This window comes from Manacus candei, unplaced genomic scaffold, assembly GCF_025592945.1.
Source record: "Manacus candei isolate 608988 ecotype Guabito, Panama unplaced genomic scaffold, ASM2559294v1 h1tg000067l, whole genome shotgun sequence".
Lineage (NCBI taxonomy): Eukaryota > Metazoa > Chordata > Aves > Passeriformes > Pipridae > Manacus > Manacus candei.
Window position 1 is genome coordinate 1226118 of NW_026138115.1, and position 268303 is coordinate 1494420.

At 37.8% G+C, this 268303-nt stretch overlaps 6 protein-coding genes across 20 annotated transcripts; 1 reads left to right on the forward strand and 5 right to left on the reverse strand.

Annotated features, from left to right (window-relative positions):
- Positions 1-13713: 13713 nt before the first annotated feature.
- PAPOLA (poly(A) polymerase alpha) lies at positions 13714-59107 on the reverse strand. Of its 4 annotated transcripts, none has more exons than XM_051806442.1 (22): positions 58777-59107; positions 49944-50114; positions 49271-49337; positions 47885-47966; positions 47311-47420; positions 45202-45255; positions 41709-41820; positions 40363-40452; positions 40130-40268; positions 38594-38666; positions 37010-37130; positions 35994-36078; positions 31455-31508; positions 30568-30687; positions 29057-29166; positions 26246-26367; positions 24657-24799; positions 23252-23349; positions 20587-20807; positions 20152-20214; positions 18495-18569; positions 13714-15876 (listed from the first exon to the last, which is right to left on the reverse strand). In XM_051806442.1, exons 1-22 carry the CDS (start codon positions 58782-58784, stop codon positions 15781-15783), a joined length of 2214 nt encoding a protein of 737 aa, XP_051662402.1. In that variant the 5' UTR covers positions 58785-59107; the 3' UTR covers positions 13714-15780. The 4 variants fall into 4 exon arrangements, with proteins under 4 accessions (XP_051662402.1, XP_051662401.1, XP_051662399.1 ...); XM_051806441.1 differs by having other exon boundaries at positions 20152-20217; positions 58777-59106; XM_051806439.1 differs by having other exon boundaries at positions 23252-23352; positions 58777-59106.
- An 863-nt stretch (positions 59108-59970) lies between these two features.
- On the reverse strand, positions 59971-88153 carry AK7 (adenylate kinase 7). The gene is made up of 18 exons (XM_051806437.1): positions 87830-88153; positions 87047-87226; positions 85873-85981; positions 84817-84911; positions 83829-83939; positions 79137-79220; positions 78480-78568; positions 77872-77962; positions 76047-76124; positions 75162-75311; positions 73568-73696; positions 73136-73268; positions 70486-70614; positions 69385-69453; positions 68711-68908; positions 64988-65208; positions 62427-62585; positions 59971-60718 (listed from the first exon to the last, which is right to left on the reverse strand). The coding sequence occupies exons 1-18, from the start codon at positions 88136-88138 to the stop codon at positions 60668-60670; spliced, it is 2385 nt and encodes a 794-aa protein (XP_051662397.1). The 5' UTR covers positions 88139-88153; the 3' UTR covers positions 59971-60667.
- Positions 88154-88518: 365 nt separating this feature from the next.
- GSKIP (GSK3B interacting protein) lies at positions 88519-93135 on the reverse strand. Of its 5 annotated transcripts, none has more exons than XM_051806459.1 (3): positions 92937-93135; positions 91060-91318; positions 88519-90439 (listed from the first exon to the last, which is right to left on the reverse strand). In XM_051806459.1, exons 2-3 carry the CDS (start codon positions 91315-91317, stop codon positions 90278-90280), a joined length of 420 nt encoding a protein of 139 aa, XP_051662419.1. In that variant the 5' UTR covers position 91318; positions 92937-93135; the 3' UTR covers positions 88519-90277. The 5 variants fall into 5 exon arrangements, with proteins under 5 accessions (XP_051662419.1, XP_051662418.1, XP_051662420.1 ...); XM_051806458.1 differs by having other exon boundaries at positions 92922-93036; XM_051806460.1 differs by lacking the exon at positions 92937-93135 and adding an exon at positions 92259-92371.
- On the forward strand, positions 92578-142279 carry ATG2B (autophagy related 2B). Of its 3 annotated transcripts, none has more exons than XM_051806422.1 (42): positions 92578-93035; positions 96545-96707; positions 98544-98696; positions 99684-99786; positions 101125-101287; positions 101756-101935; positions 105175-105275; positions 106312-106490; positions 107169-107323; positions 108045-108156; positions 108296-108557; positions 109429-109579; positions 110145-110237; positions 110417-110605; positions 111845-112118; positions 113828-113933; positions 115026-115218; positions 115366-115508; positions 116612-116769; positions 117024-117196; positions 117505-117655; positions 118508-118707; positions 119554-119634; positions 121321-121427; positions 121696-121788; positions 122609-122679; positions 123658-123734; positions 123964-124134; positions 124620-124761; positions 125709-125911; positions 126881-127107; positions 127773-127878; positions 129559-129753; positions 130352-130453; positions 131858-131936; positions 132737-132941; positions 133929-133998; positions 134962-135044; positions 135448-135569; positions 135747-135901; positions 136943-137092; positions 137823-142279. In XM_051806422.1, the coding sequence occupies exons 1-42, from the start codon at positions 92874-92876 to the stop codon at positions 138051-138053; spliced, it is 6234 nt and encodes a 2077-aa protein (XP_051662382.1). In that variant the 5' UTR covers positions 92578-92873; the 3' UTR covers positions 138054-142279. The 3 variants fall into 3 exon arrangements, with proteins under 3 accessions (XP_051662382.1, XP_051662383.1, XP_051662381.1); XM_051806423.1 differs by having other exon boundaries at positions 117508-117655; positions 127770-127878; XM_051806421.1 differs by having other exon boundaries at positions 92579-93035; positions 127770-127878.
- A 41054-nt stretch (positions 142280-183333) lies between these two features.
- Positions 183334-219565, reverse strand: BDKRB1 (bradykinin receptor B1). Of its 4 annotated transcripts, XM_051806452.1 has the most exons (3): positions 203397-203422; positions 188359-188410; positions 183334-185873 (listed from the first exon to the last, which is right to left on the reverse strand). In XM_051806452.1, the coding sequence occupies exon 3, from the start codon at positions 185817-185819 to the stop codon at positions 184734-184736; it is 1086 nt and encodes a 361-aa protein (XP_051662412.1). In that variant the 5' UTR covers positions 185820-185873; positions 188359-188410; positions 203397-203422; the 3' UTR covers positions 183334-184733. The 4 variants fall into 4 exon arrangements, with proteins under 4 accessions (XP_051662412.1, XP_051662413.1, XP_051662411.1 ...); XM_051806453.1 differs by lacking the exons at positions 188359-188410; positions 203397-203422 and adding an exon at positions 219474-219565; XM_051806451.1 differs by lacking the exons at positions 188359-188410; positions 203397-203422 and adding an exon at positions 200803-200925.
- Positions 193593-219547, reverse strand: BDKRB2 (bradykinin receptor B2). 3 transcript variants are annotated; one of them, XM_051806446.1, is made up of 3 exons: positions 219474-219507; positions 203397-203500; positions 193593-196284 (listed from the first exon to the last, which is right to left on the reverse strand). In XM_051806446.1, exon 3 carries the CDS (start codon positions 196280-196282, stop codon positions 195140-195142), a length of 1143 nt encoding a protein of 380 aa, XP_051662406.1. In that variant the 5' UTR covers positions 196283-196284; positions 203397-203500; positions 219474-219507; the 3' UTR covers positions 193593-195139. The 3 variants fall into 3 exon arrangements, with proteins under 3 accessions (XP_051662406.1, XP_051662407.1, XP_051662405.1); XM_051806447.1 differs by lacking the exon at positions 203397-203500 and having other exon boundaries at positions 219474-219547; XM_051806445.1 differs by lacking the exons at positions 203397-203500; positions 219474-219507 and adding an exon at positions 200803-200940.
- Positions 219566-268303: the final 48738 nt, after the last annotated feature.

Genomic DNA, 268303 nt, shown 5'->3' on the forward strand with positions numbered 1-268303 from the left:
TGTGAACTGAAGAAAATAGACCAAATGAGCTGTTCTTTAAGATTAAAGGGGCAGCATTTAGTTGAACACACCTGAATGTGGAAGGAGTCTATTTTCCTCACACTTATGAATATGTAATGATGTGCTTGGAGGCACAGTCACGAACCCCTAATAAGAATGCACGAGTCTGTGTTTGAAAACAGACATTTGCATTTGCCCTCTGGTCACAGTACATGGGTCATTCTTATTCAAAAATTTATTTGCTTTATTTTTCTATTCCCCCTCCCTTTCCTGCCCACCTCAAAATATTTTCTCATTTCTAGGTTTAGTTTAGAGAAAAATTAAAAAGGGAGGGCTAAATCCCTCCAGAACGGTCAGGATTCAATTAGAGTGAGCTTACTCAGGGATATACACTTTTAGTTGTGGAAGTGAAAAACTCTATTGTCTGCTTTGAGGAAGGAGTATTTTTCCATCTCACAAACACATTTGTTTCAGCAAAAGCATTTGTCAGGATTTGAGAAGAAGCAGAAACAAAAAAAGTCACACACAGGTGCATAACACAACATTTTTAAAAGTGAAAATTGGGAATGAAATAATAGAAATACAGTGATCTAGGCAACAGATATACCTCATAAAATCGCATAAATACTTCAGAAAAGCTACTATCAAGAGAGAAACAACAAAGCATCATAAGTGTTAATACTGTGAGCTAATCAGTGTCTGCACCAGACTACCAGTGTATCCAGGTGGGGAAGAACAGGCTGTGGAGATTGGTACTTAATGAGAATATTGTGTTTCTCTTAAAATTTAGTTTAAAAAGCTGTCGGGGAGCTACTCCAAAACACACTCAGAATCACTTCCTAAAAAAATATAGTAGTTTCAAATTAGGCAGCAGGGAAGAGTGTGATAAGATTTTTTAAATCCCTTTTTTCATTCTTTCTCACTTCCTCTTTTTTTTCTTCAAAAAAGAGCTAAGGAAGAAAAAAGGAAAAGAAAAAGTGATAAAAAAGAGAAAAAGAGAGAGTAAACTTGCAGCATTTTATTTGTTATCTGAATAAAAATGATGGAAGAATCAGGCCTGTTTGCTCAAAAAGGAAAAAAAAACCTAGAGAATATTTAAAAGAAACAAACAAACAAACAAAAAACCACAAAGAAGTCCAAGTAAATTCATTTGCAGAGAATAGAATTACTTAGCTACTGCAAATCACAGTAAAAAAATTCAGATGCTCACTGTGTTAAAGATTTCATCATCACTTTGCTAAGGGTCTGGAGAAGTTAAACACCCTTCGGAAGTTAAACATCCCAAAAGCATGGAAGGATTTAAAAACGTTCAGAATAAAAGTTGTAAGTCTAATTTATAGAGGTGTTTCAGCTCATTGTAAAGGTGCTGAGATAGCTCTTGGTGGGGTGCATAGGGGCAGAGATACACACCTACTGCAGGTGTGTGGGTACACCCTCAGTACACATGGAAGCGCACGTGCACACACAGACACACTCACACAGGGCCTGAATTGATTACACTTCACTACACATTTCCCAGATTTTACATTACTATCACAAGTGCGACTCTGGTAAGAAAAAAGAGCCTATTGTGACTGCAGCCTAGCCAAAGAGCAGACCATTATTCGAGATCTAACAGTGACACCTGCAGTTGAGCCCCACACAGTAACACACAAACATCTCTTAGAAAAACAGATCCGTATTTTTGCATCGAACATCTCTCCTGCTTAATTATCCTCATGTACCTCAAATTTGCCTCTCCCACTGGCAGCACAATCAGCTTCCACACCAGCATGAATCAGCTTTTCCACTTAGAAAGCAAAAACAGCCTGCCATAAAGTATATAAATAGCCCAGAAAAGCTTCCTTGAGCTGCTTGGTGGGAGTAGAGCTGCCCATGCATATACATACACACAGATCTCTCCTCCACAAACAGGCATTTCAGAAGAACCACCTGCATGTCTGAAAGGCTCATCTCCATGTTTCAAAGATTTAATCACTTTTCTGTTAATTGCCGTATAAAGCGTTACATTTGGTATGAATAAAGACTAGATACCCAACAATTTGGATGAATCCCCTTCGTTGTCACTGCTCCCTCCTTGGTTTTGGTTACCAGCTGGTGAGCATCAGTAATGTGGTCATTCTATCTCCCTTCACTCCCAGATAATTTGAGAGTGTTCACAGTGTCCCCACTATTTAAAGCAGTTTGTTTTGTTTTGTTTGTTTGTTTTAAGAAAAATAATGTTGTACTTCAATTACTGCTCTGAAGGCTACTTTTAGAGGCCTGACTCTCCAGTTAAAGCAAATATTACGTCAAGATCTATATTTCATTTTTCCTTTTCACCACTTTCACAACTTATTGCTTCTTCAGCTTTTTTCCATATATTGGAAAACAGGCTCCTCTTTCTCTCTTAAAAGCAGAAATGACAACTAAAAGGTAAGTCTTACTTTGCTGTAAGATGATTTTTTTATCACTAAATTGTTTGACCCACTACAACAGTTTCTAACCAAGATCACTACTCATATTTCAATAAAGCACAGTATGAGTTTGGTTTTATTTTACAGCTCTTAGCTACTTCTTTTGTCATCTAAGCTTTTTGACCTCACATATAAACATGTGTTCACTTGAAAAAAAAGATTTCTGTATAACTTTTGTCAATATTCTGCTGATTGCTAGTTCAGTACCAGATGTGCTATGCTTAATGGTGCATATATAAGAAGCATTCCCTAATCCCTAAGTGAACTTCTTATCTATAAATATATACAGGATAAGCTATCTAAACTCAATTTAGCAACTATGCTATTAAATCTACCAGAACCAAACAGTGAAAGAATATTGTTAAAGCCAAGTGCTTGTTAGCAAAAAACCAAAGACCCCTCCTGAAACAAAACATTTGCTAACTGTAGAACAAAATCAATCAGACATAGTTCTACTTAGATTAATTTCTACTATCAGTGCATCTTGAACCTCCACATCTTCATTTCACAAGTGCATACATCCAGTTTTAAATGCTTTTGGTTTTGTTAGCATCACATTCTGTCAGTCACAATTCACTGTAGAAAAATGAGTTGTCACCAGATCAGACTTTTTAACTGCCTATGAATGCAGATGGATCCATTATGGGATTTAAGAGAAGTACACACACACACACAAAAAAAGTAGTTTGATCTGCTGCTTGGATGATTACAGAACCTGAAAACTTAGCTTGTGGTGCTGAGGTTTCTGCTGCATCACCAATTCTCCTAGTGACCTTGGGACACAGGTTGATATGGCACCTGGATATCTTCATTGATGAAACCAAACCATTTTCACCTTCATCCACAGCCAGGCACTCTGGCCTGGCCCATCAGCTCCTCAGCAATGACCTCTCCTGTCCCCGGATTGTGCAGAGAGGAAGGCAGGGGATGCTTGGAGCAAAGGGCAAGAATGGCCCTTTGTCTTTCTGATGTCCCTGACATCCCTAATTTAATAATTACCTAACCCCAAAAAACCCTGGACACATCTACCTTATTTCCACACAAGGTTTTCTTTAAATAATTGACTAGCTGTGAAGGCAACAGAAGCAAGAAAGTACACAGGGATCAAGAAGGTGAAGTTACACTCTAGCCCACAAAACAGACGACTTCTGATGTTTTCTGCCTGATGGATGTTATCTGCTATGGTGGATAACTCCACCAAAGTCCAGAGCATTCTCTTCCACTTTCCCTGCATTCTCTTGCCCCCTCTTACTTCTCCTTCCTTCAGCATGAAGATTGCCCAGGACCAGTTGTATACTGGGGACTCTAAAAATACACTTATTCAATCTTTAGGACCTAAATGCAGCAATAAAGAACTTTTACCTTTGCAGAGTTTGGTCGAAAGTATAACAAAATGCCAAGCAAAATCGTTCACTGTCTTCTCAGGAACAGTTGCATGTGGAAGAACAGAATCCCAGTTCAGTACAAGAGGTGAGCTCTGGTTTGGGACCAGAGAAGGGGATGGCAAGTTGTCACAGAGGTGCATATTCATTTTGTGGCATCTGCCTGTCCTTTCCTCAGCTTGTGCTTGTATTATTGTCTTATTACCTTGGGAGAAGTTTTACAAAATCACCACATTTTTAAAAAGAAAAAAAAAAAAAAGAAAGAAAGAAAGCGAGGAAAAGAAAAAAAAGGAAAAATACAATTTTAAAATAAAAGGCTATGCATATGCAAAGTTGATTCAAATGCTTTCAGATTGCGCCATAGAAAAGCTGTGGCCTAGTTTTTGAAATACATATTTCACTTTATTTTGCACACAGCTGGGTTTATATTGGCACTCACACTAATATGCAAAATGCAGTATCTTATATTCATGAATGACTCTTTATAAAATGCCAGGAGGGCACCTGCTTTCTTTTCTTTAAGTCTATATCATGACAAAGAAGCAGCCTGTATTAATGGCCAGCTTCCAGCTCTGACCACAGCCTGGAGGGATTTATGCCAGCTGTACACAGGTTTGGAAGTAAACAACATGCCCCGGTCAAAAGGAGTTTCTTACACTCCACGGAAAGAGACTGCTAATGAGATGCAACGGACTGAAGGAGGGAGCGCACGGCAGCCCTGGCTGTGCACGGAGCTCTCACAGCCAAGGATGTGTGCTCTCAGTTCTGTTGCATCGTGGTTCTGTCCAGTATATCAGCCCTGTGTATTATCTGCATCACTCAGTCCTTGTAGCATTGCCATAGACACACCAGCCAAGCACCTTCCCAATCCTGGTGGTTCCCAGGGCTCAGGCACAGTACTTGCCAGAGTGTTCGGTAAACTAATAAAAGGTACCCTGGCCAGTAGTAGGTGTTGGGAATTCGACTTTTTTTAAATAGATGTGTTGTGTCTCAGTGGTTTAGAAGGCAGCCTATTGAAACAACTCCTCATCTTAAAAAGTTGCTTTGTCAGCCATTCAAATCTGACAGGATCTGTGTGCTTCAAACTTCAGATCATGACACAAAACTCATCTCTCTTTCAGGATTTTCCCCCCAAAATCAGAATAACATACATGAGACAGCTTGATAAATATTTTTCCTTAATACAGAGTTATTAAACACGTACTTAAGAAAAAAAGGTTTCTAAATGAGATGTGGACAACAAACATTAGATGAATTTCATAGACATTTGTGCAGATAATTAGAACTTCAAGTAGAAATTTTTAATATTAGAGTGATGTATACTCATTATGTGGGCATGTTAAAAAAATTAGAAATTCAATTCTATAAAATAAAGTCGATTGAAAATGTATTAAAATCTTTATTCAATTTCACTATACTCTGCAAGATTATTCCTACAATGTGTTTCTGGGTCTGATTTGGATTAATTCTTTTTCCTGACTAAACAAGGCCACCACAATAATCTCAGGGTGCACGCCCGAGGTAGGCAAGCTATTGTAAGGTCAAATTAGCCTGAGTTTGCACAGGATGTTATTGAGCTGATAGCTTTCCATCATTGCTGCACTGCATTTCATGTACCGTTTGATTGCCAGACTAGAAATGGCTGCATTTCACTGGCTATCAGCTGATGTATTTTGCCAAATGTAAAAAGAAACTGAAAAGTAACGGACATAATACAGTTATAATAGAACAAGCACGTGTTTAATATTACATCAAACCCCGAACCAAACCTTCAAGAAAATTATATGAAGATAGAGCTGTATTTGCGATCAGTTCTTCAAAAAGTAATAGTCTTTTTTCCATTTCCCAACTCCAGACTTAAGCTATGTCCTTATTCCTGCACCAGGAATAGGCAGAACCAAAAAGTAAGAGAATAATGGACTGGAAAACAAAAGTTGTTAAACTGAGTCATGTTCACACATTTACCTTTGCCTCCCAACGCCCTGTAGCAGCCTACAAAATGCTTGTCACAAAATGCTTTGCCACTTTCAGCAAGTATCAGACCAAGTGGAGGTGTTTATTCCTGGACCAGTACACTGCATACAAAGCATGAGTCTTCCTGCAGAAGCTAATTTGTAACTGCCTAGAGATCTCCCTCTGCAGTTTGCACTGCAAGATGAGAGTTTAGCAGCACAGCATCTGCAACAATCTCCTCAGAAACATAGCAGCTCTGTCAAGAGACTTAGTTCACTAGTTCTTAGTCTTATTTGATACAGAAAGCAAAAATTTATTGATGAATTAAGTTATCAGTGAACTAACTAACAGCATTAACTATTTTACTAGTAGCAAGGAGAATCAAATCAGAGGCTATAAATCTTGACATTGTCACATCCCAAAAGGATTTCCAAATATTTCATGCACTAAAAGAACTATGAGAAATAAAGTCACCCTGCTCAAGGCAAGACCAGTGTCCTGAATGAAGATAATGCTCTCACATGATGCACCATTTTGTACATACACTCTTTCCACATACTGTAAACAGCAAGTTACATTTCTATATTTTTCAACCCATCAGTAAAAGTAGATATGTGCCTTCTGTATTCAGGTGACAAGGTAGATCCAATAAGGTTCTGATGAGAAACAAACTCCTATCACAAAGACTAAGCTTAAGGTCCTCTGAGATCTATCTCACATTTTTCTTTATTTCCTCATCCCTGCTTCATATTCCTGCTAGTCCCATTCCTGATACATAATGTTTCTAAAGTATTGGATAGCCTCTTCTTCGATACAGACAAGCAAGCCATGAAGAGACACATCTTAAGAGATATTAGGTAAAAACAGGAAATATTAAACAGACAGAACTACAGTTTTGAGTCGTGACTTCCCTTTTATTGCTATTTAATTCTTTCACTGGGCTTCACTTGCACGAAGCAGATAATTGTTTATGCAAAGGCTAGTAAGAATTTAGCATTTTAGAAAAGCTATGGTCATTGTCAGAATACAAACTGCAATTAGGGAGCTGTATCCGTCTTTCTCAGTCTGAAAGTCTGGTTGTTGTTTGCGTTTATCTGGAAGAATCTGATTTAAACCCCGGGATTAGAAAGAGGAATCAGGCAGCCAGTTTTCTACCTCTTAGCTCTGCTGCTGAATTACTAGGCGACCTTGGGCAAGACAACTACTCTGTATCTTCATTTACCCATCTAAACCACACCTATTGTATTTATTTAGCTCACAGGGGCATCAACAGGCTTAATTAATGTTTGCAAAAAGCTTTGAGATCAACAGATGAAAGGTCCAAAATATTATAAAGTCAATGAGAAAAAAAAAATGGATAGGTGCCAAGAGAGTCAATTGGACAAACGGCTTCTCCTATCAGTATTGTCCATATTTCAGTTTCTAGTTTATCAGTGGAAATATACACGGCTGTCTAAATAAAGTCTCGTGCATGTTCCACTGTGTGCAGAACCAGCCACCACAGCCTGTAGATCTGGAAACAGTTAGAAAGTTGTAAAAGAACTCTTGGGAAGACATATTATATTTCAACTCCAACACAAAAGAAGTCCTTTCTCCAGAGTGATTCTATACTCTGTACAAAAATTCCCAGTGGCAGTTGGCAGCACATACATGGAGTTTGATTTAACACTTTTATATACTGTAATTTTGTGATCAATGGACACTCATCTTCCCCTGACTGTTTTATGAAGAAAAGCTTGAATTTAATATCTGCAGGCATACAACCAGTGCCTAAATAAATAAGAAACTCCCCTCTCCCCAAGGATCCTAATGCTATAGCATCTAGGTCACTGCTATTAACCTCTTCCCTAAGGATTTAGAAATAACTCCAAGATCCCAAGTAAACTCTATTCCTCAGTGGCCTGGATTCCCATCAGACGACATTGTTTTCATAATTTTTCTCCTAACCTGGTGATAAGTAGTTTTAGCTTAAAATTGCTCACAGAAGGAATCTAAGACACCGCAAGGTACCTAAGCAGGACCAGGTCAGCTGAAGATAGATTTGCTCAATACCATGGCATATCCCCACTCTCCCACCCCAAAGCCCAGTCCACCTTTTGTATTCATGGGTTTTAATTGCAGTCTGTCTCCCAGAAACAAAGGTTTTAAATATGCTCAAGTGGGAAGGGCAAGTGCTGTGCTAACCTCTCCAACAAAAACACACCTAAAGCAGCAGACATGAGGCCAAAGCTTTAGATACTTTGAGGGACCTCTGACAGAGACAGGGTCAGATAACAAGAGGTAAAGGATGTGAATAGCAAGCAAAGCATTACTGGCAATCGTTCAGCATAGCACATATTCACATAATTCCCGACTAGGTTTATATCTTGCAGCCTCAGTTCAGTCCTTCAGGTAGAAAAAAACAGTAGGAGGAGTTACTTCAAAATACTGGGACTACTTAGAAGAGTGCTGGAAGCAAGCAACAAAAAATTGGAAGGTGTTGAGAAGATCTGAGGGAAAATGGGATCACCATAGGACACATCCTATTTGCTAGTATAGGAGTATAGGCACTTGTTTCTGGATTAAGTCAGCCAGCCTGCAACTAGTTGCCAAAATGACAGAGAAGTCCCCGTGTTACCCAGTTTTTGTGCTGCAGTGTTGCACAGGCTGACCCTCAAAATGTGGTGAACTTGAACTTCCACTGTTTGCTTAGACGAATTTCTATATAAACCAAGGTAGCTTTGCTGTGCAATGCTGTGCACAGTGGTGTAGCAAAGCACTGCCTTCTGCTGCTCTGTAAAACTAATGTGCTTTTCTTTTATCTAGAGCTCTCCTGGCTATTTTGAAATAACTCCTCCTACTTCTAACTACAAGATCAAACTTGCATTTTTACTTTATCTGAAGGACAGAACATCTGGTGTGCTTCTGGCTAGACAGGTCCTATTCAGAGAAACACTACTCAAACTATCAACCAATTCCTACATCTTCAGAACATGCCTAAATGCAAGAGTGAGTTAGTTTATATTCCCACACTAAAAAAAAAAAAAAAAAAAATCTTCTTAGGTTATTATAATCACAGTCAGTTAATTGATGGACTTGAGATTCTTCAGAATTAAACATGCATTTTCATGAAGCAAACTTCAAAGTTTTGTTATTTGGGGTTTTTTTAAATAGCCTAAGCCAAGATGCAAAATTTAAAAATTGGGAATTTCTTGTGCCTATATCAACTACCAGAAATATTACTACATCAATTCAACACTTCTTTTTACTCACAGCAACTACTATAAAAAAAGATTTCATCCCTATTGAGTTCAAAGGCTCATTGAACAGAAATAGCTGTTAGTGTTTTGTTGTTTAAGAACGAAGAAGAACACATAAAGAATGAATTTATTAATTCACTAGTAAATTACTAAAAAAAATTATGAAATTATGGCCAGTGGGCAATAATCCTGTATTTGTACAATTTGTCCATAGGAAACAATCGACTGCCACTTAAAATGCGATCAAACCAAAAGGACTGATCTTCCTCCCATAAATACATTCAAAGGCAGACCATTGAAGAGTGGGCTATTGAAACTGCTTTTTAAGGCATTGTTCTTGATTCAGGTCGTGTGGATCTTTTTATCTCACTACCAACAAGGACTAGATGCTGCAAGGAAAAAAAAGAGTACTCCCAGATGAGTTACTCTTATGTTATTGCATTTAGTGGTCACAGTGATCACTGGTGAATAGAAAATCCACACACTGTTCTGGATGACAGTAAGAAACAGTAGGAATAATCACTAATAACTCTAATATACTGTGTGAGCAGATGGCCTAAACTATCAAGTGTTTTCTCAGTCTTACTGTTTTTTACATTGTGATGGATAAAACTTATAGATGACAAACTGTGGCTGTGACGATGAATGCTTCCATCTATCATCCTGGGCTTCTCTTATTCCAACCACATGACTGAGTTGAATCAAGTTTATGACACCTTGTCAGGGAGATTCCTACAGAAGCTAATATCTAGACTGAGTACACAAATAATGCATTTATTCCCCATAAAAGCAAAAAATGTTAATTTTAAAGAACCTCTATTTCACTTCATTTAACCAGACCACAATGAAATATTTTCAAAGGCCTAGGAGATCACTCTCAAAAATTTCAGAACTTATCTACACTAGCCTTTATATCACTGTTGAAACTGTGTTTATTTTCAAGAGGCCATAAAGTTTTGAAAAAATTGTGTGCCAATCCTAAATAAGAGAAATCTCCCTTTAAGAGCACAAGCTAAAAATCTAATTGAAATCCTCCGTACAAGCTGCAGACTCCTCTTCCCAGGCACTGAGCAGGCTTGGCACAGTGTCCAGGCATGGCCGGCGCTCTGCTGGGGGCAGCGTTCTTGGCTGTGAAGGCAGAGCGTGCCCTCTGTCACTCATGGCGAGCAGTCCTGTCCAACTGTCTCTTTTCGACAACTTTATCATCAATCTCTTTATTAACAGCTCCGCTGCAGACTGAGAGCGCAAACAAGGACAGTGCGCATGCCAGATTTCTGGAAGGCGCACGGCACCAGACACCGCGCAGGGCAAGGTCTGCGTAACGCTGAAGTGGAAGCTGCAGCACAAAACTTACACACTGTTTTAAGAAGTATTGTGTTTATTATGTTTGCTCAGAATCAAATTTCTCTTTGGGGAGAGGGAGGGGGGAAGCTGTTTCTCAAATGTCAAGGATTGCCCAGCTTGCCTCCAGTTTTATCTTCATGCCATTTGAAGTGCCCGATCAATGAAGGGTACTTGACCTAACATTCCATTCAACTTTAACAATTTTATCTGCTTTAGGTCAGCACACTACCCTAACTGAAGCAAACGCCACAGAAACAATCTTTAATGAAGTGAAAAGTTTCGTAAGACGTGTAGACTTGAAGCATGTAAAACTTTCTTTAAGTAACCTTATTCAGGAAATTTACTTCTAAAATCGCAAACTTGAAATGGGTGTGCTCGATCACAAATAAGGCAGACAAAAAGACACTTGCACTTGTAAGCTGTCCAGTATCTGTGTGGGCCACAGTTATTATGGGGCAGTTTAAATGCATTGGCTAGTTTCTTAAGTTAAATAAATGCATGCAGCTTTCCTTACCCAATAAGCTGGGGTTTTTATCACCTTACATCAAAAGTAATTTTCCTCTTTATCCTTTCCTATTACTTTCCTGGATTTTGGTTCTTACTTTGAGGAAGTAATTTACTGCAAAACCCAAGCTTAAAAAATCTACGTACACCATCAAACATTTTTTCCCAACCATCAGTACACTGTTAAATTTGACTTTTTCTGAATTTAGTAGAGTTTATGAGGCAAAAACTTAATAAAGTGTGTAGGACATTGTCATTCTTAGTTTATTTGAAACATGGCATTAGAATAGAGAGAACATAAGAATACTGAGGTTATTAAGAAATCCAGACTTGCTGAATAGGAACTGTGATCTGCTTAATTCATTAAGTATGGGAGGCAGAAAAAATAGTTACCTAAAAAGAGCATTCCAGAATTTATTTAGAACAATACAAATATACCTAAACTTTATTAAAAAACCATTAGAGTTTAAATATCAAAAAAAGCAGATGGAATATCCAGCAGTGGTTCACTGTATTTATCATAATAAAACATGCCCTCTGAAGTTTCATATCAAAGTTTGCATTCTTTCAGTGACAATATTAACAAATGTTTTATGTTTGTAGGTATTTCAAATCATTAGTTTGAACTTTGTAGACATATCAAACTGCACCTGCCTCTACCAACAAACCCAAGAGGGTTTGTTTCTATTGAAGAGATACTTACTTCTACTAAGATTATTAAACTAAAACCAGTTTATTACTGACATTTTTCCAATACGAATATTGGATCTGTAAACAAAGTGAACCTACAAAGTATTCAGCTATAATATATGGTAAGTATTGTTCAGCCACAGTGATGGCAGAGAGATTAATCACAGCAAAGGTACTTGACTAGTGTGTTCATAAAGTTACATAAATGATGCCAGCATCACTTCAACATGCAAAATATCTTTTGTAGAAATGCACACAACTTCCAAATATCTATTACGAGAGGATAAACATATTCTGTTCAGCCTGGAGGGGATTGAGGGGAGACCTCAGTCCACAACTTCCTCTTGAGGGAAAGAAGAAGGGCAGACACTGATATTTTCTCTGTGGTGACCAGTGACAGGACCCAAGTGAACGGCCTGAAGTTGTGTCAGGGGAGGTTTAGGTTAGATATTAGAAGAAGGTTCTTCACATAGAGAGTGGCTGGGCACTGGACCAGGCTCCCCAGGGAAGTGGTCACAGTACCAAGCCTGACAGAGTTCAAGAAGCATTGGGACAATACTCTCGGGCACATGGTGTGACTCTTGGGAATGGTCCTGTGCAGGGCTAAGGGTTGGACTCGATGATCCTTGTTGGTCCGTTCCAACTCAGCATATTCTGTGATATTCTGCTTCCTCAGTAACTACCACAGTAGTTTTTCATGCATTTAAGTATAGGTTCTGGTTCAGCAATATCTACTGTGCTCTTGCTGAATTATTTTTGGTTATTCTAGAGGCTGAAGAACTGTTTTAACTTTCTGTTGATAAAATTCATTCTCCCATTAAGGCACATTTACTATCAATTGATATTAATTACTACGCAGTTACCATACACTTATAGCTTCAAGTTTAAAGATTTTGCAGTTTAAAACAAACAAACAAAAACCAAACCAAAAAAAAAAAACCACCAAAACCCACAAGAAATGCACTTCTTGGTGCATTAAAAAGTGGCATGCACACATACTACCTACATCAAGGAAGCACAACTTCAGCTAGAAATCATCAGCTCAAATGTCTGATCCAAATCAGTATGTCTGAAGCCATCTGTTAAACCATGGCTTATTAATGTTAATTATTTTGGCTACAACAGTAATTTTCAGCTTTTTGTTTGTGAATTCTTATGAGTCTGTGAACTTACTTCTGGAGGCTGATGATGGGTAACTCAGAAAAACAAGCTATTGAGACTTATTGGCAGTAGATTGAGAAACACTAAACAGAAATTTGTATATCTGCTAGCAGATTTTTACTGGTCAGAGAAAATAAAAGATAAGCCATAAATAACATCATCAGCCATGATGAAAGGGAGGTGTGGTGGGCAAGATATAAAGATGATTAATCTGTTCTAAACAAGGCAAGCAATTGCATGCTGTGAAAAATATATACAACACAAAGGTTTATTGTTTTAGGCAGGGCAATTATAATATGAAGACCATAATCACCAGTGGTTTTAGCAGTTAAAGAAATTTTAGTCAAAAGGAGACTACTTGTTAAAGTTAACTCACATCAAGCATTTGGAGGATTGGGCTCATGCTGATACAAAGATCAATCAAGTGGTGCACAGCTACTTGTAATTTTTACTTTTATTTCAGGGCACACTCAAACTATTCGACAAGAAGAGAAACAGTGCCACCTGCTGACATAAGGAATAAGCACTTGTAAGAAAAGCAAGTGTGTGGTGCCAAAACTCTTCCAGCCAATGTTTTTAAAAAAATGAAGTTCAGACTTCCCAAGAAAATAGTGTAGCCTTAAATTGTCTAGGCACATGTTTCTTTTAGTTTTGTCAGCTTTGAAGAATTTAAGATAGATTCCTAATCAGGGGAGAAGGAGTGGATGCCCTTAAAATGCTTACGGTGTTTTTGAGAATAAACTCTGTCCCCACCAAGCCACTGCACAATCCACAACCTTTCCCTTTAACAGACTACAACTCAAAATCCTTCTGAGTGTTACTTCCACTTCCCATAGCAAACATAAATTAATCTTCTCTAAATAAGCATCATGTAGTATTTCTTTTAGGCCGTACTATATTTTCACTTAGCAGAAAATTTAAGAGCCGAGTATGAATTAAGAAAGGAAAATCAATTTAGTACCTTCAGAAAAAATCAGACAACCATGGGATTGTGCTGTTTTTTATTGTGTTTTCAATGGAGAAATACATCATCTGTTTACAAAATAGCTCTTGAAAAATACAAGGAGTACAGATACTATAAAACAAAGCAAACTCCAGTCATGAGACACTACGTACATCATGCGAAAGCAACAGTCTGATCTCCAGGTTATGAAAACTAGAATTAAAAAGTCACTATACAGAAAGATTCCAAGTTTCCAGCTTGGCAAAACTTGGGTGCAGTTACATGAAACGTTTAATAAAATGAAAAAGATTTTTCCGATGTGTAAACAAAATGACAAGACTAAATTTGTGCCTGGCAATTTCAATCTAAACTCCATAGCTACACAAAATACACAGACAGCTTGTACACTTCAACTGTTAAGATATAACCTTCTTTGGGGGGTGGACGACAGCAGGCTGCACAGGGCAAGGAAAAGAGAAATATTGTATACTAGACATCTTAGACAAATGGCAAAAAAAAAACCCCTTCAGTTACTGCACAGCCTAAGTAAAAGATAAGCTACACTCTGACTTTGGAGAATTAATTTAGAAGGATAAGGGGAAGAGTGTAAGTAATTTAACTCTAACATGAAAGATGCACATGTAATAGGATGGAGCACAATGGGAGAAGGGAGCTCGTAAAACATGCTAATCAAAGTATGGGAAGTATGATTTGACATCCCACATACTTCAGACTTAAGTAATAGTAACATGAAGTTTGTTATCTACATCTGGTATTACTGTTGGTATCCCTCATGTTCCTCAAATACTGCTGTTCTTTGCCATGAGAGTTTCAGTTTTTTCAAAAGAAAAAGGCTGTTACTTTTTTGATAGGACTACAAGAACAAAAAATAGGAGTAAGAGAGCTTACTAGATGTCAAGTGTTTACTAGAAATATGATTTTTAAAAATTCGGTGTTGTTCAGTATGTAAAACTATTTCTGATGAGCCATCTAAAAATAAAAAGATTAAAATTCTTAGGGAAAAGTCTTTTTGCGTTTATTTAAAATTTGAAGCTTTTTAATGCATATAGGACCCTTATGGAGTGTACAAAAATCATCTTATATTTAGTGATTCAAAGGCCATCAAGACAGGTGTTGTATTTTACAGGCACACAATACTGATCTAAACACTTTAGTCACGGGACAAATTTTGAATTTGTGCCTAGAGGCCACAAAGTATTATGACTAGGTAAGAGGCAGGGGGGAACCCAAATGAGTACATGGCTTGTTTTTATTTTGTATAAATAACTGTTCCCCTATATGGTGCATACAAGCTGAAAAAATAATTAAAAAAAAAAACAAAAAAAGAACATAAAATGCAAAAGCTTTTCCCAAGAAATAAAGGGATCAAAAAAGGGAATAAGGAGTTCAATTAGCTCAAAAGAAAGTTTATTTACTGTTTGATTGCTGATCTGTATGCACCTTAAAATAATCCTATAAATAAAAGTAGACCACATCTTAATCATGTCCCACCAATACCAAAACTTCCCAATTACCTCCTCAAGTTATAACCCCAAGATTTGACATTACATTTTAAAGACTTACTGCTGCTTGATGGCAGTTGAAGTAAATATACTATACACTTTGTTTTCAATGCATCACAGAATGTCATCCAATTTGCAAATTACTACTATTGAAGAGATTCTTCAATAAAATGAAAGTGTATCAGCTAAAGATCTAAAATTAGTCATACTCCAATAAAAAAAGTACATAAAAGTGCATTAAGGGATTCTTATGCCAGTTTAATCTCAATTTTGAAACAATTCAAACAAATTCAATCAGAATGTCAAATATGGCTACAAATAGTGTTCATGTTTTTAAAGGCAGTAATCCTTCGAAATATTTAATGCAACTGTTGCTAACACATTAATTGTACTCCTGGCTTCACATACTAACCTGGACTTCCAATCAAGCGGCAATTTTAGTCCAGAAAGGGAAGTGCACAAAATATACCTAAATCCACTTGCGATTATGTTCTAGTCTTGCACCCTCCATTCTCCTTTTTTTCTACCATTAGAAGACAACAGGTTGAGTTGGCAGATACTGTTTATGGACCCCTGAGGTTGTTTTTACCGGTTCAATCTCAATTTTATTGAATTCTTGATAACAGGAATAGGATTTGCAGGGAGAGCAGGGATATCTGAAAGGTCTGTACTGGGTGTTTTCTGAAAAGAAAAGAAGAAGTTTAGTTGTATTTTAACTTTGTAAATATCAAAAAGAAAAATTTTGTAGTAATTGGCATTAACTTTCAAAACCAAGATCTTTAGAAGACTTTTTAGGAATATACGAAGACAAGGATAATTACAAACCAAATATAGAAGCAGATATTTCCTTTGCCTACATAGTCTTTACTAAAGAAAATTTGTACAAGAGTCTTTGTGTGCACTACCCTTTTCAACAACTGCAAGAAATTAGCAAGTGCTGCAGATCAAGCTGAGCCTACTAATAACCTGTATTATAGTAAAACATAATATCCACATAAAAAGGTTGCTTGATCAGTGACATCTACTATCTGATCTACATGTTTAGTATTTAAAAATCCTTTTAACAATTCAGTGTTAAGTCTCTGCCCCTTACAGATGAGCGATGAAAAGCTGTCCCCAAAGCAAAGTATGTGTTTTCATACTGTTGCAAAGCAGTTTAAATTTAGTAGTAGAATGGCTAAGGCTTAAGTAAGAGGGTAGGCCTAGAAAGCAACACTTTACAGTAGTGAGTTAAGCAGCAGCCTTGTTCGTGGGAATAGAATGTACTGAAGAAGTAGAAACAATAATCAAAAGATTTAGTCAAGCATGTACGTAACGATTTGTACCTTAGATGTGGTAAGGGTCTGTTAAACAGTTTCTAGGGGGGTAAGACAACTTAAGCAGATTTATGATTAGAGTAGATGATTGTTAATTGTTATAAACTACTGCACCTGGTTTGCTATAGAAACTGTAATTGTTTTAGCCGTGAGAATACATGTAAACTTGTTTATGTATAAAAGCTGAACTGAGAACGAGGGTCGTTGGAACCCTGTCTTGGGGCGTTAGCCCGCAGGTTCCCGGGGCCCCGAATAAAGCACCCATAAACCGGCACTTTGTTGGTTTGTGTCTTTGTTTACGGGCAACAATACATTCACAGTCCTGACTGTTGAAAATCTCTTTACAGTCAAATTTCCAGTTTTTCATATTGGTTTACACATTTATGAGAAAAGAGGTATGACAAACTTTACAAAACACGCTGTTTGAATGAGTTAAGAATTCCACCTTGACAATAGTCTGAACACTTTTTTCTCACTTAAGACTTAAATACCATTAAGCAAAATTGTATCTAAAGCCAACTAAAGGAAAACACAGAAAAGAAACTCTCTCAAGATTGAGTGTGATTCATTAATTTCTTACTTGCCTTACATGCTTCTCATGTTGGGATGGGGGTTTTATTACCTTCTAAAGTATTTTCTCTTCCACTGTGGCACAGTATTTGCCATCCCAATAACCCAGTTATTATGTATTACTTCACATCAAATGTTTTCTTATGTTATAAACAGTCAAAATTAATATAAGAAAAATTTTATACATGGGGAAAGCTGCATTAAAATGACTGTTCTAAAATGTTGCTTTATTAAAAAACAAACAAACAAAAAAAATCAACTGAGTTAACACTGGCTGATCAGTAGCAAAGCACAATGCAACAAGGACCCAGGGCAAAATAGCTCTGACCTCCTGCCTTGTCCCTGCCCCCAGTAACCCACTCTGGTCAGTCCTGATCTGTGGTTTGATATGTTACTATTTTCTGCAACATGGGCATTGTTTTAAACAAAGCCAACGAGAACACTGAAAAACAACACAAGAGGCTCACCATTCTTTTGTAGTTTCCAGATTACTTTTGCTACAACTACACAAGCTTTATACAATCACCCCTCAACAACAGGTGAAATAAACTTGGTGTACTTACTAAATGATCTAAAAACTTCCCTGAAGCAGTTCAGAGAGCCATGTAGCATCTACAGTTTTTCCCTATCTTGTTATCTTTATATTCAGTACTGTTCATATAGTTCAAAACATCCAATAAGAAATACTATTAAATACTATTGCAATAGATCTCCATTTTCAATCAATATATTTACTACACATCATTTAATGATTCAAGTGTGCATAAAATGCTTTATGATAGTGAAATTTTAATCAGTAGAGCACTAAGAGAAGCTTAAAAATGCTAGTAAGACAGAGATGTGCTCTCTGAAAGTTGTTACAAAAAAACCAACAGAGACAAAAATTTAAGTGAATGGCACAGAATCCTCAGTGTCTATTTATCCAATGGACCTTACACTTTTAACACCTGCAGTGAAGCAACACAGCTAGCTAAGGAATGACAAGATCACAACTTCTCTCTCATACCAAATATCAGAATCTGAAGTCACATTTCAGATATTCTCAACCTCTACCTCGATATCTTTGAGCAGCTGCTATTTAAAGCATTTGTTTCTTTGTTAGAAAGGATTATTCTGTGATGTGCAAAGCACAAAGGAATAAACTGAGCCCCTTACTTTGAAGGCACAATTCAGAAGAGCGAATCCAGCTTCAGTCAGTTTGTATGGTAAGCCATACATGTTTAGCTACAATGCACATTCAATAAGATCAATGACTATCTAAAACACAAAAATTGTGACAGTAACAAGTAGTTTTCCATACAATGGATTTATATTTAAAATTTTACATTTATTTTTAGCATCTGGACTCATTTCAATGCTTTCACCACAGATCGGTGCAAACACACATGGAGGTATTGCTTTTAAAAACAGTACCTGAGGAGCTTGCAGAGAAGTTGTCTGAAGAGTTTCTGCTTGAGAATTAACATTCACTTCTGTCTCAGGTTGCTCCTGAAAAAATTAAAAGTATCACCAAAGTTACACCACTTCCCATTATAAAAGCTACTTATATAGATCTCCACTAACCAGAATGCTTTATATTGTGCATATATAGCAAAAGGAAAAGGCAAGCATTGGTGCTTGCTGCATTGATACTCTTCCTTTTATAATGTAGGAATCACCCCATTAGAAACTGTTTCCCTGATTAGGAATTTGACATCAACATAAGCTACATCACTTCTCAGTTGTCACTTTAACCACTTAACATCTTTTATACAGAATCCTATAGGAAAACATTAATAATTCAACTCCATTAAGACAAAAAGTGTATTACCAAGGAAGATCACGGGAAAAGCTTCAGAATTTGTTGAAAATTCGACTGCTTTTCCACTACTTTTGCCACTCTGCCATAAAAGTTTTCCTGATGCTTTAATGGGTTCAATCAGCTTTCTGAATTAATAGATGAGTAGCAGAGCCTGTTTTTCAGGTGCAACAGTGACACTACAGGGCTAAAGCAGGACAATGGCACATTCTCATTTTAATAAAAACAGTCTGTTAGTTAAAATTGTACCATTTAGTAACCATACCCTAAAAAAAGTCTGCATTTCAATGGAAAAAACCCCTATGTTTATGCTAATTAAAAAATTTCATTCTTCCATTTCCTTCCATGTATATGAAGGACAAAAGATTTAGAAGAGACTGCCAGTAAAAGCTAATAGGATTACCTATGTCTTTTACATTGACCTGTATCCAGAGGATCTATTTTCGAAGCAAGGATTAAGTGCTTACATGTATTTTTGCCCTCACCTGTCTTAAGTTCAAAGAGATTTCAAGGTGACTACAAAACAAGATACAATTCCTCATTTAAGGGAGTTGAAGCTATAAACCAAAGCACTTTAACATGAGTTTGAGCATATTTTTCAGAGTTTTCCGAAGATAACAAAACATGCATATAAAAAACGTATATGTCCAAGTGGAGAGCTGCTATCATAAGGCTAAAGAGAGACTGCCACCCTTTCTGTTCACCACTAAGCAGAAAAATTGTCTGCTAAATTACAAGATACTGGAGGGGCACACTGAATCTCTGAAATCCCCCAAAGGTATGCTGTAACTTCATAAAATAATTTCACTGCCAGAAAAGATTTACCATCACTTGAAATATTTTTTAGTCTAAAAAGTGAACAAGGCAGCACCCGGCTTTGGGATTCTCAGTTACGTAGGGTAACTGTTCTTTAACTATCATACATTAGGCAAAACACAGCATATTGACAAATCCTTTACCTGATTTAACAAATTGATATATAAATATCATCACCAATTTTTTCACCTTGCCTAATACCATATGAATGACCAGCAAAGAAATCACAATTCCATGTGACTATGGACTCAGGGTCAACCTAGCCTGGCAGCAGGTAATGGACTGCAATTCATCAATACTGACAAACGTTAAGGAAATAACATCCGTTTTGATATCTTTACTGGAGAGTCTATATCTCCACACACCCTTAGTCATTCCTAGAGGGAAACACAGTAGTTTTCACAAGAAAGAGTCCCAATTAATATACACAAAATTATATGGTCTAGTCATAGATACCTTAGCTTCCATTTTTTCATGTTCATTCAAATCTATACAGCTAGTATCTTCACTTATTTCATCCTGCTGAAATGCAAACACAAACTATTACAAAACAAAGAATTTTTTTTAAAAAAATCAACAAGACAATAAGGTCATAAAGTGTTTTTGAGGACAGAATTAGTTGTAAGACTTAGCATGTTATAGTCTTACCAAAATAATTGCTTTTAAGACAAGAATTTAGCACCTAAGCATTTGTGCTAATGTAGTACATGTGTCATATGATGAATATCAACATAAAAGTACTAACACCTTAGCAAGTAAAAAATATCAAGCAGCAATGCAATCAGAGTAGGAATATCTGAAATCTGAAATATGAGAATCAGCACTCTGTGGGTGAAATGAATATTCAAAATTTTGAACATTGCTGTGGTATGATGTCAAAATCTCAAATACCTCTTCAATTTTAATTTTCTTAGGAGACTCTTCTTTATGGGGAGAAGATGTCCTTTTCACTGCTGTGACAGGGCTAGGCATTTTTGTTGCAACATTTCCTGAAGTTCTTGGTGATGGATTTAATAGATACGCTGAGGGAACAATTCTAGAGATGGTAGGCTTTGGTGGTGGAGAAATGGCTGGTTGTGTGGCAGTTTGAGGAATGCTTTCATTTGAAGTACCTATGGATAAATAATTTAAAGATCTTCAACAAGATGAGTTGGCACAATCATTTCAGTTCAATTATTGATATTTCTGGTCTCTATTCAAAACCACTGGTATCAAGCAGGCACCAAGGAAATGGTAGACTTAATGGTATAAGCATCAAGTTTGGAACAGCAGGTATGCATACACAGCACACTTTAGTTTCAAGCTCATTCTCGAGCTTGAGTGCACCCTCAGCAAGTCTGCTGACAACACCAAGCTGTGTGGTGCAACCAACACAACCAGAGGGAAGGGATTCCATCCAGAGGGACCTGGACAGGCTTGAGAGGTGGGGTAATGGAAACCTCATGAAGCTGAATAAAGTGAAGTGCAAGGTCCCACACCTGGGTCATGGCAATCCCAGATACACCTACAGGTTGGCTGGAGAAGTGATTGAGAACAGCCTTGAGGAGAAACACTTGGGGGGGATGGTCGGTGAAAAATTCAGTGAGGCAGCAGTGTATGCTCACAGCCCAGAATGCCAACAGAATCCTGGGCTGCATCAAAAGGAATGTGGCCAGCACGTCAAGGGAGATGATACTCCCCCTCTACTCTGCTCTTGTGAGACCCCACCAGGAGGACTGTGTACAGTTCTGGTGTCCCCAACATAAGGACATGGAACTGTTGGAGCAAGTCCAGAATAGGGCAACGAAATCGATAAGAAGACTGGAGCACCTCCCCTACAACAACAGGCTGAGAAAGTTGGGGCTGTTCAGCCTGAAGAACTCATAGCAACCTTCCAGTATCTGAAGGGGGACTACTGGGAAGCCGGAGAGGGGCTCTTCATCAGGAACTGTAGTGACAGGACAAGGAGTAATGGGTACAAAATGAAAGGGGGATATTAGGCTAAATATTAGAAAGAAATTTTTTACTGTAAGGGTGGTGAGACACTGAAACAGGTTGCCCAGGGATGCCCCAATCCTGGCAGTGTTCAAAGCCAGTCTGGGTAAGACCATGAGCAAACTGGTCTAGTGGGAGGTGTCCCTATGACAGGAGGGGTTGGGACTAGATGATCTTTAAGGTCCATTCCAACCCCTTAACAGCCTATGATTCTGAGGGAGAATTCCTGTAGCAAACCCAGAGTAGCCATGTCAGTGACACTCTGCTTAGTCTAATTAACCCTGCTTAACAGTAGGCTATACTAGCACAGGCAAAGCTCTGCACTAATACAACTGTGTTATTCATGGTACCCAAAGAAGTTTTACTGCTTCTGTACTCAGCCACTGTGCATTGCCAAGACTACCTTAAATCAAATCCAAGAGCAGTTTGATACTTGCTTTGTCACTCAAAAACAAAGTTTATCGCTTCTCAGGCTTAGATACACAATGACAAATATGAAGTCATCACAGAGCATCAGATAAAGAACTCACATTATATACACAGTTTTGAAAAATGCTCCATATGACAAAGCTCTATCTCATCAATTGCCTACCTCAAACCAATAAGCACACATAGGGAGATGCTCCAGGATGAGAAAAAATATACTGAGGAAATTTTTCATTAACAACTATCGGGTGATTAACATTTTCATTAACCAGAATACAAGAATGATAAACTGATATGCTTTCAAATCCAAAAACCAGTCATGTCATTTAAGCTGAATTTAGTGCTCATGGACAAATTTACTCACACTGATGCACCTGTGACATGACAAAAACCAGAGAGAAGTAACACTCCACCATCCCACATGTCAAGAGTGAAATGAGAGATTTCATCAAAGGCTAACCAGTTGCTACCCTTTTCCATCTATTTTTGACTTGCTCCTTGTACACAGCTAAAGCTCCATCAAAAACAAGGAGTAGCTGACTCTGCTAAGAGAACATTTTCACCAGATGCTTTTATTCTTTGATCAAAGAGTCAAATTTTTATTTTTTTTTTAAGTAAAGTGTACTTTTTCTTGCAGAAAATGGAGGATAAAATCAGCACACACAGTGGGACATATCTGAACAGACATCAGTAAGGAACATGTGTTCTGCTTACATCTGAGTCTTTTTCATTCCTAGAATCAATTTCATGAAGCACAAGGAGCAGGAACAGGGAGCACAGACTACAGACAGTACAGATCCATCGCGAGTATAACTACAAAATGAATTAAAAATAAATATAAAAATTGCTCTTCCAGTTCTAAGTAGTTTTTCCTCATTTAACCAACTGAACTACAGACCTCCAACAGGTCATTGGAAAACTACTGCTATTGTGAATGGCAAATATAAATCCCCAAAAATAAAAGAAGTAAACATAATGGCATAAAATATTCCAGCATGATTTTCTGAGTCCTAAAGAAATTAGTTAACTCTGTGTATCAAGAAAAAAACGTTACGGCACATGCTAAGACTAGAAGACTCTCAAACTGTAAGAAAAACTGCCGTATAAACTTTACTAAAAAATCAATAGGAACAATATGCTATGCCATTTTACTTACCCCCTGAGCTTTCACTGGAATTTATTTGTGGCACAGTGACTTCAGAAGCCTGTGTGTTGGTCACAGATGCTGCTGTTACAGCTGGCGCAGGACTGCTTCTGCTAAAAAGAGAAAAATTATGAAATGCTGAACACAGTAGTAAAGCTATGGTGCTACATGGCCTGCCTTGTATGGTCAGCAACTGTAGCTGATATTTCACCTACATTACAGAGCAGAACTTACTAAGTCAGTAAAAAGATTCGAATGAGCACTGGCAATCTACTACCAAACTCAAGCAGTGGAAGCTATTTCAAATATTTAATTTAAACCACTTCAATGATGGCTTTTTAGACCAGGAAGAAGCTGCATTTTAAAAAAAGGTAAAAATTAAGGCAATATCTGCCCAAATAAGGTACAGGGAAAAAAACTATTTCCTGAAGGATGAAACAAAACCAGTGTGAAAAGACTAAATTCGAAAGTTTGGTTTTAATCTACACACACCATTATAACAATATTTCAGTCTGGAAATATTCCAAGGCCTTCCCAAGCAAAGGTCTGGGGCTTCCCATGACCAAAAAAAGGTTCTTTAATTAATTTTTAAGAAATTAGGAAGCAGCGTGTGTCTAAAATCAGCAGGCCAGTATCCACTTCAAGTGTGACATCCTAGATATCACAGACTTGTTTTAATAGCACAGTGTTTACCATTTACCAGGGAAGACTAACTAAATAAGCACTGGCAAAAGTACTAAGTTAAATGAAGTTCAGTATTTCATCCTACACAATGTCCTGTAGTATACACGTAATACTGCAGAATTGTAGGAGATCAATGATAAGTTCTCTTGTATAAAAGAACATGAGACTCTTGAAAGAAGAGAGTAAATGTGATTTATTTGGGCAAATTGGAGTTTAGGTAGGAAAAGACTTGATACAGAAAGTTAGAGTTAAGAAAAACAAATACACTTTGAAAATACAATGGAAAATTATGTTCCTAAATTTAATTTGCATAGATATCATCAGTAATAGCAGCAGTACTACTGACTTCCAAGACAGAAAGCCTAAACTTCTCTACTGCCTCATACTTGGATCCAAAACTCATGTAACACTTCCTCACCATATCACCTCAGTTTCCTGCTCACTACCTCTCATAGCCTCCTACTGCAGCACCCAAGTTTTTAGATCATTGTGCTCTTCTAAGCATTTTTACCCCATTTTATAATTCCTCATCTGAAGTCCAGTGCCACACTAACTATCCCTGAAATTTAAGCCTGCTGCTCTAGTGCTCCAATTGGAAATAAGAGTGTCAACAATCTCCAGTTTGGAACAGTCACAACCTGGTAACTGTACTCACACATGCAGTATTTGCCATGCTTTTAACACAAGTAATTCAGGAATTGAGAGCAGCAACAAGACTGAAAGTCTCCATTACCCCTGAGAACTTCCGGAACTGTTCAATGGACTCGTCTTCATAGCACTAGTAGGTGAAGGCACAGACGTGCTGTTATCACTGTCCATAGACAAGTCAAGACTGCTGTCATTCAGAGCTGTCAACCTGATCCCTTCTGTCGAATGCTGCAATCCAGAAGGCAAATTCCATTAGTCTAATTAAAGGTTTAAAACTCAATGAAGATTCAGGTAATTTCAAAATGCAAATATAAATAGACAATTTTCAAATCCTTTTACATGTAAGTAATTGACTATCCTGTCACGACAAGCATTTACATTTTCATGTTCACAACTCTGGTACAGATTTGTCTGAACCAAACATGTTCAAAACCAGAAACAGTTACTGTATTTCGTAATTGTGTTTTCAGTTTTATTTCAAGTTTCTTTGATTTTTGTGGACTTTCATTAGCTTTAAAGTAACTGATGTACATCAAAACCACAGTTAATAAAAAGAATTTAGAGACTGATTTGAACTTAGTCTGCAGAGAAGAAAAGCCCTCCTTTGACACAGTACTACTTAGAGATGTATTACTAAATATTTACATTGTCCTCTGAAACAGATCTACGCTTGGTGTCAATAAAGACTTCCTATTCTTTAAAATAGCACTTGATACAGAACAGCTATAGACAGAAAAAGCATATTATTCAGATATACTTAACACAGAATACGTAACAGTGGTTTAGTTATCCAAAAAAACCAGCAAACCCGTAGTGCCCTCAGACTAAACTAATACAAAGCAGCAGGGATTTTGAAATAGACTGAATTGTTCAATTCAGTGTTCCAACCCCTTCTTCCTGGCTCCACTGAAAGTAAACAATATCCAGCACAGCACCTTAACTAAACACCACTGCTACCATTCTCATATATGGCCACAGGTTGACTAAACTATACATTGAGGGAGAAAATAATCCCGGCCAGACAATGGGCAACTTTCTGATGTTAAAATTATAATTTAATCTTTTACTTTTAATTAAAAGAGTATATGATACCAAAAGCTGCCAAGTTGCAGGTTGAAGAATACTTTCCTTGAAATTATCTCTAATGATTCAATATCAGTTACAGCAACATATCTCTGAAGAGACAAAAAGGCAGCAAACAGTTCAACATTCTACTCTGTTTCTATTTGATGATTTGCAATTTTACATTTAGGAAGGAGCCTGAGAGAAAAATCTAATATAAGAAAAAAGAGCTGGAGATAACAAGAATCCCTTGTCTGGTTGTTCTATTGTACTGTTACAGATGCTTCCTTTAAGTAATCTTCATGTTAAAATGCTGAGAGAGATTAAAACCCTTATTAATTACACTGTATTAAATCTGTTTAGTTTAGGAAGGCAAACAAAATATAGTATTTCAGCCAGACCTGAAGATACTATCCATGTTGTTGATGTTCTGGGAAATCTAACGTTATATTTAGTGCACGTATTAATACTGCTACATTCAAAGGAGATCACATTGCAGAGAAAATTAGGACTTTAAAATGTGATTTTAGTTCTCTGATTAGTAAGTCTAAAAAGCTGAGAAATCATTTCTCAGTGGTATTTTTACTGGTCTCAAATATTAGCCAAGATTACCTTTTTCTTTTTCTGAAGCACGTGATTAGGTAACAGTTGGTGAAGTTGCTTACGTTTCACATGCCTTGCAGCAATCTTCATATCCATCTCAAACATCTTGCTGTTTATTGCTTGCCTATAAACTACACAATTAGAATAACATTATGGCATATTGAAGCAGTTTGCAAAGTCCACTTACTTGCCCAGGCAGAAACAAATTGCATTTCAGAGCATTTATTACCCTCAAGAACAAGGAAAATGTTTTCTTGTTCTGGAGGAAGAAAGTGAACTGACCACTATGCCAGCACTGACAGTACAAACACAAATGTTACTTTGGAAACAGGTGACCTGTTTTTCAAGAAAAATATCTTGCAAGCATACTAAACTACACTGTTAATAATTTTTATCAGTAAGAGCTCTGAAGCAAACTGTTCATTTCATCTCAAAGTGACTAAAGATAGAAATAAAATTTCCTCATAAGAATTACAGTATTTATATAAAACTGTTTTCTTCACAGTTGATTTTATTAACGCAGCTCCTGCAACAAACAGGTTCTAATTCAGGCGTTGAATGCCTGAGTGTCAGCAAATATATTACAAATCACTCTGGCTACTCATATATCACTGCACTGTTATACAAGAATGATTTATGTTCAGGTTTTCTTCTCTTTAGCTGGGGGGGTTTGTTGCTTTGTTTCGCATTGTTTGGTTTGGGTTTTGTTGTGTTTTTTTCCTCTTGTATGGTTGTTATAGTGGTTTTGTCTGTTTGGATTTTATCTACTGCAATAAGCCATTTCTCTTCGCCTCAGATCATCTTCTGGTGAAGTCAACATGGTAAGTGCTAGCAAGGGAACTGCAACTCAGGATCCTGGGTTCAAGTAAAGCCAGGTAAAAATGAAAAACCTGATCTTTCACACCGACTATCTACACAATGTTGAAAGAAGCTGTGGCAGATGTATGAATAAAGAATTGTTCTGTAGATCTTAAACACAAAAATTTAAAAGGTATCTCCCTTATTCACTGTCTAATTCTACAAACATAAGGAATCTCAGTGAATAGGCTGTGAAGATGTAATCATAAAGGTGTTAAGAGACAGGCACACAAAGAGCTCAATGAATACTGTGTATTAAAGAGACTACACTAATTCTTGGTATTGAAGCAGCTTATAAAGCCTCTGTAAAAATTATATAGGTTACAGTTAAGGTAGGAGCACACTCAGCAAAACCAGACATGGCTAAAGCATTTCATGTTCCTGACATTAGGTCTTACCAAAGTTTCCATAGAAGGAAAACCTAGCTCACTCTTCACATCTCTCTTCCTCCCCTTGCTCTCACTAAAAAGCAAGCTATTCCCTCATTTCATTCTTTAAAGTGATTTCTTAGTTTTAATAAAATCTTGGGGTCTATTCCAAAAGACAGGGCAAAGAAGTCTTTAGGACAGATTAAAAACTATAAAGACAGATTTACATTAATTTCAGATTACCAAAAAACCCATGAGCACAAACAGAAATTTTTTACTGGTTTGTTTCTCCAGGAAGCGTATTTACAAATTGAAGAGAAAACTGAGCATCACAGTCTACAATGATTTTGATGGAATGTTACTCCATTGAGAACTGCATATTATTTAGACAAACTTCAGGAATGTAGTGCAAGGCAATCACATTCAAAGTTATAGAAGTAAGTTCAGTCTTTTCAGATCAAAAATCTCTGACAAATATACAAGTGAAATGTCTGTTTAAAACAATAAAAGACCTGAGAAACTAACTTCTGGATTCTTTTACTCCTTCAAAGCAGCAGCCAAGGTATTATGTCTTTCCTAAATTCTCAAAAATTAGGATATATCTATAGTTTGATCTTCATCAGTTAGAATCACAAGAAATATTCCACCTCTCAAGAAAATAAAGTTCCCTTTGACTGAGAAAGAGACATCCCACTGCAGCTATATACGACAGTAAAAAACTTTTAAACCTTGGCATGATTTATAAATATACCTATATACTTATTACATTCATGTGTGTGAGGTGGAGGGAGATCTAGGTGTCCAATTCCCTTGCTTCCTCAGACTTACTGAGTCTTGGAAATCCAGAGACCAGGGTTGCATTAGGTAGCACTTGAACCTATTCCTTTAACTCGATAAACACAGAATACTTGAGCCTCAACTGTCATTTGTTTAAAAAAAACACTGCAAATTTATTAGATAAACCTGTCAAAGCTATTGTTCCTTACACCCCAGAGAGTCACAGTCTCCAGCTGTTACCAATTCTTTCCTTACAAACCTCTTATGTGTGTTCCAACTTACTTTTGTGAATCAAAAAGTAAATACCAGAAAAAGTCAAAAAGCTTTTCTGCACTGAGTGTTGGGCATGAAAGTAAAAGTTATTGAATCAATTATCTAGCATAAAAGGCCATGGAATAAAAGATGTTTTGTTAATCCACTGATAAATTAGGCTTCACCAAATAACAAAAATATTTAAAACTATACTCAAAATTTTTGAGGTTAGGCTTGCTAGTTTGCATATGCTAATTTGCCTGTTCAATAAAGATTACAAAATAACGTACCACTTTTAGTAAGATCTGAAGATTCGTGCAAAATTTGTCACTTTTAATGAAAACAAACAGAAAACTGTTAGTCTGAAGTGTCTAGAAGAATTAAAACTCATTGAAAATGTGTTTCTTAAATAATACCTCTAACTCCTTAGCTGAATCCTTCTACTCTCTGTCCAGATACAATTCTATTACTATTATGAACATTATGAATAAAGACTACATTTTGAACAAAGACAGTAACTTCAACAAGTTTATCAATACCAGAACATCTAGAAAGCAAAACTCACCCGTGTCTGTAAAAGACTGAATGTCGTAGGTAAGATCAACACTTAAGTTTTCAGAATTTTCAGTTTTCTTAAACACCAACCCAATCACCCACATTGTACGGTATTCTTCCCTGGAAAATTTTATATAAAACAGTCATGTAATACTGGCAGAATTAAGCAATTTAATAACTTATCTGCTGCAAGAGACAAGAGTTGTACATTTTAGCTCTACTAGCAATGGGAAGTTAGCCATAAAAAGACAAAAACCAAAACTGATTTAACAACATGTCCTTTTCATTCATGATATAAAAAAAGTCATGAAACAGTGACATTTATCCCCAGCAAATGAACTAAGATCACCAGCAGATTACTTCATTCAATTGTGCTCCTGCATAGATTCTCTTGTGTAGCTACAACCAATCATTGCAACTATTAAGAGATCTTCAAGGAATTAGAATCTATTCCCCAACTAAGCAACTTCCATTTTGCCACCTAAATGTGTCTTCAATGCTTAAATTTCTTAGCTGTAACTGCCCACACGTTCCCCTTCACATGGGAAGGTGAATGAACATACTTGGTGTACACTGGGAAGATGACCTTTCCTCAAAGTGTTGCTCGTATCAAGTCCTCTGAAATAGGAGCTATCAGAGCCTGGGATTGTGCAGGCAGTTGTAGCTGTAAAATGGTGCTAAGGAGGCACTGCCTGCTTTTGTTCAATTTCACTTGGAACTTGCATGTGATTTATGTATCTAACTTCTAAAATAATAAAAAAAAAACACAGCACCATCCTGTCACTTGAAGCACCTGATGTGTGGAAAAGGCGGTGTGCAAGGCAAAGAAGGCTTTCTCATATCCCAATGAAGACAAATTTCTTCCCCATTCTTATGCTTCACACAAAAATATGATTCCTTATGAATTAATTACGCCAGAAATTACACTAGAAATAAAATAAATTCTTGAAGAGTTTTTAGCCCCCACACATCTGCAATCGCTGTTTTGAGTGGGGGAGGAGAGGGTGGCAGAGTGGGGAAGGAGTCAAAAAAACATTTAAAATCCTGAACAATCTGAATATTCTCTCCACTGTTTCCACAACCTGACAAATTCTTTTATCAGTCATTATGATTTCAATGATGTGCATCTCAACTGCTAAATTTTATGACATTAAATACACTTAGTTACTTAAGAGTTTGGTTCTACAGTGCCTATGTTCTACCCAGTTCTCAGTGCTGCCTTGTAATTAAAACAGCATCAGATAAATAGAAGTAACTCATATAGATTATTGGCAAGAAATTATGTAATTAATACAGTTATTAGCAAAAATATATTTTTCCTTATTTTCTGGTTTAGAAACATTCTTTAACAGAATAGAGTAGCTAATTCCACAAATGGTACTTGAGAAGAGCTTAAGACTGTTTGCCTTTAGATGCTGTCATTAAAAATTAATACTTTTAAAATTCTATAAAAACAACTTTTTAATGAATTTGTATTGAAATTAGCTCCTCCCTATTACATGAAAAAATGGCTTTGCTTACTTGTCAGGATTCTCCTTGGGTGCTGGGAATGACTGTGGATTCACATGAGCCAGTGTAATGAATTCATTCTTCTCCAGGTTTCCAACTAGAATACGGATTTTTGATTCCACCAAGCCTACCCTGTATAAATGTCATTCATTAGCAAGATTTCATTAATAGGGAATAATAGGGTATCCAATATCATGTCTCAGGATAAAATCCCCAACATTCTCATTATACTTATATTTGAGACTACTAATGAACTAGCGCATATGTCAGATTAATTCAGATCAATAAACCCAGTGAAGGTGTTACAAAAACTGACGCAAGTGAAGCTTAAGAATGCCCTGGAGCTCTCTCTATGGCCTGGTTTTACAAATGGAATTAAAAAGCAAGACATTATGCATCAAGTAAAGGGCAGTCAGCAAGAAATTACTACATATTTATCCAATATTCTTTTGGCTTTAGATGAACTTTAGAGCTGAAGAAATTCCCAATACTTGCCAATCTTAAAATTTCACTAATAAAAGAGAACAGAAACATGGGCAAGGGGAATTTTAGTTTTGAGAAACAGCATTTCAAGTGATTGAAAACATCTCCGCACACTGCTTTTTAAAAAAGCGCACTAGGCATTCATAAAATAAACGTGACAGTGATGTTAGGCAAAAATTCAAGCAACAGCCTTCACTTCCCAGTTTTTCGTTCCTACAGTTTTTTCAGAACTCTACACTCCATCCATTTAATTCTGAAACATTGAAGCTCCACTTTGTTTCACTACGAAGACACTCCATGCAAAAGATATTCCCTTGTATCGAAGGTCAGTGGGAAGGAAGAAGTGGTGTTTTTATGGTTTGTTGGGTGTTTTTTTGGTTTGGTTTGGTTTTTTAAGTAGCAAGGATTATACTCACCATTCTAGTCGCTGTTTTTCTGTCGGTGCACTTGCTAGAAGTACAATATAATGCCTTTGAAGATAAAGACAATATGCTATTCTATATATCTAAGACTAGACATTCAAACCTTAATATTAAATTGCAGTAAATTATACATTGAAAAATATAGATTATTATCTTATGTACATACCCTGCATTAAATTAAGCATTGTTAAGTGGAGAACAGGACTATGTCCTAAGTGTGTGACTAACAGACTTTTCAAAATATTTCAGAGTTTAGGGCCATTTGGAACTACACGGTATTACCAGCAACCTTAATACAAGGTTAGGAACGTAGCACTGGCTGTAAAACACTACAGATATTTCAATACCTAATGAGATAGGAGATTTAACTGACTATGAGTCAAGAAAAAACAGTTGTTCACAACGACCTATACATGTCAGTTGTCTTAGTTGCAACATTATTTCTGAAGAGTTAGAAGATTGGTTAGCACATATGCATTTGTTTAAAGTCAAAAATAACACCATGAAATGTGGTTTAAAAAAAATTATATCTACATTTGAGAATTGTCTGAAGACACTTATCTGAAACTTCATAAGGAACGTTTCCTCTGATGATAATTCTTAAGCTCTCAACTATATTCCAGGATAATCAGTGTATACCCACTGTGAGTAGATTTAAAAGAAATAGTATATAAAGCAAGAATGGTATTTTAAACAAAGAAGCCCAAGGACAGTGGAATGGGAGACCATCACTTTAAACCTGAGTTTGTAAAGAGGGAGATGAGGGAACCTTACATGCCTACAGACAGGTTTTTCAGAAGCTTAGCTGGGAAGTCTTTAACATTCTAAGTCATCCAATGCAGCACTCTATACTGATATGGCACGTTTAGGTACCTTCAGCGCAGGATTTAAAGAACAGTAGTAACATGAGGGACTAGACCCTACTACATACACCTCTCATAGAAAGGAAAGCAAGGTCAATGGTGGTCAAAAACTATGGTGTAGAGTCCTGATGCTATTACATGCCTTCAAATCACAACAGCAAATCCAAATCAACAGCTACATGTTTCTGTACTTATCTTTAGGTGGCAAGAGACAAAACCCTGCTAAAAACTACAGTTCTCTGCTTCAGTCACAGAATGTCAGTGAAACAAGAAATGGAAAAGAGACACCTGGAGAAACTTCTTCCCTGTTCTGAGAGATATGAAGATAAAATGCCCTATACATTTTTTTGCATTTTGTCAGTATTAACTGCTTCATAATAAAATGAGTAAGGGTCCTTTACTCAAATTCTGTATGAGAAGTTACTAGTTTCTAATACTGATTTTTTCTAAGGAGTACTCGATCCTCCATAAGATTCCTACACCATACATACAACACTTGCAGAATCTTTAATTCGATAGGAAAGACGTTTAAGCTTTTTATTGTTTTTAACTGTGTACAAGCAGGAACAGATAAATCTCAAATCTGCAAGTATTTGAAGAAACCAATTTTCCAGTTACTTATTAAAAGCAGTTCTTTGAAACATTCTGGAGAACTATTTAAAAAAAGACTAATTTGGCTATGTCTATAAGTCTCAACTAGTTAGTAGGCACCTAGAAAAAAAACCCTAAGCCTTATTTATGAAAAAATAAGTAATGATTAACTATTCTTGCTCAAATAGTGCGAGCTGAAAAAAATAAAAGATGCAATTTTTCCCCATTCCTCCCCACCTGTTAGTGCTGAGAGGGAATTATTCAATGGATATTTCCTACTGCCATTTTTAGTAAAAACAAAATAGCACGAGCTGTTAAAAATTATGATATATTTAGTTTGAAGAGTCCAAGGTATCACTGCTAAATTTTGCAATGAAAAGACTTGTTATAAGTTCCTCATTTGTATTGTTATCACCAAGCATATGCCTAATTCAGAAGTACTTATTACTTAATTATAAAGAAGGTCTTAGGTTAAGTTTCTACCTCTCAGTGATGACTTTCAGATGTCGGGTATTATTTTGAAGTATATGTGTTTGGGGTTTTTTGTTTGTTTGGGGTCTTGGGGGTTTTTTTTGTTTGGTTGTTTTTTTTAGAAATTGATGGTGTTTCTCACTGTCAGTACTGTTTTCATAAAAATAATCTAATGTAGATAGTATGGAATTGTAATACACTATTAACACAAGTATTTCTAAAAAAAACCCCAAATTATAAGTCATACTACTACCTGGGGGAAAAAAAAAAAAAAAAGCAAACAACTGAGAACACCTGAACGTGTTCATTTCAATTTTTCTTTATTATCTGTCCAGGAATTATACTTCATACAGTACTTTTAAGTCCTATAAAGCCAAGTGTTCAAACCACCCTTTTTAAAGGTATAGTTATATTTTACTTATTTAGCAGTGTATCTCTTTATTACAGGGAAAGAACACGCAACAGCTCATTAAATGAGTGCTATTTCTCTCAAAATTACACTGCCCTCTTGGTCTTAAGCTATAACCACTTCATTCTCACATAACACTTGATACTCATGTTATGTCCATTTGAAATTATTCTTGTCACTTCCATAAAGTGTAAAACACTGTATCTAGCATGTACATGTTCTTTGTTGTTTTTCCCTACATCTGAAAAATTTAAACCTACACGAAGAGCCTATAATACATGTTGGAACTCCCTAACTCCAAGTAATTGTTGACATTTAAAAAATTAGAAGAAATAACTAAGAGTAGATTTCCTAATTTTCCTAATTTCTAATCTGTTCCTACCATACAAGTATGCAGTAGCCCATCTTTTTCCTTAGTCACAGATCATCGAAGTTTATTTTATACACAGACAGCAAGTCAAAAGTGTTTATGAATAATAGATATTTAGCAACTAATTGCCATTGAGAATGATAGAGATTATTGAAGCTATGCTTTCAGAGATTAAAAGAAATGTTTGTCTTGGAGCAAGGGTAAGATGTTCTCTTATCTGGCAGAGCACTATACACTGCTATGAATTTCAGCAGAACATGCCAAGGCATCTACAATTTAAACAGGAGAAGAGTGTGAAGAGGGGAAAAAAAAATTCAAAACATCTAGCTTTCAGATGGAGATTTGACCAAGAGAGCCACATTTGCTGCATAAAGATGACTGCATATAAAGATCTATTTTGTAAAGGTTACTAACTAAAGCTTTAAAATTAATCTACTAACAGAAAATAGAAAATATTCAGCAATTTGGATTAAAGTAAGCTCCATAATATCATTCCACAGTTAAAATAAATAAAATTAGATCAAAGAAATTTTGCACAAAACAGAAAACCTGGATACGTAATGTTAAGCAAGAGAAGATTTTATTGCTAGAACTGGTTTTTACCAGTGGCTAAGGTGGTACACAAAAAAACTATGTTAAAATAGAGATTATTTCAAATGACATTAAATGCTTCCTATCTTTTCCTAGATGTGAAAGAAACAAAGAAAAGGTGCTAGGGAACTTATTAGCAAACTCTTGAGCAGAAACTGATTTGTCTGCAGCCTATTTTTACTTAAAAAAAAAATAATATAACTCAACAGTGCTCTTTTATGTGTTTTCAAATTTAAACTCCAAAGATCAACATAAAAGCCATCCAAACGTTTTAAAGTTTTTATCATGCAAAAGGTATAGAAACAAAACACAGACACATTATGAAGGTCATCAGTCTCTTTTAATGGGGGAACTGTATTTTTTAGATTAGTACAAAACCAACCAACCACCCAACACAAACAAGTGTAAAATATATTTGATCTTGATTCAAGAAAAATGGGTCTCCAATTTCAACTGAGGGCAAAGAAGATGTAGTCCAGATTTTAATAATCCATATTTATTGTAAAAATACAACTTTCAGCAACTCTGTATACATTTAACAAGCTTCTGCCCCACAAGCATATTACTAGAAACCCTAAAAATGTGAAGTGTGAACTTCAGTATTTCCCTTAGAGACATTACAAAATCAGAAAAGCTGGGTGTGAAAAGAATTAATAAAGATCCAAAAGCCTTAAGCTTTAATGAAAAAAACCCCTAGTAATAACTAGTACATCTCGTAGTTAGTCAACACAATTGCAAAAATATCTTTTATTATCAGAGTGAACTGTTGACTATATTGACAGAAGAAAACACAGTTTCACGTACTTATTCATCTTAAATATTGACCTTCAGAATAAGTTCTTTTAACATCTTTTTTCCTGGGAGGTAAGACCCATTTTTAGAATGCTTACTGACAGCACTTAAGAACATTTCTGTTAGTCAAACCAGCTGATACATCTTCAACTTTACTGGTAGCATACCAACTGTATAGTTAACTGCTGATATTCTAAATATCTGGTCAGGGACTAACAGGTTCCTGAAATACATGCTTAAGACTCAAAAAAGTACCTGAGGAAATTATTCACTTTCTGAGAGAAAGGACAGTAGCACATTCATTCTCCCACTTTATAGAAAAATCCTAACAAAAGACATTTTGGACATCTAATATATGTATATATTAAAGATCCTGTGCTACAGAGCATTATTAGGTATTTCAACTGATAAACTTAAAATATTCTGCCATGCCATAAAATACATACTTGTACTTCTGAAAGAAGTTTGGAGCTTCAAAAAGTTTGGACCACTCTGCCTTACTCAGCAAAATTTCATCTGTGATAGCAAGACCTAAATTATAAAAAAAAAAAAAATAAAAATTTAAACTTTATTTTAAAAAATACAGTTTAGTACCCAGAGCAAAGACAGTTTATTAACTTAGCAAAGGTTACTACAAATTATTTCCTCCCTTCAAATTCACAGCAATTTATCAACAAGGTTTACAGTCCAGTCATACTTTAAGTGGTCATTAGTTATACAAAACATGTGATTAAAAAAACCTCAGTAAGGTCTGTATAGAAATGTATTTTAATTCAAACTGATAATTTCACATGTTTTTGCTCTGCAGTGTAACATAGCTCAATTTAACCTTTTGTATATGCCACAGTAACTGCTTAGTTTAAAGAACAAAGATTTAGTTTTCTTTACATTATTTGAATCACCCCTTGTGCAAGGCATTGTACAAGGCAAAGAAACAGTGAGACAGTAAGGTACTGCTCTGGCTGAGAGAACTACTGGTAGTTGCTCCCTGCATCAAATCTACTTCTTGCTTTGATAACATCTTCTCTTATCTGCTATAATTATTCAAGTACATCACTAGGATAAACCCAGAGGACTCATCTTCGAGCAAGTATAATTTCTCATATTAGGCCTAAAAACAGGAATCAACTGGAACTACTACGCTTATCATCCATGTGGCACAACCCAATCTAAAGCAGTAAAATAAAGTTATTGTACGATTAGTTCTAATTTTCAGAGCACAAGGCATTCTATTTAATTACCTCAGTTTCTAAGTGTGAAGGACAGATCTGCACAAGTGTCTACTAAATTTGTAACTTTAAGCATTGTTAAGCCTAACAGGCCGAGCTCTACCTCCCTCGAAATAGTCTCATGTCAATAAATTATTTAACATCCACCCACCTCCCCCCTCACAAAGCATACCCACAATGAACCTCTTTTAAATCTGTCTGAAAACATATAGAGAGCATAAGATAATACTTACCTTGTTTAAATTCCTCAACCATGACCATCCGTGTGGAAACGGACACATTGTACGTGGAGTTCTGCTGTGGGTATGCTGGTGTAATTATAGGCATAAGATGGTACCTATCACTGGGGTTTACCTACATATAACAACAGCCAATCAGTTTTCTTCAAGCACACATGTCAGTTAACAAATTTGGATTTCTCCTTTCACTACAACCAAGTCTAAAGTTCTAAGAGACCTTAGTTTGCAAAGCAAGAGTTCAGAGAAAGTTTAGAAAACAGGATAATGGCTTTCACAAAGGACATTATTTTGAACCAACAGTGATGTGGGAGGGCAGTAACCTGTCAGCACATCAAGTTGCAGGCATTTCTGAGTCCTGAACAGAACAGTTTCCCTCTTCAATAGAAATTAGCTTGTGATCATACAAAACCAAGGATACCTCATCAGCATATGAGCACCTTCTGCAGAATGACTGTCTTCAGACCTTGCAAAAGATGTTTTATACTTTATTTCTGCAACATTACTGAAAATTAAGAGCCAGTTTAAGAAAAGAGGCTCTAGGCAACCTGACAGAAGCATCACTTGCATTAACGTATCTTTTATTAAATGGCACAGAGGGTAACAAAAAAAGGGACACAACATACACACAAAAAATACATTAAAAATATAATTAGGTTAGCAAACTTGTAGAAGGTAGATAAAGCCACCATTAATTTAGCCCACTTTCATTAGCTACTACAGCACAGACAGTTCCCGTCACACACTGACCTCAAACCCCCTATCTCAGGAATAACAGACTCAAGAACAAGTTTTCAACTGTCTCATGAATTTAAATGTGAACTTTTGTCAACCAGCAAAGAACAGATTTGAAGTACAAAGGGGCATACAACTCAACCTCTGATGCTTACACTAGTCACCAAAAAAAAGATTAGTTGAACACCAACTATTCTATGATTGGCAAAACAGCATTGAACACACTCATGCTATGCCCTCCTGAAACCTCAGAATGTGAGCCGTGCATCTGCTGCGAGCTGTTTTAGTGACTGCCTGAAGGACATTAATGTCCAAGGTCTTTAGTGTAAGTGCTACAAAGATGGAGATCAAATATTATAAATAATATACAAAGCAACTAAAAGACTTCAAGTTATGATCTTCTTTGGTCCAAGATGAAAAGAGACATTGCTACAACTACATGGAACCAAACCTATCCAGGTGTGACTGTTGCACTAAAGTGAATTCAAGATACTTGCAAAAGTAACAAGTTTAAAGTCATAAGCAAACCATTTTAAGATTAGCAATTTTTCAAAAATGCATTGATTTAAGGCATATATCTAATTATGCTTAATTTTTATTAAGATCACCTATTGCAAGAGTTGGGAGCAAATAGTACATTGTTCAGCAAGTGTGCTTCAAGCGTTCAGTTCAGAAAATTAGGGTAAACTTTGTTCCATATTCAGGAGAACTAGAGGTTACTTTCGAAGAAGATATAACACCACAACATTAAGTTTAATAAACCCAAAATGAAGTTCACCTAGGATTCTTTAAGCAACCAAATTTATTGTACAGTGTGACTTAGAGGGGAAAAAATAACACACTAACCCTTGGGTCCCATACAGGCAAATTAAGATTGCATTCTTCTGGCTGTTTCAATAGCACTGGATTTGGCCATTCCCTGTTCAAAAAGATTGTAGCACTGAATAAGACTATTGGATACAACCATGTATGTTCAACAAACAATACTTTTGAATGCGATCCTTCTTAACTCTGCTCTCAATATAAACCACCATTTCCTCAAGACCAGGCTGGTCTAACAGCGGTTGTTTAAATAAGCTGTATTGCTGAACTACAATACAGCAGCTATTAGCTTCTCCAGGGCAGCAGAACAATGAATTTTCTGTCTTTTATAACTACTGGTTTAGGTAACTAAGTTAAACTCCTCTAAATTCTTCCTAAAATATAGCAATCAAAGAGAAATTCCTCTGTGAAGACTGACATTGGGTCCACCTTCAAGCTAGCTGTTTCATGGGCAAACTACAGAAAAAACAGCCAGCACGTTTACAGCATCATAGCATCATTACAAACCATATGTATTAAAACAAAATTATAACTAAGACAAAAAGAAACCATGTTGAACGAAACACTAAAAATAACCATTCTGTTCTTCAAGTTGTCTTACCCCCCTGAATAAAGCTATCTTCCTATAAAGAGTACAAGTCAGTTAATCTCTCGGAATTTGTACATTAATGCTCCTACGTTATGCATGTATAAAATGGACAGAAGTACAAGAAACATTAAAAAGACCCATTACCATCTACTATTTAATGTGGGAAAAATATTACTTAGCACTACGTACCTCATGGAGGCTATAAAGCCTATGAATTCGAGACTGTGCAAGTGTACAAATATCTTCACATTAAGAAGAAAAAACACTATACTTGAAGTAAAGCAACACCTTGGTATAACACCTTGGGACACAACACAGTGTCTCATGAAGAATATAGGTATCCAGACATGGTCTTTCAAGGAAAACAGTATTCATTTGTAATCTGCGAAGTTCACTTTTGTCCCATTCATTCTAAATTTATTTAGAATGTTCCCATCAGAGTTATTCAAACGATCTGTCTGAGGTAACTGGCTCAAGAGTATGCAACTGTATGTAATCCTGAAACACCCGCCACTCCACACTAACAAGATTAAACACTACACTTTTGCCACTGCTCCTGCTAAACTGCATTAAGCTATGTGCCTAAACCAGATACTGGCATACATCCTTTATCAATTAACCCAGCACCCAAATGTTAAGAGATTTTAAATTTTGAGGTGTCTGCTATTATTTTGAACTATATTAAGTATTTTATCTGAAGATTAAAGTTGAGTTATAAAAAATACATGAGAAAATTTTAATTAGGAACTGGGTGGTTTCAGTTTGGATACTTTAAGAACAAGATATGTTGGATGACTTATTGAAAATCTTAAGTGAACACCTTTCTGGTGGCAAGAACAATGCTTCTAACTATGGTCTTAACCTGGTAACAGCTAAAAATAGTACCATAAAAACAGGACTAAAATTTAGTGTCTACAAACGATTTTATTTTAGTTTAATCTAAATTAAAACAAAACAAAAAAAAAACATACCATTTAGAAAATACCAAGAAAAATTTATGTACAAGAGTTGATGCTATTGCATTTGGATAAAGCTGGCAAGTTCTTGCTACTAGCATAGCCCAGGAAACACCGCCAAGGAAACCTAGTATATTGGAATAGATGTTGTGGCCTGTGGATTGAGAAGGAAAGAGATAAAAAGAGAGATATCAGTAACCAATTAGAGGTAATGAAAACTTCACAAATTTTGGAATAAAACTGCTTACGTTTTGCCCACAGTTTGATAGCTCTCAGTGTTAACCTGAAGTTGTCAATGTTTGGTACTAGATGCAGAATTTCATCGGTTACCCGGCAACCTGCAAAAGAAAGAATCCATTATGATTGCTGCCTCCAAAGTTTTTGCTTGCTTATCCTCCTTCACCTCCAAAGCTATCAAACTTTTTAGATCAGCATGCTGGAAACTCATCTCATATTCTGATCACTTCTGTTTTGAATTAGAAAACTTAACATATTTTCATTTGACTTTTTCTTCATTTTTCCAGCAGCACTCAGGTAGACAATTCATGTGTGCGTAACTAGTTTTGGACTGCTACCTGATTTTCCGTTACTAATGAACTGTACAAGCTGTTGAAGAAACAAACAAGTTCTGCTGCTATGTGAATACATGCAGTTTATCATAGAATGCACAGGCAAATTAAAAAAGGTATGAGTCTTCATGAACCTACAGAAAACCTGCTAGTCATAGGTCAAAGCTTTGAATTTATAAGAACCGGCTAAAAAGAATAGCTTTTAAACATACGAGTTGTATCGCTACTATGGGATATTTTCAGACTTCAGAATCACATTACAGACAGCAATATTAACTGCTTGACTTTTTTTTTTCTAATCAGGAATAGTTTTTCATTGTCACTAAGTAGTTGCAGAGAACTGTTTGTAAGAAAATAGTGTTATTTAAGACTAAGGGTTCCTTTCAAAGCAAGTAAGGGGCAAGTATGAATTCTAGAGACTGCACAGATATGAATTTCACAAAACAGTATAAGCAGCTGTGATAATCTCAAATCATCAAGTTTTTAGCTCATAACAGAAATCAGTGATATCTCACATGCTCCTCTTTCCTACCAAGCTGCATCCAAGCTGAAGCCGCTACTATCCTGTATGTAAATTATCATTTTTTAAGCTATGGTACTGTACAGAAGTTAAGGTTACACAAATTAGTAAGCTACTAAAGACCTGAATTCAAACTGATAAGGATTTTGATATGTCCAATCTGAAGACATTTTATGTATGTTTATGCACAATAAAACACATACAAATTAAAAACTAAACACATTGTTATTTACAGAAATAGGTAGTGCTCCGTACAGAAGTCTTGCAACTCCCATTAACTTCTAGAACCATTTAATAACCAAATAAAATTAAAAAATTATAAACAGTCTGGCCAACAAGAAACAACCCTTCTCTCCAAAAAGATACATAAAACTGTCTACAATTTTATTTCTAGATATGAAGCTGCTGTATTTTCAGTCAAGTCCATAACTACTGTATCAAAGAACTTAGAATACTTATTTTAATAATAAACAAGAAGTTGATACACAAAACCATACATACATACCATTAAGACTTCGTATGCATCTAATGTCTAAATTTTTAAGTAGGCTGTCGTCTCGTAGGTCTAAGTCTTCAGGAATAGTTTGCAGTGCTAATCTTGCAAACAAAATATCAATCTTAAAAAAACCAAAAGAGATAAGACATTAGAAAACTGTTCTTCGTTCTGTAGAATTACTTCTATAAGTCATTTTCATCAAGTTTACTAATAAAAACAGCAGTCTTCCCAGTACAAAGAATCCCTTTAAATAATACATGCTAACATCCTTCACAGACATTAAAAGAAACACTTTTAGATGCTTCATCTATCTTTTGGCTCCTTTTCCAAGAGGATAAAATACACATTAAAATTTATATAGAACCAGGACAAACAAAAACTATATTGACTGGTTTTATGTAAATAAAAATCCTTTGGGGACAAGCACCACTTCTAGGTCCAGAATATAAAATTCTACCACATCAGAGTAAGCCATGAAAACATAACCCTAGTTTTAACCTAAATATTCTCAAATACTCCAGAGAAGAATTCTAGAGAAGACTGAGGGGAGACCTCACTGCAAACTTCAACATCCTCATGAGGGGAAGTGGAGGGGCGGGTACAGATCTCTTCACTCTTGAGACCAGTGACAGGACCTAAGGAAATGGCATGAAGCTGAGTCATGAGAGATTTAAGCTGGATATCAGGAAAAGCTTCTTCACCCAGATGATGGCTCGGCACTGGAACAGACACCCCCAGGGAAATGATCACAGCCCCAAGCCTGACAGAGTTCAAGAAGCATTTGGACACCATTCTCAGGCACATGGTGGGGTTCTTGGGGTGTTCTGTGCAGGGCCAGGAGCTGGACTCAATGATCCTCATGGGTCCCTTGCATAGTTCTATGATTCTATTAAAATTATCACTGAATTACAGAAGAAGTAGAAGACCTTTCCCATCTAGCCCTGTAAAGCACACACATAACCAGCTGCCTCTGTACAGGACCAGTATTTATGAGGAGTCTACATATCTGACTACAGAAAACAAAGGTCTGAAAATTCAGCAAGCTGCTGAGCAAGTGTATACATTTTGAAATTATGCACAATTTCTTTGCTATTACTTCTAAAATACTTCACACCATAACAGCTTTTCTAGGCCAAGAACATCTTAAATACTATTCAGCACTGAGCTAGAGTTTTATACTGCCCCATACACAAGGACACTGCACAGAGTGGAGAAGTCAGTTTGCCTTTTTATCAGTCAGTTGATGATAATACAAAGCACATATCAGCAGCCTGTCTGGTACACAACAAGGGCACTTCACCAGATGAGGCTTTTAAACATAAACTGGTATCACTTGACCTACAAGACAATGAAATATCCAGTGCTATTGCATCAAGAACAAAACTGGTTTAGTTATATTAAAATTATTTTAGATAAAATGAAGCTGAAGATACCTTAAAGACCTTTTTGTAGGTACTTAAAACTTTGCATCTGCCTGTTATAAACTATGAAGCACTTCACAGAAAAGTAATATCTAAAGTATTCAATGCATTTCTTATTTTGAAGTCCTTTACAGCTGGTCTTATCAACAATCTGCATTGCAAGCAGAAGTTCCTACTTAAGTCAAAAGTACTACTTTTCAATGTAAAACAAGTTCAAAATTAACTTCAGCTTCAAGTTCTGCTCTGATCTCTAGAAGGTCTAGCACTGAAGATTCAAAGCTCATTAACAATAAAAGGATTTTTCAAATAAAGAAATTAATAGTCTGCCCTATGTAACTGGGGGGACGAGGAGGAGGCAATCAGTATTCTACATGAAGAACAAAAAAATCAAGAAGGTCGTTGTTTATTTTAAGCAAGAACACAAAATCCATGTAAAAACTGGTATTGTAAAAAACTTCTGAAGTTTTACTGAAAGGATCATCACAACACTAAACTCCTTTTCCTCAGTTCTAATTCCTGACACGTTTTGTCCGGATTCGCAAAAGGAAAATTAAATTAAAATCTTTTGATACTGAGAAAACTGATCATCACAATCATCAGAAATTGTGGCTCAACATTTGTATATACCAAGAGTGTGTTTGCCATAAGATAGCATTCAAGACCAGAGAACTCTCACGCACTGACTGTCAGCAACATGAGTTTAGTCTCAGTCATAAGCCTAAGCCCATCAGAGCCCATCATAAATTATTATACTGGAACAAGATACTACTTTTAGAGTAAACAGTCCCTTTTTTCCCCTATTTAGGCTTGTACTTTGAAGTTCGTGTTTTCAGTAGGAGACACAACACTGGTTTGAATGCAAATAACTGGGGGAAAAAAACCAAGCACACAATGAAAAAACCAAACTTACCAGGACAGTTACAAGTTTGGACATTTAGAATGAATATATCAGCTATGTAAATAGAAAACAGATTCTCCAGAAAAATGTTTCTAATACCCCACTGTAGATGGACAGTAATAAAATGGTTGACTCAGATGCAGAATCACAGGCTAGGTTACTGCACAGTATCACATTTCTCTGCACATCGCTTTCACTGGGAGAATACATCTCTTTGCCTAAGTGTCAACTAACACAAATGTTGATGAAAAGACATGTTGATGAAAGGATTAATGAGGGCAAAGGTTCATCTTCCCAACACACAAAAATTGCCAGTACCCTGACTATGACCATTATAACTGCAAGGCAGAAATTTAACTCAGAGTGGGAGAGAAGGAACTGTCCCATCTTGCATACAATACTATCCCATGTCATTTGCCAGAAGATTAGTATGGGAATTCTTTCCCCACTGTAAAGTACCCCTCAGTTACTAGTTGATGTAATCCAACTACAAATCTGATGAACTGTATAAATAGTCCATGTGTTTTTGTCTTGTCCCCAAAAAAGATGACATATTGACTATATAAGTCTGAGAACCATTAGCAGAACATTATTCCTGTTTTCTTAGAAAAAAAAAATCAAGTTAAGCAAGTTCAGTGCTCCATGACAGATGATTAATCAGGCTTACAGGCACCAAAACCATTGTTTTGGTCATGTGTTTACAGACACATGAAGAGATCAGGACAAAGGGGACACCCAGTTTGCCTTCAGTAGTACATTTTTGAGAACTAACTAAAGACCACAACTTCCTATAACGTAAGATACTGAAACATATCTTTCATGTTTGGACAGTTAACCATTAGCAGGCAAAAAATTATTAAGGTCACACTATGAATATAATTTCTATTCAATGTTACCTCTAAATAATGCCAGTACTGGTATTCTACAGGTCAGTAAACTAGTCAGCACAAGTAGGTAGCAGTGCCAAAAAAAGAACAAGGAGATATTCTGCATACAGCTTTAAGTCCATCAAGAAAAAATTCTTCCAGTCTTAAATCTCCACACAACTGAGGACTGATGTCAAGGACTTGGGTATGAACTTAAGAGTCACCTAAACAGCACTCATATTAATAAATAAGTTATAAAGATCTTAAACGTTGTTTTAACCATGTTCTACCAAAACAAATTAAAATATGATCTTTACCTCTATTCCATCAAAACAAAGTTTAATAACTGGGACAAAAGCTTCTTCAACAGCCTGGGGGAAAAAAAGTTATATTTTATTTTAAGTATAGAGAACATTTACAAACAATAGCTACCAGGTCTAAACAATTATAACAAAATGCTACTTGTTTTCAGCTTGATTTTTGTTATCAATGTCTTTCTCCACTTTTGAGGATTTATGCAGTAAGCACTAACCTACTACGTGCTGCAGCTGTAAAAATGTTCATTATAATCCAAACTTGTACCAACCAGCTCTGCTGATGTTACCCCAGGGTCCAACACTCTTTCTCCCTACATACAGGACATGATGAAGCATCTTTTACTCCTCACAAGTATCTCTAAGTATTCCAAAGCCAAGCTATGGGGATTCTTAGTCTAAAAGGCCTCTTATTTCTGTTTCTACAGGCACTATTTTATGAGAAATGAGAAGAACAACTTTGTAACCATGGAGTCTGACTTGAGATTAGCTCAGATGGCAGAGCATGGTGCTAATAACACCAAGGTCGTGGGCTGGATCCCTGTATGGGTCATTTGCTGAAGAGCTGGACACCTTGTGGGTCCCTCCCAACTCAGAATATTCTGTGATTCACCTAAACCAGTTGCAAGTCACCAGTCTCCAGAGCTTGAGCATCTTTTCTAAACGTGATAAATAATAAGGTACTTTTACAAACAGTACCCATGATGAAACTCTAGGACTTCATGTTTACTCTGCCATCAGCTCTGAATACCATTTTCCTGAGCTGAGCATCCAAACTAAATGCAGATCTGTAGTACACTGGTTTTGTAAAAGCAAAGAATACTGCCTAGGCTTGAAATACTATGAACTAGTATACACTGTTCCAATAGTGTTTCAGTTCTTAACAAGAGGAGGAGACAATGTTTACTTAAGGTTACGTTAACATTACTGGTTGGCAGGATGAATCCTAAGCAAAACACCAAAGTTGACAAGTCTCTCACACTCACTCACTAAAGCAACCATTAAGAAAGTCTATGTTCCCCAAAAGATGGAAATGCACAAGCTTTCTTAGAACTAGCCTGAATGATTTAAAAGTGTTGACTCCCCAAGCTAAAAGTTATTTGCATCACTGCAGAGCTACACTGAACAGCACACATACCTTGCTGCCAAATCAACTACATTACCTGGAGTTAAGAGTTTACAGCGAAGTTGAATGTAAATCTGAAAATCTGAATCCTCTCAATTACAGCATGTGGATTTAAAGATTACTAGAAGTGTTCAGATAATAAAGCATTCCAAACAGTTGTTTCACTGCATATAGTATTACCAGTAGATACTTGCACTACCCTGGGAGTTACCAACTACAGGGTGCATAGAGTGGAAGAGTGTTGCAGACACAGTTCCATTTATTTTATGAGAGCAGGACTAAAAACAAAGACTTGCCAGCAACTATCTTCATCTATAAAAAAAGAATTGCAGCACCAAAAATTTACTCTGAGCCAATATTGAGACAATTAAAGCTCCCACCAGTTCGCCTAACAAGGCTTGTCATTTAGATATAACAGAAACAAAATACTGTGTATGCTACTGTCTTCCACTACTGCAAAGGAAATCTTCATTTTTACACACTAAAAATCTTGCACAAGCATCTAATAATGAGACACACTAAAAATACAACTTCCCTTTTCAAATGCACAGCCAATATAGAAGGTTTAGTTAATATCAACCATTGTAACTGGTTATATGAGCACGAAATTATAAGAAAGCAGCATAAAACCTTCATTAAACACACACAAGTTTGGGCCTGATCCTAACATTAGTCTAACATTTTTCAGTCTAACATTTACATTGGTACATGCCTGCTGCTAGAGAGTAAGCAGAAATTTTGCCATACCAACACACATACTAGGAAATGATTCTGCCATCCAGATTTTTAGATGAGTGTCACTATTAAGTGGGAGCACATAAAATTTGGAAGAATCTCTATTTCAACTCTGGTGATAGGCTTTGCTGCAGGTGAAGTAAAAATCCACTGCAAGCCTTAATACTAAAGTTATAGTTACTTATTTAATGCACCACTGCTGACTTTTCCAAATCCTCAGGTGAGTGAGCTGTACCAGACATTTCACATACCCTCAGATCTTTCACTTCTTCTTGTTGTTTTAGTTTTTCATAAAATGATGTGAAAAAATCACTTCTTTCAACATGTCTTGGTGCAACACACAGGGCATCAATATCAGCACCTGAAATTGTTAATTAGCAGAAGTAAATTACTCAACACTTCACATGCATGGAATGCCACCAACAGACAATTATTTTTTCTTTAAATTAAACAAGAATATTTCCTTTCTTATCATGTGGAATGTTTTTTTCTTTGGAAATGCTAAGTCAAATGAAAAAAGTTTACGGCCATTAAACATACTGAACACATACATACACTCATTTCAATTGCAGAACATTTGTAGTAATTTTCAAAGAACAAAACATAAGAATCTAAGTATACAACTTCCTCTATTTTTAAATAATTTCCAAATTTTTTGTCTGTTTCTCAATCCATGATAAAAATATAATATAGGAATATATTTCTTTTATTTATAATGAAGACCATATGGTTGACCAAAAAAATGAAGAAATAACGCCACCTCAAAACAGCAAGATCAGTCATCAGCTCAAACACACAGATTTTTATCATAAAAGTAAATGTTACCTTTTGTATGAACCCCTAATCTATAGGATCCAAATGTAAAAATTTTTCCTCCAACGTTTTCTATTACAGACTGTGGAAGATTCTAAACAAAGCAAATAAAATCGGTTACTTTACTTTAACAAGTTGTAACAACACACATAATTTATTTTAAAACGAGGGAAAATATTCCACAAAATTTACGCTGTTTAACCACTGAAATAATAACCTCAGTATTTACAGAAAGGACTGAGGGACATTTGCCACTTGGGAACTACTTGTAGCATCTCAACTACATTACATATTACTGCCTTGAACCTCATAATTGTTCGACTAATTCTACACTTGAGGTGCAATAGTTTTACAACATTACAGAGGTCAAACACATTTTGCTTTACTCAGGCATTTTAGATTGACTCAGAAATTGATGATGGATTCCAATTCAGAGCAACACAAAAATACTATGTATAATATTGGTGTTTATTAAGTTACTTCCAGAGACACCCATACTATATAATAGTCTTTAAATAAAAATTTGTGTTTGGGAGAGATATTTTTTTTATGTTCAGATTGTTCAGGTACATCTATTAAAGTTGCTAGATTTGTATCATCTAAAAAAACTTGTTGAATCCACAGTACTGTGGGCAAAGAAGTTATCCTTTCATAACAGGATACAATACTACAACCTGAGACCCTAATGAATGGCTACACAGCGGAAGATAAAATAAATCAAAAATTGTATTTTGCAATGTACATTGATTAATTTAAGTAACTTCCAATTTTACACCAGGCATGAAGTAAGTCACTATTTTGTTTTCAAGGATCAAGACTAATATAGCAGGGCTGTTCCTGCCTGTAATCTTGTTCAGAAGTGTACAGAATAAATAAAATCCCAAGTATACTCAGAGCAAAACTTTTTAGGCTTTTATTCCTAAAAAAAAAAGACACTTTTTTGCAAGCCTATAATCATTTAAAAAAAAATAGGGAGGGGGGGCAGAGATTACTATAACCTGGCAAAAACACTCACAGCATTATCAGTCTACAAAAGTAACATTAGAGGATTCACATTAAAGAAAACAACCACAGACCATAAAGATGTAAGAAGTACATTTTAAAATCTAGTACTGTCTCACAAAGCCAAACAATTTAAGCATATACCTAATACAGTACTATATGCATGAATTTTGACAGAAAGTCAAGTTACATCTATCAGTTTCTTCCTTTGACTAGGTTCTACTTTTAAGGGATGATGCTGCCTGGTAACAAAAGAATCTACACAAAGATGGTATTTGTTTTCAACCCCAAATCTAAGGTTCACCCCATTTAGACTAGGAACATATTTTAGAATTATCTTCCTAGAGCAGTCATAGAATCACAATACAAGCAATTCCATGTAAAATACATCCATACCTTGCTTTCACTGATTTCCCGTATCCATTCTTTTACCAAGTTATTTAACTTTCCCAAAATCAGAATCCTATTGATAAAATAGCAGAATCACAGGTCATGAACTTAGATGAAACTAGTAATATTTCAAGACTTTGATCATCATTACACAGTAAGTCAACTACAATAACACTGCTGATCTAATTACAGATCTTTTTATATATATGTAGAGACGAAATCCCTTTTAGAACATTCCCATTATATTCCCCCCCTCCCTAAAAATATTCGAGTGATTTAAGCTCAAAAAAAAACGCAAGCATGCAAGGCATACACACATTTTAGATATATGAATTCTACTCATTTTCAATATAAAACTTTAATTCATATAACACATACATCTAAAAGAACAGTGAGAAGCAGTACTGCAAGAAAAAAAACACTCTAGAACGCTTAGTAAGTATAAGGCCCACAAAACAGCAATGATGGGGGAAACATGCAAGCCAGCCTCTAAAATTTAACAGTCAATTTAATTCTCTTCTGTGTTTTGAGGTATTCCTCTTAAGGTGAGAAAAAGAGCTTACAATTCCACTAGGCTTTCAAGAAAGCATTTGAAAGAACCCAAACACACTTGGGGTTCAGCAATCAACCACATGTACCTCAAGATAGGGAAAAAACATTGTTAAGAGTGTTTACTCACCTGCGTTGCAGCTCTTCTTCCTCTTCAAATACGCCATAAGGTTTTAGGGTTTCAATTAATTTCTGGGTAAGCATGCAGTCAAACTCCTTGGGGGCAGCTAAACTGATAGGTGAGGTAATGCCATAATGCTTCTGTAGTTGCTGTGTTTGTGATCCCTGGGTTGTAACGGGACTAATAAAGGCAATTAAATAAAGTTACTGACAGAAACAAACAAAAAAAAATTAATTACTTTTTCTCATCAGAGTAACAGACAAAAGATAGATACTACAAAAATAAAAAGTTAAGCCTAGTGTTAACATTCACATCCGACATCAATCTGTGTTAAATCTGTGCTATTAAGGACACCAACAGAATTACCCTTCTCCAACTATTAATACTGATTGCAGGGTTACAAGTTGCTATGAGTCATTTTCTTTTACATCAGCTGACTTCACACTCTCAAAACAATCACCTAAGTAAGGAGGCTTTAGTATATTTTGAGCCCATCAGCATCATATATTGGTTTTAAGCTGACTTCTCTGCTGGCTACCATAACTTGGTCAGTTGGACAAAGTCAGCTCAACCCGTGTTGGCAATCTTACATATAGCCTTGCTTCATGGAGGGCTGGGCAAAGGCTATTTTTTAATTCACATTGTGCATTAACTTTTTTTTCCTGGATTTTTTTTTTTCATTCTACTTGGGCAAAAGCTTTATCGTCAGTTTAGGCTTCTTCAACTTTCATTAAGTCTGAAGCAAAAGAGAACCCTTCATGTCAAAAAATCAAGCTGACAGAGTAAGTGAAGTCCCACTCTTGGGAGGAATAACATTCCTCTGCATATTGCTGTAATATCAGCCCTTTGTGTTTACAAGTATTACATAAGATTTCTTTCATACATAATGAGAAATATTTTTGTCAGGTTAACTATGTATTACATGTGGAAAAACTACAGTACAACTTCACTTTGACAATTTGTCACCATCATCTCCTCAGGATTTCATTCTGCATTTCCATAAAGACTAAGTATTAAAAAAAAAACACCTAAACTTAAAATTTCTGGGAATCAACAAAACATTGCCATAAGTTAAATCCACTCTAAAATGAATCTAAGTACTATAGTTTGTTTGCAATCAAAAATTCAGTCACAATGCAAGTTTCTCACAAAGCAAGTTCTAGCACATCTGCCTCTTTGCTCATTAGCAAAAAAACCACAACACATGAGGAAAAATATGCTTAAAAAGCGTACATTAAAAAAAAAGAAAAGTAATCATGGGGAGTGAGGCAATGCCTGGGAACATTATTTGATATTGCTTCCTTCAGCTATGAGCTTTTAATCACCTAATGAAGACTTTGATAGTAGCTGAACAAATCATACAGACCTTACAACTTAAGGTATCAATGAAAACATTTTTTAAAAAAGCTGTTCAGATTAATCATATAAAACAGTAATTCAAATTAAAGACAAAGGAAGCCACTAAAACATTTTTTTCTCTTAAAAAAATTTTAGGAATGTCAACACAAATAGTAGCTTCAGCCACTTAGCTGCCTCTAAAAAAAGCAGTCTGAAAACAAAAGGTCTCAGTATATAAACATCCTTTGGGTATCTTGAATATTTTTACTTATACCACAAAGCAAGCAGTTACATTTGAACTACAATTTCTCCCCTTTTGCCAACTGCTAATATGAAAAAATAAATTTGCTTTTAAGATTTTTCAGTTTATTTTTACAGGTTTTTAAGGCACTGATATAAAGCAATCAGTATTTTAGTTTTGTGTAACAATTTCCTTATGGTCTGACTGCAATTTTTACACAATCATAGCAAGAAACTGCATCCAATTCAACAGATATTAGACTTCATCACAGAGGCTGGTAAAACACGGTCTGGCAGACCCTGTTACTAGATTTCAAAAAAGACTCAGTGTCACTCAAAACCAGATTCTAGGAAGCTGACTCCTGAAGTCCACAATGCTGACAATGGCCTCTGTCTTCCACCTGCTTGTAAGGGCCATAATTCACCAATTCAAGAACTAATAATTTAAAAATAATCTTTTACCTTGCCTATAAAATTACAGTACATAAAAGCCAACCAAACAGCAGATCTCTTCCCTGATCTGGTGTACACAGAACCCTGGGAGTGCAAGGTGCAGCTCTGCCTTTGCAAAACATCACAGTGCCGTGACAAACTCCTACAGGACCACCAGAGCTGGCCAAGGGCACAGACAAACTTTGGTCACTAAACAACAGCTTTAAACAACCAATTAAATCAATCACCAGATATACCTCTGTGGGAATTGTAACGTAAAAACAGCTACAGTTCTTACTTTTATGATAAGGGAATAAAGTTGTTGTCAACAGCCCAGGAACTTCCTAAAACAAGTGTTTCACCCGTGTTTGAGTTAGTAAGAACATTTTCTCTGGGATAGTATGTAACACTTCTCCACACAGCTACCTTCAAGAAGGTTTCACTGCTGCAGGGGGCCTGATGAAGCTTACATTTTAACACATATTAATACTGAAGAGAATATAGATTATTTCCAGATAAAAACGCTTAAATTCAAGCTCAATTGTTTACACCTGCTGAAGTTAAGTCTAGTCTAAGGTTTCTGTAGCACACCTATCAGAAAAGGTCCTTTGGAAAATGACAGAAAAAATGGTATGGTAAGAGTTTCTTAAAGTCAATTAAGGATTAAATAAAGTAACTGTGCTAGGTAATCCATGCTTATTTATTAAAAAGACAGCAAGTCATGAAAGTTACTATAAACAAAAAAGTAAAGGTTTATCCTGTCCCTGCCCCCTACCTCCCACAAAATCAAGAAACTTCAAGTAAAACATTTGCTAGCTGCTTTTTAAAGTAAAAGTAAATTACCTCCGAGAAATAAACTTCTAAGTGCCCATTATTCCAACTTTAATGCTGTATTTACATGTTACATTTTAGCCAGAAAATGCTAATAATCAACACTTCCAGACTCATCTTCTACTTTTTCCTAAAACCATGAAGATCACACTCATATTCCAATATCTTTCCTCTTGGTAAGACTTATGGACATTCTGGTTTTAACCTGTGACATGTCCAGAGAAGAGCTTAAACTACTGAATTTATTCAAATCAAGAAAGGTGAAAAGACAGGGAAGTATCAGAGCTAACCTTGTGTCCAAGAGGATTAGAGATATTAAGGCCTTGTTGGGGGGTCAATACCTTGATGGTGTTTCACATCTGCTAGTCACTGAAGTTAAGCATTAATGAAAAACAAAGTATTAAACAGCAACTGGAAATCCTATTCCAGCTACTCAATCTTGACAACAGCAGAAGCAGATTTGGCAGACACGTCAAGGTCTCACACAACTGAAAGCTTGAAAAAGCATGTTTAGGGCTTGTTTCTGTTTCTAAAAAACAAAATAAAACAGTAACAGAAAACCCAAACAAAAAAAAAATCCCCAATCTTTTCTTTTAAGATCACAAAGAAAATTAAGACACAGTTTGGGGCTTTTTGGTTTATTTGTTTCTAGTCAACCACATTGTTGTAGCTCTGGTTTAACCTGGATTTTTGAAGAACATATACTGACAATTTAAACCATCTGTAACTTGGGCAGCAGCTACAGTGGATTAGTTCTAAAGTGTTATGATCCCGTATTTCACTTCAAATATTAATTAATCTCATCTCTAAGAAATGCACTTAACTTTTCCCCCATATTAAAACACAAACAGACACAAAGCTCTAGTTTGTGCTAAGCTGACAGCAGTATAGCTGAACAACTTTTTCTTCACAACGCAAAGCTTTGGTAGGTCATACCTTCTTAAATTGTTGTCAATAACCACCAAATTAAAAAGAGCAGACCCTGGCAATACTAAACTGCTAAAACCCATTTTAAAAAGAGTGAAAAAGTGGGAGAAAAAAACACAAATAAAGTTTGTAAGAGGTTTATAGTTTCGAGAGCATACACCTTTAAATTCCTTTAAGTGGAAGTGAGTGCACATTTTTCTAAGGTAGAGGGAGAGTTTACAATGCATCTTCTAAAGATCAGGTTATAGCCTGAACACACACGGAAACAGAACACAGAGCAAATACAGGTATATCTATGTAACACTGTCCTACATATAGCTAAGAGTTGGATACAAATTCTAAGTTCTGTACTACTGCTTTCTTTTACAACACTGGAACCCTGTTCCATTCTCAGAAGAAACTATAATCCTGTCACAAACTTCTTTGTCAAGAATGCTTTGTATTTAACCCAACTCCTATCTTTCTAAGCCCTTGTTCCTCTTCACTCCCAGTATTCTACTTCAGTTCTAATGGTAACATTTTTATCGTGTTATTTGAGTTAAGATTTTACATTTCTTATCACAAGTAAAATACAGTTGCAATCACCACCACGCTATCTAAACGTCATGCTCCTGAAATTTGGGATACTTCCCAAAAATAAAAGACAACACAAACAACAGAAATCTTAAAAACACATGGGATAATACTGAACAAATTGTAACAGTTTAAATCCCACTGAATTTTCAAATTTGTTCAGATGCTAAAACAAAATACACAACTTAAGGAATCTCAATGACTATCCTTGCTTCTTTATTTGCCTCTACTGATTACCTCAGTAAAATTTATTCCTTCTTATTTACTGATGTAAGAGACCAAAGTCAGATTCCCAAAGCAATACTGGTCATCACACCATCTGGTTAATCAGCTGGAGCTAAATTCACAGAGCTCAAGCTCCACTGTGTCCAATTTCAGATAAAGTCTGTTGAAGGGTTTTGCTTGCTTCTTTTAAAGTTTCCTCCAACAATGACTGAGTGGCAATTTCAGACTAAAATTTCTAGTTTAATGCTAACACCATCACTCTACCCAGAGTTTCAAAAATCTAGGCAGGAAACCTTAGCGAAGTCTGTACAGATCAGGTACTGGGGAATATATGTTTTAAATGGTTAAGGCAATCCAGCTGTCCCTCCCGAATTAAAGTTTTAATATCTAGCAGAAGGCCACTGGAACATTTAGACCATGAATTAAGTTTTCAACCGTCAGTATGAGATGTTCAAGACACACAAAACTGATTTGAATACAGGTATTGGAGCAACAACAGGCAACTAATCTATAAAAGAGACTCACCTACGGCAAAAGGAAGATCATTCATACAGATTCTGCTAACTTTGGACTCTCTCCTGAGCTCCCTGACTCTTCTGTTTGCAGAGAACAGTGAAGGCAGCATGTCTAAACACAAACCGATCCACAACATTCTTACGAATGCCAATTTCAAGAGAAGTTTCTCAAGTTTAAAGAAAACAAAGTGCTACTGAACTGTACAGGCAGCACTTGAACCAAAATTATTTTTCTTCCTATTCTGGAGACAAAAAACTCAAAATGTAGCAGCTTAAGAAATCGATAACAAGAAGTACAAAACCAAGATCTAGAATACCACAAAGCGTTTCACCCTAAGAGATTAATTTGTCTCAGCGGTGAAATCTGCTCTGCCCAAAATAACTGGGGTTCCAAGTTCTGTGCAGAACCTCTACATTAACAGGTATAAACTCAGTCTTTTTTTAGAAGACTGAAAGCTATTGCAAAACCACACATCCTTGCCACCTAGTTCTTCTGTTCTGCATTTAACAAATTATTCCTCAGTGTAATTTTTATATTAATTGCTTCTCTATTAAGAAAGCTATCACTTTATATTAAGGTAACTATTCCTCCAAAGTTAGTCCTATGTTTTGCAATGTTAACAACAATTTAATTCCTTTCCTAACAGCCCATGAAAATCTGAGCTCTCTGTTCAGAAACACACTATCCACTCCCAACCAGTTCAAACCATTGTAAATATAGTGCTGTACTTTTGGCATGCAAGTTGACAGTCACTAATTAGAAGTCGAGAAAATGACTTTGTATATGTCTAAAGCAAAGTTCAGTGAAAGAAAATACAAAGAGTCTTACTTCAGAAGTGAAAATAAGGTCGACTGTCTACAATAAAGACTGGAAGAAATAATTACTGATGAGATTCCAAAACTCTAATACAGAAGTAAGCAATACTAAAAATACTTAAAATTTAGAGTGCTTACAGCACTTTTAAATGTTCAGATACATGACTCAATGCAGTTTGCCACTTCTGGTTACAGAAAAAAACAGAACAAAAGTGTTTTGCAATGATTTCAGCAGACACAGAAGTTCAGTAGCTTACCAAGGAACAGATTCATGGTGCTTTTTCTCTATTTGGAGGGTCAGAAATGCCCAGGTTACATAAGAAGACTACATCATCATTCATGCAAATGTAGCTGCAGCTCCACTGAGTCAGTAATCTTTCTGCATAAACCCCAGACCCGACCAAAACATATGAACAGCTCAGTGAGCTTCATTTTTGCCTAGAATCTTACGTTTCAGATAACGCACAGGAATATTCAGTACCTAACTGTTGACTAAAATGTATCTTTATGACAGTGGAAGTAGTCCTTTTGTTTCTAAACAGCTTTTTTTAACAACTGAAAGTTAAAGACTTTTTGCTTATGCAGCTGCTACCTCTTCACACGTGACAATTGTAACAAAAAGTCACCTAAGTTTCTAGGATAAATTTAGTATTTTTTTAAACATCAAAAGGCTTCTGCAAATGCCCCCTATCAACATCAGCAGAACCCCAGTTTGCTCTCTTACTACTGATGTGCCAGGTACATAAAGAATTTGGTTTTATAGCTTGGTACCACACTGCTAATAAGCACACATACACACAGGGTATCAACACTGCTGTAACCTTGGGGAACTCTGGACTTTCAAGTCAAGAATAAGAACAATCTCTGGTTGTATGGGAAATCGGTTCTGTCTGGGCCTGTCAATTGCAAACACCACCTCTGAAAATGAAGTTTAAAGGACCTATTTTAAAGGTCAGCCAAAAAAAAAACACAACCAAAAAAGGCGGGGTGGGGGTGGGGATATTTGGTCATTTTGAAAGTTGGGCAGTAACACGGGGTTGTTCCACACTCACTCAAAAAGATTATCATCCAAAAGCATGAAAGCATCAACTGGAGAGACTTATACAGAAAAGGAACTTCCTAAGATGCCTTTTTTTTCCCCCCTCTAAACTTAAGTCAGTGGTATCACTTCATAAACTGAGGAATCAACATTACTAGCCTTTCAATTTATTGGCATTAAAATGCTCGCTTTGAAGTCCTGACTGACCGACACGAAGTCAATAATTTCAAACATACAAATGACTGAACAAATGCATAAACTGAGAAAGTTTCACTTCTACTAACTACAATAACCCTCCTGTACTAGTTAAGTTGCCAAGTGACGTTTATACTGAAAATAGCAATATATTGGTGCAAATATAACTATGTAATGTTATTTAAGAGTTTCTAGTTAAAGTATCATAAACACCTACATCAGGAAAAATTATCAAGTCAGTCTAAACTTTTCAAAGTTGAAGATCGCTATTACTAGAATTCATACAAGTAGGCCAAGCTTTTAAATGTTGTTACTAAGCATTCGGAATTTATGTAGTCACAACAAAATAAGAATGAAAGCAAGCAGAATAAACACCCTCCCGTTTTCCTGAGGCTGAAAAGCCTAGCCAACTTCAAAGCTGATTTCTGGTAAGTTTTCATTGCTATAATGAACATGTGCAAAACTGATAGGTATAAGGACGTTGCAGCTTCATTATACAAGTATTAGAACCCATTTGGCATAATCATTTGCCTTCCTGGATTCACCCATCGTGTTTTCCCTGCCACAAACTCTTTCGGGTAAGTTTCTACTGCGTTATCCACCCCATGACTAACTTTGCAATACTGCAGACTGAATTAAACAACCACAACAGGCAAGCATGGCTATCCTTCACCTAAAGTTTACATATTTAAAACAACAGTGAATAAACCCAAGTAATAACAGTGAAAAAAATAGTGAATAATCCCTTTTTTTCCTTCAATAAAAAACAAACAGACCAATTGAACCTAGCATATAAACATGCTTTATTCTTAAAAGTCACTTGTCCACCTACACATCACTGGTTCCCTCGATTTTTATAGGGTAATAAAATAATAAGATTATGAACTAGAGAAGTGAGGAGCTGAAAGTTTTGTCGTCTCAAACAGGAGTCGTCAAAACGCCAGCAAGCTAAAAAAAAAAAAGAAAGGAAGAGGAAAAAAAAAACCGCAGGGTGTGGGATTGATAGAAATCTGCGAACAAACTGGAATGAATAATGCCACACTTGGTCATTCCTGACTGCGGGCAGGGTCACGGCACGGTAGGTCCAAAGCACGAGCCCCCGGGTTCCCGGCAGGGATGGGGGGGACACACGGCCCCACCGCCCGCGCTGCCGGCCGGGGGCGCTGCCCGGCCCCGCCGGGAGCGGGGGGTTCCAAGGGCAGCGGGATGCGCTCGGGGCGCCCGCTGGAACCCGCGGCTCGGGCTCTGCTGCCCCCCGGAGCGGGGAAAAACCGCCCGCGCGGCCGCGGGGGAAGAGGCTTCGCCGGGGCTCTCAGGAGAAAAAGCGCTTCACCCCCGGCAGGCAGGGCGAGGAAGGGACGAACACGCGGTCTCGCCCCTCCTTGCGCCCTGACCCGGCGGGGGGGGCGGGGGCGCCGCACGCGGCCGCCCGGCCCCACACGCCGCCGCTGCGGGGTCGCGGCGAAGGCGACAACAACAACAGCGCAAAAGCCACATCGGCGTGTCCTCCGGGGCTCACGGCCATGGGGGGGCCGGAGGGGGCCGGAGGGGGCCAGAGGGAGAGCGCGGCGCTCCGGCGCGGCCGCAGCGGCCCCAGGCCCGCACACTGCGGCAGCGGAAGCGGCGCGGGGGGAAGGGCCCGAGCCCGGCAGGGAGGGCCCGGGCCGGCACAGCGCGGGCCCCGAGCGCGCCCCGCGAGCTCCCGACTTACAACGGCATCGTCTCTCCGGCCCCTCCTCCTCCTCCTCCGCCGCCGCCGCCACCACCGCCGCCGCGTCGTCCCCTTCTCCCTCCTCCTCTTCCTCTGCGTCCTCCCCCACCGCTGCCGCCTGAGGACCGGTCACTCGTCCCGCGGAGCGGCGGGAGCCGCGACCATGGCACGGGCCGGGGCCAGGCCCCGGGAGAGGAGGGAGCGGCTGTGCCGGGCCCGGCCGCCGCCGCCGCCGCTTCACTCGCCTCTTCCCCTCCGGCCTTCTAACATGGCGCCCGGGCGCTACCACAGCAACGTCCCGGCCCGGGGGGGGCCTGACGCAGCGCCGTGGACACCCCCGCACGGCGCGCACGCTCGCACAGCCGCGCGTGCGCAAGCGGGAGGGCGGCACCGCGGGGCACGCTGGGGGATGTAGTCCCGCCGGCGCCGGCCGCGGTTTGAAAACAAAGCGCCAACGGCCGCGGGGCGGCCTCGCGCCGGGCGGTCCCTGAGCGCGGCCCCCGAGGGACGGGAAGGGGCTCCCGCAAAGGGGCACCCGTACCCGGTGCATTTTGTTCGTGCCCTACACAAAGCAAACAGACTCTCTCCTAGTAACTGTTTTTTGAAACCTCTGCCCGTAACAGTCTGCATAAAATTTCGGGAAATTGAATTTAAAAAAAAAGTCACACTTTATAGATCAGCTCAAAACTTTATTTTTAGAGAGGCAAATACATCACAATAACTCTACAGAAAACCTCCTGTTTTACCTTATTTTGTCAGTGCCTGGTTTTCATCTCTACTCTGAAAAATAGGACTTTCAAACTAAAAAATTCTCTGAAACTACCGATTATTTCATCTTCAACTGCCTCACACGATAAATGGTAACCTGAGCTGCCAGTATATAAGATATACAGATAGCAAAAAAATCTGTTTCTTTAGAGTAGGAGAGGATGGTTCTGAACTTTGTTCCTGGCTATCACTAACTTATCTGTGTGACTGTGTGAAAACAGATGAAATAAGACTCATAGTGTGTAAAAATATTAATATATCTGAATAAGAACATTGGGCATTCTAAAAATTCTGATACTAAAAGTTACAGATAAAATAGGTGTTTCTATATCACCATTCTTTCAGTTCTTCCTCTCCCCCCCCATTTCTCCCAAAGGGTCCTTTCCTTCTGCCCCCACGTGTGCTATCAGTTTCAGCTCAGCTGCATGAGCTGGATGAAGTCAATAAAATTGGGAATGACAGCCACAAGCTGTAAAGTCTATGTTCTTCAAGAATCTATAAAAAACATGTAATATCGAATGCTGAGGATAATTAAATGGAACTAGCCCCGTATGTTGGATACCAAAGTAAAACACGGGTTCTCTGACAATACCTGTGCTGGGAAACTGTTTACAAATCAGTCTTCAGTGCAGCATGAGAAGACTATATTGTGTGACTTTCTGCCTCTTGGTAGCCAGGAGGGGAAATAAGAGAACTTGCTGCTTCTATTTATTTCCATTTTCAGTAAAAACACCTTTTTTTTCTAATAGTAGTTTTTCTCAACCTGGCTGCTTACATTCACTATGTATTAGGAAAATAGTATACTGCTTAAATAGAATGTACATCTGAAAACAAATCCAGGAGGAAGGTTTTGAAGAGATAACATATTCTTATGGTTCACATTTTCAAACAGACCTATGAAATACAGATGTGTAAATGGATTAATCAATATGTGCAGTAAATGAAACTTTTGTAAAAGAAATATTAAAAACCCAATACAACGTGGTAATAAAGTATGAGAAATAAAAAGGAAGATTACATAATAAGCCTAACCAAAAATAATTTCAGAAACTAAGTATTTTTATCTAAAATGTATTAGGAATTTTCTGCATTTTTATTTCACAGTTCCCATTGCTGCTAGGATTTAACGATTATTCCAATCAATATCGGGACTGTTCTTGAAGAGATATTCTGCCTATAAACAGAAGAGTTTCAAAGTTACAATTATTTTTATATCTCCAACTTTGAAATGTATGCAAAATAACAAAGATATAGTGGAAAACATTGCTTAAAAAAAATTGCAGGAAGTATTATATGGCTCTAAAATGTAATTTCTGGCAGTTATGCCAAAGAAATCTCTTTCCTACAAATACCATCCAAAATGCCATTGACCTCATTCTCCCTCTTGGTAGCAGTCACCCCATTTCTATCATGGGCAAGAGAAGGAAGTGAGCCATTTATAACAGTATTTGTCACTCCATGGGAAAGCCTAGGGAGTACCCTAGTGCCTGATTTCTGGACCCAGAAGAGCAGATGATACTGATTCTTAAAAGCTAGGCAGTCATTAGGGAAGATCTCATGCTCATATAGCTACAGGTAATTGTCACTCGAAAAATGTTGAAGTAGGAAAACATTCCTTAGTATCTGAACAATGGCATTGCAACACTGTTGCTTTCATCTTAAGCTTTTGCTTGCTTAATGAAATACTCTGTTTCAGCTTGTTAATAACTTGGCTAGGATGTGCAGGGGAACAGCAGCACAGCAATAACTTTATAGCACCTGAATTAATGTGAATGCAATGCTGACCCTGCTTTCAGCCGAAAGTTGAAATGGATAACTTCCCGAGGTCATTTGCAATTGGAATTATTCTATGAATGTCCTAAGGGATTTTCTCATTAATTTGTCTCTGTACTGTGAAGGGAATTACCACAGAGCTTGCATTCATCATTACGACAATATGTTTGGTTGTGCCTAGAGGGCTGGATGGAGAGTCATGTCCCCCTTTCTGAAGGGTTAAAAATTTTATATCATTTGAAAGTAGACATAAGAGGCTGGAACTGTTAGCACACAAGTTGAGCTTTATCTGAACCATACGGTTATGTTGTGTAAGTCAAAGATGGATCACAGTGAAACCTGGTGCTAACAATATGAACATTAATAATAGTCAGAATAGACAAAGCTGCAGCCTAAAAATTGCTTAAAAATTAATAGCTGGAGTGGACAGCCCATAGATTGTGGCATATGAACTGTAACAACCATAGTACGGCATGGACTACAGAACAGATTGAAACTGCCTCTGAAACCCACCTAAGGGGATGTGAAGGGGATCACTTAACAACCACTTGGTAACCAAACAGCAAAACAATGGAGAGCAATAAGACCTCAGTCCCTTACTTGGCTGTTGGTCCAGACTGTCCTGTGAGGGATGGGGAGTGTAGATTGTAGGGGTGTAATTGCCCTGGGATTTCTTTTATGGCACCTGATTCAAGCTACCAGATATCATAACTGATTTGTGCCAATGAGCCTAATGGAGATGAGAGCCTAGTGTCAAAAGTTTCTGTAACTTGCAGGCTTCCTATGTCACAGCAGAATTGTCAGGGTACATAAGATGTGCGCTGCGCCTACCAAAGGGAAGCAGATTCTAGTAGTGATTCTTGCCCTATTACTGTTTCACTAAACTGGATTATGCCCTTACTTGATACACAGTATCAACTGAACCCACAAAGAGTAGTTGCTGAGTTTTAATTTTCACTGTAATTGCTGTTCATCAGAATTGCAGATACTAGTCATTATTTAGTTTGTTATTATGACAGTGGGGAAAAAGAATTTAAGTCCTTATGTTAGTCCTTTGGGTCTAGATGAATATTGAAATATATTTAAGAAATAAAAGGTAATCACCTTACCAGAAAATTGACTGGATCTTCTGGCCTGATCCTACAGCATTCATTTATCCCTTGCATAAGTGTTGGCATGACATTCTTCATTAAATAGTTTCGTAGTGGAATGGACTGGGCCTCCAATAACTCTTGTTCTTGTCTTTTCACTTCCTCCAGCTGTTTATTCTAAAAGTAGTGAGAAAAAAAATCGTAAATAATAAGACTTATAACATCTACCAAATAGCACTTGGCTACATAATGTTTAGGGCTTAGAGGAAAAAAATTAGTGTTAGAAGCTGTGGGCAGAACTTTAAAACACAACTTGACAGGAAAAAATATCAACTGTTTATTAAATATAGAGCACACTGAGGACAAAGAATTGAACATGATGACTACTGAAGTAACCTCCTTAGGAAAATTATTTTATTTCTTTTCTTTAACACCTAAAAGGAGATTTGTTATGAAGTCTTCCAATGGTCCTATTTTCATATCATATTTAGCAGAGTGGTTGGAATACACAGTAGCACTCCAAAAAATAGTACTAATGCAAATGCAGATAGTTTCTTAAGGGTTCTTTGAACTGGAGAGAAAAGAGAGTATTTTTACTCAGAAGAGAGCCCTGGCTCTCTAAATATTAAAATGGTAAATTGTGTTGTGTTTGGTTTCTTTGTTTTGTTTTATTTTTACTTTATTGATGTTTTTGAGGGATTTGAGAGTTAAATAAAATCACCGTGATTTACATTTGTTTACACCAGCTAAATTTATTCCCAAATTCAGGTTAAATCAAATACAAGTATTACCCTCAAAAAATAGGAGGAGTGAGGAAATAAAACTGCTGCAAATTTTTCTTTCCTCTATTCAGGAGCACTTAGTAGCATGCATATTTGCAGTAGCTTTAGGCAAAGATTATTTCAACTCACTTTTATTGTCCTCTCTTCTCTCATTTTATTCATCAGTAGCCTGATGTAAATTGATACAGCACACAGATGATACTCTGAAGACTGCTTTTCTACATGCAAGGCATAATACAAAAGCAATGATACACTAATCACAGAATCACAGGATCATAGAATATGCCAAGTTGGAAGGAACCCACAGGGATCATCGAGTTCAACTCAGCCCTGCACAGGACCATCCCCAAGTATGACACCATGTGGCTGAGAGTATTGTCCAAATGCTTCTTGAATTGTATCAGGCTTGGTGCTGTGACCTGGGGAGCCTGTTCCAGTGCCCAACCAGCCTCTGAGTGAAGAACCTTTTTCTAATATCCAGCCTAAACCTCCTCTGACACAACATCAGGCCATTCCTTTGGGTCCTATCACTGATCACCTCAGAGAATATATAATAATAAAATACATATAATAATATATGTATAAAATAAAATACCTTACTCACCCAGTCCAGGAGTGCTATTGAATAAATCTTGCAAGTGGTCTTTGGTCACTACTCAGAGACAGCTAATCTACAGTCTCAACAGTGAACAGTTGCAACTGTTCCTGAGCAACTGCCTATTTAGAATGATAATTTTAAGCACACATTTTATATAAACACCTGGTTTAGCTTTGAGTAATGCAGAGTTTGCTCTTTTAAAGGTAGATGCCTTTGGACTGATTTTAGCTAAAAGTGTGTTAACTATCCCTAAACATTTTACAGAGCACAAAATGCTGTTTAATGTTGAATGAAGCTGCAAATAAGCACAGAAATAACAAAAAAAAAATCCTTATTTACAAGTCAACATCAGAGCAATGTAAATACTTCCTTAGAAGTGAGTCATTTCAGTGTATTATTTCCCCATAGATGTGTATGGACTGTTGAAGATAAGAAAAGGACTTATCTGTGGAATGATCAGTTTGGTTTTAAATAGCTACAAAAGAAGACAATAGATCTGCCTTCTGGGTGAACAACCTGACTTTGGGTGTGAACAAGAACATTCTTACAGTGTGCACTTCAGGTTATTTACCTAAAATGTCCTCAGGTGTGGTAAAGTAAACAAGGAAAAAGCATCATGTGCAAATCATGTGAGGTCAGGTAGCCTGAATGCCAAGTACTTATCACATTATTAGCCAACAAAAATCATCCTTCAAACTGCATCAGGTAGTCCTTACTGAACTGAAGACTCAGCTCTTACACATATTCTTGCAGGCTCAGAAACCTTTCTGCAGCACAGATTGGAATGTTGATCAGTGTTAAATTAAAAATTTAGTTTGATAATTAAGACTTGGTCAGCTGCTTGGAACTAAAATGAGCAAAATGCAGAAGTCCTAGAAGACTTGATATGGAAAATTACCAATGATTATAGTAGATATTTATAAGTGGTAAAATGTAAGAATTACAGTACAGCAACAACAAGAGTACCATAGAAGTATTTTAAAGACATGCAAAAAAATGCTATATCTGTAATAAAAAAGAGACTATATTCTGTAGGATGGCCTCCAAAATGTGAAGATAGTCTTCCCCAGGTCTAAAGTATGATATAAGGCACGAGGGAATTTATGCCATACTTCTCAAGTGTATTTACATAAAGATTTCTTGAAGTCATCTAAAACATACAAATAATAGTGGTTTTCCAAAAATATGTATTAACCTACCCACTCTTCCAATCTTGCCATCCTTTCAGCGTGTTCCTCAGCTTCTTTACGCTCTTGTTCAGCTTTTTCTTGAGCTTCTTTGGCAAGGCGTTCCTCGGCTGCTTTGCGTTCCAAAATCTCCTTTTCTTCATCTGTCAAGCCATAATTCCGAGGTTCTCCAATTTCTTTGATGATCTTTTGCACAATAAATCTGTTCTCAGGATCTTCATATATGGGTACATCTTTTAAACAATACAAGAGAAAGCATTTCAAGGGTTTTGTCAATTATCAGTGGACATTAGTAAATAACTGCAGGACCTAAAAATATATGGTGCTCATGTTGTTTGAATTTTCAGGTATAAGATGCTGTTTTCAGTTGCTTGTAAGCATCAATTTTTTGCTACACAGAATGAAGTTTTCTAAATCTGATTTTCTTTACTAGTTTCAGCTAAAATAACTTGCATTTTAAGATGACGTAAGGAAGAAATGCATTAAAATAATTTTTATAACTGTCATTTATTAGTTGCAGCTTGCCCAGGTTTTGAAACATGCAAATGAGCTCAATCAACTATCAGAGATGTTCCTGACACCAATCTTGTGTCAGCTTATCCAGATGCATAAAAATCATCAGCTTTGCCCCTGTCTGCCCCCAAAGGCTACAAGATAGGTTGTTAATCACAAACTCCAAAGTTTTCACTCATATAAACTTACAAATATACAGACCTATCTCTAGTCCACCTAGTATAACTATGTTATAGTTACAAATCAAATCTGTAGCTTCAGTAGGAACATAGAGATTGAGCAAGACCTCTTTCATTCTATTCCTTCTCCCTTTTAATTTCTGGAGGTTACTTGCACATGAAACTTGACAAGGACAAAGGAAAACTATGGAAGAATGAAGACTTTCTCCAGAGATTTCTAGTTCCAGTATGGGAAGGCAGAAAAGGTACAGAAATGTACATGGAAAAGAGAAGAGTGGGCATTTGAGGTAGAGAATACAGAGATAAAGGGCTTGTTCAGAGGCAAGAAGCGGAAGATGTAAAAGCACAGAAATGGGTAAGGAGAGGAAGTGAACAAAGGGAAAAAGATGAACAACTAGAATATAGAATTTAGATGAGAATTCAGTATTCCCTGCTTCACAGTTCTCTGCTTTAGGAAGTTATTTGGAAAGTTGCTGGCAAAGCGTTCTTCCCGGTTCTTTCTGGTCACCGATTCAGGCAGAAGACAGCTGTCAAATACTAACACCGTTCTCTCAACAGTTGAAGTGTTTGTGATTTGGACATGAAGTCCAAACTCTTCCCATGAATTGAGGAGAAAGCTAGCATAATTCTAAATGATAAAATTCTTTTACAGCTTCTTCTTTCAAAAAAATCAGGAATTGCATTCCTGAAGGATTTCAGATTAAAGAAATAATAAATTTGCTATGACAAGCAGTCCAGTGTTTCCACAATTTTAACTGTGCCTGGATATACAAATTACAATGAAAATCACTTTTCTAATCACTTACAGTATTGCTAATACCAGCATTGAATTTGAGGTCTCAAAGGCTGCATGTTTTTTCTTGGCAACAGAAGAATACAATGAACATATTACAGCAATCATAATTAACTACATTTATTGTCAAAAATAAATGCCTTTTAAATGAAAGATTAAGTTAGCATTGATGTTAATGGAGAGGAAAAATCACCAGAAAAGGAGTTAACAAAATAAGGTCTTCAAAGGAAATTGCTGTTATAATTTAACATGCCTTTCTTTAGAATATCTAACATGCCTGTGTCACCATCCCAGATTTGCAGATGAGGAAAACAAGATACAGGATAACCAACTTGCAGCCTTCATGAAGTGATTCATTGTGGCAAAGTAAGGTTTACAGAATCTTGAAACCCACTCCTTTGTACTAATCATATTTCAGACTCAGAAAAAGATAATAATCATAAAAATGATACATAAAACCATATGTTATGATTTTCTAAAATTAAGGTAGAAGAAAACTTATTGAGTCAATATTTAACAAACCAAACACAATTTTTAACCCCTTCTTCAGAATATGACTGAGAAAGCAGTTGGCTCTCTGAATAAATCCAATGCTACTTAATTCTATGCATCTCCTAATCCAGCTGGAATGTCAGCTAGAATGGAGAGTATGTGCTGAGCCAAAGGTTCCTCAGTGGTTGCCTTTGTGATCTGTCCTTACCATTTTACAGTAGAAGCAATATGCTTGCATACTTCAGTGGGTAACAACCAGCAACATGAACATAGGTAAGGAGATGGTTCTGAGACAAACAGGACCTAAAGATGGTGCTCATTTGGAAATGTGAATCAATACTGTAAACTGAATGTGAAAATCATCTGAAACATCACAGCTGTGATACCTCAATAGTTAAAATCAGTAGGTAGGTGAGTTTGCATATTTGGAATGGACTAGAGTTTAAGAATAATCTTTAGGCATAATTCTTAGCAGAAAACAGTGCAATATTTTATCAGATTATACATTTTATAGTCCCTACCAAAATAAAACTTGGTCTTGGACAGCGCCATTACTTGCATATCCAGAAGTATATAAGCTAAAAATGAGACCAATTGATGGCATCAGACCTTAATATTTACCACTTCTTGCATTTACTTTCCACCGTAGAATTACTTAAATTACACAGTGAAAATTTTCTTGAGAAAGGATGTTCTTTGATGTTTGATCTTTGTATACTTTCAAGTGTAATCAACAAGAAGGGAGATTTAATCTGTGAAACAAAAAGCCGCTCACAAGCAAGATCCAAGTGATGTCTATGTGTTAGAAAGACAAATTACTTGTTGGTGGAATTGCCTTGTTATGGTTTAGGGCTGGACATGCTTCAATCTCAGACACAACAAAGCTTGGGGAGAAGGTTGTACCACTGATAGAGGACACAAAGAATGCAGAATTCATGGGAGCAAGGACATCTGGCAGAACTCCCAAGATGAGGAAGAAACTAATAAAGCCGACTTAGTAATTGTACTGATATCAGCTCCAACTAGGTAAAAGGTAATTCCAGCAGGGGGAAATCATGACCATTCACTCACAGCCCACTGACCCAAGAAACCCACCAGCTCAAAAGAAGAGAGAGACTGAGCATGTGGACTAATTAGCAGAAGTGAGAGAATCATTAACCAATAGAAGACAGAATACTGATTAATAAGAGAACTATGTAAGTTTTAGCCTATGAATACTAATTCCTTTGTTTGCTAAAATGTATAAATAGTAAAAAGTTTTGGTAGTTAGAGTGTTTGATTTGTGGAATACTACTGAGAACCCAGGCTTGTGTAACTCAGTGTCTCTTGAGTGTGTAATTATTGGCTTGTTGCACACCAGGTAACGAATTCGATTTTTGTGAACAACAATGGCATCTGAGGATAAGTCTAAAAAAAAAAATATAAGCAACTATAATATTGAAAGCCCACGAAGATGTACTATTACACCTATCTGGAAGGACGCAAGTGCAGAGGTCTGTAACCTAAGTCATAAAATTACTCTAACAATTTAGCCTACAAAAATAAATAACTAAAACCCCAGTTTTTAAAAACAAGCTAACTGTACAAGAACATTTTTTGCAGGTGATATGATGACATGTTTGTTGTATATGCAATCTGCAATATTAATAAAAACATTATCTATATATGTACACTTATTATATGATTTTTGCAAGTGTTAAATTTGTAACAACAAATTTTTTTATATATATTTTACCTACTAATTCTATTATTTCATACCAATAAACTGAGGATGTATTTCAAGTTCATCAAAATAGTTGAGAACTGTTGTATCATCTGTGTTCGAATCTCGGAAGAGTTTCAGAGCCTGCGGGAACCTGTCCTGCGTATAATGAGTCCCAGCAACGACACTCTCGGGCAGATTTGTTACTCTGTTTATAAGGAATTCATCAGATGCAGTCAAAGAAAAAACAAATTCTGTGAAGAAGAACATATTATCAGCCAACAGTCGATGGTATTTTCAGAAAAAAAAGAAAAGAAAAAAGAATAAAATATTCACAAAACAAAACAAACCCTTCCTTTCGATTAAGAAAAAATTATTCACCAAAAGGGCTGTCAAGCATTGGAACAGGCTGTCTAGAGAAGTGGTTGAGTCACCATGCCTGAAGGTATTTAAGGGATAGGAAGATGTGGCACTTAGGGACAGGGTTTAGTGATGGACTTAACAGTGCTGGGTTAACAGTTGGACTTGATGTTCTTAGTGGTTTTTTCCAATCTAAATGATTCTGTGATTAATTGTTCTCTTTCGAATAAGAAGGCAGTGGCATTACATGAAATAGATATTTAAGTTAACTTCAATAGGAACAGATGGAGTGATATTTTAGACTTCTCGTTGGTGGCAGTAATATTTCAAAACTCCTCAATCTATTTAAAAAGAAATCCATCAAACTTACCAGGTGTGATTATTTTATGGCATCTAGGTATTTTGCTTTTTATTTCTTCTTCTTCATCATCATCTTCCGCTAAAACAAAGTAAGAAATTATCAATATTTTCATTTGAAGCAACAATATTTGCTAAAAATGTGTCCAGTACAAACACAGGTTTGTCTATATCCTGATTATACTAATAGCTGGAAATCAATCTACCCTTGAACCAGTTTAGAGAACTCAGTAAGTAATTCATGTTTCCAGCCACCACAGAATTCTACCAGTAATTGTTTTACCTACACAGCAGCAGTATGTACATGCATACACCATTTTAAAACGTGTTCAACTACAAAACTGCCATCCTGTCTTTGGGCTCTGCCCTTGCTAAGTGCATTATTCTGCCAAAAACAGAGACAAGGCTCAGAACAGTGAGTAGAAATGTTTTAAAGTTGTATGTTTAAAATGTTTTCTGCTGCTTAGGATATGCTGTTCTGAATAGTTAGTAAAACTGCCTGAAGAGCATCAGCTTACCATGACCACTTGCAGAACAGCATACTAAGCTGAACAAGACTGGTTTTTCTTTTCCCTCAAACCTCATGTTGTAATTTAAATATGAAGATAACTCTTAATCTTGGTCCTAATGTATGGATGGTGCTTGCTCTCAATTTGAGAGGTATGTTGCAGAGCTTCTCTGAAGTCATATCTACTGTAGCTGATCTAATAAACCAACTCTAATCTGGCTCACAAAATATGTATTGATGCACTGGCTGGATCCCCTCATTCAGTGGCCCTTAAATATTATGAAGAAGTTCTGCTGTAGAGCTTGCTTAAGGAGAATAGACTAACACAAAACATGAAAATATCTTCCATGTTTGTGCATTTACTTATTACTCTGCCAGGAAGGAGAGCCTAAAAACTGTCTTGTGCATAAGTTAAATAAAGTGGATTACAATCTTTCTTGTGTTCTAACAATCATGTGTAAACAACTTTGATTTGTATCCTGCATTACAGTCATTACAGTGCTGATACAATTCAATTAGTATGGCACTGAGAACAATAACAATAATGACAATATTAGCAGCAATAAAACCAAAGGCAGTAACTAAACCAAAAGCAGCAGTACTCACCGCTAAAAAGTTCCATGGCTTGACTGTAGGTCTCTGGGAACCCATCTAAAACATATCCCTGATTCTTACAGGGCATAGATTTGAGCTTATCCTTCACAATTGTAACAATAAACTGATCATCTAGACGACCTAAGACAAAAAAGTTTAATAGGTACCTAGTTTATATAATCTGAATAATATTATCTGAACTTATTTTACTAACATTCAAATTCATTTATCAGAGAAATTTCTACTTAGACCCTAAAAAAGTTATATATTTTGGATTACAATTTGTATATTATGTGTTGACAATGATTTATGGAATATGAATATGTAGCTATAAAATAAAATCACATATGTGTTTACAGGGATATAAATATTAGAACTTTAGGAATACTAAACATGAAATTAGTTTTATTTAGGATAATACAATGAGATTTTAATAGAAGCAGTAAAGAAATATTTACAGAAAAAAATCATGAGACAAAGCAATAATTTTCTATTTACATTTAACAGTAAGTCTTAAAGATAGTTTTGCAAAAAAGAAGTGAGATTGACTTTGCTAGTTTCATTTTCAGATGAATAGATTGAAATATGAATTGGTTTATTAATTTGTCCTGTATTGTTGAGAAAAAATGTGGAAGTGAAAAGTTTGGTTTGACCTGAGTTTTTGTCCTTCTGTAAACATTGACTCTAGTTTCCTACTTTGTTTTGCTTTGGCTATTAAAAGTCTTAGATATTTATAACCATAGAAGTATGTTATTATTCTAAAAGTCATTATTATTTTAAGTAACAAATCAAAGCATGTAGAAGAGATACTGCCATAGATCTCATTACTGAAGCTTCTGGGTGTGTTACAAGTTCCTTGTTTAGCAAACACAAGATCCAAATCAGGTAAACCTTTAGTGATAGAATGCATTTTTACTAGGGATCACTTTATACAACATGGAAAACCTTAAGCACTGAGTCAAAACCAACATGACTTTGTTCACATATAGATGATAACTAATACTTTTCAATAATGGTAATTTTCTGGACCTTTTTCAATCTACAGACTTTAAAATTCTTTCCCAGCTTCAGTAAATACTATTTACTTTCTAATGATGTATAAGGTGCTTAAATCCCATCCAAAATCTCATATGACTGTGCACTAATGTTCCTTTTTACTAGAATACTTTTATATTTGCAAGATTGGTAAACATACACTTCACCAACTTTTTACTTTATATTATATAAATTATGCTCTCTGCTCTGAGATGAAAACATAATGTTATCAAAAAAATCTGAAGTAGAAAGATGCACCAAAGTATTTAAAATATGTATTGTTTTTAATAGACAAGGTGTATAATTGCATTGGATTTGAATGGCTAGGTTTTGGTAGCCAGGGACGTTGCAGAGTTGGCTTTTCTGAGAAGCTGGTAGAAGCTTCTCCCATGTACAACAGAGCCAATGCCCACTGGCTCCAGGACAGAGCTGGCACTGGCCAAGGACGTCAAGCAGAGATGGTAATAACACCTTTGTGATAACATATTTAAGAAGAGAAAAATTCATTGCATAGAAGTTAAATGTGGCCAGAGAAGAGAGATGTGAGAACCTGTGAGAGCCCTGCAGATACCCAGGACAGCAAAGAAAAGGGGAGGAAAGTGCTCCAGGTGCCAAAGCAAAGATCCACCTGCAGCCTGTGGTGAAGACCATGGTGAGACAGACTGTCACCCTGCAGACCATGGAGATCCACGGGGTGGGGGGCAGAGACCCGTGTGCAGCCCATGGACGAGGCCCACAGGGAGTAGGCAGATGCCCAAAAGAAGGTTGTGACTGCATGGGAAACCCATTCTGGAGCAGGCTCCTGGCAGGACCTGTGGACCCATGGAGAAAGGAACCCATGCTAGAGCAGGTTTGCTGGCAGGACTTGAGACCCCATGGGAAACCCATGATGGAGCAGCCTGTTCTTGAAGGACTGCACCTCTTGGAAGGGGCCCATGCTGGAGCAGTTCATGAAGAACTGTAAGCCCAGGGGGAGGCCCCACGATGGAGAGGTTCATGGAGGAACTGTTGCCTGTGGGAGGGACACCACACTGGAGCAGGGGTAGGACTCCTCTCCCCAGGGAGGGAGCAGCAGCAGAAACAACATGTGGTGAACTGACCACAACCCCCATTCGTATCTCCCTGTGCTGCTTGGGAGAGGAGGCAGAGAATTGGGAATAAAGTTAAATATGGGAGAGAAGGGAGGGTGGGAGGAAGGTATTTTTAAGATTTGGTTTACTTCTCATCATCCTGCTCTGATTTTGATTGGTAATGAAATTAAATAATTTCCCCAAGTTGAGTCTGTTTTGCCCATGACAGTAATGAGTGAGTACTCTCTCCCCGTCCTTATCTTGATTCGTGGAATTTTTCATTATATTTTCTCTCACCCTGTCCAGTTGAGGAGGAGAGTGACAGAGTAGCTTTGGTGAGCACCTGGCATTCAGCCAGAGTCAAACCACCACATTAATGTATAATGTAAAACATTGTATTTTATTTTTAAATAGGGTACATACAAATGGAAAGGACATTATTTTTGCTTTTAATAGGAAGTAAAATTCTAGAGCACAAATTTATTTCCCGATTTTCCATTTGCATAGGGTTGCAGTAGTTGTCTTTATTATAGTAACTATAATTTTGTATTTCCTACCTTGATTCAGCTCCATGTTTTCTTTTATTCCATCTAATAACTCCAGTGCTGCTTCTACGTTTTCACCTTGCTCCTCTGCCTCATCTTCTCCCTCCTCTACTCCAGTGTCCTGTTCTTTAGCCACAATTTTCTCCTGATGACAAGCACAGAAATACGAATAGGCTCAGAAATTCCACAGCTGACTTATTTTATATGCAGATGTAAAAAAATAAACAAAAATTAAACAATTCCTTTCATGTCTCTCTTGGACAGTGAGATACTGAGCAACCCTCAGCCTCTAAAAAGAGTTCAGTGCAACCTCCAGAAGTGATCAGTATGTAAAAAGATATTTCCATTCTAAAATAATGGGGTTATAACTAATTTGAAATGATATCAAACATTTTAAAGTCACAGAAATTAAAATAATAGGAATATTAGAAAACAGCAACGCACCAGATGTGCAATTTTTTCGGAAATCACATCATCTATCTTAATGTAATGTAGCCTATAATGTTTGCAGAGCTCCTGAGCAATGGTAGATTTGCCAACAGCAGGAGGACCATGAATGTAAATTTTGAGAGGCTGGAAAAAAAAAAAGATGAAGATATGACATCACTCAAACAATACAGATGTTTTTATGTAAAAGAGATGGTCTTTCTAATATAACTAATAGGATTTATAATTAAAACTGCAAATAGATTTTGGTTCTATCAATCTATTTATTTCTCACTGAATATCTCCTATATCACCCACAGGCTCTGAGTAACACAGTTACTTAAATGTAGAACTTTACTGTTGGAGAAAGCACGCTTCTATTCAGTAGACTAACAGATCAACGTGGCTAATTAGTGTTTGAATAATCCAAAGAGATGAAAAACAATCCCACAGATATGCAGTGAATTTTGGAATGAGGTGGCAGATCTTATATTATAAACATGCAATGGTTCTATTTCCCAAGTGTGGTAGATTTGCTGTCATCACAATGATTATTTTCACGTCAAAAATTTCAGATCCATCACACTCTGAAGATATTAATGATTTCTCATTTCAGCCAACCAGCCTGAGGATGAGTAAATCTAATTAAGATTCCAGTATACACTTATTAAACATGTTATGCAACAAACTCAAAATCATACATAATTAACAGCCTCTCTTATTTTAGTAAATCTGACAGCACAAACTCTGAAAATTTAAGAGTAGCAACAGAGACAGTCTAGACAGCCTTCCCTCTCTTTGTTACTTGGTAGGTCTATATTTTGTACTGATTTATTTTAATTGGATGTGTATGTACTCAGATTCAGTGGTTTAACCCAAACACAGATCTGATAATCCTTTCAGAGCTATGCAGGGACTTCAATGAACAACCTTGAACAATAGTAGCTGTATTTTGTTTTACATGCCCTGAACTCTTATTTGAAGTCTGAACAAGATTTAGATATGCTGAACAGCTTTATCATACCAATCAATATTCAAATGTATACAAGCATTTTTCTGCACTTTTCAATAAGCCTCCCTGTACAGTTGAATGCAGAAGTTCTAAATATCATGCTAACAGGAAACAGCAAAGTTGTCCAGTAAATTATGCAACAGAGCAGGGTAAAATGAAGGCTACATTGCAACTGAATATCCTGACTCGCTAAATATAAAGAAGGACACAAAATACTCAGCTAACTATTGACTATCATAAAAAAGCTTAAATAAAAGATACACTTATTGTATTCTTGAAGCAAAATATACCGAGAGCACCACTGCATAAATAAATTACCTTCAGAACAGCAGCTTCTCCATCATTAAGCTAATTCGCATTAACAGAATTTCAGTTTTAGGCATAAAGGAAATAAAACTTAATCATTGTTGTTTTAATTAATATTGCCTCATTTAACTTCTACAATTTCATTTGTGGATTTTATGTTCACTTAGTTTGCACCTATGTCAGTTTTCTATGTATTTTTCCTTAAATAAATTAAAGCCTGTGTTTATATAAACATTTCTATTGGGGAAAAAGAAAGAAAGGTGCACTTTAAAATAGTATACAACAAAGTATTACCTGTAATCCTCGACTTTGCTTGTATTCCTTGACAACTTGTTCAATGTTCTCTATCAGTCCTGCCTCAGCAACCCAGTTAATGTTGAAAGCATCTTTCAGAACATTAGATTCCATTTGCAGGTTCACAAGCAACATATCTAAATGCAGTTGCTGAGGAATAGAGCTACACTTATTTACAGACTTAAGCTATGCATGTTAAAAGAACAGTTAGCTGAAGCTAGAAACCAGAATGAACAGGGACAATAGAAAGAATTAAATCATAGGGAAAGAAGATTAACATATAAAGCAAAACAGATATTTTAAGCTTTTTAAAAGTATCATTTTTCAATGTATAGTTGTATTTGAGTGTTCTCATGAACTATTAGAACATGAAACACTAAGTAATTATTCTGTACAATGTAAAGGTTTCATGTAATTGCAAGGAATCACTTCTTTCACAGATTTATCAAATGCCATCTTAAAACTACTTGGATTGTAATTCGTTCATTTCTCCTATGAAGTAGGAGATGAACACAACATAATTTATGTATACTGTGTTCATCACCTTTAACAGTACTTGATTATTAACTTATTTTTTTGCTATTTTTATCGTTTGGTGTAGGTTTTGTCAGAGTGCTCCAGTATGCTAAGGGGAGCAGCAATATCAGTGCTTCAGTGTTTTGTTGGTTTTTTTTTTTTAAATCAGACTGTAACTCCTTAAAGTAGTCTGTTCTATGATGGTTAAATTTTTCTTTGTTTATTTTCTAAATTTAAATTATACATTTTTGGGCATATTTTGTAGTTAAATTTTTCTGGTGAAATAAAAAAAGAAATTGTATATTTAATGATGTTTTACTTTAAGCTTACATATTTTCCTGAAGTAATAAAAGAAAGAAAAGTACTGACTGTTAAATCTTTGCTCAGGAATGCATCTTCTTTAGGAATCTTCTGAATGTTTCCTGGTCCAACATTTTTACTGATACACTATCAAAAAAAATAAACAAACAAACAAAACAAAAAACATTTAACAAATAAGATTCTTAGAAAAAAATTCAACAGGATTTGTGTGAATAAAATGTGTGCTTTAAATTTTATGTTTCACTGTACCTGAAAAATCAGGGTACTGATTTGAAATAGATCTAAGAGCAGTATATTAATTTTAATGTTAGTATTAAATAGCTTTTGTTTGCTATATAACACTTCCTCTTTAGTACCTGCAATAAAAAAATAAAACAAAGAAAGAAACAACCCAAAACCACAGAAAAGTTTTATGAAGTCCTTAAGTCAATGTACAACTTCCTAGTGCTTAAGATCTACTTCAAGATCTATATTATTTGCCAGCACTTTTCACTTCAAGTTCCTGAAGTGTTTATTTCTGTTAACAGCCAGGAAGGGTTTTCAAATCAATACCACTGACAACTCTCCATATATAATTTGCATTTCATCATTAAACAGAAATTGTTGGTTACTCCTACAGTCCTTTAAAATAGATTTAAACTCCGTTAGATTCCATAAAATAATAAACATTGATATAGACCATCAGATCAAATATACATGTATTCCAACATTCTGTCTCCGATGAAAATAAGCACAGGAAAAACATATGTGATACTCCTTCCAAATACTCTTCTAATCTTCAACTATTTTCAGCTATAATTCTGAAGGTGTCTCTCTCCCATGTGCCTTTCCAGTCTTGCCCGGGGCTGGTACAGGCAATTCCCCTGCCAAGATAACTTTGCAGCACTCTCTCCACTGGCAACTTCCCATCCACAAAAGCTGTCCCCTTACTCCTGCCCTCTGTTTCCCATTTCTAAACAACCACACACCCATGAAAGGACACAAGCCACTCCCTTTGGTGTCTAGCTGCTTCTCAACAGCTATTGGTGAAACACCTCTTTGAAAGCCTTTGGGAAAATCAAGTAGACTACATCATCTTGTTCACCCTTACCCACACTGACTAGTAGTAGTATAGAAATCCAGGAGATTTCCAAGGTATTTGAGAGCACGTTTTTGAAAGTATTTCTCATGAAAGCATTTTACAAAAGTCACACTGGTTCTTCCCAAATAGAATCGTATCTATCTGGGTGTCCTCTAATGCATTTAATTTGTTATAATTTCTTACAATGTATCTGGTTGTTAGCTGACGTTATTAGGTGTATTGGCTTGTAATTCCCCAAATATTTCAGGAACCTCTCTTTTTACATTGGCATTACATTTATCATCCTCCAGTCTTCAGCTGCCAGGACAGTGCTAAACAGCAGGTTGCACGTGTGAATTTACGGTTCAGAGGTATTTCATCTTGGAGCTATTTGAATCATCTTCAGTGAATACCATAGGACTCTGGTGACTTCTTTGTGTTCATTTTGCCAGTGCAAACTGGCACATCCACAAAACGAGGGGTAAAGACTTTGTAAAGACTTTGAGTACCTGATTACAGTACTGTGAATCCCATAAAAATTCACCAGAACTTTCTTACGCAAAGTTTCTCCTTAAATTAATGATAATACCTCAAAAATCAATTCCACAAAATTAGGCCCAAGTAATGTATTCTGTTTAAAGGGCAGAAGTCTTGGAGGATTTCAAAATAATCTTCTACGTAATTTACTACATGAGATAATTCAGTAAGACCTTGGAAATTCTACTTCAGTAAGATGTATAGTTTTTAAAACCTTAGAGATATCTTAAGGGAAAAAAAGGATTCAAATTCTTGTACCTTTCTCAAATCTCTTACCTTTATTAGTTCTTCAAGTGTGTGCTTGGATGTATCCACTGCAAGTATATACTGAACTTCTGGTCTGTGGTCTGCTACATTTTGCAACACTCTGAAAAACAGCAAGTACGGCCAGGGCCGGCACTTACAGAAGCATACTTGGCTTTTGCTGTTAAACAAATTTCAGGAACACTACCAGGAGGCTATAAATTCTTGCAGAACATTTCAGAGCATGACATTGTCATATATATTTTACTTAATAAATCACAGTTGGATATTTTATTTAGAAAGAAGTTGAAAGGATAAAAAGCAACATCTGTAGAAGATATTATCTTAGCCTGCTATAGAGTCCACAATCCATTTCCAGTTCTGTGACAGTTAACTGATATCACACTCTAGGTCGAGTAAGGCTCATCATTTCTTAAAAGCACAGCACCTGTGCAACAGTCATGTAAGGTTTCCAAAAGGCACATTTAGTATTAAGGAAGCTCTGTTTGACCCAGCAAAAAGGGCCAACGAGTGACCTCAAACCAACCCACCCAGTTTAAAGGCCTCAGTACTCTCTTGTGGATTTGGATTTGTGATCTAGCTGGTATCAGTTGTTGCCCCGGGGAACTTTTTCCACTTACGCTGCTAAATCAAGAATATGAATGGTTGGAATAAAATTCTTTCCATCCCCAAAAACAGGTATTTCAGGAGTCTCACTAAGCCAACACATCTGAAAATACAGAGAGTGAAGTGAGGAGAAAAAGGTTACTTTTAATCAGAGCTTTAAAAAGGAGCATTTCTTTACTAGGGAAATCTATAAATTCAGGATTTAAAGTTCAGTTTATTGAGTGAGTAATGGAACTGCAGGAAAAAAACCCCGATTTTTGAGAAATACTAATTGGCAGCCTACTGAAAGCAAGAAGTCTTTTTTTTTTAAAGAATATTCTTTCATCTTGAAAAATATTATTTTGTATCCCCCAAAAGACAAATACCTGGGGGAAAAAAGAGACTGTAGTGTTGAGAAGAAAGACATTTTTCTGGATTCCACTGATATGACAGACATGTTCTCACTGTAAAGTACATGTGGAGATACTGTCAAAAAAGATAGAAAAATCTAAAAAAAATATAGAGCCAAAGAGGTGGAAACCACTTTCACTGTAGCTAGAATATTTCAAATAATTAGTTCTGCTCATGAAAATATTAAGTTTATGATACCAAAGCTGCTAAAGATACATTCAATTCCAGTTCAGTTTGCCTCTAGAAATTAAATGATTCTTCAAGTGTAGTTGGATGTCTACCTTAAAAAGATAGTGGAAGACTCCTTCCTCAGCTCCGTATTGATGTCCTGAGGCAACAACACAAGTTGAAAATTTATTTGGGTTCTGTGAAGTAAAATCAGCAAGAAAGTTTTTATTAAAATCTGGTACTGCAGTTGGGATACAGGCTTACACTGAAACTTGACTACTTGTGTACTAAATATACAAGGTATATAAACTATATCACTCAAAATTTGTAACTAGATCAATTGTTGCATATCCTGCAGTTTCTTATTTCAAAAAAAACCCCCATTGCTCAATTAGAATTCATCTGTTTACATTTGAATAGAAATTCTAAAACAATTTATGAGTTAAAAGAATTGGAAGTTATGTAAATCAAATAAATGAACAGGATAACTCATGTTTCAATTTTCTATTTTCAAGAAGAAATAACTCTGAAATTCACTGAAACAATTTTTAAATTGCATTATATTTGCATTTGTCTGCCTAAAGGAGTGGGAAAGGCTGGGTTAATGATTTTACAGCTTTACTTTCATTTTGATGCACAATTAAAAAAACAGATCTGTGAACTATTTAAATGTTTTCCTAACCACACATCATGATTAACCCACACATTTTTTTCTAACCATTATTTTGTAGCACCATAAATTTGCCTATGTGCTTGGACATACATGTTACTGCTTGGATCAATGGTGAGGAGGGTTTTACAGAGAGAAAAAAAAGATTTTTAAATCATCTAAAGAAGAAAAACTTTCAAGGAAGTCTTTTAAATTAAGACCACTATCTTTGAAATTTTTAAGATAAAACGACATTATTAAATAATTCTCATGTTGTAAAGATCCTAGACATTATATATTTCCATGTAAAAGAACCTGCCTTTACCAGCAGTGGGAATAAATGCACAGATTTGAGATTTAGATTTTTTTGGTGAAAAATGAACCTTTTGTTATTTTTGTAATATTTAAGAAACATAAAAATAAGGAAACTTTAATAAGCAAAACATCATATAAAGTGATGACAAGTTGTAACATCAGTGTATTTTATCTGTATATGTGTTTTTATCTAATCTACTTACAATGTAAAACTTTGTAATAAAAACTACCTCAACTCAGTTGAATTCAACAGCTTGTTATTAATCACAAGAAACACTAAAATTAGAAGACATAACAGGTACCATGAGAGCTTCCACACTGTGAGGCCTTAAAGACCACAGTTGCCTGTCTCAAATACTGTTAAGGCCACAGAAGGACTTTGCCATGAGATAATCACAGAAGGGAAGGACAGGATGCCACTGACTCCCAGCCTGGTCGAGGTCAGATCTGGTTAATGCATCGGGACAAAAATTCCCACTGTGGCAAACTGTGTAAAGAAGAAACTGCTCATACATGTATCAAACAAAGATCACCCCAAATTATGGGACAGATGGCATCAGTGACCACCAATGACCATCAAAGCCCCCCCAAATATGCCTCTGTGGATACCTGGAACTTGGGCTGTAAATTAAGCCACTACAGCGGGAACTTGAGATAAGATAGAAGTGGTACTATTGTCTGGGTGTTATCTCAGACCTAGGGGGAGGTTAGCAAAGCCTGGGGAGAAGAATGTGTCACTGATAATGGACACAAAGGACACAGAATTTAATGGCCACAAGGAAAGCCAACTCAGCAACTGTGCTGATATCTGCTCCAACTGGGTAAAAGGTAATTCCACCAAGGGGAGATCACAACCAACTCATGGCCACCTAAAAAAGAAACCCACCAGAGAAAGACTGAGCATGGGACTAATTAGAATTGGAAGTGAGGGAATTTAACCAATAGAATAAGAGAACAGTGTAGCCAATGAGCATTAATTTCTTTGTTTGCTAAAATGTGAAAAGTTTTGAACAGCCTTGGGACCCCTATCACTGAGAAGCCCAAAGTGAGGAAGGACCAACAGGACACCATTGGATCCATGGGTGATGAGTATCTTCTCCTTGATCTCTCTGTCCCTCTCCTCTCTTTTTCTTTCTGTCTCTCTACCTCACATCCACTGTTAAGTAAAACCATGTTATTGACTCTAGCATATGTTCTCTTTTGAACTCCAATTCAAGGAGAGGCATCTCTTAATAATCAGATCTTAACACACACCAAGTTTGCTTGCATAGTACCTTGATAGATACTGTTTGTACCCTAAGAGCAGCAGCTCCCAGAGTTGCTCTGCAAACATGCCCCAGAAGACAAGTAGTAATGTTCATCTCCTAGCAGAAAAAACCTGCTTCTTGTGAAAGCAAAGGAGGTGCTATTTCTCATTTCCCCTAAAGAGAAAGGAACACAGGATTTTCTTTTATGTACCTCGTGCTAACTTCTGCCACTTGTGGAGATGAAACAATTTGGCACCAAGGGCTATACTTCACTGACATATAAACCTCTAAAATAGGTTGAAGTCCTCTAACAATACTTACTTATTGCCATAAGTCACACATATGAGAAAGTACTACTTGAAGTTAGTTGGATATACTTAATTTAAAAAATGAGGCAATTCTTAGGCAAGCTGCAGTTCCACTCAGCATGTTTAGTCCCAGGTAGTGTCACGTTTCCGTGTAATATTCATCAAAGCCACTAGATGTCACATTCTAGCTGGAATCATCCATTCCAGGCTGTACTTGCTTTATGTGAAGTGGGAAACAGGTCTAAATTAATGGATTCGGGAATCATGAGAACAGAGCTGGGAGATGAAGAGCTTTTCTGTTTGTGGTAGACAGATATTTCTCCAAGGATTCTGAATTTGGCAGGAACCCAGAGTCAGCAACTTCTGAGAGAAGCAACACAGCCTGCAAGCCTTGCCACAAAGGTAAAAGGTAAAAAATTGCTAGAGGTAAGCAAAGACTTCTAGCTCACAACTCTTACTGAATTTTGATCAAAAAATAGATGGGAGATACACTAACGCAGATGGGTGAAATCTTCCTTTGAGCGACAACAGCCATTAAATTGCACTCTGAACAGACACCAAGGTTAAAAACTCTTCTATTCTTGGTGCCAAAGTCTTCTCTACCTGACTGACAAGACTGATGAATCTTGATGTTGAATCCCCCTCCTTGTGGGCAGTGGTTACACTGTAATTTCTTTCACTGATGGTACATTCTCCAGATGCCACTGAGTTTAGAAATGAGTAAGAACAGTAATCCAGAAGTCTTCAGCCATTACAAGAAGATAATGTTGATCTCCTGGGAAGAACAGATGCTTTGGAGCCTTCCTGTTCCAAAGTGCTGACACAAACTACCCAGGGGCACCGATACCCATTGATGCTGACCCTGGAGTTCTGGAGGAGAAGGGCTCCTTTTGAAAGGCCTACAGCAGGTATGTATTGAAAATATTCAAGGTGCTTTTATAATGTACAGCTACACATTGTTCCACTGTCTTCTTAACAGATGTTCAGCCTGACAAACATTTAGAAGCAAATATTAATTATATTAATGCTTTTGTTATGCAGTGACTCAGTGCTTTGGACTAGTCAGGAAGGTAGAGTCAATAGTTCATCTGGGTGTTAGTTGTAGCAGAAGTTATTCCAAGGTTTGATGGACATTTACCATCTTCATGTTTCTAACATCACAAGTGTGAAAGTTATTCCATGGTCTTATAACTCCATGTTAGTACAGTCAAAGAAAAATCAATTCACCACCACATGATTTTTCAAGCTGCAAACCAAATTTTACTGGTATTCTATACTATTAGACCCATGTTAACAAAGAATATAATGTCTAGTGCTATTTTCTCAGCAGGGCATAAGATGGTAAGTGTATACTCAAATCAGAGCAAAGTTTTTTCCCCCTCTATTATTAGCCTGACAAATTTCTGCAATAGACACTGGATCATATTGATTATGTGAGACTGCTAACACATGTAAAGAATGACCAAATGACATCTTCATCACACAATGTATTTCAGTCCTCCTACCCTCCACAGTACTCCATCACTAATGATAACAACATCCATTTTCCTGAATTGTGAAGTATAATGTGAGCCACTGTTGGCATTTATTTAGTAATAGTTCTGAAATACAAAGTTCTCTAAATACAAAAAGCATGGTCTTCTCTTTAGTAAGATTAATAATCTAATCAGATCAAAACAAACAAAACTGAAAGAAGGGATTTTAAAACACATATGAAGTGATAACATATTTTTTAGTTATTCTGCATCAGCTCTATGGATATGATTTTAAAGTGAATTATAGGGTGGAATAAAAGTCAATAAGCCCTCTGCTCCAAGAGCACAAACTATCCAGGAACATGCTAGGTGTGGCCAGAACAACTTTTGAGTATTTAAATGAGACATAATACTAACATAGCTTGTTAATATTTAAAGATGCTGCTTTTCTTTAAAGCTGTACTGATATCCCTTTCCTCCACAGTCTTTAATCCTCAAGTCTTTCCCCACACAGGCCCCAGCTTTGATTCTCTCTGCTACAACCAAAGAAACAGTATCTTTTTTAGATGAGATAAGCTTGATTTACTCACTAAGGAAAAAAAGACAGAATTTGGGATTTATATTATGTATACACTTAGGTTTCAAAAGGCATTCTAGTATTTTCTATACTACTATATTTTATTAATTATTGATATAATCAATTTTTATAAAGAGAATAACATATTCTTGAAATTTATTCAAATTATCGTAAGAAAAAGCTATAAGTAAGAAGACAAAATGATTTATTTTTATAAATACATTCTTTACATACAGTTTTTCCAAGTTTCACAATGAGTTTTTCAGCATTTATGTGATCCATAAAGTTCGGATGAGCTTTTCTTTTGCGATAATCTTCTTCAGTAAAAGGAGCCTCAGGATTTTCCTATGAAGAAAAAAACTGTGACTGTTATACATGTCTTAAAACAGAACAATTTTTAAAGGCCTAGATGGTTAAAGTAAGTTCTTTAAAAGTATTTTTAAAATCTGTTCTAGCTTGGTTTTCATTTGAAATTCTTAAAGTTTCTGAATCCGATGCTTGAGGTTCAACATTTTGAAAACATCATTAATTCAATTTCAATTTTCACATTTTTCACAGAATATTCTGAGTTGAAAGAGATCTACAAGGTTCATCAAGTCCAATTCTTAAGTGAGTGACCAATATGGGGATTGAACCCACAACCTTGGTGTTTTCACAATAGAAGATTTTTAACTTTTTTATATTTTAAAAACCATTAATTTTTATTACATATAGCATTACTCGAGGTTGGAAAACTCTATTTCTCTAACACTGAATTTGAGAATTGCAATAGCATACTCCAAAGTGCCTAGCATGATTCCTGACAATACTTAATATATATAGATATAAAGATGTGTCTATTTATCTGTCTATACACTGCTTAAAATATGTATTTTATTAAATATATAGCAAATATGAGATTTTTTTTAATGACTGAAGGACAGTGCATACTGTGGTTAGCATAGGTCTTGCCTCTTGACCAAGCAGCCCCTTATGTCCTTCTGTATCATTGTAGCCCAATGCCTAAACTTCTCTGTCAGTGGAATACATTTAACAATTTTGGCAGTAGGTAATGATTCAGGGTGAAAGAATCCTAAAAACACCCCTCACTTGCCAACATTAACTTTATTAGCTATCATTGAAGTACATACCTGAAATAGACTGTTTAATTGATTTTGACAAATATTTTCCATTAAATGGCAATATTTGGTTAAAAAAAGTTTAATGTTTTCATATTACTTACAGGGTCAGAGGGTTTTGTATTTGCCCAGGTCATTATTGTTGAGATGAGGATGAATAACTTTGGTCTTGCAAAATTCTCTATTTCCTTATGTAAGGCTGTTAAATGAAAGCAAGGACTTAATTTATTTTAAACTGCATTATTCAAACTGTATTTTTGCATTTATATAAAGGTCCTGTATAGACATTCGTATCTTAATAGTCTATGTGATATGTATTTTTAAGCAAATGTTCTTTATTTAAGTTAATATAAAATAAAGATAATAAATCAGGAATGACAAGAAATAGAGGAATAATGGTAATAAAGAATCAAAATATTGGGAACATAATCTTCACAAAGCTACATATTATGGGGAAAAATCCAGACAATCTATACTAGGAAATGATTCATCTTTATTGACTGCTGAGATACTGAAAGGAAATAAAAGGGTATATTTTTCACGATAGAAAAAAAAAAAGAGCTACTGAATCAAGTAAAGTTTCCTTATTTTAATATCAAACAAAAGAATTGTTTGTTATGTAAATGATTCTCTTGTCCAAATACACTACATATAGCTATCATATAAAGAATAATATTGCACTGTCACCATAAAAGGATTCCAGGTGCTTATTAGAATCTGGATGTAACAACTGGGAGAAAGTTTCCAAAAGACCGATAGCAGTACTTCTTTATTGGACTTTTAAGACAAAATATACTTGAAATCATTATATAAAATATTCAAACATTCTTTTAATATCACAGGAGCAAATTTTCTACCCACCTCCCAATGCAAATAGATGAGACGATGGTTGACAGTTATTTAGGGAAATAACTGCCTACACAGATGTGTCATTTAAAGAGTTGGACCACACCAGGACAGCTTCTCTCCTTTCTAAACATGAGAGGGTGTTCCACGGTTCCTTGCTATTTAATCAAACAATTCACCCAGCATTTCTCCATCAAGGAACCCAGTTTTGTATTACAGTGAGCTATAAATCCCTCATAATTTCATTACATTTCTGGCAAATTTTGATGGCTGTACAGCAATCAAATTTCTATTCAGTTGATAGCTATACTAACCAGAAGCAGCCCACGTTGCTTCCTCAATTTGATCTGCATCCTCAGTGATATTATATAAAATAACCTCACATGCAAGCAAGTGATTTAAGAGTTCATCTCCAGGAGAGACCTGAGGGAAAAATAGTTACATTCTGTCATAAAAAAAAAAGTCCTTTTCAAGTTTAAGTTTCTGGTAGGATGTTGTTTTCTAACACTACAATGTTGGAATAATTCATAAGACAGTTATCAAATGTTATCTGTCAGATACAAGGAAGCTGATGAAATGTAAATTAAATGGTGAGACTTCTAATTTAGAGTACACATGAACATAGTTCAAAAATATAGACATTTAATGGTATTTTAGGATCCATATAAAAAAATATCCATTACTTGTACAGGTATTTTAAACGTGTATCAGTCGGCAGAATGAAGAAAACATAAAAAAAAGTTCATTTCCTTGCAAAATAGCATCCTGTAATTTTTGTTAAGTGAAGATTGTCTGTATTACTTGAGCAATCCCAGCAAACACTTTGGGCAAAAGCAATGGTTAAAATTAAATACTGCCACCCATAATTTCCTGATTGAACAGCTCAGCTGTATAGACATTTGAATCAAAACTTTCAAATGTTTGAAGAGATACTTCAATAAGAAGAAGAATAATTTATACTAAGCAGTTTGAAACAGAGACAATTCTAATCAAGCAATAAGCAACCATGTTCTCAAAAGTAAGCCTCCTTTAGCTAACTAAACTCTGGACATACACCTCTTCATACTAAGATGTATGTTTTCAGCACAATTAGCTGCTAGTGAAAGCCATAATTTCAGTGAACAGTTAAGGGGGACACTTTGATTCCAGCACCACTACCTTTAAAATGGTGATAAAAGACACAGAGAAGATGAGAAATACACTTGGAGGGAAAAAGAAAGCAGATCTATGAATCATCAAGAGGGATAATATCCTGCCCATAACTTTTTAAAAAAACCTATTTTGAGTCTGAGTTCCTTCCTTTTACTGTTTGCTGTATCAGACCTAGAAGAGAGAAAAATGGAGAGTGTGCAGGAAGCAGAAGGAATAATAGACATATACAGCTTCCAGCAGGAACAAAGGACCATTTCATTGGTGTGGGTCATTTTACATGACTTGCAATATGTCTAATGCTGTCTAATGGCAATCTGAAATAAAACTCCTACTTACTGCATATGTTTCCTGTGCAAAACGTGGTTTTGTACTCCCTGGTTTAGAAAGAGTACCCACTATTTCATAGACTTCCTCTGGGTTACTAGGAACCTCAACAGCTTCCTCCTCTTCTTCATCTTCCTCCTCTTCCTCCTCTTCCTTTGCAAGCGTCGCCCCAACAACACAGCTGGACAAATACTGCAAATATACAAGACACACGATTTGTATGCAAATATCTATCGAGCCCTACACAGCTTCTCGTGATCTTGAGAAGACACCAAGCACGGTCTGTCTAACCCTGATCCTGCTGTTGGTAAAGCGGTTCAGGACATAGCTTCGCTTTGAGCAGGAAAACGCTAGGGACTGCTCAGCCTCGGCTGCAATGTTTTGTCTTCACTTGTGTCCTACGCCTCAATGCCGAAGGTGCTGGCGAGTCCCTGGATGCCTCTGCTCCGCACCCGGCTCCTCCCAGGCAGGGGCTCCCTCAGAGGGTTGTCAGTCGTCTCTAGTTATCTCCCCCAACAGTGACCAGCTGCTGCCTGAGCTCTCCCGACCGGCTCTGCTCACACCTCCTACTCTTAACGACTATTTTTAATCCTCGTTATCTTAACCCCTTCTTGCCCCGGTCCCTCTCCTCAGCAGCTATTTTGGGTGATCCAGACGCCCGCCCGGTCGAGCTCCTCGGGGACCAGCCGCGGCTCCCTGCCGCGCTACCGGCCGAGGGCGGGTAGAAGGGCAGTGGACTCCTCAGGCACCAAGAAGCCGCGGCCGGGAGCAGCGGCGGGCCGGCCTCGCGGTCACCTCGCCGATGGTGCGGCCGCAGTAGGAGTCGAGGTGGTTGAGGAAGACGCGGCGGCCCTGAGCCGGCCCCGCCGCCATCGCCACGGGTGGCCCGGGGGACGCGGCCCGTTGCCGCGCGACCGGCGGCGGCTGCGCAGTGACACCGACTGAGGGGCCCGGGCAGTGCAGACACGGGCTGAGGGCAGCTCCCGCCACAGAGGCAGCAGCGCCCAAGGACAGGGACAAAAAAGCCTTTTCACTCATCTTCAGTAACCCAGACACGGTGGAATGACACGGCTGTCCCACTTCTGGGTTAGCACTGCAACGCATTTTAAGAAACCACACAAGTTTCTTCTGTTAACACCTACAAAATGCCCGTTTTGAAAGTATTATATTTATAAAAAACACACAAAATGACAAAGCAGTCTAAAGACGCCAACCCTCCCCAGAAAAAACCTCCAAAACAAAACTTAGCAATGCAACATTTAGTTTGGCGTTTTTCCACTTGGATTTCTAACTCCCTTTCCAAATCCCTCTTTACAATCACCTACCTTGTTTTTTCAGGACAAAATTTCAGCAGATACAAGTTTGCAGCCAATGTTTTCCAAATATTTGACAACTATTTGATATTTAAGATTTTTCTAAGGGCATGATGACTTCAGCTGTTCACTCCTCCCTTTCCAGTAGCTCCACCCCCCACAAGAAAACTACAACACACTGGTGCATTTGTTTAATTCTTTAGTCATTGAAATTGAACAAGTAAATTAGTTGCAAGGAAAAATATTCAAATATAAATTTGCTAAAGTACATTCTCCTCACAGAGGACTAACCACGTGCCACAGACCTGTGTGCAAAAAAGAGCCTATGAACAATTTTTGGAGCAGGAAAGCATACCCTAGGGCAGAGGATGAGTATCAGAAGTTTCAACACAAAAAGATAATAATCATGAAATTAAGCTCTTGAAAACAGAAGCAAAAATTACAGTTGTCTTTTCAGTTGTACATCGCTAACCCAAAGCCATTACAAAAGGTCTACTAGGATTCTCTGATCCATATGACTAACCCATAGCAGGTAGAAGTCAATATAGCTCTACTGAAGTCACTGGAATCTGTGAGAACTGATATACCCCTAAATGTGGCTCCAAAAAAGCTACTGCATTTACTTGTCATAAAAGCATAGAAGAATAACGGCAGGATTGTTTAAATAAAGATACACAAATATGGAATAATAGAAGAATACAAAAAGTATGAACGTCACAGAACATCATTTCAACTGCACAGGCATTTCTACCCAATTGTAATTTTTAAAAAGTCTACGATTCAGTACGTACTTGAAAAGTTATAGCAGAACAATAGATTTATAAAGAGAAGTGTACCGGTTTTTAAGTAGAAAATACAAGTTATATCTTCCAGTTTGTATTAGTCTTAGCAAATTTCATACAGCCTTTGGTTTCAAACCAATACAATGCAATCATCATTACAGCGCTTACTTAGTATTCATTAGGAGGGGACGCTGTACAATTGAGGGAGAAAATGTGAGAATTGGGAGTACCAAAGTACTGTATTATAGAAAGTAAAGGCTGAAGCAAAAATATTCTTGGGTATATCCTGTACATCATGTAAACACACATTCAAAATAGTAAACAGGCTAAAATGCCTTCCAAGCCTCCCAAACAGATGCAATATAGCATACATGTACATATATATAGCATATATAACATCATCTTTAGGAAATGTGTAGCCCATTAATTCTGTGCTTAATCATTTGTGATTCAGAAAATACATTCATATATTAGTAGTATATCTCATGTATTATTTGGAGCTTGCTGGTTGCCATAGACAAGGGCAGATCAATTCATGCTGAGCCTTGCTTTTAACTCAGATACTGCCACTATATAAGCAATGCTCAACTGTTAAAGAACTATCTTTCTTGTTACCAAAGCTGAGAATTTTCGGATTTATGTACAGCAAATCAAGCTGAAACTCTTTGCAGAACAGTAGTTTTCTCAACTATTTTTTTCATTAATCAGGTACAGCAAGTAGTAAGCTTCTATTTTAAAAAGCAGATATGAAAATTTTCAGTAAGCACACACACAAAAAATTACTACTTGTATATATAACATTCAGTCTCTATTGTTTTTAGTTTTGAACAGTAACACCTTGAAAAGACCAAAGTTTCTGAATGTTGTAAGATGCAACTTACTTGCTCACTTACAACTAAAAGTAAAATTGAGAATTTTTTATGTTATTTATCAAAGTAGCTTTTAATAGTATTGTGACATAAGCAAATCCACGGTAGCAAAATGTTATATAGTATATTTGCTATAACATATAGATGTTATATAATAATATACTAGTATGAATTAGACCTTAATGCAAGAAATGAAGCTTAAGATGTTTGTAAGGAAGACCTAAGTGCTTCATACCAAGAATTCTTTCTGGCACTAAATCTTCCTCATATGTGGGTAAATCATGACTGACTTTCTTTCTTCAAAGCTTCTAGTCTTTGTAGTAATGCATTTCCAAACACCTCTCGATACGCAGGGCTGAGAGAGTCCAATAAGGAATAGACAGTTTCATGGTATGGAGTTTGCAGTCTGTCATCAGTCTGATCAAAATCATAAGCTACTACCTGCAACAAAGAAATGGGTAGTTAAATTTCTGTGGTTATGATCACCTTGCAACTAGTATCACAACATTTAACTTTGCCAGTCAGGGTAGTACAGTAATGCGAGAACAAGAGATACCGGATTTAAATCGCAGTCTGTACTTTCTACCATGGAGCTTAATAGTAATACAGCATCTAAGGCAATTTCAAATAACTTTTGTCCAAAATTCAGAATATTAGCAAAATATATCATTATGGTTTTTGAAAAGAAGTCTCGTGTCCACATGTTTGCACAAAAAATACAAATGGTGCAAAAAGGAATTGTATAGATGCTGCATTATTGACTGCTTTGGGTACCCAAGAAAACCAAAGATTGACACAACTATAATAAATTTCTGCTTCAATCTTCATCATTTAGTGTCTCAAATAAATGCCTGGTCATTCATTAATATCCCTTCTTGCTTTGTTGGAAGTAACTAGTTAAAGTACTCTCTTCTAGGAGAAAACATGTAGAACAGGCTTCATAAAAGTATAAGAGCAATATGTATGCTTTTTTGGTGTCAGTGAAGTATTTTTCTAGGCACCTTTTGAACATGTTCATTGTTCAAAACAAAGCTTAAGAAATTATAAATAAATTAGTTTACCCTGAGTCCTGCTTCAGTGAGCTCCAAGCAGTACCTGTTCCTTTCTCTGGTTTCCACATTGATATATGCCACATCCTCTGCACAGGGAAGGGTTTTTGAGACAAACATGTTGCTGACTGCGAACAAAACATCATTCACAACAGCTTCAGCTTCAAGTCTCATATCTTTCACTTCTGTTCCTTCAAAGTCTGTATAATCAGAATCCTCTTCAAATCCTGTATTATTGGGCAACTCCATAGGATTGCAATCAGTCTCCATTCTGCATACGGAAACATTTATTTGAGATTTATTACACCGTTACACTCAATATATATTTAGGCCATAAAACACAAGATACATTTTAAGCAGACATATGAAATCTCAATGACAGCCTAGAGAATTCAAAACCGAGACATTGAGGACAAGTGTTGAAGAAGGTTACATGAGCATATAGAAGTGATATCAGTTTCTCTGAAGTTAGTTTTTCTTCGGCAAGTTAACCCGCATTCTGTTGTATAAGAGTGTTATGATTCAGCAGTCATTAATTCTGCCCTTTGCTGATCCAGAATGCAGAAGGAAGACAAGTCATGGCTCAAAAAACTGAAATCAATAGCAGTAGAAAATAAAAACCTACTGCTGGTGAATTTAAGGAAGACTTTAAAAAGTCTGTGACCTAAATGGATTATCGGTGACTAAAAAGACATTAACAGGAGCTTTTTGTTTACAGTCACTAAAGACTAATGCTCTTGGTCATCTTTTATGCACAGCTGTCGATACATTTCAGAGACATGAGCTCCTAGAGGGCAAGTAATACCAAGAAGGGTCAGACCCAGCGGTTACCGCAGTGGCCTCTCGGGTACCAGTGTGGCCGTGAGGCCTCAGCGGACACCCGTAGGGAACCTGCCTGAAGCAGCAGGGAAAGAGCCCCTTGGGACGCTGTCCTGAGAGCTCTGGTAGCCGAGCCCTGCAGCCAGGAGGGAATGGGGGCTGCCAATCGCCGATCCGCAACACGTCAGACAGTCACTCCACGAGATCCATCACTTCCTGCCAAACCCCACCTCGGACCTACAAACAAATTCCCAAGAGGCTGAAAGCAACAGGGGAGCTGGACCCCGAGCCGCGCAGCCTCCCGCGCCCACGGACCGCGCCCCGGAGCGCACCCACCAGCGCCGGCGGGCGGCCGAGGCCCCGCCGCCCGACCCCGCAGGCTCTGGACGCACCCTCCGCTCCGCTCCGCCCCGCGTAGCGCAGCGCCCGCTCCGCCGCTTCCCGGGCCGCTCCCCGCACAGGCGGCCCCGGCGCCACTGCCGGCGCGACTCCCCCGGCCCCGCCACCCCCTCCGCGGCTGCTTCCGCCCCCGCCTCCTCCGCTCCCGACGCCACTTCCCGCACGTCACGGAGCCGCTGGCGGCGGGGGGAGCCGGGCGGCAGGAGACAAACAGCCCCGATCGGCCCGGCCGCCCTCGCCGGCGGCGCAGAGCTGACACGGAGGGCGCTGCCCGTCCGGCCGCCGGACCGCGGCCCCTTCCCCGCTCCGCGCAGCGCGGCTGCAGCGGCCCCTCCGCGCCCGCGGCCGCCGAAAAGATGGCGGCGGTGTCCGAGTGAGGATGGAGCCGCCTGTCAGCGTCTCTTCGCCCTGAGGGCGGGCAGTGCCGCCCCGCCGGGCCGTGAGGGGCGGCGGGGGCGCCGCCTGGAAGCGGAACCCCCGCGGTAGCCCGCGCCGAGGGGCGAGGCCGGGCCCGGCGGCTCCCGCTCGCCTCCCTCGCACCTCTGCTCTCCGCCCGGCCCCAGCCCCGTCCCGCCGCCCGGCCCTGCGGCCCCCGGCGCGCCGCCGCCATGCCGTGGCCTTTCTCGGAGTCCATCAAGAAGAGAGCCTGCAGGTACCTGCTGCAGAGGTACCTGGGCCACTTCTTGCAGGAGAAGCTCAGCTTGGAACAGCTCAGCCTGGATCTCTACCAGGGCACCGGCTCCTTGACGCAGGTCCCTCTGGATAAGTGGGTAAGAGATGCCGGCGCTTCACCCCCTCGGCTTCTACTGCATCTGAGGGACCAGCTGATTCCCTGCCCCCGGCTGCCACCCACTTTATTTTCAATACCCAGCCTCCTTTATGTAAAAAGTTATAGCCGTAATTAGCATTTCATCCATGGAACTCTTCGCTGATGTGCTAGCATCTAGAAAAAGAAAAATCTGTGCATTTATTACAGATATATTTTTCTAGCCATGCTTTGATTGCGTAATTTTTAATATGAGAAAGGAAACAAAAACTAAAAGAAGGCAATAGTTGCTGGTATTTCAGGGAGAAGGAGTTAGTGTAGCCAAAACTACGAGAATTCAGTGATGTACTTACTGAAGAGCATTTTTGCTGGCTACTAGAGATGGTAAAAACATGAAGTAATCCCTGTGGCATCTATACTTTTTCTTCATCTTGGGGACATCGTGGTTCTTAATTATCGTGTTATGCTGAGCTTAGTCCATGTAGATCTCTAAAAATTGTCCCCTAGTCTTGTAATACTGAAAGTACTTGTTGATAAATGGAAAGCTGGTTTTAGCTGGAGTTTAGCAGGTGGGCTGTCACACTTTGAACCAGCTGAGGCTTTTATTTTTCAGTGCTGGCACATATGTTTTTGTATAAGTATGTGCCTATGCACACGTATGCACACTTCTAGTGTACTGTAGACACAGACCTTTGGATTACTGTGTTTGTAATAATTCGTAAAGTTTCTTGGTTTAATTGCCAATGTTACTGAATTCTACCTGTCAGTCAAGTGTCTGTCGTGAGGAGCCTTAAGCACTGCAGTGAGTCAGTCGTTGACTTCCAGGGTAGCACTGATCATGAACTAGGTACTTTGGCTTACTAAGTTTTTCCAAAATGCATTTTTACTAGACTATATACTGCTATTAGGCCGTGCTGGGTACATTTTAAAATACTTGTGAATTTATGATGTTTTCAAATAACGCCTTTCCAATTGTTCGTGTGAAAATATGTTGGAAAGTGGTAGGAGACAGACGTTTGCAGAAATGCTCAATGGTACCAGTGTTTGTTGTTTGCTTGTTTGTTCATTTATTTTTTAGCTGTGTCTGCAGCTTGTTTTCTGTGTCAGGCTTACAGTAAGGCTGGTCGCTTTAATTGAATTGTTATGCCCTCTAGTGGGTGTAGAGCACTCTTTGCGAGTCAAAGTGATATTATTTAAAATGTAAATACTTTGTAACAGCAGCAGTTACGGGCCGGTAGTAAATATGCAGTTCTTTACGTATACACAGTGATTAAATGAATATACAGTAATGCTTAGGTGATTTTCCCCGTTTGTGGATCAGCATTTTTCTGTTCCACTTGTAAACAATGACATGTTTGAGGTTCCCTGCACGTGACTTTCTCGTGTATGACAGATTGCAAAAACAGATGTCGCGGAAGTACTACACCTCTTTTTTCCCCCTAGTCATTGTAACCTTGTGCTCAATGAATCACCTCGATGACTACATTTTTACATGGTATCCATTTTTGTGGATACTTCTGTTCATCTTAGTATTGTAGATACTTTAGCCAACATTGTATGTGTTTATAGATTGTAGAGGTATGTAGGAATACCCGGGGCTATTAATGTAATGCCTTTGCCTTTTGGGACCTGGACTGTTTAGAAAAATCAAAATGTAATGCGTAATGTTTGTGGTTGAATTTTAATATACATCAAATAGCACTTTTGCTGTATATCACTAGTGCTGCTGTGATTTCTAGCTGGAGACTTTTGGTCAGTTATGTGGAAACGAGTCCTGTCATGAAGGCTGTGCTTCAGTTTTAAAATTTCACTTGAAATGCTCTAATTGCTGCTTTCTAGGAACAACTGGTCTGTTTATGAAGCAATTTAGCTCAAGAATGCTTCATTTTTTTTGCTTATAGATAGTAAATTTCTGTTTGAAAATAATAAACAATGTATTAAAATACCCTTATTTTTATCACCATGTACATTGGTAGTAAAAGCACATCTCAGTCAGACTTATTCAAAATATAGTAGCTAGCTTAATTCCTGCGATAGCAAAGTACTTTATAAAGGTTCAAGTAATTTAAATGAACCTGTGATATTTTAAAATATAGTTTTCATTTGAAATTTTGTTTTTGCCTATCTCAGGCTGTTACCACACGTATAATTCTTATGTTTAAGTTCAATTATATTTGAACTTTTATACTTGAGTTCAAAATAAAGCTTTTATGTCACTGAATCTTAACTGATTGTTTGATTCCTAAATAATTTTGCGATAGGACTGTTCAGGTTCTGTTTCTTTAAAGTTGATGTCTTTTCCTGCTGTCCTGAGTGGACTTTGGAACAGAAACTAGAAAAGCTGAACATGCAAGGCAAACAAGATTCCAAAAGCAAAGTTATTAAGCATAAGCAAAGCAACAAGTTAACATGATGGGAAACTTGCACCTGGTGACATAAAAGTGAAAAATGTAATTTTCTGAAAACTTATTTTGTTTATTTTTAAGTTATTCTATATAATTGGAACATTTTAAATATGATTAAAATGGAAAACAACTTTTAAAAACAACTTTTATTTTTTCCCAAAATTTTGATGTTGAATTTATGCATTTTCTCAGGTAAAATCAGCAGCCTTGTTCAACACAGGAAGGTCAAACCCACACTTTTTCTTGCCATTTGGAGATTATGTCCTGTTATTACAACCACAGTCTTTAGTAGGGTCTTGTTTATATTGGAAAGTTGCACTCACCAAATTTGATATGTGATTTAGATTGTTTTTTGTTTCATTAAAGCAGCCTCGCTAGTTCTTGTTCCATAACTTCAGTTTTAACTACATTTTTGAGGCAGGGCACAAACAGGGATTCACTTTTTTTTTTAACGTAAATGAGAAGAATATGTTTCGTCTGTATGGATGTAATAAAACCTATATAATGCAACAAGGGAGTCTTTTCTGAGAATTGTGGAAGATTTAAAAATCTGAAGTTACTACTTCAGAGCTAGTACAGTACTAAGGGCAACTTGATTGTAGCATTTTGCTATAAAGATATGATTTAGAAATGGCAAGTATGTTACACAGCAGGAAGTGATTGTTTGGTTCTATTGATCTAGTGTCACAGAGAAATCGAAAATGAACATTACACTGAAGATACATGCTATGAAATACTCCTGTCACTAGGAGTTTAGGTACTTTTTGTACTTTTACTGTCAGCCTGTTTTCAGTTTTTTCAAGTACTGCCAAAGAAAGAATAGATTTACTTTTGTTAGTACTGTAGTATTTATAAGAGTAAGTTAGCAGATATTTTTTTTGAATAGCCAAAAATACAGATTATACAGCTACCACAGAGCAATCTGTGTTATGCTGAAAGCTGGGTAATTAATGTGAAACAAATTGCAGTGGAATTGAAATACTTGAAAGTGACCATTTTTTGTCCTTCTGAGTATAATTCATTTTCTGGTAGTCTCTAAGTGTTTTATTAGTTAGATGCATAATTATGGAGATGATTTTTAAAAACTTTTTTTTTTGTTCTCTTCTAGTGTCTTAATGAGATTCTGGAGTCTGCAGATGCACCTCTGGAAGTCACAGATGGATTTATCCAATCAATTTCTTTATCTGTTCCATGGGGGTCATTGCTACAGGATAACTGTGCATTGGAAGTAAAAGGATTAGAGATGGTCTTCAGGCCGAGACCAAGACTGGGTATGCTTATTTTTTCATTTTAGAAAAGGAGATTCTTTACAGTTTTTCAGAGTCAAAAGGCTACTCTTGCTTTAGTCAGTCTTTGCCTTTTTTAAAATGCCATTTAGTTTACATACATTAATGTTAGAGAATGTAATAAAAAAAAGAAACTATCAGGTGTTCATCAATTGGTTGTCAACTCAATTAATTGTTGTTCTGTTAAATAGCTTAAAATGATAAAATGCTCTTACTGTTGTATCTCTTCCAATACTGTGTGGAAAGGAGTTTTGATTAGCTGTCGGTTTTGGGTGTTGTGTGCCAAATGCTGTTAGTCAGCATTGGTAGCTGGCAGTAGGATAATACCATAGTAACCATGAAGGGGGGCTACAGAGAGGTTCTGGCTTTCTTTGGCTACTTTAGGGTAAAAGATGCCTCTTCTTGTGTATTTGGAGAACAACTAATGCAATTTAATTGCTATCGCAGTCTTAAATAATGACTTTTAAGTACTCTAAATACTTACCTTTATGTAATCTGATGCTGAGAGGATTGGCTGAGTTCTAACTTGTCTGTATCCAGATGAATCTAACTGATCTAGTGATAAATTTTCACTGGTCACCAAAACTCCATAAATTCTGCTAAGATGTGTTGTTGTAGCATGTGTGGAGCACTTAATGTGTGAAAATTGTAGCTTGGTTGTCTGAAGAATTTTAGTTTATTTTCCTTTTTATAGTGTGGAGAAGATGGAATAAAACATTTCTTTAAACGTATCATGAAGAAGTTTTCTTGATACGTTTCTTGATACGTTGATAAGTTTTCGTGCATAAAACCTATTTTTCATCTGTTGCAAGTTACCTTAAATAACTTACTTGCATATATATACTCTGAATTTCATCCTTAGTTGTTTAACTGGAATTAAGTTTTGAGCTATCTTACTTTCTGATGTAAGATTACTGCTTTAAGAGAATGATAGCATTAGGAGGAAACTTTTTATTTGTTCACTTGCATCCATTTAGTTCTCTTCAATGCACTGTGCTTTAGAATAAACAGTGTAGAAAAACCCCCACAGAGCTGGTTTTATCACACATCTATAGCCTCATGGATGTTTCCAGACCTGAATGCTAGACTGAAATGTTTTGCCTGTTTAACCTGTTTGTATTTGTGCTAGTTTTACTTTTTTCTGCCTACACTAGAGCGTTTTAGTTGAATTTGATTAACTTTTCTAATCTATTTTTATAGTATTTGCTCACAGTGGGCTTGGCATTAACTGGTAGGAATGAACTGTCAATTAAATTAATCTGGCTGATGAAAACTTGTTCAGCTTAATACCTGCCATGCTCTATGATTTTATTATGTTCTCCTTACTGTATCAGGTCTATGTTAGTCATTTAAAACGTTTTCTAATATGCTAAGATAACATCTTAAACCTTGTTTAGTCTTTCTTCATGTAGGATATGTTTCAGATGGAATAAGAAACCTTGAAATAATTCTTAAAAATAGGATTTATTTAATTTTGCCAATTATGCCTGCAAAAGCATACCAATATAGTGAAAGAACTCCAGAAATTATTCACTTAAACCAGTGCTAAAGATTGGTCATGGTGTTAATTATTTGGTTTCCTCTTATTTATAATGAGTTTTCAAATACCAGAATCTTATCAATGCAATCTAAGTAGATTAAAATAATTTTAAAATAGTAAAGTCTGTAAAGAGAGATTGTAACTAAATTTGTTTTTAAGTATGACTTCTCACTAAACTGTTGAAATTCTTTCCTGGGTGTACCAAATGTATTACTTTGTTTTGTGTTTATAGTTTCATAATGTTTACAGTCAAATTTATTAAGACTTCTTTTACTCCACAGCATCTGGTTCTGAGCCTATGTATTGGTCAAGTTTTATGACCAGTAGTATGCAGCTTGCAAAAGAGTGTCTTAGCCAAAAACTGACAGATGAACAAGGAGAAGGGTCCCAGCCTTTTGAAGGACTTGAGAAATTTGCAGAAACTATTGAAACAGGTATGAATTAATTACTGAAATCTGAATTAACATCTGAGATTAAATTGGTTTATTTTGTGTCTTGGTTTTACAAAATGGCATCTCAATTGCCATAACTTATCTGACAAATTTTCATTTGTTAGCATTACTTGTAAAATTTAAAGAGGAAAGGAGGACAGCTGATCTTGCTTTTGAAGCAGAGAAAAAATGCCCTATTTACTTACTAAAATATTTGTATGCTTCCTTCAGTGGACAGAATGAACCCTGTTTCAGGGCAAGTTGGTGTTTTCACCAGAATAAATCCAGCTGAATCTGCACCTGAGTGATTGGTGAGATGCCTTAGTTTTGGAGATGCCAGTTTAATTCATCACACAAAGTTAGATTGTTAGTAGTGATGCTGTTGAGGGAGAAATGGAGAATGCTTTTTCAGCTGTTTTTATGCAAAGCTGACCTGTTATGATATATCATGCCATAATCACACCATGTTGATAGAAGTACTTCAGAAATCTTGTTTTTTTGTTGGGGGTGTTTTTTTTAAATGGAAGAAAATAAGGCCTTATGACCACAGTATGTGGTGGGGAACTTAGTGCTGAAAAGTGTGAGCTAAGGGAAATGTTCATTCTAGAAATGGAATTATTCAGTCCAAGCAGTGTGGTGCTGCCCAAGGTTTAGGAGTTCAGACATGGTGCACAATGAAGCAGATACTTTCTTTGAGGATCATCCACACTGAGATACAGAACAACTTGGTTTGAGCTGTCACTTACTCAAATATCCAAGCCTTAAAGACCAGTTGTACAGTATGGATGTACATATTGGACATTTAGTAGGAGTTACCATTGTCTCTTGGTGTCTTGTTACATTGTTAAATTCAATTGATTATTTCCACTGAAATAAAGGCCGAGAACTCAAACAAAATGAAAGACCGTTTAATAGAGTTAATTACAAAAGTATTTGTTAAGTAACTTGACTTAATTGCCTACACTGTATTTTTTTGTTTTATCTTTTAAGTTCTAAGAAGAGTGAAAGTTACCTTTTTAGATACTGTTTTGCGAATAGAACATGTGCCAGAGAACTCAAAAAGTGGAACTGCACTTGAAGTCAGAATTGAAAGGTAAACATTTTTTTCTTTAATCTGTAGATTTTTTTTTCCTAAGGCACTTTTTGCCATTTCTTGCAGAATACGTTTCATTCATGCACACATTCTTAGTATACAGTTAGACACTAGCTCTTGAGTACCTCTTCTGAGTGGAGCATTTTCTCCACTCAGTTTCCACTTAACATCTTTACACTAAGGTTATTCAACCATCGAATTAGAAGAGTTCTGGGTTATTTTCCCAAATAAAAGTGTTCATCAACTTCCACAGTTAATGAATACCATTTCTTAGGTGTTCAACAGTTTTGTGTAGATTGCTGGCAAATTGGGCCATCTCTTCAGTTTAGAAAAGAGACCAACCCTTTTGAGTAAGACACTTCAGATCTTTTCAGAAAGTAAGGTACACTCCTGGGGAAAAAACCCCAAACAAACAGAAAGAGTTTAGGTCCTTTGTGAGCTTTCAAAAGAGCCCACGTGACTTCTGTAATTATTTTGAGCTTAGAATACTCTACACATTATTAAAGTAGATTTTTTTTAACCTATAGGAGAGTGTAATCATACTTTTTTGCAAAGTACTGAGATCAGTACCAGATAAAACTGATGCTTACTGAGAGTTGCTAATGAAGTATATTTGGTTTTAAACATTTGAAAGCTTCAGGTTGTTAAACTCAGTTCAGGAAAGATTAATAATCAATTGTGATTATTTTTCTAATGGAAGTCCATTTCCAGAACAAACCTTTTGTGATTTAAAAACTATATTGAAACAAACTGTTAAATAATGTGTTGTTTTGACGTTTGATAGCATTTATTTATGGAAAAGTATGTATATTTTTACACTGCAAATACCATCATGTGTAGACTTGCATCTTCTAAGAGTTGACTGTTTATACTGTCTCATAAGAAATTCAACATCATAGAAATTCTACAGGATTGTAGCATATTCTCTCAATTTTCAACTTTCATTTTGACAGAATGTTACTTTCAAGTAGTGCTATTAGACAACAGAAAAGTATTAGATGGCAGAGTTTTAAAAAGTTAAGATTCTGAAGGAAGAATTGTGTGTGTCCTGATGGAAAGATAAGTTTAGAAGCATTGGGCAGACTCCTTCACCTTCTGATCAGATTAGATGTAGGGACTAGGATAATACACTGGGGTATGTTTGCAGTGGAAGCATGTCTCAATTTTCCTGTGGTGTTCCATAGAAAATTTAAGGTTTCCACCCATTCCCAGAGAGTGGTGGATTTTCCATTTGTGACAGTAAATAGTATGAAGAGAGAGAGCATGTACAAACTTAAAGGCTAAGGAGCCCAATTTGTAGGCACCCACCATCTTTATTTCCTTTCTTTTGTCTCTCAGAACTATGTACTGTGATGAAACTGCAGATGAGTGCTCTGGAATTAATGTACATCAGCCCACGGCTTTTGCTCACAAGTTACTGCAGCTCTCAGGTGTCTCTTTCTTCTGGGATGAGTTTCCTGCATCAGCAAAGTCCTCCCCAGTGTGTTCAGCTACACAGCTGGTAAAATTAAATACGTTATATGAGGGTGTAAACTGATGAAAGAATATATTGTTACACTAATGTACTAGGTTAATTCTAAAGGATTCGAGAGTTGAACTTTTACTTGAATCTATGTTTGATAAGTTTTATAATCAATTGCTGTTGATTTGAGGAGGGGGAAGGAAATGGAGACTTTAGGACTGAGTAAAGTTTAGGACATATTGTATTGGAATCTGGTTGCAACTTAAGAAGTACTCTACAATTCACTGTTCTGTGGAAACTTGCTCCTCTTTTTTGCAAAGGCCTAAGGCTTCACATTTTACATGCTTTGTTTTTTTCACAGTTATCAGTACATGTTTTCAATGCCATTATCATATTTATAGTTATGTAAAATGATTATTTGTGTGATATGCTTATTTGAAATGCTTCTTTTTTTTTTTCCTTAAGAAATGGGGTACATTCTTATTCTTTTCTCTGTAACGTTTTAAGGCAACTGAACCAAAGCTTTCACCTAGCTGGAATCCAAAAATCATTTATGAGCCACATCCCCAATTAACAAGAAACTTGCCAGAAATTACTCCTTCTGACCCTGTCCAGATCTGTAAGCTGATTGGTAGAATGGAGTTGAGCCTAACATTAAAGCAAAATGAAGTACTTCCTGGAGCTAAGGTTAGTCATGCTTTCCTGGTCTTTAACTAAATTAATAGTTCTGTAGAATTTTTTTTTTTTTATACTACATCCAGAAATTGGTAAGATTCTCAAGGGAGCAGAATGCACTTAGTTTCTTGTATATTCTGTATATTCAAACTGAAATCCATTAAAGGAGAATTTCTGTATGTTAGAAAGAGACTGAATTTAAGTGTTCAACAAAACAAGTAGATGTGGTGCTTCGATATGTTTTAGTGGGCAGAGTGGTATTCAGTTGAAGGTTGATCTTGATGATCCAACCTTAATGATTCTCTGATTCCATTCTATGAATTTATGTATTTGAGTTACTTCTGAGAAAATTATTTTGTTTTCATGAAACTCCCGCTACTATCCATTTGTCCTTTTTTCTTGTAGCACTATGACTGATTTGCCTACGTATGTGTGGAATGTGTAACTGGTGGTTGATTAAAATCACTTTGATTTTAAAAGGGTGTCATTCTCTTCAACAATTACAAGTAAACTGTAAATGATTAATTAGGTTAAATAATTTCAGACTTGCAGCATTATAAAACTAACATGAACACTTCTACTTGTGAATTTTTATATTCAAATCTACAGTAAATCAAATAATAATGCCATAATGAAATACTAAAAATTTATATTTATATAAATGTAATATTTATTTTACATAAAGATGCAGGAAGCAAAGCAGTTGAAAATAAAGCCCTATTTTCCTAAAAAAGTGTGAGTATATAAGTAAAGTTGTGTAAATATATTCCCCTTGTCTCCAAATTTAACACTGGCTATTGACCTGTCTTGTATACCATACTATATTTCATAGAAAGCATAAGGTTTCTACTGGAGTAGAAAAGTTTTTTTTATGTCCAGCAATTTCTAGTCAATCTTTAACTTTTCTTGTTAATTCAGTTAAGAAGGGGCCTTGAAAAGTTAAATAAAATTTCGTTTGGTGTGAAGTAGAAAAATGCTGGCTATTTCAAAAGCATGAATAGTTAATGCAGTTAACACCCTTAAATTAATTGATATCCAGATGTTGCTGAAGATTTCCCACTTTTATGTCATTAGATATATTTTAATATAGCTGGCAGAAAAATGTCAAGGGCAGAGTTGAGAGTAACTTTTGTTTTATACAAAATGTTCAATATAACGGAAGACTAAGCAGTGATCTCTGCAAGTTGTTCTTGAGTACAGGTAAAAATGCTGTTAGGTTAAATAAGAGTAACAACCAAACTAGTGAATGGATGTAATACTACATGACAAAATTGAAGAAGGAGCTGATTTTTGGTTTATCGGGTAGAGTTCATGCATATTAAAAAGAACATGGATACAGTATATTGCTTAGTCTAGTTTCAACTCTTTTTTTTACTCTGGAAACTGAATTATGTTCCGACAGACGTTTCAAGCATGTAAAATACAAAGTGCACTTTGTAACTTCATGTCGAGTGCACACATTTCAGTAGTGTCATTTTCTTACAACTCTTTCCAAAGGATGGAAAAAATAGAGAACAGTACACAGAACTAAATGATCATTTATTTTCCCTGCTTAGGTAAATATTCCCTTAAGGTCCTTAAGAGCAAAAGTATATTTTCATGTAAATGCACTCATTTGCATGCCTGTTTTGTTTGGTTGTTTTTTTTCCCATGAGTGTGGTAGCTTGACCTTGGCTGGCTGTCATACACCCATCCAGCTGCTCTCACTAACACTTCTCAACTGGACAGCGGGAGAGAACGTGATGAAAAAGCTTGTAGATTGAGATAAAGACAGGGAGGGCACTTAGCAGTTACTGTCACAGGCACAACAGACTCAACTTGGAGAAAATTAATTGACTTTATTGCCAAGTAGAATGGAGTTGAATGCTGAGAAACAAACTAAACTAGCTTTCCCACACCCGTTTTTCTACGCAGGCTTAACTTTGCTTCATAATTCCCAACTCCTCTACCTCCTCATCGCCCTGAGCAGTGCAGGGAGGATGGGGAATTGAGGGGTTGCACTCAGTTCATAACAGTTCCTCTCTGCTGCTCCTTCCTCCTCACCCTTTTCCCCTACTGCAGTATGGGTCCCTCGTGTTGCATTCTTTCACAAACTGCTTCAGTGTGGGTCCTATCCATGGGCTGCAGTCCAGCAGGATAAACCTGCTCCCACACAGGTTCTCCATGAACGATGGTTCCTGACGTGAGAACCTGTTCCTGTGTGGGCTCCTCTCCATGGGCTGAGCACCTCCAGGAACCTGCTCCAGTGTGGGCTCCCCACAGGCTTCCTCCTGGGCACATCTGTCTGCTGCAGAGTGGCACCTTGCGTGAGCTGCAGTGTAGATTTCTGCTCTGGTGTGATCTGTTCCAGAGGCTCTGGCAGCTGAAGCACCTGCTTCCCCTCTTTCTTCCCTGACCTCAGTGTTTGTAGGATTGTTTCTCTTGCTGTTTTTTTCCCTCACTGCCCATGCAGCATTTTGCCCTTCCTTAAATATCTTTTCGAGGAGTCACTACCAGCTTTGCTGGTAGGCTCAGCTGTGTCCTGAGGTGTGTCCTTTACAAGTCTGGCTGGAACCAGCTCTAGGCAGACCCTGACCTCTTGGCCCTGCAGCAAAACCTCGCTGCCAATACCTTGCCACACCCAATACAATGAGTAATAATCATGAATGGACCAATGTCTGGGAGTACAGGATTCTTGAACTGAAAAATAAATCCATAGAAGTCTTTAAGATAGTTCTAGTTTGATTTGCTTTCTAAAGCTAAGTGGCTTGCTTTGTTGCATACCATCTCAAAACAGTTGGACTTCTGTAAACATCCCACTCGTCATGAAGAAAGTATGTGAATTTATTCATCTGTATGCTAAAGAGCTGTCCTGAAGAGACCCTTCACAGTTTTAAGGTCTATTTCAGAAGGTGCTGATGTCAATATTTTATAATTAGTATGTAATAACTAACATTATATAGTTATTTATTTATGGAATTATTAAAAGGAAAAAAATTAGCAGATGAACGAAATTCTTGAGTTTTTCTCTTCTGGAATTGTGTATTTATTTTAACCTAATAGTGATGCATTTGCATTTATCCTGCCAAGCTACAGGTTGGAAGCAATACACAATTAAATTTCTAGGTGTTGTGCAGAAAATGAAGATACTGCTGGAATGGCTATATTTACATCAAAAGTGTAAAAAATCTTTTATCAAAATACTTGATTCAAGACTTGCAGAGAAAAATTCCTTCAGTGTTCTTGAAAATGTTCTTCCTTTTTCTTTTTAGTTGGATATAGATGGACAAATAGACTCTGTACATCTATTTCTGTCACCAAGACAGGTGCATCTTCTTTTGGACATGGTAGCAGCTATTGCTGGACCAGGCAAGTGAACATTCTGTAAAATTTAAATATGTATTGCAATGGCCAAAAAGTAAACTTTGCAAGATAAATGAATTTCCTTAGTGGAAAAAAATATTTGTGGTGAGTTATTATGAATGTTTATCTGATATTAGCAAAATGTTTTGTAGCTGCTCTGAATTAGGGCTATGATCAATTTATTGATTTCAGTTGCAAATTGTAAATGCTAGTAATGAAAAGAATAACAAATAAGGCTTGACAAGTACTATATAATAGGACAAGACATGAGAAAATTCTAAGTGGAGAAAATCAGGAGACCAAACCAATTGTGGTTCTTGTAGTGCTGTTTCATGAGAGTAGCTTACCTTCTTTGTCCTATGCTTTAGTGGCAGGCACAGAAATCATAGAGCAGACAGTAACTGAGTCTGTTTGTCCATATTGGTGAAGAATTAACAGCAGTGTTTGAACTACTGCATTGGAAGGATGAGGGTGTTTTGGTTTGTTCCCCCATCTACCTCATGTAACAACAATTATTAGGGTAGATAGTTAATCTTTTCAAAAAGATTTCCCATGTCCTGGGTAGGTAATTAATATTCTTCTGATACTGATATATTTGTTGTGCTGGACTTGTTCATTGGACAACTGGAGAAGTATTACATATAGCTTCCCATGTGTGTGTGATCTTCAAACCTGAAATTTTAAAACTTCCTTAATAGTAAAACGTTTAAGAGATTGTGATCTTAGTCCCTAAAGCTGACTGAGAAATGTATGCTAATATTATATGTGACTTGCATATATGACCTTAAAATATTTTCTTCAGACTTGAAGTTAATGAATGCTGGGGAGAGAGTAGTCTGTTCTGGACAGGTAAAATCTTCAAACCAAGAAAATGCACATAATACACATCTGATGTACAACAGACATGTGTTTGTATATACATATATCTACAGATGCTTATATATACAGCAATGGTTAATTTTGAGATTAATTTTTGGATTTTCTTAGGGATACTGTTAAGGAAATTACAGTGGGCTTTCTGTCCTTTTTTTTTTGAATGCAGAGAGTCTAAACAGAATAGAATTGTCAAATAAAGATAGGAAGAACCGACCAATGCAACAGGAGGATGAGTACCGGATTCAGATGGAGTTGAAACGTTATTTAAGAAAAGAGTCTTTATCTGCAGGAGCATCATCTGAACAAAGCTTCTATGAGACAGAGAGTGCCAGAACACCTTCTAGTCGTGGCAAGTATAAAAGACAATGCAACATAGCAAATAATCAGTGTTAACATTGTTTAAATTGAGTGTTCAGCTTTGAATCTTACCAACTTATGTACTGAAATAGCATTACAATTAATACAAAGTTATTGATTGTAAAGTTGAATAAAAAATTAACTATTTTAGGTATCGGGCTAGACTTGATTCAGTATTTCATTAAAACTGTTCGGTTTATATTAATGTGCACACAGCAAATACACATGCTGTGTGCATGTAACATCTTTTCAAATGTATGGTTGAGGAAATTACATCTAGAATAGAAATTACATCTAATAGTTGTATTTTCTTGATATTTTTATTTCAATTTTTTTTGCTAATTATTTTTAATGTGAAAGTGGGAACTTTGATTTGTCAAAAGGAGAGTGCATGAATTTCTATAAAATATGCCACGTTGAACATGAAAATGAGACGTTTAACTGTTTTAGTGGTCATTAGGGTTTTTTCCTTTTGATTTTTATTTAAATCTCTCTCCATAGACACTATTAGTCTCAGCGTCAAGAAACCTTGGAGCTTCTGTAAATAATGTATTTAGCTGCTTATTCTGTCTAGCAGTTAGATTTGTAAACTTATGAATACATTTTTGTTAAAAGTAAAGTGATTTTTTTAATAAGAAAATAACTCTTTACTATCTGTGGTTCTTATTAGAAGAAGAAGTTTTCTTCTCAATGGCTGAAATGGACATGTCTCACAGCCTTTCCTCCCTTCCACCTCTTGGAGACCCTCCAACCATGGATCTAGATTTGTCTTTAACCAGTACATATACAACTACACCAGCAGGATCTCCACTGAGCACTACAGTGGTATAGTATTAACTACATTTAAAATCTTTTTGAAATTAACAGTTTTGCCTGACGTCATTGCATAACTGTTGCATTCTTTACAATATCAAGAACTATGGAAAAATTCTAGAACAATGGAAAGTGTTTAGAGCTGATAATATTCCTTTTCTGCTATGGAAATTGAAATGGAATGGTTCTCATTTATTTGGCCACTAAGCTAAGAAATGTGTTTTCAAATGCCTTGAAGCTTATGTGGGATGCTTTGTGATTCATTTTCTTTTTAATAGCTGCATGTTTGCCACCTGGGTTTTCTTTCAGTGTAGACTACACAGGCTGTGATAATAAAAAGTACAAAATTGTTGTATTACATTATTCCTCAAAGAACATAAAAACTTAAGTTGTTGTTATCACCATCTTTGCTAAATTTGTTATATGCCTAGTGTTTTGCTTAATGAAAACCATGGAGAATAGTTGAGCATATATTCTCCCATTTCTCTGTAAAAAGCACATGGAGTGCAACTTCAGCTTTAAAAATATGTGGGTGCAGAAGATCATAGAATTAAAAAGCACACCCCAAAGTGAAGCAAATCTACATTAATAAGTTGAGCACTAATACCCCATGAAATGGCATGATGTTGATTATACATGTTGGGGTTTTGTGTTTCTTTACCTTATTATTTATGTTTGATCTAATATCTAACAACTCTTTGCAAATTTAAGGTCATATATGTTTTTGTTCTAGCTTCAACCAACTTGGGGTGATTTTCTTGATCGTAACAAACAAGAACTACAGCCTCCGAGAGGTTCTTCGCTGGCAGCCAATATGGTTCACCAGACTTCCTTAAGAAGGACATGTAAGTAACAATAGCTAGGTAATTCTGAAAATTAATTGTTATGCAGCAACTTGGTAAAAAGAAATGAAAATCAAAAGTAAGATGATTTTATAAATGTGTTATTGCTGAAAAATTACGTGAACTTAATTTTGTATTTCAGCTATTCCATCCAGATCTGTTTCTGTGGATGAATCCAGACCTGAGCTGCTTTTTAGACTGGCAGTTGGAACTTTCTCAGTGTCTGTACTTCATATTGACCCTTTACCCCCACCTGAAAGTTCACTGAACCTTAACCCATTGACACCAATGGCTCGGGATTTCTTTGCCCGAATAGAAAAGATCGAGCCAGTTAAGTTTTCAACAGAAGATTTTCTGTCCTTCCGAGAAGTATTTGCAGAAGCTTGTTCTCATGATCACCTTAGGTATAACTTTGCTTCTTAATAAATATAATTAACAAAAATATATTTTAAGTAAATTTGAATTAAGTAAGTTTATTTCCATAGGAATTGTGTCACTTAATATTTGAATTGCATTAGACTTCTTTATTAATTTCAAAATAGTCTTGAATTTTGACATCTGTTTTCCAAGACTTTTTTTTAAATTAAGAAAAAAATATTATAAACATTAAAATCACCTAGCTTTTTAATAGATGAATTAAACTAGGTACAGTTTCTACCACAGAAGTCTAGAGTCAAGAATCATTAAGGTAATTACTGCTTTAGAAACAGCTGTGTTTTACAGGACTATTTTTTATTCCACTGTAGTGATTTCTGCTTGAAGGAGCTTAGGAGTTTACTTAGTGCAAAATAGTGTATTAATAGAGATAAAATATAAGTGTGAACAAAATCATAAAGTCAGTCAACGGTCCTTTTTTGCAGAAGTTTTTACCATCCCAGTACAGTGTATGAAGTAAGATATGTAAGGGTGTATATACCTTTTCTTACCTTATGCATGTAATTTAGACTTTCTGAGACATTTGACTTTTTCATTGTCTGTCTAAGGATGTTAGATTTATGTGACTTGCACCTCAGGTTAGGTGTCTAAAATGTTCTTTACAAATTTCTCTATGTTGACGATTGCTGAATGTGTAACATAAGTGAGCTCCGTTGTCTTCGTTGCAAAATCTGTTATAATTAGATATTTTCATATTTTTGAAGAAATTATAGTTCTTTTAATGATTTTAAAAGGATTATAGTGATCCTATTTTGTATATTTAAATCTTGACTTTGTTATTTTTATTGACTTTGATATTGTTTTGTGCTACTTTTCATAATTCATAATTTTAATAATTAGGTTTATAGGTACTGGCATCAAAGTGTCTTATGAACAAAGACAAAGGACTGCCTCTCGAAGTTTTAGTACTGATTTATCCATTGGTAATATGGAGTTCCTGGAATGCCTTTTTTCTACTGACTTTCATTCCAAGCAGCCTCACTATACAGAGGTATGTAAAATATAGAGAGAGTTCCATAGCAAAGAAATTTTAATTGTATAACTGACAATGCTATATTTTAAAATGGTTGTAATTTAAATTTTTCTTGATTTTTTTTTTTTTTTTTTTTTTTTTTTTTACTATTTTAAATATGTTATGGTTTTAAGATACACCTTCTATTTTAATTCTGAGCTCAAATAGTGAACCTGGCTGCTGTCATAACTGACAGGAATAGCACCAAGCAGCCAAACTTCACTAGTTTACTTCTTTTAAATCTGCTTAATGCAGTTTGGGAATTAGAGTAAATGTTTTCTAAAAACTAACCAGTAGAGTTGAGCAATGCAAAGGTTTCTTTGCATGATGATTATTCTTCCATCTCTTTTAATGGTCAGAGACATCCAATAAAGTAGCTGAGTAAGTGCATTGAGTAAGCAGTTGGGCTGGGGCTCTGTTCACTGACTTGAATGTGGGGTTACCTACTGTCTGTTCTAGGTAAAATGTCATAAATACCCTCTCCTGTGTCAACTCTTTCCTCCTTATTTATTAAGTACTTTTAATACTTTTTTTTTTTCTAAAGCTGCTGACATTTCATTCTGAAGAAAGAAACGATTCTCATACTGTGCCATGCCTTCAGCTGCATTATAAGCATTCAGATAATAGAGGACCTCAGGTAAGGTGGCAGATTTAAAAGACCAAGTTTCTGTGTAATAACCTTTGTCTAATTTGGTTTATTTGAACAGAAAGCTATCTAACTTGTAAAACAGAGAGTCCTTAACTCTCAGTTATTATGATTTGTTTCACTGTGTTGTTGTTGTTAAAGATTTTACTGCTTTTTCTCTTTCTTTTTAGGGTAGTCAAGGGAGACTCAGTTCTGTACCACAGAAGGCAGAGTTACAAATAAAGTTAAGTCCAGTATTTTGTGAGCTGGATATTAGTATTGTAGACAGATTGAATTCCTTACTTCAGCCACAGAAACTAACTACAGTGGAGATGATGGCATCTCACATGTATGCTTCTTACAATAAGCACATAAGTCTGGTAAGTTAAAAGAGAGGTAGATTAATAAACTTGCTGGGTTTTTTGCAGGAGGAAGGCAGGATGGCACTAAGCCTGACATTGCTAGTTCTAATTGATTTGTGGTGGTTGAGGGTTGTTTTTTTAATGTGAGAGGGTTTTTGTTTCTTTTTGTTCTGTTCTTTTGTTTGTTGTTGTTTTTCTTTTTAACTTCTGACACAGAACAGTAGCCATGTGACATAGGTTCTCATTTTAGATTCAGTGATTGCATGTTTAATAACACACCTAAAGACAATGGTAGATGCTTCACAAACTGCATAAATTCTCAGCTTCTTGAAGCAAGCAGAACTGAGCCAAAAAGAAGAATCTTGACTGACTTCTCATCCCTGAACTCTCTCATCATGCTCTCCAGCAACTGATGTAAACTGTTGCTGACAATTACACTTCTGTATTGAAATCTTTGTGTCTCAGTCAGCCCAGTTGCTTCTACCTCTCTCTATCTGCTTTTGGGGTAGGTCACAGAGAGGATGGGGAGCATATGCTTTGCATTCTAGTGACTGGGGACCAGCAGAAGTTTTAGCACAATAACATTAAACTGGACTACTTTTCTTGAAGTACTTGAGGAATGATTAATACAATTAACTACACAGCAACAAATATCTTCATGAAATTTTATTGCTGCATCGATCGATTCCAAAAAAATCAGTTTTCAAACCTATTTAAGAGAACCCTTATTTAAAGAATGTGTAAGACATCAATCATTTCTATCAATATGGTTGTGTCCTGAGAGTTTGATTCTTTTCAGTGTTGGTCAGCCTCAGGGAGGCTTTGAAGGACATGTCAGTGACAGGAGCTGGATGACATGACTTGCTGAAAGGGGCAAATACACAGGATAATAATTCTTGGCTTCTTAACAGTCACAATTTTAAAAAAAATATCTGAGACACAGTATTTTCCAACTGCAGCTGAGTATTGTTTGGTACTTTGTCTATAAGAGAAAAAGAAAGATGCAAAAATAGGCTTTTTTTAAAGGATTGCTAACTTCTGCAAATACTTGACTTCTAACTAAATAGAATGTTAACAGCACTAATAATAGAAAAATATTCTAAGATTAATAGCTGTTGGCCTTAATGTATGTTTTCTGTGATACATAAATAATATTTTTCTTTTTTAGGTATTGCATCAAAAAACTTTCCCCATAGTCACTTTTAATGCAATTTTCTCTAATTTAGATTTTTTTTTTCCATGTACTTTGTTTTTCAGCATAAAGCATTTACTGAAGTTTTTCTGGATGATTCACATACTCCTGCAAACTGTAGAGTTTCAGTTCAAGTCACTGCCCCAGCATTAAATCTCTCTGTTCGCTTCCCAATACCTGACCTACGGTCAGATCAAGAAAGAGGACCATGGTTTAAGAAATCACTTCAGAAGGAGATTCTTCATCTTGAATTTACAGATATGGAATTTAAAACTGAATTTATAGGAGGGTCAACTCCAGAACAAGTTAAATTAGAGCTTACCTTTAAAGAGCTAACTGGTAAGAATGTTAACGTTATATTAAATGTTCTTTTTATTTTCCCAGATACTGTGTAGTTGAGAAAAAGGTCCTCTCATATGGATTAACATAGGGAGTGTCTTTCCACCTGAATTTTTGAGTAGATATCTCTGCTGTAGTTTAGTGCTCTGTACTAAATACCAACATAAGTGAAAACAAAATAATAGGAGGCTAATGTATCTAAGTGTAGTGCTTGCATTCTTAGTTTTTGAGATCTGAGCTAGTATTTCTTCTATTTTCTGTTACATTGTTATACCAGTTTGTTTCAGTTTCATGTATCTCTCTGTTCTCTATCCCAGGTAAGTTTTGTAGATTCGTAGGAGATTACTACAGCTCTGTAAGTTAGAAGTCTAGTCTAGAAATGAAGAATCCTTGGATGAAGGGATAGAATGCACCCTCAGCAAGGTGCTGGCCACACAAAATTGGGGGGAGTGGCTGATACACCTGAAGGCTGTGCTGCCATTCAGCAGGACCTTGATAGGCTGAAAAGTTGGGTGGGGAGAAACCTAATGAGGTGCAATAAGATCAAGTGTAGGGCACTGCACCTGGAGTGGAGTAACCCCAGTATCAGTACAGGTTGAAGGCTGACCTGCTAGAGAGCAGCTCTGGAAAGAAGGACCTGGGAGTATTGGTGGATGACAAGTTGACCCTGAGCTGGCAAGTGTGTCCTTGGGGCCAAGGAGGGGCAAGGGTGTCCTGGGGTGCATCAGGAAGAGTGTGGCTGGCAGGTCAAGGGAGCTGATCCTCTCTCTCTGCTCGGCTCTAGTGAGGCCACATCTGAAATGCTGTGTCTGGTTCTGACCTCCTCAGTACAAGGAAGACAAGAAGCTGCTGGAGAGGGTCCAGCAGAGAGCAATAAAGATGATGAGGGATCTGGAGTATGTCTCATATGAGGAGAGACTGTGGGAGCAGGGTCTCTTTAGTCTGGAGAAGAGAAGGCTGAGAGGGGATCTCATTAATGCATATAAACATCTCAAAGTGACGTGCTAAGAGGATGGTGCCAGACTCATTTCAGTGGTGCCCAGAGACAGGACAAGGAGTAATGGACATAAACTGAAACACAAGAAGTTTCACCTCAGCATAGGGAAGAACTTTACATTGAAGGTGGCAGAGCACTGGAACAGGATGCCCAGGGAGATTGTGGAGTTTCCCTCTCTGCAGATATTCAGAACCAACCTGGATGTGTTCCTGTGTAACCTGCTCTAGGTGACCCTGCTTTGGCAGAGAGGTTGGACTAGATATTCTGCAGAGGTCCTTTCCAATCCTAACGATTCTGTGATTGATTCCCTAAATAACCATCGAGAAAACTGTAATGATTTCATGCCTCTTAATATCTCCCAAAGTAATAAATCTGTGAAACCGATTTATATTTGCAACCTTCTCTGCTTATGTGTCATTTCGTGTACTTATCAAGACTGTGACAAAATGTAGTGATGCTATAAGTGTAAATGCAGATATCTGTGCATTAGAAATGTCTTGTTTTCTAACTACTGCTAGCTAGAAAATAATGTGAAATAATTTTTGTTTCTAAAAGTTGATATTTTTTGGAGGAAGAGACAACCAAATTTGCCTGAGTAACTTAGTAAATAGCATTGACAATTGCTAGTTAAACTCTAGCCTGAGGAGCAGCTAACCTGAAGTTAGCAGTTAGCATTCCTGTGTTAATTTTTAAAAAATCTCTTTCTATTCAGGTTCATTTGAAGAAGATAATGCAGAAACACCAATAAAATTTTTTCAAGTGTCTGGTGGCACAGATGGAGATGTAACATCGTCATCAGACAATTTTGACTGGCCTCGGTAAAAAAACATTTGGGGTTTTTTAATGTGGGTTGTTTAGATTTTTAAGAAGCACTGTTATTTTTGTGATTTTAATGCAGAATGCCCGTGTGATAAATGCTTGAAAATAATTTGCAAAGAAAGAACATGTAACTTGTGAAAAGACCTCAAGAATTTATGAAAAACCAAAAAGAAGTATAAAAAACTCCTTGAGTAAATGTCAGTGAAAGTTAGATGAATTATTAGACTCAAAACTTTCTCCCATTTTTTTTGTCACTTTACCTCTTCTCCTACTTCTGCATTCCAGACTGAATACCAAACAACCCCCCATCAAGTTTTACCTAAAAATATAACAATAATATGTTAATATTAATGTTATATATTTATAATATATTAATAGTAATTATATAATTATCTCATAAATTATATTATATATTAATAAGCCAGAATAACAGTAAGAATAACTATATTAAGACTGAATTATTGCAGCTTGTATCACATGCAAGGCAATTCAGTACATGGGACTTACTGAAGAGAAGGACCTAGCAACTGAAACATGTAATAAGATGTTTGAAGAGGCAATTTTAGATTTGCTACAGAATTTGCTGTGTACTTTTTATACCACAAAATTTAGTGGCTTCCTGACAGCAAGTTTGTAGGGAGATTTTTTCTTTTATAATGGCACAAATAAATTTTTCTGTAACAGTGTTTACATATAATATACTGCATCATGCAGTAGAGTATTTTGAATAGCTGTTAATGATCTAGTGAAACAAGCATTATTTTGGGAGAGTGCCAGATTTTTCTTAAAAAAAGGTCACCTAGATGGTCACCTGATGGAATTGAAAAAAGCAGACAGCAACATTTTCTTTCATCTGATGGTTGTTTTTCCATGTCCCTTTGTATATGTAAGTTTGGTTTTTTTCTTAGCAGTATGGCTTTGGGTAATAAAATATGTTACTATCTAATAAAAAAAATCCCTGGTCTTTGAGCTATTTAGTCTGTGTGTATTTAGTGGCAAGCTAGTAGAACTAGGGGACATGTGACAGTGCTTAAATATAAACATTATAAGCATATCTAATGGCTTATTCTGCATAACTTCTCCAATGTCAGGATTGTATTGAAAATAAACCCTCTGGCTGTGCACTCTATTCTGGAAAGGATAGCAGCTGAGGAGGAAGAAGGTGATAATAACTTTCAAGAGGAAGAAGAAGGAGGGTCTCATTCTTTGAAGGATGTCTGTGATATTAGAAGACCAGAGCCTTCTCCTTTTTCTTCTCGTAGGGTCATGTTTGAAAATGAAGAGGTACTATAAAGTTTTGTTATTGCTTTGTGCTTATGGTAGACAAAATTAATACATCCTCACTACTTGATGTACATCTTCTGGCTACCACTTTTGCGTTTTGGTTTTTTTAACTCAAGAGGTTTTTTTTTTTTTCTTTTTTTTTTTCAGATGGTGATGCCAGGAGATGTAGTAGAAATGACTGAGTTTCAGGATAAAACAATTAGCAATTCTCATTATGTACTGGAACTCATGTTACCAAACATTCACTTAACATTACCGAACAAAAGCTTTTATGAAAAGCTTTACAACAGGCAAGTATGATAATTGTTTTTGCTTGGTTATCATGACCTGCACTCTTAGTTCTGTATTCACCGTTGATAAAAGCAATTGAATAAGCAGATGTAGCACTTGTTTAGTTTATTTAAGAACATAAAATGCTATATAAATATTTTTTCAAGTTAACATCAGAGACAGCATTGTCTCAGGCGTCTGGTCGGTGCCATGACAGCCATCTGCTAAGAAGTGTTTGGCAGATATTGTGAACAAAGGGTAAAGCTAAACAGTCCTTTACTCTCACTGAGTACTTGGTTCAGATCTCTGTTTGCAATATTTCATTTTGCTCTAATCTTTCTGATTTCTTCTTTAAGTAGATCATTGTACTTCAGAAACTGTTGCACTCCATCTTATTGTTTCCATCTATACATCTAGAGTTTACAAGGCAGTCAGGGGAAAAAACCCTAACCCAATTTTGTAAGCATTACAAAGGTTTACAGAAGTGTAGAGAGAACAATTCCAACTTACAGATGTGTGTTCAACTTTTATTTTTGTTAATTTTCTGTCTGAAAGACAACAAAATACTACTAGATTGGTACTGTGCTATGTTAGATGCAAGAGAGGTGCCGACCTGTTTTAGCCTCTGATAGGTATTACTTCACTTCTAAGAGTATTTTTCACTTCCGAAGTGGCAAAGCTGATCCTTTTTTTGAATATTCTGTTGGAATATTTCTACACTGAATGTCACATCTGTCTTTACCATAGCAGACACACTCACCCGAAATCAAAAGAACAAATTTTTCCTGCAACTTGGTTGAAAATTGATGTGATGAAAGTAGGATTTTCTCACCCCCTCCAACCTACTGAGCTAATATGTACCTACTTATAGAGGCTTTCGTGTCACTGTCAAATGTTAGACTGATATGTGTGTATAATAATTACAGAATAAAGGTTACTTGCATTATTTATTACTTTTACACACTAATATATTTCTTGTGCTCTTGAACTTTTTTTCTCTATCTTGTTTATGGAATCTGAAATCTGTTATATGAAGTCTGCAAAGAAAATATGCTTGACTGACTTTATATAAAGTGGGAACATAGTCATATGTTTTGTGTAATGACAATGTATTTCTTCCTAGGATCAGCAATGATTTATTGTTGTGGGAACCCACAGCTCCATCTCCTGTAGAAACATTTGAAAACCTTTCTTATGGTGTTGGACTATCTGTGGCCAGCCAGCTCATCAACACTTTCAGTAAAGACAGCTTTAGCCAATTTAAATCTGCAGTTAATTATGGTAATACACTTAATAAATAATCTAGACCTATAGTGATTTAGAAGCATAATTGGCTGAAGTGATTAAGCTGTTAGTGGAAAGATTTTGTGAACTTAGGAGAAAACATAAACCAAGAAGACAAAATGTAGATTACTGTTTATTTGAGTAAAATAAGTGTGAAATTGAATTGCATTACCAATGGAAAAACGAGTTATTGACGTAATATATGTACTAGTTAGAGAATGAGTTGAGTTGTTTTTCATTTTGTCTATTAGATGATGAGAGTGGATCTGAGGAAGAAACACTACAGTATTATTCCACTGTTGATCCAAACTATCGTTCACGCAGAAGGAAAAAGCTGGACTCACAGAATAAGAACTCACAAAGCTTTTTGTCTGTTCTGCTGAATGTGACCCATGGATTAGTGTCAGTATTCACAGATGTAAAGGTGAGGCCCTGAGACTGGAAAAAGTTGTTTGTTGTTTTGACCACAGGGTCCCTTCATGCTGTATGTACTTATTTGGAAAGAACAAGTGTTTTTAACAGTAATTCTGTAATGTTCATACTACTATACTATAACTAGGCAATAATGCAATGCAATATTTTGCCAATTGTGTTTACTTTGCTTCACATGAGAATAACTAAAATAAAAGCAGGAAAACATGTACTGGTAGCAAGTTAGTTATGTTAGTTTAGACTGTCTAAATGCAGCAAACTCAGCAAACAGTAGTTTTATCCTTTCTGTGCTTCCTTCAGCAGGATGATGGAAATACACTGGAAGGAAAGTACGGTGAATTTTGGTTTGAGTTCAACAGTGGTTCCCTTTTCAGCGTGACTAAATATGAAGGCTTTGAGGACAGACACTATGTGTGTCTCCATTCTAGCAGCCTCAATTTATATCATCAAGGTAGGGTGGCATTGACATGTCTTTGGGACTAAACTTGAAATGAGATAAGTTTTCAGTTTTTTTAGGAGAAAGGCTGTATTTTTTTTTCTTTTTTTTCTTTGATAGTGTATCATTTGGCACAACGGATGTAATTCATGGCTAAACTTTCTAAAGACTACAGTAATGCAACTTTATGATAACTATATTTACTTAGTTTAGCTCAAACTTTTCCTTGGCAACTGCTGGTCTTCATTGATATTGTGATCCTCTGTCAAATTAGCTGTACAGTCTGTTCTTTACCATGAAAGTACTAGCTTCCTACATGTTATTGGTTGTTTCATTCAAAAAGTTACAGGGTACCAGCGTCTGCTGTGTTTTTCCTGGGTAGCTAGTTGTAGTCAGCAGATGAAGAATTTTGACTGTGTAGTTTGTATGACTGGTAGCCCCCATTTAGTTAAACTTCTTAAGGTTTTCCCCTCATATGTTTCTGAATCAGTGGTATTTTCAGTGCAAGGCTTAATTATTGTATGTTTACGGGTTAGCGTGACACTGTCTCATAAAATGGAGACACATGTTCTTATTCTCCATGTAACCTGTTGGAGATCTGTCCTTTATTTCACCTCTGCCGTTTTGTTGGGCAGATAAAAAACTTAAACCCTGTAGTCAGACTGAAGATTTTAGCTTGAACCCTGGTTTTAAATATCAGGATCACCTGTAACCTTCCCTTCACAGTTTTTGGTCGTCAGTGTTCATGACTAACTTTGATAATTAAAATAGTTTTATAAGTGTAAAGCATAAAAAGGATTTTCCTTCACTCTTCCATCAGTAACAACTTTGAAGCCTGAGGTAACTCATTCTAAAATCTCTTTGCAGGTTTGGTAGATGGGGTTGTCCCTTCCTCTGAAGTACGACTGCCCAGCACAATACGTCCCCATTGGTTAGAACCTACTATTTGTTTTTCTGAAGAAGATGGTCTTAGCAGGACTACTTCAGATGGTGTGGGAGTGGATAGTCCAAGTATGCTGACTGTTGCAGTCAAAATCCAGTCAGATAAAGTAGAGAGCAATACAAAGGTTTGTGTTTTTACATTTGTGCTTTTATAAATTACTTGAGTTACTTCAATTTATATGGAAGCATCTAGATGTGGAGTTACAAGGGCTATAGATAAACAAACCATGACATTCATCCTCAAACTGTAATTTTCTGTTAGAATCTTATGGGTGGATTCTAAAATTTAATTATCCGTATAATTTACTAATTCTTCCAATGTTTCACTTTGCTAATCATGCTGCATTTCATTACTGAAGGCATTTCTTTGACAATTTTTTCTGACTTTGTTTTGTTGAATTTTAATCTGGTGCCAAAACAGACAAGAACAAATATAAAGAGTTAAAAGCTTTCTGCTCAGTTTACCGGCAGTGTCATCTAATAGGCAGCATTTGCTTACCTATTTGGAGTGACATAGCGAAATAACAGTAGCATTCATTGGTGTGGCTAAAAGATGACCTCTTAGCTGGTGACAAACAGGTTGGAGTTATCTGGAGAAGGAACCTGCAGACCTGTGAAGTGTTGTGGGGGGCTGAACTGACTCAGATTTGAACAGCATAAGAAAGAACTACATTGAGTTGGTACTCCTGCTAATTTCTGGTGAATCCTGGATCGAATGTGCAGGTGGCCTTCCTTCCATCACCACCACAAAACTGTTATTTCTAAACTACGCTGTTGCAAAAGGTATGAGACTGTATTAGCCAGGGTTTCTGTATTGTGAAGCAGAGTTTTTTGAATGCTTAATCCTGGCCCAGTCCTTTCTTCATTTCTATACACTTGGAGATTTCGGGAACAGATACTATTTCATAATCTAAATGCCAAATAGTTACCTATGTTTCATGTAAGCTAAGTCATGCAACTTTGTTGTGCAGGAATTTCTAGTTGCTGTTGGATTACGGGGAGCCACCCTTCAGCACAGAGTACTGCCTTCAGGTTTAAGCTGGCATGAACAGGTCAGATTGCTACAGTTTTCTCAACTACATCTTCAGTTTTAGTCTCATTGTTTTATTGGGTTTGAGTATCAAACTAAACCTTGATATAAAATCTTGGTGTTAAGCCTTGGTGTTAAGCTATGTCTTATTATCATACTCTTCTTTTGAAAGTGTTATTCTTTCTTTCTTGTCTCTTTTTGAGACCACTGATAGGCTGTAGTCTTGCTTTTAAATTATTTCTTGTGTACTCACTTGGTACAGTTCCTCTCATCATCCTAAATCCACTATGTGTCAGAGAGGTTCGGGGTGGGGTGGGGGTTGTTTTGTTCTGTAGTGGTTTGTTTTAGTGTTTGGGTTTTTTCGTGGTTTTGGTTTTGGTTTTTTTTAAGAATTTTCGAAGAAATCTTGGTAGTGCAATGCTATTCAAGTACTTTAATTCTTTAGTGAAAATTCACCCACAAAACAAGCAAAGTACTTGCAGCACTGAAAGCATTTCCCCATTTTTCCCTTCTGTTCACTTTATTTCTCAAGTCTTGTTTCTCCCTTATATGTTCCCTGTTTTGCATAGTTTGAAGAGCAGTAATGTGGAGGAGAAGACTTAGGGAGGTAGTAAGCAGCAGTTTACACAAACACTTCTGAATGAGGAGAGTTGTACTCACAGGTGTGGATGCAGAGGGACAGCACAGCAGCCAGGGCTGGAGACCCTGTGTGTGTGAACACGTGAGGCAGGGCATGCCATTAGCATGGTAGCAGTGTAGTTGCATGTAGTTACACCATACTGGATTACAGATAGTAAACCCTGACATTCAAATTTATCCTTCTTATCCTCCAGTATGTATGGTGTGCTTATTTTTATATGCATTGATATTGTATAACTTCAGGGAGCTGAACTTAGGGCTTCAGACTCTGCTGTGTCATTACTTTCTTCTTAGAATGATATTCCTGTGGGTTCGTGTAACCTGCTTTAAACCATGTTCCATATTTGCTTTATGAATTTGCTCAATTAATAATGCACTTGGGAATCTCTTTTGGAGGGTGAGGGGTGAAATAAAAAATTGTCCAAAGAGACAGTTAGAGGAAACAATTAAAAGGCTAGCAGCAGTGGTATGCTCCAGGCTTAGAATAAATGAAGAACTTTCATAGTGTAAGAGATTTGATAAGGAGCTATGACAGATCCTAAAGAGGAGGATAAGTGTTTATTTTATATGGTAATACGTGAAAAATCTGTATGTACAATGCTCGTGCACATATTTCTAGTTCTGAGCATATTTTCCACCCCAGCCCCAAGAAAAAGAATATCTTGAAGTTAACTTTAACAATGTTCAGTATTACAAGAAAAGTTGACTTTTTAGACAGAGAGCAAAGAAAATGATAATACTGTAGTAACAACTGCAAAGAAGGATGAATGAAACTGTATTTTGGCAAGATTTTAAAAATGAATTGTGAGACTTTATATACCACTTGGGTCTTTTCCATACTTTTGAAACTGCAATTTTGATGAGGTTTTTTGCCTTGTTTCCATTCCCTGCTTTTCTATAAAAAAACACTGAGTAAGCACCTTTACATATCTGAAACTGTTCTCTCCTTTTCTTTCTACTAATCTTGTTATTGTCATACCTGCTAGAGATTTTCTTTTTTGCAATAGATGATTGAATATTTATTTAACAGATATTGAACTATTAAAATAATATGTTTTTTGATTTTTAGATTTTATATTTTTTAAATATTTCTGATGAACCTGTTCTGGGATATAATCCTCCAGCTACAATTACAACTTTTCATGTCCACCTATGGAGTTGTGCTCTTGACTACAGGTAAATAAAATGCAAGTGTTTGTCACTTGGTGGCACTGCAGCTATATATTTATTCTTCAGGAATGTCTGAGTTTGCATACTAAAAAGAATATTTATTTAGGCTTTTTGGGAAAAAGTACTTAACAGAAATCCCTTAAACTGGAAGCAATTTAAAGTAGGATATACACTTGCCTAGGCCTGGGAAGATGTAATTAGGTCATCTGCAGGGCTCTGATTGCACTTCTAAATAGGTACAGAGTATTAATTTGTTTTTCCTATTCGTTGTTAGGCCATTGTTTTTGCCAGTCAGATCTCTACTTACTGTTGAAACTTTCAGCATTTCAAGCAGTGTTGCAGTAGATAAATCCTCTTCTACTCTCAGGTATGATTTAAGTGATTGTAATTCATGGAAGCTCCTGTAAAACTTGTAACACCTGCCTGCATTTTTGACCTTGGAAGCATTCCTGTTGTGTAAATGATCACACTGCTTTACATGTTTTGAAATATACTTTGCTTATGTGTAATCCTTCTGTTTTATTAGGTTAAATAATTTTTTAATATATTTTTTTATTTAGATTACTTTCTTTAACAACCAGCAATTCTGCATTTTTAATAAGGTTGAAAGATGTCCTGAAATGTTGTTGTGTCCATTTTATTAATTAGAAACACTTAAGATTTCTTAAATATTTGTTATTTGGAAACAGTATATTAATTAATTAAATATTTAGTGATTAGTGAACATCTCTGTAACTTTTAATAATTTTTCTTGCAACTTCAGTTGAATATTCATTCTGTTATACATGTTCTGATGTGAAACATTTACCAAGTTGCTTGATTTTATTGATAAAACTTTTTAAATTATCCTTGAAACAAATGTGTATGTTAGCTTTATCAAAAAGAGAAAAAGGCAAAAAAGGAAATAAGTGACAATTCTGTATGTCAAAAGCATTATTTCTTATTCTAGAAAGGATCAAATAGAAAAACTGAAATGCAAAACCAATATAATTAGTGATAGTGAAAATATGTTACAGTAGTTAATTGCCAGTGGATTTGGAAATTATGAAAAGTTAAAGTGAAGAGTTTGCCTTTAAGATACGTTAGGTATATTTGTGTTTTAAAGTATTTTTTTCCTATACCAATTTCTTTTGACTGGTTGGTTGTACAACATTTGCCTAGCATCTTTATCTTGTTTTGTGTTCTAGGATAATTTTAGATGAAGCTGCTTTGCACTTGTCTGACAAGTGCAATACTGTTATGGTCAACCTCCATAGAGGTAAGGATGTTTTAGATGTGACTAATCAATTGTAGAGCCTAAAGAAACAAAATTACAGTAATATTCAGCATATCTAAGGGTTTTTGAAGAAGAGGTCTGAGGAGATAAGGAGCAGCAACTTGAATATGAGTGAATAGCGCAGTGTTGAACATCTGAGTGCTCTAGTTTAGATTTGTTCAGAAGTATGTCAGAGAAGAGCAACTTGCAATTCCTCCATTATCTCGTTAAAGTTTCATAATGGGTATTGGAAAAAAGCATGTTTTTAAAAATCTGAAGTTTCCTAGAAAGAAATTTTCATAGGAAAGAGATCTCATTTTATGAGATGTATTCAGAATAGTTGAACTTCAAAGATGCTATATGGCACAGAGTTCTAGGTTCTGAAAAGGATACCAACTGGTTTGCTCTCATTGAAATAGTAAGAACCTTTAAGGACTGAGGGACTTAAATCAGTATTTAACAAATGAATTGGAAAAATAATGAATCCTTGTACCCACAAATGTGTGTATTTAGCTTAGGTGAGAGATCTCTATTAAAGGACACAATAAATGTATACCTGTTTTGTTTAAACAAGAAAAGAGGGGAAAGAAGTTATTTGTGGCACTGAAAGATGAGTACTATGTGAACATGTGTTCTCTTTCTCTAAGTTCAACTAAAAAACTGGTGGAATGCTTAGTCACTCAACTTGTGTGTGCCTGTTTCTCTAACTCACACAGATGGGATGAGGATAAATACCTTAAAAGATTACATTGCACACAGATGGTGGCAGTGGGAGTGATATATTGGATTGAAATTATTTGAGTTCTTGATTTGAGTAGCTGAAACTTGAACTCAGAGACTAATCCTCATAAGAGAAGGAAATGTGGAGATAGAAAAGGTTTTGATAAAACCCTTTTTTAATGCTATTTTTGGCAGTGTAATAACAAGAAATAATAAGGATTGTGTTATTATCTTAATATTTTTTCTAATTATAATTTTCAGATTATGTTCGTGTTATGGATATGGGACTGCTGGAACTAACCATTACAGCAGTAAAATCGGATTCTGAGGGAGAAAGAGTAAGTATTTAATCATAGACAAAGTAAAATGTAAAATCTCTATGAGAGATTGTGATTGAAAATTACCTTATTATACTTAAAAATAAACTGAAAAACTTTCCTTCATTTTGCTATTTCTTTTAAATCCTTTTTGACTAGTTAAGTAAACTGGTTTAAAAACAACTGTGTAAAGATGCTATTTTTTATGGAATCTGAAGTGCATTCTTACCTTTTTATTGTTGCTATCTAGACCAAACCACGCTTTGAGCTGCACTGTTCCAGCGATGTGATCCATATTCGTACCTGCTCTGATTCGTGTGCTGCACTAATGAATCTCATACAATATATTGCAAGTTATGGTGATTTACATCCACCTGCTAAGACAGAGGTTAAACGTGGAGTTAGCAAGCCAAAAATGAAGGTATAACACGGCAAAATAATATCAACTTAACTTTGTGCTTCTTGGTAATATGTTTTAATTTTAATCCCCATTCTATTTCCAAATAATATGAGATTTCCTGTGAAGAAATTAACAGATTGTATCTAATTTAAAATATATTTAAGAGTAAAATAATGTATTTTTTTTTTCTACTTTGGTCACTAAATATTTTAAAATGTTTTGTACTGTTTACCTGTTGTACTTTATTCTTTTCTAAAGAATGAAATTCTAGGACATATATGAGCTGTCCAGGTACTCTCATTATCTAAATATCCTGAACCAGCATGTTCTAACCTACTCTATGAATTATCTAGCTTGGTGTTTCAAAGTACTTGATTATTTATCAAGTAAAGATGTTTCTTCTCACAGTTTAAGAGCTGTGAATCAAGCTTTTCTAGCAAAATCTTTTTCAACACAACATTGCAGTTGTCTTTCAGATGTAACTATGTATAGTTCCTCTCCTACAGGTAGAGACCTTTAGCCAACCATCTTCCCATGGACCAGTCCTCGCTGAATCAGAGCAACAGATTCTACGGGATTTGATGAGTGATGCAATGGAAGAAATTGAGACTCAACAGACTGCTTCTGCCATGAAACCAGAATCTAATGGTAAGAATCCTCTAAAGACATAAGTACACACGAAGTACAACCTTTTTGGAAAGAAAGTGGCCTTGAAAGTTTTGTGTACGTAGAGATGGTGCAGTAAGAATGGGAGCAGATACGTATGATGTCTGAAGTTTTCAAACTATGAAACAGATTCTTGCTTTTAATAACAGTAATGCAGAATCTTGTCAAATACACATTACTGGGATACCAAAGCAGCAGGGAAGGAATCTGTCAAGACTCCAAATTCTGTAAGACTGTAAGTTAGCATTAGGTGTAAGTTTATATGTCATACTGCAATGTGGAGGATTCAACGACCTCTCTTGTGTGTATGAAGGTAGTCCAGGAAGATGGTACATTTCTGAGTCACAGGAAGAACTTTTGGCTGTGAGGAATTCTTTCCATTAGCAGATAGAACAAGATAGGTTGATTTTATCACAGGGTTATGGCTCCTGTATCATGGCTAGAGTGTAATTCAGATTTAAATTTGCTAAGGATTTTGTACTGCAAATAGGGTATGTCATTATTTCTGTGATGTCTGGTCTTTTTGATGGTGGAAGGTGAACAGTCACTGTAGTACTGAAAGTTATTGATGCTGTGGTCTTACTACCAGAATGAGAAACTTGGACATAAAAATGCTTGATCTATGTTTGGCAGGTTTTGGGGTTTTGTATCTGTGGGGGGTTTTTGCAAATAATTTTCCTATCTTTTCTCAGTTCATCTCTGCTAGTAACTAGTTATGATTATATTGTAATCACTTTCAATTGTATACTGGATGAATTTTGAAAATTGTATTTTATTTATAGTAGGAAGTGATTCAAGATATAATAACCAAATTTCCTTGATGTAATTGAAGCTAAGAAATGTTTGTTAATTCTTAAATAATTTTCATATTTTGTAAGGATTTTTCCACTGAAACATGTTTTTTTTCTCCACCCTTCTTCAACTCTCAGGAGTTTTGGATGACAGATCTCACACTCAGGAACCATCTTGCTCAGATCTCTTCCTGTTTCCAGATGAAAGTGGAAATGTCTCACAAGATTCAAGTCCCACTTATGCTTCGTTCACTCATCACCTCATAAATGAGGCCATGGGAGATGTTCCAGCAGAAAGTGATGATTTCTGCATTCTTTTTGCACCCAAAGTTGCTGTTGCTGTAAGATCCTTTGAAAATTACTAAAAATAGTCCATATATAAACTGAATTAGAGAAAAGCCTATGTAAGACTTAGACAAAATAGATTTCATAGATTTCTGTGATACTTAGTGATGTTTTTTATCAATGGGCAAACTAGCAGAAAAATAGTTTTTCTGTTTGAAAGGAACTCTGCATTGTTACTGCAAGGAATAAGTATTTTCAGATAGATACGATTTTTCTATATCTCAGCACTATGTCATTGTTCTCTGATCTGAATGTTACATTAAACTGTATTGGCAGTTTTCCTACATTTTAGTCATGTTTTATCATTGCCATTTTGACTTACAGTAATGACACAGTTAGGAAAAAATGTTTTAGGCAAAACCCAGTATTTAGCAAAATAGTAGTTTGCACATCTTCTAATCTTTTATTCATTTCTCTCATAGTCTAAGCTTTCAGTATTTTTAAGGACCTAAGATCCTTGCCAAAGCTCAGAGAAAAGCTTGTGTGTTGCTTTACACTGATGTCCGTCCTCTGCACAGTGTTCATGTTGTTCATGGTATTTCTGGTTGTGCTCATCTTAATAGACAGAAGTAGTTCCTGGATCCCTGATTAGGAGCTGTATTTTCCCAGTTATGTTTGAACTTGTTTGTTTCCAAAAGTGCTAGTATGGTAGCCTGGGCTCTTCTGTGGGTTTTTTTGTTTGCTTTCAATTAGTACTTTGTTTCGTTTACAGTTTGAGTGGGGAATTTTTTTGTTTTGGTTTGGGTTTTTTTGTTGTTGCTGTTTTTAACTACCTCTCAGTTTCTAGGTTTTTTCATATGCTTTTGTCTTTACTTTATAAGAAACGTTCCTAAAACAATTATGTGTTGGATAAGCTTTAGAAGACAATACAGAATAGCTTTTCTTTTCATAGGAAAGAATTAGGCATCTCAATAAAGAAAGCAGATTTCATCTTCCCAACGCTATACACTTTTTTTTTTAATTAGGAAAAAGAGGAAGAACCAGTTATAAAAATAATGGTTGATGATGCAATTACCATAAAGGAAAATCATTTCAGCCAACCTGTTAAAAAAACAGATACAAGCAAAGCTCCTCTGCATTTTCCTGTTCCTCTGGTACGCTATGTTGTAAAGGAAATATCTCTTATTTGGCATCTTTATGGTGGAAGGGATTTTGGGACTGCACCACCAACATCACCAGCTAAAAGTTTCATGTAAGTGTTTCATGTAATTCTGTAGATTAGAACCCTTAAAAAGACTTGATTTTCTTTTAATTTGGAGTAATCTCACTGTTAAATCTCAATGTCCCTTGCTTGCTTCTTTGCTCCCTTCTCACAAGGAGTCAATCACAGAATGGTTTGGCTTGGAAGGGACCTTAAAGATCATCTAGAATCTTCTTCAGTTTAACTCCACACACCAGAGTGTATTTTTCCCATGTCTTAACCTGGACAAGCTGGGTTTGGGGTTTGGGTTTGCTGATTTTTTTTTTGGGGGGGAGGGTGTGGTGGAGGGATGGATTTTTTTTTCGGTAATATTAGAAGTCAAATTTTCCTAAAGAGATCAGGGCTTAAGGAGCATAAGAGTCAGGTCTACCAGATGTCATATAAGGTAAAGAGTTATTAAAATTATCACAACCAAAATTAAGAAAATGTTCTCTAAATGTAATTTGGGGGGACACATACACGTAGCATTCTGCTTAAGTATGCATTACTTGAAGAGCAGAAAGAAATTATTTGTTTAACAGTAACACAATTTCAGTGGGTTTTTTTGAAAGCCATTAAAGTACTAATAAGTTACATCCATTGCATTTAGTTTTAGATTAACAGTGAGATAACTTTAATCTGCAAAAGTGTATTTTTTCTTTTTATTTCCTCAGAAGTCCCCATAGTTCTCCTTCTCATACACCAACAAGGCATGGGCGGAATACAGCATGTGGGGGAAGAGGAAGAAACCCTGACTTCCTAATGGAAATACAGTTAAGCAAGGTGAATGACAGAAACAGCTTCAGCCATGACTCTTTGTGTGTGAATGTTACATTCCTTTGATAAGTTTTCCATTAGAGTTCAGTAGGATTTCTTTCAACAGTATCTAAATCTAAGCAATCACTTGGAAGATGATGAAGGTAGAATTTGTGTAACAAAAGATGTATTTACTCTTCTAGCATAGCATTTACTAGCTGAATAAACTTGTTTCTAAAGATGAAGGATATCTATTCTAATATTCTTAATGTTTTTGTTTATTATAACCAAGTTTTAAAACTGCTGTTCTGCTTTCCTCTCTTATAGATACGCCTGTTATGAAATTAAGTGTTCTAGCAAAATAAACAACGTGTAGATTTGTTGAGAATGCTCAGCATATAACTTTGATAACTGTATATTAAATAACATCCAGTTATATCACAATATTGTTCCTGCTATTTCCCCTGTATTTAGCACCTTTCAGGCATAAGTATCTTACTGTTGTTTTTAAGGCTGTGCTTAGTTCTAACATAGGAACTAGATGCTTGTTTCTGGTGCTGGGAAGAATACTGGCAAGGAGTTCACGTTAAATGGATCAATAACAAAATCTTTTTAAGATAAGACTTCATCAAACATTTCCACAAACATGAAAGGCACTACATAAAAATAATTGCCTTTTATGGTCTTTATGGGTTTCTAAAGCTTAAAATTCATCCAATTAGCACTTCAAGCTTGCCAGGAATATGTGAATGTGTCTTTTCTAGAAACAATATGACATTGCAATAAAAAAGAGGAAAGGAAGGAAGTGTTTAATATTCCCTCTGGAAAACTTCATATGTAGAAGTATAGCCATTTCTTAATTTGTGGATATTTAATGAATTAGTGTTAGCACCGAGGCAAAAAGATTTTTTCCCCCCACTTGTACTCCTAACTTTGTGGAAGACTTAATTTCTTCTTTAAATGTTACTATTATTATTAAGGAGACAATGTCACCAACAGTGGATGTTTCTTTGCAAATCAGACCAGTAGAGGCCACTGCTGTGTGCCCTCTGCTGGAGGCCGGGATCTGGTGTGGTTTGGTGGGACAGGGAGTGGTTTGCATGTCACCACAGCTCTGTGACTGAACATGAGAACTGCATTAAGAGATAGGGAAAAGAAGATAATTCAGAATTACTAAGAAATTAAGAAAAATAATGAATTCGAATTTATATGGACTAAAGTGAGTAAAGAAAAAGGAAATAAGACTGCAAGAAGCCACTTGAGAAGTCAATTGGCAGGGAAGAAACCTTACTTTCCTAAGTGTAGAGGGTGCAGGATTCAAGAATTGCAGGATTGCCTGATACAGGCTTCACCATGAAGTAAGATGGATGTCAGGATTGAGAGGAAAAAGCAAAGTCAATGTTAAAACAAAAAATGAAACTCGTTCATTGTCTTTCACTGACTCTTCGTTTTGGCTCGAATTTGCATCCTAAGATATGAATATATACACAGCTAGAAATTGGAAGATTTCTCCTGCTATATGTAAAAAGCTGAATAGTTTTCAGAAATCCCAATATTATTCCTGTAGATTTAAAACAGTAGACAGCTATTAAAGTTCCTATGTGTGGTGTGGTTTTCTGTTTTGTTTGGTTTTTTAAATAGTATTCTGCTGTTAAATGCTCTTTTTCACTGAAACTGATGATGCTGGTTTTCTTTCTGTTGTAAAAGGTGAAATTCCAGCACGAGGTGTACCCTCCATGTGGTGCAGAAGGTGAATCCTGTCTGTTGGAGCAGCCAGTGTCCCGACAGGTTTTTATTGTTCAAGACCTGGAGATTAGAGATCGCTTAGCTACATCACAGATGAATAAATTTCTCTATCTCTACTGCAGTAAGGAGATGCCCAGAAAAGCACATTCAAACATGGTACAGTTATGAAATATGTTAGAAATATGTTAATTTTTTACATTTACAGTGGTTGAACTGTCATCATGGGGGTTATGTACTCTTCTTAGAAATCTTGCACAAGAAAAAGCATGAGTTCATGGAACACTGAAGTAATATAATTTGTTGATAGTTTGCTTGACTCTTTATGGATATTAAAACTGATTCAAAAGTGAGTTTGAATGGTAGCTTGTCAGGTATTAATGTTGTTGAGATTCTGTCAGTTAAAAAAAGTAGATTTGCAGGACAACTTTTGGTAGTTTTCACAATTTGGTTTTGAACAAATGTCCACTTGTATGAGTATGATGAGACTTCACTACACATACAGAGTTGTAGTTTTATGGTATACTGAAGTCTTACTAGTTCTATAAAGGATTTATTACTTTTTTGGGGGGGTTTCCTCTAATTTTTATTACATTTATAGTAAGTTTTTATTCAATACTAGCTTTATAATTGCTAATAATATTAGCAGTTATAATCAGATAAGTACAGAGGTTTTGCATCAAATATTTTTCCTAGTTAGTGTTCTGAGATTTAATAATTGTGAGTGTAAGTGCTTCTGTTTATTATTTTTTTTCAGTTAACAGTTAAAGCATTACATGTCCGTCCAGAGTCTGGCAGATCCCCACAGGAATGTTGTTTACGTGTTTCCCTAATGCCACTTCGCCTCAATATTGACCAGGTTGGTTTTTGGGTCCATTTTTGGTTTTTAATTTAAAAACTTAGAATATCTGTAGACAAGGCTGTTTATTCAATAAGTTTTCCTCCTGAGACTTCTGATAACCTCAAAGGTTTTGGAATCATGACTTTTAAAAATCGTGTACTTATTCTTGAATCATCTGGCTTTGTTCATGAAGTGGCTTCATTGTTTTTAATTGAAAACGTTAATCATTAAACCAGAAGTGGTTCACAACATTTTAGTCAAGGGCACTTGACACTCAAGAAATGCTTCTTTACTCTGAAGGCTTTGGTCTTGCTGTCAACTGCAGTGGCAGGAAGAACAGAAATTGTTTTACTTTCCTTAGCAAGCCTTTGTTCAAAGTATTTTTGATGTACTCAAGAAACATTTGGATTTTTTTTTTAAAGCAGTAAGGAAGGTACATATGTTTGGGCATGCAAATATAAAGTGCATATTACTCTTTGTTGAGGCATTTCTTGCTTAATTTGTCATCTTCAGAGAGATGTTTGGGTTTTGAGTATTAATTTAGGAGTTCCACATCTACTTTCTCTTTCTGTCAATATACGTTAGAGACGAGGTTTTCATGCTGCTATTAGAAAAATTGAACTCTGTCTAGTTTGCAATAATTTCATCCAGAAAAAATAGCTTGGAAATACTGCCATCTAGTGAGGAAATGTGTTCCCTCTTGGGTGCTCGTTAAAGCCTTTTATCTTTTGTACCATGAACAGAATTCACCTTTACAACTTCTGTGAAATTAACCACAACTCATTTGGAAGCATGGGGCAGGCTGCATGCAGTCATATTAGAAATACTTGTCATTACTACTTAATCTGTCTTTCTTATCAGTTGGAAACAAAAATGGAAAACAAAGTCCAGATCATTAATGACAGTATGAATAAGGCACCAGTGTGATGCATATGTCAGAAGAAGAAAATGGGATGTAGTAACTTTAGAACATTAACACCACAGATATTAATGACTTTTAATGAAGCAGTGGTGATCTGTAATGATTTGACTGACTTTGACAGTATTAGAAAAGAATATAAAGTGTACTTAAATACCCTTTTATTGGAAATGAGAGAAAATGTTGTAACCATTAAAGCATCTGGGTTCTGGAACAGTCTCCAAAATTACAGTAGGAGTGATGAAAACAACCCTGGATTTTTAAGACAGAGCTAGATTGGTCATGAAATCATGTTATATGTAGCAGCGGGCAGTGGCCAGAGGATCTTCCTGGTTTCTGTCCTAGATTTTATGTGATTTCTGCATGTGTTAAAGGATCAAAAAGAAAAATGTGTTTTGTTTCATGGCCGTGTGGAAATAGAGCTGGAATAATAGATAATATTTTTAGAGAATTAGATCTTTGTATTTATGTTAATCTGATTGTATTTTATTTTTTGTCATTAGGATGCCTTGTTTTTCCTGAAGGACTTTTTCACTAGCCTTTCTACAGAAGTAGAACTCTTAGTTACTCCAGATCCTGAAGGTATACTTTTCAAAAATCTAGCAAGTGCATCTTTGTTCTCCCTTAATGTGGGTGCATGTTCTATAAATTCACATGTGAATCTTGTGTGTATAAAAACTTGTGTTGGGGTTTGAGCACTAACATGAATTACTGATTTTTTGGAACACAGAATCTTTGGGTATTTTAGCTTCATATTTTATAATTATCAACAAAGGTCTTCAACATCTGGGATCTCAATTGTATAAAAGGTTTCACTGAAATTGGAGCATATTTAATAAGAGCTTCTGAAAAAAACTGAGAATTGTGCATATAATATGATGTAATTATTAAATAAAACAAATACAGTGTGCTGCTTATTTATAATACTGAACTCTATGTTACACAACTTCAAACTATTAGATAGACATACTATTTTATGAAAGAGGTATTAAATGCTGTATGTATGCAGCTAAAGGAGTACTTCTAATCAACTACAACATCTGATGCAAAAGCAGAACATACTGAAAAGCATATTTCCACTATTGACTATATTTGTGCATTTGTTAGCAGCTACACTTTACCTATTTCTGCTGAGGTGTCATACTGAAATGCATAGGTAATGAATTGCTCTGCAATACTGCCATTAAAACCAAAGGGATTGTTTATGCTGATGCATCAATCTTGTCTTAAGCTGCATGAAATAATTTTGGTTAATAACTAAAAGTCTAAATATTGTCCTGCTAATAAGCATTTGAACTTGCTAAGGACACAGTTAATGGTGTAAATGCAATCTTTCTGTGGAAAATGTGAGTCAGTTTACTGTGTGTAACTTCTTATCCTAGTTAAAAAGTCTCCTGGTGCTGAAGTTACGTGTAGTTTGCCCAGGCACGTCAGCAGCCTTAAGGAACCGAGTCCAGTCATTTCTTTCTCATCACACAAGCAAGCAAATGAAAATGGTAGCATTGACTCTATGGATGTGGTTAATGGAGATGATGATAATTTCTCACAAGAATCGACGTCATACAGTGATCAGCCAGTATTTTTCAGGTAAACTTTCGTTACAAAATTTCCAGTGACACACAGCTGTTCTGCTGAATGTTTTAAGGAAAGGTGATGATAAACTATACAGACCTTAGGGCAAAGGTGCATTTTTTTGTTTGTTCATTGACTGGGTGTGGCAATCAGATGTATTTATTTCTATCACAGGACAGTAACTAATGACTTTTATTAACTTTTGAATACTACTGTGCACAAAGAAATAAAAATTAATTAAAGTGCTGCTATGTAGAGAACCAGTAATGAGATGTTTTACAAATAAGTAAAAAGAGCATTGTTTATATTCTTACATCTAACAATATAAAATAAATCTAATATAACCAGAGATGAAAGTATATAAAGGAAAAGGATATCATGGAAGAGGTGAGGTATAAGACTAAAATATCACAAGATAAACTCTAATGTAGTCCTGAGTAGGAAGTGACTGTGAAAATTGTAACTTGTTATGCAAAAGTTTTTTCACGTGTATTCAGATTGTAAGTGCCTTGAACAACAGATGTGTGCTTTAGTAAGCAATGCAGAGCCAAATTGTAAGAGCATGGCTGTGGTTCTAGTTCATCATATACATCACCAGGAGAATTTTTTATTAAGTTCCTGTTGCAGGACTAAATTTTGCCTACAGAACCATCATTTTATGGGTTTTTTTTGTTTGTTTGTTTTTAACTGAATGTTGTGCTGTGAAAATTGAGGAAAGATGTTCACTTGCAGGATTAGTAGCACTCCTGCAGGACTGTTAAATTTATTACAAATGCTAATCTGAACTAGATGTTAATAAACCAAGAAAAGCTGAATTTGCCACTGTATTTTGTACATTTATTCTGAAGTACCAACACAGTAACTAGAGGATTTATGGCTTACAGAAAAGACTATGGCATTCTATTCCAGGAGGATGTGAAACCAGGAGTTTCTTTTGGAAGGATAAGTAATTTTATTTCCTTTTCATGTATCTCACTATGAAATTTTCTTTTCACTTTGCAGGGAATTTCGTTTCACATCAGAAGTTCCAATACGGCTTGATTACCATGGCAAACATGTATCAATGGATCAGGTTTGTATATAATGCTGATGCTACAGAACAAAAATTTGATGTTGTTTGTTTTGTTTTTCCCCGACCCCCATGAGTGGGGGTGTATTTTTATGCTCCCTAGTCATTATTGATGTGATCAAGACAAATACAGAACACTTTTTTTTTCTTCTCATTAGTTTCAATAAAGCTTAACCTTGTTGCACTCTTAATTTGAAACCTAAGGGGTGGATCCTCCAGATCTGATTAACTCCAAATGGAACTTGCATGCCACATTTATGAACTCAATGATTGGCTTGAAATCAGAGTACATAGCTGCAGTGCCCCTCAAAGGATGATTCCATTGTCTGATATGAGAATTCTACACTTTTTTTTTTCTCATTAATGCCAGAATAAAATGTCATTTTTTTCTCTTTGTTTCCTTTCCTTGCAGTCTAGTAACATGTGGGCCTCAGAAGCAATGGCAGAATCTGTTATAAATACAAAAAAATGTTCATAGTTCTTCTTAAAATATGCGTTGGTTGTTATACTGCATTTAGAAACAGATATCAAAAAATCCTGTTTGCACAACCAGAATTGTGCTTTGACACAGCAAATCAGTAAGAAAATATGGAAGAGTGAAAGCAGCAAATTCTTCAATTTGCCCAGCTCTCAGAAATCAAACTGTGAAATATAGTAGCTTTAGAATGCCTGGAACATACTAAAGCCAGAGCTATGTTTACATAACTTATTATGGCTTATTATTTCTGAAGAAGCTGTCTTGTATCCAGATGTTTTTCTTAGAGTAGCAGGTTAAGTCAAATTTCATCTCTTGGAAGTTTTCAGGTAACGTGATTTGTAGCACTGTAACAAGTAGCTTTTGGAAGACTGGGGGAGAATCTGTTTGGACAGAAATACCTACAAGTAAGAGTGGAGATGGTCAAATTATTCCTCACGAGTTGAACAGGTTAAGTAAATTCATGTGACAATAAAATATTTCACTTACAGGGAACATTGGCTGGGATTCTTATTGGGCTTGCTCAGTTGAACTGCTCAGAATTAAAGCTGAAGAGACTTTGTTACAGACACGGGTAAGTTTATTGAAATGTAGATGAACATTGCTATGCAAATTGAACAAGTTTATAGTGAATAACTGAACATAACAAATGCAAAGCAAATTTTCTGTTAAGATGTACTTTGAAATCCAAGATGCTTTTTGACTTTACAAATATTTCTTGAGTCTCGTTTTTTTTTCGATGATGATGTTATTCAAGAATAACATCTAATTCAGAACAGTATTTAATATATGTGCTAGTCTTGGTGATAGCACACTTCAAGCGATATCTTCAAGAGATATCTTGAAGTGTCAAAAGATGACACTTGAAAAAGCTTTTCTTTTGTTTAAATGCTATCTTTTACTTCAGTGACTAATGAATGCATTTATCTTGTTGAGAATTGTATGTTTAAAAAAAATAATAATTTTATTTATTTTAGTTTGTTAGGTGTGGATAAATTGTTCTCCTATGCCATCAGTGAATGGCTTAATGATATAAAGAAAAACCAGCTACCAGGAATTTTGGGAGGAGTAGGACCTATGCATTCTCTAGTGCAGTTAGGTAAGTTAAATCTTATTTCTTCTCAGACGCATGACAGTTTTCTTAAAAACCAGACAACACCTCTCCCCACTAAAAAGCTCACCACAAACCATGTTGACCCTTGTTTTCACTTCTTTTCGAGGCATTCTGCTTGTTTAAGAGAACTTTCTGACTGTGGTGTTCTGTCTTCACTTTCAGTCCAAGGTCTGAAGGACTTGGTGTGGTTGCCGATAGAGCAGTACCGGAAGGACGGACGTATCGTCAGGGGCTTTCAAAGAGGAGCAGCTTCTTTTGGTACTTCCACTGCAATGGCAGCACTGGAGCTGACAAACAGAATGGTTCAGACTATACAGGTACAGTGTATTACTTCTGAAGTTAGACATAAAATGAGAAATGCTCCTAGTAAGTGCTCTATATTAAACTAGAATCTTAATGCTGTAAATTTAAGGTTGGGAGTATGTATTTAAAAGGAAAAAAATGCAACTGTATAAATAGGAAAGCAGGGACTGGGCAGAGTTTGCATCAATCTGTGAGGTGAGAACTATGGCATCAAATGCAATAGTTGGAAAACTGTTAAAATACTGCTGAACACCCAAGCTGCTACATGTTTCTTATGGCTTTGATGTATTACAATGTACAGTTTAATACTAAAATTTTCAGCTTCACTAGAAGATCATTTATATTGATAAAGATGAGTTCTTCACACATGTATTTTCCAGTAATAGATTCTTGCCTTTTCTAAAAATCTCAGCTTATCTGTGCATATTTAAAACAAAACAAAAAAACCCCACAAAACCAACAAAGGAAAAAAACCCCAAAACCTAAACCCAGTACTATTTGTGTTGATGTACACAAAGTCTATAAAATTTTCTGGATTTAATCCCAAGGTAATCTTGGATTAAAGAGTTAATAAATTTATGTTCCTTAATGTAAAATACATAATGAAAATACACTTTTACCACCTGATTTTGCAAAAATTGTGTACGTGCTTAAGCTTGAATATATATAGTAAAAAAAAAAGTGGTGTTACTCACGAATGGGATTATATGTGTTCTTGTGTGTTTGTAAGAAATATGTACCATTGATCAAATGTTCGGTTTCTGTCTTGAGCATTTCATGCAGATTAGAGGATGCCTTTGAAGAGACAAAAATTAGAAGGGGAGAAAACCCACCTAAACCCACAACATTCATTCTTTCATTGTGGAACTTAATGTATAGTTACAGCCACACCCATTCCAGAAGTTCTTATACAAAACCCTAATCTTATGTAAATGAGTATTACTTGTGGAATAAGAATTGTTTTATTTCAATGATATCATCCTATTAGTAGTTTAAATTTGCAGTTGGGTACCATAAGACTTCTTACATGGTTTGCATTTGCTCCTGATCTTCAGGCAGCTGCAGAAACTGCATATGACATGGTATCACCAGGGCCTACCTTTATTGAAGCAAAAAAGATCAAGCGATTCCCTCGCCATCGTTTAGCTCATCAGCCAGTAGACCTACGGGAAGGTGTAGCCAAAGCCTACAGTGTCGTAAAAGAGGTGAGTGCAAAAGTGGCTAACAGATTAACAGATGCTAGTTTAAGCTGACCAAATAAAGAAGAGGATTTAGGTTTTGAACAAGACTGTCTTCATCAGTAAACTTAAACCAACAGAAACCTTGCATGGAAAAAGCAGAAGTAAACTAAGATATCATGCAGATAAATGTGAATAGGACATGAGTGCTCTACAGCTGTGATGGTTCACAACTATTGTAAATCCTGTAAACTTGATTTCCTGCACTGTATCATCCATCCTTACTTCCTGCCCACCCCCTTCCTGCTCCCTTTGGAGTCACTGTTAATTCTGAGGTAGAGTTTAATCATAATGCTGGATTTAAAAGAAGTGAAAGCTTTTACAACATGTTATAAATTAGAATGCTGACCTGTTTTTATTGTATTTTTGTATTGTACTTTTAGTTACACGTGGTATGGTGTCTATGAAGTAAGGTCTCAGCTGAGTTTCTAGTGAACTCTGTCATTTTTTAATAGCCCACAGTACCCCACAGCTTTTTCCCGTATGCACAACATGTGCCACTGGAAGTCAAATGAAATACTTACATCTCTGAGTTCACAGAAGAACAACTAAATCATATTTGTATCAGTATAGTTGTACTACAGCTATAATACAAATCACCAAGATGAGAAATGCTGAACAGTTTAAAATTTCCCTAAAATTAGGAGAGATTGCTTTTTCTTTTTCAGTGTAACTGATTTCTTTTTATTTCTCAAAGGGTATTACGGACACAGCCCAAACCATCTATGAGACTGCTGCTCGTGAGCATGAAAACAGAGGAGTAACTGGAGCAGTAGGAGGAGTCCTCCGCCAAATCCCACCAACTGTGGTGAAACCTTTCATTGTTGCAACAGAGGCAACCTCAAATGTTCTAGGTGGAATGAGAAACCAGATAAGGCCAGATGTGCGTCAAGAAGAGTCTCAGAAGTGGCGCCTTGGGGAGGACTGAGATTGTAAATCTGGCTCAGCACACAGGTAGCAAGGCTGGAGGAATGTCCTGTTGGGAGCTTTAGATGGAGCTCACTTTTTGTCATGCTCATCTCAGGAACAAATGAGGTTTTCAACTGTTATTCACAAAACATCCAACCAAAAATATTTATGAGGCGAAAAGCAAATTGGTACGTGCTCATACTGTGTTACCAATACATTTGGTAGATAGTGCCAAACGTAGTGAAGCATGCGCTGCCAACTCAGAGACATGCTTGCTCTGTTCCATTTACCATATTTTTCTTGGTACATTTAACATCTGAAACAGTAGCCTATATGGTGAAGCTAAGTGGACTTTAAAGAAGTTTTCTGAGCATAGTCAAAGAACTGTCTTCAATAAAGGGCTCTGCAGATGCTCTTCACTGACTAAAGAATAAAAGCCTTCATTGTGGACATGTGACATGAAGGCTGTCTAATATGGAAGCAGATAAGATAATACTGTTTAGTGGTCATAAGCATCGCTTTTAGCGTGGCACTTACAGCAAGGACAAGCTTGATAACCATTCAGAGTTTAGATTCAGTGTTGATACACCTCCAAACAGGATTTGGTCCTAAATATTAAATACCTACTTTTGTGGGTTTTGAAGAACCTGAATGTTGCAGAAATGTTCTGTTGTGTTGCACTTTAAAAGATATGGCCTGTATATTGTGCTTTTTTTATAGTGTGAATAAAATGTAATGTGCATTATCCTTTATGTGGTTTAGAAGCTTACACAAATTATTGAAAAGAGCATCATTTGATGATGATCCTACAGAAAAGTGTCTTAAATTTATTTAAACTCATTATATGTTAAAACATTTTTTGTCTTCTGTTATACTAACTACAATGCTAAAAATACGTGTTCTTCAAGAAAACAGGAGTTGATTTTACTTGTGGCCAACAGTTTTTTATAAGAATGAAAAATCATAAGTAAAAATGAATTATTTCATAATTTCATAGTTAAAAGGCTATACAGACTTTATTTTAATACTCTGCTTTTGTTTAAAGTTCATATTGTTGCAAAGCTGCAGCTCTCACAAGATATTTTTAATTTAGATTGTGTGTCAGTTATTTGGAAATGAGTATTGGGGGTCGTTTAATTGGAACTTGGAATGGGTGAGAGGATTTAAAAAAAGGACAGCAAAACTTCAAAAATCAAAGTTGGTACTGACATTATTTACTGTTTAGTAGGTGACCAGGGTCTCCACAGAGCTTTATTAAGCACCTGACATTGCACCATTTTGGGGCAGTTAAAAGGCTTGGCACTAGCTGTGCAATAATTAACTTCTTTTATCTTATATTAGCAAAAACTGGAGGCTAAAAAGTAAAGACTCTTTTGAATACAAAAATACTCATTTTGAATTTCAACAGGTTAAACTTCGAATGACTAGCCAGGATGTAAGTTTGTCATAGTCCTGTGCTAATAATAAGTGGAAATTCTGCCTATATGCCATGTGGAAAATCTCCACTGAAAGGGAGACATCAAATGCTATTGATCAGACTTCAGTCTCTAGGGGTAAAGAAGAAGTAGTTTACCTCTCTTTTATTTAATATCTGCCAATAGCATGATGGGCCTTACAGGACAAACAGGAGTGTATGAAGGAAAATAATTGTTGCTTGTTCATGCTGATACTATACTCCTTATTCCTGAACACCAAAGAATCTACCTGGAGGGTAAATGATTTGAAAATGTCCCCTCTGCTGGGAAGACTTTTGCAGTATGCTTTATTATTTTTCATAAAAAAAAGTTCCAGTTAAAAGCAAATTCCTTCATTGGGTATCAGGTGATATTACAAAGGTTTGTTTCCAATTGCTGGAATTGTCTAAGTTGTGATACACTTTGAAGACCTGGTTATTTCAGTTAAAAGACTTGCTGCAAGCAGGAGGAGATACTTTTGAGAGGACGAAGACCTGCAGATTTAATGACATGAAGTATTTTTTGATGTAAAAATGCCTGCTGCAGTGCATACTTTTGTCCAGTAAGTAGAGAGCTCTGCTTTAGTGAGAGCTCAAAGTGTGAGAATTTTTGCACAGGAATGAGTTCCATGTTTGCAATGTGGCACCTCCTGAATACCTTCTCAAGAAGTGGTGAGGAGTCAATGCAAGTAAGTAGCAATGCATCTTTTTCATTTGCAATTACCATACTATGTAATTTCAGCTAGTCCAGTTCATCCAGTTAGAGTACACTGCAATAGTATAACTCTACATATTTTCTTCCTTTTTGACATTGCTGAGAAGGAGCAGTGGCATTTCAGTGTTCTTTTCATTTTCAATTCTGTCAATTTGATTGTACTGCAAGGCAATTAGAATATATTTTTATATGAGGGCATGGTGTCAAGTAAAACATTTTTATAGCGTGTCTCTCATTGTCAGCAATACAGATTGTATGAATTTATTAAACTTCACTTTTCACTATGTAAACCCTCTCATTTACTGCTTGCACTTTATTGAGCCTTTTCAGTGAAATCGATTCTAAATTTTTTTCCAACATTTTATTTTTACAAGCAGTTTTTTAATTTTAGGGTGTATATTCTGCATTGTTGCAGTGTTTGAAATGTTTAAAAAAACCTAAAAGCTCACAAAACTTGTTAAAACTAGTCTTTACATCAAACTAGTTTTCAGAATGTCTTGTATGGATTGGCTTGTGTTTTAAATCAAAAAACATCATGTATGAGAAGGAATTCATCAAATGTTCTCCTCAATGCTGTAAATTTTCAAGCACTTAGAAAATACACAAAATGAGATTTGACTCTTGACATATTTCCTGGCAATGGAAGCCTATGGATATGTTACTGTATTCTCCGTTAGCATGAGGAGATTTGTGAAAATATTGTTGTACTTGAATTTTCCACTGAAACGAGTTGCTATAGATACGGACACCTCATATTTGTGGAGGCTGTAAACTGACACAGTCAATGTTTAATTCTCTCCACATTCTCTGATGTTGAACTGACTAACACTACTACTGCTACTACTGTTACTTAGTCTGATACCGTCCTGACAGACAGAACTGTCATCCTGGCTTTTCTTAAGTGTCCAGGTGCTTCAAATAATACATCAGTGTGTGCCTGGGAAGTACCTGAAAAAAAGACAACCATCTTTTGACAACAAACAAACAAAAAAACATCCTTACTAAGAATCTTAGCAGTGACTCATGGCAGCAAATCATCACATCCATGCAAAGGCAGCTTCTATTTTCTTTCCAATATCTGTTCATGGTTTCTAAATCCTGTAGGTTTTCAGCAATGCAGTGTATCCTACACATACTTGCCTAATGATAAGTATCATCAGTGACTCACTGGTCAGTCCCCAGTGAATTCATCTGTGCTTAAGGGATGTGACCATTTGCTCACTAATTGTTTGATTGTGAACATCCATTGCTTGCTTTCATTTAGAGTTCCTTAACTGAGTTGCCAAGAAAGGTTTTTTAATAAACCAAAAACCTATTCGATGGTTATGAACAAAACACTCTTACTGAACATGATCCATACACCTGCAAATGTGATAATGATTTTACTTTAAATATTGAAATGTATGCATTTTGTAAAACAATGAAATTCAAGAATTTGTTTGGAGTAGTTAAATATTTCTAAATTTTTTGCATACCCTAAATGCTTCAGCAGTATAGGTCAGAAAAGGTATGGGTATGTATTTCGGTTTGGATCCTAATGTGCACAGTTCTTCAGTCTCCAGGCCTCATGATTTAAGCTTCTGACAACTGTTTTAAGTTGCTCTACATGCTGAATCTTGTTTACAATTAAATATTAGATACTACAAGTTAAATACATAAATACAAATCATGCATTTGTACTGGATTTCTTAATAGTAAGGTAGCTCAGACAGAAACACAGCAGTTTGTGTATATGTTTGTGTATATTTTTTACATTTTTGCACTTACAGTAGTTTTGTTGTATTGTTTGTATATAGTTTGCTAGTGTAAAGAATATAATCTCATGAAATAGAAACCACTGTTGAAGGGAATTGCCTATTTCAACTTGAGTTATTTTGCTTAAAGTTCTTGTCCCCTCAGTATGTCCTTGAGAATTATTTTTAACCATAATTTATATGGCACCAAAAGTGTATATTTTAGCTTATTAAAATGCCGAAAGGCCTGAGTGCAAATAGGTTGTCTGTTAAATACATTTAATGGAAAAAAAACCCGCAAATTTGTAACAATACATAAATAAATATCTGAATTTGTTCCTTGAGTTGGTTTTCTCTACCTGTGAATATAACTGACCCAGAAAACAGTCTCCCAAAATACTTGAATTAACTTAAAACTTTTTATCTACCTGACTGTTGTACCTCAAAAAAAAAAAATAAAAAATTATACTGATTAAAAAAGGAAAGCTTTAAAATTGCATGGAGGTCAAAACGTAGGAAATGTATTAAGCTGGCTGATATAACCTGAAACCATCTCTGCTCTGCACCAGCAAAGTGCTCTTTACCTGTATGATCAGATATTGTGCCCCCATAGGCCTGTTGCCACATTTATTTACTAAGAACGTATATCTTATTTCTGCATTCAGTGGAGATTTTTAAAGCTTTATTAGCTTCCAAACTCTGTGAAGGATGCAAAATAATAAATGTCTTTCAGGATGCTTCTCTAATGCCCATTTCACATATGTTAAGGTACAAGCATCTGAAAAGAGATCTGAGTACTGGGCGGTATTAAATGCTGGTGCCAGTGCCAGGGCCCTGAATAATGTGACAAGTGTAAATAATTTTCTGCTGTGTTTTGTAATGATGTAACATTCTGGGGGATGAGGGGTGGTCACTGTATAAGGCCTGGATAACTATTCTGTCAAACAGTAACCCTTCGTTTAAGAAGGAAGCTGACTCCCATCCTGTGTATCTCTTCTTCCCTCCCTGCCTTTTTTTTTTAAGCAAGTGGTAAAGTTCTTTCTCTTTGCAATACTGAGGCATACCAAGGATAATTCTAATCTTGCCCCAGACTAGCAAAGGAGAATAAGGCCACAGCTGATGACACTCCAGCTGAGAATTTATGGAAAGCCACCAGTAAGACATACCAACCTGGAGCAACATGAGTTGGTGTCCTTGAACTCCACTCCTAATTGAGCATGACTGAGGCTCAAGCATTCCTTTTTTTTTTTTTCCCTCGTAAATGATTTTTGCTAGCAACCTTTGAAATGTGGTATTAAATAATGGGATTTTTTTTTTGCCAATTCATGTTTCTGGGAAATAGTGTTTTAAACCATCTTGTATTATCAGAGATTATAAAAGATTTCATAAAGCTACCTTTTTGTGAGAGAAATTGAAGTTTCAGAGATGTTTTGTTCTGAAACAGAGTGATTAGATGAAAGCAGAGCTTACTGAAGGGCAGCCATGAAGTATTCATGACCCCACAGGCAAGGAAGCAGTCCAAGCTTCTTAGATGTTTGTCAAGAGAATTTGTGAAATAGTTATCTGTAGTGAAGTTCTCAGGCTCTTATTTGCTCTGTTGTTGATTTCATTCTTTACTAGGAACATGAATGTTAAACTTGGCTCTTGCAGGCCAAAGAGTGGAAGGAAGCCTCTAGGGAGGAGAAGAGATGTGTACCTGTTTGAGCAGGAGGCAAGTTTTGGCGATATGGGGGTATATACTCAATAAAATGGAGCTTGGTCCATTGTAGCCCATGGGCACAAAGAGAAGTAGGCACTATATCCATTAGAAAGCTTTAACTTGCACCTTTAGACTTCAACACTTGGCAGTTGTTTGGTACTGAAGATTTGTTGGTGACTCCAACAACTACATGAATCTCCCAGCACTTCTTTCTTTTCCTTTCTTTTCCTTTCTTTTCCTTTCTTTTCCTTTCTTTTCCTTTCTTTTCCTTTCTTTTCCTTTCTTTTCCTGTCCTTTCCTGTCTTTCTTTCCTGTCTTTCTTTCCTGTCTTTCTTTCCTGTCTTTCTTTCCTGTCTTTCTTTCCTGTCTTTCTTTCCTGTCTTTCTTTCCTGTCTTTCTTTCCTGTCTTTCTTTCCTGTCTTTCTTTCCTGTCTTTCTTTCCTGTCTTTCTTTCCTGTCTTTCTTTCCTGTCTTTCTTTCCTGTCTTTCTTTCCTGTCTTTCTTTCCTGTCTTTTCCTGTCTTTTCCTGTCTTTCTTTTTTGTCTTTCTTTTTTGTCTTTCTTTTTTGTCTTTCTTTTTTGTCTTTCTTTTTTGTCTTTCTTTTTTGTCTTTCTTTCCTGTCTTTCTTTCCTATCTTTCCTGTCTTTTCCTGTCTTTCTTTCCTGTCTTTTCCTGTCTTTTCCTGTCTTTCTTTCCTCTCTTTTCCTGTCTTTTCCTGTCTTTCTTTCCTGTCTTTCTTTCCTGTCTTTCTTTCCTGTCTTTCTTTCCTGTCTTTCTTTCCTGTCTTCCTTTCCTGTCTTTCTTTCCCGTCTTTTCCTGTCTTTTCCTGTCTTTCTTTCCCGCCTTTTCCTGTCTTTTCCTGTCTTTCTTTCCTGTCTTTCTTTCCTGTCTTTCTTTCCTGTCTTTCTTTCCTGTCTTTCTTTCCCGTCTTTTCCTGTCTTTTCCTGTCTTTCTTTCCCGCCTTTTCCTGTCTTTCTTTCTTGTCTTTTCCTGTCTTTTCCTGTCTTTCTTTCCTGGCTTTCTTTCCTGTCTTTCTTTCCCGTCTTTTCCTGTCTTTCTTTCCTGTCTTTTCCTGTCTTTCTTTCCTGTCTTTTCCTGTCTTTCTTTCCTGTCTTTCTTTCCTGTCTTTTCCTGTCTTTTCCTGTCTTTTCCTGTCTTTTCCTGTCTTTCTTTCCTGTCTTTTCCTGTCTTTTCCTGTCTTTTCTTGTCTTTTCTTGTCTTTTCTTGTCTTTTCCTGTCTTTTCCTGTCTTTCTTTCCTGTCTTTTCCTGTCTTTTCCTGTCTTCCTTTCCTGTCTTTTCCTGTCTTTTCCTGTCTTTTCCTGTCTTTTCCTGTCTTTTCCTGTCTTTTCCTGTCTTTTCCCGTCTTTTCCTGTCTTTTCCTGTCTTTTCCTGTCTTTCTTTCCCGCCTTTTCCTGTCTTTCTTTCTTGTCTTTTCCTGTCTTTTCCTGTCTTTCTTTCCTGGCTTTCTTTCCTGTCTTTCTTTCCCGTCTTTTCCTGTCTTTCTTTCCTGTCTTTTCCTGTCTTTCTTTCCTGTCTTTTCCTGTCTTTCTTTCCTGTCTTTTCCTGTCTTTCTTTCCTGTCTTTTCCTGTCTTTCTTTCCTGTCTTTCTTTCCTGTCTTTTCCTGTCTTTTCCTGTCTTTTCCTGTCTTTCTTTCCTGTCTTTTCCTGTCTTTTCCTGTCTTTTCTTGTCTTTTCTTGTCTTTTCCTGTCTTTTCCTGTCTTTCTTTCCTGTCTTTTCCTGTCTTTTCCTGTCTTTTCCTGTCTTTTCCTGTCTTTTCCTGTCTTTTCCTGTCTTTTCCTGTCTTTTCCTGTCTTTTCCTGTCTTTTCCTGTCTTTTCCTGTCTTTTCCTGTCTTTCTTTCCCGCCTTTTCCTGTCTTTTCCTGTCTTTCTTTCCCGCCTTTTCCTGTCTTTCTTTCTTGTCTTTTCCTGTCTTTTCCTGTCTTTCTTTCCTGGCTTTCTTTCCTGTCTTTCTTTCCCGTCTTTTCCTGTCTTTCTTTCCTGTCTTTTCCTGTCTTTCTTTCCTGTCTTTTCCTGTCTTTCTTTCCTGTCTTTCTTTCCTGTCTTTTCCTGTCTTTTCCTGTCTTTTCCTGTCTTTTCCTGTCTTTCTTTCCTGTCTTTTCCTGTCTTTTCCTGTCTTTTCTTGTCTTTTCTTGTCTTTTCTTGTCTTTTCCTGTCTTTTCCTGTCTTTCTTTCCTGTCTTTTCCTGTCTTTTCCTGTCTTCCTTTCCTGTCTTTTCCTGTCTTTTCCTGTCTTTTCCTGTCTTTTCCTGTCTTTTCCTGTCTTTTCCCGTCTTTTCCTGTCTTTTCCTGTCTTTTCCTGTCTTTCTTTCCCGCCTTTTCCTGTCTTTCTTTCTTGTCTTTTCCTGTCTTTTCCTGTCTTTCTTTCCTGGCTTTCTTTCCTGTCTTTCTTTCCCGTCTTTTCCTGTCTTTCTTTCCTGTCTTTTCCTGTCTTTCTTTCCTGTCTTTTCCTGTCTTTCTTTCCTGTCTTTTCCTGTCTTTCTTTCCTGTCTTTTCCTGTCTTTCTTTCCTGTCTTTCTTTCCTGTCTTTTCCTGTCTTTTCCTGTCTTTTCCTGTCTTTCTTTCCTGTCTTTTCCTGTCTTTTCCTGTCTTTTCTTGTCTTTTCTTGTCTTTTCCTGTCTTTTCCTGTCTTTCTTTCCTGTCTTTTCCTGTCTTTTCCTGTCTTTCTTTCCTGTCTTTTCCTGTCTTTTCCTGTCATTTCCTGTCTTTTCCTGTCTTTTCCTGTCTTTTCCTGTCTTTTCCTGTCTTTTCCTGTCTTTTCCTGTCTTTTCCTGTCTTTTCCTGTCTTTTCCTGTCTTTTCCTGTCTTTTCCTGTCTTTTCCTGTCTTTTCCTGTCTTTCTTTCCCGCCTTTTCCTGTCTTTTCCTGTCTTTCTTTCCTGTCTTTCTTTCCTGTCTTTCTTTCCTGTCTTTCTTTCCCGTCTTTTCCTGTCTTTTCCTGTCTTTCTTTCCCGCCTTTTCCTTTCTTTTCCTGTCTTTCTTTCCTGGCTTTCTTTCCTGTCTTTCTTTCCCGTCTTTTCCTGTCTTTCTTTCCTGTCTTTTCCTGTCTTTCTTTCCTGTCTTTTCCTGTCTTTCTTTCCTGTCTTTCTTTCCTGTCTTTTCCTGTCTTTTCCTGTCTTTTCCTGTCTTTTCCTGTCTTTCTTTCCTGTCTTTTCCTGTCTTTTCCTGTCTTTTCTTGTCTTTTCTTGTCTTTTCTTGTCTTTTCCTGTCTTTTCCTGTCTTTCTTTCCTGTCTTTTCCTGTCTTTTCCTGTCTTCCTTTCCTGTCTTTTCCTGTCTTTTCCTGTCTTTTCCTGTCTTTTCCTGTCTTTTCCTGTCTTTTCCTGTCTTTTCCTGTCTTTTCCCGTCTTTTCCTGTCTTTTCCTGTCTTTTCCTGTCTTTCTTTCCCGCCTTTTCCTGTCTTTCTTTCTTGTCTTTTCCTGTCTTTTCCTGTCTTTCTTTCCTGGCTTTCTTTCCTGTCTTTCTTTCCCGTCTTTTCCTGTCTTTCTTTCCTGTCTTTTCCTGTCTTTCTTTCCTGTCTTTTCCTGTCTTTCTTTCCTGTCTTTTCCTGTCTTTCTTTCCTGTCTTTTCCTGTCTTTCTTTCCTGTCTTTCTTTCCTGTCTTTTCCTGTCTTTTCCTGTCTTTTCCTGTCTTTCTTTCCTGTCTTTTCCTGTCTTTTCCTGTCTTTTCTTGTCTTTTCTTGTCTTTTCCTGTCTTTTCCTGTCTTTCTTTCCTGTCTTTTCCTGTCTTTTCCTGTCTTTCTTTCCTGTCTTTTCCTGTCTTTTCCTGTCATTTCCTGTCTTTTCCTGTCTTTTCCTGTCTTTTCCTGTCTTTTCCTGTCTTTTCCTGTCTTTTCCTGTCTTTTCCTGTCTTTTCCTGTCTTTTCCTGTCTTTTCCTGTCTTTTCCTGTCTTTTCCTGTCTTTCTTTCCCGCCTTTTCCTGTCTTTTCCTGTCTTTCTTTCCCGCCTTTTCCTGTCTTTCTTTCTTGTCTTTTCCTGTCTTTTCCTGTCTTTCTTTCCTGGCTTTCTTTCCTGTCTTTCTTTCCTGTCTTTTCCTGTCTTTCTTTCCTGTCTTTTCCTGTCTTTCTTTCCTGTCTTTTCCTGTCTTTCTTTCCTGTCTTTCTTTCCTGTCTTTTCCTGTCTTTTCCTGTCTTTTCCTGTCTTTTCCTGTCTTTCTTTCCTGTCTTTTCCTGTCTTTTCCTGTCTTTTCTTGTCTTTTCTTGTCTTTTCTTGTCTTTTCCTGTCTTTTCCTGTCTTTCTTTCCTGTCTTTTCCTGTCTTTTCCTGTCTTCCTTTCCTGTCTTTTCCTGTCTTTTCCTGTCTTTTCCTGTCTTTTCCTGTCTTTTCCCGTCTTTTCCTGTCTTTTCCTGTCTTTTCCTGTCTTTCTTTCCCGCCTTTTCCTGTCTTTCTTTCTTGTCTTTTCCTGTCTTTTCCTGTCTTTCTTTCCTGGCTTTCTTTCCTGTCTTTCTTTCCCGTCTTTTCCTGTCTTTCTTTCCTGTCTTTTCCTGTCTTTCTTTCCTGTCTTTTCCTGTCTTTCTTTCCTGTCTTTTCCTGTCTTTCTTTCCTGTCTTTTCCTGTCTTTCTTTCCTGTCTTTCTTTCCTGTCTTTTCCTGTCTTTTCCTGTCTTTTCCTGTCTTTCTTTCCTGTCTTTTCCTGTCTTTTCCTGTCTTTTCTTGTCTTTTCTTGTCTTTTCCTGTCTTTTCCTGTCTTTCTTTCCTGTCTTTTCCTGTCTTTTCCTGTCTTTCTTTCCTGTCTTTTCCTGTCTTTTCCTGTCTTTTCCTGTCATTTCCTGTCTTTTCCTGTCTTTTCCTGTCTTTTCCTGTCTTTTCCTGTCTTTTCCTGTCTTTTCCTGTCTTTTCCTGTCTTTTCCTGTCTTTTCCTGTCTTTTCCTGTCTTTTCCTGTCTTTTCCTGTCTTTTCCTGTCTTTCTTTCCCGCCTTTTCCTGTCTTTTCCTGTCTTTCTTTCCTGTCTTTCTTTCCTGTCTTTCTTTCCTGTCTTTCTTTCCCGTCTTTTCCTGTCTTTTCCTGTCTTTTCCTGTCTTTCTTTCCCGCCTTTTCCTGTCTTTCTTTCCCGCCTTTTCCTGTCTTTTCCCGTCTTTCTTTCCTGGCTTTCTTTCCTGTCTTTCTTTCCCGTCTTTTCCTGTCTTTCTTTCCTGTCTTTTCCTGTCTTTCTTTCCTGTCTTTTCCTGTCTTTCTTTCCTGTCTTTTCCTGTCTTTCTTTCCTGTCTTTCTTTCCTGTCTTTTCCTGTCTTTTCCTGTCTTTTCCTGTCTTTTCCTGTCTTTCTTTCCTGTCTTTTCCTGTCTTTTCCTGTCTTTTCTTGTCTTTTCTTGTCTTTTCCTGTCTTTTCCTGTCTTTCTTTCCTGTCTTTTCCTGTCTTTTCCTGTCTTTCTTTCCTGTCTTTTCCTGTCTTTTCCTGTCTTTTCCTGTCTTTTCCTGTCTTTTCCCGTCTTTTCCTGTCTTTTCCTGTCTTTTCCTGTCTTTCTTTCCCGCCTTTTCCTGTCTTTCTTTCTTGTCTTTTCCTGTCTTTTCCTGTCTTTCTTTCCTGGCTTTCTTTCCTGTCTTTCTTTCCCGTCTTTTCCTGTCTTTCTTTCCTGTCTTTTCCTGTCTTTCTTTCCTGTCTTTTCCTGTCTTTCTTTCCTGTCTTTTCCTGTCTTTCTTTCCTGTCTTTCTTTCCTGTCTTTTCCTGTCTTTTCCTGTCTTTTCCTGTCTTTTCCTGTCTTTTCCTGTCTTTCTTTCCTGTCTTTTCCTGTCTTTTCCTGTCTTTTCTTGTCTTTTCTTGTCTTTTCCTGTCTTTTCCTGTCTTTCTTTCCTGTCTTTTCCTGTCTTTTCCTGTCTTTCTTTCCTGTCTTTTCCTGTCTTTTCCTGTCTTTTCCTGTCTTTTCCTGTCTTTTCCTGTCTTTTCCTGTCTTTTCCTGTCTTTTCCTGTCTTTTCCTGTCTTTTCCTGTCTTTTCCTGTCTTTTCCTGTCTTTTCCTGTCTTTTCCTGTCTTTTCCTGTCTTTCTTTCCTGTCTTTTCCTGTCTTTCTTTCCTGTCTTTTCCTGTCTTTCTTTCCTGTCTTTTCCTGTCTTTCTTTCCTGTCTTTTCCTGTCTTTCTTTCCTGTCTTTCTTTCCTGTCTTTTCCTGTCTTTTCCTGTCTTTTCCTGTCTTTCTTTCCTGTCTTTTCCTGTCTTTTCCTGTCTTTTCTTGTCTTTTCTTGTCTTTTCCTGTCTTTTCCTGTCTTTCTTTCCTGTCTTTTCCTGTCTTTTCCTGTCTTTCTTTCCTGTCTTTTCCTGTCTTTTCCTGTCTTTTCCTGTCTTTTCCTGTCTTTTCCCGTCTTTTCCTGTCTTTCTTTCCCGCCTTTTCCTGTCTTTCTTTCTTGTCTTTTCCTGTCTTTTCCTGTCTTTCTTTCCTGGCTTTCTTTCCTGTCTTTCTTTCCCGTCTTTTCCTGTCTTTCTTTCCTGTCTTTTCCTGTCTTTCTTTCCTGTCTTTTCCTGTCTTTCTTTCCTGTCTTTTCCTGTCTTTCTTTCCTGTCTTTCTTTCCTGTCTTTTCCTGTCTTTTCCTGTCTTTTCCTGTCTTTCTTTCCTGTCTTTTCCTGTCTTTTCCTGTCTTTTCTTGTCTTTTCTTGTCTTTTCCTGTCTTTTCCTGTCTTTCTTTCCTGTCTTTTCCTGTCTTTTCCTGTCTTTCTTTCCTGTCTTTTCCTGTCATTTCCTGTCTTTTCCTGTCTTTTCCTGTCTTTTCCTGTCTTTTCCTGTCTTTTCCTGTCTTTTCCTGTCTTTTCCTGTCTTTTCCTGTCTTTTCCTGTCTTTTCCTGTCTTTTCCTGTCTTTTCCTGTCTTTTCCTGTCTTTCTTTCCCGCCTTTTCCTGTCTTTTCCTGTCTTTCTTTCCTGTCTTTCTTTCCTGTCTTTCTTTCCTGTCTTTCTTTCCTGTCTTTCTTTCCCGTCTTTTCCTGTCTTTTCCTGTCTTTTCCTGTCTTTCTTTCCCGCCTTTTCCTGTCTTTCTTTCTTGTCTTTTCCTGTCTTTTCCTGTCTTTCTTTCCTGGCTTTCTTTCCTGTCTTTCTTTCCCGTCTTTTCCTGTCTTTCTTTCCTGTCTTTTCCTGTCTTTCTTTCCTGTCTTTTCCTGTCTTTCTTTCCTGTCTTTTCCTGTCTTTCTTTCCTGTCTTTCTTTCCTGTCTTTTCCTGTCTTTTCCTGTCTTTTCCTGTCTTTTCCTGTCTTTCTTTCCTGTCTTTTCCTGTCTTTTCCTGTCTTTTCTTGTCTTTTCTTGTCTTTTCCTGTCTTTTCCTGTCTTTCTTTCCTGTCTTTTCCTGTCTTTTCCTGTCTTTCTTTCCTGTCTTTTCCTGTCTTTTCCTGTCTTTTCCTGTCTTTTCCTGTCTTTTCCCGTCTTTTCCTGTCTTTTCCTGTCTTTTCCTGTCTTTCTTTCCCGCCTTTTCCTGTCTTTCTTTCTTGTCTTTTCCTGTCTTTTCCTGTCTTTCTTTCCTGGCTTTCTTTCCTGTCTTTCTTTCCCGTCTTTTCCTGTCTTTCTTTCCTGTCTTTTCCTGTCTTTCTTTCCTGTCTTTTCCTGTCTTTCTTTCCTGTCTTTTCCTGTCTTTCTTTCCTGTCTTTTCCTGTCTTTCTTTCCTGTCTTTCTTTCCTGTCTTTTCCTGTCTTTTCCTGTCTTTTCCTGTCTTTTCCTGTCTTTTCCTGTCTTTTCCTGTCTTTTCCTGTCTTTCTTTCCTGTCTTTTCCTGTCTTTTCCTGTCTTTTCTTGTCTTTTCTTGTCTTTTCCTGTCTTTTCCTGTCTTTCTTTCCTGTCTTTTCCTGTCTTTTCCTGTCTTTCTTTCCTGTCTTTTCCTGTCTTTTCCTGTCTTTTCCTGTCTTTTCCTGTCTTTTCCTGTCTTTTCCTGTCTTTTCCTGTCTTTTCCTGTCTTTTCCCGTCTTTTCCTGTCTTTTCCTGTCTTTTCCTGTCTTTCTTTCCCGCCTTTTCCTGTCTTTCTTTCTTGTCTTTTCCTGTCTTTTCCTGTCTTTCTTTCCTGGCTTTCTTTCCTGTCTTTCTTTCCCGTCTTTTCCTGTCTTTCTTTCCTGTCTTTTCCTGTCTTTCTTTCCTGTCTTTTCCTGTCTTTCTTTCCTGTCTTTTCCTGTCTTTCTTTCCTGTCTTTCTTTCCTGTCTTTTCCTGTCTTTTCCTGTCTTTTCCTGTCTTTTCCTGTCTTTTCCTGTCTTTTCCTGTCTTTCTTTCCTGTCTTTTCCTGTCTTTTCCTGTCTTTTCTTGTCTTTTCTTGTCTTTTCCTGTCTTTTCCTGTCTTTCTTTCCTGTCTTTTCCTGTCTTTTCCTGTCTTTCTTTCCTGTCTTTTCCTGTCTTTTCCTGTCTTTTCCTGTCTTTTCCTGTCTTTTCCTGTCTTTTCCTGTCTTTTCCTGTCTTTTCCTGTCTTTTCCTGTCTTTTCCTGTCTTTTCCTGTCTTTTCCTGTCTTTTCCTGTCTTTCTTTCCTGTCTTTTCCTGTCTTTCTTTCCTGTCTTTTCCTGTCTTTCTTTCCTGTCTTTTCCTGTCTTTCTTTCCTGTCTTTTCCTGTCTTTCTTTCCTGTCTTTTCCTGTCTTTCTTTCCTGTCTTTCTTTCCTGTCTTTTCCTGTCTTTTCCTGTCTTTTCCTGTCTTTCTTTCCTGTCTTTTCCTGTCTTTTCCTGTCTTTTCTTGTCTTTTCTTGTCTTTTCCTGTCTTTTCCTGTCTTTCTTTCCTGTCTTTTCCTGTCTTTTCCTGTCTTTCTTTCCTGTCTTTTCCTGTCTTTTCCTGTCTTTTCCCGTCTTTTCCTGTCTTTTCCTGTCTTTTCCTGTCTTTCTTTCCCGCCTTTTCCTGTCTTTCTTTCTTGTCTTTTCCTGTCTTTTCCTGTCTTTCTTTCCTGGCTTTCTTTCCTGTCTTTCTTTCCCGTCTTTTCCTGTCTTTCTTTCCTGTCTTTTCCTGTCTTTCTTTCCTGTCTTTTCCTGTCTTTCTTTCCTGTCTTTTCCTGTCTTTCTTTCCTGTCTTTCTTTCCTGTCTTTTCCTGTCTTTTCCTGTCTTTTCCTGTCTTTTCCTGTCTTTCTTTCCTGTCTTTTCCTGTCTTTTCCTGTCTTTTCTTGTCTTTTCTTGTCTTTTCCTGTCTTTTCCTGTCTTTCTTTCCTGTCTTTTCCTGTCTTTTCCTGTCTTTCTTTCCTGTCTTTTCCTGTCTTTTCCTGTCTTTTCCTGTCTTTTCCTGTCTTTTCCCGTCTTTTCCTGTCTTTTCCTGTCTTTTCCTGTCTTTCTTTCCCGCCTTTTCCTGTCTTTCTTTCCTGTCTTTTCCTGTCTTTTCCTGTCTTTCTTTCCTGTCTTTTCCTGTCTTTTCCTGTCTTTTCCTGTCTTTTCCTGTCTTTTCCCGTCTTTTCCTGTCTTTCTTTCCCGCCTTTTCCTGTCTTTCTTTCTTATCTTTTCCTGTCTTTTCCTGTCTTTCTTTCCTGGCTTTCTTTCCTGTCTTTCTTTCCCGTCTTTTCCTGTCTTTCTTTCCTGTCTTTTCCTGTCTTTCTTTCCTGTCTTTTCCTGTCTTTCTTTCCTGTCTTTTCCTGTCTTTCTTTCCTGTCTTTCTTTCCTGTCTTTTCCTGTCTTTTCCTGTCTTTTCCTGTCTTTCTTTCCTGTCTTTTCCTGTCTTTTCCTGTCTTTTCTTGTCTTTTCTTGTCTTTTCCTGTCTTTTCCTGTCTTTCTTTCCTGTCTTTTCCTGTCTTTTCCTGTCTTTCTTTCCTGTCTTTTCCTGTCATTTCCTGTCTTTTCCTGTCTTTTCCTGTCTTTTCCTGTCTTTTCCTGTCTTTTCCTGTCTTTTCCTGTCTTTTCCTGTCTTTTCCTGTCTTTTCCTGTCTTTTCCTGTCTTTTCCTGTCTTTCTTTCCCGCCTTTTCCTGTCTTTTCCTGTCTTTCTTTCCTGTCTTTCTTTCCTGTCTTTCTTTCCTGTCTTTCTTTCCTGTCTTTCTTTCCCGTCTTTTCCTGTCTTTTCCTGTCTTTTCCTGTCTTTCTTTCCCGCCTTTTCCTGTCTTTCTTTCTTGTCTTTTCCTGTCTTTTCCTGTCTTTCTTTCCTGGCTTTCTTTCCTGTCTTTCTTTCCCGTCTTTTCCTGTCTTTCTTTCCTGTCTTTTCCTGTCTTTCTTTCCTGTCTTTTCCTGTCTTTCTTTCCTGTCTTTTCCTGTCTTTCTTTCCTGTCTTTCTTTCCTGTCTTTTCCTGTCTTTTCCTGTCTTTTCCTGTCTTTTCCTGTCTTTCTTTCCTGTCTTTTCCTGTCTTTTCCTGTCTTTTCTTGTCTTTTCTTGTCTTTTCCTGTCTTTTCCTGTCTTTCTTTCCTGTCTTTTCCTGTCTTTTCCTGTCTTTCTTTCCTGTCTTTTCCTGTCTTTTCCTGTCTTTTCCTGTCTTTTCCTGTCTTTTCCCGTCTTTTCCTGTCTTTTCCTGTCTTTTCCTGTCTTTCTTTCCCGCCTTTTCCTGTCTTTCTTTCTTGTCTTTTCCTGTCTTTTCCTGTCTTTCTTTCCTGGCTTTCTTTCCTGTCTTTCTTTCCCGTCTTTTCCTGTCTTTCTTTCCTGTCTTTTCCTGTCTTTCTTTCCTGTCTTTTCCTGTCTTTCTTTCCTGTCTTTTCCTGTCTTTCTTTCCTGTCTTTTCCTGTCTTTCTTTCCTGTCTTTCTTTCCTGTCTTTTCCTGTCTTTTCCTGTCTTTTCCTGTCTTTTCCTGTCTTTTCCTGTCTTTTCCTGTCTTTTCCTGTCTTTCTTTCCTGTCTTTTCCTGTCTTTTCCTGTCTTTTCTTGTCTTTTCTTGTCTTTTCCTGTCTTTTCCTGTCTTTCTTTCCTGTCTTTTCCTGTCTTTTCCTGTCTTTCTTTCCTGTCTTTTCCTGTCTTTTCCTGTCTTTTCCTGTCTTTTCCTGTCTTTTCCTGTCTTTTCCTGTCTTTTCCTGTCTTTTCCTGTCTTTTCCCGTCTTTTCCTGTCTTTTCCTGTCTTTTCCTGTCTTTCTTTCCCGCCTTTTCCTGTCTTTCTTTCTTGTCTTTTCCTGTCTTTTCCTGTCTTTCTTTCCTGGCTTTCTTTCCTGTCTTTCTTTCCCGTCTTTTCCTGTCTTTCTTTCCTGTCTTTTCCTGTCTTTCTTTCCTGTCTTTTCCTGTCTTTCTTTCCTGTCTTTTCCTGTCTTTCTTTCCTGTCTTTCTTTCCTGTCTTTTCCTGTCTTTTCCTGTCTTTTCCTGTCTTTTCCTGTCTTTTCCTGTCTTTTCCTGTCTTTCTTTCCTGTCTTTTCCTGTCTTTTCCTGTCTTTTCTTGTCTTTTCTTGTCTTTTCCTGTCTTTTCCTGTCTTTCTTTCCTGTCTTTTCCTGTCTTTTCCTGTCTTTCTTTCCTGTCTTTTCCTGTCTTTTCCTGTCTTTTCCTGTCTTTTCCTGTCTTTTCCTGTCTTTTCCTGTCTTTTCCTGTCTTTTCCTGTCTTTTCCTGTCTTTTCCTGTCTTTTCCTGTCTTTTCCTGTCTTTCTTTCCTGTCTTTTCCTGTCTTTCTTTCCTGTCTTTTCCTGTCTTTCTTTCCTGTCTTTTCCTGTCTTTCTTTCCTGTCTTTTCCTGTCTTTCTTTCCTGTCTTTTCCTGTCTTTCTTTCCTGTCTTTCTTTCCTGTCTTTTCCTGTCTTTTCCTGTCTTTTCCTGTCTTTCTTTCCTGTCTTTTCCTGTCTTTTCCTGTCTTTTCTTGTCTTTTCTTGTCTTTTCCTGTCTTTTCCTGTCTTTCTTTCCTGTCTTTTCCTGTCTTTTCCTGTCTTTCTTTCCTGTCTTTTCCTGTCTTTTCCTGTCTTTTCCCGTCTTTTCCTGTCTTTTCCTGTCTTTTCCTGTCTTTCTTTCCCGCCTTTTCCTGTCTTTCTTTCTTGTCTTTTCCTGTCTTTTCCTGTCTTTCTTTCCTGGCTTTCTTTCCTGTCTTTCTTTCCCGTCTTTTCCTGTCTTTCTTTCCTGTCTTTTCCTGTCTTTCTTTCCTGTCTTTTCCTGTCTTTCTTTCCTGTCTTTTCCTGTCTTTCTTTCCTGTCTTTCTTTCCTGTCTTTTCCTGTCTTTTCCTGTCTTTTCCTGTCTTTTCCTGTCTTTCTTTCCTGTCTTTTCCTGTCTTTTCCTGTCTTTTCTTGTCTTTTCTTGTCTTTTCCTGTCTTTTCCTGTCTTTCTTTCCTGTCTTTTCCTGTCTTTTCCTGTCTTTCTTTCCTGTCTTTTCCTGTCTTTTCCTGTCTTTTCCTGTCTTTTCCTGTCTTTTCCCGTCTTTTCCTGTCTTTTCCTGTCTTTTCCTGTCTTTCTTTCCCGCCTTTTCCTGTCTTTCTTTCTTGTCTTTTCCTGTCTTTTCCTGTCTTTCTTTCCTGGCTTTCTTTCCTGTCTTTCTTTCCCGTCTTTTCCTGTCTTTCTTTCCTGTCTTTTCCTGTCTTTCTTTCCTGTCTTTTCCTGTCTTTCTTTCCTGTCTTTTCCTGTCTTTCTTTCCTGTCTTTCTTTCCTGTCTTTTCCTGTCTTTTCCTGTCTTTTCCTGTCTTTTCCTGTCTTTTCCTGTCTTTCTTTCCTGTCTTTTCCTGTCTTTTCCTGTCTTTTCTTGTCTTTTCTTGTCTTTTCCTGTCTTTTCCTGTCTTTCTTTCCTGTCTTTTCCTGTCTTTTCCTGTCTTTCTTTCCTGTCTTTTCCTGTCTTTTCCTGTCTTTTCCTGTCTTTTCCTGTCTTTTCCTGTCTTTTCCTGTCTTTTCCTGTCTTTTCCTGTCTTTTCCTGTCTTTTCCTGTCTTTTCCTGTCTTTTCCTGTCTTTCTTTCCTGTCTTTTCCTGTCTGTCTTTTCCTGTCTTTTCCTGTCTTTCTTTCCTGTCTTTTCCTGTCTTTCTTTCCTGTCTTTTCCTGTCTGTCTTTTTCTGTCTTTTCCTGTCTTTCTTTCCTGTCTTTTCCTGTCTTTCTTTCCTGTCTTTCTTTCCTGTCTTTTCCTGTCTTTCTTTCCTGTCTTTTCCTGTCTTTCTTTCCTGTCTTTCTTTCCTGTCTTTCTTTCCTGTCTTTCTTTCCTGTCTTTCTTTCCTGTCTTTCTTTTTTGTCTTTCTTTCCTGTCTTTCCTGTCTTTCTTTCCTGTCTTTTCCTGTCTTTCTTTCCTGTCTTTTCCTGTCTTTTCCTGTCTTTCTTTCCTGTCTTTTCCTGTCTTTTCCTGTCTTTTCCTGTCTTTTCCTGTCTTTTCCTGTCTTTTCCTGTCTTTTCCTGTCTTTTCCTGTCTTTTCCTGTCTTTTCCTGTCTTTTCCTGTCTTTTCCTGTCTTTCTTTCCTGTCTTTTCCTGTCTGTCTTTTCCTGTCTTTTCCTGTCTTTCTTTCCTGTCTTTTCCTGTCTTTCTTTCCTGTCTTTTCCTGTCTTTTCCTGTCTTTCTTTCCTGTCTTTTCCTGTCTTTCTTTCCTGTCTTTCTTTCCTGTCTTTCTTTCCTGTCTTTCTTTCCTGTCTTTCTTTCCTGTCTTTTCCTGTCTTTCTTTCCTGTCTTTCTTTTTTGTCTTTCTTTCCTGTCTTTCCTGTCTTTCTTTCCTGTCTTTTCCTGTCTTTCTTTCCTGTCTTTTCCTGTCTTTTCCTGTCTTTCTTTCCTGTCTTTTCCTGTCTTTTCCTGTCTTTTCCTGTCTTTCTTTCCTGTCTTTTCCTGTCTTTTCCTGTCTTTTCCTGTCTTTTCCTGTCTTTTCCTGTCTTTTCCTGTCTGTCTTTTCCTGTCTTTTCCTGTCTTTCTTTCCCGCCTTTTCCTGTCTTTCTTTCCCGTCTTTTCCTGTCTTTCTTTCCTGTCTTTTCCTGTCTTTCTTTCCTGTCTTTCTTTCCTGTCTTTCTTTCCTGTCTTTCTTTCCTGTCTTTCTTTCCTGTCTTTCTTTCCTGTCTTTCTTTCCTGTCTTTCTTTCCTGTCTTTTCCTGTCTTTCTTTCCTGTCTTTCTTTCCTGTCTTTTCCTGTCTTTTCCTGTCTTTTCCTGTCTTTCTTTCCTGTCTTTTCCTGTCTTTTCCTGTCTTTTCCTGTCTTTTCCTGTCTTTTCCTGTCTTTTCCTGTCATTTCCTGTCTTTTCCTGTCTTTTCCTGTCTTTTCCTGTCTTTCTTTCCTGTCTTTCTTTCCTGTCTTTCTTTCCTGTCTTTCTTTCCTGTCTTTCTTTCCTGTCTTTCTTTCCTGTCTTTTCCTGTCTTTCTTTCCTGTCTTTCTTTCCAGTCTTTTCCTGTCTTTTCCTGTCTTTTCCTGTCTTTCTTTCCTGTCTTTTCCTGTCTTTTCCTGTCTTTTCCTGTCTTTTCCTGTCTTTTCCTGTCTTTCTTTCCTGTCTTTTCCTGTCTTTTCCTGTCTTTTCCTGTCTTTTCCTGTCTTTTCCTGTCTTTTCCTGTCTTTTCCTGTCTTTTCCTCTCTTTTCCTGTCTTTTCCTGTCTGTCTTTTCCTGTCTTTTCCTGTCTTTCTTTCCTGTCTTTTCCTGTCTTTCTTTCCTGTCTTTTCCTGTCTTTCTTTCCTGTCTTTTTCTGTCTTTCTTTCCTGTCTTTCTTTCCTGTCTTTCTTTCCTGTCTTTCTTTCCTGTCTTTCTTTCCTGTCTTTCTTTCCTGTCTTTTCCTGTCTTTCTTTCCTGTCTTTCTTTCCTGTCTTTCTTTCCTGTCTTTTCCTGTCTTTTCCTGTCTTTTCCTGTCTTTTCCTGTCCTTTCCTGTCTTTTCCTGTCTTTTCCTGTCTTTTCCTGTCTTTTCCTGTCTTTTCCTGTCTTTTCCTGTCTTTTCCTGTCTTTTTTTCCTGTCTTTTCCTGTCTGTCTTTTCCTGTCTTTTCCTGTCTTTCTTTCCTGTCTTTTCCTGTCTGTCTTTTTCTGTCTTTTCCTGTTTTTCTTTCCTGTCTTTTCCTGTCTTTCTTTCCTGTCTTTTCCTGTCTTTTCCTGTCTTTCTTTCCTGTCTTTCTTTCCTGTCTTTCTTTTTTGTCTTTCTTTCCTGTCTTTCCTGTCTTTCTTTCCTGTCTTTTCCTGTCTTTCTTTCCTGTCTTTTCCTGTCTTTTCCTGTCTTTCTTTCCTGTCTTTTCCTGTCTTTCCCTGTCTTTCTTTCCTGTCTTTTCCTGTCTTTTCCTGTCTTTTCCTGTCTTTCTTTCCTGTCTTTTCCTGTCTTTCTTTCCTGTCTTTTCCTGTCTTTTCCTGTCTTTCTTTCCTGTCTTTCTTTCCTGTCTTTCTTTCCCGTCTTTTCCTGTCTTTTCCTGTCTTTTCCTGTCTTTCTTTCCTGTCTTTTCCTGTCTTTCTTTCCTGTCTTTTCCTGTCTTTCTTTCCTGTCTTTTCCTGTCTTTCTTTCCTGTCTTTTCCTGTCTTTTCTTTCTTTCTCCTCTTCTGTCTGTTGAGTTTGGAAATGCTTCCTACTGTGTGTACAGCACAGTCTGAGAGAGACTTATGGCTGCTTGTAAGTGACAGAAATTGTGAGTTTGAGATGTTTGACAGTTCCACAACAGTGGCAGTCCTTGGCTGAATGGCAGGGGCAGGCATGATGAGCTGAACCACAAAAGATGAAATGGCACAGGGTGTGCTGTGAGTGTTGACAAGACCATAGCAGGGTATTCCTGGGTGTATGCTTTGCTATGACGAGTATTGTACAGATCTGGATCCATTGCTGCTGACAGAAAACCAGATAGCATATGGACCTGGCAGTGATTGATAAAGATGCATGCAACCCTTAGTACTCTGGATGGAAAGGTAATAGAAAAGCAAAGTATGGCAAGAGAGGATGGAAATAACAGTGCCCAGTTGTATAAACACGTTCTTTATACAGATACAAGTTTCTGAGAAATACAGTTCCTGGTATCATTTATCTTTTTAGTAATGTTTAACAGATCTGAAATGTTTCCTGGAATCACTCAATAACTTAAAATGATTCACTTTCATTATGGCCTCTCCCTGTGTACTCAGTGGCAGAAGTGTCTTTTAGAGCACTGAAAGTATTTATTTTAAACATGAGGCTTTCAGTAATGCTCTTGAGGTCTGTTTTCTCTTGGCCTTTCAGAGCTGTTTAATACCTTGTTGTAATACTGTTTGCTCTTTTTTGTTTTCTCCACATCACTTCTCTCTCTGAGTGCTTACTTTCCTCAGAACAGTCACAGGCCAAACTCAACAAATGTAAACGAGGGGGAGCAATTATACCAATTCCATTGGAGAAAATCCTCTTACTTGATAGCTGAATTCTGTTCACACCAGCCAAAAGTATTGTCCCAGGGCATGGCTTTCTCTTTTTGCTACTGTTCTCTCCTAAGTGCTGTAAACTATTGGCAGGAGGCCCCTTTTTCCTTTTCCTGACCAATAGTGATACACCTCCAGGTATATTTGTTAATACAATGGAGTTTGACAATTCATTCAAAAAGAAAAATTACCTCCAAGTTTGAGAAGATCTGTTGTCATGGGGCTGTAAACTGGGCTCTGTCTCTTCGCAATATCCCACAGGCATTGCAGAAATGACAGGAGGCAATTACATAGGAGTGTGTCCTACTACATTAGCCATTGATGCCACTACATTGTTGCCCTAAGCCTCTCGTATTATTTAATGCAAAAATCCACACTGACGTTAAGAGAGAAGGTTTTCAAATGCAATTTTCATCATAACCATCTTTCCTTGTTGTCCTCAACCTGAATTTTTACTGATGCTGCTTCCTATTAAGCATGAAGCCCCAACAGTGGTTTAAGAGAAAAGTCCAGGAAGGTTGATGAATAAAGTTGAGTAGTATTGTTATTTCTGCCACCCCTGAGATTTACTGTTAGTGCTCTTGTGTCTGAATTACTTGATCAATACTGCTACCCCAGGGGCAATCAGTTGAATTTAAAACTTGCCATGCAAACAGAGTAACACTGAAGACTTGAAAAATGTTTGAGGTTTGTTTTTTTTTTCTTCCTCAGTACACATTTTAGGGATAGCTATACAAATGGGTTCATTGGAATCCTCTTTGTGTTGCCGATTAATAGCTCTTAACACTTGTTGCTTTTGCAAAACTCGTGTCTGCAGCAAAGTTAATGTAGAAAAAGGACAGTGAAGTGAGTTCACCTGCCTGAACAGAACCTGCAGAGCTGAGGAGGAAGCCCTGGGTGTAAGCATTAAGCCATCCTGATGAAGGATGGAGATGTTTGTTTCCAAAGCACACTCAGTGTCTTTCTCTGTTGGTAGGAAAAGAGCCTTTCTGAGCATCCCTTGTGTTTTGGGGAACCAACCCTGAGCGCTTTCTGCAGTGGGTCCTGGGGCAGGGCCATCAGGTGCAGGGACTGACAGGCACACAACTTCCTTCCTTCCTTTCTGTAACATACTGCTAACACTCCTTTCCCTTTCTGAGGAGATACTATTTCAGCCAATTTGTGATGTGAGTCAGGGAAGGTCTAAACTGTCACAGAAAGCTAAGCAAAACAACTTCTCAGTACACCTTTTTTTTACTGCAAAATTCAAATAGTTTTTGTCTAATTCTTGTTTAAATAAATATATAAATCTATTCCCATCCTGCATTGCACAAGAAAATAAACATAATGATGCTGAAAAATCCTCTAGAAGCCTATAGTAGAACTGAAAAACTGTGTCCCTGCCTATTTATAGCAAGGCTAAAGTGAGAACTTGAGGAGAACTGAAAGAGAAGACTCCTTCAAATTCTTTACTATTCGAAAATTGAAGGACCTGCTTAGAGTAAGGCAAAGAACTGGGAGCTTTTTGACAGAGTTTGGTTAGTCTCCAGGGGAACTTCCACATGACTGAGTCTGCTTTGCTGAAAGCTGTTTCCTTCTTCACATCGCTTTTCTGTTTAAGATCAAGTCCACTGTGTTAGGTTCCAAGCAGCAAGAATTTACATTCCTAAGACATTTCAAAATCCTGAATTTGTCTACAATGTGTTTCCAGAAATATCAACTGTCACTATAGTGCAAAAAAAGATGTTTGAAATGTATTTTCAGAGTAGCTCTTGTTTACATAAAAAACTGGCAACTAATATTGTCTTTCATAAATCAAACTCCATCCCATGTATCTACTGTGAGACAGAAACTACTTGTGTGGAGGACAGCACATGAGCTCTAGTCACTCAGGACACAAAGTGCTGAATAATTACCATTGAGATCTATGGTTGACGCTAAGGTCAGTTTTGGATGTATCACGTGTACCTCTAACTGGGCAAATTTACATCCTTATATGGATTAGAACTGTGAATAGACAGTAATATTCCAGGAAGTCAAGATATATGAGAAAGAGCAATAGACAGTCCATTTTATGCAATGATAGGGGAAATGTTTTATAAAGCTTATCAGTAATTTCCCCAAATTTTGTCATTTTCAAGGGGGAAGTTTCTAGTTGTTCATAATAAAATGCTGGGGTTATGACTGCAGAGAAACCAATCATACTGGCAGAAAATAGTAATAAGGAAATGGCTGCTACAGGAGAAAATTAAGTGTCTTAGTGTTAGCCATAGTCATTCACAGAGACCAGGGAAAGTCACAGCAAACTAAGTAGTGCTGTTTTCCAAGCCATCCACAACTGATGTATCTTAATATGAACAAGGCTGCATTATTACCAATAATGCATTAGCTCCTCTTTCAACAGAGAAAATTATTAGAGACTTATTTAGAAAATACAGAGATATCTACATTGCCTCTCAATAGTGATAATTGCTTTGTATTGCAGTGTTAAAAACAGTTGTATGCATTGCTGAGAATGAAGAGACTCTGAAAACTGCATTAAGAATATGTGAAAACTGAAAACTTATATTGCATTCAATTAACTTTAATCATGATGGTGCAGAGCCATGTTAACTTTGGGAGACGTTGTTCTGTCCAATAATGGAACACATTAACATGATGCATTTTAGTGGCCTGAATCCCATTCATACAGTGTGATGCTGCTAAAAAGCTTGTATGACATTTGGACAGTTCAGGACATGATTTCCCTCAGTAAACTAATTTTCCATCAGAGCACACTCAGTCAGGGAGGGAAGATGGTGAAAACAGGATGAGGAAATATTTCTCCTGTTCACCAGATTTTGGCCTAACCAAAGAACCACCTTGTTGTGTGGCCTTGCTGTCAAAGTTGAGTCCCACACTGAAGATTCTACCGTAGAAAGATAACATTACAAGTTTGTGCTTTCTTTGGATGTTTTTCAGTTCTTAATTTGAAAAAATGTTGTAGTTTACTTTTACCCAGCAATTGAGCAAATAGCAGGTTGTTGTACAAGTATGATGTTTCTGCTGGGATTCTGTTCTACTAGAATCAAACGTTGTTGTCCATGTCTATAACTGGCAAAAACCTGTTAATAATCTTAGTGATGTATTAAAATACTTTGAATTGATGATATAATGGTTATTCCCAGAAAAAATATCATCTCTAAGAAACAGCCAGGAGTCTGGATAAAGAACAAATTATATCTGTGTAATTCCTATAAAATTGTGCCATCTTTCTTTTGTATGTATTACATTTTGGTCATAGAATGTCTTAAGCTGTCCTTAAACCCTCTTTCCAGTGGCTACTCCATCCATGTCCTGCTCTGCCTCCTAAGCTGTGCCAGGATATCTGATTTTGTGCATATGTAGTGAATTAGAACAGGAAGGAAATAATTAATGGTTTACTGGGTTTTAATCTGGATCACTTTCCTGATTTAGTTCATCACATATCTACAGATCCAGTTGTCCTAACTCAGCCAAAGGAAAAAGAATAAACGAGTGGAGAAAAAGTCCGTCTTGGCAGGACAAAGAGTCCTTAAAAGAAGTTTATGGGAAAATGTGGCCTCAGCAAAGATCAGCTACCTTTACCTCTTCATTTGCTCTTTGGGGGAAATTAAAGAGAATTCACCAACCTGTAAACAGACTGTCTATGAACACTTGGAACTGTTGTTATGTGTCATAGTAGGATATGACTTATTACTGCTTTTGGAAATACAGTCTGACATTTGCTTATCAAACTCACAAACACACAAATGTGTATTCTCTGCTCACCAAAGCACAAGTAAGAAGCCTCGTAGCTTTTCCTCCTTTTCTTCTCTTTTTATGTAATGTAAGAGTTATCATTATATTGCTGGTCTTTAATTGTGAGGTTTATAAATCAATACTGTTAGGCATAACATGTTTATCATGTGTTAAAATATGTGAATTGACCTTGACAAAAATGTTGCAAGGTATGATCTCTTTTCTTTATATTTCTTTGGCTACATTAATTTATTAGAAAAAAGCTTTGATATTCAGCGCCTTGCAACAGTGCTTTCTATTCTGCCTGCATCTCAATTTGTGCTAGGGTAAATAGTACTGTACTGTCTTGAAGACATGAGACCAATACAGTTTTTATGCCAATTGTGATAATAGTTTAATTGGTCTAAATGTCGGATTCTGCTAGTAGCTCAGAGGATACTGTGGGGTCTGGTAAAGACTCAATACCATTAAAATATGTGGCTTGCACCACATATTGCATGGCTTGCACGACTACACCACATGTAACTTAGAAAGTGCATTCTATATGCTATTATTATTTCTACATGGTTAAACCCCCAAATTTTTAAGTGTCCGCAAAGTTTGACTGTGGGTAATCTTGCATGATGTTTAGAGTCAGCAGGACAATTAAATGGAAGTCAATAGAGGTTTAACAATACACATGCTTAAGTGGTTTTTGTAATAAGGCACAATGTCCTTAAGTGTTTGCTAGAAAGGGGATTTCAATTTCTTTACAAATAACTGAAATTCACAGCAGTGTGTGGAATGTGATACATTGAAGGTCATGAACTGTTTAAAGCAATGAATGATTCATCTTCTCAGATACCTGATATTATTAAGAGGCACTTTGGGATCTTAACCAGAATTCAATTTAACAGATGATTTGATAGAGTGTGTTTTTAGATCCCTTCAGATTTTCACTGACAGCATGGTAAAGTGATAGAGAACAACTTAGTTGCAGTGACTGTAGCTGGAATTAAACACTGAATTCTAATTCTCTTGGAAAAGCAGTAATTCACTTCGACCAGGAGAGGCTGCTCAGAAACTGTTCCTTGGTCATACAGCCACGCCAAGAGTAAATGCCTGTGTATGTCACATATGCCTCCCAAATTTCAGGCAGTTTGTTGGAAAGATTCGTTTCCTTTGTGTGTGTGTGTGTGCACGCACCCTCAGCAGTGATAGGGTAGAGTCTTTCACTCAATAATAGCAATGGGCCTGAGCTCCTTAAAGGATTTGGGTCTTCATGTCTCTGTGCCTCAGCTTTCATTAAGCTAAATAATTTACACAGTCCTACCTAAGTACCAGAGCTTACCTTGCTCTTGAAACACTGAAGGCAAAGCTGCCTTGAACAACCATAGCAATGGTCTTTGAAATGTTGTCAGACTTCTTGGCTTTCTTAGATGTGTTCACAGACTCTGTTCTGACAATTTTGGTCGAGCTCCAAAGCAACCTGAGCTTCGTGATATGCCAGCCAGGACCACACCAGCCAAGCCACTGAATGGGCACTTGTCCTTCAAAGCTGTTGACCATGACTGCCGCCAGCTCCTGGCAAGGCAGGCACATTTCCTCAGCACCCAGAAGCAGATGTCCTCACATATGGGTGGAGTTAAACATCATCTCTGTCCAGGAACTTCTTTGGTAAAGGATTTCTAGCTGTGCTTTTCAAGGCAGAATAAATTTGTTATTCTTGCACAAATATCTTGGATGGTGTGTTCTAGGTACTCTTTGGTGTGTGGTCCCAGGCAGGCAGCCATGGCTCCCTGAGATGTGTCTGGTCAGTAGGGGTAAGACACAGGAACTTCTGAGGGACTAATGGAGACTGGGAAAGCTGTCCCTAAGCAGGCCATGGGTATCTGGTCTCTAATCACGGACTGGGCAAATGGAAGAGAGAGATGGTGAGCTTTCATGGGAGAGCTTTTGTAGGAGAGTTAGGGAAGAGAGTATGTATGTTAGTAGCGATTTTTGGCACTTGCTGAACAAAGCTTGTGTCACTTGGTCACCTGTGTTTTCCCTTGTGGCACAGAGGGAGGACCGTAGCTCTCTCCAGTTTGTCCTGCCCTGCTGCAGCTGTACCCAACACAAATCATTCCTCAGCCACACTTGCTTCTGCCATGTCCTTGGAGGACTTTTAGGTCTGTGGATCTTTGCTGGGGCTGTAGACTCACACTGAGAGAGACCCTTCATCAAGTGTCAGTGACAGGAGCCCACAAGGACTGTCTGTGCCCAGGCTATGGAGCTCAGGAGAGGAGACATCCTGCTGTGAGCAGGCTGGTCTGAAGGGAATGATGACAGATGTTTTTGAGGGTTTCTGACTTGGCTGAAGATTACTTGACAAGGCTGTGGACAAGATTTGTGACTGAACAGGGAATTGGATCCTGCTTGACAGAGAGAGAGGTGCTAAACCATTAGAAAAAGGTAGTTGTAACACCCCAAAGCTCTGAACATGCAGCAGGAAGGAATTTTACTGACCAAGGTATTAAACTTATGAACACACTCTTGGGAGGAGATGATTTTGATTTACACTGTCAAAGCATATAAGGTAGAAGAGTCCTGGGTGTCCACATGCCATGAGTTATACATGAGACAGTTCTGTTCATTCACTGTCTTTAATGACTGCAAACTAGAAGAACACACTAGTGAAAAAAATGCTATTTGTGCCACCAGGGATCTGGGCCTGGCTGGCTTCAAATCTCCCGAGCAAAAAATGTTCATCACACTCTGACCGAATAGAAAAATTATGTAACTTACTTTCTTTCATGTTCCCTTTCTTTAGCTACAGTTGCAGTTGTGTTTGGTTTTTGTTGTTTTGGGGTTTTTCACCTTATGGACCTTTTCAGATGAAATTGCACTTTGTCTGTAAGACTTCTGTTTATTGCCCTCCCTGATCTCTCCCTCTTGATTCAAGACTAAGCACAAGATACAGAAGTCTAACTTTCAGTTTTTTACTCTCCAGTGTTTCTCACAGAAAATCAATGCTTTGTATTTGAGCTCAAACATTGTGCATTAAAGATGAGCACCTTCATCAGCACAAGACCTCTCTTATTTCCCTTCAGCTGCAGAGGTGAGGTGAAGGCTGTTTTTACACAGCAGCTTTCTTCTCCAAGTCCAAATGGTGCCTTGATCTCTAAGCCACCTATAAAAGCTTCCAGCTTTCTTTAAATGTGAGTTTAGTGCTCAACTTCCATCCAGCCAAGAGGCTGGGTCAGTCTTCGGTTCAGGGAATCCATACAGTGTTGTGCAGATGTACAAATTAGCCTGGATGGTGGTCTAGAAACAGTTGAATCACATGAAAATCAATCAAATAGCTACCACCATCCTCCTTCTCACTGACAGAGTAAAAGTGCCTGTTGAGAGTAGTTTCACACCAAGTAAATTCACATTTCATGTCCGTCTTGTAGCTCTGGGTTTTGCACACCTTATTGTTTTAGAATAATTTGCATGTATTTGCATATCCATTTATGTTTGGGGGACTTGTTAGCATCAGTGGAAATAGAAGGGAAAGTATTTCATTAGTGTTGTGCTGTTACTGTTTCATGGTGTTTAATTCCAGACCTACTTCATGGTTTATGTGTCTATTCACGTAGACGCTGGCAATTTTGAATGCATATTTGTACTTTCTTCATCAGACATGCTTTGGAATGATTCTGGGGCAGTTTTAGGCAGGACAGAGTAATCTCTGCCAGAAGACTGTTGTTCTTGCATAGGAGATAAAGCAGCTAAGGGCATGGGGAATGATGAGGATCAGTGAGTAGTGTTAGAAACAGCCAGCATCCAGCTCTGTGTTGCCAAGCAATGCTTCATTAAATGCTTCTTTTTGAGTAGAGACTGCATGGAAGGCAATAAATGTATTTTTTAAAATTGCACTGGAAGGTTTGAGAGTAACCTAGCAACAAAAGTTATATGTATTAAAAATGTAGTACACAAAAGGACAAGGCAGCAAGAATTCTTCCACTAATATCCAGGATACATGATTTATTCTCTGCACCCTCACAGAGGTGTAAATTCAGACGGGCCTTGTTTCAGACAAAGGATCCATGGTGTTGGAGACTCCCTCTGTAGCCTTCAAGTCTTTCATGCTCACACCTGGCAATGCCTGTAGTTAGAAATGAGTCTGTAAGAGATCATCCTTTGTTAATGGACAGTTAATTGACGCCTTAAGATCCTTTTAGTTTTTTGATTTTTCTAATTTTTATAAGTTTTATAAGTAGTTATATAGCAGAAGTAGATTTAGAAGCAGCAGCATTTCATTCCTTTACCTTTAACACAGAAGTTACATATATTGCCAACCCTCTAACCCCATTCTATGCCTCCCATACCAATTCTATCCCTGAATTCCATTGGAACATGTTTAGTCTCACTCTAAGATAGACCTGTTCTGTTTGGAGAATGCTTGTATCTTGGCCTAAACTGCAGAGTACAGTCAAACTCTAGGTAACTATGTGCCCCTATACCCCGAAGAAGATGAAGATTGATGAAGAGAGGGTCACAAAAAGATCCTCAATTCCCCAGGGGCAGGCTGGGAGTGGATCAGGGCAAAAGCCACAGGGTGGGAAAACCTCAGATTGGACAGGCAGTATTATAAATTGTAACATCTGAGACATGGGGAGGCACACGCGTGTTGTTACTGAGTTAAAATCCTTTTCTTATCTTATCCCCAATCAAATTGCTTTGGAGTTTTTGTTCCTCAACTCCTTTAGGCATCATAATGGACAACAGTGCATTGGAAGAAATGTTCTTGTGATACTTCACTGCTGTCTGGGGAACCTGTGCTTCTGCCAAGAGAACTTCAAAATTGGCATAACATTCTGCCCCTGGGTCTTCTAGAACTGCACGAAAACTCCTGCACGGTTGCAAACCACATCCCACTTCAGTGACTAAAGCAAGCTGTTTGCCATCACCTTAGCTCTGTTCCAGTTTTCTTAAATGGGCTATGCATTATTTACAGCTGAGGAAAAAAAGGCAAACAAGCTTAAAGCAACCGTATTGGCTAGAGAACAGACTATCAACAGGGATAATTTAGCATTTATGTTCAAAACATCAGTGTATATTCACCACTGTCACCAATAATGCTTTGCTACTTAATCGTACAGGTCCTTAAATTTCTGTTGATAAAAATCTCATAGACATCTGTGGCTCTTGTCAGTGGACTGCTAGAATCACACAGCTCTTGGCAGGCACAAACTTTTGGGTGGATATCTTGATCCTAAATTCTGCTGGGACCCTCAGGCCAGGAGTTTCTCACCTGTGTGGGAGGTCAGGAGACTGCCCAGTGTGGCATATGTTCAGATCACATAGATCTCACAGGAAAGATCCAGAAAAAGCAGAGTAGAAAAGCCCAAGAAAAGGACTCTTCTGCCCGCTAGCTCTTGGGTTAGATGTGGTACATGTTCACATCTTCTCCATCACCTGAGATAGACTGGAAACCTAGACACAGTTCTCCAGGTTCCAGGAGAGAGTCCTAACAAAAAATTGAACTCTAATTCAGCAGTGTGCCCTTCTCAGCCTGGAAATTGTTGCTTCTTGTATAACTAAAACCTCTAAGCGCTACTGTGACCCTGTGCATGTATAACAAATGTTTAGATTCATAGTTTGGGGGAAGTGGTCCTTCCTTTTTTCTCAGCACTGGCAAGGCAACATCTGGAGTGTACCGCCAGTCTGGACTCCCTAGTGGAAGAAAGGATGGACTTACTGGAGCCAGCTGAGTGCAGGTTTGCTAAGATGAACAAAGGACTGAAGCATCCCTCATATGAAGAAGGACTGAGAGAGCTAGGACTGTGCAGCCTGGAGAAGAGCAGGCTCAAGGAGGATCTTATCAGCATGTATGAACATCTAATAGGAGGTAGTGAGGAAGAGAGCACCAGACTTCTCAGTGGTGCCCAGTGACACAACAAGAGGCCACGAACACAAATTAAAACACGTGAAATTCCACCTGAATGTAAGAAAACATTTTTTTTTTCTTTACTGTGAGCGGTCAAGCACTGGCACAGGTTGCCCAGAGATGTTTTAGAGGCTGTTTCTGGACATATCAAAAACCTGATAATGTGGTCCTGGGCAAGTTGCTGTAGCTGCCTCTACTTGAGCTGGGGGTTGCACTAGGTGATCGCAGGAGGTCCTTTCCAACACAAATGATTCTGTGATTCCATGATGTGAACTCTAGCTCTAGGTGCACACTGCTTGGAAGCAATCTCCCTATGGTTACAGAATATTTATAAAGCAGGATGTTGAAATCTCAGAAGATTACTAACACTGCATTTGGCAGCATGCTTTCTTCATCTTTTATCTGTGAACAGGGAGAAAATACTTTGAAATATTTAAACTAAACAATTTTAAGTATTTGCTTCATACAAAATACGCACTTAGCAAAAGTAATGCAAAACAGTTTTGGTTACCACAAAATTCTGCGTGTCCTTAGAAGCTTCTTCAGCTATTCAGAGACCTTCCTACCTCTCTCTCTTGGCAACAGCATTTCTGACTTTCTTTCCTGTTTTGCAGGAAGGACATTATTTTTTTCCTATTATCCTTAGAAGTTCTTAATCCCCAGCTCCTGTCTCATGTGTGCTCATTCACACAGTCTTTCTCCTTCCCTCTGTGCCATCTCTTGAGGCCCCAGATGCTCATCTCCTCTAAAAAACAGGCTTTCCACTATGTTTCATTTGTGGTACACTGATGTTGTCCCTGAAGCAGCTCAGGTGTTTCTGACGAATGACATGTATTCCTCCTTTCTGAGGAGTTGACAACATTGTCACTTCACCCCTGGGAAGGCAATAATATCCTCAGTTACTTGGAGTCCGTTCAAGTCATCTTGCACCAGTTGTTTGAATTTCAGCACCACGTGGCACAAGACCTTACTGGCAGAGAGCAGTATCACATTGTGCATTGGTGGAAGGAAATACGCATATTGAAGGTCTCCTGATATCCACGAGTCTTAGGAGGCTGTTTACTAAACAGTATGTGATAGGTAGGTAGCTATCATGCCTTTGAGAGGGCAAGGGTTGGTCAGTGAGTACCTGCAAAATAGCACACCTTGCTTTGAATCACAAGCTTTTGCTTTAAATTTTAATTTCTGTGTAACCAGACTGTAACCAGAAAGGGATTACAATGGCTAAGAAGATGAGGAGTAGGTGTTTTCATTTAATTTTAAAGAAATATGTGAATGTTGTACTTCCTCCATATGCTTATACCTGTTCCCAAAAACTGCCTCTGTACTTGAACTCACCTTGCAGGAAAGCTTCTTTGTCTTGTCCTTCAATGCTCCTTCAGTCCAAATGAGAGGTAGAGGAGCAAGCACACCAGATGACCTCTAAGACAAGGACCATCTAACAAAGCAGGTGATGTTAGGAGCTGTCTGCTGCTCCAGTGTTTCCCCCTAATATGGGTTATCAAGGTGAGTAAAGCAGCTTAATGCTTGGAACGGGTCAGGGAGTTTCAGCTTCGTCTGACCATCCCTGAATCACATTTCTGGTCCCTCCATTTTGCTGCTTAAGTGCCATTTCCCCTCATTTTTCTTTCAGGTGCATTAACTCTAATGGTATGTTCCCTATATAATCTATTGGTGGCTTCACTGCTGAGATAGGCAGTTTTGGTCATGGTTTTGTCAGTGCATATGTATCTGGGGACCTGGCTTGCCCTGTGGCATAATCGTGTGTCATGCTGTTAGCATCTAATCTAAGCTGGCAGAGTTGCTGCAGCGACAGCCTGTGTGTATTGTGATTTATGTGAAGGTGGGCAAAAGAATTGGGACTGGACAAGAAGGCTGTGTCAGCATTGCTGTACCCTTTAATTCCATGAACACAGGCTACACGGGGCAGTGCTGAGGTTTAGGAGGACTGGGCAGCAGTGAGAGGTATGATAGAGCTCACATGGACTTCCCAGTAAGAGCATGCACACAGTGGCAGTGCACACAGTAGGCTTCAAGCTTGTCAGTTCACATAGGTCAAAAATTTATATGGATCAATGCTCCTTGCACAGAGTTCTGCAGCAATGGTCTAGGCCAGCAACACAAGAGACCTGCTGTGACATCTTTTGAAATTCTGTTATGTGTGTTAAAAATTGCAATTGTAAATTTGTAATTATGTAAGTTACAACTGCAATTTCAAAAGGTTTAGAGAAATTAGGTATTCACAAAGCTCTACATTGCTTTACCAATCATATTCACTAATAAATATTTCCTTTTTTGCTCAGAGGAGGCCATCTCATGGGGTGGTCTGAATACGAGATGAGATTAGCATGAAAATATTGTGTTTAAATGTGTATGAAGAACTGTAAACATCATTAGTCTTTCTGAGACACGCTTGGCAGGCAGCACTGTAAACTGCATGGAACAGCAAGCAGAATATGCGACATGGCCTTTCCTTGAGAATGAAGATGCATTTCAACAAAAGCCCCTAATACCTGTCAATATTTCAATAGCTCAGGCTAACAGCTGCTGGTAAAACTGTGCTGGAGGTCCTTTGGGATGCAACACAGCACTGTGTGTAGATCTTGCCACTGTTTTTACTAGTCTGTTGGGAAGGTCGCCTCCAGCTTGCTAAGTGCTGCTGCAAAAACAGACTGAAACTCTTGAGTTCATTTCCATGTATGTAGACTGAGTATAGATGGAGAAATTCCTTCAGTGAGGTCAGGTGGAAGAAACTGGGATAGGTTCCAGCAGGAGTGTCCAACTGAATCATAGAGGTAGAGGAGCTTTTGAGGCTGTTACAAACCCAGCAAAGCAAAGGTGACATGTTTTCTTTCCCATATTCCCATATTCCTTCCCCCACTCCCCAACATTTCTGTCACAAGTCAGTCTGAACAAAGTGTCTTGAGTATTCCCATGGGAGGGTGCTCCAGTGAAAAGAGTGTGTGAGGCTCTGCTTAGGGGCTCTAAAAGTATCCTGGGTAATGGAAGGATAAAGGAGAATTCATGCCTTGGATGGCTCTCCACGCTGAAAATCAGCATCTGAAGCTGGCAGCAGTAAGATTAAAGAGTTAATCATTCTTTAGTATGCTGCAATATATACCATCTACTGCATAATTTCAACCAGTGAGCATTTAAAACACATAAAGCACATTCATTCTCTAGATATTTGATAAGGAAAAAAAGTAGCTGTATTTCTCAAGCAAAATGCCTCTCTAGAAACAGTTCACCAACTCTAATCAAACCAATCTATCTTCTTATAACTCAGTGTCAGACAGTAATTACAGTCATTTGAAATAACAGACACTACAAACAAATTTGCTGAAAGGGAAATTTAGGGCATTTATTGTAATATATGTGGAGGGAGGAAGAGCTAATGCCCTAGAATATTGCAAATGGTAAGTCGATGATTTCTAGACCTCATGAGTTAGAAAATATTTGCCTTGTGGAGAACTGTAGCTTCTCCCTATTTTCCTTTAGAAGAAGAAATGAATTATTAAACATTAAAAAGGTATTGTAGTCCTAGTTCCATATGGATACAAATATACAGAGACTGTTTATAGCAAAATAATGTAAATAACATTGACAAAATAGATGGCAAAAAGTAACCAAATGCAACAGTCTCCACTGTCTGCCCTGCCTTCATTTACCTCCCTTAGTGGGTTTATGCTGTAAGAATCATCTCTGTTTACATGACTGTATATAATTATTGCCAGACAGTCTATTTCCTGCTGTCACTCTCAGTGCATAGACTGACAAGAGGGGGCAACTCCTCTAGTTTTCTGACTCCTGCTATTTTCTTCTTTAGCTTCTTTCAACAAGGAAACACAGTTGTTGACCCAGTGTCAGATGGACTAGCCCATATTGACAGGAGTGATTTGCCTACCACCAACACCCCTGCTCTCACAGTCAAGCTATGGGTCATTTAGTATTCCCTTCTGTGGCACACACATCGTTTCCCAAACATTGAACTGTTTTGCTGTCCTTCACCTTTGTTGCCAAAGCAAAGGACAACATAATTTGGAATTACCAAATATGACCTTTCTAAGTGCTATACTTACAAGATACACAACTTCTGGATCACATACATGGTAGCAGCATATTATAGAGAACTTGATTAGTATGTTCTGTATTTTTCCTACTAATTTATTTTTGGATGTAGTTGTTTGTCTAGTTTCCTTGCTGTTCCAGAGAAGTTTTTCTCATGTCATAGCTTTTCTATCACTGAAGGAAGTATAGAAGAGAACTTGGAAATTTTATAGTGATTTTTTTTAACGATAAGAATGATAAAACACTGGAACAGGTTACTCAGAGCATTGTGGAGTCTCCACCTGTGAAGATTTTCAAAAGCTGACTTAAGTCTTGAGCAACCTGCCTGAGTGGGAGGGTTGGCCTAGATTATCTCCAGAGGTCCCCACCAACCTCAGCTCTTCTATGAGTCTGTAAGAATAAACTGAATACTAAAAAGTATCTCTCAGAAATGACCTTCACATAATAATGCTTAAAATTGTACAAATCAGAGAATGTCTGGGTAAAGGAAAGCAATTATTTGGCTCTATAGTGTGCATTATTAAGGTATAGCATGGAACTCAGTAGTAACAGCAGAAGAATGTAAGAAATGATGATTCTGTGAAATCATGTGTCTGTATTGAAAAATTGCCTTACCAAAATTTTTTTATGAGCACAAAACTGTTCAGTTAGAGTGATTAAGATGTTCTCATATTTCTGTTTTTCTAAGTGGAACTGATTTTTTTTTGCTGACAGCTTCTGATAACATACACTCATATTTCTCAAAATACATAATATTTTTCCTTTAACATATTATTATGCAATGAGTTTAGCACTAATGTTCATTAAGTGTTATTAACCTTAGTCTAAATTGGACTAATAGCATCAGAGCTGTTCAGTCCTTCTTATACAGTAGGAGAATGTTCACGGAACAAAGTGTGTCTCAGTTCACAGAACCGAGTGTGTCTTGCTCTCTTGTTTGCTCCTGAAAGATGTACAGAAAACATCACTTCACACAGCAATAGGCTTGGACAAAAAAAAATATTTCCCAATTGGCCTATGTGGAAAAAAAAAGTTATTTTGGACATCTAGGAAGATACTTCTGGTGGTTCCTAAAGGGAATACAGCTTGGCTAGTTCATCACATTTGTCTTGTACTGTTTGCTCCTGTCTCCCAGTTCTCAGCTCCCAGAGTAGTCCCTTACTGCAGAGTTGCAGGGACTTTTCTGCTCTGGGCCAGCCTGTGCTGAATACAACTGTCTGTGCATTGTGCTCCTGGTGACAGGGTAAGAGAGAGGCTGTGGGTCTGGACTGAGGAGCCCTGCTGAAGGACACCATCTGCCATTATTTATTGCTGCAGGCTGTTTCCACTAGTGACCAGAAACTTCAGACAAGTCTCCAACAACACGAGTGGAGAAAATATTGTCCAGGGCACCAGAAAATGATATATTGAACTGAAAAAGGAAGTGTTTCACTAAAATCAAGACACAAGATAATACTAATACTAGTCTGAGTAGTTAGAATTTGACAAAAAGGCAGACATGGAATCCAGTGCATGAAAGGATTTGTGTTTCGTAGCAATGCCCCAAAAGTCTGGGACAAGTATCTCAAAATAACTTTTCCGGACCCTGCACAGCTCATCTGAATAAACAGGATGGGTTGTGCAGAATGCCTGGAAGTGAAGCAGAGCAGGGCAGGAAGTACAATGCATTTCTAACATCACACATCTAATTTTATTCTACTGAAACTGTGCCCTTGCTTTACGTGCTTTCTCCGTGGACGACTCCTTTTAACATGATCAGTCAGTGATACTTCTGTGTAGTTTTTCAGAGGTATCATGTGCTGTTTAGAGGACTTCTTATTGTTTGGATAAAGTGCAGTGTACTTGGAGGATATTTGATTTTTGCCACAGCATGAAAGATGAGGTATGAATAATTCTAACAAAGCTAGTTTTTTGTCCAGCTATTCCAAGGAAATGGTTATTTTCACAGTAAAACATATGAATGTTTATTTTATGGATTTTACTAGCAAATGCAAAACTATACTTTTTAGCTATTACATAGGAAGGAAAACAACAGTGATGCAGACACCTCTGAGGATGCAACAACCAGCAAGACATGGGAAAATTTTGGGCAGGTGTTTCACACTTAAAGTAAGTGCTACATAGACAATAGGTGGAATTTTGGCTTTTATTGTCTAGATGAAGCACTTGATAAGCTCTGTTATTATAGTATCTGATATCAGACAATGCTCTCTGGCATTTGGTGCTATTCTTGGGATGTCCTGTGCAGGCCAGGAGTTGGATTCAATGATCCTGATGGGTCCCTTCCAATTCAGTATATTCTATGATTCTGTGTTCATATGCCTATTTTATTCTGAGGTGTCACAAGACATCTGTGGAATTTGTAAGCCTCATTATACTGATGGTTACCTGAAACATATTGGTGGCAGTGACCCTGCTATGTGTAGGGTGGATTATAGCAGCCTCAAAACAAAAGTACCTTTTTGGCTGTCCTGTTTAGCCAAGGGCTGCCATCTGGGGTGATTGTTGGCACATTTGGAAGCAAACCCAGGGCTGCACACCAAGCTTAGAGCAGCCCACAAGGCTGTCTTTAGAGCCCCAGCTAACAAGCTACCCCATCTACTGATTTAAAGAAAAGGTTGTATCAGAGGTAAGAACTGAAACTGTCTCTCAAAACCTCACACTTGTGCCTTAGTAATTGCAATACCTTTGACCACAATCTTGCCGCTGAAAGCAAGTCAAGGGCAGCTGAGAGGTGCTAAGAGAACTGCTGCAGAAAGCCAAAGGGCTGAGGAGGTACAGCTGGGATCAGAGCTGGTGTACTGTGGTTTCAGGGTGATGAGGTACTGATTGTACAATTGGTAGTTAGACCACTGTCCTCTCCCCTTGGGCTACCAAATGTGTGTATTGCCTGAGAATGATGCTAAGTCTTGGTGTGAACAGCACCATGTGTGAAGGAAAGTGTGTCTCTTTAATGCATCACTGAGCACCTGAATATTGATCTGCAGCGACAATTTAGCAAAGAATGGTCTTGAAGTTTAAGATGTGTGAAGTCTTAGCAGTCTGCACATCTAAGAGTCCTTTGACAAAAGAAATACTGTTTCTTTTCTGGAACTTGCTTCTGGTAAGTATTTTTCCATTAGCTTGAGTTTCCTTTCCTCTTTCCATTATGATACAGTCATGAAGAGCACCCCAGGTCAGGCTGTTGGGATTTTGCTGCCACTGAGAAATAGAAGTCTACATATGTTCCCATATACCTGCAAGTCAGTTTGCTGCATTAGTCTTCTGCCATCATTAATTCCCTCTTCTATTAACAGGGTAATGATAACCTCTTCCATGACAGCCTGATAGTGATAGTTATTATTTAACAGCCCTGAAGCTGTTGCCAAACAAAGCAGAGTATTTCTTTTCTGCCATACCATGCAAAGAAGAAAGTTTTCTGACAGTTTTCTGACAGCTGTAAACTGTATTTAGCTGACCCAGTGGTGCTTTGCAGCCCTTCACATCCAAATTTCTGAGACAAGACAGGAGACAAAACCGTGCTAAACATCATAACATCTTCTCACAAATAATTTTAGATATTCCAGTAACTACTATTTATCTGCAATAATGTCTTAAACATAAGGATATCTCTAGGGCGTTAAGTCCCATCAGACATACCGTCATCCATTGTCTGACTACCACTTGCCACATCAGAGAGATTCAATGTTCTGGTTGTGTGTGATTTGAATTACTGGCATCCATGCTTGGGAGCTGGCATTCAACCAGCAGATAAGAGTTAAGCAATGTTGGCACGAGGCCTCACTCAGAGGCTCAGTACTTCTTGTGATTCATGAGAGACTGACTAAAGTTTTGCAGAATAGGTAGGCTTATCTTTATATTTTCTTGATTTTCTCCTTTTAAAAAATGTCTTAGCTACTTTTTCATTTGTAAAATTTAGTATCGAGTCTTGGCCTTTTTTTTCTTCTTTTTTTTTTTTTTTGCAATTTGCATATTTTTCAAATCTGAGCTTACTGAGCGTCTCACTTTATCACTAGAGGCTGATCTTTCTTGTCATGATTTGTCCTGGGCAAATCCTCTTTTCTCCTGATAACTTTTACAGGGTGCACCAGCAGCTTTGTCACATGAAAGAGATTTTTATCAGAAGTTTACAGTTAAAAAGCACAGAAAAAAAATAGAGACATTATTGCTTATCATGCTAACTTTGTGCTGGTGTAATTTCTTGGACTCTGAAAAATTTATAACTTTAAAATAGTGTAATATTAGGCACTCAAAGTCACTACCTGTGTTCAGGACCAGCCCTTTATCTGGAGCAAATAGGTACAGCTCCACTAATTTCAATTGACTGTGATGTATGCGATGGCCTCTAACCTGTTATTCACAGTGCAGTTCTGTCACTTAGATAAGGAATGCTTGACACTGCATATATAAATTATTTATATATATACATATATATAAATATATATAAATATTTCTACTTATCTTCCAGTACTGAATGACGAGCATTTCTTGCCCCATGTGACTCCAGAGCTACCTGGCATGTACATTTTCATACATCAAAAATATACTGGAACAATTTGAAAAGTTTCTTCGGGATTTGAACTTTGCAGTTCATCTATTGACTTAGTCTTGTGTGATGGATGTAAGACTTATTCCATGTCTTCCTGTGGGAAATGGTGGTGGCTGGTTTCATCCCTAATGTGTGGCTGGGGATTTGCTGTGCAGGAGCTGAAAGCCAAATGTGAACTTTTCTATGTGTGAATTACTTCCCAGAGGAGAACATCTCTCCCAGCTGTAGCTGTAGATTAGAGCCGTGATGGAAAATAAGCCTCAGCTCCTGAAAGAAAATATCTCTAGCAGACAGTGGAGATTTTGCTGGAACAAACCTGAAATGCACAAGATTAAAATGGCAGAAGAGGGTTTTCTAGAGCAGTTGCTTGCTAAGCTGTGTTGAGATGTAGGAATTCTTTGTGACACAGCAGACCTTGGAAAACAGGGGCTGGCAAGAATCTCATGATCTGAAGAAGCTGGACCTTCCTCACAAGACTTGTTGATGTACAACCCTGGGAATTAGCCTGGCTCCAGTAGAATTAAGAAAAAGACTTTCTGAAATGATTGTTTAAGGTCATATCCAAACCCCTTTAATCCCTTCCCCCTATGTAATCTTGGTTGAGAGAAAAATTAACCTATTAGCTAAACAGCAGTAAAACTTGTGTAACCCCCTAATTAACATAGCTTGTCCTCCTTATTAACATGTCCAACCCCCTAGGCCCTTAAAATTGTGTTCTCACATTCAATAAACTATTCCAGTTTCTACCCCATACTGGAATTGTGTTTAGTTTTTCAGATCGCCCCTAAGCTGTTTTCTTCCTGAGGTGTTTTCCTGTAGAATGCACTGCAACCACCCACACATATGCATAAAACTAGGAAGTTTTGAATTAATTGATCTCTTTTACTGTGTCATGTCATTTAATAACTCCCCATGGCCAGTGCTTGATAGTAGAAGACAGTTTCTGAATTTCTGGCAACAGCATGGCCAAAGTAAGTTGTGCGGACAAGGTTCTCCTGCCCGAAAGTAAGGAGCAGTGCTAAAGCAGGCTTCTTCCCTCTTACTATTCACACAAGGTAGTATGACATTGTGGTTTAATCCCAGCCACCAACGAGACACCATGGAGACAGTGGGATGGGGAGAAGAATCAGAAAAAATGTCATGGGTTATCTCGTGGGTTGAGATAAGAACAGTTTGATAATTGAAACAAAGTAAAATATAATACTAATGATAATAACTACAACAACAACAACAATAATAATAATAATAGAAATTAAAAAGGAGAAAGACTGAGAGAGAGAGAGAGTAATAAACCTCAAGAAAAACAAGTGCTGCATAATACAGTTGCTCATGACTTATTGACCAATGCCCTGCCTATCTGTAGGCTGTGATCAGTACAGTATCAATACTATTCTCAAAACTAAACACAGTACTATACCAGCCACTAGGAAGAAAACTAACTCTATCCCAGCCAAAACCACAACAGATGCATTGCTGTCCATGGATTGATCCTGAGAGGCAGATGGATCTGTTCAAGCCACACCTACTAACCAAGGTGAGGCTCAAGAATGGGTCAGATCTTGGTTCTTTGTGAGCACCTGCAGAGTGAATGTCTCCAGCAAGACTGTTCCTTTTTTGCAACAGAAAAAAAAAGGATAGAAAGAAGATGGAATTCACTCCTCCTTTGGAGCAGAGCTTTGCTAATATTTTCTCTTGCTTAGCATGATGGGCATTTGCAATGCAGCATCTTCTGGAGAGTTCAGGTAGGGCATGACATCTGTGACTAAATGGGTCCTTGGCTGTCCTCCACCAGGGAAAAACATACTAGTTGCAAGGGCACTCTATTGTGTGTGGCTCAGGAAAGAGAGGGCAGGTCCCTCATCTAGCCCAGTAGGCTGGAAAAGATACTCAGGATTTTACTCCAAGTCATGTGTGAAATAAGAGATTGGCATGAACAACAACTGCTGAAAACTCAAAGGAAAAAACAGCTAAAACACCAGAGTAACTAAAATAAGCTGATATGCTCTTCAGATTGGCTTGTTTTTCATTAGAGCTTCAAATTCTCTGATGAAAAAGTAAAACCAAAACCAAACCATGCTCTTGCGTGATTTACCATCTATTCTTCGTACTGACAGAGTAGGATTTTTTTGAATCCCAAGTTTTGCTCTTCTCCTGCCCTCCTGATGGACCCAAAGCCCTGACCTGCTCTTCTACGATGAAAGTGTTTTGATACCTCCTTTCCAGTAACCAAAGGTGATGTCTACTGTTTGTCAGAAAGGAGGATGTTACTTCCTACATTTATGCAGATAACAATATTCTTCCTATTAACTCTTATTTTAGAATGTCTTCTAATCTTCTAATCGCCACACTGAGATTTCAGGGACAGTCTTAAGTCAAATATTTCCTGGCCCTTGAATACTTGATTTGGTAAACTCAAATTTCTCTATTTGATTTTAATGTTTTTAATTTTGACCGGCTTTTTTTTTAAGGGAAAAAAGTATCCCAAGTCCCATGCTGAGACATCTTCTTCTTCCTTTATTTGAACTTTACTCTGGTCCTTGCCAGCAGGTCCAAACTCTTTCCCAGTTCATTGTCAAAGTCCCTTCACATACACACTGCTTCTCATTGTGTTTCCTGGTACAGTCAGTCCCTGTCTCCTTCTCCCTCAATGCTTTCTTTTGGTCACTTTGACCTCCCTGCTCCTCCATACATTCTAGCATGGGGAAAAGACTTGACAGAGGCACTGGCAGGTGATTTATTCTCTCCCCTCAGCCTTTTCTTCTGTTTCTTGACTCCCAGTGTCCAATCAGATATTTCTCTGTTCACCACTAAACTCCAGACCTAGCCCCATTTCCCCGGTCTGATTCTGGTCCTGCCATCTTGGCAAAGCTTTTGTCACTTATTCCTTTCCTACTGTTGGGAGCGCACCAAGAAGCAAACTGGGACAGTGAAGCAGCAGCTTTTTTGACATCCACATCCCTTGACCCACAGCACCCATGAGCAGTGAAGTGGGTTGCTCTGTGACCAGGTCTCTCGTGAAACTCTGTCACAGGTGACTGCACAGGATTTAAGCATCAGTGTGAGGATCTGGCTGGTGAAAGCTCCAGCACATCTGTACTGTGAGCAAACTGCTTTCTTCCATCCAAGAGTCAATACTTTTACTTGATATGGTGCGATTTTAACAGGGATGACAAACAGTTCTCTTCCCAGGAAGATGACTCCTGGCAGGTTAGAAGCCTACGTGGCTATAGATCTCTGAAATGGGGTTGTCTGTCCCTGTGCATGTCCCTTGATTCCCTTGCCCCTGGGACACGCCTCCTACAATGCATCTGTCTTTATTTTTAGTGATCAGAGCCTTTTCTTCCAGTTTCAGTTTTAGAAATCAATCAGCTCAGTTTGGTGGTGGTTTCTGTCGTTCTTGTTGTTGTTATGGGTGGAATCTAATATGAGAACTATCTACATTTACAGCTAAAGTTCGTAAAACTGAAATGGCTTGTCAAAATATTTTGGTACTGCAAATGTCAATCCAGGCTGTACTATTTCTTAAGATGGGTTTCAATGAATACTAAATGTTGTTTTATTGTGCTAGGGCTAGGAGGGCTCTATTATAAACTAAAGTCTGGGTGTTAAGCACGACCTGAACAGATAACAAAAAGATAGTCCTTGCCCTAGAGAAGTTATTATTAAAATATGAAATACACTAATTCAATACAGATGGACGAGGAGAACAAGTTAAATTATACTTACAAACTCTTAGGGTGCTGGTATCTCAACTGTAAAAGATTCATATTTCAGCAGAGAAGTTTTTTAATGATTAATGCTTGACAGTGTTTATTGGGAGTGTGAGAAGTAACAGAAGAAAAGCTTAAAAGGATGTTTATTCAAAAGAACAACCCATGGGGAGTGGAGTCTGCTTCTTGGAGTTACTGGGCACCAAAGCCAGCTCAGATCTTGCCACTGATGCACTTATACTTCTTTTTTAAGGCTTCTCGTCTATTGGTTTGGTGGTTTCTGCTGTAGCAATTCCTGTAACATGCAACTCAAATCATGGGTTACCATAATTTAAAGGCACATTAATTACAATCTCCAACCCTAGTCCTTTTGTGCCAGGTTATAGGACTTAACAGTGTGATGAACTCCTCCCCTAATCCACCGTTAGTGTAGTACATCACAGTCCTCCACAGGCTGCAGGGGGACAGCCTGCTTCACCATGGTCTGCACCAAAGGCTGCAAGGGAATCTTTGCTTCCCCTGCTCCAGCATGGGGTCCCACCCATGGGAGATAGTCCTCCTTGAACTTTTCCAACCTGGATCCTTCCCATGGGCTGCAGTGCTTCATAAACTGCCCCAGTATGGCTCCCCCATGGGGTCACAGGTCCTGCCAGCAAACCTGCTCCAGCATGGGCTTCTCAGGGGGTCACATCATCCTTCAGGCATCCACCTGCTCTGGTCTGTGGTCCTCCGCAGGCTACAGGTGGATTTCTGCTCCAGTATGGACTCATCCGTATGTCACAGTCCCTTCAGCTCAAGTTCACACCAGAGTTCCACCCTGTCCAGTACAGCAGCACAGACACAGCAGCAGGACTCTGGTCACCCGCCAGCCTGGGAGCATCACCATGGCTGTTATTGAAATGTCCCCAGGCACAGCACAGTGAGCAGTACAGCAAGCAGTGAAGGGAAAAAGCACCACTAATGAGCAGTAGACCCTAATATACAGTCACAGATGCATACATTTACATACAATCATATTGGAGGGTAAATCCATTCATTTGCAAGACCTTTTTAAATGGTTTAAAGCAGTATTTAGACTATAGATGCTTGTGCTGACAGTTGTACATATGTAAAAGAGGCAGGACTTTCATGAAAGCCCTTGTCACTTGCCTGTTGGAGGAAACAGGAGGCTTTCCATTAAATTCAGATTTCAGACTGATTTTTAATCTATTAGCTCATACTTTAAATATGCCACAGAACTCAAGAAGTGTTTTTCCCTTTATTTGTTTACATTGCATAACATGGACTAGTGTCAGTCAGACAAGACAAAATATTTTTCCCTTTTAAGGTCCTCATCCATAGAGGGAAAATGGCATTTCTGTTTCTACCCTTCTTTTTCATGATTTCAGCTTACTTTATTTTTTACCTTTTTTTTGTCTTTTTTGTCTTTTTTTTTCCTCATAAAATATCTCCACTTGAAAGTTTTTTTAATTAAGGATTCAGCTGGGGATTTATTAAATAAATAAAGTGTTCAACAGTTTACAATAAACAGGAATGAGGATTTGATCTCAGATGACTCAGGGAACTTCACATGCCATTGTTACTGCTAAACCTTGCATTTATTTTAAAAACAGCTGTCACAGAAGGAGTGAAACTAGTAAACCTATGAGTAATTCTTCCTCCCTTAATTCACCCTTAATTCCTAAACCATCATTGCAGAAAGATAGATTTTTAAGTCTTCAAAAGGCTTCAACTGTTCAGATTCAAAAAATTTGAGAGAATCATTAAAAACTAACACTAATCCTACTGCAATGAAGTTGAACAGGTAGATTTCTACAATCAAATACAAGATTAATTCCATATTCAAAATGGCAACACTAAAAAGAACTGCAGAAAATGCAGTGCTATTACAGTGAGTACAAGACTGAACAGGTTTTATGATGACTAATTAAATGAATTGTTATACAAATTGTTATACAAATGTATGCTCCTTTGTGCTCTCAATATCTTTCTGGCTGAACAGGCTGCACTATATCTTTTTCCACTTCTGTACATACACATACTTTTAGAGCTGTGGAAACAGATATCTCACTTGCCTTAAGTCTGCTCTGCAATTGTGACTGTGATGGAAAAAAAGTTTTCTTCTACTACCAGAGTCTGTATTTTGGTAGCAACAAGGATTTTTAATCACAGAACTATATATTTGCTCTTCCGCAAAAGGAACAGGGAAAAGAGACAAAATACAAAAAAACCCCAAAATATAAGAAAGAAAAAGTCTATGATGAAAAATGAGATGTTATGCAGTTTATTAATTTTTGTTCATAAAAATATAAATATGTCTCTAAGGATTTGCCTCAGATGAAAGATACTCTAAAAGAATACCGTATCAATGGCCATCATGGGTATTTTCGCACACAAAAAATAAAAAGAATCTTTATGCACTTGATGACCAATTGTGTAACATTTTATTGGATAAAAAAAGTCATTTTGAGGAGGCTACTGTGTTACATTGCACTTTTTACAGCTTATGTACAATTTCTTTGTGGTATATCATTTTGTACAATATTTATGTGCTGAATGTAATTGAAATGCACAAAAAATATTCAGATTTTCCATGTTACTGTGAAAATGCAAACCATTTAAAATGTTGTTCAAAATAACTGGAGGTATTCTATAATTGCTCAAATGCAGTTATCAACTAAAGATTAAGCTCATATTTGCTCTGTACCACCTGTTGCAATTTGGTGTTTTAGGTGTCATGACAGATACAATGAAGTAAAATGTTCAGCTGGTTTATGGTTTTCTGTAATATTTTCTGGTATCTTGAAAGAGTTTTTCTTTCAAGTCATTGGTAATTGGTAAAAGAGATTAGGTTATTTGGTATAAATTTCTAGTATCACATGTTATGTATTTGGATGGATAACACAGACATAAAAAAGTAAACCTGAGGACAAATAAGCAATCAAGTGATTTACTTTAGTAGCTAACTATCTTAGTCTGCGAATGGCAGATCAGTGCAATTCATATTAATTTTTAATGCTATTTACAATGGCATTAAATAAGTTGCAATATAAAAATGAAGATGGAAATGATATTCATTAAGTTAAACTACTCCTGACTGAAAACACATTGAAATTTGATGACATTTCTTTCAAAGATACCCATTTCAAAGGAAATCCACAGGGAATAAACTGCGAAAAAACTTCTAAAGCCTTTTGCCTGAAGAATTTCCCAACAAAGACATAAATCACAGGGTTAATGCAACTGTTGGTGGTAGCCAGCATATAAGCAAACTGCTCCCCAAAATTGAGCAGTTCCTCCCAGAAGCAGCCTTTGATCACTTCCGTATGGTGCAATGTATCAAGGAATACAAAAAAATGGTGAGGAGTCCAACAGAAAAGAAACATCAGTATCACTGTGAGGATCAGCCTGGTAGCTTTCGTGCCTTTGTGCCCCTTGCAGTCCTTTGTCCCGAGCGCTCTTCGTGCTCTTGTTTTTTTTTGTAGGGACCTAATGGTAGAGAAATTAAGGGAGATGATTGCTGTAGATGGCAACACAAACCCCACTACACTGCGTACCAGGCTTTCAGCTGTTTTCCACGATGGGGTGGGGAAGTCCAAAGTGCATGCTGAAATATTCCACAGGGGATAGTCTTTCACGGTCCGAAACATAAAAACTGGGATGCTGAGGAGGATGCCAAAGAACCAGATGAGCAAGCAGATCCCTTTGGCAATAGTTTTGCTCCTTATCCGTCTGTGGTTCAAGGTATGGACAAGAGTCAAGTAGCGATCCACGCTGACTGCCACCAGCAAGTAGATGCTGGTGTACATGTTTAGGCTGATGGATGCACTGTTGCTGCGGCAAAGGAAACTGCCAAATGGCCAGTTAAATTCATTCCTGATGTTCTCTGCCCAGAAAGGGAGGCCCATGAGGAAGATAAGATCAGCAACAGCTAGGTTCATCAGGTAGATTTCAGCTATCTTCAGGGGGCCCTTGTGCAGTGAATAAATGAGGAGAACAAATACATTTCCGGGCATTCCAATAGCACAGACAGCGTCGAGGTACTTGGGCACTACATAATACACGATGTCCCACCAGTCATCCTGCTCTGGGCAAATAGCTGAATTGCTTCTGTTTTCACTCTGGTTTGAGGAGGTAATATTCAGTAGAGGAGTTTCAGTCATTTTTTAAAAAATTCCGAAGTGAACAGAAGACGTCTTTCAAATGAGAGCAAATGACTGCAAAGAAGAAGCATACAATTGCAAAAGTTGTCTCCCATGAGTGCTGTAACAAACTTTTTAACTACTGGAAGTTCTTTATTAGTCCTCACTGATTATTATAGGCTAGATCAATCCATACTTGTTATGTGCAACTGTGAGAAACGTTCACAGTATTAGCAAGGATGTAACTTACTATACATCCTATGAAATTTCCTCTCCTTACTTCCATTGTTTAAAGTGGCACAGTGGAAGGAAAGTACCAAATTAGTGTAAGTAGTTCCGTATGTCTCTTCCAGACTGATGACAGAAACAGACACGGGAGAATTCCATCTCCCTGAGAGTAGAGGGAGTCACGCTGCTGACACAAAGCCAGCTTCGCATTGTTCCCTGCCCTTTCTCTTACTCTTATTTACTATGCTGTGTATACTATTATATATATATATAATATATATATTAATATATTATTGTGTTCTATCATCCTGCTTAAGCAGGATGATGCCTGTTTCCCCAGAACTGAAAAAGCTGCTCACTCTCTATGGACATCACTTGTTATTTGAACTTTGCATTCTTTTGCTCCTTCTCAGTTTCTCCCATCCTGAACTTCGGGTTCAAAATTGCTTAGATTAGACAGCTTATTGCCCTCAAATGTCAGCAGTTTGAATAATAAAACATAACTCCTCCAAAATCTTGTGCTCAAAATCTTGCCTGGAGGAAAAGTCTCTGCAGCTCTAAATTTACTCCTCTACAGTTCAAAAACTTCACTGAGTTCAGCTGGAGAGAGGCTGTCCCAGTCTCCCAAGTGAGAGGACAGGTAAAACCTTATCCTCATGAAAATCCACTGAGTTGTCAGAGCTGACTCCTACATTGACTTCGTTCTTCTGGTGTTGCCATGCTAGACCATAGTGCCTATATCTTGTTTTTTACAGGCATTCGGTCTCAGAATCATTATGGTAGGCAAGATATTACTGAGCCTGTGGTGTCATCTAACACTTCAGGTAAGTAGAGCATGTCAATCATAAAAAAGAATGCATTTGAAAAAAATCAGCATTTTGCTATCAGTCATTGTGAATGTTAGCTTTCTGCTGCAACTATTTAACTTTGCTCTTTCAGTTTCTGTAATTTTACACAGCTAAGGATGGAGTTTCCAAAGACAGCATTTAGGACCATCGTTCATCTCTTTTACATATACATACAGTCTCAGTGATATATGTATCTGAGCAGCTTGCCATACTTCTGTCTGTGACACCTCTAGGAATTAGTTAAGTACTGGTATTCCACATCATGCTATTTGGTACTAATGCACAGAACATTTTTCACCATTGTAGAATTAAGTGAGCAGCTAAATTGTATCTGAGTTCATAAACTCACTCAAGCTGACAGTCTTGACAGGGAACTGAGCTACTGCCTGAGTTAACACAGCTCTCTGGATTTGAACATCTTCCCTCACAACAGTCTGAATATTACCTAGTTTGCAGACAGCCTCACGCAAACCAAGATAATTCAAGAGGATGTAAAACTACAGATGAGATATATTTAGCAAATAAATGGCTCATTAGCATCAAAGGGGCTATTTGTGAGACAGTAGCAATCTAACCTTATTATAGCCTAAGGCATGAGAGCAACGGTAGAAAATCTGTAACATTATAAGTAAAAAATAATGTAAAAGACAGATAACAGTTAAACATAATCAGAATTATTTCTTCTACTAAATATAGAAGAAAAGAAGTTCTTATTGTCCTTTCTTGCCCATTTCCTGATGACTTCTTGCTATCAGCTTATGCCAGTTACCTCAGATGTGATCGCTGGGCTGGAGTCACAAATTCGTTCATGATGGGGTAAACTAAAAACATCAGGAACATTTATTTTCCATCACAAATAGATTTTAGTAACAACTAAGTCTGAATTCTTGTTCATGTAGCAATTGTGACTGAAGATTCTGCAGAGTTCATTGTTGCAAAAATTTCTTCAGATTCTGCTAGTCAGTGTCCGAGTGAGTGCTACAGCAAACCTTCTATGAATTCAGAGCTCCAGATGTCCTCTTGACAGAAAATGCAATTTTTTTTTAGTTGTTTAATTTTATTTCTTCCTCAAAGACAATTTTCTTCTCTAACTATTTTAAAATATTTAGTGCTAATGGACAATTAGCCACAAGAATGGTTTTCAGTTTATGTACTTAACACATTCCAGTCATCTTTTATACAAATAATGACATACTTTTCTTACTTTGAGCTGATTTCTGATGAATTTCCATGTACAGTGAATCTATCAGCATTTTTACTATTAATTCTCATTACCCAGTTAGGGTAATTAGGTAAAATGAATCTTGGTTTTACACATAAACTAATACTGACCTTCAGAGTTACTTTCATGGTTAAAAAGAAAGGGAAAGTCTTACTAGACTGCACAGGTCAGAACTGAGAGCATAAAGATTTGGCTTTTTAGAGAAAATATATAAATGATTTTAATAAAAATAAGACATTAAAAAAAAAAAAGATAGACATACCTACTCCTTGTTCTTCCTGGCAATTTAGACAAAGTTTCAAATCCAGAAACAACTGGTAAGGAGCAGTACAGAGGTTACTGAGAGAATTCAAAGATGCATCCTGAGGCGCAACTGAGTGACTGAGTGGTGTCTGAGTGTTCTGTTGGCCATGCACGATGTGTGTGATGTTACATTTTGGAAGAAAGCCCCAGGACTTTTTTTTTAACTTTTCCAAACGTCAGCTGTAGTAATTTTCAAGGCATGTGAAATATTTCATTCTCATTGTGAAATTCATGGCTAGGCTTTGCGAACGAAGATTTGGGAAGGCTCTATCCACAATTGTTACAGCATTGTGAAATAACACAAGCTATATATCATGACTCTTGCCATCCTGTGCTCTCAAGCATAGGTCCTTGACAATTAAAAGTTACTTTGTATGAATAAACATGTCCATAACAATAATGATTTCATCAACAACTCTGAACTGTTCTCTCAGTGCCAATGTACACAAGGAAAAACTTAGAACTAGGGTTTTGTTGTGGTGGGAGCTCCTTCCCCTGCTAACCTTAGTGAGAAACCATACCAAGGAGCTGGGGGAAGGCAGTATTTTAAAAAGATAATATCTATTGCATCTCAGATAGATGCAAAATCTCCTTAAGTGTATCTGCGTAAACAATACAGGCTTTCAAGTTTTTTTAAAAAACAGTGAGACTGGAGTACTTTTTACTTATAGGAAAACTTTCTTCCCATTGGCTACCTAACCAACTCTTTCAACTGTGTCCATTCTTGTTGGATAAGTATTAAAGAGTTAAAATGAAAAGCCATGAGACACAGAATGGTGATACCTTATTATGAGCTTCCCTATCATGATAAACACTTTTATTCCAGTCTTTTATTCATTAAAAGATAATAAGTTAGAGTTATGCAAACACTGATAAAACTGATAAATTAAAAAAGCTATTCCAGTTAATACCATCACAATGGAGAAAACTCTGAATGGCCCAAGATTTAATTTGAAGGTTTTAAACGTACAGGTATTTATTTTATTTAAACACCATCCTGTTTAAAACTTTACTTCTTTTATTAAATAAATGAAACAGTATAAAAATACATCTCAAATGAAGCCATATGCTTCACTTCTGTCAATTTTTTTTTAATATCTTTTTCAAAACATTTATTTTGGTGAAGACCTTAAACACAACATTTTTTAAATTATGTAAAATTTAAGTTACATAAAGAATCCTAAAAACTCAAGGGAAGACAATCTCGGAACAAACCATCCCACACTGACTCATAAAGGTGAGTGCAATGTGACAGGAGAACTTCGTCACAAACTTTCCAAAGCTTCCTCTTTGCTTACGGCAATGCATTTCTGTGTTTAAGTTATTTTTTCCATAAAGAAGTGCATTTGAGCAATAACAAGAAGTTTGTAATTTGTCCTTGCTTGGACATGAATCTCTAGGAGCTGCCAAGTTCCACATTTACTCACAGACCGAATAGAAAACTGCAGCTGTGTCTAAAATTTATATGATAAATGACATAGTCTTACAAAACTCATCAAATCAAAATGTAACCAAAATAGTGGTTTGCAAATCCAACTCCTCTTTGTAAATCCAGTTCTTATCTTCTGTTGTTTTTCATTGCCGTATTCGGAACTTTTTTCAGTAATGGAGAGAGATTCAAAGATTCAAAATTGGAAGTCTATGCATTTAGTGGAAATAGTAAAATGAATAGGCACTGCTATAGGTCCACATTTAAACTACTTAGAAAAAGTCTACATAAGAAGCTGTAACTTTATACAAAAAGGAGATTTAATTTATTATTTCTTTGTAGCGTCATTCTTCGTTTCAACATGTAGAAAGTATACAATGATCTGGTAACATTTTACAGTTTGCACAGGTGTAATGGATCATGAATTCAAGGAATGTGAACAGTTAGTTTAGAAACATTATAAGAATCAACAGTTACATGGTTTTTTACTGTAAAGATATATTGGTCTGCTGGCACCTTTGGCTTGAGATACTCAGAACATTAGTTTATGTTTTAAGCTTACATGATCTTCAGTCACCATGTCTGAAAAAACACTTTCTTCAGGGCTGCACAGGAGTTTACAAATGCTAACTGCGGCTCTCTGATCAGAAATATTAAACAAACATGTTGATGAAGTTAGAGGTGCAACTTCTTGACTATTGCACACATTACATGACAGACAAATGGCAGAAATGCAAAAGGTTTCCAGAGTTCTAGCTCTTGGTCCAACAGTTCAACCATTAAAAATCTTCCTTTTAACATAACTGGAGCCTTTAATGTTTGCAATAAACTATCTTTTCGGAACAGTATGACTTAACAGTTTGATTTTTTTTTTAATTGATATGGTTTTCAAATCAGCTTAGATATCTGCTGTAACTGATCATCTGTTCCGGAAAAGGAGAAAAGGTTTTTGATGCGACCTTATGATGTGAAACTCTTTGTTTAACTTGGTTGGATTTCTTCACATATACTAAAGTGATTGCTAAGGAAAACTTAAACTCTGTTAGTTATTTGTGGTTTCTAATGAATGATCCTGGTACTATCACAGTGTGGTAACAATCAAACCCTACTAACTACAGTTTACAGAAGCTGAAACAGCAAAATATGGAAGGAGCCAATGTAGCCTGGAAAGTACTGATGGAACAATTGGAGTGAAAGGATAATTCAGTGGCTAAAGATCGATTGGGAATCTGGGAGTCCTGAACTGAGATCCTGACTTCTCCACTGAAACCCTGCCTAAAAAAGGAGCAACCTTGTCCTGTCTGCAGCAAGCACCAGCTGCTTGTGTAACAGCTTTTAAGCTGTTAATTTTGCATTTCGAGTGAAGCCAATAATTAACCTGAAAAAACAGAGATTGGAAAGATGAGAATTATTCCTGCCTGTACCTGCTGCAAGCCAGAAATATCAACTGGCTGTTGATATCCTTGTCATTCCTCTGGGAATGGTCCCCAGCCATTCCCCCGCCACCTCTGCCAGGCTGAATGGAGGGTGAGATGTTTGCATGGCCAAAGTCTCAATAACAGTTATGGCAGACTCAGGTAAAAAGGAAGATGGGAACAGCTAAAGGAGTGGGACAGGAAAAAGGGGAATGAAGAGGTAATGTAATTACAGTACGTTATCTCTAGCTCTGAGATTCTCAGGACAAAGTCTGACTTAATTTTACCAAGCATTTGAGTGTGACTGTAAACTGACAGTAGCTAAGATGTAGCTTGGATGTTGCACTTTATTTCTTGCATTTTTCTGTATAAATGATGCATGTGAATACTGCACAGTGTGTCACTGCATTGAAAAGTGGGCAAAAAGTGAATTATACAGTCTCTGAGATGACATTTTGTGTTCTGTGGTGTGCAGAGGCTGCTGCAGGGGCTTTCCATTGCTGCTGGTGTCTGCATGCTTTGAGGGAAGAGCAAGGCTTTAGGACCAGGGTCCAACCTGCAAACAGCACCTACCAGCCCTTGTGTACCCCAGGTTCTCACAAAGAAGGGTAATATCTGCTTTTCATGGGACTTCGAGCAACCAGTGGGCAGAGAAAAGCTGCTGAAAATATCTCAGTACCCTTAACTGCCTCAGTTCAGATTTTAACTTCCAAAAGGACTGAGGGTGGTCAGCACCACTCAGAAATGGACCCTGAAAAGAAAGGTGACCCAAAGATTTCAAAGTAGCTAAAATTCTGTTGTTTAAGATCAATTTCCTTCGGTATAATGGGAAGTGAAAGAAAGCAGCTGCAACCCTTCGACTTCTGAGAAACCAGTCCTTAGTAAAAGGATGCAGGATAGAGAAGAAAATGCCAAGAAATCTCATTTCTTAAAGTAGTTTATTTTCTGTTGTACATGCTTACTGCATAGCAAAATAATGTGTCTATATATATACATTATTTAAATTAATGTGATACTAATATAATAGCATTTTTTTATTTTACTCCTCAGTACCAAATACTCAGAAATATATTCCATTGCCTCAATAACCTCTATATGGAGTTCCTTTTAGTTAATGGTTGCATGAACAGCATAGTCATGAATGAGATGTTATCATAACACTGGAGTTAACAGAAAGCCTTGCAGTATTTCATCATAGTTGTCTCCAGTTGTCTCAGGCAATATAAAGAATGAGCAATGGAAGTTTTTATGACGAAGGAGTATACTGGATTATTAAAGAAAAATTATGAAAATTTCTTATAAATAATTTAAATTATTTAAATCCCATAGTCTTTATTTCACATCTGGATACTTCTAGAGTATTTTTTGGTTTAGTTGTTTGAAGGTTTAATATGAATTTCCCATCTTAAATGGCTCTGATGAATAAAGATCACATAGTTGCAGTCAAGTTTACTTATGCCATCTTTTCCTTTGGTGGCTTTAAAGGCTTTAACCTTAAGTGCTTTGAAAAGACTCTGTTAGTTTCAGAAGATATTAGATCATCTCCAACTCAGTTTTGATCAAGGTTCCTAGAGGTAAAAGTGCACATAGATAATTCAATACACTTTGAGTTTATCTTCTGTGTACTTATCAAACCGGTTTTCCTTTTATGACAAGGTAACCCACCTAGCTGATCAAGGGAAGCTTGTTGATGTAATCTTTTTGGATTTCAGCAAAGCTTTTGATACTGTATCTGATAGGATCCTTCTGGACAAAATGTCCAGCACACAGCTGGATAAACACACCATGTGGTGGGTGAGCAATTGACTCACAAGTCGAGCACAGAAGGTAATAGTGAATGGGGGAACACCAGACTGGTGACCTGTCACTAGTGGGGTTCCACAGAGCTCCATCTTAGGCCCTGCACTCTTCAACACCTTCATAAATTATTTGGATGCAGGACTGGAGAGGATACTAAGTAAGTTTGCAGATGATACAAAACTCAGAGGAGCTGTTGACCCCCTTGAAAGGGAGGCCCTGCAGAGAGACCTTGACAAATTACAGGACTGGGCAATCACCAACCGTATGAAATTCAACAAGGGGAAGTGCTGGATTCTGCACCTGGGATAGGGCAACCCCGGATGTTCATACAGACTGGGGAATGAGATTCTGGAAAGCAGTGCCACTGAAAGGGACCTGGGGTCCTGGTTGATGGCAAGTTGAATATGAGTCAGCAGTGCCCTGGCAACCAGGAGGGCCAGCAGTGTCCTGGGGGGGCATCAGGCAAAGCATCACTAGCCGGTCAAGGGAGGGGATTGTCCTGCTCTGCTCTGCACTGGGGCAGCCTCATCTTGAATATTGTGTGCAGTTTTGGGCACCACAATATAAGAAAGATATTAAGCTATTGAAGAGTGTCCAAAGGAGGGCAATGAAGATGGTGAAGGGCCTTGAGGGGAAGCCGTGTGAGGAGCGGGTGAGGTCACTTGGTCTGTTCAGGCTGGAGAAGAGGAGACTGAGGGGAGACCTCATTGTAGTCTACAACTTCCTTGGGAGGGGAAGAGGAGGGGCAGACACTGATCTCTTCTCTGTGGTGACCAATGACAGGACCAGAGGGAATGGCCTGAAGCTGAGACAGGGGAGGTTTAGGTTGGATATTAGAAAAAGGTTTTTCACCAAGAGGGTGGTTGGGCACTGGAACAGGCTCAGGTTCCAGAGAAGTGGTCACAGCACCAAGCTTGAGAGAGTTCAAGAGGCATTTGGAGGATACTCTCAGACACATGATGGAACTCTTGGGGATGGTCCTGTGCAGGGTAGGGGGTTGGGCTTGATGATCCTTGTGGATCCCTTCCAACTCATCATATTCTGTGATTCTGTGATTTTATGAAACTCAGATCAAAAATACAGTCCAATTGGGGAAAAACTATCTCGTATTAAAATCACACAGATTAACTCTACAAATAAAATATAGGTATTATTAGAGTCTGAAAAGGCCATTCTTGAATACTTTGAACTTTGAAGACTCCTGTTATTTTCAGTTAGATTTCTAATGTAGTTGAATGGTGTTCTCCTTCATATTCTGTTTCTTCTGCTTGTGACATTACACCTCTTGTGCTGAGCTTTTATATTTACATTAAATAACATAAAAAATATTAATTATGCTTTGTGAATACTGAAAAATCAAGTCTCTGAGCTGAAGTGTAGGTATGAATGTAAATAACATTCACACATTCAAAAGGAGTGAATGTTTTCACCCCAAGGTAGAAGGGGTAAAGAATCTCCTGTTATAAAGAAAACTCAGCTAACTCCATGCAGCTGCCTACAGCTTTTCTTCCACTACTGCTTTACCTTTTTTGAGCTTCTTTCCATACATACATGCTCAGGTGACTAAGAGTTGCAAAAAGGCACCTCTTGTCAATCAAACGATCAAATAGTTTTGGATGACTGATGAGAGAAATTAAAAGCCCAGAAGATGAGCACACATAAAAATCCATGTGAATAATAATCCTAAGGGATTCACGTACCAGAACTTACTCAAATACAAGCCCCTCCCAGATCAAAAATCTGATCTAACACACTGCATGGGTACCATAAGTAGCTGCACAATCCTGACAACAGCCGGGGTTCTGTTCAGAGTACTGTATGTACATGTATGTACACCTTAGAAATGCAAACATTCCAAATGATACATGTGCCACATATTATTCAGTCATGAAAATGTAAGTAAGCTACCAAATAGGATTCAATCATGAAAAATATCCAATAATATTAGAAGCAGGTCTCTGCATGGAGTTTCCATTAAGATAAAACTGTTGATTTCCCCCACATGATGAACTCTACCACAAGTTTATTCTGTGGACTGGTAGTGGAGACTGATATGCTTAGAAGGCTTTCTTCCTGTAATATTTCCTAAAATTTTGCTATCGAGGTAATGGCAAAACAGACTTTTTCCTTGGGTATTCACTTGAAATGGAAGTTCTTAAAGTGTCCAGGGAGTTTTCCATCCGCACAGACTGTGATTTTCTGAACCTCTTTGGGAGCAAGCCCTTGTAGAATTCTGCAGCCTTCTTCTGGAAGTGCTTCCCCACAATTACATACAGGATTGGGTTCAGGCAGCTGTTGCTAAAGGCACAGTAAACAGCTATCTGAGTCAGTATTTCATTGATGTCTTCCAGGCATTTGAGCGTGGGTGAGAAGTAACGGATTGTGTCAATGAATGTGCTGATCTGAAATGGAAGCCAGCAAATGATGAACAGCAAGAGCACAGTAAGGACCAGCATGGTGGCTCTTCTCTCTGTCTGGACTGCCTTCATTTTTTGTAGCTCACTGCTGCGTAAGGCTTTGATGATTTGTATAGTGCAATAGGTAATTACACAGAGTGGGATCATGAAACCCACAATATTCAGCAAGCAGTTGTTTGTAGGCTCCCAGTAGTTGGCTGGGTAAATAAGAGCACAGGCTGTGATATTGTATTCTTCAAAATACTGTAACTTTCGAAACACCATTGTAGGTGAACACATGAGCAAAGCACATGTCCAGATTACAAAGCTATTCCATTTGGCACAGATGGTTCGTCGCATCCGTCCCAGGGACATGGTTTTCACCAAGGCCAAGTAGCGGTCAATGCTCACTAGTGTCAGGAAATAAATGCTAGAATAAAAATTCATGTAACTCATACTGTTGACAGCTTTGCAGAGAAACAGGCCAAAAGGCCATTCAAATCCATTAGAAATATTAATGGCCCAGAAAGGTAAAACACAGACCAACATTAGGTCAGCAAGTGCCATGTTTGCTAGGTAAATTTCAGCCACTGTACAACTACTCTTGTGGAAACACAGGACAGTGAGGACAAAGGAATTTTCTATTGCTCCCAGAACAAATATAAACCAGAGGAATCCAGGCTGATATTCTTGTAGCCATCTCTCTACATCTTCATTAACACATTTGTATGGATTTATCTGATCCACTCCTGAATTATTTTGGAAATCTGCTGGACTGACTGTGAGCTCCTGGGTGGTCATGTTGTACAGTTGTGTAACATTTTCAGTTGTGATGGAAACCATTTCTGTGCAAAAGAAAATAGGTGACATGAGACTGCTGCCTCTAACTTATTGCTGCAAAAGACCCAGTAAGAAAAGCTGTCTCTGCTTTTCCTAATGTTCTAAAAGTGTAGCTTTTGACCAGGCTTACAACTCCCCGTGTTGCTTTCTCACAGGCACCAGATGTACTCGCTGAAAGTTTCACAGACTGCGCTGCTGTGGACTGCATGGACCAATTTTGGGCGAGTGAAACAGAGGGGATGAAGCAACAACAAGCATTGTTATGAACATTTACCAGCTTTTATTCACTGGTACCAAGCCGCAGCAAGTCTGTGTTAATTCTTTGAGGAGGTTCATCTTTACTTTGTTTTCTTATCTCTGTATATTGATAGCCATAGTCTCCTAAAGGACAGATGTGCCTGGTATCTCACATTGTTCACTGTTAAGCTGCTGGTTCTGTGTCATATCCCTCAACATTTTACACCCTCTCCTGTAGAGCAAGAATTGGGTAGAATTCAGTGGTGCTTCCGCCCCAAAGAGCACTGTATATTTTCCCAAATGTTATGACTGACACAACAGACATTTAGTTTTGGCTCTAGTTTGCATTGAGAAAGCTGCAGGAGCAAGGATCAGTGTTTGCCAGCAGTGTGTGCCTTTCTCAGCTTCTCACCAGAATTGTCTATGTATTTCTGTCTCTGAGTTTCTGCAGCTAAGTCACAGGAGAGATCAGTGGTACAACCTTCACGCGGGAGTTCAGTTCTAATAGGTGTGCAGTGGTGAGGTTGGCAGTCTGACAGAGATAGAGACATCACATAAGCCAGGACCTGTCTGAAGTCAGGCTGCAGTCAACCAGCTTGGGTGCAAGAGCACAGTGTGAAAACCAGGTGCTGTACTGTAAATGTTCTACAGATCAGAACAGCTTGAGATCTTACAGGGAGCTATTTACAGGCATAAATGTCAGATAGGCACTTAAATGTTACCAAAACCAAACAGAAATTGAGTGTGCAACATCACTCAGTACTGACAAAATAACTGTGTTTTTTGTTGTTGTGGTCTTGGGTAATGATTGCTGAGATATTATCCAAATGCAAAATTGGCTTCTGAGATATTTTCCAAATGCAAAATTGGCTTCTCAGATATGTCCATATAACTATCTGGACTGGGTGACAGAAACACTTTATCTTTTTCCAGATCTTCGAAGTACCATTTATGTTATGGTTTGGAAGATTTTCCAATGTGTTTTTAATTAAGACACTTGTCCTAGTCAGCAGGTAAGTTGGCAGTAAAAAGGGACACGTTTGTAATTCCTGAAAGGATGGTGTTCTCATTTGTGTTTTGGTTACTGGACTTGTTGGCCGATAAGTGTCAGTGCTTAGTATGCATATAGACATTTGGTTGTTGGTTACAGAATTACTGAAAAATGGTGGTCATATTTTGTGTGCTTTGTGTTAACAAAACAGTGTAGTGCTTGAAATCAAAAGCAAAGATGAAGACCATATCTTAGTAAGTACAGTAAAGGCAGTAACAAAGGGAATCTCTCTGTAAAGTAAAATTTTAACAAGGCTGTCAGATAGAACAGGTAACTGAATAGAACAGGAAAGTGGGATTGAGAGCTTTGAAGGACAGGGCAACTTAAAATGGATTAATAAGCACAAAACATCAGCAACACATCTGTTCAACCCTTCATAACTTGAGCAAAGGACAGTATTTGTGTTAAGATGGGTAACAACACATTCTCATTCTCCAGGTTCATCCTTCCAAAACACCAGCTTTTCAAGTCCATATCTAAATGCAGGAACATATGTTTTATTAGCCTTGCCACTCTTAGAACCCCCACAGCCTAGGGACACTTGTATCCTTTTGATTACTGATGGTTTTCAACCGGCATCTGGAGAAAGGGTTTGTGGAACCCCCTTATTACACAGCACTCACTGCATGCTGTAGACACCCCTCCAGTGACTCCTGCTTTTACTGATGCTGGTTAACTGGAGCTTCTAAGTCTAGTGGATATGGAGTTATTTCTTTTATACTGACAGTAAATGCCATCTACAGTGCACGTTGCACAGCATTCCTAATATTCTGATTTATGTCCTCTTTTCTTCTTCCAGATATAAGCAACTAGTGTAGGTTGTAAATGCTTGGACTAGCAATTTTATTTTTGTTTGAACCTTTGCAGGCATAGTAGAGCACATGCACCTATGGTGCATCTTTCTGTGACTTTGTTTGTTCATATTTCAGTAGAATAGAATATTGGATAATACCAAAAGCCCCTCTGAAACCTGTATATGCTTTTCTTTATCCATTAAACCAGATTGGATTAGTCCAATGTAACCTCATTCTTGACGAGTGTGTATTGGTAGTTCATTATTACTAGGTTCTTCTTTATTATCCTCCATATGTGGATATACTGATTATTTAATATTTTGCTGTCATGATTTCCAGGTATTTAATTCCAGGTATTATTATACATAATATAATCACAGGGTATTGCTATCTGTGCCTTTTTTAAATATAAGTATTGTATTTTACCCTCTCCAGAGTTCTGAGATATCTCCATTCTTCTTGGTTTCACAAATTGATAGCAAAGATTTCTTCTCCTAATTTCTGAACCACACCAGTGTAGGTTATATACAATCCTACCACTTTACATAACTCCATGTATTTTTTAAATTGTTCCTTCCCAATTCACATACATTCACTTGTCCAAATCAATCACCTTAAATATCAAACCAGAGTTTCCATTTCTGAGAGGACTAACACCAAGCTGTCATTAAACTTTGTGTTATTCTTTTAGTTAATGCTTCCCTTTTCCTTTTGGTAGCAGGTCTAGACTTTCTTCCATTATCCTTTTATTTTTCATATATTTATAGAAATATTTTATGTTATGTCCTATGTCTCATATTAACTGCAAGTCATTTTTGTCCTGATGTTTTTAATATCTTTGATGTCCTGAATTCTTAAATAATACCTCAGATAACCATACTTTTTTCTGATTAATCTCCCTATAGCAAAGCCTGGCATCAAGGTGTTGGTATTCATCAACACTTAGATATCTCACAGCCCAACTTTTGTGGCTCTGAGAGATGCCACTAACAAATTGCAAACAGCAGTTTTAAGTCTCCCTTTCTATGTACACTGACACTTTTCACTGTAGAGAAGTACTAATGGGTGATCAACAAAAGGTCATCTGAGAACACAGAAATTCTGTTGGGTGATGCAAACAGTAGAAGCTGTTTCTTCTGCTGTCAGCAGGCTGTGAACCATCATAAAAAAGTGCTTTGAAGTTGGATTTATACACATATTTAATAAGATGCTCATTAGTAATTCAGAGAGTGGCCATAAATGCTATGTTGGCTTTTTCTATGATTTTGCCTTATTACATGACTAATAGAAAAACAATAAACAGGAATTAATTTACAGCAAATAGCAGCTCCAAAACTGCATATTCATTTATCCACATTTTCCCTGCAATTAATCTCTTTTAAATTTTGGTTTTAGAAGGGAAAACCTGGAATAATTTAAAAAGAAATTAGTTACATCATATTACTGTGGTCTAGAAACAATGTGTAGGGACTAGTTAGGAAGTGATCAAGTCCATGACATGAGACTTCTGACAACCTGCCTCCTTGGTCCCTACCCCAAGCCCTTCCATAAAGCATTGATAAAAATGGGGTGAAGAACAACATAAGGTGTGCTAATGATCAATTTAAAAATCCTAATATTTAGGGCTAAAATGATGTGCTTGTTGCTGCTCTGTATAGCACAGGAAAGTAATTTGAAGTATGTGCTTACTGAATAAATTATGATTGACAAAGCCACAACTAAGAAAAGGAAGTGATTTACCATCTTCTTATCATAGGTTGGTGAAAATAAATCTGATCCTCTCACATGTTCTCCACAAATACTTCCTGTGCAATGCAAGGCAGGCCTAATATCCCAGCAGAGACTCTTAGTAAGATTTTGTCTGACAGTTTTGACTGAAACACTGCTCAGCTGAAGTAATCTCTCATTACTGATTCTGAGGGATCCCTTTGGGGGCTGAATTTGACCCTGATGGCGTGCAGCTCCTACTGTGAGTTGCCTCCTCCTTGGCAGTCACTAACCCCACTGTCAGCTATTATCTCATGTTGTTCTAGAATATTTTTGCTAATAGCATTGGGTACAAAAGGCAATGTTTCAACAAAGGAGGGGTGCAGGGTGGGCTGTGTGGGAGGCAGTGAGCCCTGTGCCTCTTGTAGACACTACCCTTGCCAAGGGAGGAAGGCTTTGGGGTCGACTCATGCAGGGATACTTTGAGTGAGTGATGGACAGATCCTGCCAATGCTACAAATTAGGAACACTTGCAGAGGGACTGGGAAAAAAAGGGCTAATAACAGTAGTTGTTGGACTGTTGGATTGTCATTACAGGTAAGTGAAGTAGGACTCCAAAAAGATGGTGGTCACCAGTGACATAACCTGAAAGTTCTGAGGGCTGGGCAGAGTCATTAGTGCACCTTGGTATTGCCTGGTAACCCTGTGGGATGTCCTGCTGTTCAAGAACTGACCTGTACATGCTGCACTGAAGGGAGCATGCCAGAAGACAGGCATGAGTTTATCATCAAGCCAAGGAGTCCAGGAGAGTGATTAATCTTAGAATGTCATGTGTGTAGGAAAAGTATCCATGCTACAGGCATATGTGCTGGAGCCTGGAAAGAAAAGAAGGGGAATATGGTGAAAGGGAACACAAAGCCCTTGAAGGATCAAGAACTGTGAGCTAAGGAATGGAATGACAGGGTAAAAAGGGTCAGAGCTCAGTTAATGCTGCTACTGGATGGGAGCAAGCTCCAGGACAGCTTTATTCCCCAGATAGGGCATGATGCTTCAGGTGAATGTTTTTCACAATCTGTTTTGCATCAGGATGAAGCCCTACAGCTACTGAACTCATGATTCTATTAGTACCACCACTGGTGTTAATCTTTCCTTGTACTGTGCTAAACATTTACTGTAAGCTAAGATACAGTGAATAACTTAAAGTCTTATGATGTTCTCAGTCATGTGTTATGCAAGGACAAGTTCTGAAATGTGTAATAAGTGTTCAGGTTATTGCAATGTTACCTGCAATAATCTACGCTGTGGGAGTAAGGAAGGGACTTTGTAAAGCATATTTTAAAGCTGTTGTGACTTTGCTGATTACATCTTGCAGAAACAAGGTGTGAAATTTCTAATTAGTGTATTCTGAGATTGTCATAATATTAACCTTGCCAATTTAGTCCTCAGGGACAAAAGGTGGGGCCTAAACCAGATAAATGCTATTATGATGTTAACTGCTATAATGTGGTTTGCTGGAGCAAAAGAGGGAATATTAAAAAGCATGGGTACCCAGTCCTGGTGTTATCCGGCATAGTCCAATTTGCAAAGAAAAAGGAAAGAGTGGGCCAAAGGCCTCCCTTCTCCAAATGAGAGATTTCTGTGATGGACAATCATTCATGATGAATGTTGCCAAGAAAGCAGCTGTTTTCCATTCATCTCAGGGATTTCTTATCAAGGCCTTATGAAGGATAAGTATGGCACCCAGTCTGTAGCATCCTTAGCAGAATTTTACAATTACCTGGTTTCTTTTAAGTGCTGTCAGTGACCAAAAGTGTTTTCAGATGCATACAGATGGCTTGCCATACGTACATACAGCTCTATATACAGCTGGGTGTCAGTGGCACAGAGGAGTGGAAAAGCTGGGAGGACAAACATGGCTTTGAGTGAATGGCTGCAAACTGAGAGGGGTATTGGCTGACTTGTGACATGGTGCTTTTTTAGAAAACAGCTCAGCTACAGAAAGAAACAGCAAAACACCCAGGGGCTGCCACAGCCTCTCCTCTAACTTTGTGTTTCTGTGCAGAGCCAAGCCTGCTTTGATACTATGCATTTTTTTGTGTGGATTTGTCCTCCTGAACATCTCTGAGCCCAGCTTGGACAGCCAGGTGTTTGGTGGGGATGCCTATTAGCCTGGCAGCCTTGCTTCTTTATGCTAGTGTAAAAGCCCCAAATTTAACAGAGGAACTGTCAGAGCCATAAGAAGAAAAAAGGTGTCTGCCTGACAGATCTGCTGTGACTGAAATGGGAAATATCAGGAGTTTGAAAGCTGCTGTAGGTAAGGGCAGTCCTCAGCAGTGTGGTGTGTGCAAGGAAGCCCGTGTCCTGCTGAGAGTACTGCTGCTACTCTCAGGAGCTGGGAGTGTAAGCCTAATAGACTCAGTAAGTTGTTTTATTTAGTAAGAGATTGTACCAAAAGAATCTCAATGCATAATTTCTCCTTCAGCTCCACACCTACAGGTCTAGCAGGCCTGAAGCACATGTGATGGGATAGCATGAGCAAAGGTATTGCTCAGCAGGAACCCAAAGGTGTGTGGAAGATTGAGGTCAGCTTCTGTGATGGACTTACACTCAGAGCTAAGTATGAACAAAAATATAGACAAGACATTCTTTTTATAAATTCTTTACCTTCTCCATAAAGATTATTTTCAAAGACTCTATTTTAACCTCCTCTTCTTGCAACCTTTACTCTTGAAAAAAATCACCTTTGTCATCTATCCCCAGTTCACTGAGACCCTCGTTTCCATCTAATCTGAGCTCAATGAGACTGCTTGCACACCTCTCTGTGTTTGATTTGTATCTTTGCCTGGCTGAATGGGGAAAGGTAACATTATATCACTCTTGTAGCATCTCTGAAATGTGTTCCGAAACGTTCTCAGAATGTCCTTTTAATTCTGTTTTATTGTGGAGGCATTAATTATTTTTGAGAGATAAAGGAAGTGTCAGAAACATTCCTAAAATGTTCTGCTTTTACTAACCCCATGACTTTAATTTTTAATTTCCGATTTTTGTATAATGAATCTCTAATGGGGTTTAGCGCATTTGAGGTTTAGATCAGCGGACACTGTTGCGGCAATGTTAACTTAAATGTTTCCTGCTCTTCATTCACCCTTCACTGTCCCTTTTACCTTACAGCTGCCCTCACAGTTCGTGAGGCTTCATGTTGAACCAGATTCAGGAACTTGACTGGGGCAGAAATAACCTTACAAAATAAAAAGTTATTTTTAACACAAATCAAACCCATAACTTGTCAGAAAATTAAGGCAATAAAGGAAACATATAGAGGAGTTACCTCCCAAAAGTGTGATTTTTAAATACTCTTCAGTGTGTAAACTTGAAGCACACAATGGAAAGAAGCTCTCGCTCTGCAGTTGTTGTTAAGGGCGTCTACATCAACTGTGTTAGGAAAAAAAAGGAAAAAAGAAAGTTGTTCTGTTAAAACAGTTATTTCAATAAAAATGGGACTAAGGTGAGCAGAGGCTACTAATTTTTCTCCCTGGGTGGGAGATGAAGCCATTCAATCCCAATATGGTCTGTAATCAACTAAAGAAAGGTATGGAGAGAGCACAGGGCCAATCAAGTGCAATGAAGTACTTTGCATAACATTTTTTTTCCTGAGTGGAAATTTTGAATGCTCTTAGTTTAGACTCTCCAGAGTTATAATTTCCTAAAAAAAATCCATACTTTTTAGCCTTAAACAACCTGGTAAGTTATTTTTCAATGCTTTTTATACATCTCATCCAATAACTGGGATGATTCTGACAAAAGGTATTATCTCTGTGTAAAATAGTTTTAACTGAGATGGAGAAGAACAGAATGGCTGGAGAAGGTGAGAGCTGGAAGAAGGAGGAAAATATGAGCTGGTTCAGAGAGAAGTGCTGAATATATACAGGACACTTATATACAGAAAAAGGCTGGACTCATTATGAACAGGGTTTTGATTTAGTTCAGATTTGGTGGTGATATTTGAATCACAGTCTGTGTTTGACCTGTGACTTGACACCATCAATATTTTACAAACTTTTCTACTGAAAATGTCCTCCAAAATGGTCCAAATCTCACCAAAGCTGGATGTTGCTGTTGTTCTGATAGAGCAGTTTTAGTACAATAATTGTATTTAATCTGAACCAGGAAATAATAAATTTAACATTAGAGGCTGTTTCAGGACCAAAACACAGGATTTTCACTTTTCTCCAGCTATTAAATCATTAAATTTCAGCCTTGTCATTCTCAGAAGTTTTAAATACCCAGCTGGATAAAGCCCAGAGTAGCATAATCTGTAGCTGTAGCATAATTTTGTAGCTGACCCAGCTTTGAGCAAGAGGTTGTACTACAGACCTTCCAAGGTCCCTTCCAGCCTGCATTATCCTAAATTCCTTGATTTGTGCTTCTTGTGCTAATAAATGAAAATTCCAGGTAGATTAGGGCCATCAAATTAAAATCACAGAATCACAGAATAGCTTGGTTTGGATGAGACCTTAAAGATCACCTAGTTCTAACCCCCCCAACATGGTCAGGGAACCTTGCACTAGACCAGGTCACTAGTTTCTAAAAGCTGTATTTCAGCAGCAAGTGCTCTAGCTTGCTGGATTTTCCCATCTTACTGAGGTGCCCTTGTTCAATGAGGCTCCTTATGAAGCTGTGGAGGTTTTGTAGAGAGCACTGTGGGAACTGGCCTTCACTAAAGTTATTTTTTTTAATTATTTTTAATTTTGAGACACAAAACTGGCTTGTCTAAGTCACATAAGAAACCAGAGAGAAGGTTTTTTATGTTAACAGGTGTTTTCAGAGGATGACAGAAAGCAGCCTGGGTGCCAGGAAAGCAGAACCTGAGCAGCAAGAAGTTGAGAGGAGAATACTAGAGACTGTTAAATGCTGAGTTAGTCTTCTGCATCAGGACTACCATGTGCCACACTGGGATGTTGGAGCCACCTTTCAGCATGTACTGACTGTTCTGTTTACCTTTCTAGTCTTTATATTGCTTCAGTTAGGCTGTTAGAGAAGAAAGAAAATGCCAGAGAGAGAAAAAGAACTGGAATACTTAAGCAGAGACATTCAGGCAGTGAAGCAGGAGAAATGCACAGGAAATTAAAATAGAAATCTACATTTGTTGCCAAATTGGTCCGGCATAGTAATAGGGAGTTTTGCTTTTCTTTTCACAGAAGACCCGAAGAGTTGTATTCAGTGTGCATAGAGACAATTAAAAAAATTGGTGATTTTGAGGGAGAGCAACAGCCACGTATTTGGAAGGCAATTTAGGCGCTTGGATGTGGGTATTTTGGAAAGTGTAGGCTGTCTGGGATACCTGCATGGGGTTGGTATATGATACAGGACATCTGAGAGTTCTTCTAGAGACAAGCAAGATACCCTGGATTTTCTGAAGCACCCCTCCACCTTGCTGGGGCTCCTTTACCCCATGATCTTAGCACAAGCATTAGAGGGTGGGAGGCATAACTCCACTGTGAAAAAAAGAAAATCTTTAGGTGTAATAGACCACTATAGAGACTATAAATTAGAGCATTATAGTTCTAAAATGAAATGCAGAATTATAGCAGAAGCAGATATGGAAAAGAGTCTCCTGGGAATTAGTCCTTTAAAACAATCCTAGTTTTCAGAGCTCAAAACTGACGTAAAGCCTATCTATATTTTAGCATTTCATAACTGTCTCAAGGGCAACATATGCTAATAATGTTCAGCAAGAAATAACTTTTTAAATTAACCACTTTCCTTGAAGAAATATTTTCTCTTCCATCTCAGAATTATGGAGAAAACACACATTTAATCAGAAATGTGCTACCATATAGCTCTGATCATCTAAACTTCCTATTGTAATATTTACAAATGCCGTGTATTATAATAAGTAAGCAGTAATTTTACTAAGAGTATTTTTACAAATGTGAGTGGGTTCAGTCTCTCAGAAATCTTTTTCCTGTTAAAATTTCTCAGGTGATCTGTTATGAGGCTACATGAACACTTCCAGTCAATGGTGAGCACAAGGGCTAGGTGGATGCTCTTGCCTTAAAGATTTAGTTGTAGTTTTGTTGCATGTGTTAGCTCACTTAGCTGTTTTTTGGAGCTGTGTAACTCTTGTATGGAAACCTTTCACAGATCCTGGACTTCAGAAAGTATCCCATCAAAACATTGCTGTTGGTGATACATTGAGGGAGAACATTCCTTTTGCAGAGAAAGGTTGCATCAAAGCGTCAATAAATTAAAAAGAGAAAGGTATAAGCAAATAAATAATAGAAAATACCAAATCTCTTGAACACTGTTCTAGGATTGTTTTGAGGTATATCATAACATGGTGTAGTTTGGATGAAGGAATGAAATATGAGGGTAAATCCCTCATTTATTTTTCCACAATAAACCTTCTGCTAATATTAGAAAGAGTTTATCAATTAAAGCAAATGAGATCTGCCACTGTGGGTCCATCAAGAACTGAAAATGTGATGCATACAAAACCTGTACATAGTGATGTGCTCACAGCAACCATTCCCTAAGTTAAATTTAAACCTTAATAGCTGGTTTAGCATTTTGTTTTCCTGGAGATTTCTATTATGTTAATGTTGTGCAGCTTTTCCTTTCCCATTTACGCATGATGGATTAGTAAACACAGTAGAACTTCCTGTACTTCTCAGCAACTTTTATTATTGTAGAAAGAAGTTTAATTCAAAAACTATCAAACCACTCCTAAAACAAATATTACTATCTTTCACCCCCTCCCAGCACACACTCAGAAAGTTTAAGCTGTTCTGATTTACAGAGTTATTTTTTCCCCTATCTCCAGCTTTCTCAAGACAGTATATATCTATGAAGAAATGAAGTATATGAAGATCTTAAATCTAAGTGTTAACAAACATAAGTGAGTTTGTTCCTTTCTTTGTTGTCATTGAGCAGATGAAAGACCTATTTCCAAGTCTCTATTCTGTTTAACTTGGAATAAAATCTGGAACTCAGGTGATTCACATGCCTGTATACTAAGAGGCCTTGTAACAAATGTGGATAGAGCCTTTCCCAAATCTTTGTTCGTGAAGCCTAGCCATGATGATGATGATGATGATGATACTAAGAGACCACAAGCTTATTGAGTAATGTTGATTGAGAGCATTTCTCTTTATGAAGCTATTTCAAATTAGTATAAATACTTAAATAACTATTGAATCTCAATTTTTCATCTTTGGAGAATATAATGAATTGCAAGGTTTATGATATCAGTCTCACAACTCCTTCTCCCTCTCCTTGTGAATACGAAATTAGTTGCTACTCTTCTCAAGTCTTTAATTCTTCAGGAGTTTACTCCTGCTCACCCCACTCCTACCCCCTTCGACTTCATGTGACTCTGCTCCCCAACCTGGTGTCACGAGTCCCAAGAAGCTTTGTGTGTCCCTGAACCAAGATGATAACTTTCTGACTCTCCTACAGCAAAGCACGTTACTCTTGCACAACACACTTTTTCCGTGTGTGTTGTAGTGTTTACTCAAAATGTTTTGACAACTGGGAAGGAAAATATTCAGACAGGAGAAAACTGACCACAAGCTCACTCTGCAAGGCTGGCAGGGTATTTTGTTCTGTTCTTTCTGGCATTTCCCGTATAAGAACAGATAGGGTTATCCATGAATGCTCATTGTCCAAAGCTCAGCCAACAATTAGCCTTTTAACGTCAGTAGAGTGAGAAATTTGGGAGCTGCAGTGGGAATGGGATTGCAAAAGCACTGCAGGAGTGAAGAACAGTCAATCACAAGAATTCTTCCCTGAGAACTTTTTCATGGAAACTGTGGCATGGTGCAGATTCAGCCCATGCCTAGAGTTCAGGTTTGGACTAGGGCAGTCACAGGCTATGTCTGCTCTTTCAGAGATGGGGTGAGCCCTATCACTTCCGACACAACCTTATCAGTCCTCTGTGGTTTCCCATGTATATGATACTGGATCAGTCTGCTTTTGCATACTGTTGACAACATTTGTTTTCCTAAAACTCTGAGCATAACACTGAGCTTCGTGTCCATTTGCTGACTTACATTCTTTTGGGTTATCTTTACTTGATTTTCCTATTTGGTCCAAAATGATGTTTTGTATTTCATCCTTGGTAAGGTAAGGGGTACAGGGTCGAACTTTGCAAGTGGCATCAAGTTTTTTACTTCCTTTTCTCAAGTTCTTTGGTGCTTTTGTGGACAAGCACTAGCTTACAACAATAATATAAGCAGGAATGCTGCTACTTCCCTAAGCAAGCGTTTTAAATAATGCCAGGATAGGGCTCATCCCTGAATGCACTTGTTTAAGATTCTTACTCAGTCCAGCCTTCAGACTGAGTGGCTGACCTTCTCAAAGACACAGACAGAGGAGATGCAGAGGAAAATAAAGAGATGAAGATGGCAGATGCAAGTCATGGGCCCTTGCAAATTTGCAAGTAACACAGGTGAAGGGGAATGGAAATGTGCTTGATGGAGACAGTGCTGTCTGGGGCCCTGATTATTTCTAGGTAGAAATAAGTAAAGAACAACAATACACTTGGTTTGTAGTGTGGGTGAAATAAACTCAAAACCTGGTCTTATTTGCTGAGACTGACAAAACACCCTAGTTTCCATCATTAACTGAAAGGCTTCTTCCAACTGGGGCAATGATCAGATTATGGTTTGCTCACATTTTTCATCTCTGCAGAGTTTACACTCAACATTGGATCTATTCCTGAGAAGATGATAATTTATTAACTTAATTTATTCCTGTTCCTAGCTGGTTCAATGCCTAGCTTGATAATATCTACCCCCATTGCACTGTCTTCCAAATAACAGTGGGTGGAAGTCAGCCAATCTGCACATTTGTCCAGCAAAAGTCCTGCTTGCAGTGAAAATAGCATGCCTTTGTCCCAGGAATCACATAGGGACCATTGGGAAAACCTAAATCTTGCCCTGGGGCTGAAATCTTGCACGTCCCTTAACCCTGCTGCATTCATGGTGTCTGACTACAAAGCTGAAGACAAATGAGAGATTATAAACTTCCTGAGTTGTATGATATGACATGTAGATTTACCAGGTTGGAACCTGGACAAAGGAGGTTGTATTCACTCCCCTGAGCATTGCAGGCACCACAAGAATTCTGTGTTGCAGACAAGGGGTTGCTGTATCCCATCACCACTACAAAATTCAGAGCTTAACACACTAGCAGTCTGAGATCAATTTAATATCCATTGTAGGAGTTCGATTCCATGTGAAACAGCAGGCCTGATGGTATCAAACAGTATAATGTGCCTCTCAACTGGCAGACAATACCCTGAGCCCACTGAATAGCTAAGCTAATCTGTATCCAGTGATAAAGAAATAAAATGCTTGTGATTTTATCAAGAGTAGCTTGTGCAGCTAGATTATATTTCTTTGTTAAAATGAGAATTTCCTGCTTTAGAAAACAACCTTTCCTGAAACCCAGACAGATCAAAACTATTGCAAGTACTGGGCAAAAACCAGATAAGCTGGAAAAAAAAAAAAGTGAATTTTCAAGTGGCTTGATGACAGTTTTTGGTAGGTGTCTTGGAGGAGCTGTTCTTAGGGTGGGTTATCAGAACTGGTCTTGGGGTTCAGCTAGTTGAGTAGTTACAGGCTTGATCTCAGTATGAAAGACAGGAGAGCACTGAAGTGGTGTGCCAGTGACAAGGTGCTTGATATCTTCATTACAGAGAACAATGGGAATACTCTGCAGAAAGAAATGAACGATATTAGTAGAGCATCGGGGGGAATTATAAGATGAAAAAGCTGTAAATCTTGAAGCATATCAGTTCCCCAAGAAGACATGGTAACTGATGCTTCTTTATTCGCCTTGCTGTAGTGGAGGCACAAAAGAGTTGTTCAGCAGTGCACAAACCTCCACTTAAGTCTCCCTCACTGACATGCACGTGGATGTTCTCTAAAGCTTTGCACTGGCTGCATTACTCCCACCAGATCTCATCAGCTCAGTTTAGCCACTCCTTTCTCTTAGCAATTGAAATACTGCTCTTTTCCCTGGATAGCAGCATTAGGTTCTCATGACTAGGTAAAATGTGAAGGTCTAATGGCTAAATAGTGTTTGTCAGTAGTGGTCCCTTTGAGCATTAAATACTTAATAGAGTGATTTGCCTTTCAGATAAACTGGCTCTGTGCCCTGAAAGCACTTTGCTTCTAGCACCTCGAGAACATTTTGGCAGCCATTTATGAAAAAAGCAGAGATTTGCCATCTCCAGTGCCTACAATCACTATGTTTCTACTGTTGTCAAGTATTTGCAATAATGCAGCATTTCCTGCACATATTCACCCCCGTCTTTCGCAAGTATGGCTTTTGAGAGAAACCCAACTGTCTCCAATAGCAAATATCAGAAGCTCACAGAACGTGTGGCTGACTGGTTGTTGTTCCAAAGTCTAATATCAATTTCTTTGACAGCTACTGCTTTCCTCATTTCCTATCATTCAGGTAACTGATTATTTTACTCTGTTGTATTTTTCTGAAAAACACATTTGCAACTACAAAGTCATCCCTGTCAGCAGCTAGAAATGTTTCAGTCACTACTGCTGTTTCTACTGCTGAGCCACATACTGATGGGTCTCTGCAAGCAGAGTCTTTAGCATGGAAGGCATCACAGGCAGAATCAGTCCTTCCTGTAAATTAGTAATAATGCCTTGTGTTCTCTTAATGTCTTTTACTGAAAGGACATATGGATGGCTTCACTGAGTAATGGTGTAATTTTCGAACAGTACATTGGGCTCTGACAACAGAATAGGCTAGAAAGTATGATTAACTGTATAATGTTTAAGTAAAATTACATCTTTAATTTCAAGCAGGTGGAATTCAGAGGAGGTGATATTTACCCAGGTTGTTCAAGTTAGCACCCCTAATACATGGGCTTCTGAGGAAGGTCCTAGTTTAATTTAGAACCTCTGACAACAGCTACACTAAAGCAGTGTAGCTACCAGATTTTAGCTTCCTAAATAGTTTTTCTCATGGACCACGCCAGAGATTGATCCTCAGCATCACTAATTTGTATCATGGAAGGCAGTACAAGCATGACACAGTACTTATTGTCTAAATGGCAGGTTGTTTTTACTAAAAGAATTGGAGCTTTTTATTTGTTTGTTCGTTTTGAGTTTCATGTTCTTTTAAGAGCTAAAAGCAGAGTGTGGCATCGCAAGCAATGGTGAGTTCCCCTCTCAAGGAGAAGCCTAGGCTGTAGCGTGCCTCACTTCTTGAATGATGAACTTCAGAAAGTCATTTTGCTTTGCCCTTCCTAGGTCAAACACATCCTGCTATAGTATCTCTTGAGCAGCTGGGACAGTCATTTCATATTATTTTCATGTATTTGCTTCTCACTTAGCCAGTACATGAAGCATTTGCAATTGGAAAGAGGTTAGTTTTCAGTTAGCATGGTTGGAAATCACCATAGTGCGTGTATTGTAAAGAAAAGCTCAAAGACAGATGTACATGTTGGAAATGGTGTGTGTGAGTAACTATGGTGAATTTCAAACAGTGTTGCAATTACCTTGATAGTAACAGCAGATAAAACCTGGATCCAAACAGAGTCTGTTTTTCTGCTGAAAACCCAAGGGTACTCTAGTTCTTAAGTGGGAATGCACCCTATCTCTATTGGAAGAACTAAATATTCAAATGCATACTGATAGGGATTTGGTGATTAAACTGTACTAACATGGATGTGGCTTTCAACACTGAGAGGTCTGGAAAGTTCAGGACACTTCTCCAGCTGAGAAGTAGTGTGATTTACAGTGCTGATTTACAAGAGTCAGTGTTTGGATTACATTTTTATTTTTGCCTTTTCAGGCTTTGCCAGTGTGTTGAAATTATACTGTGCATTAATTTATTGTTATCCCTTTGTTAGCAGTAGGAGATGCCAGAGCCTTGCTGGAACCTGGTGCAGACAGTTTGTTTTTCGCTCTGTATACATGGGGTTTGAGCACTGGTATTCACAAAGAAGATATGTCTATCTGCTCTTTCCAGAATGTCAGACCCAACAAAAAAATACAGGATAACAATCTAGTCAGAGAGACAGATTCCTTTAGTGTATGCCACAGCTGCTACAAAGAACTATCATACCCAAAACTAAGAAAAAGGAAAGGTTTAGCATCTTTGTTGTTGACACGGACAGTGGAATCAAGTGCACCTTCAGCAAGTTTACCAATGACACCAAGCTGTGTGATGTGGTTGACACACTGGAGGGAAGGGATGCCATCCAGAGGGAAGGGAGGCCGCCCAGAAGGAACTTGACAAGCTTGAGAAATGGGCCTGTGAACCTCATAGGGTTCAACAAGGCAGAATGCAGAGTCCTGCACCTGGGTCAGGACAACCCCCATTATCAATACAGGCTGGGGGATAAACAGATTGAGAGCAGCCCTGCCAAGAACTTGGGGTTGCTTGTGGGTCAGAGGCTGGACATGACCCAGCAATGAGCACTTGCAGTCCAGAAAGCCAATTGTATCTTGGGCTGCATCAAAAGGGGAGTGACCCAAGAGGGAGGTGATTGTGCCTGTCTAGTCTGTCACAGTTAATGGATCACGCTTTCTAGTACTTCACACGTGTTACGACAGCTATGTAGGAGATATTTTTTGAAGTGTTAGAGGAGGGGAATTTTCTCTTCCTATTAAAATGACTATCAAAAAAAGAAAATTTCCAAAGAAACTGATTTTAAAAGAGAGATTTTTCACAAAAGATTTGGGCAATGCAACAGAAAATATTTTGAAGATGTCATTTCTGGTTTTGAGCAGAGGAGAAGATGTACTGACTGCCCACAGCTCAACAGGAGACCCAGATCCACTCTTGCTCTTTTTGGCCAACTAAGAGTTTAATATCTTTACAAAGTGGAGCAGTTCCAGAAAAAAAAGATAGAATGAAGAAGTCCAATTCACTATAGTTTATCCCCCAGGCACTTGCTTAAGAAGGAAGATGTCTCTTTCAAAATCCCTTATCTGTGCTCCCCATTCCCAGGCAGATTTATCCTCTGTGTGGATTTGTTCTGTGTTTTGTTTTCTTGCTTTTGCTAAAAATGTCAAGACTCTTTACCAATTTTTCTCTGAAACTGGAATTTTATCTTCTGACCGAGTTTGTTAATTTTGAAAAATGTTGTGATTAAAGTTAATCATGTCACCCTTGAATTTGTGTACCATCACTTTTGCCACTACTATAGAACATAAAGCGCTGTGTAGAATTGCATGCGACAGTTTTCTGCAGCAGGCAGCAAAGGCTCATGGCAGGATGTCAGGGCAGGAACAAGTGACAGAGAAATGAGTGGATGTGAGTTCTGGAAGGGAACATAATGTTGCTAAGGGAAACAGAGGAGAAACGCTGCTGCTGGGAAGAAAGGAAGGATGAAGAAGGATAAATGCTGATGTTGGAGTGGAAGGAAGGAAGAAGGGAAAAAGAGGGGTATAATTTCCCAAGACAGAAAAGGGTTCCAAACCAAACAACAAATAAGGGTTCCTGCCCGAGTCAGGTATATGCTTTACCTGGGATTTTCATTTAAAATATTAGAAAACTTAGATAGTTTACACAATATGGATCTCTATTTTACCCAACTTCAAAATAGTCCAAAATCTGAAATTGTTTGATTCTTGTGTTTAGAGTCAAACTTCTCTTTGACTTTTTAGAGTTATTTGACCTGAGTCCATTTATTCTAAGGCAAACCTTATTAATATGTTCCATGCAACATTTTTTTAAAACCATAGACAAATGTACAGTGGAAACTGCTTAACCTTTCTACAGTGATACATGATGCAAAGTGTAGCAGAACGAAGCTCTAGATGCCTCAGACCATATCAACTGTGGTATGATTCGAATGCCAATTTGTAGACTAAATGTATTGTGAAGAATACATTGTATTCTAAATGTATTGTAGAAGAAAAAAAAAAATTGCTGTCTTACATTTCCAAAAAAGACTACTGCCAAAATGTTGCAGGAAACACCTACACAAAACTGACTGTACTTTGCTACTTCTACTTCCTTCTACTTCTGGGAAATGTCCCTTTTGCTGAGCCAGCTGACTGTAATTTCTGGGCTATAAGGTGACTCTTTTAATGAAAAAAAAGTTTCTGAGAAGAATGATGTAAGTAGAAGGTGAGAGCACATAATTGTCTTATATGACCTGCCTGCACATGCTGTTTTTAAAAAAATGCACATTTAATAAATTAAGACTTCTGTGACCAATATCCCAGCCATTAAAGAAATGCATTCATGTCTAATTCATTATGACTACTTCAACCAGGTTGGAATAGTATCATTTTGAAAATGAACTTGCAACTCACAGAGGACAAAAAAAAAAAAAAAATAGAATAAAATTATTGAGAAAGCTCTTAAGTTTTGAACTGGTGCCCTTGTTCTTGTAAATGGCTATTCCAAATTCTCCACCTTATTTGAGTTTGCTATTTACGGTAAATCTCTACACAGATTGAAGGCTTGGAAGCAGATAACTGCATTTACTTGTTTATCTGCCCATGAGTAATAGTTCCAGATCTTCATGACTTGGAAATTTTGGCATTTACTGAAACAAATAAAAAAGATTCTTGCCCAGACAAAGAAAAATAAATAAACAAATGGAACTCTCTTGATCCTAATGGATGGACATATCAGAAACCTCTGATGAAAATATTTGTTCATTGTTTTGTAAAAGGCAAAAAATCTGGGAGGAAAGTGGTGAAGGCTCCATGTAGGATTGTCTCCTAGTAACGTGTAGGACAGGCCTGCATGGATAATGTTATTATGCAAAAGGACATGTATTTTACATCTCTGACAAGATGCTAGCAAATCTATATACGTGTTTGTCCATATGGGTGAGTATATATGTGTGTGTCTGTATATACATCTGTGTGTGTATAGAGAGGGAGGAGATGGAATTTCCACAAAGCAATTATTTCCTAGTCACCTTTAGTGCCTCAAAGCATTTTTCTGCCCTTTTGCTGTGTATTCTGGGAGAAAGTGACTTGTGTGCTCTCCCAGCACTAGAAGGACCAGGCACGGCAAACCTCCCTAGGTGATGCCAAGGAGAATGGCCATCTATGAACTGGTCTTGAGCAGGTAAAACAGGATCCTGCATGAGGAGCATGTGAGAGGGCTCTCCAGAGTACAAACAGTGTCTGGAGGGTTTGTTTTAGGTGACAGCCTGAAGAAAAGAAATAAGAAATTCATCCTTGAGCTCAGGTATCACAGACTCAGATGAGACCATTATAATAAATAACCTGATGACACTAGACTGGTTGTAAGATTCACTGGCCGAAGTTCAGCCTTGAACTCAGGCTATACAGTTACAGAGGCTAAAATTTGATTTGGAGTGTATTTTGTGTCCCAGAAAAAAGTTTACCTGTTGTGATAAGTAAGGGAAGAGATATGGCACAAGTTTCTTTCTAATCTTCTGATTTGACACCTAGGAAAACAAGCCTTTCACAGACCTTTCACTCTGGAGAATGAAACCAGAAAAAAAGGATGTGTCAATGAAATGTTCGTTAAGCAGGCTATCAGTAAGCAAATCAATCTTCTCTGCTGATAGATCTGTAAGACCTCATCTGCTATACACTGTCATTCCTCTGCTGATGCTGATTTGGATGGCGCTGAGAGCATTCAGTCCAGCTGAGGCTCTAGCCTATACCACCTTTTTACATCTTTTCATCTGTGTTTTTTTCCACAGTCTACCAAGTAGGACCAGGAGCACTGCTCTGCAGACACTGCCATATACTGTCTGTGTTACACTGATGCCCAGAGGCTTCAGGTACAATCAGTGTGCAAAAGTCGTGCAAGCAGAGGGACAAGCTGTGCCTCAAGGAGTTTATAATCTAAACAGAAGCCAAATGTAATACAGAGAGTGTAGAATATAGCTTATAGAGAAAGACTGTTGGAGAAAGAGGTGAGAGGTACACGCAGAGAGAAAAGCTACAAACACATACTGCAATATTTCTGTCTTCCTACTTACCTATTTAAGGATCAGGTCCCACCCTTGAATTGTGAAAGTGTAACAATTGCTTTTTTAAAAAATGAAACACTTCCTCTTTACTGGCCTGCCCACGCTCTGCAGGTAGCTTACCCTTCACATGAGGAAAGTGGCTTGGGTTATTGCTGTGCTCCATGTGTTTGTGTAGAGGGATCACATCACCCTTCTGGAAGGGAACCTTTTGTAACCCATGACACTTCAGAGCAGAAGCCCTTCTGTCAGACAGCTGATAGGAAATCTTACAGTCATGGCAAAGAGACAGACCACCTCCAGACATCGGGGTGAGGGTCCCAAAAAGGTTACCTGCAGTGTACTCCCTTCTACCAAAGCAGGAACAATGGAAGAGGAAAAGCACCTGTGGCCATCTCTGCCTCTGGGAACGCATGTATAAATTTTGTTAACGTTAAAGAGACCTGAACCTCTAGTCATAGCTCACTCACCATTTTTTTTGTGGATTTTAACAGTAATCTCAGATAACACAAGTGGGAAAAATGGACTTCTGCATTTTGACATTTTCTGCAAATTAACCATAGTCTGAAGTGTGCCTTTGCAACACTATCACCACTCTGGCATACCTTAGTGTGCAAAGCTCAGTACTAATGAATCTGCAAACCTGGATAATCAGATTTGTTTGCAGGGATCACACAAACCAGCCAAACCCTGCTGAATCAAGTTGAGGAGCTAACATATAGGGGAATTAAATACAGAACAGCAGCAAAAGTAAGTCAAGTCCACCCTTTCAAGGAACATCAAGAGTCCTGAAGTATTTTGGTGAAGTTTGATACAGCAGCTTTGCCACAATGTTTGAATGTTTTGGACTTGCTTATCATCAGACTGAAGACACATGCTTTCAACAGGCAACTTTACTCCCTGTGTTTCTCTGGTCTGTATCCCATTTGCACCTGTTCTCCAGTGTTTAACTCCTTAATGGGGTGTTGGACCATGACCAGGGTCCCTCAGAATCCATTCATTAGCTTTACTTCTAAGTAAATGAGGTGTCACCACCGTGGCGATCACTAGCAGTTACAACTTCATCTGTATGAAGACAACCTGCAGAGCACAAATTCAGAGTTGCTCGGGTGCTCTCATCCTCTGTGCTTTCCCACTGAGGTTGAGCCTACCTACCTCAGGGCTGTGACAGTTCTGGGATGCCCTCTCCTCCCTCTTAATCCCAGGGGAGAAGCTGATTGAGCCATCTGCCTGCCACCCACTGGGTTTGTGAGTGAGCACCCAAAGACTGCGCTGTAGGGTGTGATTCTTTTGTAGCTACCCACTCACCCAGAGTCACCCCGGTTACAGAGGGCTGGCAAAGGACAGCTTTTGTCTCCACTTCAAAGTACTCTGTTTCTTTACGGCTGTGTGTCAGCCAGGCAGACACATAACTTTTCAGCTCACTTCCTGAAGTATGCTAAATGCAAGAAGGAAGAAAGATAAACCTTTAGATAAGGTAGGGGAAATACAACTGCATGAAACACTGACAGGGAGTTTTAAAAAAACATGAGGGACAAGAGAACAAGGCTAATGTGTAATTTTAAAGAAAAGTGAAGGTTTTAGCTAAATGGTATTTTTCTCAGATTTTTTTTTTTTATTTTAACTTCATACTGATTAGCATTGCTAACGAGTTCAGGTGTACTCCTGTTGATTTGGCTACTGAGAGGGAATTTGTTTTGAAAGCAAAGCTCTATTTGCTGATAAGTTTTCCTGGACTTGCAATATGCTCTTTGCTTTTTTTTTTTTTTCCTACTGTAATTTTGGAAACAGTGGAATTTAGGCATCTAAGAGATTTTTACCCCCTTCTTTCCGTGAAAAACAGACTATCAAACACTGGCTATTCTTAAACAAGTTTTAGGGTTGTCATAATGAATGTGCTAAAATTCTCCCAAATTCCTTTTGTTTTCTGCCTGAGAAAATACTTCAAATATTACCTAGCTATAAGAATTTTTAAAGCTCTTTTCCTGTTCAAGAATGAGGTGCTAATTTTGGGAAGCTTAAATTCAGTAGGAAAAGCTGTTCTTTTGTTAGATTGTCGGTACAAAATGTTCAGGTAACTCTGAGTAACTCAATTAGTCTTGTTCTAGCATGTGCTCAGAGGCCCAGTGGAAAACTTGACAAAGATTTTCTGGAGGCATCTGTGCTCTGGTTATTTCAAGGTCTTAATTAAATTTGGTGTGTTTATCCTTTCTCTTTGTGTTTTCACTGTTCATACTGAAAACAAGACAAATATATTTGTAAGTCTACCAATGATCCTGAAGTGCTAAGATGCTTCCCTAATTTTTTTCTTGGTGATTGCACATTCTCAGAGAGCAGCAGGCAAGCTAAAAAACATATGACTGATATTACTCAATATGCTCATACTTCAATACTAGAGACTCAGCTGTAAAAATAGAGGTGTTTTTTTTTTCCTAACTGTTTTCTAGCTTTTTAAGAAAATATGTACAGGTGTTTATGATAAAAGTATCTTAGGAAATGGCATCTGTAAGATTACACACAGCACATAAAACCAAGAATTTTAATGCCAAACTATTTGAACAATTTTGACTTTATGGCTATTTACTATTATTATGCTAGGACAGCTTCTTAAGATACTGAGTAATGGAAAATGAATAGTTAAAAGTATAACATATATTTCAACTTTTCCTCTTTCTGTTACGTGATTCTGATTACAATCCCAGTTCTAAGCTTTTCTTTATGTTTATCAGCATCTTCTAAATCATGTTCCTACTGCAATTTTTTATTTGCATACAGATGTTAGAAAGAACCTGATAGTGTAGCTTAAAGGTCATCCAAACCTTTGCTTCTTCTTTAAAAACTTTAAAGGTTTAGCTTTTGCCATTCAAACCATTCAGAGACAGGTTAGCAGCATAAGATACACACCCACACACACTCTCACATCCTGCCCAACAAAGTTTACAATCAAAATAGTAAATAGAGAGAAAATTATCAGTATGTACAGAAAAGAATTGCCTCTGGCTTCTCCCTATTACTTTGTAGGTAATTTCCTCAGCTGAAAACAAAGTTAGCTGCTTGTACTTTCTGATTATTGTTGTGTGATGAAAGAAACTGTTCCCATAGTATGATTACAGACATGAAATATTTTCTGGACAGGAGAAATCCTTATCGTCCCATAGCCTGTACACTAGATGGTATCTGAGGGAGGTGAAGCACCCTGTGTTTTTGATACATTGGGTAATTTGAAATAAAGCATTTTTCTGTAAACTCTACCGTTATGCAAACCCTGAGAAGTTATAAAATTACATTAGCAATAATTATTTTTCTCCTCTGTGTTCCCGGAAAAACAACAACATCAGATCTTTTGTCACTGAACCAGAAACATTAAGAATTCAATTAGTCGTTTTCAAGAAGAAAAAAAGCTACATTGATTTTAAATAATAAGAAATTTTCGTATGTAAGAGAAGTGGAAAAACATACCTTGACTGCAAATTCACTACTAAGCAGACACAAATGTGTGAAGTGCAACACGTCTCTGGGAACAGCCAAGCTCCTTCTGTAGTATGAATGAGTCTAACTTCTGGTTTTACTGCCCCTCCCTGAACATAGCAGACTCATCCCTCTGCTGATGACATCATACTCCTGGATTTTCTCCCATACTGTATTTTAAAAGCAATGTTTATCTACTGTACCCAGTTTGAGACCACTGATATTTTAATATGGGCAGTAAACAACATAAACATGGCTAAAATACTGATATGCCCCAGTGTGTGTATAAAACACTCATGTGTTTGCATAACAGCTTCCAGAATTGTGCGTGAGCATGTACTCACAAACACAGAGTTCTTATCCTGATTTTGGCAAATGGCATGTGCATATTTTATTGGTGTTAGACACAATCAAGAGCTAAACAAGTCAGCTTTTAGGAGGACTTGGATCTTTAAAACAGAAAACATCAAATATCTTATTTACAGTCTAAGATACTTTTTTTCCATGGGAAAAATATCTGAAAGACACTGCTCTTCCTCACCCAAAATCACTGACTACTCAATCTGCTGAGAACTAGTACAGAATCCAAGTACCACTTAAAGATTTAAATTGGACCAAAGTTTCTTCAAGTTTATGGATGAAATATCTATGTGAATCAGAATTATAGTCAAAAAGTGAAGCAGAGCCCTTTTCTTACTGCACTGACTTTTATTCTGGATTTCAGATAATTAACAGAGAACTAATTTTAGACTGTTTTGTTAGAGGTATAGCTGTTTTTCCTCTAATATTTATGCAATTTAACTGAAATCTGAAATGGTAACCATGGTTGCAGAATTCCTCACAGAGGACACGTTCATTCAGAGGAGAAGTGAACAGAGTAAAGAACAGTTCACTGTCTTAGTTTGCCATAAAATTCTAATTCTGAAAGTGAATGATTCATGAAAAATGTTGGTCTATATTGTGACCAGTAGTATCTACCAGGGAAAATATTTGGCTCCCACTCTCCACTGGTTCATCATTTACAGTTCTAGTGCAATACACTCATTTGGTGTGTGTTCCAACAGGAATCACTGCTCTACTTTTCAGTCATTTTCCTCTTCTTTCTCGGAATCTGTCATAATAGCTGCTCAGTACATTTTCTTTCTTTATTGCAACTAGTTGAGTCATGATCTACTATCAGCAGTACCTTCCCTTGGTCTGTCCCTGCTTTCCCTGCACCAGGTCCAGTTTGATTGTGTAATCTCAAGACTCACAATCTCAAAGATCTTCATTCCGCATTTTTCTTCCATTTCTTTTTTTAACTCCTTCTGTACCCGAATAAATGTTTTGAGACTATCTCTAGATTTTGCTTTTTTGATTGGTCATGGATTTAGTATTAAAGGTTAATGTAATTTCGCAAATACAGTGCAGCAAAATTCTGCTTAGGTTTTAAGACACATTTTATGTGTTCATAGGAGGGACTCCATAGGCTCATTTGTAGTGAGGTAATGAAACCCAGCTAGAGCCAGATCTACTCAACTGCACCTGAGGAATGCAGAAAACTTCTGGATGAGCAGGAGAGGAGCACTCTACAGTTTTTTCAGGAGGTTGAGGCAGGTGTTGCCAGCAGTCAGTCTGCTAATGGAGACTTGCTGAATGGTGAAATAAATGCATGAAGTCATCTTTAAAGCTTTAGAGAGGCAAAACCCGGCAAAGCAGAAACCATTAGTGCTTTAGGGATGTGAGGGAGATGACAAACACATGAGCCAGGCTTCATGCACAGTTCAGTTACTTGATCATTCAGAATATTTCAGTCAAATTCTCTTCAAATTAAATTATCACGAAGACAAAGAGTGGGACCTTCAGTATCTTAGCATAAAGCTGGAACAGTTCAAACTTAAGTGAATGAAAGAAATATACCCTCTCTTCCCCCCATCATTTTCTGTTTACGGAAAAAAACCTGTTGTCTGGACAGATGCAAGACATCACTGCATAACCTGTAACTGTGAAAACTTCCATAGAATTATAAAATATCCTGAGTTGGAAGGGACCCACAAGGATTATCAAGTCCAACTCCTGGCCTTGTGCAGGACACACCAAGAGTCACACCATGTGCCTGAGAGCATTTTCCAAATGATTTTTGAACTTTGGCAGACTTGGTGCAGTGACCACTTCCCTGGGGAGCCTGTTCCTGCCCAACTACCCTCTGGGTGAAAAACCTTCCACTAATATCCGACCTAACCTCCCCTGTCTCAGCTTCATGTCATTTCCTTGAGTTCTGTCATTGGTCACCACAGAGAAGAGATCAGTGTCTGCCCCTCCTCTTCCCCTCCCGAGGAAGTTGTAGACTACAATGAGGTCTCCCCTCAGTCTCCTCTTCTCCAGCCTGAACAGACCAAGTGACCTCACCCGCTCCTCACACAGCTTCCCCTCAAGGCCCTTCACCATATTCATTGCCTGCCTTTGGACACTCTCCAATAGCTTAATATCTTTCTTACATTGTGTTGCCCAAAACTGCACACAATATTCAAGATGAGGCTGCCCCAGTGCAGAGGAGAGCGGGACAATCCCCTCCCTTGACTGGCTGGCGATGCTTTGCCTGATGCCCCCCCGGACACAGTTGGCCCTCCTGGCTGCCAGGGCACTGCTGACTCATATTCAACTTGCCACCAACCAGGACCACAGGTCCCTTTCCATGGCACTTCTCTCCAGCATCTCATTCCCCAATCTATATGCACAACCAGGATTGCCCCATCCCAGGTGCAGAATCTAACACTTTTCCTTGTTGAACTTTCTACTGTTGGTGATTGCCCAGTCCTGTAATTTGTCGAGGTTTCTCTGCAGGGCATCCCTGCCCTCAAGTGAGTCAACAGCTTCTGCAATTTAGTGTTGTCACCAAACTTGCTTAGTATCCCTTCCAGTCCTGTGTCCAAGTCATTAATGAAGATGTTGATGAGCACTGGGCTGAGGCTGGAGCCCTGTGAAACTCCACTAGTGACAGGTCACCAGTCTGATGTTACCCCACTCACTGTGAGCCAATTGCTCACCCATCACATAACATGGTTATCCAACTGTGTGCTGGACATTTTGTCCAGAAGGATCCTGTGAGAGACAATATCAAAAGCTTTGCTGAAGTCCAAAAAAGTTACATCTACTGGCTTTCCAACATAACTAGGTGTGTTACCTGTCGTAGAAGGAAATCAGATTCTACAGGCAGGACTTTCCCCTCATGAAGCAGTGCTCGCTGTGACCAATGACTGCTTTGTCCTCCAGGTGTTTTTCAATGTTTCCCAGAAAAATATTTTCCATGATTTTACCAGGCACTGAAATGAGACTGACAGGCCTGTAGTTTCCAGGGTCCTCCGCCTTGAAAATCAGGCCAATGTTCCAGTCAGCTGGGACCTCTCTGGATTCCCAAGATCAATTCCCAAATATCATTGAGATTTTGCGATGACATCAGCCAGATCTTTGAGGATTCTTGTATGAATCCCATCAGGCCCCACAGATTTGTAGGAATCTATATGGAGTAGCAGATCCTGCACAAGCTGAGAGTCAACTGGGAGTTGATCGTTCTCACAGTCATGGTCCTCCAGCTCAGGGCACTGAGACCCCCTTGGTCCGTCATCCATGTTGAAGACAGAGGCAAATAAAGCATTGAACGCCTCTGCCTTGTCTCTGTCCCTGTATGTGAAGTGACCATCCTCATCCTGTAACAAGCCAATGTTTTTTCTACACTGCCTTTTGCCATTAATATCTTTGAAAAAAACCTTCTATTGTGCTCCACAGTTTTGGCCAGCCAGCTTTAACTCCAATTAAGCTTTGGCCACAAAAATTTTCTCCCTACCATGGCACAGCATCTCTGATTCACCTGTCACCTTACCTTGGGCATATACTCTGAAGTGGGTTACGTGAAAGCATTAGTACTCAGTCAACATTTTTCTAGGAAACTGAGAGAGAATGTATCTGAATATTGGACTCTGTTAACTCAAGACAACAAACAGTGATTAAAGAGTAAATATAAGAGGAGAACTGGTTGCCTGGCTAGTTGTTCAGGACAGCACTTTCTGGGAGAGAAAGATCTTACCATATGATTTTACTTATTGATTACTGAGCTTTTCCAAGTATGTTTCGCTCTTTCTGCCCTACTGGAAAGTTACAGCTGAGTTTGCATTCCAGGTTTGGAAAAAGGAAGCGGTCCTTGGCTTTTTGGCAGGTACCTAAAATTTTAGTGTTTGTGTTTAAGCAGGAGTCCCTGCGTGAACAGGTGACTTGCGCTACTGACCATGCAAGTGATAGAAGATACACTCAGATGAAAGGCAACTCTTAAAGTCCTTTTGTGTGTCTGTACGTGCTGATCAGTCTCCTAGAAGAAGCTTTTCTTGCAGCTGAGTCTGTGTATCTGCTTCCCCTACAAACTCAGTGTTTTTTCAAGACTCACTAATTAAAATCAGCGACTGAAGATATTTGGGAACTTTCTCTAAATAGGATGGTGATTAATTTCCTTTTCCTTTCCCTGAACAAATCTGATCCTCCTAAATAAATTGTGTCTGGTTAATTTTGTCAGTTTTGAGGGGTTTGCATCATCACTGAGCCTTAGCTGCTTGGCATGAGTTCTGGTTTAAACAATCACCCATTTTGGTCAGTTACAATCTTCTAGAATGAGAGGAGCTTCTTTGTCTTCTATGCGTCGCTGGGCATTCAACCTAAACGTGTTGCATTTATTTTAAAACCTCTTCTCACTAATTCATAAAGATATGTTCTTTTCTTTCTAGAATTTAAGAATTTTGGTACTTTCTTTTTCTTACTGTGAGGAGAGGTTAAGTTAATCAGGATCTAGAAAGTGTATGAGCTGTTGAAGGACTGTATAATGGGTTCGGTTCTGAAAGAGGAGACAAAGGTTGACTAGAGATGCACAGAATGTCAACAGAGAAGCAAAGACAATGCTGATGGAAACATTTGCATCTCACTTACCAGGGGAAAACCCCTTTTGTTTGAAAACTGGATCCTCAATACATGATATCGTAGAGGTACACACTCAGAATCAAACTTCTTCACTTCCGTGCAAGGGGCAGCATTCATCTTTGGAAGAAGCCGTGTAGATATCAAGCTATCCTTTGCAAGCATATAAGGAAAACCAAAGGGAGCAATGAATGCTGTGGTGCTCTTCTAGCAGTAAAACTATCCTTAAATGAGTATCCAATAGTTGAATTTGTTGGATGAGATGAAGGAAATTACACTAGAACGAACAGAGAAGGCGAAGAACCCTGCTTTTCTGTACCTTTGATAGGTCTGCTCAGACTGCACCAGGAGATGCTGCTGGGATGAGAATACCCATCCGTAAGATATGAAAATAGTGATTTTTATCTGTACATCCAGAAGTATTGGAGGGATTATTACTGTGACTGCAACCCTTGGCCTTGTTTCTTCTCTAGCACTAATCACGGTTTGGCTGCACCTCCAGGGATTACCCTCACAAGGAGCTGGCAGTCTCGCCTTATCCTCACGGTAATTCCAGGCGTATCTCTGCTACTGAGTGGTAACTCTACAGTTCTTCATCCAATTTACAAACAAGCAGCATCAGAATTGCATCTCCTTCCTCGTTCCCAAACAGTTCTATCTCACCAAGCTTCTCCCAGAGGTGCCATTGCACACTAATGAATGGGATTCACTCTGGCATACAGTGCCACAGGGTGTTATGGTTTAGATTATTCGTTTTCTGCTGTTGTGCATCAAATGTTTTTCCTTCTTTTTTTTCTAGACAATATGTGGGACTAATTCCACCACTTAGCATCAGGAAAAAGATTAACCCCTCCCTTAAAAACAAGCAATAAAAAAAACCCAAACTGAAATACTGGATTGTGCTTCTGTCTTCACAGTTACTGAAATCCTGTGAACAATGTTACAGATGTACCTCAAATTAAGTTCCCCCACTCAGGAAGGAAATTTGCTGATTCTCCTCATTAAAATCAGACTCCTTTTCATTTTTATTGGAAGTGCTAAGATTGATGAGTTCCTCTGTATCCTGAGAGAACTTTGCAAAAAAAACTTCGCACACTACTGTCTGTTTCTAACCCTGCAAGAGTAGAAGTTGTGTTGCACAAGCTAAACAAACATCCTATTTCTAAAATATCCTTTGCATTGAATAGGCCCAAATTAACTGTTGTAATTCAACACTAGGTCACTTTCAACTAGAGATTAAGGAGACTTTTATTCTCCGCGTGTCTCCTCAGTTTCACTGGGCTTTGATAAAATTGCCAATTCATGCTGTTCTCTTCCTGAGTTCCTCAAGCAAATTTTTGCCACTTCATTTTTGAGGTATTTTGTGCTAGTCCATTAAGTTCTACTAAGAGAGACATAACGCAAACACAGGAACCGTGGTCTCTTTAGTGCATGATTCTGAAGTGCAGGAATAACCATTTAAGATAGCTGGTAAGAGTTGTATCTGTCACAATGGCTGTGGTAATAGCAGTATTTATGAGTGCCCAAATATGAGGGCAGGGAGGCCAGCTGTGTGATTTGTCCTTTAGTAGCAGAAAGTGTAGCAGTGAAGCGGTGTGGCACTGTAGGGACTGTCAGAATTTGGCAATTTGGTAAGGAAAGAATGTGTGTCCCCTATGATTTTTTGTAGCTTGCCTTCCCTACGAGTGGTGATGGATGGATGAAAAAGTCTTGTTCTCATAGGCCTAAATAGCAGTGTGGAGTATTTTCTGCACAAACTCAAATAGCCTGTGTTCTCTGTGAAAATCAGCCCAAACAAAGGCTGCTATGATTGCAGTTGGGATGCTGTGATGATTGGTCTGTTTATATTTTATTTATTATTTTTATTTTAAAAAGAAAAGCTAATGGATTTCTAGTCAAAAGCAGCATATACCTCAGGGAACAATACATGCTGTTTATGCCTGGCTCTTGTATTGTTTATATGAAAGTTCTACTGACTTCCCAGATTTGGTGAACTGCAGCCTAGTAGGATAATGCAGATGCCCAGGGCAGTCTTTATAGATGTTGATGCCTTAGAATTTTTAGGATTTTTAGCTTTTTGTAGATTTTAATGTAGGTGGAGTTTTCCTTCCCTTTAGACTGCTACTTTCTCACAGTTTTTGTGTCACATTCCAGAAGCATTGGTTTAACCGTCTTTTAATCATCTTTTCAAGGCAATAGATTTTTAGCAAGAACATTCCATTGGGATGTGCACCTGGACCAGAATAACAAGATAGAAGGCTCAAGGCCCTTGGAGGGGCTCCAGTGGGGCAGTTCTAAGGGTGGTACCCGGACACCCTTAGGGGTAGGAGTAGCGGTCTTAGGATTGAATGTCCCCACTTGATTTGATAATTAGTGAAAGATATAAAAGTGTAAGAATTCTGTATGTGGGCACATGCCTTTGTACTCTGTGACCAGAAAGCCTTCATTAAAAGAGCTGATCTCTAACTTATCTATACTAAATTTGTCCAGAGAGTCTTTTTTTCTCGATTTTTTTAGGCAACAACATTCAGGTCCATACATGCTGATCTTAAGGGAAGTTAAAATTTAGATACAAATATTCTAAACCAAGTTTATCTGGACTTTGAAGACAGTTGATGTGTTTGTAGTATACACCATAAAATACCTGGCAATTTGTTTTTGTAACTTTCCATGTATGCCTTTATTCTGATGGTGTGCTCGTCAGCACATATGTACTGTTGTCTTCTCATGGCATTGTTTTGCTGACAGGGGGACACTGTAATGATGATCAGTGCAGTCTGCTGAACTTCTTTGCACTGTCACACACTGACCAACCAAGGGGTTAAAAGGAAACAGCTCCTTTTGTTGTCTCTTTCTTATTAACTGCATTTAAATGGCACAGTCTCAAGCTGAAATTTTGAGATCTACTACAGTTCCAGACAATCTGACTACACCCAGCAGCTGTTTGTGTTTGCCTCTGAATGTGCTTCTTCAGGCTTTTATGAGTGTGAACTACTTACATTTTTATTTTAGTATTACTTTAAAAAGTATGGTGCCTCTTATTGGAAAAGGATAACTCATGACCCTATCAACTTCCTTTTTTTAAAAAGAGACACAGCTTTCTGTGTGGAGAGAAATTACAGGACCAACTGTGCTATTGGAGTTTTCCCCTATGCTTTTTCCCACAAGGTACTATGTACTGTTTGTGTTGGATTTATCCAAACATCTACGAAGTGTTAACACAAACCATGAATTGTAGGGGAAGGGATGGGTCTGATTTTATAACACTTTCAGTACAGTTCGCTTAGTAGAGTATTTTGAAATGGATCCAAAAGTGCTTTCCTGCAAGTGTGCTACTGATAATGCTGAAATCAAGTGTGGAAAACAGAAGCTTTGATTGGGCACTTGGTGAGCCAGACAAGTGAAAGGGAAGTTTGCTCTTGCCAGCAAAGTGGTGTCAAGGGCTCAAGGGCTCAAGCAATAAGCTTACCCAGGCCCTGTATGCAGGGAACAAAGGAGCAAATGGTTTAGACCTTTTCTGTGTTACGCTATGCAATGAAAGTTAAACAAGTGGCCACCATAATTTAGGAAAATCTAAACTATCTTTCTAAAGATACAGAAGGCAAAGATTTGCTGATCATAGTAACTAAATCCTTAAAAGTTGTTCTGCAGCTTCAATATGAAAATTTTAATCCTTGTGAACTTCTTATACTGACAATTGACTGACAGGGACTAAGTCCTGCTACAAATTGTGATATGTGTGAATAATTTTCTACTTTTTCTCAGTGTGCAGTAATAATCCCTGCAATAGTATATTTGATTTCATTCTAAGCATTTATTGTCTTCTGGTAGAGTGTAGGGAAAGGGACACAAGACCATTGGATTGCAAAAAACCTCTGTGAAACTAGAGAAGGGAAATGTTATTTTTATTTCTGGTTAGGGTGACTCCTTCATTTCATACTCAAAAACTCCTAGATACCTATGTCCAAGTAGTCTGATGGGGATTACTTGTGTGGGACATAGAGGATGATGAATGCTCATTACTGAGCCTCTGTTGCAACATACAGGTTCCTTCTGACTGACAACGAAAATCTGGTTTTTGAGCATGTCTTTTTATACATGTAACAGTCAACAGTTATTATGGAATCATCTCTCATCTGGGAGTTCTGTTTGTTTTACTCCTCAGAAATCTTAGATGAGGTGTTTGCCTGCTATGTTTTCTTGTTTTGGGCATCTTCTGGCTACAAAGATATTCTTGTTTGAATAACAGGAAGAGAAATGGCACTGGGCTATAAACTTTTTGACCAATATTACCAGAGGCCAGGCCTACAGCCAGTGAGTCATCCCTGTCGTGATCTTGGTATGAGCTGCGCATTCTTCAGTGTTTAGCAGTTTTACAGGTGTTCATTTTGCCCTGTGTATTGTTGCACATCATGCTTAATCCTTGCTCTGTTATTCCTTTTGCTCCACTTACAAACATATATATGCATTTATACTTATTTCATTCTGACTTTAATGTTGCTGTTTCAACTCTCTCCAAGGCTAGATTGACCTAAGAGTAACCAGTGGAGTAGGACCAAATCCTTCACATTTGACTGAAACAAGATATTATAGTCTTCTAATCTGAAAGTGTGCTTGAAAAGTGATCTATTAAATATTCTTTGTAAACAACTGTAGACAATATGTGCTCCCACTCCTTACTATAATACCCTGGAGCTTATTTATTTATTGGGGTAAACTAATTGTATCCAGAAATCAAATAGTTGCTTGTGTGTATTTTTCCACACCAAGTGGTAGTTACTAATAACAGATAAGACAGCAAAGAAGAATTCTAGAAGAAACAGTGAAGCAGGAGGATTAAAGGAATTGTAGGAACAGGCGAAAATAAGCATACACACCTTCATACAATTTTGCTGCAATTCCCCAGTCTAACCATGGTCTGGATTTCACAGCAGCCAAGACCTAACTTGCCCAAAGTCAAACAATATTTCCTGTATTGTCTATTTCCTTTTTGAGTAGTACCCAACATGACCAGACTAAGGATAGCATTTGTTCCTATCCAACTTGATTTTATTTGAGGTCACAAGAACAGATTTAAATTGCTTATTGATTCAACAGTCTTTTTAATGCTTCTAGATAATGTTTATGGGGTGGACAATCTATGTTTACTACAGCAGAAGAACCAAAGGGAAAGACGGGATTTGAGAAATTGCATGCTGATTAACTTTGTTTTGGTCCTTGGAATACTGTGAAGAAAGTTCAGTTTTTTCTAAGCACACAAGTAGGAAAGTGGTTGGGAATAGACAACACAGACACACCAAGGGCATATAATGCCTGATGATCTGGATTTCCTTCTCTCATGAAACAGCAGCTGGCTGGGTGGACAAGGGAAAGTAGTGGATGTTGGTTTTGATTTTATCAGAGTATTTGATTCTAATTCTATGAACTATTTTCTTATAACTGAAATGGGGAAACATAGTTGAGTGGGCTACAGAGCACATGAAAAGCTGGATGGGCCATTGGGCTCAGAAAGTAGCAGGCAGTAGTTCAACATCTATCTGGCAGCCAGCTGTGACTGGTGTTCCACCACTATATAATGTGTTCATCAGCAACCTGAATGATGGAGAAGAGTGTCTCTCAAGCTTGAGGATGACACCAAGCTGGGGAAGGGGATGGAGGGACAGAACACTGATAACTAAAGGGTAGAGAGACCTCAAAAGGCTAGAGGAGTTGATTGATGGGAAACTTCCTCAAATCAACAAAGCCAACAGCTGAGTCCTGCATCTGGGGTGAACAGCTCCGTGCCTCAGTACAGGCTGTAGAAGCACTGAGCAGGTAACAGCCCTGCAGGAAAAGATCCCAAGGGTCCTAGTGAGCAGCAGGTTGAACACAAATCAGCAGTGTGTCCTTTCAGCAATGAAGTCTTGCAGCATACTGGTCAGAGCATAACCAGCAGGTTGAGGCAATTATTCTCCTCTGCCCTGCAATTCTGAGGATGCCTCTAGAGTCATGTTTCCCTTTCCACCCACTCCTACCCTCAAGAAAGATTTACAAACTGGAAGGAGTCCAAAGCAGGACAACAGATGACAAAGGAGTTGAAATATGTGACATTCTAAGAGGAGGCTGACGGAAGTGGTTTTCTCAATCCTGAAGAAGAGGAGTTTGAAGCGGAATACTTGCCATCTTAATCAGTGTAGGGGATGGTTATTAGAAAATAGAAATCCATGCTCTTCTCAGGGGTGAATTGTAAAGGACAAGAAGGAAAGCATAAAATATGCACCAAGGAAAGTGCCTATTTCTTCTCGGGAAAAGAAATTCTCATTACAGATTGTTGAACAGTGGATCATGTCACCCAGAGATTGTGAAATTTCTGTACTTGAAGATATTCTTGTTTTCCCCAGCTGGTGTCAAAACTGGACCAAATACACTTTTGAAACAGAACTGGACCCCTTTCTTATACTGTCATAGAAGACCCATAACATTTCCTTTCTTCTTAGCCATCCCTGAATGATACAGTCAAGGATTGCATTAAATAGTTGGCCAATATAAGCTCATAATTTCTTTTTGCACATTTATAACACAAAAATAAAAACAAACAAACAAAAAATCCCAAAACAACAACAACAAAAAAGAATAGGGAAAAACATTTAGATAATTTTGATCCCTTTATGAAAACCTATCGGCAAGAGTTTTTTTCTCTTTACTGCTGGTGATGTGAGAAAACTCAATAGCCCTATCCCTACATATATTTTTGTTAAAAATAAAGGTCTCCTTTGTTCACGATTTAATCTCTATGAATAGCAAATGGGCATTTTTAAAAGTTGAACTGACTATTTTTTCACTTTTTAAAAATTGATTATCAAGTTTGCAGCACTTCCATCAATTTCTTTCTGTTCACTCCTTCCTTACCTACTCAAAAAAGAATGATTTATCACCTTTGTAACAGTTGTAATGATAAAAACATGCAAACTTAAACATGCAAGAAAATTACGACTGAACTGTAGGAAGACTGCAAAACAAACTTTGTTTATAGTTTGAAGCATGAGAATGAGAAGGGTTTACCTCTTTGTATTTTCCCTCTACAGATCTCACTGGAAACTAAAGCCACTTAAGTTATTTTAATGTTTCATGTTCTTAGATTTTTGTAGAGCTCAAAAATTGAGGCCTTTTGACCGTGGTATGAGATGTGTCCTTAGAAGGAATAAGTATGCTGGCCACAGTCTCTGTCTGGTTGGTCCTGCTGCGTGCTAATATATATACACCTTGCCTGTTTTGCCTTATGGTTGTGTGGGGGCAGGGTAAGGGACTACCCCTTTTTCTTTCCTCTGACAGAAATGGGACTTTAACTCTGGAGGGATTCGTTGGCAAGCAGATTCAGGTGTAAAATAAGTAACTGCTACTACAGCAGTGAGTGGAATGACACATGGTATCTCAGGGGGGACGGGATTTTCCTTAAAAAAACAACATAGATAAAAATCCCCACATTTCTGCCCTTTAGATTTCATAGTCTTCATACAAAGGTAGCAGTATCACTCCAATTTTATGATAATTGAGAGTTTTATAAACCTGCTCAACAAATCTGGAGAAGATCAAGGGAAATGACTCAGATCTTCTCTGTCCAAGTGTAGAGAGTCTAAAAATCTTTTATCTGTGGGGAAGTGTCTGTGATGTTTCACTTGTGCTTTTTGCTTTTTACAAATAATTTGAGTACCTCATGGTAAATCCTAGATTGTCTAGTATGCCTCTCTTTGCGTCTGTCTTTGCTTGTCTAAAGTATAGTAGATATTATCTCCCTCAACTTTTCATCACTAAATATTGCAGTTTATCTGTATTGCTCTGATTTTACCCAAATTGCAGTTCTTCTCCAGCCCCCTCTCCAAAGTGTTATTTCTCTTCAGCCCTGCATGATGCTCTCTCCAGTCCAGCCTTTGCTCAGAGTATTTAGTTTCCCTAACTATTTCCGTTAATTTCTAGGCTCCCATCAGTATATTGTGTCCCTGTTTCAGTGTTTGGAGAATTCTATCAAATAAAAGTAGAAACTGAATGTTTCCTAATGATTTCCAGTGACTTTGTCTGACCCCTTTTACTGAAAACAGTGAGAATACTGGGCCTGTTGATGACTGTGGGATACTGGGGTAGTTTTGTTTCTCTTGTGCTTGAACTGTGTGTGGATGTGCTATTTAACTAAGGGGGGGGAAACCAAAACCTTTTATGCTATGTCAGGGAAATATTGACTGAATCATACCTTTTTCTTCGTGAGTCTAAATCAGGATAATGCCAATGATCCAATCTTAGCCCCAAACTTAGTCAACAGTTTATGTCTAAAGGATTATATAGGCATAACTGAGCCTTTACACAACTTTGTCCTGTAGGATTAAGGACAACTGACCAAATATAATTTATGTGAATAAAATTAATTATTTATTTTAATGGATGATCATCATGATAACAATTAGACTAAGAAAATCTTAATCAGTATTATTTACTATAGAGTATAGATAGATATAGCTATTAAAATAGTGCACTATTTATTGAAGCAATATTGAAGCAGTGATGTCAAAGGAGCAAAATAATTATTAAGTAGAGATTTATGCTACTCACTCTTACCAATGACCATTGATCAAATGACCAGTGACCAACAACCATGGGCAAATCTGTTTTGCTCAGCCTCAAGGAGTAACCACTCAAGGGAGAAATCTCCACACACACTCCAAGAGGTGATATGTTAGAAGACCCTATGGTTAAAAGGTGGGACTGGGCTTTTATAGTATGAAGTGCCTGTCAGTCTTATGTTTCCAGACCAGTTGTGTCAGCTTATCAGCTTTAGATAAGTTATCAGCATTATCACTTGTTGGTTGCTTTATCGGGAACTTCTTCAGCCACACATTTGCTGGTGTCGGTTTCTGTCAGGAAATGTTCTTTCTTCAGAGCGTTTGACTTTGGGATTGATGAGTCAGGCTGGTCTCAGCATTCTTCAGTACAAAAGCAGCATGACCTCCCTTCATCTAACAAATAACGTTTGCATATATTGTATAGTTCCAGCTGGTTTACCCCCACTTAGGCAGGGCATCCTGTTACAAAGGCAGCATGTGTGTGTGCACACAGGCAAAAAAGAAAAAAAAGACAAGGCAGAGAGGGAAGGACCCCTCAGTACCTTGGATGAATGGCATCTTATTAAAACTGAATCAAAAACCACCTTCTCATTTCAGTAAGGTAAAGATGAGGAAGCTATAGCTCCTTACTAATTATTCCCATCTAGCCAGCAGCTCCATGAGATAAAATAGAAGGCAGGGAACTTAGAACTTTACAAGAGAAACATAAGACAACCACATTGTATGAAAATATGTGACTATCCTGGGGTTTATAAAGGAAACCATATCTAGCAAGATGTACAAAATAATCATCAGTCAGTGGTAAAGCTTGAAGCAGAGTAATGTAAAGTTTTGGGTGGTGTGGCCTGATCAAAGGTCAGCTATCAGAGATCTGAAAAACTGGCCTGCACAGAAAAACTGAAGGAATCTGAGTTTTTCAGTTTTAGAAAGAGAAGTTTGACATGGGAGATTCTCCCGTGACATGGGAGATTCTCCTAATTTTAGACAATCAATAAATCATGGATGTAAATTGCAGCAAGGAACATCCAGGTTGAATGTCAGAAAAATTCTTCAAATAGTAAAGACAGTGAAATACTGACATGTTTTTCATAGGAAGCTTTTGTCATTTTAGGAACAGCTATGTCTGGCTGTGAGGAGAGAGGATTTTCTAGGTGGTCTCTGAAGGTCCCCTCCATTCCCCTGGCATGACAATTCAAAGACATTTGATTCACTTTCAGCTTTATAACAACAAAGAGGATGTAGGCTACTTGACCTAACATCATAACCGTCTTTTAAATACTTTGAGCTGATCCTAGAGTGCTATGCCTCTATTAGCTTATAATGCTGGAATTAAGGGCAGTGGTAATAAAATGTGTTTCATCTGTTGAGTTGCTTAAAAAACTCCTGAAAAATTACAATCTCTGGTATTTCTGTTAAAATATAGAGACTAAATGACTTTGTGAGTTCTTCAGTATCCTCTTTCAAGTAGATAATAAGTTTATTCTGAGATACTGCATTTCCCCACTTTAGCTGCTGTCTGTTCCAGCTGGGCTGAAGCTATGACTGAGAGATGTGGTCTGACAATTGCTAGGGCTGCAATACACTCTTTTTCAAGCATCCTTCAGTATCGTTAAAATATGAGCATCTCCTCTAACTAGATAAATATTGTCATCTTGCACAGTGGCTTCTCTGTAAGGCAAAGATAAAATATACCCTGTTGTACCAGCTATTGAGAGAAACACAAGCATTTAGATGACAGTGTACATGGGGGCATCTGGAAGCCCTTCTGTCAGTCATGGAAAAGACCTGAATATATTGGTAGATGTAAAACAGATTTTCAGCATTTTATCAGGGGAAAGGAAAACCTGGAGAAGTAATGTTTTAAAGTATTGCCGTTCTTTCTTAGAACACTGATGTAATTTGTCCGGATGTATTTCTGTCACTTATTTAAGAAATAAGGAATCTTTTCTTTTAAAATTGGAGATCTTACTTTTTTTCAGTAATCATTCATATTCTCTGAGGATATGGTAATCCCTGCAGAGAAATAAACGACTAAATTAATTAAAAGTCAACTTTGTGAGGTGGCACTGCTGCTGGAAGAGCACTGTTACAGGAAACCAGATTTATCACTGGGGATAGTAGGGTTTTAAGTTGCACTCACTGTTGTATTATCTGTAATCTTTTGGTTTTCTTTTCCCCACAGTGGTTATTATCTTTCACCTATTTTTTAATACAGGACTTCATGATATGTTGCTGATAGCTTCTGTAGCTTCTGCTGTGTAAACAGGTGGAACTAAACAGTAGGGGAGATTGTTCTGAAAATAGAGTGCACAATAGTTTGCTTCCCAGGTGAAGATGTCTATTTGAATACCATTATGATCCTCTCTCTGCATTCACTTGAACTCTAGCATATTCAGGTCACTTTTGCAACCACAACAAATTTCAGAAACTGATACTGTCTCTGTTGCCAGGTAAGAAAGAGCTGCATCATTGATGATCTCTAGGCCAGATTAGCTGAGGATGCTCATCCTGAGCTATGTCTCAGCCGGTTCTCAAGTGCATGGACCTCCCACAAACATGGGGGAAACAGCCTTGCTCCTCCTTTGTTTCCTGTGACCACAGCAAAAAGGACAATACCCTGCCAAAGAAGGCCTTTTTGTAGCTAAAGTACTGCATGATAATCTGAACCTACTGTAGGTCCTACAAGGCATTCATTAATCCTCTTATTCTTTGTATTTTCTCTTGCTTTTTTCTCCCTGTTGTAACATTCTGGATGATGCTGGAGCTAATAAAAAGTTTGTGAATTTAACACTGGTAAAAAGTTGTGAATTAGTTTAGAGATGCCTCCTAAACATGTGAAGAGTTGTGACAGAGAAGTTACAGGCTTGGCCTTACACCTTTTGGCAATGGCAAAGAAAGATCTAATGAATATGCAGTAACTGTCAATTGCCTGCCCAGTTATCTTTGGGGAAATAATTAATACGGAACAGAAAACAAGTTTACAAGTATAAATCGACTGTAGGCTGCAGCTAACTGGTCTGAAATACTCACATTTCAGACAGACATCTGCTATGACCGAGAAGTTCAAAGAGGTGGCTGCATTTCAAATGAAAGAACTTCAGTTCTGGCACAGTTAATTTACCAAAATAACTTTTGAATGCTAATTATTAGCAGACAAATAATGCCTGATAAATAACATCTGTTTAATGACAACTAAAATGCAGGTCTATATATGGGTGCTTCAGAAGGATGTCTCCATATTCCCCTCACTGCCCCAGCAAACTGATGTATGAAAGAAAGCACTGCTATAAAGTATTTTTAACTGAATACAAACAGGACTGAGCAGACTTGTGTTTCCATTCAGCACATGGTGCTCATGCTGTTTGCTCTGCCTGTACTGTTCCCATGAGACTGAAAAGTGTGCCTTTCTCTCTATTGCACAGATGTTTTTTGAATCTTTTGGGAAGAAGTTATTTTAGGATGGACATGATAGTTCAGCAGGTGAAACTGAATGAATTTACACAATTAATCATCTTGGCTTCCTGCTTCCCCTAGATGGTTTGCACTAAATCTTTTTTTCTTCTAGATCTTCACAGTAATTCACAGACTCTCCATGGTAAGGCCATGGTGAATTTGAAGTGGAAAGCAAACAGTTCTTCTTACAAGTAAGAACAGTTGTACTACTCGAACCTGGGCCACCAAACCACTCGCACACAAATTGCAGAGTATATGCAGGATACTTGAAACCTACCAAGTCCCTCCCGAAAATAAAAGAAAAAGAAGTTCTCTCGGCTTCTGTTGGTGTCAGTATTAAGCTGGTTCACACTTCTGAGGCTGAATGATTTATAATAATCAAAAGAGTGCTGAAGGCAGAGATATATCAATATATCAATCTATACCTAAGCTGAAGGTAGAATCTACTAGAGCAGATTTCTTCCTCTAATAAAACAAGGGTTTAAAAAATCCCAAAAATATAAGATATTAAGGTGAAATAAGATCAACCTTATTTATTTTTCTTGTGTCTGTGTATGCATATCCATCCTTCTCAACTCATTGGCATGCGCTCAGGTAGAAGCTATTAGGTAAAATAAGGACAGAGAAATAACAGTGACTGGTGCTTGGAGATTGATTCAATTATTCAGTGCATAATAACTTCCTTTAACTACTATCCTTTCTGTTTGCTTATTAAGGAATATGGAGACCTAAAGTGCCCTGTTCTATATTACCGTAATTTTAGCCACGTGTTAAGGAAGATAATGAAATTTTGGGTCTTTCAGATTACTGTTTTGTGCCTGAGGTCCCATATATTGTGGGAACAAAACCCATTTTAAATCAAAATCCCTTACCAAGGAAGGAAGCACAGGAGTGTGTGGGGGTGGGGTGTGTTGCACTAGATGACCTTCAAAGGTCCCTTCCAACCCAGTGTATTCTATAATTGTGTGAAATTGAATCCTAATCCAACCCTCATGATGAGCAGACCTGAACCTGGCTGACTGGGACATGTCTGCCCCAAGGCAGAGGTTTGACATCCTGCCACTTACAGCTTATCAGCTAGTCCTATCCTCCTCATGTTTATTCCTGTTCCTATACCAGACAGTGCTGCCTTCTGTTTTTCAGGAACAGCTGTTTGCAGCAAGCCTGACTGAATTTTTTTGAGAACTGGTCTGGTTGAAGACCCACAAAAAACATACATGGATACATTATTTTAATTGCCTCCAAAGAGTAACTACCATCTCCTTGGCTTAGAGTGTAGGGCAGCATGAATTCTCTGCCCTTTCCAGTCAGCAAGGACTGTTTAGTTTATTGAAAACATCTTGGACGGATGGAAGGACAGATTATTAGAAGTGTAGGTTAGGCCTGTAAAAGCCATATGAATGCTGCCTACAGGACACTGAAACAAACCATTTGGCTTACTGATAACCAGTGCCAAACATGCTGCTACTGAATCTCCTATTGCAAAGAGCTGTCAGGTAGCCCATGAATTTACCTTATTGCTTTTCTTGTGGTTGAGACAACAGCATTAAACAACAACACAAAGGTAACCTGTAAATACTACTTCGGAGTAAACTCAGGTTGAATTTACTCATCTTACAGAAGTACTAGCTCTCAAATTACAAGAACTACTTTTTAACACAGCAGGTATTACTCTGAAAATTTGGTAGTCTAAATCTCTGTGTTGCTACTGTGTGTGAATTGTTGAAATATCTAAATCATAATTTACTGGTGTTTGTACTTCTAAATGTACTTAAAAACAAACATGTGCATGTTCATGTATATGCGTTTGTATACATATCCTTATAAGCAGAAATATCTCTGCAGTCTTCTGTGAAGATTAGATACAAGTTGTGTCTTTCTGATTTTAAAGCCAGGAATGTATGCATACTGATTCTTTTCCTCCTAGCTCTTTGCTTTTACCATTAATCTGCTCTTACCTCTGTCCTCTCCAATTTGTACTTGATGTACAAAATCTAGAAAATGACCCTGAACATCTTTAAGAACGAGAGCAAACTTCAGCCTCTGAGCCTGCGTGGAAAGTAGTATTTCTGCCCTCAGCTTGGTCTAGTGACAAACCTGCAGAGACTGAAGCTGAATCTGCGCTTGCTAACCCAGCTCTCAGCCCAACAAAGATGCTTAAACTGGTTCAAAAAGTGCTACTGCTGAACTGCTGAGTCCTGCTAAGACGGTTACTGCATTTGAATTCCTGGTTTGCGTGCGTGTGTCCTCGTTAAGCTGTGTGGTTTCAGTAGGTCTGCGCTACTAGGTGGGGGTGTTTGCCACAGCTTTCTCTGAGAGTAGTATCATTGCTGGCTTCCTTGTCATTTTCTGGAGTTGGGGATCAGAGGTGGGTGAAGATGAATGTTTGAGTGAAAAGGACTGCAAAGGATTTCTTTTGTTTTCATTTATATTGCTCATGTTTATACAGATGACATAACCTCCTCTGGAAATCCAAAGAGAGCATTAGCACTACTTGTGTATATGTATAAATGTTTTCATCTACCTCCAAACATTAATTCAGTACTGGTTTTCTGAGATAATGGAAAGTTGAAGCTTGCAGACAACAGGAGCTGGTATCCTTGCCTCATCAAGTACTAATTGGTCACCAAAAGGTCAAGTCCTGAATGCGAGGGAATGGCTTTGTAACCAGCTTCTGCATGAGCAAAGAACCACAACCATCTTTGTCTCTCATAGACAGTGAGTTGCACTCAGAGCTTCTCCTTGCCCTTTGGCAGAGGCAGTTATTCAAACTTTCCTCAGAATGAGTTTGCAAATTCCAAAGTGAAAACTAGTGTTAATTAGAATGTTATTGCTATTTTTTTTTTAATTTCTTGTTTTTAATTAATGAGATCTTGTCCTGCTGAGAATACTTTTTTTGTGTGTATAAACAACTAGATAATTATTCTTGGCTTCTATTTTAAAACTATACAATTTCAAAGAGAAAAAATTTGACAGTGAATTAAAATATGTCTTATTTAATCAAAGATGGGGTTAAGGAAAAGAAAAATCTGGTTATTTTCATCTGAAGTCTCTGATTGAGAAAAAATGGATTAGTTTGAGCTAGGAACATGTTGTTGTGTATCGGCTTTATCCTGCCCATCCTGTGGGGATATCAGAAGAAAAATTTAGTGATGGAAATTATTATTGCAAACTATTTGCGGGAAAACATAATAATGTGTATGAATCAACAAAGCTGTAATATCAGAGAAGCATTAGAGTGGCCATATTAAAAGCGACTTAAATTTGTCTTTTAAACAAGATCTTGCAAAAACTCTAATTTGCTTTGAATCAATATTATTGTGGTAAATGTTGAGTAGAATATTTCATCACTAGCTCTTACTATTCAGTTTTAATTCAGTGTTTTGAATATGTTTTTCTGTGGATCCTTTGAATTTAGGATAACAAAATGCTAAGATCTTTTGATATTCTGTCCACTTTAAGCCTAGATCATGCCATGCTAGTATTTCAGAATGTCTTTTCATTCATTTTTTTCTGGAAAGCAACTAGAGTTTTATTTACAGGAATGGAAATGGATGAGCATACTGAAAAGAAAACAAGTAATGATTTCTTACACAGTTCCAACTGTCAGATGTGCCAGTTGTAAAAAATTGACACGAATAGGATCATCCTCCAGGTGCTGAATGGAATAAGTGGCCTCCATGTGGTGGATGGCCATTTTGGACAAATTTAGCCAAATTTCTGTTATATGTTTTGGCAAAAGTAGCACTATTTTTCCTAGTTTCAGTTGAGGAATTGGATATTAGTAAAGCAATGATGGCTCTGTTGAGGGAGCTCTCATGAAATAATTTTTAAGCTCACCAAAGGTTCTATGCTGGTAGGAAAAGGGCCTTTTATTGATTCTTTTGCATCTCTCCCATCACAAAGGGCAGCTTAGAATCTCACAGAAAAAAACATGATTATGAGACGTCCATTAAATTTTTGCATGTCCTATTGTTTTGGAGAATAATTTTTTCAAGATATGCATGTTTAACACCTGGACTTCACCTAAAATTTGCACCATACACTTCATCAGCTAAGAAGCTAGGTGTACATGACAGTGTCTCATGTGGGGGAAAACTGGGTTGAGGATGAGACATTACACTGAAGAAAAGGTAAGGGATTAAGGCAAGCCAAAGGGTGGTCAGCTCCCTGTAATGCAGGCTAAAATTTAATCCAGTGATGTGTTCTTCATGAAAATCTAATCTCAAATTAAATCTACAACAGTGCCTGTGTTAATTGCTTGTGTTTTGTGCTATTCAGACATGTTAGGGACTTGTTTTTCATTGTTTTGTCTCCTCCATTCAATCTCCGTGAGAGTAGTTAACAAACTCTAACAAGCCAAAGCAATAAATTCAGCTCCGCAGATGTTGTTTCTCAGGCTAAAACTCTGAGGCTCTCAGTTGTATCAAAACGTTTATCTCAGAAATTATTACTTGTGTATCATAGGATAAACAAAAGGTAGATTTTTATAAAGAAGATGCAATAAGCTCCTTCATGACTGAAACAACATTCGTGTGCTTAGGACTAAGTCACAGATGGAAGTGCATATTTGGTTGTACACCTGGATATCACTAAAATTACTAATGTAAATATTCCTCAGAGATGCATTGTCAAGGTATAGTAATGAAATGTGCTAGCCTGCAGGCAGGCACTGAAGCTTATCTTGGATTTCTAATGCATAAAATAGTGGGTGCTATAGAAGAAACATGAGTTTAACTCACTTTCACCTACACTAATGTTTGCTTATCAGAAGTGAGACTTGTGATAGTATTCCTATTTCACACTGGTGAATTTCACACAATGCTAACATTGAGAGACAGTAGAATTTAAAGGACTTTTATTATAAGAACATGCATTTTTCATCTTCCGTGTACAGAGGACTTAAAATTCACATAAATAGGGTAGCCAAATGTTGGTAGAAAAATCTTGCTGTTTGCATTTTACAGGTAAGGGAAACAAAGCTCGAATAAGGAAATTTGCTCAAATCTATAAAAGACATCTGTAGCATGGCTTAGAGTTGAATGCTGTCTGACATGAAAGTAGATAGCTGATACAGGTAAAAGTAGAAATTATCTAGCTACAATAAAAAGGATGTGAACATTTAAAGCTAAAGAGATGCAGCAGTAGCTACCTTCTCATTCAGTAAATCAAACTAGGAGCAGCTGGATGCAATCACCTTCTTGGGACAGTGGTGACTGTGCTGAGGGCATGCAAAGGAAATGCCAGTGACAGCTCAAGGTGATGTCTGGGGCTGTGAGTGGCTGTCTCACCTTCTGGCCTTGTCTCCTAACTGACTGATGCCTCTCTTAAGGCAAGACCTTGAGGAAACTGCTTAGCAAGCCAAGGAGAAGAGAGGAGGTGAGGACTGCATTTAAATTTATGAGTTCTGTCTTGCCACAGTTTTCCCTGCTTTGGTTTTCTCCCTCTTTATCGTTAGGTTTCAGTACTTCGCAGGACGGGCAATTTTTAACTCATATTGTGGTCACACAGAAAAGATCAGTTTCTCATTATCACCTCCTTTCAAACTAATGCAACTTCTATGGGTTTTTTCATTTGCTTTGCCTTTCCCCGTAGGGCTCTCCTTGCCGCCCTTGTCAATGTACATCCCTTTATGTGCTGTTTCTAGAGGAGCTGGAATTGCACAGCTGGAAAATGCAAGCTAGGTGCCGATGTCCCTCTTTGGTCTGGTTTAGTTATTGACAGAAGGGAGGGAAAAGCAGCTGAGAGGGATTTGTATCAAAACCCTGAAAAAAAGATTATTTATACAAATGTGTATTTGTATTTTATTATGCATTCTTGTGACAGACTCCCTCAGCCTTCCACAGGTTCAGTTTCAGCCAGAGGAAAAGAAAACAAAACTGTTTTAAACTTCCCCAAAAATACACAGAGACTAAAGCAGTGCTTTTAATGACACTTCCAGATTACTGCTAATTTCGAATTGAGTCTGAAGGCAAGTGTCTTACACAAGCTAAAAAGTTATCAATATTTAAAAAAAATTATCCGTTTATAAATGTACCTGATGGTATATTTAGAAAGATGACTTTTTTCCTAGCATTGGTATATAACCTAGGTCTTCCTATTTTTAGTCTTGGGTCACTAAGCCATCCTGGTCATCAACTTATTCTTGATAAGATTTCATCATCAATTAAGAAATAAGTCACACACTCAAGTCTCTTTCCAACTGAGAGCAGACTTATGTCCTGCTTAGCAGCTGGTAGTGCTGTCTACCTTCTAGCAAATTCTTTTCAGTGCCCCCCTTGGAATGGAGATCAACAAGCTTCAGTCACTTGGCAGTTATCCTTACAATGTAACTGTGGGAATGCCTTATTCCTGAGGGACAGGTAAGTGCCATAGCACTTGGCACATTTGGTGTCTCCAGCCCAAAGAACCTCGGGCATTTCTTCATTCTTTTGCTTTCAGAAAAGGCCTATTGCACTTAGTACAAACACCTGTATAAAAGCAGGTTTAGCATAAGGTGAATTAGCTTTTTCTATTCTCTTGCAAATTTAAAGAGTAGAAGGATGTAGAGTGGTTTTCTAAGGTAGCAGGTGGATGGAATTAAGCTGCAGTAGAGGGAGAAATGTGATACAGTTATAACTGCTGTGGTGATGACAACTCCTGCCCTAGTTTCATGATTACAAGTGTTTTCCTGAAAGCCTCGGGTCCTGGAAATAAGAGGAAAATATATACAAACCTGAAGTCTCATAAGGAAAAAAGATTTCCAGCTCCCCTAGAGGTAGGTTATATCTAGGTCAGATTTTATGTTTTTAACTTCAGAAGTGAAAAAGCTGAAGACAAACAGAAGAGATGAAGCTATTAGATTTAATCCAGATTGTCACAGTTGTTTTTGATAGTACCCTTTTTGTGTGAGGATATGCCACCAGAGATACATGGCCCCTGTGGAAGGAGGATGCTAGACATGAGCATGCCCATTTTACACTGGAATTGACTCTGCCTCCATTTTGGATGTCTTCCCTCTTCCCACTAGAAGAACAGGCAGATCATGCTGATAGGTTCTAAGTCAAGTGAATGAATTCATCATTATTAGGCATTTAGTGCAGTAGCTCTTTCAAATAAGTCTTGGTAAAGTGAGTAAGTACCACAGTAGCTTTGAAGATCAGAATACCAAGGCAGAAAGAGCTCAGCATGCCAAGGAAAGGCAAAGATATCATTATATTCATGCAAATCAACAGAGAAATTTTTGATCTGGAAAAAAGTTAACCTACAGTGATATAAAATGTCAGCCTACTTCATGGTAAGTTGCTCAGGATGAGTCACATAGAGCCCTCAGGGAAGGGGGAAGTGGAATCCCCTACTCAGTTTATGGTGCATAAACAGGCTGGCTGATTTTTATTACTTTTTTTTAACATTGGGTTTGTTTGTGGTCGTATTGGTGAACCACACACATTTCCTCATTTAGGCTTCTTTTCTTCATTAGTTTTTTGAGCTGCCTGAAGCCCAAGATGTTTGTAGTTGAGACAACAATCTGTGCAAATTAAGAACAAAACAAACAAACCAAACCCCCCAAACAAACAAACAAAAAGCCTCCCCCAAACAAAAAACACCTCCCCCTCCTCTCACAAAAAAAAAAAGCCCCAAAGCAAAATAATAATGATAAAAAAGGAAGTTAAAATGAGTAAGAGCCACACTGTAAGAGCCACACTCATGAGTAAGAGCAACACACTGAATCTGTGTGTTGCTTCATAGGCAGTGAAACTGTATTGATGGAATGTCTAAGAGCTAAGAGACAGCATATAAACCAGATTCCTAATGCCATCATAATATTGCTTAGATGCTCTGGGAGAACTAAACCTTGGGAATGAGCAAATTGCTTTCAGAGAGGTCAAAATGAGCTACATGAGTTGGAAGCTTTTTAATAATGCAGCTTGTTATTTTTCATTTCTTTGGGCTAGATGCTGGGAAGGGGTGTACCTTAAATTTCAATGAGAATCTCAAGGACTTGGGTTACTAGCAAAAGCAGGGAGGGAAAATGTCCTCTTTCTCTTTTCTGCTGTTAGTAGTTTCGGGACTTGTAGAAATGTGTTTTGTTTCTTCAAGCAAGGGACTTTCCCCACAGAACTAAGCCCCTTGACCTCAGTCAAAAGAAGTAGATGAAAATCTGATCTCCTGGATATCAAAAACTCTGAGCTGGTTGATGCTGGACAGGAGACAGGAAAGATGGAGCTGAAAGCACTCTCTACCATCTGAAATCAGAGCCGAAAAGTTGCATATTTTACTTTCATGGCAATTCTGATCAGATAATTTAGATATTTCTCTTCATCTCTAAACACTGTTTCAAAGAAATTTGCTAGTTTTCAGAGCAAAATGTCTCTGATTATGCATTGAAAAAGTAGAATCTCAGCTCTTAGAAACTTGTGGAAGGTAATGAATGAATTGAGGATACAGAATTGCTCAGAAGCAGATGTAGAGTTAGAACAGCAATTCTCATTACCTTTACTTGTCTTGCACTCTCTGTTTGTGCTACTGCCTTATCTTGGTGAAAGGAGGGCAGTGAAAGGAGATATGAGGCAAAGATGCAAGCCTCAGGATTTGAGTTGTCCATGCCAGTCATAGGGACTAGAATTAAAACAGAAATGAAAAGGGAAAGTTGATGATCTGTTGTTACAGTTAATTGGCCTCACATACAACTAGAACATCTGCTATCCGTCTCCTTCACAGCAGTTTTCATTTGATTTCTCACCTCACCCCCATCTGCCAGTATGTCAGGCCAGAGAGGAATGATGGCTCACTGCACTCTGACTAGTGTGCTAGTGTCTGTGAATAAAGTTATAGGGAGTCATGGTAAAGAGATCTGGGGTCTGGAAAGACTTGCTAGTCTGGAAGCAATACTGATTAACTAAAACAGCAGCCAAATATAACTCTTCTAGGCAATTTATTCAAAAGGCATAAATACTGAGAGGAAAGAGCAATTTAAGATGATCTAAAGTAATTGTGAGGTAATAGAATGACACAGATATTTTGGATATACACTGTAGAAGTACCAAACCTGAGATTTGCCGTGTTGGTGAGCAGTCTTCCCATGGCAAGAGAATGAAGATTCACATACTTGGTTTCAGCCAAATAATTTGGCAATTATTTGATCTGGAACTGTTCTAAAGCAGAGGAAGTGAACATTACTGGAATGTGCTCAAGGAGAGACAACTGAGATTGTTGGCTGAGATTGTCAACATGAGCAAAGTTCCCTGAAGCCAAATGTCCTTCTCATTTTCAGACATTGTCTCTCAGAGGATGCATCTGAGAGCTTGTAGAGGTTGTTAACCCCAAACACCCATCAACCATTTGTAGAAGCAAACGTGGCCCAGCCTGAACAATCGAATGCATTTCTCCCATCAAAGCCCAACTGAATTTTTAAACTGAGAAGTGGTAAAATTGTCAGGGTTGGGTCAGGGAGGGTGTTGCTGCAGAGCCTAGTCTGATAGGCTTTCTGTGGATATTTTCATATACTCCCAGCCTAGAGACTCCTGACAAAATACAGCTGAGGCACTCTCACCCTTAAATTAATACTACCAGAAGGATACAAGGGCATTTTTAGGAAGAACTTTCCTCTAAAGAACAGCTCTAGGAAATGAACAGGTTCCAAAGCATAGTTATCCCACTAAGAAATTAAAAACAGCATCTGCACCTTTCTCTGAGTGTTTCCCAAACATCAACATTTAGATGCATTTGTAGTTCTTCATGTAAAAGAATTTTTCCTATACAAGATCTATGAAATCAAGAAGAGAACATGACTCTGCATTTCAGTTGGTGTCTACAACACTCACTTTGACAAGGAGAAAGTGTTTCCAGAAGCACTACTATTATTTTTAACTTAATCATAGCTTAAACATAAAATACATAAAGTGTTCTAGTGCTACAAACAAGAAACTTTCACTCATATACAGTAAAAAGAAAAGAATAAGCTGAGCTTAATTGTATTTCACATTGTTGCTTTCTCTTTGCTCTTATTTCTGACAGACAATGGATGGATAGTACCTGCTTGAAACTCCAGCTGAACCCTCAGCATCAGTGGGTGTAGAGGGATTATTTTGGTATTCACAAGTTAGTTGTGAAAACTAAGGTCCAAATTAGCATGAGACCACAGCAGAAGTAACTCGGAAAAAGACTGAGTGTAATACTCTGGCTCCCAAAACTCTGCTCAGATGAAGCACAATGGCTCATATGCATGTATATGTTGAAAATAGACTCTGTAAATATCCTTCACACCCCAAATGCCTCTCTTACCTCAGTGCTCTTATGGTGCCACTGGGAAAATAGTTTAAATGCATCCTTTTCCATTTGAATATCTGATAGGAAGGTAACAACCCTGAGCTGGCTAAGACAATAAATTTACATATGCAATTAAATTGCTTTATCTTGCTGTCATCTTTTGCTCTTTTTGTAGTCTTACACATGTATTGTTTCCTGTAGAAAACAAGGAAGAATATTTAGGGCTTTAGTACTATAATCTTTCTTATTCGTCAGCTTAAAATTGAAGTGAGAAATTAAGAAATGAGAAAGAACACAAATAGGAAAGGAATAAAAAAATGTGTTAAATCTTCTTTCTATCACAGAGATTTCATATTTCTTCTTAAATCTTAGAGCTTTAAACATCCTATGGCTATAAACAGTGGACACAACATTAATTTACTAACTAATTAATTAGCCCAACCAAAGCAAGAAACTAATCAGAAACCACTCAGTTGATATGTCTGAGACTTGTTAGTGAGATCATATTTACCTGATTCGCTGGCAAAATTCTCCATGCTGCAGGACTATTTCCTTTTTAGTCAAAAGTGAAATCTATAATATAGTCAGGAGACTTAATCTAATTTTCTGCAGTTGGCATAAGTTCTCTGCTTCCTGCTTCCATCTAGGCAGAGCAGACTAAGCCGCAAGCCTCCAGCTTTATGCTCCTGGAGGCTAGCTGAGCTGCCTTTTGTGCCAGACCATGGGACCTGTCCTGACCATCCACAGCTGATCTAGAGTCCCTTTTGTAGCCTGAAATCAAATTTCTTTCATATGGCTTTGCTGGTTCTCCAGTGGACAAAGGAATTGAGTTACTTCCATTGAAGCTGACAGTGTCTCTACAGAGGTAAAAGCAGAAATCTGGTTTTGTGTCAAATGAGGACAGTGGCTTTGTGCATGAGCCTATTAATTTTATCCAGACTAGGGTGACATACTAACAATAGGATCAAGCCAAATATTCAATATTAACCTTTTTAAGATTTTGTAACTATGGGTATTAAATACCCAGTAACACAAAACTGTGTTGCTGCTTTAAGATTCTGTATCTATTTAATTGTTCCTAATACCAAGACCACAAAGTCCTTAACAGGGCTCCTGGATGGACCCTTAGCAGTCACAAAGGGTAATGTCATAAGGTTATTTTAACCATAAAGGCTGCAAGTGTGGCTGCTCACTGTACTGTGCTGATTCTTGTGCTCAGTTCCCTCCAAAGAGAGAAGCCACTGGACAGCTTCTGTGCCCAGGGAGAGCCAGCTGAAGTGTGAGGGTAAATTCCTGACTCTCTTTGCCTGTTTTTCTCTGTGTGTAATAACTAACTGTTAAACAAGGGAAGCTTCAGATGTCCTATCACATTACAAGTGCTGCAGTTGAAAATGCTGCAATGGGCAAAAGAGAAGAGTTTAGTACTACTTGGGGGTAAGCAAGAAAGATGATTGCAGTTGAACTAGTCAAATTTGAAGGGGCAGTGAATAGTATTAAGCCTAGAGGGGAAAAGAGAGCTGCTCCTAATGGAAGTCAGTGGAGTGAAATTCTCATCTCACTGAGCAGAGATACAAGACTGAAAACAGAGGTTAACAGAGTGGACAAAACAACTGTGAAATATAATTGGAGTTAACCGGAACAAAATGAGTTAAATTGGACTAGCTAACTACTTAATTTTCCTTCACATTCATTGGAACATAAAACCTAGCACTGGAAATTGATGACTAAATTTTTACATAGTGTCTTGGACTTTTGTTGTTCTTTTGTTAAGGGGGAGAGGGAGAGAGAAGTTGAATTCCTCTCCTAAAACATAATGACAGCACAATCATTAAGCCAGAAGTTGTTGAGAATAACAGGGTGGAAGAATGCAGGTGAATAGATCCTTACAGACTCAACAGTTTTGGAAGGGGTCAGTTTTCTGATGTCTGACTAAGGGATGGAGGGGAGATGTTTAAAATCATAGAGCAATAAGTGTAAGAAGGAATATCATAACAGTAAAATTAATTGTCTTTGAACTTGTAGTGATTTGAAAGTCCCTTGTATGGTGAACACTTCTGTTGTATTTGCTTCACTGGTAAGTGGGATATAAGAGTTTCATTGCACCTATGAATTCAGTGTCTGCTTCAAACTGTGTGGTTGGAAGTTCAGAAAGGCTCTCTGAGGCCTGCATATATTGTCTTAATGGAATCATAATGACAACTTTAAGGCCTCCCAAGGCTTGGCTTGTAATGGTAGTCCCTTGTGGATCACTAGAAGGAACCGTTCTGAATGCTGGAGTGCTGCTGTGCTAGAATAGCTGAATCCTACTCATTCTCCCAACTGCAAGTGGAAGTGAGGACTGTCTAAAAAAATTTTATACATACACATAAATGTATTCAGAAAGATAATTATCTTTCTCCACTGTTTTCAAACAGGCTGCTAAGTTCTGCAGAGTAACATCCTTAGTCAGTGTAATGACATGGAAGATTAAGATGAACAATTAGTTGCAAATATGTAGCTAATTGTAGAATAAATTGAAAGAAAGATGAACAGGGAAAGTCACAAACATGGAGCTCTTTGGTGTTCAAGGAATAAGTATCTCATTGGTTGCCTCTACATCCTTGGACTTCATCCAAATTGCCACTTTTTCTGAGCTAGAGTTTAAATTAGGATTTCCTGAGAGGCACACTGTTTTATCCAGTACTCACAAACATGTATGTCTTAAAATAAATAAACTGAGGAGGGAAGGAAGCTATACTCAATTTCCATAGCGTGAAACTGCTTTTGTGGTCACGACACAGTCTGACAGGGTCATGTAGCATATGGCTAAAAGGAGTGAATCTTGGAGTCTTTGCCAGGGCTACTTAACATATTTTTTTCTCTCAAGGCAAATGGTCATTACCACTTGCAATGTGGTAGCCATCACCATTTACTGTGTTATATTTAAGGGGAAGTAATGTTGGAAACAAACATTCATTCATAGAAAGGTCAAGGTTTGGAAGAAATGGTCTTTGCTCTGAGGGAGATTTCTAGCCAAAGAAAGAAACACTTTGAGGGATACTTGTATTGGGGTTCCTCTGGGCTTCCAGCTCCTAAAAAATCATCTATTGAAACAGCAGACATGTTACTTTCTTCAGCCTGGAGAGCCTTGAGATTACAAGAACAGTCGGTATCGTCAAAAAATACTAATGACCTCGATCAGAAGATTATCTGAGATGGTAGGTTGAAGCAGATTCAAAATGAGAAGTTCAGGGAGTGTCAGAGATGCTCAGTACAAATTAAGGCGTGCGTGGGGAGGAAACAAAGTGCTCTGTTAGAGCTGGAGAGGAGTTTCCTTTGGGAAATGCTAAGTTGTAGTGGTGGTTTTGGTTCCAAGTAATTGATAGGGTCAACTTGCAAATAATGTGTCAGAAGACAAAAACAAATGACTTGGACTAAATGAAGCAAACAGTTATTGCAAAGTGTCAGATTAAACAGATGTTTAAATTATGTTGAGCCTCAGTACTTTGTTTCTTCAGATACCATCCCTTCAGGACTGAGCTGATTTGATATTACAGGCAACTCTGAGGAACCTTCATCCTTCTTAAATCTGAAATGACTGCTTGTCTAGTATGTGTATCACACTACATTGTGGCAAAACAACCTCATTAATCACAGGATTGCCAAAGACAGGGTCATGAGCAGGGCACCTGGATGATTGATCCAATATGATTGGAGACTAACACAATTCCCACCCCACAGAGCTCAAGGACTACAGATGAGGGAAGTATTGGGCAAGAAGGGATAAAGGCTGAAGTAGCCATAAATTCCACTTTTGTTCTGTATACTTTCAAGATATGGAGTGCAGCTAGACTGTACCTCCCTCAATGAATTTGGGAGGTTATGAGTGCAAGGTAGGGAGGAAGGTGAGAGGACTGTCTTTCTTAAAACTGTTTTTAGAAGGCAAGCCATGAGAGGAAAGTCTATGAGACTGGGAAATTTGTGAGAGTGATTATATGTGTGTATTGGAGAGTAGGTGGATTTTCCTTGTTTGGTTGGGTTTCTTCTATTTTTTTTATGGAATTTTTTTTTTTGTTCTGTAATAGGAGATCACTTATTAGAAGCATGAGGTGGAACCAGTTCATAATAGATTTATCAAAAAAATCAAAAATTTCCTCTTACCCAGGATTGCTCAAGGATGCTTGTTACCTAATATTTGTAACTATGGTTTAAGAGTCTGCATGTGGGAGTTCTGACTCAGACATGTGCTTTCTTGACTCAAGCTTTTACTGCAGTGAGTAATTTAAAAACTGTGCTTGTGTGTACCTCTCTTTCTGGACTTGTGTTTAAAGTTTCTGTAAATAACAGTTGAAATCACATGGTCATATAGTAGAAGTCCATATTGTTTACAAACAGAGCTAGAATTAGACTGTGTGTGCGTGTATGAAGATTTGCTACAAGGCTACTTCTCTGCTCTCTCTTTTGAACAGAAAAAGGCAAACTATACACACTGGGGAAACCGATTTCAGACTTCAAAGCATATTCTAAAGTTTTTGTCTGCTGTTAATTCTCTGTTCAGATAAAAAAATACTAGAACATTTCCTTCTAGAAAGATGGAATTGGCTTAAGTTATTGATGCTGACTTAATCGGGAAGGATAGGAAATGAATTAATCCTACATTTTACCTTAAAGAAAGGTATGACTGGCTCTGCAGACATTGTAAATATTGATAAACTGGTGCATTTCAAAGTCTTGATTATTTTATTCCTCTGCTCCTTTATGCAACACTTGAACTTCAACCAACAGAGGTCTTTGAAGGAGGGTTCATTGGTTGATGAAACCTATTCACGAATGTGTTGTCATGACTATTGTTTCACTCTTCAGCAGATAAACACAGCATGACTGTAATGCAAAGAAGTACATAGTACATAATTGGAGGTTTGACTTGCACACAGATAAATATTGTTTGCTAATCCTTAGTTTAGTCTTGCTGTTTAGCTATTCCCTGATACATTGTGCAAAAGGAGGATTTTCTACTGGAAACCCAAGGTAAGACCTATTAGTGTCCAGTTTGTCATGGCACTTTGGCTACTGAGGAACATGAACCTTGAGTTGTTGAAGAGTGTATTCACTTCTACAATAACAGCCAAAGCATTTTCACACTGTCACTGCAATTTCTCCCATTCAAAGACGGGGCTAGACCTCCTGATGTGGGCCATGTGGGGTGGGAGAGCGTGCAAACAACACTGGTGCTGGAGAGAAGAGGGGAATGCTTGCCTGGGCATGGACCACCTGCACTGACTGGATTCTCCCAAGCTTGTATGAGCTCAGGTTCCCAGGAACACTGCCTCAATCTCCATTCCTCATGCTATTTGTATAAAGGGGGCAAAGGAAACTGCAATGAGGAGACAGCACCTCTCAAAAAAATCCACTGGACTCTGGTATTACTATTGGGAGCATTAGCATGTGCCACCTTCACCTCTTAAAGCAATACATCTGTCCCTTAGCTACACAAATTCTACACAAATTTCTTCCTCTTAGGAAAGGCACTGCTTACTGCACTGATCAGTTCAGATCAGTTGTGCTAGTAAGCTCAATCATTTGACATTCGTTGAAGGAAAGTAGAAATATGAACTAAGTAGGATGAAAATATACAGCTACTGGAAGAAAGGAAGCTGGACTAGAGCAGGTCATCTGTTTGGTCACAGAATCCAGGAAGGTGCTGCTGAAGTGATGCTCTATTGGTGATTGAAGACCAAGAGCATGTTGTGGAAATTTATTTGTGGTGGCAGTCACAAATAAAGTCATTGAGGTTACTTGTGAGAGCATTATGCTCTCCACACGAAAGGGAATTTCAAAGTAAGATTCTTTTGTCAAGTAGTCCAAACTCCATTAAATGAAATTTTTGTTTAAACATGCAACACATTAGAGGTGAACGGGGGAGTAACCTACATAAATCTGAAGAAACTAGTCTGAATCACTGATGTTTAAGCAAATGCCTTGCTCGGGCAGATGAAGGAAATAGGCTCTTACAGTGCCCCTTTTTCTTTGTTTAGATTCTTTTGCAGGCAACTGTGGATGATGTAACCTGAGAGAACACAGTTTGGTCCTGACTTACTTTCATACTAAAAATTAAATCCATACGACATACTGCCTAAAGCACCCTATGTACCAGGTTGACCGCTAGACAGTGTGAGTCTTTTAGTTACCTCCTTGCAACGTTTTAGCTTCATGATTGTGTGTGAAAACGTGATTTGACCTGACCAATTCATGTGAAAAAAATGAGATAAATCATTACAATGGCCTTAAACCCATGAATTTTAGCACCTCTCTGGTGGTGCATGATACTTAGCAAAATACTGATATTGTGTTTTATATGTAAGGAAAAGCCTCGATCTGGCAATCAAGCTGTGAAGATATTGCTGTTTAAATTTTTCCTCCATGTTTCAAGCCAATAAATTTAGTAGAGTATATAACTGGATGATAAGTAATTGAGATGCAGCAATCTACAGCAGAAGAACTTGTAAATTAAAGTTTCATTTAGGCTGCAATCAAACCTTCAGAAAAGATGATGTCTGTAGGGCGGTAGAAGCAAAAAAGTGACAACTGCATATGCTAGATCATAACCAGAACTCAAGGTTACCTCAATTGCTTAAAGTTGAAGGATAATTGCCATCACTGTGCTTGGCTTTGCCTTTTAGAGAAACAGAAAAAATAGTTGTGCTCAGTGCTGTGTAGAACCTTACTTTAAAATGTTAGGATGACCTGACATCCATCAAACAGCATTTACTTATCTTCTTTTCGAAGTTTTAGTGTGGATCGAGAATTGCTTCTAAAGACCAAAAGGACTTCTTTTATTATGGGATATAAACTGCAAGTAAATTGCACATACCCCAGGGCTACAGTGTAAATACTTTCAACATGTTGACTGCATTGTGACTCTTTGTTTTTTGGCATTGGTTTGGTTTTGATTTTTTGTTGTTTGGGGTTTTTTTCTTATTTTCTTTCATTTCTATTTTAAAGTAAGTTGAATAGAAATGAAAGTGTACTGTGTATTAATGTGATGGTGTCCTGGTTCCATCCAGGACAGGGTTAATTTTTGCAGTAACCAAGAGGGAGCATGGTCAGGACTTGGAGGTTATTCTATATCACCTCATGTCATAGCCAGGGATAACGTAAAGGGAAGGGAATCTCTTCCAAAAAGAAGGATTCCTTCCAGTCAAGTGAGTATGGCAGAGGGAGCGGCCGGGTGTCCCCGGTTTGGAGCTGATGGGAGCGGTTTGGGTAACACTGGTTCCAAGCTGGAGGGAGTAGTTGGGGTGGTATGGCTGTGGTGGGGGTTGGGCTGAGCTCCACAGTGAGCATTTTTGCATGTGAGGCACTCTCTCTTTTGTACACTTTGTTATAAATATTGTTTCTATTACTGTTTGTTTTCTTATTTTGTAGCTGTTTCCAGTAAATTGTTCTTATCTCAAACCATGGTCTTCACCTTTTGTGCCTCCAGTTCTCTTCTCCAACCCTCCACAGGAATGAGCGAGCGGCAAATTGGTCTGGAGTCTCAGTGGGAGCACTAAATTGGGGACTATCTTTCCTAGACCACAACAGATAAGCAGGCTTTTTTTTGGTAGTACCAGCAAGTTCTGGAGTTCTCACAGGTCAGGCATAAAGTGCAGGGTTTGGTTTACCAGGGTTTACTGTGCATCACCTTTCTACATCTGTTTATCGACCTTCTTGCCTTGATTTCTCCAATATTGCAGCAGGAGTACAGAGTATGAGAGTTGTGGTTGTTTGGTTGACTTAATAATCTTAACTCATTCTTGCTGTCAGATAACAGTCGCTTGTTTAGGCTGCCACATGCACTAAACTCTGAAAGGGTGAAGGAAAGAGAGAGGCAGGAGAACAGCCTATAGATACTTTCAGATTAGGGCTGTCTTTGCAGTATGAGACAAATGTTATAGGCTAAACAAGCTCGGTGTATGCAAAAAAAATGTGGAAATTTCTCTGTGAAGCACTAATTCAAAGCAGCATCTGAGGATGGTTCCCTCTGGAGGCAGTGGGATCACTTGACACTTGCAGGCATGACTAGAAAATGGGTGTTGTTGTTGATGAGAATAGGTCGTATACGGACTACTTACATTACTAATAATACGAAATATTGCCACAGGCTCTTCATAATTTTCCTGGACATCCATTACCTTTACAGACACATGATAGAAAGATGTAGGACCTGATTAAAATAAAGAGCTATTCTTTTGATTTAGTTCCTTGTAGGTTTTAAGTCATTGTTAATACAAGTGATCCTAACAGCTAAGAGCACTCCCTAGTACACTCCGTGGGCTGGTAATTCAGATAGGCAGGTCTAGAACATAGGTGGGAGGGTCCAATTCATTCCCTCCATGTGTAAGTATCCACCAATGTGTTCTGAGGCTTTGAAAACCAATTTGCAACTCACAGTCTCTCGCTGCTTGCAACTAAACTACTAGGATTTTTAAAAATCAGATATGAAGACCTACTGCAAATCTTTACTTCTGTTATTGAGCAGAAGGCTTTGAGGAATATGAAGGTTTGACTCATAGAGGTCAACTAGAAAAGATTTCAGATTGTCCACCTTATGCTCAGAAACAGGAAACCTGCTACAGATTGACATAGCCAATGCATTTTACTTCCATTAACTTTTGTCTAAAAATGTGTACAATGAACTCTTTTCAAACTTACTAAAAATACAAACAAATCTTTGCTTATTTCTATTAGGAAAGCAACTTGTTTGCTGGAAGCAAAATGGAAATCCATTTGCCATATAAATAAGAGAAAACATCACAAGCTTTTCACTTTGCCAACATGAAAGAGAACACATTTTCCCAATGCTGTTACATATGGGCCTTGGCCCAAGGGAAATACACAGCAAAAGGACAAACTGGTTTGAAAACGCTCTAGAGAACAGGAAAAAAAGGGATTGGTATAAATGGATCTCTTTAAGTTTTTTACAGTTAATTTCTTATTTATTCAAACCACTGTATTGGGAATACCAGTATATTAGCAGAGAGCATAAGATTTGATATGTATCAGAGGAGTAATGGCAAACAGATCCCTAAGGTATAATGCAACGGCTCCTGGGCTGGTGGAAGGCCCATCAGAGCTCTGACCTATGGTTATGGGGAAAAGTCTGGGTTTACTGGATGCAGCCTTTTTGTTCTTGACTTCTTGCATAGAATAGCAAACAAGGAAACTGCCCTTGGTGGGGTGTTGGTGGTGGAGTACATCTTTAATGTGAAGGGAGGAAGTGAACAAAGTGGAATCTTTCTTTCACATTTGAACCCTGAACAGGGAACACAGTGTTTATGAAAAAAAATTGACCTGTTGAAAGTTCTGTTCAGAAAAGGTCCACTGTGCAGCAAAGGACGTAAATTCAGAAAAGCCTGGATCTCACAAATAAAAATTTCTTGGACAAATAGTTGCATGCTGTAAACTTACCCATGGAAAGCGCTTGGCTAACTAATTTTCTTCCCTTTTTTAAAAGACTGTAAGAAACTGAGAAGACAACAATGTGCCAAGTCCCCATGTTTAGGAAAAACCATGCAATTGCACTTAGCCTATCTCCTGTATTGGCACTTAGGGTGTTAATCCCATTCAATTTCTCTGCTCACTGTGAAAACTTAAAATAAAACCTTACTGTCCCTGGTGAAAGTTGTAAACATGATCCTACAGTCGCTACAGAAAAGAAGGTTGGGCAAGGCTTCCTGTGCTCATGTAGTATCTCTGAATGTACATGGGTACATCCTATTTGGGGTAAAGCAACTCATGGGTTATGCTAATTTTTTAGCACTTTATTAATCCCTGCTCTTAAAAGTTTCCTCTTATTTTAGTGAGAATGGGTTAACAGGCACTGCTCCTGTTAACACTTACTGTGTTCTGTAAGTTTCTAGAAGCTTCTTGTTCCCATTTGGCCAACCACAAGACCTAGAAACATTTGTGATTAGTGACCAAAATAAATAAATGCCCTGACTACAACAAATTTCAGAACAAGTGATAAATTAGAGTTCTAATTTCTCAGCTATTTTAGTACTGTCTGAAGAAAGTGCACAAATAAGTAACAGCTGAATATACTTATGTTAACAAATCAAAAGAGTCTGCAATATTTTTCTAAGTGCCACTTAATAGAACTTAGGAAATTAATAGCGGTAATAAAAATGAAACTTTATTGTGGAAGCATCTGGAGAGTCACCTACTCTTTGTTCCTAACCCCTGTCTTCCTTGCTTTTCTCACACAAGCAATTAATCAGAGCCAAGAGGGTTACTTGCACTCTTAAGTCAGGGATGGGGTCATTTCCAAGCCAGTGCAGACATCTCTTTTTCCTCTGCTGTTCAAGTCTGAAGTTGCCTGACACCAACACTGGATTTCTGTTCCCATTACCATACGTAAATGTTAAAATATGGGTAAGCGACTCAATCTTCTAGAGGCTACGCTGTGGCTATATGTGGCTAGATGGAAATGCACCTTCTTGGACAGCTTGGTTACTATCTTTCCTCATTCCTCTCCCTTGCTTGCCTTGGGCTGAACTAGGTGATCTAAAAGCCCATAAGGGAAAGAGAAGTGACATGCACAAAGTCTGTGGATGGGGTTCTAAGCAACCTGCTGTGGCTGAAGATGTCTCACTCCTCTCATGGTGTTGGACTAGATGACCTTCAAGTGTCCCTTTCAACCCAAACTATCCTGCGATTCTAAAAGAGTAAAGGAGTTTTTTTCTCCAATACAAGCCACTGCAGCATGATGGTTTGTCAAAGGCTGAAGCCTTCAAAGCACAGATCAACAGGAAAAGATTGGTTCAGACTGCTGTGAAAACAAAGGACCCTAATAGAACTGGGCTTTAGCTGACATAATAAATGTTACTGGTAGCAACAGTAGCATAATAAATGTTATGTATGGTCTTATACTAATTTCTTCTTTCTTACGAGAAGGACCATATCTGTCTAGCTGTCGTGTCTGATGAGCTGGTTTTAGGAAAAGTATTGTATGATGGGTCTACTAGTGACCAAGCAAAAGGTTTCAGAAGGAACTTAGATTCCTGTATTCACTTTGTTTTTCTTCTCCTTCCCTCCACATGTTTATTTATGGAACAGTTGAATCTGCGTGACACATGAAGTGTCATGGAAGGGCTGGAGATGCTTTCCTGTTCTGAGGGAAAATTTCATTTTTTCAGGCACAGAATCACTCTTGGGATGCCTGAAAGTATACTGGATGGATTAAATATCTTATTCTCTCCTGCTTTATGATTTGGTTGGGGATTTTTTTTATTTTTTTTTGCCAGGTTTCGTCAAGTAGAATGTAATAAATAATAGTAATTCCTATCCTGTTAACAGAAGAGTGATCTCTAGTCCACAGTTAAATGGAAATATACCTGCACTTCTGCATTAATTTAATCTGCTCTCATTAACTTTAGTTAAGTCTGCTTGTTTTTTTCTAATTTATGGTATTTTTATTTTTAGCATCCTTCTCTTCCTGTCTCTGGGACTCAAACCAGATATATACCTTTTGCTGTATGATTTTTTTTTCCTATTTAATAAGCCTTTCCTGTAAAACATCAGGTCCTGAGTGATTGTACCAAACAATTGAGAGAGACCAGAAAGGGAGGATGTAAAAAAACAGGACCAGGGTGTGTGCAGCACAGTCACCAGATGAAGGAATATTCTATTTATATCAGCACTTGTGAAGCTGCACACAGTATGACAAACTGTGTCATACTGGGCCCCACAGTATGACAAACACATTCACAAACCTGAGAGAGCTTTATGGAGGGCCAATAAACTGGTTAGGGGCTGGAGCACAAGATGATGAGGATAAATTAAAACCTAAACTGGACAAAGCCCTGAGCAATGCGATAGAGTTAGATGATCTCTAGATATGATTTTGAAGCTGATTTATCATATAATTCTATGATTGATGTAATCCAGATAAACAGGATCATTTTTATAGACTATTTGTTGTTTAAAATGTTTGCAATACATGGTGAGGTAAAAGAAACAGGATTAAGATTTTAATCATTTTAAGGAAACTCGGAGAGACTGGGTAAAATGTCCTCAAAGGTGAAAAAGCGGAGGCTTCAGCTTGATGCCATGTAAAGATAGAAGACAAAAGCTCTTAGAGAACAATAGATATGATAAGAACATATTTTGGGGTGTTTCCAAGGGGTTTGATGTGTGGAGATGAGTGACTGTCCTGGTGTGTTGAACAGGAGCCTCTGGAAATCACACTTAAAGAAACTAATTGAAAACTTCTGACGCCCAAATACAAACATATTATCCAACCATTTGGCTGCTCACTTTGTTATCTGTGTAAAATGATCTATGTACATATATCTCATATCTATCTCACTAGTATCACCGATCATGATTACTAATGATTTAACAGGATACAATGTTAAATGTGCCTTTTTTTATATGTGTATTTTACTTTACTCCTGGATTTGATTTGCATTTATGTATACTTGCCCACAAAGAAATTCTTCTGATGAACTATAAGGCTACATTAAAATATCATCAGATATCTTTTACTGGCAAAGTAACTAAATGGAGAAAACAATATCTAGCAGTGAAGACAATTAGCGTAACTCTCACCGTAAATCTGGGAATGCTAACTATCCCATTAGTCTGGTCCAATAAATTATTGATTGGAAGTAGCCTGAGGTTTGGATTCTGGCTTCTGACTCACAACAAGTCATATCTGCCGAGATGAAGCAACCACTGGAACAGTGTGTTCCCTCACATTCTGGAAATGATCCAGTTCATCTTCAAATCCAGTGCCTAGTTCTGATGTAAACAATTACCTTAATTAATTTTCTTAAGGAAAGCCTGATCTATGGCTTGCTCATCTTCTTGTCAGGATTTTCTTGTCAAATAATGGATCTTGGCAAAGTTAAGGCTTATTACACACGCTAGACATTTTGTTCTATCCTTTTCGTTCTCATTTTGGCAGAAGAACTGGGATATTTCTAAACACTGGAAATCCCTTCATGTCTCAATTTTATTACGAGGTCTAAAAAATAATGAGTAAGGCTGATCTTGAGGCAGCATTAGCATATGTTTCACACAGAAGTTATCTGCAAGTTCAAAGGGGCTTTTTCTGTTTGTTTCTTTTTCATTATTCATACTAAAAATGGTGCAGCTTCCTCTGGAAGGCATCAAATCGCAGCCAAACCCTAAACCAAAAAACACAACTGAATTTCCAAAATTTCATGTCGTATCCAAGTAGTAGCACAACTACAAGTTAAAGGTCAGCGAAGTCATCATGACTTGCACTGTCACTGTTTCTTGCCTCTTAACAGGCTGGGTTCAGGCTCAGGGGAGGGAGTGGGGGTGCTTTGCTTTGCATCACAGGCACCAACACCAGAAGCCTGTGCTGTTTTCCAGCAGAGCAGCCCCTGCCCCGACATGTGCACACACACAGACTGTGCGACCTTCAGGAGTGTATGTGCACACACATACACACCTGTGCTTAACCAGGATTTACAAGACGATCTTGACAGTACTCCCAGCACAGAGAAAAGCTTTCATGGAGTTGGCCCATCTGTGGAGATGGTCTACTGAGTAACAGGGTGAGAGTGCCAGTATCTAGAAAGCTTCATCAAATGGTAATACAAACAATATAAATTTGTGGTTCAGATGAAAATATTGATGTGGGATTTCTTCAGGCTGTTTAATAGGGCTTGATGAAATGCTTACATCTGTTTTTGGAGATGTTTTCCCAAGGGAATGAAAAGCTGGAAATAAAAAATGCTCTTTAGCCATACAGATCTTAGTAGAATTCTGAGAGTTGCTGTGTTAAGTATTTATAGTGTTTGGACAAGGCACTTTTTTTCAAAACAATTTAAGTTTATGGATGTGCTGCTCCCACAGGGAGTAATGTTGATGAGACTGGAGGATTAGAAGACTTGAAGGGCCAGGAAAGGGAAGCTGTGACAAAGTGAAGGCAGTGCACAGAAAGCAGTCTGTGTCCACTTGTCAGAGCTTTTTAATCACATATGTCTTGTTGCTTTGATCTAGGAATGGCAGCTGCCTAACCTGGAGTCTTTCTACTGCAGTCAAGATAATGTTTAGCTACATGCTCCTTAGGACTAAAACAACAATGTCTGAGAATTTTTAACTCCTAAGTTGCACATGGATGGGTGCTGGAAAAGGACTGCTCCAGAATCTGTGTTCCTCTGATGTCCTGTGCAACCTCAGGGCAGGAGCTTCTTTTGCTGCTTCTGACTGTGGAAGGTTTGGATTAGTGAGTGGTCTACTCTGTACCAGGTTCCCAGCTGATAACCAGGGTAACCAGACAGCATCAGATCACCTAGCCTAAGATGTCTCCTTCTGAGAAAAGAATGGGTATTTCATCAGTATAAACCAGATGCTTCTTCCACTGATGACAATCAATTTCTATCTTTGGTGGTCATTGTGATATTGAAGCTTGAAACTAGACAAACTGGCTATCGATCAGGCCAGAAAGTCCTGAACAGGGTGAACTGTGACTTACAAGGCAAACCACTTCCATTGCCACTGAAGGAGTGCTAGAGTGGCTCTGGCACTGGATGTGCTCTGCAGGTACCTGTTGAATACAGGGCAATTGACTCCAAGGGCTCAACTTCCCAAGAAACAGGTACCAGGCAAAGTGCTGTGGTTGCTACAAAGCAAATCAGAGTCCCTGGGGACTGTCATATCCCTTTTATGATTTTTTTTGATTTTCTCTCTGCTTGGAAAAAGGAAAAATGGTTTGTAAATATGCTAAGGATCTGAGGCTGGGGAAAGAGTTTGTCCCTCCTGGTGGCTACATGGTAAGTTCTTAGATGCAGGCACTAAAAGCAGGCACTTGAGTGCCTGATGTGTGAGAGCAAAAAGGGTCTGAGGACTGCTGCTCAGTGTTTAAGTCAATGAATTTTCAGCCTGTTGGCTATTCTCTGTCTGTATCTGTCATTCCTGATGAGTGGTCTCTTTCCTATAGAGAGCTTGCCTGCCTTTGCTTATTTTTACTGCTCCCACTGTCCTTGTATTAAAATTTGACTGGCTTCTGTACTGCAAGGGAAAAATAGGGATTGCAGCAAGCGAGGAATAAGCAGCAGTCATGGCCAAATGCTTCATCTTGACTTAATACAAATATCCAAACAAAAATATTCTCACTAAAAAGGAAGGGAAAAAGCTTCATAACAATGAAGAGCAGCATCCAGAAACTGTGAGACTGGATGAGGTGACTTCTTTTATTATTTTGGTGCACTTTGATGGAGTGCTTTTGAAATATTCATAAAAGGAATTGATAGAGTGCATAAATAATAACAAATGCTATCTAATATTTTAATTTTTATGCAGCCTCTCACCTTTTGCTCCAGGGAGCTATGCAAACACATTTCATTTAACCTCTTCACTTATATGTGAGGTGGTTAAGTATTGTCTCTGTCTCATGCATGGGGAAATTATGATGCAGGGCCAGACTTGAGGAAAGCAGCTTTTGCAAACCCTCAGGGTCCTATTTCCCTGGAAACTCTGGCACCCTTGGATGCTAACAGGCCACCTGGCTGGGATTCTAAGACTGGGCAGGGAGTGCTCCTTCTCTGCAGAGAAGCCAGAAAGAAGCAGGTAACAGAGGAAAGTTGAGAGAGATCCAACAGTAATGTTACAGCTGGTGTTTGGTATTTTTTTTTTATTCCTCCTAGGTTTTATTGTTTTGTTTTTTAAAGCAGAAGAATTATTCATACTTTAACCATACAGTAACTTTTAGAAAGATGAGAAGCACTTTAAATGGAAATGAGAAATAGGGGGTATGTGTAAGTGGGATGTAACAGTTACTGAATATTATTTTCTTAAAAATGTTTTGTTACTCGAAAATTTTGGCAAAATTGTCATGGAAAGTCCCACTACAGTTTGTCAGCTGCTTCTAGCAAAAGAGAAGGGACCATGTGGGAAGCCACATGAAGGATTCACTGATGATTCCACGAAGTTGGTGGTTTGTTGCAAGAGGTTTGCCTGCAGTGTTCTATCTTGCTTGGAAAATGACTCATTAGCAGTAAAGACAGTTTAAACTAATCACCAGGTAGGAAAGGGGGAGCGATAACATTTAGCGAGGAAGGACTGCGATGGCATACGGCAGTAACAAACTGATCCAGGCTGATTAAATTTAAAGGTTAAGCACAAGTAACTATTTTAACAAAAGATGACCATAGCAAATCATCACCGAAAGTGCATCTAGACTGCTCCAGAAAAAAAGCTTAACATTATTTAGTATCTTCCATGTTTGAAAGTACATTTTAAAAGCTGTACATAAAAAATTATCTCAGTCTTAATGGGGAAATAAATTCAGGAAACTAAATTAAAATTCTGGATTTTGCTATGAAACTGTTCTCTGCTTTCCCTCAAGACACTGAAATCAATAACACTCCCTTTTATGGTACACATCTTAAAATCCCTACTGGCCACAGCATAAAGTTTTACTATTGGGGCTTTTTGCTGTTGTTTTACAAGGGCAATGATGACCTTGATTAAACTTCTAAGTTTCCACACGTACATTTGCATGTCCAGCACAGCTGCACAGACATGTCAGCTTGAAGATTTTCAATAATGTATCATAAGAGTCACAAAATATATGAAAAGATTTTGTAGCTAAGAAGGGTAAAGGTCAAACTTAATCCACACATCAGCAAAACTCCCATTAATGTCTGTGATGCCCAAGGGAACTGCTCTCAGCTCTGTATGTTCATTTCTAAAGGAGAAACAAACCCAGCCTGTTTTCTCTGTACTTTACAATGCCTGAAGCCCACAAACATTGCAAGTGATAAGCAGCTGCAATGATCATCAGTCACTGCAGCAAAGCAACTTCTATTACCGTGATAAGAGTTTTATTCTAATCTCTTGCCAAATAAGCATCAACTGTAAGTACTTTAGTTTTTACTGAATGTCAGTTGAGGAAAGGAAAGATGACACCTTGGGAAATTTAGTTTTCAAGAGTTTGTGAGGTGATGCTTCTGGAGGGACAAGTAGGCTAAGAGGTAATGAAGCAGAAGGCTGACATGGAGATGAAGCTGGCCCTGGCAGGATTGTTTGTCAGCATTTACCCACACAGACCACTGGAGGAGGAAAGGGCTGAAAAGGAGAATAATAACAGAGAAACTCGTCTCAGCCAGAACTACTAACCAGCTGAACTGTGTCTTCTGCTGTGTTGCTTGATGCTCAGTGCAAGAATTGAGGGGGAAAACTCATGCATAAAAACTTGTACAAAGAGGCTGCTTCCCTTCCTTTTACTACCAGTCTTGATTTTCTTGTCTGTGTTCCACTCCTTTTCTAACCCTCTTCACATCCCATGTCCTCTAGCTCTGTGCTCTCTTCCTCATCCTATCTTCTGTGATACTTCTCCTGTTGTAACTCCATCCCTACTAGCTTCCACTCTTCTTACCCCTTGGCTCTTATTCCATACTCCTACTCTCATACGTTGTTTCCTTTGTAGGCACCTGTCTTATCTGACAATTTAAATAGCTCAAAGGGGTCTGCAGCTGGGAGACAAAGAGAGGATGTCTTCTACCAAGGACAGAGAGAAGGAAAATTAGAAGCATTTAAAATCTGCCATTTCAAACAACAAAGCATGATTCCTCTCACATGGCTCCCCAGCTCTTCTGCCAGTATGAAATTATGGGAGCTGGTAATAAAATCTGCAGTAATAAAGATGTTCAGAAGCAGTGCAGAGGGTGAGAGCCTGGCCCCATGCTGATCAGGATCTCACCCTCTGCACACCAGATCATCGCTGCCCTGGTGGCTGGTGAGGTGTGGGAGGGAGAATGTAGTGGGTCAGACAGTCTGAGTACCCAAAGACCCCGCCTGTGAGAGTCTTGCTTCTGCCTTTGTTGATATGTATGCTGTCCTGAGATGTTTTAGGAGGAGGGAAACCAGTTCAGCACTGGTACTGGACTGAGTACTAATCTTGGACTTCCAGTTCTCTGCTCTGCTCCAGGTTGAGGCAAGTTTTTGTGACTGAGAAAAGGAAAGTGCTGAAGCCTTCAAACCACTGGTATACTAGGACTTGAGGGTATTTTCCATTAAGGTTTTATATGTTGCCTTTTAAGTCACCATTGCTTTTTCAGTGAATAATGGAAGCCTATACCCATCTCAGTTCTTTTATGCAGAAAATACAACTTGTGTGAGAACCCTAAATTTTAATGTGCAGATACTGTTTAGTGGGGAAAGCTCTTAAAAGCTAGTTGTTGAGAACATACAAAGCTCTAAATCAAGCTTATTTTTCAGAATGGCATTAGAGTGATGGTAGCAACCTTGTGAAAATATTTTTCTGTAGCACCCTGTGAATATTAAATATTTATGGTAATAAACTTGCAAGGCATGTGCAGTGGAAAAAGCAAGAGAGAGTATGTGTATTGGTGTGGAGAAGAAAAATAGAGTTTTGTTTGTTGTTCATCTCTCAAATAATTGTAACCGGGGGTTGTCTTGTCTTCTCAGGATCTAAAGGTTAGTGAGACAAAATGTCAGCCTACTCCTATTACATATATGTCCTCTATGTCCCAAAAATCTTAATGTGACATTTAGTTCCAATTTAAGGAGAGAAACAAAAGTTAAAGAAAAATTATTTTAGTTCTAAAAGTTTAAAATTCAAAAAGGGTTTCCTTCCTAATTGATCTATTTGTATTTTCTCATAGAACCTGGAGAATAGAAGACTATTGACAGTTTTAGTCATGTGTAAAAGTTCTGATTTCTGACAAGCCTGGGGATAACCAGGGCCTACCTCTTTATGAAGCTTGACCTGGATTTCAAGATTCTACTTTTGGGTTGCTGAAGAGAGCAATTCCATGTGCAATCAATCCTGAGAAATCAGCTTCCAGCTGTTTTGATACAGTAGTGCTCCTTGTTGTGTTCAGTGTGGTGCTTGATGGCTTTTCTGCACTAAGTGGGGTGACAGCAAGAGGCAAAGGCCGCTGCATGACTTGTGAAGAAGCTAAGGATTACTGGTGGTCTTCTTTAAAATTTATTTGGTTATTCTAAGTAAAGATCAGTCTGCATTTTTGTTATGTCTTCACGTGCATGCCTTATTCATTTTGTTTTCTAAATGAATAAAAGAATGTTTATGTAGTAGTTTTTGTTGCAAAAAGGGAATGGTTAAAGGAATAGGTTCCAACTTAAGTGCATGAGAAATCTGCCTGTTTCTCCATCTATAAATATGTGTGCAGGGTATTTCTGAAGTTGAAAGCTAAACCAAATGGTCAGCTGATTTTATTGACATGGATTTTTTCTTTTTTTTTTTTTTTTTGAGATGATACAAAGCCATCCTTGCTCTCTAGTCCCTTCTCTCCTAAGCCAATTTATTTATTAAATTGGAATCTTGAAAGAACAAAAGCCTGCAGGCATATTGAGCATCTGCCATTTTAGCAAGCATATCAATGCTGGAAAGCATCTTAGATTAGCTGCTTTGGACAAACAGTTTCTTCTGTGTTCAGTTGGCATGGGTAGACACTTGTTTAATTAAAACTCTAGTAATTATCTGCTCAAGAATCTCCAGCAGCTGCAGAACTCCTGGTGGACACAGTAGGCAGCAGGGCACGGCAGGGGTGCCTGCTTCCACTTACTGGAAGCTTGCAGCCAGATTAACCTCCTTCTGTCTCACAGGCTGGCAGATCTCAGATGCTTTGGTGTCACTGTATGAAGAAATCCCCCAAACCAGATGTGACTGCCACATGTGACACCTGGGTAGTCTTGCTTGCTTAGGACAGGCCAGAGCCATGAGTTCAACTTCACACTTGAATTCTGTCTGAGTGGGAAGAGTGGCACACCTGTGTTGGGATTCACCTTTCTTGTTACTTGCTTTATTTGAGTAGGTAGATTGCAAGGATAACAACCTAACCACTTGTTCTCAAAACCTTGTCTTATAGTCTTACTATGGTTGACTGGGCTGAGAATGGCCCAGGGAGTGAATCTGGACAGTTGGGAGAGTTGGTTCCAAGACATGATGTGAAGATCCTCTGTGGAATCCCCAAGTGGTGCTGGCACAACTGAAACAGTGAGCATGGAAAGAGAAGTGCAGTTTTATTACTGGTAGTCTTAAGATATCCTCACGTGCCTTGAGTGCTGAAAACTGACAAAATATGGGGGAAAAAATTACATTTATTTTTACTTAAGAGATTATTTAGGAAAAAAAAAATCTCTGTGTGGAGCTTGGGGATGCAGGAAATGAAACAGTGCAGGGAAATGTCCTTTTATTTTCTGTAAATGATATAAAGTCATGTGTCCCACCTTCACTTCTGTAACTGCACTGAAGTGTAGCTCAACTTCTCTGCTATGCCTGGATTTCTGGGCCTTCAATGGCTGCTCCCAATTTTTGGCAATGACCTGGTGCTTCAGAGTGTCCATGACATGTGGCCCTGTGCCAGGACACCAGGAAGGATCTCCAGCTGCATGAAGATGATCCACATTTAATAATAAACTTTCATTTCCACTTTTGGAATTTAGTGCACTGCCAGGTTTCATCTGCAGAGAGGTTTTGCAATATAAAAATAGCTCTAGAAAGTCCTCTCTAAGGAAGAAGTCTTAAAAGGATCAACAAGTTGGAGTATGTTTCAAGAAAGAACCTGAGAAATGAACAGTTCATGCCAACTTCCTCAGTTTTGAGGCATTTATGAGGAAAATCCAAGAAGCCTTTAAAAGAGGATATTGATGCTTTTTACTCTATTTGTTTAAAGCTAGCATACATGAATTGCTTTCTTAGCACACATAGTGTCAGTGTACATTTAATTCATAATTGTTTCTCTTTCATGAGTAGATCGGATCTATCAAAATTCTTTTTTGTTTTTTTTTTGAACCATTGACCAAGACAGTATATTTTGCTAGTAACATCAGACATAAAAGGAAAATTTAAGGAAAATTCAAGGGGAGGAGAGTGTTGGTAACATTCAAGCACTGCAGTTCAGCAAGCTTATCCCAAGAAAAATAAAAAAGCTTTTTTATTTTTACCCCTTCAGATTTGGAAGTTGAGAAAAAACCAAATAAAAAGAAGTTAAATAACTTCTTGTTTCCTCCACCTGCACACAAACGTATATTTTCCTTAAGTAGGTTATTTTGAGAAATGTTCTCTAGGATTCTTGACACTTGAGAATATCTCCCAGTTTGAGAATAATGGTTTTGAATTACAGGAACTTGTATCTTTACTGATCTGTAAAGAGTACTTTATTAATTAAGATTTAAATGGTCACTCACTGTTATTTGATGGGCTCCTGTTTTTTCCACAAGAAGACTTAGAGCATTTCTCTTCAGCTGTTGTGCTCCCTATGAAATTTCAGAGGCAAATAAAAATTAAGAGAAATAAAACCAATTCAGAATCTGATCTTTGATGAATTTCTTACTTTGGAAAAAGAGGAAAAAAGATAAAAGAAATTTTCAAAAATATTAAAACACTATGTTTCAAACTACTACTTACATTAAAAATTGTTTTGAAGTTTAAAAATTTCAAATAAAATTTTTTAAACTAATTATCTACAATTATATTGTCTCAGATTAGGCAATTAAAGAATCCAAGATTAGGAATTAAAGGATTTTATATTAAGAATTAAAGAATTTTTTTCTGTCCTCTTTTTTTTTTTTTTTTTGGCAGTCCTATCGTTTAAGCTGGTCTTTAAA

Excerpts from the sequence above, each read along its gene's own strand:
- PAPOLA (XM_051806438.1), bottom strand. Across the intron at positions 47,421-47,884 it reads ATTAGGGGTTCATACAAAAG|GTGCTGATATTGATGCCCTG; the intron begins GTAACATTTACT and ends TAACAATTTCAG. Across the intron at positions 40,269-40,362 it reads TATCAAACTGTGGGCAAAAC|GCCACAACATCTATTCCAAT; the intron begins GTAAGCAGTTTT and ends CTCAATCCACAG.
- AK7 (XM_051806437.1), bottom strand. The coding sequence starts at position 88,138 with ATGCGTTGCAGTGCTAACCCAGAAGTGGGACAGCCGTGTCATTCCACC. Across the intron at positions 84,912-85,872 it reads AGCAACGTGGGCTGCTTCTG|CCTTACATAAGGAAATAGAG; the intron begins GTTAGTATAGCT and ends TTCATTTAACAG. Across the intron at positions 68,909-69,384 it reads CCATAAAATAATCACACCTG|AATTTGTTTTTTCTTTGACT; the intron begins GTAAGTTTGATG and ends TCTTCTTCACAG.
- GSKIP (XM_051806459.1), bottom strand. The coding sequence starts at position 91,317 with ATGGAGACTGATTGCAATCCTATGGAGTTGCCCAATAATACAGGATTT. Across the intron at positions 90,440-91,059 it reads TCACTGAAGCAGGACTCAGG|GTAGTAGCTTATGATTTTGA; the intron begins GTAAACTAATTT and ends TCTTTGTTGCAG.
- ATG2B (XM_051806421.1), top strand. The coding sequence starts at position 92,874 with ATGCCGTGGCCTTTCTCGGAGTCCATCAAGAAGAGAGCCTGCAGGTAC. Across the intron at positions 121,789-122,608 it reads AAATCCTCTTCTACTCTCAG|GATAATTTTAGATGAAGCTG; the intron begins GTATGATTTAAG and ends TTTGTGTTCTAG. Across the intron at positions 124,135-124,619 it reads TTAGCAAGCCAAAAATGAAG|GTAGAGACCTTTAGCCAACC; the intron begins GTATAACACGGC and ends CCTCTCCTACAG.
- BDKRB1 (XM_051806453.1), bottom strand. The coding sequence starts at position 185,819 with ATGACTGAAACTCCTCTACTGAATATTACCTCCTCAAACCAGAGTGAA.
- BDKRB2 (XM_051806445.1), bottom strand. The coding sequence starts at position 200,845 with ATGCCTGTCTTCTGGCATGCTCCCTTCAGTGCAGCATGTACAG. Across the intron at positions 196,285-200,802 it reads CTTCAGTGCAGCATGTACAG|AAATGGTTTCCATCACAACT; the intron begins GTCAGTTCTTGA and ends TCTTTTGCACAG.